The sequence below is a fragment of the Gopherus evgoodei genome, chromosome 9 (genome assembly GCF_007399415.2).
Source record: "Gopherus evgoodei ecotype Sinaloan lineage chromosome 9, rGopEvg1_v1.p, whole genome shotgun sequence".
Taxonomy (NCBI): Eukaryota; Metazoa; Chordata; order Testudines; family Testudinidae; genus Gopherus; species Gopherus evgoodei.
The window spans coordinates 22,034,778-22,293,329 of record NC_044330.1 but is presented as its reverse complement, the minus strand read 5'-3'; the positions used below and the strand labels follow the sequence as shown (position 1 = coordinate 22,293,329).

General features: G+C 42.2%; 3 protein-coding genes across 11 annotated transcripts; 1 reads left to right on the top strand and 2 right to left on the bottom strand.

Moving 5' to 3' along the window:
• Window positions 1–15,829: 15,829 nt before the first annotated feature.
• ARL14 (ADP ribosylation factor like GTPase 14) lies at window positions 15,830–16,417 on the bottom strand. Its single transcript, XM_030576203.1, has one exon. It carries the CDS (start codon window positions 16,415–16,417, stop codon window positions 15,830–15,832), a length of 588 nt encoding a protein of 195 aa, XP_030432063.1.
• A 7,047-nt stretch (window positions 16,418–23,464) lies between these two features.
• Window positions 23,465–40,269, top strand: B3GALNT1 (beta-1,3-N-acetylgalactosaminyltransferase 1 (globoside blood group)). 8 transcript variants are annotated; one of them, XM_030575270.1, is made up of 7 exons: window positions 23,465–23,631; window positions 26,162–26,301; window positions 27,443–27,596; window positions 30,513–30,612; window positions 30,951–31,085; window positions 31,499–31,638; window positions 36,611–40,269. In XM_030575270.1, exon 7 carries the CDS (start codon window positions 36,705–36,707, stop codon window positions 37,665–37,667), a length of 963 nt encoding a protein of 320 aa, XP_030431130.1. In that variant the 5' UTR covers window positions 23,465–23,631; window positions 26,162–26,301; window positions 27,443–27,596; window positions 30,513–30,612; window positions 30,951–31,085; window positions 31,499–31,638; window positions 36,611–36,704; the 3' UTR covers window positions 37,668–40,269. The 8 variants fall into 8 exon arrangements, with proteins under 8 accessions (XP_030431130.1, XP_030431136.1, XP_030431135.1 ...); XM_030575276.1 differs by lacking the exon at window positions 26,162–26,301 and having other exon boundaries at window positions 30,988–31,085; XM_030575275.1 differs by lacking the exon at window positions 26,162–26,301 and having other exon boundaries at window positions 30,955–31,085.
• A 4,224-nt stretch (window positions 40,270–44,493) lies between these two features.
• On the bottom strand, window positions 44,494–227,365 carry PPM1L (protein phosphatase, Mg2+/Mn2+ dependent 1L). Of its 2 annotated transcripts, none has more exons than XM_030574900.1 (4): window positions 226,198–227,365; window positions 113,918–114,092; window positions 57,389–57,550; window positions 44,494–48,991 (listed from the first exon to the last, which is right to left on the bottom strand). In XM_030574900.1, the coding sequence occupies exons 1-4, from the start codon at window positions 226,594–226,596 to the stop codon at window positions 48,648–48,650; spliced, it is 1,080 nt and encodes a 359-aa protein (XP_030430760.1). In that variant the 5' UTR covers window positions 226,597–227,365; the 3' UTR covers window positions 44,494–48,647. The 2 variants fall into 2 exon arrangements, with proteins under 2 accessions (XP_030430760.1, XP_030430761.1); XM_030574901.1 differs by lacking the exon at window positions 226,198–227,365 and adding an exon at window positions 115,347–115,603.
• Between the last annotated feature and the right edge of the window lie 31,187 nt (window positions 227,366–258,552).

Below are 258,552 nucleotides of genomic sequence, written 5' to 3'. Positions count from 1 at the left end.
TGGTGCAGAGATACAGGACTTCTCAGTGAATTCCTGATATTTGTAGGCCACTGGACCTGTGTCTTCCTTCACATGGAATAAACCATTGTTCATCCTCTCTCACCCCTCCCAAAAATTAGAAGAAATTCTACAGGAAAAGTCAATTTCCTGGCCCATCTGTGATTACTTCCACATGGGGAAATAATCTGAGTCAGAATTAAGTACAAACTGGAGGCCAGATCAAAGTCTTAAAGAAACTAATGGGAGTTCTGCCTGAGTAGGGCCTGATTATAGCTGACCAAGGATTTGGTCCTATAACTGTCTTCAGTTACTCTGGCATTTTGTGGCCTTGTCTATGCAAAAGAAATTTTGTAAAAGTTTCACAGTGTTAACAGAATATTAGCTCTACTGGTGGAAACAAAGTTGGGAGCCTTACTATAGACAGGTTTTCAGTTCCCACTGACATTTTAGGCACTATGTTACCTAAAACTTTAGTGCAGGTCTAATTGATGTGCTTAAAAGGGTGGCACAGCAGCTGGCAGCCTATCCACACTGGTCCCTCTCTCAACATTGGTAATGCTGGTGAAGCTGAACTGGGAGTAGCAACAAAAGGAAATGTTTGCAAAAATTGTCTACAGGGCTTGTGAAACGATAGAATGGTTGTGTTGCTGCAAGCAAAGTTCTCTGTACCTTCATAGTTCAATCAGGAAGAACTGGTTGGAAAAAACCTATTGATGACTTAGGTTTCACAATACTTGTCAAAAGAATTTTAAAATGTCACTTTCAGGTCAAGGTCACATGTATACCGTGTCCAATTACAATACAACTCTGTCTTTCTAAAGATAATATGAACCAACCAAACTAGTGACTGATTCAGATTCAACATATAATAAAACAAAACACAAAGCACAGCAAATCTTCACATTACAATACAAAATGATTACGGTAAAATAAATGATCTAAAAATTAGTTTCTATTTTTTTCTCATTTGAGTGATCTCAGCACAAGCAAAATGTACTTATCAGAACATGAATATACAGAGTAAAGATTAAAGGTAAACTATAAAGCAGGAAACAAAACAAAGTGCCCTTTTTTGCCTCTTTATCGTGAATAGAGAAGCCAAAGAGTTTTTGGTTTTCTGCATGTTTTCTACATTAGAAATTTTTTTTAAAAGTCTTGACTTCCCTGTTGTTGGTGGCAATGATACTCTCAAAGGCAGTGGTTCATTTGTCAAATTCAAATGCAGCATTTCTATGTTTAGGGAGAGAACTTCTCAGCTGTAGATGTTTAAAACAGTGGGCCTGGGGTGGAGTATATTATCTCTTGAACACCTTAAATGTCAGTCAGGTAAAGTGAGACAGCCAGGACCTCATGTCATAGGCTTGTTCACACTTTAATGGCCTGTCTAAGCAGAACATTTAGCTTAATTATAAAAAGACTAATTTTAGAGAGGAACTTTTGGTTAAGGTGTCTCAAGTAGGTCATTCAAAAACTGAAATAAGTGTACACTTTTTGAAAAGTTACACTTAAAGGTCATATAGAATGCCTCTGACAGAGCCAGGACTAGAATCCAGAAGTCTAAAGTCTGGATCAACCACAACAAAAAACAAAATCCTCCCACCTGTAATGGTAACTGACTAGAGCATTAGCAGGTAGAATTGGTTGGGAATTTTCCATTGGAAAATCATTTCAATGGAAAATTCACTTTCTACATCACCATAATTTTGACTTTTTCATCAGGAAAATTTAAATATTTCATTTTAGTTTTCTAGAGAGAAAATCCAAAATCTGAAATATTTCATTTCATATCAGTTTAACCTGAATCATAATATTTCATTTTATGAACTGACCCAGAACCTTTCATTTTCAATCAGTTGAACAAAACATTTCTTTATCATGACACATTACCTCATGGAAGTTATAGTTTGGGCCAATGTCTTCTATATGGGTTATATATATGGACTACATCTCCCATTAGGCAATATAGATTTCCATCTGACTGAGCTCTCCATCTGGGTCACTAAGTAGTTCAGATCTCCTTCTGGTGTTTACATTGTACAACTGTAGACCACTTGCCTGGTGGGCTACAGGGGTGGGAAGGGGGGAAGACTTAGGCCTGCCATCCAGGGACCCTAAGACCTGCAGCCACACACCTCCACATCCATGTAACAAAACTGCTTTCAGTTCCCTGGGCCATATCCTCACAGCCCAGCCTTCACTAAAGCTTCACCCCTACCTCAAGGGCCTTTTATGTTAGGCCTAATTGCCAGCCAGGAGCTCTTCCTTGCTCCCCTAGTCCCTGCCAGCACTGAGCTGTCCATGTTACAGTTCTCTTCATCCAACCAGGAACCTCCTTTGGCTCCAGCAAGAAACTGGCTGTTGCTAGTGCTGCAGCTCCTTTTTATAAGACCATGCTGGGCCCTGATTGGCTGTTCCCTACAGCGTTTGATTGGCTACTTCCCTTGCAGCCTCCCCTCTTGATTGGCTGCTTCCCACACATCCTCTCTAGGTTGCTTGGAGGACTTAGCTTCCGTACTCTTTTCCTGGAATGGGTGTATCAGGACCCTGAGGCCTCCAGAAGGGGGCCTCTGGGCTTAGTCTATCCTGCCACACAGACAATCATTATCTTGGACTATTTCAAACTAGGGTGACCAGATGTACTGATTTTATAGGGACAGTCCCTATTTTGGGATCTTTTTCTTATATAGGCTCCTATTACCCCCCACCTCCTTCCCGATTTTTCACATTTGCTGTCTGGTCACCCTATTTCAAACATACAGATAAGCCCATCCTGGCCCTTTCTATCCAGGGAGACGATCCTAACTTCCAAACTCAAATGGCTTCCACTACATGGAATAATAATAATAATCATAATTATATAAATGTCAGGCTGGAAGGAACTTCAAGAAGATATCTTAGCCCTGTTCTTGTAAACCTCTAACGATGGGGATGCCACAACCTCCCTTGGAAGCCTGTTCCAGTGCTTAACTATCCTTATGTATCTAGAGCAGTAGTTTTATATGTTATATTTTAAAAATATGTATGGCTTCAAAACTGCTCTCCATGGAGCAGTAATGATTTTTACAGCACTATTTTTCTTTCAGCAGTGCCATTTTTATTTACATACACCTTGCTGCATTCACTGAATAATATGAAGGCTACTTGTAAAAATCATGTTTAAAGTTACTGCAAGAATTTAATCTGTTCCTATATTTTGTACAGTACCTGTCTGTTAATGTTGCACTTTGCTATTTGAGATCCAATCCTGCTAACATACACGAGTAATTTTCTTCATGTATGTATATAGTTCCATATGTGAGAATGTCTGTACCAGCCAATTCTTATATTTAACAGTAAGGTTTACTAAAACGAAAAGCTTGCAGTGCAGTTACAAAGTTACATGCATATAGTCACTGACAGAAATGTGATGTTATGATTTTCCCCAATCAAAATACTTTTTTTTTTTACATTTAAAAGATGAATTTGACCAAATCTCTTATTGAACAGTTAACAAAAAAACCCAGCTAGAATGTCATGTCACAAAGCTGGAAAAAAACAACTATTCACTCTGTTCCTGTGAACTACATTAAGAAAGATTAAATTCAGGGCCTCATTTTCTACTACATGGATTACTGCCATATACTGGAGTGGAACTCCTAGAGGTTCCTTCTACTTCTTTCTTCAACCCCCTCAATTTCTTTGTGCTTTCTTCCTCCAGCAATTCTAATCCAAGTCCCTTACTCTATATCTGTCCTTTCATTATCCTCTTACTTCTCATTCCTTCCCTATCTTGATATTGTAACTTTCCCTTTTCTTAATATGCTCCTACAATATATTCTTTCCCCATGCCACCTCCATACTCCCATCTTCTGTCTGTTTCCTTACTGTAGTTTCTCTCTTACCTGATAAGGTTCTCAGCCCAGAATATTTCTCTGCCCAACATTCAAATCAACAGATACCCAAGGTGTGGTGGAGATAACTTTTCAAAGTGCTGCTTGTTTGTGTTGTTGAATGCTTTTATATATGTTGACATCATCGCTGCATCATAATAAACTGGGACTTGGTATTTCTGATGGTTGGGAAAAGGAAGAAGAGGTGAAATTACAAACGGTATATACAACATAGAGTCAATTAAAAAAGGAAATAAAACGTGAGGCAGTGTATAACATTTGTTGTACTTAGAACAATTTTCATTCTTCTATCTCTAGCTATAATTTTTCTCCTAACTGACAGTGGACTCTCCCTATTATGATTTATTTTCAAGGTGATTACTTATTGGTGCAAAAAGAGAGCAAACATTTCAGTGCAGATGTACAGGAGTTGTGTCAAAATCAAAATGGTGGCATTGTGTTTTACTTGATGTCAACTGAAGGGACAATGTTAATCTTTTCATATTTAAAAAATTAAGATACTGTTAACAGGAAGGTAGAAGCTAATTTTTTTTTTCTGATTCAGTCTCTCCTACTGATATTGGCTCAGGGGGAGGAGGACCTCATCTGAACTAGAACAAAATAACCTAAGAAAAAGATTGCTTAGAGATTGAAAACCATGAAAAAATGGTGCCGCATAGAGAGAGGTTGGTCTGCCAGCCTGAGTAGTACTGAAAGACAAAGGAATCCTCTCTCATAAGCCAGGGAGTCACAGTAGAACTGTTCTGCTGCAACTGTAGCCTACTTGCAATAATGGTCTCAATTGTCCTTGTCCCTGGAAATCCACAAGAAGTGTGGTGATTCACTAGGTAGTGAGAGCAATCATACTCTTTTTCTTTCAGAGTGGTAGCCATGTTAGTCTGTATCAGCAAAAACAAGGAGGAGTACTTGCGGCACCTTAGAGCCTAACAAATTTATCTGAGCATAAGCTTTCATGGGCTAAAACCCACTTCATTGGAGCATGCATAAATTTGTTACTCTCTAAGGTGCCACAAGTACTCTTCATTCTTTTTACTCTTCTTCTTGGTTCTTCAGGTCATTATTGTTGTCTGTATGGCTGAATAAACATAGGGAAACTGCAGGTGACAGATTTCTAATTAAGGTTATGCTTAACCATAGTGGGCAAATAATGTGACATATCTGCAGTTCATGTATAGTTTTAATTCCATTTGTCAGAGTTCTCCTTAAATTCTAACATCATAGTTTCATTAGACTGTAATGCAAAAAGTTAATGGCTACAGGGCAATGTTCTAAGGTAAAAGTCATTGCAGATGTGTATTTCTAAGTAGGTATCTTATGAACAGAAATACATGACCTGATTCCGCTCTTAAATATACCACTTTTGCACTCCAGTAATTCCACAGACTCCAGTAGAGTCACTCCATATTTACACTGTGAGAATTAGTGGAGAATCAAGAGGAGAATCAGGCTAAGGGAATGCAGCGAAAGTATGGGTGCATGATGGAGAAAATATCAGTATTAATTGAGCATTATTATTCAAAATAAAGACAAGGAGTTTGATTCTGTTCTTACGTCTTGTCTAGATGAGAAAGTGGCAAGTGAGAAAGTTTAAACTAGCTCAAAATAAGCCACTCTGAACAAAAATAAAAATGTCCACACAGGGTTTATATTGGTTTAACTGAATTGATTTAAAAAACAATTTAAGTTAAACTGATGGGACTAGTGGCAGGCAGGATGAATGCACCCCTTCAGGAAATTAGGCTTCATCTGAGTACTAGAACCACCCCAGCACAGTTAGGGCATTTTGTGCCTTTGTGGTCACAAAGGAAGGGGCAAGACTCACTCCTTTGAGCATTTTTGCCTGATTTCTGCCCATTTTGTTGAACAGGTTGCCAACTTTAGTGAGAGAGAGTATGTTTAGTGGCTGAAGAAGGGGGCAGGGAGATGGATTATCTGGCTTCTATTTGAGCTCCCCAACTGATTTTATGACCTCAGACAAGTCACTTAAAGAAGCTGAAACACAGATGGATTATTTGTAAAATGGGCATAATAATCCCTTATTAAAGAAAGTCTATAGTATACTACAGTAATAATTTGGAGACTGCATTTTACAATACTGATACTTCAGAATTGGGAGGGGCTGTTAGTGGTTACTGTAGTGTAGAACACTGTAGTATTTATATAAGGGTTACCTTCAACCCAAGGGGGTTGTAAGGTTTAATTATTGGTTGTAAACCACTCTGAGACCTTGAATGCTACAGAAGTACAAAATTATGAGCTGAGAGATTAATTTCAAATACAATAGTTAAGTATAGGCAAAATGTCATTTTTAAAAATGTGTATGACTTGCATCAGTATCACATGATAGGCTCTTGTGTGAATTGACTGCAGCCCTCAATACAAACACGGCTTCCCAGAACGATAAATCAGAATGAAAACCTTGGGAGACTAACATTTTTCAGTATTTAATTTATGTGCCCTAGATAAAAATATAACTGAAAAGTATTGATTAAGGCATGTGGCACCTTAGAGACTAACAAATTTATTTCAGCATGAGCTTTCGTGAGCTACAGCTCACTTCTTCAGATGCATAGAATGGAACACACAGACAGGAGATATTTATACATACAGAGAACATGAAAAGGTGGAAGTATGCATACAAACAGGAAGAGTCTAATCAATTGAGATGAGCTATCATCAGCAGGAAATGATGGTTTTTTTAGACTCTTATGTGCCCTAGATAAAAATATAACTGAAAAGTATTGATTAAGGTATGTAGCACCTTAGAGACTAACAAATTTATTTCAGCATGAGCTTTCGTGAGCTACAGCTCACTTCTTCGGATGCATAGAATGGAACACTATGGGCTTGTCTACATCACAAAGTTGCAGCGCTGGTGAGGGGGTTACAGTGCTGCAACTTAGGAGGTGTACACATCTGCAGGGCATCACCAGCGCTGCAACTCCCTGTTTGCAGCGCTGGCCGTACTCCCGTTTTTTCACGGGTGTAGAGGATCCAGCGCTGGTGATCCAGCGCTGGTAATCAAGTGTAGACACTTACCAGCGCTTTTCTTGACCTCCGTGGAATAAGCAGGTATCCCAGCATACCTGAGGAAGCCTCTGGTAATCAAGCAGGTCTCCTTCCTCGGTTTGCTCTCGCGTTCCCCGAACCCCCGAGCAAGCAGGTCTCCTTCCCTGCGGTTTGCAGGGGGGGTTGGGGAACGTGAAAGCAAACCGCGGCGAAGCTGGTCTCCTTCCCCGGTTTGCTCTCGCGTTCCCCGAACCCCCCTTGAAGCCGCCCAACAGCGCTGCAGTGTGGCCACATCTAACACCATTTGCAGCGCTGGTTGCTGTAAGTGTGGCCACTCTGCAGCGCTGGCCCTATACAGCTGTACTAATACAGCTGTAACAACCAGCGCTGCAAAATTGTAGATGTAGACATACCACAGACAGGAGATATTTATACATACAGAGAACATGAAAAGGTGGAAGCATGCATACCAACAGGAAGAGTCTAATCAATTGAAATGAGCTATCATCAGCAGGAGATTATGGTTTTTTTTCACCTGCTGATGATAGCTCATCTCAATTGATTAGACTCTTCCTGTTGGTATGCATACTTCCACCTTTTCATGTTCTCTGTATGTATAAATGTCTGTGTGTTCCATTCTATGCATCCGAAGAAGTGAGCTGTAGCTCACGAAAGCTCATGCTGAAATAAATTTGTTAGTCTCTAAGGTGCCACAAGTACTCCTGTTCTTTTTGCAGATATAGACTAACACGGCTGCTACTCTGAAACCTGTGATTAAGGCATGATTGTCCATAAACAGTCCAACACAAATATTGTAGGCAGATTACCTTTCCTTCTGTTGGAATCAGTGAAGTTGCTGCAATATTCCTCAACAAATGCCAAGTATAACAAATCATACTTGTTAGAAAGAACATACAGCGTTCCATTTTCAGAAGCAGAAGTTGAAAGCATCTCAAGTTGTACGTGAAAGGTTTTGAATGCCCATTTTTAGGTGCCCCAGTACATTTGGATTGATGCATAGTTTGTTTTAATTCTAGGCACTCAAATTTAGAGGTTGGGTTTTGTCATTGTTTCATAAGTTTAGGGAACCATCACTGCATTAGGTGCTAGGACCAACATTTTCAACAGGGGCCACTAGTTCAGGCCACCGAGACATCTAATGACGTGATTCTCTTCTAACTTACACAGGTATACATCAACCATATGTGTAACTCCATTGAAATCAATGAATGCACATTGGTGTAAAAATGGTTTATGTGCCAGGAGAAACAATCCAGAGGTGTCTCACAATGAGCAACCAAAATCAGTGGCCACTTTTGAAAATGTTGGCCTACACCTATTGCCTCTCATATATAAGGTGTAGAGAGCGTTCGTCCCACTCTGGGGCAGTGGGGAACCACACCGCCTCCTTAGTCCTTGCATGGCCCCTTGGGGAATCAGTCGGGCCACAGGAGTCATGGCTCAAGCTGTCCGGCAGGGGGCTGAGTACACATAGGTATCAATTAACAGATAACAAGCCCAGGCCCTGGGTCAGGGCGGGGCAGCAAAGAGTCCAAGGCTCAGGCCCTCAGGCAGAGGCTGATCAACCACAAGTAAGTAGCACACCTAGGCTTCAGGCTCCAAGTTGCCTGGGAGAGGGGGAGACTGCCACCCACACATTGGGTGGTAGTGGGGGCGCAGGCCCTCCCACTCAACTGCGTCCCAGCCTGGGGCCCTAGCAGCAGCCACAGGCCTGCTGCTGTGTCAGTGGGGATCCTGGCTGGAACACACTGACATGGGTTCTGGCTGTTTTGCAGCCAGACTCAGATCAGCTGCCATGCGGCTACGTCCTCACTCCCCTTCTGGAGGTACATGAGTTGAGGTGGTGTCCTCAGGGAGGGTTGATCACCACTGGAGCTTTGAGGTAGCTGGCGAGGGGTAGGCTCAGCGCCTCTTCTGAGTAGCTGGCGAGGGGTAGGCTTGGCAACTCTCCCACACGCTGGCCCACATCAAGTGTCAGCCAGTCAGGCCAGTCTCCAGGTCCATTGCTGGAGTCTCCCTGGGGGGAGCTGGGCCAGAGGTGTCTGGCCTCTCCAGTGGCTGCCTCCCAAGTGAGCTCTGGGGTTGAGTTCTTATACTTCCTGTCCGGCATCTGACCCTCTGGGGGACATGCTTGGAGTGTTCTGGCTCCGCCCACTCTGGTGTCCAGCCCACAGAAGCGGCTTTAGACATTTTGCCGCCCCAAGCATGGCGTCATCCCACAGGGGGTGCTCTGCAGCTCACCGGTCCCGTGGACTTCCCGCAGGCGTGCCAGTGGAGGGTCCTCTGGTCCCGCAGCTCCAGTGGACCTCCTGCAGGCGTGCCGCTGAAGGCACTCTGCTGCCACTCTCCCGATGACCGGCAGAGCGCCCCCTGCAGCATGCCGCCCCAAGCACGAGCTTGGCGTGCTGGGGCCTGAAGCCGCCCCTGCCAGCCCAGCTCGTCCCTCTCTGGAATACCGGGGAACCACACTGCCTTCCTACATAGGGTCTGATCCTGCTTCCACTAAATGAATGGCAAAACTCCCTTTGAGTTAATTAGAAGCAGGGTTGAGTCCACAGAATCCTGGGAGTTTTTAGTCTGCAGAGAATGCCAGATCAAGGCTATAATACTTTTTGGGACTAGTTGAATTTTTTGGACTAGTTTTATAAATAGTTTGTTGAATCAGGAGTTTTTAAAGGATCATTTGGGATTTAATAAAATATTGTAAGTGTAATCAAGCATGAAATTTAACTATAAATAAAATGTTCATAGTACTAATCTACTTTTGTGAACTTGAAATCAAAAGACAATCACTGACACAAAGAAACAAAAATGTTCTCTAGTGAGAATCAAACAATAATTTTTGGACATTGATTTCAGCAAGAGGGCTCCTTTGAAATTTCCACAAATGAGGAAGGTAAGCACTGGGACCGGAACAGAGGTGGATGGCTGTAAAAGAAGTCTACTGTTAAAAAGATGAAGAGGAGTTTGTAATGGCCTGTGATACAGGGACAGAAATCTTAAACTCCATAGAGAATTAGTGTATTATCTTCACAGTCATATTAGTATGATGCTGTTCAAGCTCCAAGTCACATGGTACAGGAGCGCCAGCAGTATCCCTCCGGCATTACAGTCTATCCCTAGTGGAGCAGGACACTCTAGGAATACAGTACCCTGAAATGTCCGGGTTGGCAGCATTTTCTGACCTGGCCCTCCCTAGGTTCCTTTAAGTATTGTATAGCATAGAAAAAACAAAAAATAATTACTTATGTTGCAGACTATCAAGTAATGAGAATCACAGATAATTTCTTATTCTTTGACTACAGCTTTAAGGAATACATTTTCCTCAAATCAGTTTCAGTGTGTCATTTTGTCTAATTAGAGAAATCAGTGCTAGGGTGATCAGATGTCCCGATTTTATAAGGACGGTCCCGATATTTGGGGCTTTGTCTTATATAGACTCCTATTACCCTCCAACCCCTGTCCCGATTTTTCACACTTGATGTCTGGTCACTCTAATCAGTGCCCTTATTAAAAGCAATGTCAGTAAGAGCAAATGTCCCTGAGGAGGTCCTCAGTCTACTGAACTGGATTAAGGTTTATAAAATCAACATGTAATTAGATTAAGGTAAATACCAATAGTTTATACAATGGGAGAATTAAACGTATGTCAAAATACTTATAAAGCTCTCCATCTAGAATGTTATATTCTTTCTCTATTTAACATTTATTGGGATCACAGTAGAAAAAAGAATGCTTCTGCTTCTCATTTCTCAGCATGACTGGATCAGAACCTGACATGGCACTTAAAAGGACTAGGCCAGACCTTGAAAGGGCCTGAACGCTAGCAAGTATCTGCCTGTAGAAATACAAATGTTCAGCATGACTCAGGATCTGGCCCACTATCATAAGTATAAGTTTTAATAGAAAGTTCTGTTAAGAAACCCTCTTCTGTTTACCTTGGTGACTTTTCTTGAATATTTTTTGAATGAGTCAACATGTTATTGCTGGATGCTTTCCTTTTTGCTTAGCACTTGTGAAATCTGATATTCCAAAGGCCCTGTAGTTCTACCTGTTTTCATGGTAACTTGCATGTAGGAAGAACTGAAATAATCTTTTACATATGAATTACTTAGTGCATAAATTTTGCCACTGGGGAAAACAGGCACATTGAAATTGGCAGTAGCTTTCTCAGAAGGGGCTGTAGGGAAGTACATTTTATCAGTGAGGAACAGAAGCACAAAGAGAGTAAGGGCTTGGCTACACTTGTGAGTTACAGGGCATTAAAGCAGCCCCGAGCGCACTAGTTTACGCCCCGTCCACACTGGCAAGGCACTTAGAGTGCTCTGACTCCGTGGCTACAGCGCTGCTGGTACTCCACCTCGGCGAGTGGAATAATGTTTGCTCCGCCCCCGCTGGAGCACCGCAGCGCCAGTGTGGACGAGGTGTTGCGTTACTGCACTCTGATTGATCTCTGGAAGTGTCCCATAATCCCCTTAAGTCAAGTGACCACTCTTCTCATTGTTTTGAACTTGCTGTAGGAATGCGGATATGACATTTGAAAGCTCCGTTTCTGACAGCCGGCTGCTTATCTGCTCCGAGACAGATAAGTGTGTTCCAAGACAGATTAGTGTGGAATGCTGTGTGTGAGAGAGAGAGAGGCGGGGGTGTGTGTGGTCTGCTGCTGTCTGAACTTACAGCATGCTGACATGCTCTCAGCCCCCCAAAAACCCACTCTCTCTCCCCCCACATACACACAACACACTCCCTGTCACACTCCACCCCACCCCATTTGAAAAGCATGTTGCAGTCACTTGCATGCTGGAATAGCTGCCCATAATGCACCACTTCCAATGCCGCTGCAAGTGCCACAAATGTGGTCATGCCAGTGTGCAAGCAGCTGTCAGTGTGGACAGACTGCAGCACTTTCCCTACTGCACTCTCTGAAGGCGGGTTTAACTCACAGCGCTCTACATCTGCAAGTGTAGCCATGCCCAAAGTGACTTGCCCATGGTCTGAGAAGCCTATGGTAGAAACAGGGAAATGAAACCCTCCTCTCCTGGGTCCAAAGCAAGCACCTTAAACACTGGGCTAACCTTCCTTTCCTCTGAGAGGGCTGCAGATTGCTCAAAAGGGCTGGGAATGTAACATTATTTAAACTATAAATGGGCTGGGGTTACTGCTGGAAATATAGGAATAATAATCTCATTATGCCTCTTCTCCCTGCTGACAAGGCAAGTTACCCATGTAAAATGTCTAACATAAATTAAATCTGTCACAGGCACCATTACTTTTTTTAGCCTTAGAATTAAATTATGTTAAATTCACAACACTGGGGAAAGAGTGATTTCAGCTATTATTGTTTTAATTCAGTATCTTGAATTTTTAACTGGTTTGGCCACGGAGGATTATGGATACAATGAAAAAAATCAAGCTTTATTTTGCTCCAGTTATCAAATTTTTAACATTCCCTTACTGGAATCCCCAGTGGTAAAAGTACATAAGAAAAAGATACTTGACTGTGCTTGTGTTCTTTATGGTGTTATTTATGTCTTCAGTAAGGATTCCTGCTATGTATTCCAATAAATTATGAATGGGAGATTCTGTGATCAGGTGGCATTTTATATATTTAGTGAGTGTATGTATATAACAAATATATGCTGTAATAAAATACAGAGAGAAAAATCATAACATTTTCCAATGGCTGGGCAATTAATTATCTGCATTAAAAAATTAGATCTTGTTAGTTCCATGGCAGATTTTAAATGTGTCCTGAAGAAGCATCATTATATAATATGCTACAGTGTAGCAATAGGTCCTTATAAAAAACCCCAAGTTCTAAATGCCTCCAAACTTTCTGGAAGTTTGTATCTAGATCCAAATGTGACAGACTTGTCACATTTCTACTATTTAAGATTTTGGTGCTTAATCAAAATTGCTGTGTCAGAATTAGGCCTAAATGGTTAACAAACTAATGAGGGGATGGGCAGGTCCACCCATCGCTCCCTTTTGAGTTTTTGTTTGTTTTTAAAGACTTTGGTCAAAATTTGAGGATGGATGTGGGCACTTGCTAACTAAAAACCAAGAAAAGGGGAAAGAGTGAGATTCACCCTCATGCCTGTCTTCCCACCATCGCCTGGGATCCACTATGACATCACTGAGTCTTCAGCGTCCTAATTCCAAGAAAAGTCCTGACCAGACTGGGCCAAAGAAAGAGACTCTGTGCCATTGCCACCTCCACCGGCTCTGGCAAAATTCTAAACACCATCTGGGATGTGATACTTTGTCACACACTGCTCACCCCATGTGTCTTTTTCTTTTACCACCTTATTTCTTTTCTTTCCTGTCCCTCTTCTTGTGCTTTCTGTCTAGTACAAGTTTGGCTTGGCAATCCTGGATGATGTAGTTTGCAACACTGCTGTAAGCCCATGACCAGACAAACCAATAAAAACAGTATCAGTATCAGGCTGCTTAGAGCAAGACTGGTGAGTCTTGAAGTGTCTAACAAGACCATGGGCTGTGCCTTTATTTCTCCAGCAGTAAGGCTACAAGTAAGACTTTGTCTACACTGGCAAGTGAAAGACAAAACTTTTGTTATTCAGCAGTGTTAAAAAAACACTTCCCCCCAAGACAAAAGTTTTGTCTACCACAAATACTGGTGTGAACCCTGCTTTATAGGCAGTAGAGCTCTCTCCTACCAACAAACAGCAGCTACACTGTGTGCCTTTTAGTGGCATGGCTGTATTGGCACAGCCATGTCGCTGAAAACTGCATAGTGTAGACATAGCCTAAGAGTCAACACCAGAGACAGAAGCTGCATTTTTCTGTATTTGCTGTTGTATTCTCTCCCCCATGTGTGTTTTGTTTCTCAGGAAATGGCATTGGATTTTAACAACAGCTCTACCCCATCACAACTAATTTCTTCTGTTTTCCCCCCAAAAGAGAAAGTTATTGCCATCTTTAATACCATCTCAAAGACTGTCAGACAAGGGGTTTTCCTTACAAAAACTATCTACATCTATAGGGAAAGGGAATGAGGGTTATGGTTAATATAAAAGCCTTACTTAATACTTTACATTTAAAATGTTTTAACTGTTTTTCCTGTCTTTTCTGTATCTTTAATATAAAGTTTAAAAGATTTTTAATAATGTGTTTGCCGTGGTACTAAGCAGGCTAAAGTCTTTGTATACCAAACCCTGAACTTTGTGTTATGGTAGACAGTTTCAGGGTCAAGTTAACACCTTTGACTCTTGGGTCCCTTTATTCCATCTAAATTAATAGAACATGACCTACAGTATCAGAGCAGCAATACACAAAGCAAAAATTATGCACACAGCAAGGATAGCCATGACTAAGGCCAGTGTTTTCTGGCAACAAAAACAGAATAATTTCTGATTTTCAAAGATTTATATTTTTAAAATTTCAGATATGCATTATATTAATACAAAAAATATGTATAGACAAACATGGGCAATATGTAATCCTTTACAGCACAAAAATGCAGTAGTCTACATTATTGTACATCTGAAAGTCAGTTTTAGAACATAAAAATGTATTAAGTGATCACAAAACAAGTCTGACTACTGCCAGGTCTCTGCTTCAAGCTGGGCTGCTACCCAGCCTCCTGGCTTGTGCTGCCACCCAGGCTTCGCATTGGGAGCCCTGCTCCCGCCGGGATCCCAGCTTCCCGCTTCCTAGCAGGAGCATGGCAGCTCACCCAGGCTCCAGAGGTGGATCTCCCTGGGTGGCTTCCCGCCGACTCCTGACTGGGAGTGGGAAGGCAAGAAGCTCCAGGGTGCAGCTGGGCTCCCTGTGGGGGGCTGTAGGGAGCTGAGAACCCTGGCTCTCTGTCCCACATACTACCCCTCTTCAGTCGGTGGAAACGCTCCTGGTGAGGATGCGCACCACTGACCGAAGGAGGTTATTGTGGACATCAGCCACTGCAGTAATTAACGTGTTGACTGTTAAGTCAACCTAATATAAGTCGACTTAAGATTGTACTGTAGAGATAGCCTAAGTCTTGGCAAATGTTTGTCCATGCTTTCCAAAAACAAGAGAAAGAAATTTCATTGGTACTAGGCAGTTCATTTACAATGTTCAAGTAAACTGCCCACTAACCTTCAAGGTACAGAACTCAGCAGAACTCTGTTTGTAGTCACTGAAGTTGTGGGAGAGTATACAAACTTGATTGGGATGAAGGATTCTCACATTGCAAAAAAATCTATATACTGGCTGTTTGTCTGTATTTAAGTACCCCTGCAGGTGCTCTACACAGCTTTGAAAAACTTGACATTTGAGATTGTCCAGTGCATTCTGTTCTTTGTACTCAAGTCTTGCCAGCAGATCAGATGCAATGTTGTACACTTCTGTTAGTAATGTCGATCGTGATTCAAATTTAAGTACTGTCTAAACAAGTGGAATTGCTTTTAAGTATTGGTAAAATGATATGAGTTAAAAATAAATTAGCTATCAAAATTACTTTCTAGTGCAAGAATGTATATATGCCTGTATAATAAACATATTCACAAAGCACTTACAAATACAGTATGTTATATAATATGAAATAATGTTTTTTACTTTTTCTTTGCTTGCTCAATGACCCATTTATCTCAGCTCTTGTACATTTTGTGTAATTAAACAAGCATAAATAAAATGACTGTAGTACATTTAAAATGTTTAAATGCACCTTTTTACTATTATATCATGCAGTTTAACTCTGCCATATATCTGGACTTAGGCTACATATGTGCCATTTAATTAAAATGCTGTGAAACAGTAGTTCTGAAAGAGTATGCAGTAATTTAGCTTGCTCTGACTACATTTTGCTATATAATAGTCTTCTAAAAGATCTGCAGAATTCAATATGCAGATTTAATTCCCATAATAAACTCTCCATGTTAGCTTTCCCTAGATTGGGCTAATGAAGACTCTTACAACTTTTCATCTTGCCTGAAAATTGTAAAAGCTTCTTCTCTTGATTTTTTGCAGTTTTTTGCAAATGCTGTTATTCTCTGGAATGCTTCTGCCAGACCTTCCCCAGTGATCGCACAACAAGGCTGTACATACCAATTTCTATCACTGCAATGTTTCTGCATGTTGAATTTCCTAGTTATTTCCTCAGCGTTCAAAGCTCCAGGAAGATCCTGCTTGTTAGCTAACAAAACAATAGGCACATTCTTTAGAAATTCATTCTTTAAGAGAAGTTCAAATTCTTTCTTTGAATCTTCCAGACGTTGCTTATCAGTGCTGTCCACAATGTACACTAGGCCATCTGCATTTTCAAAGTAATTGCACCAAAATGTCCTCATTTTCTGTTGCCCGCCAACATCCCAGATTGTTATAGCAATATTTTGCCCTGTTTCAATCATCTCCACGTTAAAACCGATTGTTGGGAGTGTTAGGAAAACATCATTAAACTTTAACTTGTACAATAGTGTAGATTTCCCGGCTGAATCGAGTCCCAGCATTAATACCTTAGCTGGTTTGACTTTGGAGTGTTTGGAACTCAGCAGACCCATTCTTGCTGTAATTATCTGTATTATGTCTTAAAGATGTTATTTCTTCTGTAAGGGTGATTTTTGTCAGAAAGCCCTTCTTTCTCCATAAGATGAAGCAAAAAAAGTAAAAGAAGAGGAAGTGGAGAAGAGGCTTTGTGCTATGAAGAAAGAATAAGCCTTTGTGTATTTATATAGAGTCCTTATCAACTTGATAATAGGCAAACAGTATTTTATGAAGGTGCAATGTTCACTGCCTAGCCTATGGGTGGAGCAGACATGAGAATATAATAATTAGTCACGGAGCCCAAAGGTTACAGTATTTCTGAACATGCTGAACAGTGGCAATGCCATACTTATATAAAAAGCCTGCTCTTGTGGTTTATGGGCTACTTAGATATTATAAGAGGAGGAGGGCTAGCTCAGTGGTTTGAGCATTGGCCTGCTAAACACAGGGTTATGAGTTCAATCCTTAAGGGGGGTGGTGGTTTGGGAACTGGGGTAAATATCTGTCTGGGGATGGGTCCTCCTTTGAGCAGGGGGTTGGACTAGATGACCTCCTGAGGTCTCTTCCAACCCTGATGTTCTATGATTTTATAAACATATAAAACAGTGTTCTAGACACTGAACAGGCAGTGGATTTGTAACAACACACAGAGCATATGCTTGGAAATCACCAATTTTGGAGTTCTAATCCTGACTTACTGTGTGGCCATGAGAAAAAACACTTAACCTCTCTCCCTCAATTTCCCTTTCTGTGAAACATGAATAATAATTCTTACTTACTTACTTCATGGGTGGGTGGAAGTGTTGCATGGATTTCTGATCATTTCAAAAGTACAAAGATGACAAAGTTCCTGGTCTGATCATGCAAACCCTCCTTATTTGAGTTGTCCCATGACCTAGAATAAGACATAACACAATGAGTGATAATCACAGACAATGAGGGTTATAAGTACAACAAATACATTAACTAACTAGTTAATGTTTGTATGGGACATTGAATGTTTATGGCTTGATCTTCAACAGTGCTCAGCACTCACAACTCTCACTAATGTTAATAAGAGTTGTAGGTGCTTGGCAAGTCAAAAGAAGAGCCATAAAGTGGTATATCCATAATATTATTAATAATTATTAGAAGGAAAGCATTTTACAGAGGATTTTCAGGCCCTAACTGCACTGGCCTTTAAAATCTGCATGGATGTGTGCCAACTCTTTTACACACTGTTTCACCTAAACTGGTTTCTAATATAATTGATCAGGCTATAGCAGCAAAGAGTCCTGTGGCACCTTATAGACTAAGAGACGTATTGGAGCATGAGCTTTTGTGGGTGAATACTCCAATACGTCTGTTAGTCTATAAGATGCTCCAATACGTCTGTTAGTCTATAAGACGCCACAGGACTCTTCACTGTTTTTACAGATCCAGACTAACACAGCTACCCCTTTGATACTTATCAGGCTATGTTGACCAATTCAAAGCATAATAGTCTAAAGCAGGGGTGGGCAAACATTTTGGCCCAAGGGCCACATTGAGTTTCAAAACTGTATGGAGGGCCAGGTAGGGAAGGCTGTGCATTCCCAAACAGACTGGCCCCCATCCCCCCGTCCGACCTCTCCCACTCCCTGACTGCCCCCCTCAGAGCCCTCGACCCATCCAACACCCCCCCCACTCCTTGCCCCCTAACTGCCCCCTCCCTGGACCCCCTGCCCCTAACCACCCCAGGACCCCAACCCCTATCCAACTCCCCTGCTCCCAGTCCCCTGACTGCTCTGACTCCTATCCACACCCCCACCCCCTGACAGGCCCCCCTGGGACTCCCATGCTTATCCAACCCCCCATCCCCTGATCGCTCCCCCCACAGAACCTCCACTCCATCCAACTGCCCCCTGCTCCCTGTACCCTGACTGCCCCTGGGGACCCCCTGCCCCTTAGCCAATCCCCTGGCCCTGGCCCCCTTACTATGCCGTTCAGAACACCATGTCTGGCAGCCGAGCTGCCCGGTTGGAGCTACACACGCTGCTGCGCTGCCTGGCAGGAGCGCGCAACCTGGCTGCCCAGAGCGCTGCCCACGCAGCGGCATGGCTGTGGGAGAGGGGAGACAGTGGGGGAGGGGCCAGGGGCTAGCCTCCCCAGCTGGGAGCTCAAGGGCCGGGCAGGATGGTCCTGCGGACCGGATATGGCCCGCGGGGCGTAGTTTGTCCACCTGTGTCCTCAAGAAACATATTTTTAGTTCATTCATTTACTCCTGCTTATTCATTACCTGAAGGCATCGTCTTTGATTGTAACATCAGCGTTGGTTGCTGAGGAAGTTATAGTCACAAACAGCAAATTTGTTACATTTGTGTCTAATTGTTTATAAAGGTGCTCTGCCTCTCAGAGTCAGCATACATACCATCTGATACAGCCCTTGATAAGATGCAACTTTGCCTGAAATCATAATCTTCTGTTTGTTTCTGTATCATCACGCCCACAGTGACAACTTGTGATGGTACAACAAATAAAGATTTTGTTTTTGCACCAATATGCTAGGCAACGGAACAAGGTGGGGAGAGGGGACAGAAGCCAAATCAAGAGAGTCTAATTGTTTCTAAACAGTATGACACTCATAGTTTTCCAGAACTTTCTGTGGCGCTACATAGGGATCAAGCCTTCAGTGATCTTCCCCGGGGCTCTTTTAAATGTTGCAGTAATTTAGAACTATATTGAACACCCAGAAGTATTATTAGTTAGGGTTACCATTTATCTCCACCTAAGTAACATACTATACAGAATCACTAGTTTTCTTTTACAAATGTTCTGTGTTTTCATTATTAGTGGAATTGGGACTCAAATGCAACCTCAAAACTGGACAGAGCCTATTTTCCAAATCTGGTTCAGATGCAGGCCAAGGTGACAGAAATCTCTCAAGAATAGTTTGTGAGATTTTGGTGCTGTCAAATGTAAACCTAAATCCTAGCCATGGGATAGCTGCATGTTGATGAGCAGCCTATTTCAATGCAAATACCACCTCCTTGGCCCAAAGCTAATTATTATTTACATAGAAAATTCCAGAGCTTGAGCTACACCCTTTTCAGTGAACTCTGAGCCTGGTCTTGTAATGTGCTGAGCACCTTCAGTTATGAAGTCTGTTGTAGATGTTAGGGTTCCCATCACCTTTCAGAAGATGTCAATGCCTCAGAGGATCAGGCCGATGTTTCTATTTAGAATTAAACAATTTTGTGGTGTCTTACTGCTTTCAAATAAATAAAACTTTGAGTCTCAGGTCCTAATAGACAAAGCAAGTCCTAGTTTTTCCTTATAATTTCTTTTAAATGATAGAGCCACTCAAGGTGATTGTCCTAAAATGTTACATATGATTAATTTATTTTGATTCATTAACATGAAAAGGACCTATCTATTGATCTAGACATAATTGTAAATACATTTGTTATTACAGCTCCTTTTATTATCATCCTTACTCCAGTAATTATGCCAGACCCTTAACTGTCAACAGGCAGCCAAAGTAAAGATTGAAAGAAATTCCTCCCTCTTTCATCACTAACTGCTGTCATAATGCTCATCCCTCTTCAAAACCTAGAGAGAGAGCAGAGCAGCTTTGTAGCTGGGCAGTGAATTTAAAGTGAAGGGGCCTTCATAAAAAACATCTAGTAAGCAGAGGAGAATTCTGTGAGAATTCTAAAGCACGGTGAGACAGAAACTTAGGGTATGTCTACACTTATCTCAGAAGCAATCAATCCAGCCGGCGTCGATTTATCGTGTCTAGTGAAGACACGATAAATTGACCGCCGAGTGCTCTCCTGTTGACTCTGGTACAGTAACTCCTCACTTAACCTTGTAGTTATGTTTCTAAAAAATGTGACTTTAAATGAAACGATGTTAAACGAATCCAATTTTCCCATAAGAATTAATGTAAATGGGATGGGGGGGAGAGGTTAGGTTCCAGGGAAATTTTTTTCACCAGACAAAAGACTATATTTTACATACACAGTCTATATACACAGTGTAAGTTTTAAACAAACAATTTAATACTGCACACAGCAATAATGATTGTGAAGCTTGGTTGAGGTGGTGAAGTCAGACGGTGGAAGAGGGTGGGATATTTCCCAGGGAATGCCTTAGTGCTAAATGATGAACAAGCACTTGGTTGAGCCATCAAGGGTTAATACATTGTTGTTAATGTAGCCTCACACTCTACAAGGCAGCACAAATGGAGGGAGGGGAGACAGCATGGCAGATAGAAACAGAAACACACCATGTGTGAGAGAGAGAGATGTGCATTGCCCCTTTAAGAATGCTGACCCCACTCTAAGTACATTGCTCTTTTAAGTAGATCAGCAAGTTGAGACAGCAGCTGCTGCCAGCAAGCTCCCTCCATCCTGAGCCCTGTCGCGTGACATCCCTCCAGGGCTGGTGCAAGGATGTTTCGCGCCCTAGGTGAAACTTCCACCTTGCAGCCTTCCTCCCCCCTGCCCCTGCCCTGAGGTGTCCCCCTACCCCCTGCGGCAGCTCCCCACCCTCCCCCCACCTTGAGGCAACCCCCCCCATCCCAGCTCACCCCTACTCTGCCTCCTCGCCCGAGCACACTGAGGTTGCTTCACTTCTCCCGCCTCCCAGGCTTGCGGTGCCCATCAGCTTAGGGGCAGCAAGCCTGGGAGGTGGGAGAAGTGAAGCAGCTCACCCCTGCCCCCAGTGTGCTTGGGGAGGAGGTGGGGCAGGGGTGAGCTGAGGCGTGGAGTTCCCCTGCATGCCGCCCCCCCCCACTTGCTTCAGGCGGCCTTCCTCGTGATCCCCTGCCCCAGCTCCCTCTGCCTAAATGCCAGCAGTGACCGGAGCGCCCAAAGATCCAGCTGCCGTGGTCGCTGCTGAAGAAAATGCCGCCCCCCCCAAATCCTAGCACCCTAGGCAACCGCCTAGGTCGCCTAAACTGTTGCACCGACCCTGCATCCCTCCCCCACACTCTATAGAGAAGGGGTAAGTGGGGGGCAGGAGCAGGGGGGAGAGGGACACTCTAACATTAGCCCCCCTCCTTCCCCAGGTCCTCCCACCCCCAGCAAGCAAGAGGCTTCCAGGATCTATGATTCTATGTAAGAGCAGCTTCAAGGCAGAGGGCAGGATTGGCACATGGCAGTGGGAGGAGGTCCAGCTGAACTGCAGGCAATTGATAGCCTGCTTGGTGGCTGCCGCGCAGGGCACTTAGGGGAGCGGGGAGCTGATGGGGGGGGTTCTGGTACACCCAGGTTCCAAGCCCCCCACCAGCTAGCTGCAACGAGCTGCTCTTTCTGCAAGCAGTGGACGAAGTAGGTGGCTGCCAAACAACATTATAAGGGAGCATTGAGCAACTTTAAATGAGCAGGTTGTCTAATTTATCAGCAATGTAACAACAAAATGAGGTTAACTGGGATGACTTTAAGTGAGGAGTTACTGTACTCCACTGGAGCGAGAAGTGTAGGCGGAGTCGAGGCGGGGAGCAATAACAGTCGACCTACCACAGTGAAGACATTGCGGTAAGTAGCTCTAAGTACGTCGACTTCAGCTACGCTATTTTCATAGCTGAAATTGCATAATGTAGACCGACTAAGCTTGTCCCCCTCCCCCAGTGTAGAGCAGGCTTTAGGCATGATAATGCTAAGCATCGACATCCCCAACTTTAGAATCACTGGGCATCATGATGAAAGAGAATGACTCTATAGCCTGGCAGCCAGAGCACTTAGCCACCATGTGGGAGATTCAGGAGGTGGTTTTCCTACTCCAATGATACTTTATTATTTATCCACAGTGGAACAGCTTCAACACATCAAACTATCCCATAGCGCAATAGTTAGGTCACTCCCCTAAGAGATGGCAGATCTCTGTTCAGATCTCTTTTCCCACTCAGATGGAGGGGAAACTTGAACAAGGGTGAGTGCCCTAACCACTGGGCTAAAAGTTATGAGCATCCTCTACATCACAGCTGTTTGGGGGAGCTTGCGTGCAGGGCCCAATCCCATAAGCAGGCGCCGAGGCTGCTTACCATATTGGACCCCAAAGCCAAGTTAGGTGAAGGAGTGTGTATCTTCCCCTGGTTTGTCCATTGCACTGGAATGTAGGCATCCAGACACATAGAGTGATTCTGCAGTATATATGTTCAGAGGTAGAAACTGAGGTACCTACCAGGTTTCTGAATACCAATGGCATCTGATGCTGGGATTTAAGCATCTAGGGCAGTGATGGGCAACCTATGGCCCGTCAAGGTAATCCACCAGTGGGCCGTGAGACAGTTTATTTACATTGACAGTCCTTCAGGCACGGCTGCTCACACCTCCCATTGGCTGGGAACAGCAAACCGCAGCTACTGGGAGCTGCGGGCGGCTGTGCCTGAGGGACAGTCAATGTAAACACACTGTCTCGCAGCCCACCAGCGGATTACCTTGATGGGCCGCAGGTTGCCCACCACTAGGGCCTTTTGTGAATCTAGCCTATAGTTCCTAGGCCACTTAGGGCTTTTTAGGTCTACTTAATTGCCTTTAGCTCTAAGCAACATTTATTAAAAGATGACAACTACCTTGATGTCCTTTTAGCTACCAGTCCAAGATGTAAAGTTTGGCTCTGAGCCAAATTTCCCCAAAATTTGAGTGTCTTCGTATTCAGAAATGTGGTTAAGCCCATTAAGCCGATAGTGCTGTACAGAAAGGGATAGGAGACAGTTGCAAAATTGAGATCCAGATGTGAAACCAAGTGATTCAATGTTTGGATCTGGGCCTTTGTTCACACAGCTCTATGATGTTTTAGCAGTGAGATGTGGGATTTTGGTAAATAGGATCCATTGTTTTTCTTTAAGACAGCAACACATTTTAGTATAAAACACACCTGCTAGCACTGTAACTTCGGGACTCAGCCTTCAGACACTACTTAGTCTCAGGAGGAGTGCTTACTAACATGAGGAATCAATATCGTACTGGTATTAAGTCACACGCGGAGCCTGGGGTGGAGCTATGCAGGCTTGTAAGCACTACGGGGTAGGTCCGCACTGGAACAGAGGCGTCTATCGGGGCAGTTGGGCATCTACGTCCGACACTGGGGTTCTCAAATTCCCCGTATAGCTGCTGTAGGCTGGGATGGGGGACCCGGCGCCGCGCTCTGAGGAGGTGCGGGGCTCCGGCCGGAAGGGGCGGACCAGCGGTCTGGACTCCTGGATGGGTGTGGAGGATTGATCCGCCGCCCATGCGCAGGGGTGCGGTATGCGGCCGGCCCGAAGGTGAGTGGGCGCACGGGATCAGCTTCTTAGGAGGGGCATGAGGCTGGCCCCATCGCCTAACTGGGGACGAGGGCTGGGCGCTCACGCGCCCTTGAGCGCGGCTGGCGGCTTGGGACGTGTGAGCACTGGGGAGGGTTGCGCCTTCACCCCCACTCCGGTTACCATGGTGTCAGGGCCGTTAGTCCCTAGAAGGTTAGTGCGCATGCTCAGTAACGTCTGCCTAAGCCTCCCCTTACTGGCCCTGAGAACAGCTGCTGCTCTGGAGCGGGGCTAAGGGGAGAGCAGGAGGGTGGGGGATGGGTGCAGCTTGCCCCCGGGGTGGAAGGAGGGGGCCTGGGGGCAGGAGCTGGGGGTAACAATGGTGGCTATGGGATGGCAGGGAGGGGACACCTGCAGAGTGGTTTGAAGTGACCATGGATGGGGGGAGCCACCTGCAGTGGTTGCCAGAGGGGCAGGTGTTCCTGGCTGGCTGTGCTGCCTCCGCGCCTCTGCCCCAGGGTTGTGGACTTCAGAAGTGCAGTGTGGCTCTATGCTGAGGTGTTGCAGCTCTTGTCAGTCTGAAACAAGGTACTGAGTGGCCAAAAGAAAGTTGGTTCCCTGACACAACTGACATGTCCACCACCCTAAAACTGGTAACAATGGTGCCTGGGTTTGTGTGAGGAGAATGCCTCTGCAGGTGTAACGTGTCTGTAAGGAGCCTTACAGCAGTGCCAGGTTTGGCTTAGCTACCACGGTGTGCCTGCCTGGGACTCAGTTTCCTGTTTCCCACTGTAAATGGTGCATCTTACTATTTATTTTACTTATTTGGTTTTAAAATGGTATTTTATTACTAATTGCCCTTAGCACACAACCCGTTCCCTTGAATAACTCTATTCAGATGTATGTCATTGTTTACCTGTAACTAAGTTATGCACTGTATCACATCATAGCTCCAGTTCCACTTCTTTTTCCTGTTCATATGGTTTACCTTTGCCAATGTAGCAGCAACATTGCAAACTTCTAGTGTCTTTGTAATACACTGTAGATCATCATGACCTTTAAAAACAGGCAGGCTGTGAACTGCAGCAGATCAAGATTACAATATCTTTACTAGGGCATTTTCACTGATGTGTCTATTGTCGGTGTATGAAACATAGATCCAAAAATAGGCCTACTAACTGAGTGATTAGACAAGATTAATATTTTATTGGCGCTGCAACAGTATAGCCGCACCATAACAACATGTTAGTGTGGAAAAATTAAGCTAAATAATAAATACTTTGAGATGTACAAGTTGTCAACCAATGATTTAAAATTATAGTAACTTATCCTCCCTTAGACAAATTGCTTCGCATTACAGATTAAAATTTTTATATATTTCCTATATAATTGACTATATAAATAAGACTGGATGTTTCCAATGAATAATTGTCTTAGAGCAACTTCATATTACAGGTAAAAATGTAAGGGAAAAAATCATTAAGGTTAAATCATGCTGCCTCCAGCAGTGAAGAGGGTGCTCCAGACTTGCCTTTCCCCATGCTGGTGCTGCTAATGGAAGAGGGGGAGGTCAGAGTTGTGCAGGGAAGTATGGGGTGCATAGGAGGGGTCCATACATGCCCTCCATATTTATTTTCCTTCAAAAAATAGGCCTGACTCCATGTTAGTTCCTGCATTGTTCCTGCATCCCTTCCCAGCTTCTTAACTTGCAGGACCTCTGCTGCATGTCCTCTGGCATGGGGAGCACGGAAGACCAATCTGCTGAACAGGCAGAGAGACAGGAGGCCCCTGAGTTGGGGAGATGATGTTGGACAGTAAAGGAATTAACATGCAAATTGTCTTCGGTGACACTGGTAATCATCAAGTAGTCAGTGGCTGTGGACAGGGGGACCTGGGTTATGGAGATGCTGAGAAATTATATATTTAAAAAGAAGAAGAAAAATAAAACCAAGCCCAAGGAAATTAACTGCCTAAAAACTTTAATACAGAATTAAGGTTGCCAAGTGCTGCTTCATGCCCTTCCAGAGTGCAGAGAGCAGCTAAACTTAAACCTCTAAAAAACAGGAAGTACAAATTTAAAGTAGCAAAGAGTCTTGTGGAACCTTGTAGACTAACAGACGTATTGAAGCATGAGCTTTTGTGGGTGAATACCCACTTCGTCAGAGGCATGCGGATGCAAATTAAGGGATGCAAATAAAGGTATGTGCCACCCTTGCAATGTGACCTTAACTTTCCTCCCTTTTAGCAATGCCCAATAACACACATACACCTCTACCTTGATATAAGGCTGTCCTTGGGAGCCAAAAAATCTTACTGCGTTATAGGTGAAACTGCGTTATATTGAACTTGCTTTGATTCACTAGGGTATGCAGCCCTGCCGCCCCTGGAGCACTGCTTTACCACGTTATATCCGAATTCATGTTATATCAGGTCGCATTATATCGAGGTAAAGGTGTACTATCACTTTATCCTTAGAGATGCTGCAGCACACTTTGGGAACGCAGCACATGAGCATTATATAACAAAGTCTAACTCTTTCTCTTTGCTACAGCGAAACGTGGGCTTAGGTTCAGCTAAACAAACTGGAGCTACCCACACTTAGACACTGAGCCTGCTCCACACAGCCCATCGCAGACTGACAAAACATACAGAACTCAGTGCTGAAATGAGACATATCTGAGATCCCACAAGGTACATATGCATGTCTCATATCCCAGGCACAGATCTGCAGTTCAATAAAGTTAAATCTAACACAATTAATGGCAGCTGGAGTGCATGCAGATAAGTGCTGGAATTTGAATCTGTAGAACACAACACAAACAATGGCTTAGTCTCTTAGTCGTGCCTCATGTTTGCTTATTATGGCAGCACTGTTACTGAAGCATTGCCAGTGTCTTTTGCTAGCTCCACGGGGCAGCATTAAATCAAATTTTATTCAAAACTGACATCACAAGGATGGGGAAAAGTGAGGAGCAGCAAATTCTGACAAGGACAACCCTCCTATTATAATTTGCTGCCTCTGGACCAGGGGACTGAGAAAGGTGAAGGCAGCAAATTTTGCCTCACATCAGCTTTTGCTACAGGTAGCAGTTTCTGACTTTGCTCTTGAGTGTTGCTGGCCCTTAGCTTTGGTATAGCGGTTGTATGCCCTCGAGCATTGGTGGGGTTAAATTTTAGAGTAGATGATGTGTTTCCACGCTGGTATGGTTTTGCCATTGAAAGGGGTGTGCTTGCACACAAGGTAGTTTCCAGGTTGCTAATATATAGAGCAGGGGTAGACCATCTATGGCACAGGTGCCAAAGGCAGCATATGAGCTGATTTTCAGTGGCACTCACAGTGCCTGGGTCCTGGCCACCAGTCCGGGGGGCTCTGCATTTTAATTTAATTTTAAATGAAACTTCTTAAACATTTTAAAAACCTTATTTACTTTACATACAACAATAGTTTAGTTATATATTATAGACTTAGAGAGAGAGACCTTCTAAAAAGGTTAAAATGTATTACTGGCACATGAAACCTTCAATTAGAGTGAATAAATGAAGACTTGGCAGACCGCTTCTGAAAGGTTGCTGACCCTGACATAGAGAGACTGGTAGCTTTGTTGCAGCTCCTTCTTTCTCCTGAAGCAAGCCCATTCCATGTTGTCCCTTCATAACTCTCTGAAGAGGGAAAGAAAGGAGGAGTCTCAGAGGGCTGTGTAGACTTGATTGCAGGGTTGATAACATTTGTGGCTTCTGGATGGTGTGTATTTAAGCCAGGATACGGTGTGAAGAGGAAACGAGTGAGGGCGTTTGTTTAGATGCTCCTACTTCTGCATTTCTGTTCCCTTAGGGAAGAAGAGGAGATGGAGTTGGGGGCCTCTTCATCCTCCATCTCGTCATTACCAAAAACAGAAGGCAATCACTCCTCTGCTAGGCCATGAAACTGTCTTCCCCTCCCCATCTGTCACTGGTGGTGAGAGTAATCTGGAATTAACATCACAATGGTAGGTTTGGGGATGTTTTCTATGTTCCACATATGTTCCTTGGACAAGCTAGTAGGGATCCACAGTCTAGCTTGCTGTTGTGACTTATAACAAGCTTGTGATACTTGGTATCTTTTTTAAAGTACCTAGGGTCATGTGATTACATGAGAATCTCAGCTGTCATTTAAAAAATAACTTTCTAGCCCTTGTGCTTGTGAACAAAAGCTCAAGAAGGCCCCAAAACTAGAAGGCAAACAAATAGCACTGTAAACTTTTTTTTAAAAAAATCTTGTGATTTTTGAACATTTGGAGTTGCCAATACCGTTGTGCCAGTTTAAGGTAGGGGTCCAAATTGCTGTCATGATCACATAATACTTAATATATCAATCCTGTCCTGGAGCCCCTGTTTCCATTTTTTTAGGAGGAGAATGGTACATGCGTTTCTAGCATCCTGAGCCTGGATCCAGAGTTGGATCCAGGCAGTGGTTTTATCACATGGAGGGAGAACATGTCACTGACATCCAACCATGATTGCCTCCACACACTCCCTTTTAGATAGGGGAATAAACCCAGTTCTCTTCTAAAATACGGTTTTACATTTCTTATAACTATATTAAATGATACACAGAGTGTCAGTGAAAAGCAACTGCCTCTGAAGTGAAAGGGAACATCCAGGCATATAGCATATCTTATGAGGTGAGCAAGAGGAAATTCCATATGAACTGTAATGTCCATGTAAGAGAAGACTGAATAAGATCTTGCTGTAAATAGGAAGAGTGACTGAACTTCCCAAGATGTGGTGAATCTGATTAGTTTGGTAATGCCATACCATTACTTATTAGCAGGAATCCCAGTTTTCCGTGGAACCCCACCCCAAATACTCTGATAAAATCCATAAGTATCTGTGTCTTTCTGCAATTAAAATGAAACGCTGAACTTCAGTTTTCCTAGCCACAATATATACAGAAATCAGGTGAACACAATGTTTATCCAAGCCTCAATTATCCAACTCATTGTGTTAGCTGAACCACCAGCTGCCCGAGGCTGACTGCCCAAGCCCCCATCTTAAAATAAGGGATAGAAAGCTCTTTGCCCATTCTTCTGATTATCAGAATTTTTGATTATCCGATTTGTCCCTGATCTCAATTAGATAGGATAAATCAGGGTTTCACTGTGTATGTTTTTATTTGTTCACAAAATGTAAAAACTAAAGATTCTCTGTTAAAAACAAATTCTGTGTTTTTCTGTGGCAAACAGATTTCTAGGATCCCTGCTTATTAGCAATAGCTCAAAACTGAACACATTAGAACTTAAGTATCAGAGGGGTAGCCGTGTTAGTCTGGATCTGTAAAAGCAGCAAAGAGTCCTGTGGCACCTTATAGACTAACAGACGTTTTGGAGCATGAGCTTTCGTGGGTGAATACTCACTTCATCAGATGCATGTTTTGTTTCCTTACTTAATTGAACATTAGAACTTGTTTATTTGGGAATACCTAATCTCTTGTATGGTGCAGATGGGCATATTTCATCTTTTTTTTTAAGAGCCTTCCAAAGATACCATTTCTGATCATATTGGGGTAGCGATTTTTGCACATTGAGCTTTAACACTGCCACTACTGTAGCATAACTGCCAGCACTCATTATGTTAATGACTATATTGTGTGAAATTCTGTGTCAGCTTTGGGAGACTACTGTGAGAGAATGGATCAGCTAGGGTGTGTGTGTGCGTATACATTTCAGATTGCTAGCTTGTATCTTCTACTCTCTGTGCTGCTATCTTCTTCCAATTCTTACATTATCTGTAAAGCAACCAAGCAGTAGAAACAGAAGGGATAGGGTTAGTCCTGCTCCCATTATAGTTGATAGCAAGACTCCAATTGACTGCAGTGAGAATAGAATCAGGCCTGTAGTTTGTATTCTGGAATGGGATTCATATGTATTTTCTGAGTAGCAGCCGTGTTAGTCTGTATCCGTAAAAGGAACAGGAGTACTTGTGGCACCTTAGAGACTAACAAATTTATTTGAGCATAAGCTTTCGTGGATTACAGCCCACTTCTTTGGATGCATGGAATGGAACATATATTGAGGAGATATATATACACATACAGAGAGCATGAAAAGGTGGGAGTTGCCTTACCAACTCTGAGGCCAATTAAGTAAGGAAAAAAACCAAAAACTTTTGAAGTGATAATCAAGATAGCCCAGTACAGACAGTTTGATAAGAAGTGTGAGAATACTTACCAGGGGAGATAGATTCAATGTTTGTAATGGCTCAGCCATTCCCAGTCCCTATTTAAACATAAGGTGATTGCATCTAGTTTGCATATCAATTCCAGCTAAGGCAACTCCCACCTTTTCATGCTCTCTGTATGTGTATATATGTCTCCTCAATATGTGTTCCATTCCATGCATCCGAAGAAGTGGGCTGTAGCCCACGAAAGCTTATGCTCAAGTAAATTTGTTAGTCTCTAAGCCCACGTCCAGACTAACCCGCGGCATCGGTGGGTTAAAATTGATTGCTCGGGGATCGATATATCGCGTCTAGCCTGGACGCGATGTATCGATCCCCGAGCACGCTTACATCGATTCCGGAACTCCATCAACCCAAACGGTGTTCCGGAATCGACATGGAGAGCCGCGGACATCGATGCTGCGCTGTCTGGATGGGTGAGTATCTCGATTTTAGAAATTCGACTTCAGCTACGTTATTCACGTAGCTGAAGTTGCGTATCTAAAATCGATTTTAATACCCTAGTCTGGACGTGGCCTAAGGTGCCACAAGTACTCCTGTTCTTTATATGTATTTTCTGTTGAATGGCATTGCTGTTCATGCCAGTGTGTTGCTCTGATAGCTTGAATCACATGCTGCTTGGTAGTTTTGTGATGTTATGGCATAAGCTTTACTTTGTTTACTGACTGACCCTTCTTTCCTTTCAGGATAAGACATACTTGGCTCTTCTTGTCCATAGAAGGAGGAATTGCTAGTTGGGATATGACATTCCGTAAGAGGTTTCCTGCTGTCCTCTGAGGCCCAGGAGTAAGGGCATCTGTTTATTAATAAACTTAGCAGAATAAAAATGTCTTTGGTAACTGCCTTTTCCACCATAGCTTCCTCAGTTTGTTCTGCTTCTTAGGGATAATTCCTCTTTTCCTTGCTTAGTGAAAAATCTCATTGACTTCATTGGAGTTTTGAGTAAGGGGATCAGGATTCTTAGTGCTATCAGCTGCATTCCCCTGCTGTATTTGATTAATGTCATCTGGTTTTTTTTTTGGGGGGTGGGGGGGCGGATTGTAGGTTTTTTTGGGTTTTAGGTCTGCAGTGGAATTCAATATTTTCCTCTTTCATAATGAAGTAAAAGATCTTAAATTTCTTAGACAGTCTAACAGCATCATACTTTGACGACATCTCCAGGGCATTATCGAAGAGAAATGTTCACAGAAACTTTTCCTGTATAGTGGATGAATAAGAGGATGAAGGAATACTACAAACAGCAGCAATATAGTTGACAGGTAAACATTCTCTCTCTTTAGTGCTCTGAAACATATCATTATGCTAAAGTAATTTTTAATTGGAAAGTTAAACTGCTGTAATATGAAAGCAAAGTATACATAGACAATTTCTAATTTGCAAAATTGGAGATTCAAAATATCTTTCCATAACACTTAGAATTTCTTTCAAAAATACTCATATTATGTAAGCACCTAAATAATGCACATAGAAGCACATGCTAAATTGCAGCGACACAGTTCTGTATATGTTGAAGCCACATAGTATTGCATGTAGTTATTAGGATATTCTGGCTTGACCAGATTATCCTAAAAGTCATAGTACACAAAAATATGTATTAGAAAGTCAGTATACTAGAATTCTTTTAATAGTGAGTAGTGTCACTTCTCTCCTCTTCTTCCCCCTTCTCCCTCAGAGTCCCTTTTCCCTTGGATAACTTCACTGTAAGCAGAGCTGTGGTACCATTGCAAAAGTGGAGTGTGCTGAAGTAGGTTGGGACACTTGCACTACTTCACTATAAAGGAAATTCCAAGACAAAAATATATTGAAATGGAGGTAAAGTTGAAAGTACATATCTGTAACTTAAGTAAAACACACTTCAGCTATTACAAACCCAGGAATTCAGATTTAAGGTTACGTTTAAGAGAAATCCAAACACGTTAAGGTATGGCAAACAACCTTAACTGTGCCCTGTAGTGAGTCTGCACAATACCAATGGATTATGATTCAGGTTAGATTAAGCTGATTTTTAAAGATTAGTTTATTTTAATATTTTTCTGAGTTTTAACTTTGTTTTGTTTTTACAAAAAATACATGTTGTGCTGAAAACTAGTTAAGTGTCCAGTTATATTATGTATTCTGGGCTGTGGTCTCATCTGAGTGAGGGTAAAGTGCAGTGCACAGTGATAAAATTTTTATATCACAGTTGTCTTTTAAATAAAGCAGTCTAAGTCTATTTTTGTTTAATATCAGCAGGGGGCAGTAGATTTCTTTTTTAGTAAGCTAAGCTTTTAGACTCTTTGTAGGTCTGTAAATACATGCAACACTGTTTGAAAAAGATTACTCAAGATTGTTCAGACTCTTTAAAAAAAAAACCACCAAGTAGTTTTTTGAAGTCTTGTTACAATGTATCTGAATTAAGTCTGAGGAAGAGCTTTTTGTAGCTCAAAAACTTGTCTTTCACCAACAGAAGTTCCTCTAATAAAAGATATTAGCTCACCCCCCCCTTGTCTCTCTAGTAATCATTATGAGCTAGCATCTTCCAAAGGATGCCTTGTACATGTTCTATTGGTGATCTATGTCCTTCAGGAAAATAAGCAGAAGCAAAGAAATTAGATATTGTATTTTCAGATAATTTGTGCCTGTTAGCTAGAAAAAGATTGGAATTTTTTCTGTGGTGTTTGTAAGCATCTAGGTTTGAATACCATGGGTTATGAACTTCTGGAGGGGAACCACATAGCGCTATGATTGTATAAGAGATGGTGCAAGCTTGTCAGCGCTGGAAGTCTTAAAAGGCAGACAAGGGGTGGGTGGAAAAAAATGGTCATTTCTAGTCTTTGTATTGGTGACTGAGGCAGACAGAGATGTGGAGCCAGATCTTGGCTCATATTGAGGCACCTGGTCAAGACCCACATTTCTGAAGTACTGAGCACCCAGCTGTTCCCATTGTGACACTTATAGGCAGACTTCCAAAGTGCTCAGCAGCCACTTACTTTGGCGTCTAATTGGCAGCTGACCTCTTTTAAAAATCTGGTCCTGATTGTGGGTGCAGAGTTGTCTTGAAAATCATACCCAAGGTCAGACAGGGAGTCTGAGACAGGGCTGGGAATAGAATTCAGGTGTCCTGAGTCCCAGTCCGAAGCTGTAATAACAGGGCCCTCTTCCATCCCATGAGGATTAATTAGTGCCATTCCTTTCCAGTTTGTCTGACTGGCAGGCTTCTACTTACACTGAAGTCATTGTGTCCAAGGTTAACTGGCTCATAATGCTTGTAATGTTTTAGATTTTTTACATACATTGGCTGCTAGTAATTAGTGGTTCCATCTTTACTCCTTTCTTTTCCCCAGAGCTCTCTTCAGTCCTTGGAGCACATTGTTCTCCAACCTGTTGTTTAATATTTGGGATCATGTCCTCTGCACTTTTAAGTAAGTAGGGATCTGCCTTGGTAGAACTTGTTCCCTTTCACATCAGGAGTAGGGGAAACTTTCTGGTCTTTGGTTTTTGTTTTGTAAACTTTGGTTGTCAAGCCCTGTGACATGCATACTATGGAGTGCTATTTACTTAACATTAAGTCTGTATACCAAAGGTGAGGTTATTAGATGATCTGAAGAGCCGTCATCAGAAACAAGCAGCTGTACAGAGTTAGAGTATGAATAGAGGGAAACAGTTTTCCCCGCCCTCTAAGCTGACTATGTATGGGAGGGGGTGGGAATCTTCTGTCAGTATTGTAATGGGTACCCTAATGACACCTCTACCTTGATATAATGCAACCTGATATAACACGAATTCGGATATAATACAGTAAAGCAGTGCTCCGGGGTGGCGGGGCTGTGCACTCTGGTGGATCAAAGCAAGTTCGATATAACGTGGTTTCACCTATAACACAGTAAGATTTTTTTGGGTCCTGAGGACAGTGTTATATCAAGGTAGAGGTGTAGTTTACAGTCTGGACAGGCTCCCCTATATTTTCTCATGTATTTCTGCCATTTTCTTCCTCCTGCTATCAAACCTCAGCTCCAGATTCACTTTTTAAATATTCTCACTCCTAAGCGGTTAACAAATACAGTAAATTAAGTGGCTTTTCAATGAAATGTCCTATGCTTCTAGGTATTAGTATGAGCCAGGGAAAGAATTTCATATTTAGTCTTTCTAGGGAATTTTTCTTTTTCCAATTCAAATCCTATTTGAATTGTACTTTTTCTTTAAATACATTACAGACTAATTCTTTCAAAATAAAAATCCAATTTTGAGAGAACAAGTTAGATAGGTGAATGAAAAAATATTCATGTTCAGAAGGGTTAGTCATGGGGCCAGAATCTGTATTCTCCATATAGGCGAAACTCCTGCCAAGTTCAAAGGCAGATCTGCGTTCACAAGGACTGGGCTCCTAACTAGCCAAACTAAACAGCTTTTGCCATCTGTTTTGGAAGGGAGGGAGGGAAGGAAGGAGAGGGAAGCAAATAACTCCACAAATGTGCAGTAGATCAGGATTTCATCCCAATAATTAGTGATTTAAGAAATGACAATATTTTTCTAGTTATCTGTCATAATGTGTCTCCTGTAAATAACTGCCAAGCACAAAATGGCTTTATTATGTTGCAGGTAATGCATTATACAGCACTGATGAGATAAGGTCCAAAAATACGCAGTAAAAAATCACCTAACTTCAGTCCAAATCTTGTTCCACATCTTGACTCTAGGGCAGCCAAACTGTTGGAAGATAAAGTTCACACCAATGCTGCAATTCCATATATATGTGGGGGGGCGGGTGTGGGTTGGGGTTGGGTGTTTTTTTTTTTTTTGGTGCTTAAAAACAATTTCTGAAGCGAACTTTTAAAGTCAATTACAGTGCAATCATTCTGTGAAATTAAATCTCTCCCCCCCTACATAAATTAATTTTTTTGTTGCTATGACAGCTTTACATTGCAGGGATAGATTTTGGTGTGTTGAGCATCAGATTAAACTTTGAATTCCCACAAACAACAATGGAAGTCTTTTGAAAGTATCTCATGTGAGTTCCTGTTCCCTTCATGGACAATAGTAATGATTATGTCATTGCTTGACAGTGTAATGTCTGTTTACAGCTAACCTATTTTTAAATGAAGATGGTAAAGAACAAATGCTGTTCCTTAAAGGGGCAATATTAGATTAAGGAAATAATTTTTAAACACAATCCTTAAAGGTATTGCTGTTGTCACATTAGGGCCCTGATTCTGCAATCAGATTTATATAGGTGGCGTCCACAAGGTTCTACTATGCCTGCATAGATTTGTCTGCAGGATCAGTATCCAAGGGTACATCTGCACTACCTGCTGGATCGACGGGTAGCGATCAGTCTATCAGGGATCGATTTACTGCGTCTAGTGTAGATGCGATAAAATCTATCCCCAGTCGCTCTGTCCTCGACTCTGGAACTCCACTGCAGCAAGAGGCAGAAGCAGAGTCGATGGGGGAGTGGCAGCGGTTGACTTGCCACTTTCCTCACGGCCAACTAAATCAACCTAAGATACACCGTCTTCAGCTACACTATTTGCATAGCTGAAGTTGCGTATCATAGGTCGATTCCCACACCCCATCCCAGTGTAGACCTATCCTAAGTCACTAGCTGAAAGACTTGTACTAGCTCTTCACTATTTATGCCAACTGTTCATTATTATTTGCATTTCATGCAGCTTGAACTATGAAAAAGGACTAGTCCATTTCACTTTCTGGCTCATGCACTGTCACAGTCTTGCAATATTGGGATTAGAGACACTGCAGGGAAATATTTGAATAGGAACAAATCCTTTCTTAAATCTATTTCATGACGACGGGTATTTTTTGTAGAGGTGTATGTGTTTACATGCTAAGCTTGCAAACTTTTCTGGCACAAACCTTAAGGTTTGAACCTGATCTACTTTACAGTGGACCAGTCCTGCTCCCATTTAAGTCAATGACAAAGCTGTTTGGCAGGATTGGGTAGATTCTCCCTTTATGTAGTTGGCTAGTTCAATATGTGCGTAACTAATTGTTTTTATTGTATAGTTTTTTTTTGAAGGAAATAGCCATTTCTTTGTGTGTTCAGCATATTATCAGGAGCTTGGTCTGTGTCACTGAAATGCATACGGATGTAGGCTTGTAATTCTAATATTTGTTTAGTTTGCTTGTATAGAGGTTGACTCTTCACTAGCATATTCAGCCAAGAGCAAGCAGTTCATGAGGAGATGAGGCTGTGCCAGGTCTAAAAATGAGACGAGACAGCATATTTGTCTGCACTTGTTTGTGTCTTTTTGTGTTTATATCCTCCTGGACACTTCCTGCTTACATAAAAAACTCAATAACTACAAATGTAATACAATTATTTACCTCTTTTCCATCAAAAGAAATTGCCAACTGTTACTGGGTTTTGAGCGGTAATTTAAAAAAACAACTTAGTCATCTGTTTTTGTGTGTCACCATCCTTCCAGCATCAAGCTTTAAATGAGTATAAGACACTGGGTTGATGTGCTGAGAGCCCTTAACTATCTCTGGAATTAAGGGTGCTCTATACTTCATCCTTTAGTAGATGAGACTCCAAAGGAGAAAGCTGTTCTTGAATAAGATCAGTCACCACTCATCTAGTCACCAGCAAACTTCAATCATAATCAGAATGTGGTGTTCAAAATATAAGTGGTGGCTAAAGAACAGTGTTTAGCAGGGCCAGAGTAGTTTTCCTTTTCTGATCTCATGATACCAAGCCACATTTTGTAGTTACAATTTTAGGCAGATAATAAAATGAGTACAAGTGCATTCTTAATGTACTAACCTTTTCCATCTGCATTTCTTTCAGCAAGAAGCTAGCTCCCAAAAGTTGTGACCCAGGATTTTGTAAGCCTCTTGAAGTTCTGCTGCACACATCTATCTTGTAGCTGCTTCTGGTGAATATGTCTAGGAAATACTTAAAATGGAGTTTTTTGGCACTTTCAATGCTTTCTGTCATAATAATGACATGGTACCTGACACTTCCTTTGCATACTGTGATAGAGCATACAAACTGGATGTATTTCTACGAATATGAGCCAGTTTACAAGCAGAACTTCCTCTTCACGCTGCGGGAACGTTTGAAATGCAAAGATACAAATCCGTTTCTGGTCATCTTGGTGTCTTCACAACCTATGGAGATAGAGGCAAGGCAGGCCATTAGAATAACATGGGGTTCTAAAAAATCCTGGGGGGACAGTCAGGTTCTAATACTGTTCTTACTAGGACAAGGAGCTGAAAGAGAAGACAGCTTAGCATTATCAATAGAAGATGAAAGTATTCTGTATGGCGACATAATTCGCCAAGATTTTATGGATACTTACAACAATCTTACCTTGAAAACAATCATGGCATTCAGATGGGTGTCTGAGTTTTGTTCAAATACTAAATACATTATGAAGACTGATTCTGATGTTTTCATCAACGCTGGCAACTTATTAATGTTTCTTCAAAATGTCAATTCTTCAGACAGTTTTTTTACTGGTTACCCTCTAATTGATAACTTTTCCTACAGAGGGTTTTACAGAAAAAGATATATTTCTTATGACGAATATCCATTTAAGGTATATCCTCCCTACTGTAGTGGAATGGGGTATATACTTGATGGAAAACTGGCTCTGAAGATTTATGAAATGATGAGTCATATCAAACCTATTAAATTTGAAGATGTTTATGTTGGCATTTGCTTAAATATACTAAATGTGAACATCCATATTCTAGAAGATACACAACTTTTCTTTTTATACAAAATTAACTTTAACATCTGTAAATATAGACACTTGATTGCGGTACATGGTGTGTCTTCAAGTGAAATGATCAGATTTTGGCAGGATTTATTGACTGACACCTCACTCACTTGCCACTGATCCCAATTAATATATGTCTGTCAAAAGCTGACCTTTGTCCTGGCCTCTTGGTTTGAATTGCACTGTAGAAAGTGTCTAAATTGAGTTTTGTAGAACAAGGAAATGGAAATGGGGTTTTAGAAAGGATCACTCAGGTTTATGGGACCATCCTGATTTCGAGGCACCATTAAAACAGCAGAATATCTCTATAGAGGGTTTTCAATATGGTGGTTTTAAATCGAGAATGAGACTTTGTTGCACCTTTTTTATTTCAGAATTATTTAGATTATATAGTAACAGTATTCTGCTCACTCTACTCCTCTGCTTCATTTCTGAACAGTCTGCTGCAAGTATAGGGTCATCCTGCCACCTCCCCAGGAATCTGTTGTCTTGGGATTTATGGAACTACAGCAGTAGCATCCCTTTTTCCCCTCAAAGAACTCTCCCACAAACCTAGACCCTGGGGAAAACTCCTGTTTTCCTTCATATGGATACCCAGCCCATTCTAGGGAATGTCTCATCCTGTGTCCCCATCAACACATGAACTCCTCCTCTGCACTTCATGATGCTCAAAGTTGCTTGCTTAGTCAACACGAATTCCTTTAGAAATATTGTGCCAAGATTTTCAAAATTAGGAGCCTAAAATTAAACAGCCATGTTTTCACTGAAGTCAGCAGAATTTCCAGGTACTCTGCATTTCAGAACATCTGGCTTCTTTTTTAGGTGCCTATATATGTATTTTATAGAATTGCTTTAATGACTTCAGATAGCTGCATAATTTTATGTAGTGGTAATTGTGTTCTGAGTATATTAAAGTAGAGGGCCAATCTACTTAGTTCAAATAAACTTACTTTCAAGTTGCTCTGCAATATAGGACAGCAAAATTTATGCACTAATAGGCCCATCTCCACACCTATCAGAATCCAGGCAGGGAGAATAAGCAATGAGATTTGCTGTGAAACTTGTCAGTTTAAATGGCTTTCAAATGCTGACATCAGCTTCCATTTGCAAAATGAACTCTTTGCTTCAGAGTTTAAAATAAAAATTTGGAAATATTGTTACTAGACTTTTCTCTAACAGGAATTTTAACAAAAGAAAACAAATGCAATTTTGTATGTAAAGTCCAGTATTTTATTGTCTTAGTCATATCAGCAAGGCCATGTTTCCAGTAGTTTACGCTTCTGGTAGACAATACAGAATCCGCAATTGCATTATCGTAGTTGTTATTCTTGATACATCTAAAATCTATCACATACCAAAGATACAACAGTTACATCCTGTACAGCTAGCACTGCCACTTTACTTCTAGTCATACTATAGCTAATGTTATGATATTTACATTTAATTTGACTTTTAAGTAGTCTCTTAGAGACAAATGTAGAATAGATATAAAAAAACTCCACTACTAATACCACGAATGAGGTTTCATCAATATTTTTTATGTGCACTATGATCAGTGTTGAATTTTGATAACTTTGTAATAGTAACAGCTTATTATTTTAAACCTACTATGACTTGAACATTTGTTTATTTTAATAGTGAGTGTTTGCCCCATGAACACTGAAATTCAGTATAGCCGGACAGTGGTTAGTATTGCTTTAAAAAAATACATTAGGTTGAATCACAAAAAGACTTTGCAGTCTTCACAAATCTGATGTAAGGCAGACAGCTCCAGCTGAGAAAATAGGTATGACAATAAGAGAAAAGTAACTAATTTTCTCCAAGCAAGATATTTTTGTGCCTGACAAGGTTCTATGGCCCAGAGTGAGAAACACTGATCAGCGATTGCAGGGCTTTTGCCTTCAGAAATGTAGATTTATACATTGTTTATTCAACCTGAAATTGTAACTTAAAGTGACAAAAAGTAACTTAAAGTGACAAAACTGATCTTTTATTTTGAAACAACCTCCTAGTAACAGACATTTTTCTTGCTTCCCCCATTTCCAAACATCTGAATTTATTACTAGAAGCATAAAAATATGTATTGCTGCTTGCCATGTTACTTCAACAGAAATGTTTGCTATTTTAAAAAAAACAAACCTGATTGTAAGAGGGGAATTTAAAATAATCTTGTGAATTTACACCATCAGTCAATTTTAATGTAGACTACAATCTGGGCCTGGACTATTATGTCCCCTTAACATGTTCTGATGAAAATGAAGTGTAAACTTCAGGCCAAGATTTGTTTATGACCCTGTTTATGAACTTATTGGCCTTGCAAATGATGCAGATGAAGCAGGTCAAGCATCCTTCAGGACCATATATGTTCTCAGAGAGCGAGAGTTGGTATGAACAAAAATGCCTCAAACAGTGTTTGGTATTTAGAGTTTTATTCTAGTTATTGAAAATAGCATTCACAATGTAAAATTACCACTGTATCTATCACCTGTATAGCCTGCCAGTAGTGTTTGCATATTTAACTGTTTAGACATTTTTACTGGGATTCATTGATTGCGTACCTTCAAATACAAATAGTAAATACTTAACCTGACTAGGTGCATTGCAGGATTAACCATGTTAATGAAGACCAGAGACTACATATATTGTTTGCCTGTACCCTGTTTTGGCATTGTTTTATGTCTGCTATTTGTACAGTAATAAAAGAAGAAAATTTACAGCAGTATTTACAGCAAATTGTGTTAAATCACCTGTTTCATTTATCTTGGTATAATTAGTTTTTAAAAGTTTGAGTAATTTAAACTGAATTTAGTTATGCTTGAAGTCTGTATTCACAGTGTACATAATATACCACACAAACTTGAACTAGAAACTGATTGAGGGTAAACTATATAGGATGTGAACACTGAATTCCTAATCTGTCTATATCAGACATGTTACTATATGTTACTTAAATTATAAAACCCAAAAGCTGCAAACGTGGGACTCATGCTGCACTCCTTAGACAAGATTCCCAGTGACATCAAGGGGATTGGGGTTGAGTGATGTTTTGGATCCTTATAGGAAAACTGTAGCTCTTCCTATTCTTGAAATAGAATCTGTGATTTGGGAGGGATTTGAAATGTGTTCCTCTGAATGCTGCTTGTTAAAGTGATCTACTTGATGCTATATACACACATACTACACTTCAAAGATTGAAAAATCGTTTGTATACTAGTAGTAACGTGATGGAAGGGAAACAAACACTTTCCACAAGGCAAGGATATATGGCTTTTGTCTTATTTCCATGTGTAGTGGGGTCTATGTTTTCTAAAATATTAAAACTGTAACTTGGTTTATAAATATATGTTGGGCCTCTGATAATCATAAAGGGATTATAATCCCTAACAGGCCCATGTGGTTTTAGATTGTTTTTCTGTAGATGCCTGCTAAGAAGGTATCTTCCTAATCTCTGAGAGAATATAACCTGTGCTGTATTATGGTTTGTCTCACCTTCAGTTTTAGGGCTTTATTTTGCATCCTTAAAACAAGCAAATGCTGTAATGTATTGAAAATATCAAGTAGAATAAATTAAAGCCAACTGAGCCTAATTGTTAGGTGTTAACTTTATAGCTAAAACTTCACTAGCTCTAGCCTTGTGACTGTAGTTACTTACAACATTACTTTCTGCAATTCACGTTAATCTGACTGGCTATTAAAAATCAGACTTTTAAAAGTTCATTTAAGGTGTCAATAGTATATACATGCTGACTCACTATGCAAGATATGGAAAATTTAATTTGCTGTCTTGCCCAGGACTCTTTGTAATGCATTGTCTGCAGTGTTCCTTAAAGCTATAGAGAAGACCTTTCTCTCACAACTTAGATTTTTGAAGTAAAAATGCAAACTCTAAGTGCTTTTGGTTTTGAATGAAAAGCAACTGCAAACTTTGTAAAGCATAGAGAGGATCTTGGATATGATGATGTAAATGTTAAACAACACTACTTGTTTTAACAGTGTGGTTTAGTTACTGTCATACCTCAGGCTCTGCTCTTTTAATCCACAAAATACTGCACTGATCTGATCTAACAGCCCAAACAGCAATCATAAAAAAAAGTAAGCATTTTTCCTGAGCAGTCTTCCATATACCAGGGCCAGACATGGTTCTACAACCTCTAACTGCAATACTGGTCTTTGTATTATTACTTCTAAAGTACCCTGCTGCCCACCCCCAACCCCTTCTCCTCATCCCACTACAGTAGTAGAATCACAGGGATCCCAAAAGTCTCATTATAATTAATTAAAAAGTGAATGGTCATGAAACTAGACAAGGACTAGGTCTTTTTGGTAAAACCTGCCTTGGTAAACCACTGTCTATATTTCATACCTCACACCTGTATAATATGAGTAGTTTGTTAAGGAGAGTTGAATTGAGTCAATATAGAACAAAAACTACTTCAGAAATTTAGCTTTTGAACACTAATGCTCTAAAGGGATGTTCCCTGTGTGATAATCTTTAAAAAGTGGTATTTTACTTAGAGACACTAGACAGACAGACAGACACGATTGTCTGTTCTGGGACCAATGTTATTTGACCACTAACCGAAACCAATGTGTTATGGTTTAATAGATTATGCACTGAGATTTATAAAGAATGTAACCATAACTGATTAGTAATTTACTGTGAATTACCTGTATAGAATACACACTGAACTGGATTTCTGAGCAGCTGGTTCCCTATAAACTAATGCACTTCCCAAGTTTCAAGGGATAGAGCTGTTGAAACCCAGGACTTGTAAATGCAGGGAAATACTGTCCCCCTTTCCATTTGTGGCTCAAGGAATATGGACTTTTTCCTCTCTTGGTCTTACGAAGATACAAGAAACTAGCCTCTTCTAAAATTAGGATTCAAACCTTTTTCCTCCAGAAGGCCTCTAATGTGGTTTTCACAATCATATTTATAGTTTTAGATAAGCCTCAGTTGCTTTGACCTTTTACATTTTACGGTACCTAAGATACTCATATAATAGTTGATTCTATATATACTCCATATTCAGAAGTCCTGCTCAATGAAACTTTTGCATATGACACACAAAAACCAAGTCCTTCAGTGCTATATAAACAAACCTAGTAATTCAATATACAAAAGTATACTTCAGTTAGAATGTAAATGTCCTATGAAGTTCCAGTCTTTAAATTTGGAAAGATAATTATAAACTTAACCACCATTAAAGATTAGCAGCTATATCACATGTCTGCTAAACCTCAAGCTGCTAGTCAAATTAATTGCCTGTAGCTTTAATAAAAAAACCTGAACCTTCCATTTTTCAAAACTACTTTTTTAAGGGCCTGATCCTAGATGTTACTCTGGACTGGTGGTAGATTGCTGCAGAACAGCCTTCAAGATTGAGGCCTAAAACCTATTTTAAAAAATGGAAGGCTGAGGTTTTAAAAAAAAAAAAAATACAGATTTTTTTCCTCTCCATATGAAATAAACACTCATGTATCACCAGTATCTTCCTACTGTTTAGGGCAGTGATATCTTGTCTGTTAAAAGGTAGCTGGTTTCTTGAAAAGCTTTTTTTAATATTTTCAAAATACAGAGTTAGAACTTATTTAGCAAATATATTGTTACTTCAAGCTGGCCTAACTGCTCTAAAGCAAAGAATTTTTTCTGACTTACTAATAAAGTTAAAGCACCCTCAGACAGCTCAGGTTGGCAACCTTTCAGGAGTGGTGTGCCAAGTCTTCATTTATTCACTCTAATATAAGGTTTCATGTGCTAGTAATGCATTTGAACGTTTTTAGAAGGTCTCTTTCTATAAATCTATAATATATAACTCAACTATTGTTGTATGTAAAGTAAATAAGGTTTATAAAATGTTTAAGAAGTGTCATTTAAAGTTAAAACACAGAGCCCTCTGGACTGGTGGCCAGGACCCGGGCAGTGTGAGTGCCACTGAAAATCAGCTTGCGTGCCACCTTTGGCATGCATGCCAGAGGTTGCCTACCCTGTGATAGCTGTTATACAGAGTGAACACTAAACCTCTTACCCACCACAAGTAGGTTACCATAAAAATAATGTCAATATACAAACAATAACCTAATACTGATTTTACAATTGATCCTTTCACTTAATGACAAATCTTCCACTCACTTCAATGGGAGTAAGATCACTATTCCTGCCCTTTATTTTTAAAAATAATCTTCTGGCACATTTCACTGACCAGACACTTGCATTTCAAACCCTGTGCTTAATACTAAATGTTACAGGAAAAAAAAGTTACAAAATAAAACAGCTGGTGCTGCCAACCTGGAGACGATCTGTGAATTTCAGAACCTGCATGTTTGGCCACGGTGGCCAGAACAAGCTGTACCGTCACCAAACTTTTGGATGCCACAAACAAACAGTTAAGTTGCTTCACATGCATTCACTGATACGATAAGGTAAGACAACCATGTTTGGAGAGATCTTGGCAAGAAAGACCAGGCAAGCTGATGACATGGCTCTAAATGCCAAACAGGTCCTCAAACTTTTTAGTGGCTAAATTCTGCTCTTGGATCTGTATACGTAATAAACCATGGGTGCATATGTCCAGACACCACAATCATCAGTGAGACTGAATCTGGGACCTTCAACACTAGTATAAAGTGCACTTCTGTGCAGTAAGAATGCGTAGACCTTACACAGGACCTCTGCACTGGGGTAAATTTCATGCATCATCTGCTTGTGCTAAAGGAGCTACTACAGTAACACCTCAGAGTTATGACCACCTCAGGAACGGAGGTTGTTCGGAACTCTGAAGAAAATGTTATGGTGGTTCTTTCAAAAGTTTACAACTGAACATTGACTTAATGCAGCTTTGAAACTTTATTATGCAGAAAAAAATGCTGCTTTCAACCATCTTAATTTAAATGAAACAAGCACAAAGTTTCTGTACCTTGTCAAATCTTTTTTAAAAATGTTCCCTTGTTTTTTTCAGTAGTTTACATTTAACACAGTACTATACTGTATTTGCCTTTTTTGGGGGGGTGGGGTGCGGTGGGGGACGGCTCTACTCCTGCCTGACTGCAGTTCCAAATGAGGTGCCTGGTTGACTGGTCAGTTTGTAGCTGGTGTTTGTAACTGAGGTTTTACTGTGTTAACTTTCAGTCAGTAGGCTACTATACTTGGGCAAGACACTAGAGGGAGAGATGATCACACAGAAAGGCAGTGTATTATGCACATCAGGACCTTGCTGACAGACAGAATATGAGGATAGATTATAGTTCTTTAATTATTAAAGCACAGACTTTGTGAAGAGTTCACAGTACAGCACGCGTATAACACAACACAGTAAAACTGCAAGGGTCTGCTATAAGAATATGTATCAAAGTGTACTCAGTTAATTTGGCTCTGGAAAACCACCAGTTTAGAATACCATTGCCAAGAAGAGCAACATTTTTTAAAAAAAGTGAAGGGTAACTACAAGTTTACAATATTTAATAATGAACAATACACATATGTTAGACACTGGCACCAGTTTAACATAGCAGCCTCTCTCATCTGGACACACAGACTCAAGGTTCCAGGTACTTGGAAATGGATACAGCCACTTTAGGCTAGATCCACAAAGGGACTTAGGTGCCTAGCTGCCCCTTTAGATGCTTAAGTCCACACTTAGGTGCCACTGAAATCCTCAAAACCCCTGCTCAGATGCTGCCTAACCCTGCACTCACCTAAGCTCCCCAGGTGCCTACGTTTCTGCTACTGGGCCTGTGCAAGAGCACTGAAGGTAATACCACCAAGCTGCTCACTGCAAGCGAGGCATTCCCTGCCTCTCTTGCCTGTGGTGCCTGATCCAATAGGTATGTGCTGAGCACCTCTAACCCCCTTAAAGACAGCTTGGGGCAACCAGATCAGGACATTTTTTGGGGGGTGGGGGCAAAGCAATGTGTGTCCACCCCCACCAGGAATATATAATAGGCCAGTGGTTTGGGCATGCATCTGAGAGACAGGAGGCCTGTTTTCAAATCCCCACTTTGATGTGGAGCTGTGCCTTGAGCCTTGGTTTCCCACATCCCAGATGAGTGTCCCAACCACCTGAACATTAAAGGCTTTTATAAGAGAGATGCAGATCATCTTAGTCTTGTCCCTAGTAGGTAGCCATCCACCTCAGAAAATCGCTATAGATTTCAGCCTGGCTCCGTATGACTGGCAGGGTTTACTTAGGAAAGTAGGTTTTTAAGGTAGATGCATTGACAGAGTATGGGGGCAAATTTGCACAGTCCCTGCCCTCTTCATATACCACTTTCTTTAACTCTAAAGTGAGTCAGCCCTCCCCATTTTTTTTTTTAAGAATAAAATCCACCAGTCGTATCAAACACAGATGGTGGAAGTGAATTTCTTTGGCAAAGGAAGGGAGTTATTGCAATTATTGACAGTGCTATGGCAGACTAGTAAAGCCACAGCTTTCATACACCATGCATAGCAAAGGAGTTAATGGTCAAGGAACACAATAAAAGGAAAATTCAAGACAGACGCAACAATAACTAATGCTTTCCCAAATGCAAACATTGAACATAGGCTGAAATAGCTTTGTTCAGGTATCAGATGAGAGTAAGTTCTGAGAATTAATCCTGGAATAAATACGAAGGTCAGTGCTATCCATAAAGCAATTCTATGATCCAGTACTGGGTTTCTCAAATGCTTCCGGATTGTGGGAGAGCCCAGCCTTGCGGGAGGACTAGGATCACACAGATCCTGCTGCCATAACAGTGGGAGCAGGCTTAAAGAATAGTCCTGTGCAGGGCTCTAGACTGTGGCTCACTGCTAAGGCAACAGTATCTCATGGATCACCTGCTTGCCTTCCCAATCACCACCCCACACCTTACCTGTGTCAGCTATGGTACTTGAATGTGTACATGTACAGTTAACACCACAGTCAAATCCTTTTTCCAGGGCTCCTGATACAGGCCTAGCTGCTTCACAGTAGGTGGAGTGATTCTAGCTGCATGCCTGTAGAGCTCTGGAGTTCCCTTCTGTGATCTGCTGGCTGAGCTAAAGGGAGGGTACAGGGCCTAATCTTGGTATCTGCTTTGAGAAATTCCCTTTACCTCATGTGGTAGAGACACAGAGAGGGGGGTTTTGGTAGCTGAAGGACCATCATCCCCACCTGTGTATGTATGGAAGACTTAACTGATAGATTCATTACAGCAAGATTGCAGCTATAGGCTGAAGGGATTCAGCTTTCTGCTGAAGTACTTGATTGAGATAGCTCCAGGGCTATATTCCCTGCTCATGCCTACTGGTTCCTCCTCTACATTTGTAGTGGTCACTTAGTAGAGTAAACCTCACAGTCTCTCTTTCCCCTAAGCAGCTGTTTCCACAACCATTTGGGTTCTTTTCTGCAAGGAGGGGCCTGTCTGCCTCTCAAAGCAGATGGAAAGGGGAAGGTAAAGCTTCACGATGTGACCAGCAAGTGCTCCTTGGAGCCCACTTTGAGAATTCCTGCTCCAGCATTGTACACGGTTTCACACTTAAAAGGACCATCATGAAACCTCTGCAAAACATTCACATCATTTCAGAGTACTCTAACCTGGAAGAGCTTTAGAAATGAGATCAGTGCAATTTAACTGAAGCATGATCATTAATATTTCCTCTTACCACTTCAGTTTGATTGCAAGGTACAATTAAAAATCCGCGAATTTGATTTTTTCCCTTAGTACAGCAGTTGGATCTTTTAATTAAATCTTTCACCTAAAGAATCAATTCCATGAAGGTCTCAAAACGACATAAGAAGCCTGTGCCCACACTCTTCTTTCAGTTTTAGATTTTCTGGTTTTCATTAGTATGTATGACCTATTATTCACAAAGAGAATTCAAGGTTTCTGCTAAGACACTATCTAGTCTCTGTTACTATTCTGTTTCCAGATCACTATATGATAAAGCAACCAGTAATGCCTAAAATTTCCAGATCTATACCAGATTTGGAAGGTTGCTGTCTATAATAAAATGTACATTATTCACAGATTCCAAATACAATTATTGTTGAAAATCAGAACTTAAAAGTTTTGTGGTTAGAGTTATGAGAACATTTCACCACTAAAGCATATTCCCAATAACTTACATGGCAATGATGGTGTACAGAGTTGAACCCTCAGCCTTGTAAATCTTGTTTTAGGTTTTTCTTCCTTGACAAATATTTTGAATTAAGCTTCAGTGTTACTGAAATTCCTTAGAATATCATAAAAAGTTCTGCTTTGCTTGAAAGCATCTTGAATTTTTTTCTCTACTTGTCTCTGAAAATTCTTTGCTAAAAAGCAGAAGAAAGTGTGAATGAATCAATGCTAGGCATTCTTCAACAATGAGAGAACTAGTTCCTTGGTGACTGAAGGCATCAGACCTCACAATTTGCTGAGGGAGTTTATCAGTTGAATTGAATACAGTATGGCACAGGGGAAGGTAATGAAAATCATACACGGAATGGATTGTCATATGGATGCAGGGAACTCAATTATTTACCTAATTATGTAGTAGAAAGGGCATATTTAATTTTAAAAAATGAAGAGCGTGGCCAATTGTGGACTGGCAGATGCTAGTGTTTAACTTCTCTTTTTCCTTCATGTAAAACACAGACCAATAATTATAAATCTTTTTCAATCTATCACTGCAGATTAGATAAACAAGGATGCGAAGCATTGAAGAGTGCAGTTGTGAGGTTAGTTACATATATGAGTGAAAAGCAGTGTCATTCCTATCGCTCGCTTATGACTGCCTTACCCCTTCAGTGCCAATCTGAATACAGCTTCAGCTATTAGAAGGGAAAGTTAAGAAATAATCAGTATTTGAAAAAACCTTAGGCAGGAATTTTAAACCTTAGAAATAACTATAATATGACTCCACCCTTCCATTTCAAAGGAGGGGCAGGTCATGTGAGACAGGACAACGTGGGAAACTTAATTATTATAACTATCCAAAACATACTTGCCGTGTTGTTCTTTTTGTTCAGCAAAGAACAGATCAGATCTTTTCCATTCCTTTTACTTACAATCCTAATGATAATTACTAGAACTTTCTACTACATTAAAATGCAAGAGTTTGTTTTAAGTTCACCAGAGAAGAAGGAGAGAGCTGTTATAAATTCACTGTTCTGTTTTGCTGCTATTCCTGAACTTCACCACCATAACTGTTATGTTATCAGGACATCCTCTATAAAATGACTGCAGAACTATACTCTTTGCACCAAAATGTGGTTCATCCAGGCGTTCCTTGATGAATCGAATAGCCTCTTCATTGCTGAAAGCATCCCACAGGCCATCAGATGCTAAGATCATGAACTCCGGCTGTAGTTTGTCCAGATCAAAGGTCAGAATATCTGGGTCAGGGATAACAACATTCAGATTTTTCAGTGGATAATCTCCTAGCGAGCGGGACATGGCCAGAATACCCTGAACACGCCAGGAGCCATTAAAGCTTATGAAGCCACCTGCAATAAAACACAAACTCTGTTAAATTGCATTTCTCTGACTTACTGCTAGATTCACTGTAAAATCTGTTATATTCCCAGATAGAAACATTACATATCTCAAAAAGTAGAAATGGCTGAAGTAAGATAAACATCAATACAATGCAGTGAAGAGTTAGATTGGGTCTACACGTGAGCCAGTGCTATTGAAATACCTGAAACATAACATCACAAACCTCCTTTCAAAATGAAGCACAGCTTTGTGTTTTTTACTCAACTGAGTCTGACAAACTGCTGTGAACAGAGGTCTCCCTTATTCCAGTGAGCCTTGTGTCAGTCCTTACACAATACACTGAAAGTGAATCTCTTGATTCTGGTTTTAATAAAGCTCTTCATCTGCTTTTGTACAATTCACCAACAGGTTTCCCCTCATTTAGAAGGATGTATGAAGGAAATGGAACATTGAAAACACTCGCAGCAAGACCAAAATCTCACTCTAAGGCACATATACAAAAGCATTTATGGACACCTCCATCAAGTTGTCTTGGGTGAGCTGTAATGATAATAACCCAGAACACTCTTGTTCTGAAAATAATGCTTGCTACGAACAGCAGCACCATCCTCAAAGCTAAGCATAATTCATGATGAATGGAGGGGGAAGAGGGGCAAATTATGGTCACACCCAAGTCAACCACAAAATTCCCTTCTGACTTCAATGTGGTCAGGTTTTGGTCCTTAAACAATAAGATTTAAAAAGGCAGGTTGTGTGCTAGGTAACTGTATAATGCTCAAGCACAAGGCATCGAACTAACAGATCAAGATTTATTTATATTTTAATACACTTTTTGTTCTCTTTAAAATATGAGCATTAAAGTTATGGAAGTTCTTCATCCAAAAAAGAAAAATCAGTAAAATTGTCACTTTGTCTTCACTGTGGATGACATATGCATGAAAAATTCACATTTGATAAATGCAGTCATTTTTCATGATTTACAAATTGTCCAGATTTTTTTTTCTTTTTTACAAATTTGCTATTCAAAATTATATTTTTTGCCTTGCAAATAAATTCCAGCCTATTATTGCTTTCAAACTATTTACTGCAACTATATTATTCACAATTGATTATTTGGATTTGCGTGACAGGTCACATAAGTCACATAATTCCCCATTCCCTAGCTGGATGACCTAATCTTTAAACTATTTCTGCTTCCACTTGAAACTGTATTTCAGTTAATGAGTAATTGATTCTTGGTTAAAACCCAAAACTAAATTTATGTGAACATCAGTTTGAGCAGAACATTTTTGCCTGAATGTTTGCAAAGTGAATAATGAGGAGCATGAAGGAAAATTCTATTCAGAAGTCTCAAATATTTGTGCATAATTCTCACTCTCTGCCCACCTCTATTGAAGACTTTTAAAATGGAGTCTCAATATTAAGATATGCACAGTTGCCAACAGTGGGAATTTCTAAGCCTGTATTTGAAATACCTTTTCAAACGTGCAGTTAACCAAACCCTGGGCAGTTGCTATATGCAATTATACATTTCTGAGTGGCCTCTTGGAACGACATGTAGCCAGTGCACTTATTTGCCTTTGCAGAAGATCCAAAGGACAAACTGGCGGAAAAAACATGATTACAAGAGAGCAAATAGTCAGAATGTAGTCTTGTGTGTTTTGGGATGATAGGAAAAGGATAAATTTGCAATACATGACAGTTAATTTTAGAGCAGGCCATACACCTGTAATTCAAGGAATGCATTGCCTTCATCTTTTATTATGCTTACAGAGAAGACATCTGATGCAACAGACTCATTTTATCTACTTATTCGAATTTTTACAGCCAGAACCAGGGGTGGCTCTAGGCATTTTGCCGCCTCAAGCAGGGCAGGTAGGCTGCCTTCGGCAGCTTGCCTGTAGGAAGTCACTGTCCCGCGGATTCGGCGGCACGCCTGCGGGAGGTCCGCCAAAGCCATGGGACCAGTGGACCCTCTGCAGGCATACCGCCGGAGGCAGCCTGCCTGCTGCCCTCGCAGTGACCAGCAGAGCGCCCCACATGGCTTGCCGCCCCAAGCACGCACTTGGCGTGCTGGTGCCTGGAGCCGTCCTGGGCCAGAACTGATGGATACAAAATGATTGTTTTGCTGTCTTTGTAAAGCAATGACTGAAGTTTTTCTATGGCACATGTTGTATACCACAGGGCTAGATGAAAAAGTATTTTTTACTACTTTTAATGTTTTCTTTGTTCAATCATGCAAACAAAATACTAAAAAATTCTCATTAAAACCAAATATTCTGCGTCTCTAACTATTACTGATGAGGAATAATCCCTATTTACAGAAAAAAGATTTGGCAACAATACAAAATTTTGCTTTTTAGACAGCTCAGTTCAAAGGATTATAAAGTTCAAGGTGAATAACTTGCATTTACATCAGTGACAGTCAGTTTGTGGCTCCAAAATTGCATGTGGCTCTTCACAACCCTAAATGGAATCCTTTCAAGGCAAGCATCTAATTTGATGCTTCACAGCCGACTCTACTTGGGTCTCTGAGCTTCCATCAACATAGCTACCGAAAATCCCCTATTCCAACCGAAAATCCCCTTCTGTCAGGCTGCAGTGGTTGTAGACTGCATTTATGCTACAGGGCTATACCACCATAGCTATGTCAGCATAGTCTCCATAGTGTAGACCTCTGGTTCTCAACTAAGGGTATGCGAACCCCTGGGGTACACACAGAGGTCTTCCAGAAGGTACATCAACTCATCTAGATATTTGCCTAGTTTTACAACAGGCTACATAAAAAGCACTAGCGAAGTCAGTACAAACTAAAATTTCATACAGACAATGACTTGTTGATACTGCTCTACATTCTATAGACTGAAATGTAAGTACAGTATTTATATTCCAATTGATTTATTTTATAATTATAAGGTAAAAAGAAGAAAGTTAAGAATTTTTTTTAGTAACACTATGCTGTGACGCTTTTGTGTTTTTATGTCTGATTTTGTAAGCAAGTATTTTTAAGTGAGGTGAAACTTGAGGGGGCGCAAGATAACTCAGATTCCTGAAAGGGATACAGTAGTCTGGAAAGGCTGACAGCGATTGGTGTAGACATATCCTAAGTTATGATCAAGTTCCTGTCACTTAAGCAACACATTAGTTCTAAACTATGTGGCAAAGACCCCAGTATTATGCGGTGTCTCACTCCCAAAACCCGTTTCTCCCCTCTCCTAGTCCAGTCAGTCTTGTGTTATTTACTTTGGTATTAGATTTAGTTTATTTTAGGCAGCCCCCAAAATTTGTACTTTCAAAGTGCTGCAAGGTTTGTTCTGACAATGAAGAGCAGCAGTGAAGGACCTGTCAGGAGAATATGGAGGTTTTGTTGTTAGGTAGGGAACACCAGGAGAGTTTAGCTCACAGGAAGCTGTGAGGTTGTTTTGAGAGCCAGCTGAGGGGTTTGGCATTGAGGAGAGGATTCTTTCCCTTCCGCTTTTGGCTGTGAATAGAGGCGAGTCTACACTGAGGTGAGAGGGAGGGGGCTTGAATTCCTCATCCCTCACTCCAGCAACCCTTGACCCACTCCAGTCCTCTCCCACCGCACTGTCTGCCACTACATACAAAAGTGACAGATCAGGTGATATTTGTTACCTCACTGTTAACATGCTGTTGAGATGTACAGGAAAGTTAACATTTTCTCTGAGCCATTGTTTCAGGCTATTGTTTGCAGACTAAGGCAGAGATTACTGCATCAGTTTATACCAGATTCACATTCTGATGGTTGTCTTCTCCACCCCAGGGCTAGGGACTTAACTTTTAAGTGAAATCTCATCCTGCAACACAATTATGCAGCTGCATAATTGTATTACATAGGGGGCCCCTGATTGTGATACTGCCTTCTAATGATGGAATGTGATGAGGAAAAATTGTAATTCAGCATCATGATGTGGTTATTTTGTGTCTTTCTGTAATTGAATTTGATAAGATTAACTGTCCACCTCTTCAAAGGTAATATCATGGTTTTAAATCTTTATAAATGTATTAGCATAAAAATCTTATGATCAGTTAATGGAAAAATGGAGCAAAATGGGGTAACAGATATATTATGGTATTGCTATAGACTTCATAATTACAATTTTAGCACCCTGTGTCTATGTTATATTTATTGTAAATATTAAAATCTCAAGGGTTGTTAAGCAATATGTAAAAGTATCTAGCAGTTGTATGGATTGATGTCTGCGTTGTTAATAGCACTGTCTGCATTATAAAAGCAGAAGGTTATATTAATCATGATAATAAAAATGGGACAACACACAACAGAGAGGAAAACACATTAAGTTATTAGGCTAGCAAGAGTATTTTTTGTTGAGTGGCAGAGAGCTGGAACATTAATCTTTCTAATGAGACTTGTTCTTCTGGAGATAAGAAAAAAAAATCAAGAAGTTCAGTGTCCCTGTGTAGACAAGCGCTTAGAGACGATCTAGGCCAAAAACACAGGAACAGGGAATTATCAAAACAGACCTATAGAGTTTTCAAGTTTATTAGAAATCTTGGCTAGCTCTTGCTTCTGCTCCGTTCTGGAGCTCTGCTCCAAGTAGTCTTGCCTAGCATCCAGAGAAAAAGGTATTGGTCTAATAAGAACAATGATAATTATAATAAAATCTGAAAATGAAAGGAACTCCAACCAAAAGGAAATATGTCAGAAAAGCCTAAACTCTCGGCTGATCATGCTCAGAATAAGCACAGTGTGCTCCATTGAAATTCAAGATTGGGGATTAGAAAAGGAAGCCACAGTCTATGGAAACTGTTCTTTTATTGTAATACTTTGGTGGAGGACATGCTACACAGATGGGTTTGCCATTACGATCCTCTCAATATCCCCTTAAAAGCAGCAAAGAATCCTGTGGCACCTTATAGACTAACAGACATTTTGGAGCATGAGATTTCGTCACATGCATCTGACGAAGTGGGTATTCACCCATGAAAGCTCATGCTCCAAAACGTCTGTTAGTCTATAAGGTGCCACAGGATTCTTTGCTGCTTTTACAGATCCAGCCTAACATGGCTACCCCTCTGATACTCAATATCCCCTTATTGCTGCCAGATATTTGCCTTTTCTACTGCCATTACTGAGAGAGTGTCCTGCATTTAACATTAGGTATTACTGCTGCTGCAACTGTACTTTGTGGATAAAGAGGACGTTGATATTAATTGGGTTCCCTAAAGGCCCACAGTCACAGCCAGTACTGAAAGAAAAGGCATCAGGAGAGAGGGCTGTATTGAAAACAGACCCTGTAGCCCATGGGGGCACTATGAAACATGGTAAAAGACAAAACAAATTCATAACTAACATTCATCCTCATAAAATGAAAGGAATGGAGAATGCAGATGTCTGGTACACATTTAGAAAAACAGGAATGGGAAGGAACAATAATAAATACAGTGCTAATAGAATCCATTCTGAAATCCCATTTTGTGGTGGGAAGTTTCTAGGGAATTTTTAAGAAGTGGGAAGAGAACGGTCTCAGGAGACTGCAAGCTCCACTCCCTGGTGATAACACTGAGCACTTATCACAGTTTTAATTCACAGATCTCTAAATGCTTTACAATGGGGATAAGCATTATCATCTCCATTTTACAGACAGAGAAACTAAGGCACAGCACAGAAGTGCTTGTGCTAAGGCCAAACATCAGTTCAGTGACAGCATTTTAGGAATGGAAGCCAGGTCTCCTGACTTCCAGTCTGCTGCTCTGTTAAATGTAATATTCTGCCTCCCAAGGCCACCATAACAAAGATGTGATTAGCTGCCTGTTTAAGATACAAGAGTTAAAGGTATGGTAATTTCCTGCATTATTCTTGAAACACCTTACTGAATTGTGTTTAAGTATCCTTGGAGTCTATTGTATTAAATGAATGATTTATGTATTAGTGTCGGCCAAGTCTGTATGTAACTTCTGTAGGGTGAGGGGGAGAGGCAATGTGAACTCTGAGAAGTATTATGAACTTCAAAGACCTGTACTGCATAATGTGCCAAACAAAAATGAACTTTTGGACAAAGCGGTGTCAAGAGGTTTGCCTGAGGAATCTCTAAGGGGAGGTGAATGCAAGTTCCCCACCTCCGTTTATGCAAAAGCCCAGCCTTTTGCACCTGTGCCCTGAGAAGGAGACCAATGTCTACTGATCACCTGTTCCTAGAGTCTCAAGTTCAAAGGACCAGCTACATAAAGGAAAGATGGAGCTATTCATGGGGGTGCTAATTCTCAGCTGGGGCTGGTATGAATTTGTAGCCACAGAAAAACCTCTTAGCGTCTGAAGGACTGACTCCTACCAGAGCCCTTGTTGAAGTTGGGCTGATCTCTGGTAAGCTTATTAGCATATGGGTAGGTTATTTTTTGTTTTTAATGTTTTCTCTGTAATGCTTCCACCATAAGAATAAATGTGCTTGCTTAGGAAGAACTGTGTAGCTGCAGGCAATTACAGCTGTTCATAGCTTCCTGAAAGACAGCAAAGTGCACATGCTATCCTGTTTAGGCAGTCTTGCTTACTTGGAGTATCATAGTGTAGGCAGGGAACTGTACAGTCTGGAAAAATTCCTGGTCAGGAGGGAGAGATGTGGGTTTCCACCCAAGAGAAATGACAGCTGAGGAGCTAGGAGCCTACAGTGGGTGCCCTTGAGAATCCACGGTGGGTGAATACAGGTGCTATTGCCTTAAACTATGACAATGATAATCGCTAAATGATGGGTGTTGTCTAAGTGCAAAAATTCATCAGAATGAGGCTCTGAGGCTTATTTTTCTTTAAAAGACAAAGGGTTAAGGAAGATGGAAAAGGTAGATTTGAGCAGCACAAATGCTAGAGACAGACAATGCTGTCATGGGGTCAATGTGACTGGAGGTCTTTCAAGTACTGAGACACCAGCATCCCTTGTTATAAAACACCACCCCTGGGAAGATGCCTCTGTCATACAGGATGATTATTATATCCCAAGACAGATGTAAGAGGAGTGGGTGACAAGGATGGGGAAGGCACTTTTCTATCAGCAAATGTATTTTCTGCAATTTGTTTATCTAGTCTTCTCAGGTGAGGGATGAGCAATTCCAAGAAGGGGTTACAATGGTTTAAAACAAGCATGTCTACTGTATCTTTGTGAATACTCAAGCGGCTGAAAAACTATAAGGAGCATCTGCAAGTTTTTGTTTTCTCGGGACAAAGAACAAACAAAAAATGCTTGTGCTCATTTACACAGGAAGACAGGAATTGATATGTTGGATCAGATCCAAGGTCCATCTAGTTCAGGATCTTGTCTCTGACAGTGGCGGCCACCAGATGCTTCAGAAGAACGTAGTAATGGCCCACTGGGTCAGACCAGTGGTCCATCTAGCCCAGTATCCTGTCTTCTGACAGTGGCCAGTGCCAGATGTTTCAGAGGGAATGAACTGAACAGGGTAATTACTAAGTGATCCATCCCCTGCTGTCCAGTCACAACTTCTAGCTGTCAGAGGTTCAGGGACACCCGGAGCATGGGACTGGGAGAAACCCAGCAATAAGCAGAGGTGAGACAGTCTGACCCTATGAAGATCTCATTCTAATCCTAATAGTTAGATTGGTTTAAACTCTGAAGCATGTGGTTTTACCTCTATTCCAATACTCTTTGTTAGCATTTAATATTTAGTCCTGCCTTGAGTGCAGGGGACTGGACTAGAAAACATATCAAGTACCCATCCAGTCTACGATCCAATTCTATGATTAACTAATGTAACTGGATATTTTTGTTGTCCATACAAATGTCCAATTGCTTAGTCTTTAATTCTTGGCTTCAAGCTACATATCTGCCCTAAAAGAATATATACCACTCACTAAATATGAAACATCTTCCTAAGCCCTTCATGACTGTGGTTCAGAACTCAAGTTATTATCACACAAGTGTTATGTTCTGAAACCTCAATTCCAGCTGACATCCTTGATAGCAGCTTCAGCAGAGGTAGTAAGGTTCAAACAGGTTATGCAGACTCAACTGCCCTCATTCCTAGAGGTGGTCTCTTGCTGCAAAAGTTGTTGGTGTTGTATGGAGAAGCTTGCACTGCTGCTGCCACTGATTAACCTATCTGTGGAAGTAAGCAACCGGGTGCATTGGATAGTATCAGGAGACTTGGGAGCTATTGCCAGCTTTGCCACTGCCTTGCTAACGAATCCTGGACAAATTGCTGACTCAGCCTCTGTTTCCCCATGTGCACTTTGAGATCTATGGCTGAGAAGTGCTATATAAGTGCTCAATATTCTATACCACAGAAATGTCATTCTCCAGGATGTCAACTTGGCAAACTTTCAGGAGCATACATACATGAAAAAAATAATTGTCTATTATCTACAGAATAAATCATTAAAGAATGCCTTATTTGAACTGACAAGTTTATAATCTTACCAGCTCTTTTAATCCTCTTTCTCTCCTTCAGTTGATAGGGTTTGTGATCATGTGACAAAGGGATAGCATTTCCATCCTTATCACATAGGACTCCCCGTGAATCACCAACATTGGCCACTGTAAGTTCTTTATCTGACAGCAATGCAATCAAACAGGTAGTACCTGAAAAAGAAGGGGGAGAAAAAGAGGCAAGACAATGAAATAAACATCGCCACTAGTTACACTGCAGTTTCCTCCCTTGTTATCTGTACTCAGCAGCCATAGGGAACAGTAGCAACACATGTATCTGACTGAAACATCTAGTACTTTGATGACAATCTATTTAATGGGATTGATCAAATGTGACAGTCCATTTTGTCTAACAATATTTTTAGTCTATCAGATTTTAACTCTGATGTACTGGGAGAATGACCCTGTAATCCCAGCCTAGCATCTCTCATCTGCTTTGTCGTTTAGACATGTTTAAAATGACTCTATATCATAAACCTGCTTGGAAACAGAAACTTCTTCCAGGACATAGCTTGTATATTTCTCTCATTGGATGATGAGTAAAATCGCTGTTAAAAAATAAGGTGTCTGTTGCTCAGATCTGATAAAATTCACTAGCAGGAGAATGTGCTCCAAATTAAGAAAGGCAGAGAGAAGGTGGGATAGGGGGAAATCGGTTCCCATTTTAGGCCTGATAGCTGTCTTCTCCTGCTGGTCAAGGAAAGTAATAGAGAAAAGTTCTCTCAGCACAACAGCCTAGTAACAGCCTTACTGAATGGCAGCTACTACTTAAAAAAACCTGCATTCATAAAATAAATCTGGTAGAAGTATAACCCTCTGGGTGCCTTTACGGAAAGAACAGGTGTCAAATTGGGAGCTTTTGTACATCTGGCCATGCCAACCCTCAGCATTAGATGTAAATAGGTTGTACATCCTCTGCAGGGAGCTATCAGGGTATGAAGTATGATTTAAGATAGTGGTAAGGGCGAACTTGAGGATATGTTGCACTGTATATTCGATGACAAGACAAGAGCAGAGTGGCTAAGGTCACTGTTAGTAAATAAGAGATTTGAAGGATGTAGTATGTTGGTTGTTGTATCAAATAAATAAGGATACCCAGGTATTGGGGCTCATTTGTCCATTCAGTAGAAATTAAAATGAAAAAAGGCCAAGTTTAATCAAGCCATTATTTCATATTTTCCATCTGATTAACTTGATTTTATGTATAAAGTTTTATATACACATTGTATCTTGTATTAGTTTGAGGAAGGCAAAAGACAGATATAAAGTCAAATTGAAATCATTGTGTGACCTGGAGGACCAGACGAGTTATCTATATGAAAATATGAAGTTTTGTAACAAAAGATAACTTCAAAATTGTCATTACATTAATGCTTATTGCTTATGGATCACACTTGCACCTGGACAAGATGGTGTAAATGCTCCAAAACACTGAAGAGTCACAGAAATAAAACAAGAATTTGAGTTTATAAAAACAGCCTGCAAAATAAATAAAAATGAACAACAGTTTACAGTCATGAACCCCACAACCTAGCTGTGAGCTAGGTAAATATTATATAATCCATTTTTGCACTGTTGCACTTTCAGTTTGGTTTGCACTATTTATTTAAAGGTTTGCTTTTTGTTGCTTAGTCAGATTGTTTTGGAAAATGTATTTTCAAACAAAAAGCAATTGTTAGTTATCCATCAGTTCATTCAAACCTTATTTCTGGGTTTTGTTACTGTTTCATAATAAAAACCATTTATAATCCATTTTAGTCTATTATGAGTCATCACTGCATGTAATATAAAATCCTTTAAATACAGCTAAAATAATCATACAGTTTTACAAAAATATATAATTTCCCACTTCTACCATCCATAAGCAATACTGCACTGCTCACTATCTACCCCCATCTTTCCCTCCACAGATTAGCATGTTCAAGATAGAGACTCAAAATATAAACAATAGGAATCCAAACAATATTCCGCAGGGTGTGAGAGTTCTCTATGGGGCACGTTGCTGGCTGCTCAAACCACCAAGCCTCTGTGCCCTACGCTCCCACCCATCGTTAAGGCTTTCTCCTTTAGTCTCACAGATATTGGGCAGAGCACAGACTGCAGCTATAATTGTCGGGATGTTTTTTTCTGTTGCTTCCAAATGATTGCATAAGCAGCACCATTTGCCTTTCAAACAGCTCAAAGAACACTCGACTTCCATTCTGCAGCTACTCAGGTGATAGTTAAAATGTTCCTTCCTTCTGTCCAAGCAGCCTGTGAATCAATTCATTAATCAGGGCACCAGAGGATAAGTGGGGTCTCCCAGAGTACTGGACCATCCTCTACACCATTAATGTCCACAGTGGGCACTGGGGCAAACAGTCCTTTCTCCATTAATTTAAATAAAACTGAGTTCCAAAAGATCTTTGCATTGCGGACCCTGCCAGACCATCCAACATTTATGTCTGTAAGCCTCCCAGGGTGGACCACCAGTCTTTGGAGAAGGATGGAGAAACACCCCTTTCTATTTATAAATTCTCTGCTGTGATCCTACGGAGTGTGTGTGTGTGTGTGGGGGGGGGGAATGATAGGCACCTGGGTGCCATCAATTGCCTCTATACAGTTTGGGCACCCTATGCATGCAAAGCCATCAATAATCGACTTAGCGTTACCCAGCTTTACAACCCAGCTAAACAGTACCTTATCTCCACTAGAGCGGCAGCTCCAGGGCCAGTTCTGCACAAATCTTAAGAAAAGATGGCCCTCCCCCATTCTGAAATTCTCTCACTACTGCTGGTCACCCCAAGTCTGCAAAACAATCCTCCCCCACCTATCCATGCTGGTTTGCTGGGCCTAGAAACAGTTCTGAACGCTGTGTAGCTGAGTCAGGAACCGGTCCTTTAGTTCCAACAGTTCAGTGTCCTCGTCCTGCTGCAACAGCTTTGTAGGGTTCTCCTGCTGCTGCTGTTGAATATTCCCCTGCACCCAGCACCATCTGTTCAGTGGTGCAGCGGGCAAGGTCTAGTGCCAAATGTATTCAGTTTTGAATGCTGTAATACAGTGAAGGAGCCACTGCATATTCGTGCTAGTTACCATGACAGTGCAGTGCATTTCTGGGTACATGCTGGCATGCAGCAATTCACAAATGGCGCTAGCCTACACAAAAGGAAGCAGGGGAAACAGCAGAAACATTTTTTTTAAATAGTTTGAACCTACCTGGCTTCCCCTTTGCATCCTACAATTCACAGCAAAAAAATCTCATGCTGCACTCTGTTCAGCCGCAAAGCAAAGGACCACAGGATACCCCTGAGAATGCACAGCATTCTCACTTCACAGCAAACTGCCATCGTGTGTTCACACAATGCAAACTGAAAACGGGACAGGTGCCTCACCTGCATGCTAGTGGTGCAATTTACCATTAACCCCCCCCATCTGAACATACTTTAACTTTCATGCTGTTATTGAAAACAAAGAACCAGGAGTCGTTAGAAATAAATAATACAAGCATGTTATTGTGGAGTATCAGAGGGAACAATGATGGTAAACATTTTGGAGGTGTATCTGTTGTTTCTGTTCCTGCATTTCTGTTCCTTTTCCCTAAACTCCTTAGTCTCTTGAAATTGGAGGTCAGAAAAAAAACCCAAACTGATACCTTGTAAATCATCCTAACTACAAAACATACTGTCTGCATGACAATTGTTGATAATCCCTTCCCTACTTTCCTTTCTGCACTATTTCACTATAGCTGGCAAGGATATACGCCTCTCTTCTAGACACCTATTGTGTTTTCATCTCTGGACAATATGACAAATACTCATGTACTAGCAAGTTCTGTTTTAGGCAAGATATATTTTACAGAATACTTCCAGACAAACGGCTCTGTGTAAAGAGAATATCCTTGAATTACTGAATAGTATTTACCTATTTCAGATGCCTATGACATTTATAAACACACCAGAAAATGATTATTTTTAGTACAATGATTTATCAATATAAATAAAATTACTCCAGCAAAAACTAACAATGAAAAAATAGCAGATAAACATTAAAACATCACTGAACAAACCAGCTTTTATATGAGAGAGAAGCATGTTCTTGGGGTTTGCTTTAATTCTTGATGAAAGGCCCTATTGTACTGTTAACTGAAAATCAGCAAGCAAAATTTCCAATGGACATGGCAGCAAAAGCTTTGATACTTCAAGCCTTCCACAATTCGTGCTTCATAAACTGCTGGAGAGAGTGATTACATGGCTAGAACACCCATCAAAACAAATGCCAACAATGTAAATCGCCAGTAGGGAACCCAGAGATGCAACAAAGAAATACAGGAAGGCATGGCTATCCACCATCATCATCAGGCCCAGGGTTCTTAATATTCCTCATCCACTCACACAGGTGATAGTGGTCAATACTGATGTGTCATCCCAGTTCCATCATCTTTTTTAAAACTGAAATGGCAGCAAAGAATCCTGTAGCACCTTATAGACTAACAGACATTTTGGAGCATGAGCTTTCGTGGGTGAATACCCACTTCGTCAGATGCATGTAGTCTACATGCATCTGACGAAGTGGGTATTCACCCACGAAAGCTCATGCTCCAAAATGTCTGTTAGTTTATAAGGTGCCACAGGATTCTTTGCTGCTTTTACAGATCCAGACTAACACGGCTACCCCTCTGATACTTAAAACTGAAATGTTATTTGTTTCCAATATTTAATTGATAGAGTACAAAAGCTGCACAAAACTAAAACCAACAAAGAAAACACATTCTGTTTTTTCTTCTTTTCCATCACTGCAATATATTGATGGTCATATACATTTGAACTCTAGCTTTTTAAAAATATTGCCCTGCTTTAGAGGACTTTAGACTTCCTATCACAATTTAATGAATATTTTAAAGGAGCAAGCAAGCAAACAAGCCTTTTTCAATGTTCATTTACATAGTTCCAAAAAAAGTTACTGACATTTAGCTGAGACTACGGAGTACTGCTGAAATTAATTTAGTTTCACATCAATATAACCCATACTCCAGTATAATTTAACAGCAAATAAAATTAAATTCCATGGCTGCTTTCTTTTTTTTTTTTTTTAGTACAAGGTGAATTTTCACCTGTTAGTTAATTTATATCTGATTATTCATAAGAGTGAGGTTTTTACCATCTCACATAATAGAGACTAACAAGGAAAAATAGCGTTAGCTGGGAAAAGACAGGGATGGCGGTATCCAAAATCTTTCATAACTTTTCTGACATGTATTTATTTATCTACATTAGAAGGAGTATGGCGCATAAAGCGATCTTGATAAAAATGGAACTCAGAAAACACAAAACACTTCTACAACACATATATGCCCATCCTTACGTGGATCACAGGAAAACAGATAAACCAAACTCTCACAGAAATGGACTAGGCAAATCAGGAGGGCTGCACATAGGAGAAGAACACCTGCAATTATGGAATTTGCCTGTAGCTCCTAGGACTATTTAAGGTAAATAGCTAATGATGCAGAACCACTATGCAGCCAAAAGGAAGGAGGTGGAGGGGAACAGCTATGCTACATAGCATGTTCCATGGAGAAACTACAACTTAGAACATAAAGCCCATATGTTACTGCTGTACTGTGGTCATATGCGGCCAGTTAGAAGCAGGGAAGCCGCTTCTTGTGAGCAGAGGGCAACAGGATGATCTAGCCATGATGCCAGTGCCAGGGAGGGGACCGTGGGAGCTGCATGGAGCTGGTAGGTGGGTTATATAAGATGGAGTTCTGCAAGAAATTCCTGATGGCATGTCCTACAGATGTTGGTCTAGTGGGAATCTGAGATCATAGATTTAGCAATGCTAGCAAGCCTGCTTCACCAAGGGCTCATATCATGGCTTCTCAGGAGTACATGGAGTGCTTTCAAAGCAGGATCTCCCCTCTTGAATCTTTTTAAACAAAGATTTTAAAGATTCAGAGAATTCATCAAACTAGAAGTCCTATACATCCAACTATTAGCAGTGACTTCAGGCCTCTGTGCCTTGACTTCTGCAGAGATGATTTAGGATTTGAGCTTATGTTCTGGGGGTTTTCAATCTAAATCCTTATAATGTCAGTGACTTGCTGTGTGGTTGTCCACATCAGAAATTACAGTGTTTCAGTGTTGCAATCCCTGTGTTCATACTTGATAATGTCATGACTGGTATAAGTAAAATATTCTGTTTAGATGCACTGTATTGGTTCTCAAGGATGACTTTTAAAATAAGGCTCTTGCTCTGCACAGCTTCAACGTGGAAATATTTTTCACTATACAGTTGGTTATATAATTTTTTTGCAGCTGACTGAAAGGTTATAAAACTAAGTGGGAACAGCTTCCAGTTTGTTGCTAAGAAAAAAATATTAATTTTAGCATGATGAGACGCACAGTCAGGAAAGTAACTAAAGTACTTTCCTCATGGATTGTAATTTCTAAATGGACAACCTACCTAATTCTCAATTACTGAGGGACAATCTCCACGCATTGTTATATTTTGCTTTCCAGAACCAAATCTCTGTACAACTTTTCATGAGTTATGTACCTGAGTATTCGGATTCTAATATCTAAACTGTATTGTTAAATCTATTCACCTAAATTTGGGTTATTGCTGATTATGTATTCTATGTATCATATGACTTTAAAAACAAACTTTGTATTTGTGGATTATATAATCTAAGCACTATACCCAGATGTAGAGACACTCTTTTCTCAAACTATGTACTATATAATTTTTTTAACAGTTTTAATAACATTGTTGAGGGTTCACCTAATTACAGTATATATAGAGAAGCCTCTTATGCAAAAACCCAAGGAGCCAACAAAAATCAGTTGCCTGTCAGAAACATTCTTTAACTAAATGTCAAACAAAATTGTACTGAAGTCACTGAATTTATTTAAAATGGACACATTAAAAGGGCCAGTCGTAATCTACGGGATTGAGCACCATGCAACCTGTATTCTATTACCAACTCTGCCATATGCTCACCTCATAGCTTCAGCTTATCTGATCTTATCTGTACCAGGTATGAAAAATTTCCCACAAGTGCAGCTGCATTGGTGGTAGTAATGCTGATAGCACTAACACAAACAAGGCACCAGTGGCTACTAGTGTTACTATGTTGTATTGACCTGATCTAAGCAGATTTAGAGGACTCTGTGATTTAAACACCAGCACCTTCTGAGAGCACTGTCTGTACTAGCATTTCCATCATTACTTACCACCAATGGAGATACACCAGTAACAACAATGGTGGGAACTTTTTTTTAAAAGCCTAGTATGTATACAATCTTAATGATTCATTTACCTCTATTTGTAAATTAGGGATGATGATCCTTACTCAGGGCCGGTGCTTCCATTTAAGCGGCCTAGGCAATCGCCTAGGGCGCCAGGATTATTGGTGGGCAGCATTTTGCTGGAGGGGGTGGCAGGCAGCTCCGGTGGAGCTGCCACAGTCGTGCCTGCGGACGGTCGGCTGCTCCCGCGGCTCCGGTGGACCTCCTGCAGGCACCACTGCAGCAGCTCCACCGGAGCTGCGGACCAGCGGACCCTCCACAGGCACGAGTGCGGCAGCTCCACCGGAGCCGCGGGACCAGGGCGGCGAAATTGCCATGCGCCTAGGGTGCTAAAACACTTAGCGCCGGTCCTGTCCTTACTCATATTTGTGAAGTTATCTGAGATCTATGAATAAGTGTTCCTGTTAAATATTACTATTATTAGTATTACTGCTTAAGATGACAGGGATTTGCCAGCTGGAGCTAGCCCTTAGTATAGGATAAGATTGCTACCTTTCAGGACCCTGGGTAGCAAGCCTGTTAGTCTGCAGTTCAAAATGAAGGATGCAAACTATTTTGGCACAGTGCAGTTGTTCATTCGAACTAAAAAACAACATACAGCAAGTTTGAGGTCACTGAATTCTCTGCCTGAACAACAGTTTATCAGTTTTTCAATTGCACAAAGCTCCTTCTGAATAAGAAAATTAAGGCAGGAGACTACACCCTCATGTGCCCTCATTTACTTCCTGTGTCAGAGGTACAAGTAAGTAAGTAAAATGCTGTCAGACTGCAGGGATCTAGAGAGTCCTGAAATCTGCTGACTGCCATTTTGTATATGCTCCTATGACCTAACAAAACATATTCTTTAACATTTTTTAAAGCTTTGTTTTCAAGCCAAATATGGTGGAGCAAAGGTAAAGGTCAAATAACCCATCTGAACTGAAAATAAAGCTGAAAAGGACTCATTGCATCTCAGGAGTGAAATCCAAATAGCAACCAGATGTAACAGGACTCACAAACAGTACAACAGCTGGTATTATCTGTTCATTTGCCACACTTTTACAATTATTACTACTTTCAGAGTTTCTAGAGTAACACTGGAAAGACATAGTAATTGAAAGGTGAGTGGATAGCATAAAACCTCAGTTTTTAACCTTAGTTGCCTTCTTAGTTTGACATTTGGAACAGACTCCATTGTCTCTCATGTGAACAAATTTGTCCTGATGCTCAGCAAATAACCTTCCCCTTTTCTAGTGATGCTAACAGAACATATATTTTTTCCCATTGACTATGTAAATAAGGTAAAAACGAATACCATCAGGTGTACAGAAACCTGAAGAATATACAGGTAAGAAAAATATTACAGATGACACTCTGGAGATCAAGATATTTACAAAGAAAAATATTTCATAAACGTAATTTTTGTTTACCATTTGTAATTATGGATGTAACTATTAATATAGCCTTACGGTATATATGTGCTATGTGAGCATGAGAGAAAAGACCTCAAGACAGGATATAATTTCCAATTTGATTTATGAAAGTTCAGTAGTTTCAATCTTTACCACACTGCCTGAATGATGGCTGAGTTAGCACTGAATCCCTGACCTCACTACGCACCCTGTCATTGCATGAGAAAGCAAACTTATTTTACTTTGTTTTCTTTTCCATCTATTTTATTTCATTCGTTTAACCTTGTACAGAAGTAGAAAACATTGTGCTCATCAGTTGCATCCAGATTTAATGCAATTTCACAGTGGAAAATTCCCAACATAAAGGGTCAGAAATTGAGAACATGTTGTATTAGTCCCTAGTTACAACCAGCTGTGCAGTTTAAAAAGAAATCACCAGGAAATTGAAACCCTGTAGTATACTGGCTGCACAGACAATTTTTTTTTAATGGAATAAGATTTCTACAATTAGAATTTAGAGTTAAAAGTACAAATGGTAAATGTCAAGGATGCACTGACTCTACTGGGTTTTACATAATTATTTTGTCTAAAGAAGAAAAATTAATCAGAAAATAAGAGAAACCTGGTTAAAAGTAATTACATAGTACAGGCAAGATCCAACTCTCTTTACAGTCCATTGAAGGATTCCCATTTACTTCCTTGGGAGTTGGATATGACCTTATATGGGTCTACAAAGTGGGTCAGGGTATTTGCAACTGGATACAATGCTTTCCATCTTCATCAGGTCATTGGTTCAGTCTCACTCTGATGAATAGTCATTGCCAGCTGAAGGCTGTTCAGTGGGCTATGAAAAATGAGTTGGTGTTGTAAGTCCAGTATCTATTGGACAAACATCCACACAGTTAAATAAATAAAATCAACCACCAGTCACAACTGGCACAGTGATTAGCGGTCTCTGCAGAAGGGCTACGGTTTGACTGATTCTGTAGATTTCCTCTCAGGACTAGGTTCAGCTTTAGGCATTGTATTTTAGGGGAGAAATGCAAAGAGTTGTGCACCAGTAACCTTTCTTGGGAAGAAAGTCCTTTTTTTAAAGCACAGAAGTTATACACCCCAGTTATACATTTCTTTGCACTGCCACTGCCTGGGTTCTAGGACTTCTATGGCTACAAAAGAGGACTTTATTCACAATGTATGTCCATGTAGTTTTTTTCATGGACACTATATTCACCTTGTAAAGAAAAATACTGACAAACTAAGACCTTATTTTGTTGTTATGGCAACTAATGTTCCATAAATTACTATAATCAAAGAAATATTATTGAACAGTTTGCTTTATATTCCCTTTATTGATGCTCTGAACAGTCCTTTTAATTTCCAAATCTGCCAAGGAGGAGCAGCATCAGCACCCGCCATTATTTCATCGAGGTGAAAAAAAATTAACAAAAAAAGAGAGAAAACGAAATTGGGCCATGTGGGAAAAAGAATAAAGCAGCATAAGATTGACATAGATAAATATGGAGAAGAGCACAGACTGAATCTAAAAATAGTTGAAGGTGCCCCCCTCTTGCTAACAGGATTTCACGTTTGGATATATTCCCTGAAGGACGTTATTGGGGGGAGCTAAGAGATGATGTAGCTGATGCAGGCAGAAAGGGACAAAGTGGATGTCCGGGACCAACATCTATACACAAAAGTAATTCCAAAGGCTGAATTCAAAAGGAGCAGTGAAGGACTGGAACTTAGTGAATAACAATGCGGACAAGGCGAACACACATTGACAATCACACAACAGGGAAAGATTAAATAAGTAGATGTAAAATGAGAACTAAGTTCTTTGGGACAGGGACTATCTTTGTTTTGTGCTAGGTGCTGTACAAACACTGAAGTCATGGACCATGGACCAGGAAAGGCACTACAATAATACAAATAATAACCACCACCACCACCAAGATTACAGCAACTGTGTAAGGCTGTCCAGACAGCTTTAAATATCAGCTCTTTATCTGATCTGCAGTCCTGGATCAACTTTCTCACTCCTCAAAACAGCTATTTGCTTTACTTGATCTTCACCAAATGCTGCTCTCTCTCAGATCAATGAGTTGTTGCACTTCTCCTCTCTGACCATAACCACCTTGTTGGAGAGACACGGTAAGGTAATATCTTTTATTCAACCAACTTCTGTTGGTGAGAAAGCAAGCTTTTGGGCTTACACAGAACTTTTCTTCTGACCACAAGTGAAGAAGAGCTCTGTGTAGCTTGAAAGCTTGTCTCTCTTATCAACATAAGTTGGCCCAATAAAAGATACTACCTCACCCACCTTGTTTCTCTAATATCCTGGGACCAACACAGCTACAACAACACTGCATACATAACCACCTAGTCTCTTTCAGCGTCACCCATCACCCCCAACTTACCCTCTCATGTCACACTTCCATGACTTCCAGTCTGTCAGCATAGATGACCTCTCATTTGCTCTGCGCATTCTCCTCCCTGTGCTCTCTTCTTTCTTCCATTGATGTGGTTGTTGATTTTCTCCAGATGTCATTCCTCTCCACCACTGACTCTTTTGCCTCTCTCTCATCCCTTCCACCAACCCCCAGCCTGGCTAACCTGCAATATTCACTTCCCCTGCTCCTGTCCCTCACTCTGTGGAGTGTCTCTGGTGGAAAGCCCGTGACCGTCTCCAACTTAATTGAATTCTACCTGCCTTTTCGCCACCTTTGACTCAGCCCTGAAGCCCTCCCGATCTTCTGCCTCGACTTCTCTCTGTGCACAGGATCTTGCTGATCTCTTTCAAGAGCAAAATTAACAAAATATCACATGACCATTCCCTTCCCATCAAGTTGCCTTTCCTCTTCTACAACTATCTCCTCCATCCCTGTCACAGACATAGACGTTTCTTGTCTGCTCTTCTGTTCTAATGCCTCCACTTGTGTCAGTGACCCCATCCCAACCCATCTCCTCAATCTCTCACTCTCTGCTGGCTCATTCCCTTCACAATGGAAACATTCTTTAGTCTTCTCCGTCTTAAAAAACCCACCCTTGACCCCACTTTCCTCTCCAACTACTGCCCCATCCCCCTTTCATCTCTAAGCTTATTGAGTGCACTGTCTATAACAGGAATAGGCAACCTATGGCATGGTGCCGAAGGCGGCACACAAGTTGATTTTCAGCGCACTTACACTGCCTGGGTCCTGGCCACCGGTCCAGGGGGCTCTGCGTTTTAATTTAATTTTAAATGAAGCTTCTTAAGCATTCTGAAGCCTTATTTACTTTACATACAACAATAGTTTAGTTACATATTATAGACTTACAGAAAAAGGCCTTCTAAAAAGGTTAAAATGTATTACTGGCATGCGAAACCTTAAATTAAAGTGAATAAATGAAGACTCGGCACACCACTTCTGAAAGGTTGCCAACTCCTGGTCTATAATCAGTCTGGAATTCCTCTCCGCCAATTCCATCCTAGACCCAATCTAGCTTCCACCCCTTGCACTCAACTGAGCAGCTCTGGCAAAGTCTCTAATGACCTCTTCATAAATAAAGCTCAGAACCAGTACTTCATCCTCATCCTCCTTGACCCGTGAGCCACATTCAACACCATCAACCATACTCTTCTTGAAATCTTGTCCTCCCTTGACTTCTGTGACTCTGTTTTCTTCTGATTCTACCCTATATATATAATCACTCCTTTGATGCATCTTTCAGAGGATCCTCCTCATTCCCTTTCCAAATTTTTTGTGGTGATTCCATGGGGCTCTGTCCTTGGTTTTCTTCTCTTCTTCCTCCATACCTTAACTCAAGTAACCTCATCCACAAACAAATTCAGCTACTAGCTTTCTGCTGACAACACATAAATCTGCATCTCTTCTTCAGACCTGTCTCCGTCTGTCCAAACTAAAGTCTTGGCCCATCTGACATCTCCTCATGTCTAGCTGCCAGCACAAGCTCAACGTGGCTAAAACAGAGCTTTTGGTCTTTCCTCCCAAACTCTCCTCCACACCTTCTTCCTGATTACTGTGGACACCACCACCATCTTGCCTGTCACTAAGGCCCATAACTGGGACATGGTCTTTCACTTGGAACTCTCTCCAGGTCCTCATTTCAAGGCTATGTCTAAGTCTTGTAGATTCTTTCTGCATAACATCTGTAAGATATGGCCTTTCCTATCCATCCACACAGTTTAAATGCTAATCCAGGCTCTCATCATCTCAAGTACTACAAGCACCCTTTTTCTGGCCTTGACAAATGCAATCTTACCTCACTCATAACCATTTAGAATGCTTCTTCGAAGACCATTTTCCTAACCTGTCCCTTTGACCATGTCCTCCTTCTCACTGAATCCCTTCACCAGCTTCTCCCTCTCTATCATACCAAACATAAGCTGTGCGACTTCACTTTCAAGGCTCTTCGTAACCTTCCCCCCTATACACACACACATCATTTTTCACTCAGTACTGAGATATGAACTCCTGCCTCTGATTGGCCTGTGGTGGAAGCTTCCATCACCCACTTGCTGAATTTTCAAACAAGCACCTTTGTGCTTTCTCCGATGCAGATCTTTAGGGTTGGGAAGAGCTCCCCAAACACCTCACAAACACGTGATTATCCTCCTTAAAATTCTCCTTTGCTATGATTCCTATAAAAATCTTGACACTGGGTAGGCTGCTGGTGTGCTGAGACGACTGCCTACCATCCTTGCCAATACTGTATCATTGTTTCTTGTACTTCCTTGTCAGTCTGTCTGTACCCATCTGTTGTCTCTTGTCTTATGCTTTGATTGTAACTTCTACGGGGCAAGGACCATCTTGATCTGTGTATGCACAGAGCCTAGCAAAATAGGGTTGTGGTCCATGACTAGGGCTCCTAAGTTCTCTGGTAATACAAATAGTAATGAGGGCAGCAAGGCAACAAGACTATAGCAACTGTGTCAAGCTGTCCAGGAGGATTTAAGTCATAGATGGTACAAAACACAGCATTGGCCTCAAGATGGACAAGGAGATTGAAAGTACCAGGGTTAGAAGTTAAAAAAAAAAAAAAAAAAGCACTCATTACACCCTGCCCCCTCCCATCACAGGGAAGTTCCAGTACTGGGAATGGGTGGGGGGAACAAATCACTGAAGTTATTTTGGGAGAGGTGGCTGAATATGTGAGAATAGGACTTTTCTCAAGATTTTTCTAAAAACAAGGAGGGTTGAAGGTGGGACAGTGGCCCATGGGGAAAAAATTGTTTGAGAAAAATTTCTGGGAAGTAAGGTGCTGGCAGAAGTTTTGAACGCATGTGAAAAATACACCAGCAGCTGTTTATTATAGTGGCACAGTAAGTGAAGGTTGAGATAGAAGAAGCAGGGGCGCTGGAACAGGAGGGCTGGGGGCCCTTCACTTTTTACCAGCTGCAAGGGCAAGTGATGGGAGAGGAGGGGATGGAAAGGAGTGAGCAGGAGGGTGAGGCCTTGGGGAAGAGGTAGAGTGAGTGGGAGGCAGGGCCCCGGTTTGGGTGCCAGTGGTCCCCCACTTTTAGGGAGCTTCTGCAGCTCCTGATGAGAAGAGACAAGGCAAAAGGGAATACATCTGAGAGGTGAGAACCAGGGAGATAAATAGGAGAATAAAGATATGGAGCTAAAAGTGGAGCGGAGCATTTATATTGGTAGAGAAGGAACAAAGCATAACTTCTTAAAATGTTATCTGCATTCTAAATTAAACCAGAAAAAATGTGTCTGCTGAGCTTGAAATCTATTTAAAGTAGAGAACCTCTTTTCATGGGAAGAATCTCTTGGGGCAAATTGTTTACAGAGCTACATTTTCAACAGAATTAGGTGAAAATTCTAAATCTGTATCAGTGGGGCACAGCCTAGAACTCCAAAACTGGTACTTGGAAGAGACAGAAGCACATCTCCAGTCAAGGAAGGAAGGGATCTGTTTAAAATAAAATTATACCTTGTTGCTCTTGATGTCTGCATTTCACTAGCTGGCTTTCTACTCAATTGCCCTTTGCTGTTACTTGTCTCTTTCATTGCTGTTTTCGGATGGCTAGAGGCTTAAAGAGGCAAAGCGAGAATTGCTTTTGCTCCATTGGTTGCTAAACCTGAATAATAAAAACTGCTAACACTAAATTACTATGCGTGGCTTTACTGCCACTTCAGATTCTTTATTATCATGACATACCTGAATACCCATAGTTATGTTACATAATTAATAATTTTCTGGTTTGCCTACCCAACAACATTGCGATTTAGAAATTAATAAAAATAAAATCTACAACGTGCTGCAGGAATGGAAAATTATTTGGTTTGTAGTTCCGCTCCTCTGAAGATAGCATCAGGCAACATTCTTACTTATGGGTCTTGTGCCTCAGGTGTAAAGCTTTCCTAGTGTTCAAGGTTTTTGACTCTCTGCAGCACAAAACTTGCTCTAATCTCAGAGGCCTCAGAAAATTCAAGCCAGGATCTTTCAAAAGCAGCAGATAACAGATCCCCATACTTTTAATTACATACAAAATGCAACAATTTTCCACTTCTCTCCTCACTTCTTAATGAAAAAGGGGTCCGAGAAAAGAAAATGGGCAATGGAAAAATGAGTATCCAAAAGAGAGACACCTGACACACAACCTCATTATTTTAATCCCCTAACTCTGAGAGGAAGTGGGTGAGAGAAAAAATTTGCATAATGATATCTTCAGAGGAGAATTACAAGGCAAGTAATTTTCCCTTCTCTAAAGATACCAGCAGAGAAGGACTCTGACTCCTTGAGAATATGTAACTCGAAGAATGTTGCAGTAAACAATGTGATAATAAATGCAACAATAGACAGTATGAAAAACATATCCAAACAATTGACAAGAGAGGCTGTTTTTTCTTATTTAAGTTAGAAGGGGATAAGATACCTCCTCAGGTATGAGAATTAAATAGAAATGCGATAAAACTCTCAAGAAATGGAGGAAGAATGAGCAAGGGAAGCCACCCAAGTTCCAAAACTTACTTTTCAGAGCAAAGGCACCTGGGAAAAGAATTGGCAAATCACCATATCCACTGAGTGCCATTTGCCACCATAAAATAAAAACAACAGTAGAGCCCTCTTGGCTGTGAAAAGGAACAAAATCCCTCAATGAAATTACTAGCAAGTGCATTTAAAAATTGTAGGCTAGTCAGATCATCCCAGGAGGGAACCCAGCCACAAACTAGCTAAGTGAGAAAAATTCCTTGCAGTACAATGTTAATTTATTTTGCAGGGAATTAAGGGGTAGCAGACTGGCAGGGCACACACTGAATTTTCACATGATCACAGCAAAACAGTGGTATTTAATTTTAAAATTAGCAATAGATTGGGAGATTTTGAAAGGCTCCAGAGGACATCTCTCATCACAGCAAGCAGCATGCATGCAGAAAACAGCTCAGAAGGTAGCTGTAAATAAAAAAAAAAAAAAAAAAAAAAAAAAAAGCTTACCTGGACAAGAAGAATGGCCTGTGGTAAAGAAATTGTAGGTCAAGCAGATTCTCATTAGGACCAGGAATATTGGTGACTGAAAACAGAGACCCTGCCAGCGTTTGTAGTATTAAATGAAGAAGTTTTTGAGCTGGTAATGAAAGCATAACCAAGACCAATATAACCAGTTTTCTAAGGATGAGAGTGGATATATGGATGCAGAAACAAATATAGGTACATTGGTTTGAAAAGCACCTGCTGTGGGCTCAAGAACGAGACAGACAATTACAAAAGGTCACAACTCCTCATTCTGCATTCCACTAGAAACATACAGCTGCACGCACCAAGACTGACAGACAGTGGCTGAATATATTGGGCCAAATTCCTGCTCCCAGCTTCATCTGTGTAACTCCAGAGTATTTTCCTGACTTCAGTGGTTATACCAGGTGGTCCTCACCTCTTGAAGTCAGGCCACTTATTTAAATAGTGCCTAACCTTAGGCACCCAAGTTAGGAAATTTTGTCTATCGCATACTGACCTGTGGTTTTACCTGTAACTAAATCAGTCCTTTATCCAAATACATTTTATATCCCCCTCATCTTGTTTGTCTAATCAATACTTTACTATTAGTGACTTGAGGCTGAATGGTAAGGAAAAAAATCAGCTACTTTTGGAAAGTATAGATTCCATTTTGATTCATTTGTTGATATATAGTTTCTTCACTGCCATGATTTTTGGCACTAGAACGCAAATCCATCATATCCACAGAGTGTAACCACATACAGAGAGACTGAGAATCAGGTATTAATTTAGCAGGACGAAAATGAACCTTTCCTGCTTTTATTCAGTGGTGCTCAGGCATGAATTTACACCATCATTAAGCAAGGTCTAATATTTTCAAGCTTAAATAGTCTCCCAAAGATGATACAATTATTCAAAGCAATTCAAGACAATGGAAAAATTGAAACAGATTTATATGTACACTTACACTCTTTTGCCAAACCACAGTACATGTAGTTTCCCTCCTTATTTATACACCATATAGTTTATCTTGGAAGAATTTTAGCTTATAACTAATAAATGTAGTGTAGTTTCTGGGTCCAGATATGTAATTTTCTCTATTATTGTAGTTTTTATCTTCATCTCCCTTAAATTCAGGTTCTGCCCTAGACTTGTCATGCAGCTCTTGCTATGTAGCTACTAGACTGGTGATCTGCATGGGCCTCAGGCAATGTGAGCAAAATGCAGATCACAGCATGTAGAGCAAGGAGCAAGGCAGTGGACAGGTGCGAGGGAATAAAAGAATCTCTGCCCCTGCTTCCCAATAGCTAGGAGGAACATGGGATAGAAAGGGGATAATACTGTTCCATAGTCAATATAACAACATTGCATGTCATGCCACAAACATTACAAAGCAGCAAGTCCATTTGAAGATTGAGGGTATGTCCAGACTAGTAGTGATCTATTTTTTGGGGATCAATATATTGCGTCTTATCTAGACGCGATACATCGACCCCCGAACGTGCTCCCATCGACTCTGGAACTCCACCAGAGCAAGCAGCGGTAATGGAGTCGACACGGGGAGCCATGGACGTTGATCCCGCGCGGTGAGGACGGGAGGTAAGTCAGAATAAGATACTTCGACTTCAGCTACGATATTTCCGTAGCTGAAGTTGCGTATCTTACATCGACAGCCCCTCACCCCCAGTGTAAACCAGGCCAGAGTGGCTCTCCATTTGGTCTAGGCTGAATCCCCCCTCTGCTTTAACTTCTTTCCCCACAGTTGTAATTGGCCACATCTTTTCTAGAGCTGATCTGAAAATGGGTGTTTCTTGCACAGAAAACGTTTATGAAACCCAAAACAAATGAAGGTTACTTATCCATAACCAGAGTTCTTTCAGATCAGCCTCTCTATATTCACACTTGTGGGATCAAGGTGCCTGCACTGCAAGCTCCCAGAACCTTCTGGAAAGTAGTGTACTTTCACATACAGGGAGGGTGCCCTGTCCGCGCTAGCGGCTTATAAACTAAGGCTTTTTCTTTCTTTTTTTTTTTTACAGGTTACTTACACAGGAGAGGCTAACGAGGATGGTCACGACCCTCCTACACCTGCCTTCAGCAAAGAGCGTCGGCTAGTTTTAGGGAGATGGCGCCGCTTACTTTGATTGCGTCCAGTCAGATGATCAGACTGTCAGTAGCCCACACAGAAAGGAAAGGAGGAGGGAAGATGGGTTCACACGCTCCTAGACCCAGGTAGCTTTCTTGCTGGATGATGCCAGGCCGAGTCAGCCCACCGTGGGTTGGATCTCCTAAAGATCCACTAATTACCGGGCTTGCATTAGAGTAGTTCTGGTTACGAGCTTTTGCTTCGCAGGGTACTTTGGGCATTTTTTGGTAACAGTTACTTATATTGGTGTACACACACACCCACCAAGGCCTTTATTTTTAAATACCACGATGCATTTGTACTTTACGTTCGGACCCAATACCATGAGGCGGTATAACAATCCCTCTTGAGGCGGTAAAAACCCCTCAGCACCGGTGCATACTGTGATAGGCCCAGGCCAGTTGGGTACAGCAGACTAGCAGAAGGCAGATATACTGGCCACTGGATTAACAGTTTTCTGTTCTCTGACTGACCAGAGCAGGGGCTGCTCCTGGCTAATGAGAACACCTGACTCTAATTAACCTGCAAAGAGTCAGGTGAGGCCATTAAGTTAATGTGACCACCTGACTAATTAAGGCCCTGCTGATACGATAAAAAGGGCTTATTCCAGTCAGGCAGAGGAGAGCCAGGAAGCCAGAGGAGAGGAAGTGCGGCTGAAGGGCTGGTTACTGAAGACACCCTCAAACCATCATTAAGGGCACCTTAAGGTAAGGGTGAAGAAGGGAGAAGCAGGAGATCTGTGGGGAAGTTGCCCAGGGAAATGTAGCAATTCTGGTAGTGAAAGGTTGGCTGCCAACAGCTGTTACCATTAGGGTCCCTGGGCCGGAACCCAGAGTAGAGGGCGGGCCCAGGTTCCCCCCCAACTCACCCCGACAGGAACATCTCCTGGAGGGGAAGTCAGGCCACTGTCAGGACAGGAGGCTAAACAAAGACTGTGAGAGTTCTCTCACCAATCTCCTTGCTGGCCTATGATGAAAAGGGCTCAGTAGACGGGAACCCTGGCTCTAGAGAGAGAAGGGCTACGTGGAGGGTCACAGTGAGCCACTGAGGCTAGCATAAACCGCCTAGAAGTGCAGGACCCACGGGAGCAAAGTCAGAGCTCTGCTCTACCACAATACCTAATGCATTTCACTGTGCATTAACCTTATTGGCCAACCAAGCAGTTCCCCAGTACTGCTACAAACTAACCTTGTTGGGATGGCAAAACCATTCCCCAATACCACTCTGCATTTGATCTTGCTGCACAGTCAATAAGTTCAGATGGCGTGAGTCCAACAGGGACAGACGTCCCCACGGACAGTCCTTCTTCGACACTCCAATAGAGATTTCAAAAGGTCTCTTACCTTTATTGTGGCGCCATGGGGTTCGAAGGGGAATGATCCATAGCAGCCGTCTGTGGGTCCATGGGCATTGCCATCCTGGACGAGCCCCCAAATTGTCGGAGAAAAACTTAGTTCTCGCTTTTTGTTTTGCTGCACCCAAACAAAAAGCGAGAACTGAGTTTTTCTCTGACAGGCATAAGCTTTTGTGGGCTAAAACCCACTTCATCAGATGCATGGAGTTGAAAATACAGTAGAGAGGTATAAATACACAGCACATGAAAAGATGTGAGTTGCCTTTCCAAGTGGGGGGTCAGTGCTAACGAGCCAATTCAATTAAGGTAGAAGTGGGCTAGTCTCAACAGTTGATAAGAAAGGAAGGGAAAAAATCATATTTGTAGTGCTAATGAGTTCAGTGTAATCAAAGTGGCCCATTTCAAACAGTTGACAAGAAGGGGTGAGTATCCGCAGGGGAAAATTACTTTTTCTAGTGTCCCATCCACTCCCAGTTTTTATTCAGGCCTAATTTGATGGTGTCCAGTTTGCAAATTAATTCCAGTTCTGCAGTTTCTCGTTGGAGTCTGTTTTTGACGTTTTTTTGTTGAAGAATTGCCACTTTTACGTCTGTTATTGAGTGTCCAGGGAGACTGAAGTGTTCTCCTACTGATTTTTGAATGTTATAATTCTTGATGTCAGATTTGTGTCCATTTATTCTTTTGCGTAGAGACTGTCCGGTTTGGCCAATATACATGGCAGAGGGGCACTGCTGGCACATGATGGCATATATCACATTAGTAGATGTGCAGGTGAACGAGACCCTGATGGTGTGGCTGATGTGGTTAAGTTCTATGATGGTGTCCCTTGAATAGATATGAGGACAGAGTTGGCACCAGGGTTTGTTGCAGGGTTTGGTTCCTGAGTTATTGTTTTTGTTGTATGGTGTGTTGTTGCTGGTGAAGAACTCCCTGAAGAAGCACAGGAACAAATCCACACAGACACATCCCTAAAGCCTCAACCAGGGGTATTCTATCTGCTACCGAACATCCATGAACCTTGGAATCCTGGTCCAAAAGGACTCCTCTTTGTTCTTCCTATCTTCATTGAGTGGCCTCTGCATATTCCCACTTGTGGGACTTAGCAAGCAGTATAACTGCCAGGAAGGGCTGAGGATAATCACTTCTGACTTTAAAGTCTATGGATCTATGAGACACCAGAACTGACAAACAAGTATCAGCTCTGGATGTCAGGTCAAGAGTGAATAGAAGCAAATCGATTTTGCTCTCCCAAACACGTCTTAAAGAAGGAACATCTTTGCTAAAAAACACATTTCACTGCACTGTCAGTCATACAACATGATTAGATGACAATAGCTTGAGGGCATTCATGGATGCTGCCTTTGTCCTATATGAGGACTAACAATTCCAGGAAGCTGAAGCCCTGTCAGGTCATGATAAATGTGAAAATATGCAATATATGGCCAGCACTGAACAGTCAGAGATGTCAAATCCTCATGCTGGCTAGATGCCAAATAAATGGGATCCATTCTTGGCAACTGTGCTTGGTTGTCCTTTATGTTTGACTTTGGAATCTGGATTCAGGCTCTTCCTGTGGATCCAGATAGATCCAAAGCCATAGACAGTAGTGCACAGTTGGTTTTTTTGTTTTTTGTTTTGGGTAACTCTGGATCTGTGTTCTGTTCTGGATCCAGGTTTGCAGCTCCAATCCATACTAGGCTGCTGGATCAGAATTCTGTGGATCCAGATCCTTTGGAAACTGGAACCAACAGCTAGAGAGCCAGACCCAGTTTAGGCACATAGCTAGGTCTCCTAGGTCAACCTGGACAGACCCAGGGAACCTTGGCAGTGACTAGCCTGAGATGACTCCCTCATGCAGGGGTGCAAGAGATGGCCAAACCCACTCCTGTGGGACAATCTTTGAAGCTGACACTGAATTTATTCAGTGCCATCCTCATCCAGTAAGCCTGTGAGCAGAAGTGCATGAACTGACCCAACCTGCTCCTGAGGGACATGTCTCAAAGTAGATGCTGGATGTATTCAATTTCAAACGATACTATGTTAAAGCTCATTAGGGAACTTTTAGTGCTCACCAGCAAGATCTTGGTGCTCAATACTTTAGTGCACTTTACAGATTTCACCCCTGTAGCGTGTACTACCACATCACGCAGACATGGCTTCTGCGGGCGCAAGGACAGAATCTAAAAATCGTTGTTTCTCAGGTATGAAAACAACCGTTAGCAGATAACGAAAACCTTCTGGTGACATTAAGGTCTGGTCTACACTAGGAAATTAGGTTGGTATGACTATGGCGCTCAAGACTGTGAAAAATCTACACCCCTGAGCAATACAGTTAAATCGACCTAACCCCCAGAGTAGACACCGTAGGTTCACAGGAGAACCTATGCTGATGGGAGAACTCCTCCTGTTGGTGTAGGCAGTGTCTTCACTGAAGGGCTGCAGTTGTGCAGCTGCACTGTGTCCCTGCCTGCAGGTATATGGGATCTTGGGGAGCAATTACCACACAGGTGGGGTGCAAAATAAACTTTATTAAGAAAATGCAAAAACAGGGAAAATTTAATAGTGAGGGGTATGGGGTTTGTTAAGGTAGGCAATTGGGGAGGGAGTTCTTTTAGTATAGTATAGGGGGTTTCAATAGTGGGGTACAATACAGTGGGGTACAATACAGTGGGGTACAATACAGTTGGTAACCAACTAACACTGAAGTATAAATGTAACAGGTAGCTAACAATTTCTAGGTAAAGGGTGTGTCACAGCAGCATATAACCAACTAACAGTTATGGGTAAAATGTGTTAAATAACCAACAACTTTAGGTAAAAATGTGTCACAGTGGTGTAAATATAAATGTGAGGTGTGTGAGAGAGAAAAAGGGTAACCAATGGGGTTTTATGCTAGACTTCAGTAATACAATTGAGGTTTGGCAGCAGTAGGAGCGGGGTGAACACGTGGGGGAAGGGATTAAAAGAGAGAGAGAGAGAAAGGCAGTGGTAGAGGAATGAGGTTAGGGGATGGGGAAGAGGAGCACGTGGTGGAGCAGAAACCAAAGATAGAGGCACTACAGAGGGAGATTTAAACTCAGGGAGACACAGAGAGCAGACAGGCTGCAAGTTTAAACAGCAGAGAGACTGCAATGAGTGACTGGGGAGCTCGGGGGGGCGGGGCAATTGGGGCAGTGGGAAGACAAATTTAAATAGTAAAAACCTTATCTATCCCCTAACTTAATCAAACTTATATAAAATGACAAGCAGCTACAGAATACAACCAGGCAATGATTTTCTAAACTTATCTTAACCAACAATTAGGCAACACAACAAATATCACAGAAACTTACAAGCTCTACAATCTTAACAAACTATGACTTATTAAAAAAAAACAAGACCTATGGTGCACCTTATGCTATGGGGAGGTTACAGAGGGCAGAGTGGTATGTATCCAGGACCCAGCTCCAAAGGAAGCCAAGGGATGGTAGCTACAGCGGTGGATACAGCTGAAAGCAGAGAGCCCCAAGGCAAAGCCCACAGGAGCAGAGCTTAGCAGTGGCAAAGAGCCCTGTAGTTTAAGAGAGGTTTTAAGACACAGACCAAGGTTTAGCTTGAGTCTGTGTGCTGGGGAAACAGAGCCAGCAGCTAAAATAATAAAATAAAAGTATAGAAAGTTTTACAGAGGGATTCTTACCAGTCCCCAAGGCAGCAGCAAAGGCAGAAGCAGCAGCAACATCAGAAGAGGCAAGGAGGGTTCGGTACAGTCTCAATAATCAGGAGATCTCTCAGGTAGCAATTCGTTTTTCGTGGGGGGGGGGGGTTTCAAAAACGGGGGTACGCTCAAAAATAAAACGAGAGCGGAGAAAGGACCCCCCAGAACCCCTGGCTGATCAGACCAGGCAGCAATGCAGGAACCTTTCTGAGGTGTGTTTCAAAAATGTCTGGTTTTAAAGGCAAACTTGGGCAGTTTCCCACCAGTAATCCTGATAGGCTCCCTCTGTCACAGGGGAGAGGGCACAGAGGAAAAACTGAAGGTAAGCCCAGAGACATGCCTGGACATAGTCCTGTGCAATAGGTGACTCAAGAGCACATGAGACTATGACTCATGCCCAGGATCTTAAAACCACAATAGGCCTTGCAGCTCTGGACATTGCCTACCCTACACCAAGCCCAGGTTCAACGAGGTGATAACAGGACTAACCCTTTGAAAAGGGCAGTGGTCCCACTTAGCATGCAGCACAAGTGGCCATCCCTTTGAGAAGGGCAATGGCTCTTGTTAAACAACCTAAGGTGCCCTTCCTTTGAGAAGGGCAGTGGCCCTGGTAAACAACTTAACAGCCAGGGAAGGGCGGCCACAGGAGAACAGAAAACAAAATGGAGTCTGGGGAAACAAAATGGAATAGGGGAATAGCTGTAACTGACACACTGCTGTCGCATTTTGAGTCTAGATATGCCTTAAGTTTTGGGTGTGAAGTAACAAAAGATAATTACGGAAAAATTGAACTACTTGTTAACAGCCTCTCCATCTTCTAGACCATTCACTGTATTGCCTCATCAATACAGTGCAGCTCTCACAGCACAAAAATGGATAGCAATTCAGTACTTCCATCTTCACACCAGTCAAAACCAACGTGATTAATTTCTCTCTTATAAGAGAGATAATCTGAGTACAAAAGGGAACTTCATATCAGTTCAAAAATGTTTTTCTTGGCATTGCTCCTAAATTTAGTTTCACAACAGTTTAGTTTACTGGCTAGGAAAATGTTTTGCAGCTAGATATTCTTCTTCTTACTGGTACTAAGAATACCTTGACCGTGGATGCTGGGAGTCTCATCCCTGGTGCAGTTAACTGAAGTGTTCAGGATGCAGGTGATGTGTCAGAGGAGAGGTGGCCTCTGTGACAGCTTAAGCCAAGGCCATTGAAAGGCTCGTTAGATGTTAATCAGCAATTTGAATTTCACCTAGAAAACTGACTAACAGCTAATTCAGAACACAGGTAAGATATATTTCATCAGATGGGCGACTTGATTCTATGTTACCAGAATCTTCTAAGTAAAGCCAGACAGGAACTTTACATGGGGCTATTGGCTATTTTAAGGCACTCTCTCATTTTTTCCACATCCTGATGTGGAATGGAAACAATTGTTAAAACCTTGAAGTTTTTTGCAAAATTGAATTCTTGTTTTCTGGCCACCCCTACTTCCAAGGGGTCTTCACTGCACTGTGCTGCAGCAGTCTACTTTGCACATATCAAAGGAGAGGAAGGCCTTGGCAAGGTCTTCACATGAAAGAAAAGGAAGTCTCTTGCCAATGCTTCCCAGTGAGCCTTGTATTTCTGGAGACTGAAGTAGTAACATAAATAATCAGTTTAACACAACCACTTATATACGTGCTACAAATATAAATTGTTCTAATTATAAAATCCCTCCAAGCACCAGCAACAAAACTAATCGTATACACAGCATTCCCGCTAGCCACATATGCTGCTACTGCTGTTCAGAAATGTATAAAGGTCTTTTATTGACTATTAAATAACTCAAGTCACTGAACAAACAAAATAAACAAACAAAGGAACTATCTTTATAGTAACATGAATAGTCTGGGTTAGAGTAAAGTTTAAAAAGTAACTAAGCAAAGAACAAACACACACCCAGCATCTTTTTTTCCCCCTCAGATTCAGTCCCATTGAGTCTAGTGACAACAGTATATTTTTGTATTGCTGTTTACTTTTAGTACTGCTGAGCTACCCCAACTGAGAAAGTGTGAGCTGGATTGTAACAGGGTGGGCTAGCCCATGAAGGGCTGGGGCCAGCCATCTGATAAAATTCCCATTGACTTGAGTGGGACTAGGATTTCACACCCAGAGCCTGCTTTTTTCAGAGGTCCACAAACCCAGTTGCACTCAATAAGAACAGCAGATGCTCAGTACCTCCAAGATTCATGCTCTAGGACTCAAGTTGGATACTCAAAGAATTAGGTATGCAAAATTGGTGGACTGTTTTTGCAAATGTTGGTATGACTGCCTTATCCTGGTTCACAGAGTGACTCAATAGCAGATTTGGGAACACAACTGAGGCGAGTCCAGATTCCGTCTCCTGCTCTCAAAAACAACCACACTACCTTTCTACAATCCCTACTCACACAGTCATTAAGGATAGAGTCTGAACCTAAGCTAACAAATAGCGTTGCAATGGTAGGCTTAATCAAGTTCTCAGTGTTACTTTAAAACAGATTGGGACTTAATGTAATTTGTGAAATGACAATGCATGTTCAAATGGTTAAAGCAGAGGACCAGGAGACCTGGGTTCCATTTTGGCCTTTTTATATATGTTGTGTGAATGTGGGGAAGTCACTTAGCTTCTCTGTGCCTCAGTTTCTCCATCCAAAAGAGTGAGATAATGGCTACTTTGCAGGGTGGTACATACTTAAATTCATTCATATTTGTGAAGACACAGTGTAGAAACTGCAGCCTTTCAAAAAAACCCCAAAAAGTTCATGTTGAGGATTTTTTCTTCTTTTGATGGATGACTAAAATATCACTAGTTTATTCATTATCAATCATCAAGGTCAGAGAGAGAGTAGTTTTTGTGCTTGCACGGATAGATTTTCATGACAATTTTGCAAGGCTGGAATTTTATACCACCAAATTTCAACTTTTTACACTGTGATATTACTAGTTTCAAAGAGCTTTCGGACCACAGTACACTAAACTTAAAACCAGCTTAGTTTCATATAACGAATATACTCTGTGCACCATCTGACAAAATAAGTTCCCAAGGTTTCTAATATTTTATTTTTTAAAGCAATAAACAGCTAATGTGCATGGGCAATAACTACTTTCCATGTGACTTAAAATATTCCTTCTACAAAACACCACAAAAAAACAGCCAACATTATGAACAAGAAACCTGTAATACACTATGCAACAAACAGACAAGAAAGTAACTGTGTAGCATGCAAAAAAAGTGCCTTGAACCACAAAGCTACTGTGGTTTTCCTTTCGTATGTTAAAAAGTACTAAACTAATTAAAATATCATTCAGAAATTCTCCTTATCTTGGCTGAAGTTTGAAATCTTAATTGATAAGTTGAAATAATAGCTGTATAACTGGTTTACAGCAAAAGGTGTTACATCACTATGATCATACCAAAATGCTCTCTAGAAACAAAATGCTACATTTTGCTAACTGGATTTAATTAAAAAATCTGAATATTCTTTCCTCTTCAATTACTTTGTTAATTATGTATGAAATATGCAGAATACATTGTGTAATTCCAATTATACAAATAGGCAGTCTCACACTTTTGTATTAATCAGAAAACAAATGGTTATATATAATGGTACACAAAGGAACATAAAAATAAAATAAATGAAAGGATTTGTTTTTAGTATTTTCTTGCTCAAAAGTCAGAGCTATATTGTGATCTATGAACTAAAATTCACCATTTCTACCTTAATCTCTAGTTACGGTTGTTACTTCCAACTAGGAATTAAATTGATTTTTCTCAGTCTACTCTTAAATTGTGTTTTCTCCAATTCTTACACTAAAGTGCCCAGTTCAAGTCTAATGGCAATTTCATGTTATTTATCTATTTTGATCTGGAGTCACTCTTATAAACCATTTGTTTAATTTTAACTCACGTCACTATGCTAAGTGAATTTCATTTTAGTTTGGCAATTGTACTGAATAATCTCAAAGTCCTGATAGAACAGAGCTGATGCCTTTCTATTGGGTCAAAACAGAACATAGTAGAGGAATCAAATGCGCTAATTACCCTTCAATCTTAGGAAAATATTGTCTCTTTCTAGCAGGGGCGGCTCTAGGCATTTTGCCGCCCCAAGCACGGCAGGCAGGCTGCCTTCGGCAGCTTGCCTATGGAGAGTCCGCTGGTCCCTGCGGGAGGGTCCGCTGAAGCCAGCAGAGCGCCCCTCGCGGCTTGCCGCCCCAAGCATGCGCTTGACGTGCTGGGGACTGGAGCCGCCCCTGCTCTCTAGACTCAAATGGGGATGGAATAAAATGTGCAGGATAAGTGTGTAAGGCATTTAGTGCATCTCATCAGCAACATGGGCTACTGAAAACATATCAAACCTGTCCCCTTTGCCTTCTAGACTAGCTTCCCATAGAATCTCAAATCAAGTCCAAGGTCTTAATCCTTATCTTCAAAGCACCCCATGGCCTGGTCCCAGGATATCTAAAAGATTGTTTAAAGATCCAAGAGAAAGGTCATGGTTGACAAGTACTCTCCTCTGGCACAATGGAATTCTCAACTATAAAAGTAAAGCTTGTCTGTGCAGGGCACAAACCTTCTTTGGGGGCAGTCTAACTGTGGGACGAACTCCCCGAGTAACTCAGGACCACAACAAACTTTACCACCTTCTTCAATTGCAAGGCATGTTTCTTTGACCTTGCCTTTTCTGACATAAACACATAACAGGTGTATATATTTTTCCCTGTATAAAACAACACTTCAAAAACATGATGCTCCATTGCACAAGCTTCTCCCTCTGGAGAGAGAGTGAGAGAACTAACAACACATGACAGATGTTAGTCATGCGGCTTAAAGGACTACCAGAAGGAACTCAAATACTACAGTGATAAGTATGATATAAAAACCTATACAGAATAGAATGGAAAAAAATAGGGTGATTCAGTGAGAATCACAGCAACTTATCTATAGGGAAGAATGGACAGAGTTTAAAGGAAAAAGCATAAACTAATGAAGATCTTACAGGAAGACAGTATTCAAAGTTTTCTGTTGAGAGAGATCCCAGATTCAATTAAATGTCTTCATAAGGCTGATGTACCATTATGGGTTCATTGTGTCTATTGATCCACTAGGAGCTACATCACTGTCAAAAGTTTAACATTATTAGTATTTTCCATGCACTGGAGCTAGAAGGCAATTGCTGTTTAAGATAAATGTTTGATTTCTCTCTCTCTCTCTCTCTCTCTCTAAGGGCAGACAGGTGGGTGGAATTAGTTCCACATTCTTCTGGCATTACGTTAGTCACTAAACCCAGAGCTCATAAGTAATTTAGAAATGTTTCTTCTTCTCCATGCAAATCATCAACAAAGACATTGCTGAATATTTCTCAGGCAACATATTAACTGGGAATCAACAGGAAGACTTAGCTGCTAAGCTTTAATGCAGACATTAAATTGAAATAAAGTCATATATGGAGATGAGACATCAAATAAAAAAAAATCAAAGCTCTGGCCCACAGTACAAAGCTATAGCAATATCACCAAATTGCCAACAAACTAAAGAATTTCATTAAACCAAAGACTATATTCAAGTATGGAAATAATCCAAACTTAAAAGTAAAACAGAATCTGCAGAGGTGATTTTATCTTTTGGAGTTACCATCATTTTAGTGTTTTCAGACAAACATCAGATGCTATAACCTCAAAGCCAATAATATTTCAAGATTTGTATTTGTGACACTAATTTGCTTTGAAGAAGTAAATTACACAATGACCTGCAGCCGAATCAGGGTCTACATTTTAAGCACAACAGACTGCTTTGGGCAGTATAAGGGCAGTCAAAATGCTTAGTGATTGTGAGTTTTGCTGTGAAATGCAGAAATTTCCCAGAACAGCAAAAATAGCCTAGAGCCAACCCTGACCTTCAGTATTCCAATATTTGCTCTGTCCTCTTGCAAACAGGCTAATGGACAACTTGGTATCCTTTTCAAATGATGTTGGCTATAAAGCTATGTGAACAGAGAGGCTGGACAACTGCAGGTCACTTGTGCCAAAGGCTAAAAATTGAATTCGAGTTCTGTGACTTATAGTAACTGGTTAGAATAACACACAGAACATGTTTAACTGATTTTAGTTAGCTCAAGTAACTAGACTGGCAATCAAATCAAGATTGAAAATTAAACAGACTAGCAGTCAGTGGAATAGGGAAAACTGGTTGAAAAGTTGAAAACATAAGAAGGATCTTGTTCTCCTCTCATTTGCACCAGGTTTATACCAGTGTAATTCTATTGAGTTCCATGGAGTTACTCTTAATTCACACTATTGTGAGTTAGTGAAGAATCAGGCATAATCTGATTTATAAAAGACGGTTACTCACCTTTGTAACTGTTGTTCTTCGAGATGTGTTGCTCACATCCATTCCAGGTAGGTAGGTGTGCGCGCCGCGCGTGCACGTTCGTCGGAAACTTTTTTACCCTAGCAACTCCAGTGGGCCGGCAGGTCGCCCCCTAGAGTGGCGCCGCCATGGCGCTCTATATATACCCCTGCCGGCCCGCCCGCTCCTCAGTTCCTTCTTGCCGGCTACTCCGACAGTGGGGAAGGAGGGCGGGTGTGGAATGGATGTGAGCAACACATCTCGAAGAACAACAGTTACAAAGGTGAGTAACCGTCTTTTCTTCTTCGAGTGATTGCTCACATCCATTCCAGGTAGGTGACTCCCAAGCCATACCTAGGCGGTGGGGTCGGAGTGAGAAGTCGCGGCACGGAGCACTGCAGTTCCGAAGGCCGCATCCTCCCTCGACTGCTGGACCAGGGCGTAGTGGGAAGCAAAGGTGTGGACCGATGACCAGGTCGCTGCCCGACAGATTTCCTGGATGGGCACACGGGCGAGGAAAGCCAGCGACGACGCCTGCGCCCTGGTAGAATGCGCAGTCACACGGCCCGTAGGGACATGGGCCAAGTCATAACAAGTCCTGATACAGGACGTAACCCAAGAGGATACCCTCTGGGAGGAGATAGGAAGACCTTTCATACGATCTGCTACCGCCACGAAAAGTTGGGGGGATTTCCGGAAGGGCTTAGTCCTCTCTATGTAGAACGCGAGAGCCCTACGGACATCCAGCGAGTGGAGCTGCTGCTCCCTGCCTGAGGAGTGAGGTTTTGGGAAAAAAAACCGGAAGGAAAATCTCTTGGTTGACATGAAAGGCTGAGACCACCTTGGGCAGAAAAGCAGGGTGTGGCCTCAGCTGCACCTTGTCCTTGTGGAAGACCGTATATGGGGGGTCAACCACAAGAGCTCGGAGCTCTGACACCCGTCGAGCTGAGGTGATAGCCACTAGAAAGGCCGTTTTCCAAGAGAGGTAGAGCAGGGAGCAAGTAGCTAACGGCTCAAAGGGGGGTCCCATGAGCCGGGACAACACCAGGTTAAGATCCCAGGTTGGAGCAGGGGGACGGACGTTAGGGAATAAACGTTCCAGCCCTTTAAGGAATCTCGACACCGTCGGGTGAGAAAAAACGGAGCGACCGTCCGCACCCGGGTGAAAGGTGGAGATAGCTGCTAGGTGGACTCGCAACGACGATAAGGCCAGACCTTGCCCTTTGAGGGACAAAACGTAGTCTAAGATTTCGGAAACCGAAACTTCCATAGGGCGGAGATTTCTCTCTACGCACCAACAGGAGAAGCGCTTCCATTTCGCTGAATATGTGGCTCTTGTGGACGGTTTCCTGCTGCTCAAGAGCACCTCTCTCACAGGCGTAGAGCAGCGCAGCTCTGAACCAGTCAGCCACGCAGGAGCCACGCCGCTAGGTGCAGCGACTGCAGGTCTGGGTGACAGAGGGTCCCGTGGTCCTGGGTAATCAGGTCCGGATGAAGGGGCAGGGGAACTGGGTCGGCTATGGCCAAGTCCAGCAGCATGGTGTACCAGTGCTGCCTGGGCCACGCCGGGGCCACCATGATCACGAGAGCCCTGTCCCTGCGCACCTTCAGGAGGACCTTGTGGACCAGAGGGAACGGGGGAAATGCATAGTACAGGTGGGTCGACCACTGGATGAGGAAGGCATCCGCTATCGACCCCGGCTCCCTGCCCTGAAAGGAGCAGAACGCTTGGCACTTCCTGTTCCCCTTGGACGCGAAGAGGTCCACCCGGGGATAACCCCACCTCCGGAAAATGGAGAGAGCGACGTCCGGGCGAAGGGACCACTCGTGTGACAGGAAGGATCTGCTCAATCGATCTGCCAGAGTGTTCCGTACTCCAGGGAGGAAGGAAGCCCTGAGGTGAATGGAGTGGGCTACGCAAAAGTCCCAGAGACGTATCGCCTCGTGGCACAGGGAGGAGGACCTGGTGCCGCCCTGCTTGTTGATATAGTACATGGTCGTCGTGTTGTCCGTGAACACGGCGACACAACGACCCTGAAGCTGATGACAAAACGCTTGACAAGCAAGGCGGACCGCTCTCAACTCCCGTATGTTGATGTGGAGCCCCACCTCCTCCTGGGACCACAGGCCCTGTGTCCACAGGGTCCCTAGGTGGGCCCCCCAGCCTAGATCTGAGGCATCCGTTGTCAGGGATACCGATGGCTGAGAGGGGTGAAAGGGAAGACCCGCACATAATACGGACTGGTCTAACCACCAGCCGAGAGAATCTAAGACCTTCTGGGGGATTGTGACTAACATGTCTAAAGGTTGCCTTGCCGGCCTGTAATGACTGATAAGCCACAGCTGGAGAGGCCTCATGTGGAGCCGAGCGTAGCCGGTCACAAAAGTGCACGCCGCCATGTGGCCTAACAGGGTTAGACATGTCCTCACTGACGTCAATGGGGCTGACCGCAAACGTTGAACGATCGCCGCCATGGTCTGGAACCGTTGCAGAGGCAGCGAGGCCCTGCCCCCAGTGGCATCCAAGACGGCCCCGATAAATTCCACCTTCTGCGTGGGCCTCAGAGTGGACTTGTCTGTGTTTATCAAGAGGCCCAGACTTGCAAATATGGCGGTGATCATGCGGACATGGCTGTTGACCTGCTGTTCCGACGTGCCCCGAATCAACCAGTCGTCCAGATAAGGGAACACGTGGACACGGTTGCGCCGAAGATGCGCCACGACAACTGCCATGCATTTTGTAAACACCCTCGGGGCCGTGGACAGGCCGAATGGGAGGACTGCAAACTGATAATGAAGAGCCCCCACAACGAAGCGGAGAAAGCGTCTGTGGCGCGGCCAAATGGCAATGTGGAAATACGCGTCCTGCATGTCGAGGGCGGCATACCAGTCTCCCGGATCCAGGGATGGAATAATGGTCCCCAGGGATACCATGCGGAACTTCAACTTCACGAGGTATTTGTTGAGCTCTCGCAGGTCGAGGATAGGCCTGAGGCCCCCCTTGGCCTTGGGGATCAGAAAGTAGCGGGAATAAAACCCCTTGCCTTTCTCGTTTTCCGGAACCGCCTCTATAGCTCCTTTGCTGAGGAGCGTCTGCACCTCCTGCCGAAGAAATTGCTCGTGAGAGGGGTCCCTGAAGAGGGACGAGGAAGGAGGGCGGGAAGGAGGAAACGAAACAAACTGCAGGCGGTATCCCGTCTGCACCATGCTTAAGACCCAGCGGTCCGATGTTATTTGGGACCACGCCGGGAGGAAAAACGAAAGGCGGTTTGAAAACGGGGGGAAAGGATCCATAGGGGAAACTGTTACCGCGCCCTCGGGCGCACCTTCAAAATGAAGGCTTAGGACCAGGCGGGGGTTTTGAGGAGCCTTGGTTCTGCCCCCCTTGGTTCCCAGACTGCCTGCGCCTGCCGTTCCTGCCGCGGCGCCTGTAAAGGTCCTGCCGCTGGCGGAACTGGGAAAACGGCCTACGTTGTTGCTGTTGTTGCGACCTAAAGGGTCTACGCTGCGTCACGGGGGTGTGCATCCCGAGGGACCGCATGATGACCCTGTTGTCTTTTAGACTCTTGAGTCTGGGGTCTGTCTTATCGGAAAACAGGCCCTGGCCTTCGAAAGGAAGGTCCTGTATAGTGTGCTGGAGCTCCGGCGGAAGGCCGGAAACCTGCAGCCAGGAGATGCGACGCATCGTAACTCCTGACGCGAGGGTGCGGGCAGCCGAGTCCGCAGCGTCCAAGGAGGCTTGTAAGGCCGTGCGTGCGACCTTCTTGCCTTCGTCCAAGATGGCCGTAAACTCTTGGCGAGCATCCTGTGGCAGCAGCTCCTTAAATTTGTCCACTGCCACCCAGGAGTTAAAGGCGTATCTGCTCAGCAGGGCCTGCTGGTTAGAGACCCTGAGCTGCAGCGCCCCAGCCGAATACACCTTACGGCCAAGGAGGTCCATCCGCCTGGCCTCTCTGGACTTGGGGGCCGGAGCCTCCTGGCCGTGACGCTCCCTATCGTTCACCGATTGCACTACCAGTGAACTGGGAGTCGGGTGAACATGTAGATATTCATAGCCCCTAGAAGGGGCCATGTACTTTCTCTCGACTCCTTTCGCTGTCGGAGGGATGGAGGCCGGGGACTGCCAGATAGTATTGGCGTTGGCCTGGATGGTCCGTATGAAGGGCAGGGCGACCCTGGTGGGAGCATCAGAAGAGAGGATGGTGACAATTGGGTCCTCTATCTCCGAGACCTCCTCTGCCTGCAGACTCAGGTTTTGAGCCAATCGCCTGAGGAGGTCCTGGTGCGCCCTGAGATCCAGCGGGGGGGGACTGTTGGAGGAGGTACCCGCCACCGCCTCATCCGGGGAGGAGGATGATGAGACCCCAGGCATGATAGTGTCCAACTGAGGGTCTTCCTCAGCCCTCGCCTCTGCCTCCGGAGCCACAGCGGAGTCCTGCTGTTTGGACCCTTCCTCCCCTTCCGGGGAGGGAGGGGGGCGAGACAAGGAGGCTTCAGGGGCCCTACGCTCCGCAGTCGCCGGTCTAGCAGGGAGCTGCTGGGGGCCCTGGGCCTGATGGTATGCCCAGGGTGTCCAGAATCCCCACTGTTGTGGGCCTTGGTCTTGCAGCGGCGGATCCCCGAACAGCGCCGCCTGCCGGTCGGTGCCCAGCGCATACCCACTGTCCGTCTGGGAAGATACGGACGGCTGTCTCGAGGGCCACGGCGGGGCCGACCCCGGATGGTAAGGGTCTGCGCATGCCGGCACGGAGGATCGTCTCGGTGCCGGGGACCGGTGCCGGGAGTCATATCGGTGCCGGGACCGGGATCGGGACCGGGATCTATCACGGTGCCGGGATCCTGATCGGTACCGGGTGCCGCTTCGGTACCGGGACCTGCCACCAGCTCGGTGCCGGGAGGTCGACCGGGACCTGCCACCAGCTCGGTGCCGGGAGGTCGACCGGGACCTACCACCAGCTCGGCGCCGGGAGGTCGACCGAGACCGAGACCTGCCACCAGCTCGGTGCCGGGAGGTCGACCGGTGCGGCGAGTAGCGTCGGGACCTGCTCCTGGAGTCGCGGTGCCAGTGTCGCCGACTGGAGCCTGACCGCGACCGTCTCGATGCCGACCGTTGCCGCGAGTGCGACCGGTACCGCTGAGGGGAGCGATGCCGGGACTGCGAGCGGCGTCGGGATCTGGAGCGCCCAAGACGTCGGGACCTGGATGGCGAACGACTGTCTCTGGGCGGCGCCGACAGCATGGGCTTGCCTCTGGACACAACCCGCACCGGAGGTACCGGGGGTGGCAGCCGAGTGGGCTCAGTCAGGGCAATAAGGTCCCGAGCCGAGGCGAAGGTCTCCGGTGTGGATGGGACCACTATCTCAACCCCAGATCTCATGGGGGAGCTCGGCGGCACCGGACTCAACGGACCCGCCGGGCCCGGAGTCAACGGTGCTGACGGTGCCGGCGGCGCCGCGGCCGATGTCGAGGCCGGGCGCTCAAGCCGGGTCTGCCTGGCCGGAGTATCAGACTTCGACGGCCTTGGCTCTGATTCCGGTGCCGGAGAAGGTCGGTGCCGGGGAGTCTTCTCGGTGCCGGAGCGATCCGGTGCCGGTGCCGATACCACGGCCTGCGAAGCCGACGGGTCAAGTGCCACCTCCATTAGGAGAGTTCGGAGCCTCTGATCCCTCTCCTTTTTTGTCCTCGGCTTAAAAGCCTTACAGATGCGGCACTTGTCAGATCTGTGCGATTCCCCGAGGCACTTCAGGCACGCTTCGTGGGGATCGCTGGTAGGCATGGGCTTCTTGCAGGCCACACACTGCTTGAAGCCCGGCGAAACAGGCATGAGCCTGGCGCCGGGTGCCGGGAAGGGCTAAGCCCCCGGCAAAGAACTACTTAACAACTATTTAACTAAACTATCTACTTAACAAACTAATTAACAACTATATGGAACTAGAGATAAACGATAGACAAGCGATAGAGAACTAGGAGAGCTAGGGACGTGGAGGACAGCTAAGCCGCGCTCCACAGTTCCAACGACCGACACGGCGGTAAGAAGGAACTGAGGAGCGGGCGGGCCGGCAGGGGTATATATAGAGCGCCATGGCGGCGCCACTCTAGGGGGCGACCTGCCGGCCCACTGGAGTTGCTAGGGTAAAAAAGTTTCCGACGAACGTGCACGCGCGGCGCGCACACCTACCTACCTGGAATGGATGTGAGCAATCACTCGAAGAAGAATATATCATATTTAATCTGAAACAAAAAAATGAACCTGGATTTTCTGGGCTATTTACCTTAATAAGCATCAGCTGTGAGAAAAGTCTCAGCTGGTAGGTACTAAAATCAATTTAAGGGATTTAATTAGAAAATCTATCACAAGTAGTATAAATAACAACTAGTTTATAGATGCTGTGAACATCTGATTGCTCAGTCAGCACTAGCATTAACAGGACACATCTGTTCGAAAATCCCCTTCAGGATTGGAGATTGCATTTGACAAACTGTTTTTACTACAAATGCATTATCCATAGGCTCTCGCAATCAAGTTTTATGAAGGATTAACAAATATCAGTTGCACAATCATACATCAGAATACAGCCAATTTAATTGAGGACCACTGTAAATAACTGTCATGCTTTTCTGCTATCTTAAACATGCTTAAGTGAAAGATCACTTGCATTAACTCCTAACCAAATAAAACTTATTAGCATATAAATGTGGTTTTACAGTAGGTAGGCATTTAAGAATTATTTATTCGGTAGTCAGAGTAGTCTGTTTAAAAAACAAACTGAAAAGATGGATTGTAAACTCTTTGGGCAGGGTCCAACACTGGAAATTGTGCCAATGGGAAGAATAAAGGATGTGGAAAAGATGGAGAAAAGAGAGGCTGTAGGGTATAATAACTTTAAGTGGTTATCTAGGCTTGTTTCTGGCACATCTTAGTTTACCCATTATGGATACGTCTTCACTGAAGAAGTAACCCAGACTCTTACCTAGGTGATGTCCCCAACCCTCCTACTGTCCACACACAAAAACATCTGACACGAGTTTGGTGGTGATTTAAACCTGGGCTAGCTGGCCAGGCTGGTCATGTAGGTTTGAGCCCAGGCTGGTAACCTGCCTACTTTCCACTGAGGACACAGGCTAATGAAGCACAAGTTTTGACAGTCCTCCAATGCCTTCCCACAATTCCATATGGACCACATTTTCTTACCCTCTACCTACTCCCTTCTTCTGCATCAAAAGTCACCTTCCAGTTTCTACAGTGACTGTTTTAGGGTTCAGTTAGGACAATCTCTGGCTGGAGTCATGGAATCTCTTTGGGGAGGAGATTGAGGAACAGAGAGGGCACAGAAGAGGAACCAGCATCGCTGTAGCTGGGTAAGACATAAGAACTGCCAAACTGAGTCAGACCAAAGGTCCATCTGGCCCAGTATCCCATCTTCCAACAATGGACAATGCCAGTTGCTTCAGAAGGAATGAACAGAACAGGTAATCATCAAGTGATCCATCCCCTGTTGCCCATTTCCAGCTTCTGGCAAAACTGAGGCTAGGGACACCATCCCTGCCCATCCTGGCTAGTAGCCATTGATGGACCTATCCTCCATTAATTTACCTAGTTCTTTTTTGAACCTTATTATAGTCCTGGCCTTCATAATATCCTCTAGCAAGGAGTTCCACAAATTGACCATGCATTGTGTGAAGAAATACTTCTTTTTGTTTGTTTTAAACCTGCTGCCTATTAATTTCATTTGGCGATGCCTAGTTCTCATGTTATGTGAAGGAGTAAATAGTACTTCTTTATTTTCTCCACACCTATCATGATTTTATAGACCTCTATCATATCCATCCTTACTCATATCATTTTTGAGATGGGGTGACCACATCTGCATGCAGTATTCAAAATGTGGATATACCATGGATTTATAAAGAGGCAATATATTTTCTGTCTTATTATCTATCACTTTCTTAATGATTACTAACATTGTTAGCTTTTTTGATTGTCACTGCATATTGAGTGGATGTTTTCAGAGAACTACAATGACTCCAAGATCTTTTTCTCGAATGGTAAAGCTCATTTAGACCCCATCATTTTATATGTATAGTTGGGATTATGTTTTCCAATGTGCATTACTTTGCATTTATCAACATTGAATTTCATCTGCCATTTTGTTGCTCAGGCACCCAGTTTTGTGAAATCTCTTTGTAACTCTTCACAGTCTGCTTTGGACTTAACTATCTTGTGTAGTTTTGTATCATCTGCAAATTTTGCCACCTCATTGTTTACCCCACATTATATGTTGATATTATGGGAGATATTGCAACATAAGGGGGAGTGGCTTTGCCTGTTTATGGCCAGTCTCACTACTTAAATGGGGGATATTATGTGCTGTAAGGTGGACTTTGAAGAAACCTCTGTTTTTCCTGCACCCTCTACCTCTCTTCCACCCCCAGCCATGTGCAATCCAAGATGGATTCCAAATGGGGCTGGGAGACAAACACGCAACCAACAATTTAACTTGGCATAAAATGCTGCATAAATATAAAACGAGGAGTATGAGTGCAAGCAGAGTAATCTACAGATGGGCGGCACAAACATATAGATGTATATATCTTGCAGCGTGCTTTTTCACATACTGGCACTAGCATTAAAATGTTTTCTGAGGCAGCCTAGATTTTAAGTCTGCTGCATGACAGTATGAAGTCCCGAGCAGTGGCAAAGACCTTCAATACCGCAGTGCAGTGGAGTATCACTGCTCTGGGAAGGAAGGAAGGGAGAGTAGAGTGTTACAAAGGCTTATCCAGTGGTGATTCTATGCTGCTGCATCCTACCTCAGCATTCTGTTTATACTGGCACAAATTTTTGTCCATTCTGCTGCAGTAGAACTTCTCATACAGAAGGAACTCTAATTCTAAATGGTCTGTCAAGTTTCTAGGCAGAGCAAATTCCCATACCCCACTTCATAGTTCACTAGAGTTCTCTAGGCATTATTCTCCAAATCAATCAGTCACCAGGCAAAAAAAGATCTCCAAACCACAGATGGATGGCTTTCTATCACAAGCCTGGAACAGAAATTCTTTTTTCTAAACTGGAATTTCCAGCAAATTGACATCTTCCTATACCACCACTGCCTGAAATAATGTTAAGATAAGCAGTGCAGCCAACATGCACCGCATGCATCCACAAGTGTTATTTCTGAAGTCAGACACCTCAACAGTTAATTAAAAGTAAACTGAAAAGAGGGAAAAATTGGGCTTGTGCTTTTTTATTGTGTACAAGTTTGCTTCTTTATGATGTAGAACAGTGGTCCCCAAACTGTGGGGCACACCCCCTCAGGGGTGCAGAAGAATGTTTGTCGGGGCATGTGCAGCAGGGCCCAAGTCAGTCTCCACAGGGAGCAAGGAGAGAGCACCACCCAGCCCGACACTGATCCTGCCCTGCTTCAATCTGCCCCCTGCTCCCCCCAGCCACAGCTGCACTCCATCTCTTGCCTCTAGCCCCAGCTCTTCCCCCATCCCCAGTTCAGCCCCAAGCTCTGCCTTCAAGCCCAAGCTCCTGTGCTGAGCCAACATTGCTTGGGGTTTTTTGTTTTGTTTTTTGTTTGTTTTTAACCCATTAAAAAAATCAGGTCTTCTCTACCTTGAAAGATTATGGAGACTGGAGAACTAGTGAAATTATAGCACCACAACAACCTGAAAGCTTAGCATTTGAGAGGTGAAAGGATTATTAGTCAGACTCTTAATCCTTTTATTCCCTTAACTTCTATGACTAACATACATTTTGAATAAATGTTGTCTGTTATACATTCAGCAATGCCATTCCTTCAGTTAAGTTGTAGGGTTCATAATTCACATGTATCAAGATTCTGACCCCACCTTCAAGGCTTCAAGCAAAAAAACAACCAGAGAAAAGAAACGTTTAGATCCCTTATATTAAAGAGATAAAAAGACAGCAGAAAACCTCCCAATTTTATTACAAATAAAAAACTTTCAGGCCTTTATTCATAGATCCATAGACTTTAAGGTCAGAGGGGATCATCGTGATTATCTAGTCTGAGCTCCTGCACATCACAGGCCACAGAACTTCACCAGGCTACTCCTGTAATAGACCCATCACCTCTGGCTGAGTTACTGAAGTCCTCAAATCAAGATTTAAAGACTTCAAGTTACAAAGAATCCCCCATTTACTCTAATTTAAACCAGCAAATGACCCCTGCCCCACACTGTAGACAAAGGCGAAAAAACCCCAAGGTCTCTGCCAACCTGATCTGGGGGAAAATTCCTTCCCACCCCAAATATGACATTCAGTTAGACCCAGAACATGTCAGTGAGACCTACCAGCCAGACACTTGGGAAATAAATTATTCTTCAGGTGCTGTCCCTGTGGGTTCTCCACTTTTTCTGTAGTGACTCAGAGACATCCTCATTTAATGTCCCATCTCCAGCCATTGGAGATATTTGCTACCAGCAGTTACAGATGTTGTATAAAACACAGAAATAAATACACCTCATACTTTTGTTTTCATGCCCGTTTCAATTTCTCTCCTGGTTTGCATAATATACTATAGTCCAGGGGTAAGCAACCTATGGCATGTGTGCCGAAGGTGGCACAAAAGCTGATTTTTCAGTGGCACTCACACTGCTCGGGTCCTGGCCACCATTCCGGGGGGGCTCTGCATTTTAATTTAATTTTAAATGAAGCTTCTTAAACATTTTAAAAACCTTATTTACTTTACATACAACAATAGTTTAGTTATATATTATAGACTTATAGAAAGAGACCTTCTAAAAATGTTAAAATGTATTACTGGCATGCAAAACCTTAAATTAGACTGAATAAATGAAGGCTGGGCACACCAGTTCTGAAAGGTTTTGCTGACTCCTGCTATAGTCAATTTGTCCAAGTGGAACCAGATTGATCTGACCTCACTGGAGCTCTCTAAACAGAAGAGGGCTAGCCACGCTGCCGGGCCCCAGACCCTCTCCCAAGAGCAACCACATTACCAGGGTCTCTTTTTGTGAGACAGATGGATTTGCCAACCTATCAGACTGACATTTAATCTTGGATGTTTTTGCCTCTCTGTATTTCAGTCAGAATGTTGTAAGTGGTTTCTCAACAACCCACGGCATTGGATCCAGGCAGGGACATGCACAAAAAGGTGTGGCAAGCAGGGGGCAGGCCCCCTATCCCCCGATAATCATCTCTGCCACTGTCTCCAACTTCTGCCCAGCCTCCCCCCCCATCCCAGGATTCCCACCCCTGAGCCTGTCCTCCTCTCTTTCTTTCAGGGTGGGCGTCAGGCTGAGCACCATCCCTTCCTCACCCGCAGCCTCCGGAAATGTTTGGAGCCCACCTGGGGTGTGCAGAAGGGAGCTCAGGACAATGGGTGGGGGAGGCAGTGAGGCACTGCAGCTAGCGCTCCCGCTGGTGTTTAAGGTGCTCCTCCAAAAGTAGTCACATTTAAATCCCTGTGCACGGCCCTGGATCCAGGCAGATTGCCGTCAGTCTCCAATCCTAAAGTTTGAGGGAAATCCAGTAATTCTAAACTTGGGCTTGAATGCAGTTTACAGAATGCTGAGTCCTAAAACAATCTTACACAAGGTATGCAGGTTAATCATAGGGTGACCAAATGTCCTGATTTTATAGGGACAGTCCTGATTTTTGGGTCTTTTTCTTATATAGGCTCCTACTAACCCTCCCAGCCCCCATCCTGATTTTTCACACTTGCTGTCTGGTCACCCTAGCTAACCAGCACCAGATTGGGTAAGGAGAATCCATCTGACAAGGCCTATTCATCATCTAATCGTGCATGGATTCAGGAGAGACAACAACGCTTTGGGGTATTTTGTGACTCTTAATGAGGAGAGAATGCACTGATGAGACTGAAGTAGCCATGGTGTAAAAAGCCCCATTTCATATACAGGTAGTGTAAGATGTACTACGATAATAAAGGCTGAGGGTACGTCTCCATTGCAATCAGAAGTGTGACTGCAGCACATGTAGACATAGCATGGGCTGGCTTTAATCTAGCTAGCTCCATTTACAGTACCAGTAAAGGTGTCAACATGGGCCAGCCGCTCAAGGACATACCCAGGATCCTCAGGGGTGCTTGTACAGGCTGTGCTGCCAAGGCTTCACTGCTACCGTTACTTGATCTTGCTAGATCAAAGCTAGCTAGGGTATGCATGCACATGCTGCAGTCATATATCTGACTGCGGCATAGATACATCCAGTGTTGCTCCTCAGCTGAAAGTAACTTTTGTTCCTAAGATCAGAGATTTTGGACAGCTAGGGACCTGAGTTGCTAGTGTACAAATGTTCAGTGAGAAAATAAATCTCAGATATGATTGGTTTCATTTAGCTAGCCACATTGAAAGGGATTAGAAAGGAAAAAGGTGAGCAAATAGACTAAAAAGCATAATTTGTAAAGCAAAGGACTCTGTACAGGAGAGCAGCTGGCGTGCAGTGTCAGCAGCTGAAATAAAATAAAGTTATCTGTTTCCCTCAAATAGGGTATCAGTTCAGATAAACATGCAGAAAGTGATTTGTAGAAATGCGGAGATCCAGCAATCATCTTTCTGCAGTAACGTGCTTCAGGTGTGTGGACTGAGAGGTAACTCTGCCTTAATATTGTTTGTTTTGTGGTAGCACCTAGCAGACCCAATCCGTGATCAGGACCCCTGTGCGCTAAGCACTGTTCAAACATATAATAGAAAAAGTACTTAAAATCTTGGCATATGATGAAACAATAGGTGGATAACCCAAACAAACGGGGAGGGAGGAATGGGGCAGACAAGGTAACAGTGAAGCAGGTAACTAGCTGCCTCAGCACACTAACAATCTAGCTATTGCCTCAGACAGTTATAATATTTCCAATTACCTTTGAAAGCACAGAGTATACATGCACAGTAGCAGCCATCAGGCTTTAAGACTGCCAGCTCCCTCAGACCTCAGGTTATCCCATGCCAAAGGGCTTGTTACAGAGATGCCTTTTACCTATCAGAGATTTAAAAACCACTGCGGAGCTCTGGTCTGGCTGGCCCTTTTTGTAGGGAGAAATTACATCACCCAAGTTTCAACATTTTCTGTCGGTCACTTGACGGCAGGGAGAAATTGAGTATCTGGAGTGCCACAGAATGATAGACAAGATACTGAAGTTCCAAAAGCCTTCAGGGAACAAGTCATCAGGTTTTTTTTTTAAGCTAACCTCAGAGGCTGGGGGGAGAGGGGAATTACAAGAATCCCCTATCAGTCTTTGACTTGTTTCTGAAAACGTACTCAAAAATTCAGTGCCATGATGCCTTAGAAGTATCCCAATCTTTTATTCGTACAGAATAGATATTAACTGTCCCAGACATTTATAAATGCAGTAAATATAAGACAGAGGATTATTGTTCAATAAGGCTCCAAAGGAAAAAAGTACCCTTGAACAAAATTAACCCAACCTTAGCTAGTCAAGAATACAAATTTTTGCACTAAGGGATTTAAAGATTATGAGAGGATTTGAACCCATCTGTCACATTTGGCCTGGTTTCATTTTGTGAAGCTTTCTTAGTTAAACTTCACTAAAAAAAGCTTGTCAACATATGACTATTCTTAGATGATCTCATTTTATATGCTGGCTTTGATGTACTGATTTTCTACAGGGAAAGATTTACAAGGAGAGGCATTAGGAACATTGGCTCTGCTGAAGTTGCAAATGATTAATATAGCATGCTATGGCAAAAAGGCAAAATTAACATGCAAAACTGTAAGATAAACCCAAGATCATTTAGCAGGATCTTTTCCGAAAACAATTGTACTTGGCATCTAACAATTCGTTGTTTAACAAGATCTGAATTCTGCAAGGAGCAAAATATTGGAAGTCATTGGAGGGAAGTAATAGTTAATATAAACAGATATTAAAAACCATCTATCTGAGTTTTTTTTTAAAAGACATCTATAACTAATGCCATCAGAGTGCCGATATCCATGTACTCCTCTTCCAAGGAGTTTACTGGAATATTGTAAAGGGAAGTGGAGCCTGAAATGTACTTGCTCGTGAGCAGGAGGCAGAAGCTCCCCGTAAATCCAGTTTAGCCTCAGAGATGGCTGATAAAACTGCTCTCAGCGTAAGAATGACAACCAACATTTACTTGCTCCACATAAAGAACTAATTTAGATGCTTATCTATCTTTTTATCTTTGTATGAGTGCAACACCCATTAAGGGTAGAGCCTTGTTAAAGCCAATTTCCAAAATGAAGTTTCAGTGTATCAGGTACTTCATATTTTGTAACTTTTCAATATCTCTGGCTGACACTTAACAGAGCCCCAGCTGCTTGTGATTACAGATGTTAAGTAAGCATTGGAGAGTCAGCCACAAGATACATTTTGCTGACATCCAGCATACTCTCCAGCTGTTGTAAAAGGACACAATTATACTTTTAAGTGAATTATAACAATCTGTTCTATTTTAAATTACTATGTTTGTCACCTCATTCCTGCATTCCATATATACTGGAAATGGTTTGATCTCATTACGTTAAAAGGTGTCTGACATGGCAAAAATACTGCAGTTTTTTTTCTTTTATACACAACAGGAGAAGGTGATGCTGCCAATACAATTGCTGTATCATTGAATAGCTGAAGAACTTGGAATTGTGAACATCTGCAGCAATTATTTTTAAGTATACATATTTTGCACTGTACTTGTAATCAGATCGCACTTCAGGAACAGGTAGCATCATTTACTACTTTTGTAGTAAACAAGTGACTTGATTAGAATGCTAATCCAGCTCCAGCTCAATGTTTTAACCATTAGAGGTATTTCATCCTGATTATGGTTCTAAATATTGGCTCTTGGGTTACAATGTGTTGCTCTAGGTATTATTTTTAAAATGTATTATACATTGAGAGACGTTTCTTACTTAGATATGTATAGAGTTACTCTGCACAATTGCTTCATTTCAACATTTAAATCCCGAAATATTTTGCACAGTCCTCCATTGCACAAACATGTATTTTTCAATAAAGGAAAACAAGGTTTTTTTTTTCTCATCCATCCAACAAGAACTGTCAGTTTTCGCAACTACTTTTTTCTTCTTAACAAATCTCTATGAATCAAAGTGACTAAAAACAGATGACTGTACGATTGGTATCTTTGTTTTTTTGTTATAAACTATTTAATATGAACAAGTAATTAACATTTTGGAGAATGGAAGCCCCTGTTAAGACCTCATAATACACATCCTGAGATATCCAAGCTCCTCCAGAGAAACCGAGGAAGACCAACTTGGTCTTTCAGATATTTTTAAAATAGAACACAAGCAGAATTAAAGGCACAATTTTAAAAAAAATTCCTTTTGCTGGTCATGTTAAGTACTTTGCCCTTCAAGAACCTAAATATCTTTTTAGTACATAATATGTATAATCTGCAAATGGTTTTGTAACTGAGAGTTTCTGAGATCAAAGTAGTTAAAAAGAATCAGTGGGCAAGTGATCCAGTGGGCAAGAGTATAAACAAAGCAGATGAAGTAAATAAATCTGGCTACTAAAGCATGAGTACAAAGTTGTAAGAAAAACAATTCAAATGTGTCACTACTGTATATTGGTTTTTCCAAAGTTGAATCAATGAAGAGAACCTCAGATGATGGTAATTATTAGGAGATTACTCAGGTAGATTATTACTGGGTCAAAATCAATTATGGACTTGCCTATATGGAGTCAGCATATTTTCCAGTAAATTACATTCCAATACACTGATGTGCATGCAAAAAAGAATTTACAAATATCTGAACTAACGCATGATGGATGGTGAAGGAAAAACTAGAAAAGCTAGGGTTTTTTTTGCGATATAATCAACTTTTCTAGAATTTGCCAAAAACATTGTGTGACATTTTCACAATGCCTCTACAAATGCATCTGGCATTCATTTTCACCACCTACACTCTACTTTGCTCATATGAGCAAACAATGAGCTCTGCAAAATGAGAGAGTGTATTGGTTGACATTTGCCGAAAATTGGGAAAAATATGGCGGTAAGGTGTAAATTTAAATTCTGTGGGAAAAAGTGTTTCAATCCCTGCCTTTAGCATTCATGCTAATCTTTCCACAGGAAGGATGAAATTAAAAGATTGATGACTCCTCCCCTCCTTCCCCTGACATTCTGTTCCAGTTGGGATTCAAGTTTTCAGGTCTCTGTTCTGGGTTATGGTTAAAGGTCTTCTCTAACAAATGGGAAAGAACGGTTCAGAAATTATTCTAAAAAGATCTACAGTTAGAAAGTCAGGACTATGTTCTTCAAATTTTCTATTATCTTCTCTAATCTGGTGCTGTTTGTGATAGTGCACCCCCTAAGGCTTTATGGAAATATGCTTATGAATGTATATATGACATAACTGGAATACATTTTATGCTACATATGCCATATAACATATCTCTGTAAAGGTTATGATCTACTGAATCTATTCATCCTATTCATATGCATGTATTTTTGTATTCAGAGTTATGGATATTGGCTGTGAAGTTGCTTGATTTTTAAGTAGCCTTAGTAAAGCATTTGGTCAGCTTCTTGAGAAAGGAATGGGCAAATTAAGTGCCCAATCAGAAACACTTAACGAAAAATGGATCTTGGAAGGCTCCAATTCACATAAGACATCTTCCTGGAGACATTCAAGATAGCATGTGGGCAATGGCCGCTGCCTGTAAAAAAAGACGGTTACTCACCTTTGTAACTGTTGTTCTTCGAGATGTGTTGCTCATATCCATTCCAGTTAGGTGTGTGTTCCGTGCACGCATGCTCGTTGGAAGATTTTTACCCTAGCAATTCCGGTGGGTCGGCAGGTTGCCCCCTGGAGTGGCGCTGCCATGGTGCTGGATATATACCCCTGCCGACTCGTCTGCTCCTCAGTTCCTTCTTGCCGGCTACTCTGACAGTGGGGAAGGAAGGCGGGTGTGGAATGGATATGAGCAACACATCTCGAAGAACAACAGTTACAAAGGTGAGTAACCGTCTTTTCTTCTTCTTCGAGTGATTGCTCATATCCATTCCAGTTAAGTGATTCCCAAGCCTTACCTAGGTGGTGGGGTCGGAGTGAGATGTCGCAGAGTGCAATACGGTGGAGCCGAAGGCTGCGTCATCCCTAGACTGCTGAACCAAGGCATAGTGGGAGGCGAAAGTGTGGACCGAGGACCAGGTCACTGCACGGCAGATTTCATGAATGGGCACGTGAGCGAGGAAAGCAGCTGATGATGCTTGAGCCCTGGTGGAGTGCGCAGTCACGTGGCCCGATGGGACGTGAGCCAAGTCGTAACGGGCGCGGATGCACGACGTTACCCAGGAGGAAATCCGCTGCGAGGAGACAGGAAGCCCTTTGATCTGCTCAGCTACCGCAACAAAGAGATGGGGGGTTCTGCGGAATGGCTTAGTTCATTCTATATAAAAAGCAAGCACTCTACGAACGTCTAGGGGGTGTAGCTGCTGCTCCCTGTGAGACGAATGCGGTTTTGGGAAGAAGACAGGGAGAAAGATCTCCTGATTAACGTGGAAGGCTGATACCACGTCGGGGAGAAAGGCCGGATGCGGTCGCAACTGCACCTTGTCTCTGTGGAACACCGTATACGGGGGGTCCACCGTGAGGGCCCGAAGTTCTGAAACCCGTCTCGCGGACGTGATGGCCACCAGGAAAGCGGTTTTCCAGGAGAAGTAGAGAAGGGAGCAAGTTGCTAACGGTTCAAATGGAGGGGACATGAGTCTGGCAAGAACCAGATTAAGGTCCCATGTTGGGGCAGGGCGGCGTACCTGAGGGTAGAGGCGCTCTAGGCTCTTAAGGAACCTAGACACCATCAGATGGGAAAACACCGAGCGTCCATCCTCTCCTGGGTCGAATGTAGAGATGGCCGCCAAGTGGACCCTCAGAGATGATACCGCCAAGCCCTGTTGTTTGAGGGACCAGAGGTAATCCAAGATGTTAGATATGGATAGCTCGGCGGGAAGGAAGTTCCGTTCCACGCACCAGCACGCAAAGTGCTTCCACTTGACCAAATATGTAGCTCTAGTGGAAGGTTTCCTGCTACCCAGCAGCACCTGCTGTACCGGGTTGGAGCAACGCAGCTCAGAGTGAGTCAGCCACGCAGGAGCCACGCCATGAGGTGGAGCGACTGAAGGTCCGGGTGATGGAGCTTGCCGTGGTCCTGGGTGATCCGGTCCAGATGAAGGGGCAGGGGAACAGGGTCGGCTATAGATAGGTCTAGCAGCATGGTGTACCAGTGCTGTCGAGGCCATACTGGAGCTATCATGATCAAGCAGGCTTTGTCCCTGCGTGCTTTCAGGAGGATCCTGTGGACGAGTGGAAACAGTGGAAAGGCGTAGAGCAGGTGCGTTGTCCACGGCACAAGGAAGGCGTCCGCCATTGAACCCGGTGAGAGGCCTTGAAAGGAGCAGAACATCTGGCATTTCCTGTTCCCGCGGGATGCAAAGAGGTCTATCTGGGGAAACCCCCACTTCCGGAAGAGTGAAAGAGCAACGTCCGGGTGAAGCGACCATTTGTGGGAAAGGAAGGATCTGCTGAGGCGATCCGCCAGTGTGTTCCGAACTCCTGGGAGAAAGGACGCGACGAGGTGTATAGAATGGGCTATGCAGAAGTCCCATAGTTGTAAGGTTTCCTGGCACAGGGGTGAAGATCTCGTGCCGCCCTGTTTGTTTATATAATGCATGGCTGTTGTGTTGCTGGTGAATACCAATACACAACGGCCCTGCAAGTGTTGTCGGAACGTCTGACAAGCGAGGCGGACCGCTCTCAGCTCCCGGACGTTGATGTGGAGGTCCAGCTCATCAGGTGACCAACGGGCTTGGGTGCGTAGGTGCCCGAGGTGAGCCCCCCAACCGAGGGATGATGCGTCCGTTGTTGGGGGAGCCGAGGGCTGGGGTGGGTGGAACGGGAGCCCCGCACACACCATGGAGGGATCCAGCCACCACTGGAAGGAGTCTAGCACGGTCGAGGGAATGGTGACGACCATGTCCATAGGATCCCTGGCTGGACAGTATTGCGAGTTGAGCCAGGATTGGAGGGGCCGTAGGCGCAGTCTTGCGTAGTTCGTTACGAACGTGCAGGCCACCACGTGGCCCAAGACAGCGAGGCAAGCGTGTACTGAAGTTAGCAGCGCTGCTTGCAGCATCTGGATGATGGCCATCAGAGCCTGGAACCGTGGCAGTGGTAGGCAGGCTTTGGCAAGAGTTGAGTCCAAGGTGGCACCAATAAACTCTATCCTCAGAGTGGGGATTAGAGTCGATTTTTCCACATTGATCATTAGACCTAGATGTAGGAAAAGGTTCTTGACAATGAGGACGTGACTGAGGACTCGTGTCTCGGAAGTCCCGCGGATAAGCCAGTCATCTAGATATGGAAAGACGTGTATCCGACTGCGGCGAAGGTGGGCAGTGACTACAGCCATACATTTGGTGAATACCCTTGGGGCTGTAGAGAGGCCGAACGGAAGGACCGCGAACTGAAAATGCTGCCGGTTGACACGAACTGGAGGAACCTCCTGTGAGGTGGGAAGATGGCTATGTGGAAGTAGGCATCTTGCATGTCGAGCGCAGCATACCAGTCTCCAGGAATGGGATAATGGTCCCCAGGGATACCATAGGGAACTTCAACTTTACCATGTATCTGTTGAGTTCCCGCAGATCAAGGATTGGTCTGAGACCTCCCTTCGCCTTGGGGATCAGGAAGTAACGGGAATAAAACCCCTTGCCCCGTTCGTGCTCCGGTACCTCCTCTATGGCTCCTTTGGCGAGGAGCGCTTGCACCTCCTGTAGGAGGAGTTGCTCGTGAGAGGGGTCCCTGAAGAGGGACGAGGGAGGAGGATGGAAGGGGGGGTTTGAAATAAATTGCAGATGGTATCCAAGTTCCAACGTGCGTAGGACCCAATGATCTGATGTTAGCTGGGACCACGCAGGGAGGAAAAAGGAAAGCCGGTTGGAAAAGGGCGGAGACGGATCCTTTAAAGAAACTGGTACAACGCCCTTGGACGCAACTTCAAAAGGAAGGTTTTGGCCCAGAGGGAGGCTTGGAGGAGCTTTGGTTCTGGCCCCCTTGGTTGTCTGATTGTCTCCGGCAGCCGTTTCTGCCTCGCCGTCTGGCGAAGTCTTGTCTCTGCCGGGGTTGAGGGTAAGGGCGGTGCTGTTGGGGTCGGAAGGGCCTGCGCTGAGTTACAGGCGTGTGCATCCCTAACGAACGCATAATGACCCTGTTGTCTTTTAGGCTCTTCAGCCTAGGGTCAGTTTTGTCCGAGAACAGCCCTTGACCCTCGAATGGAAGGTCCTGAATTGTGTGCTGGAGCTCCGGGGGGAGGCCGGAGACCTGCAGCCACAAGATACGGTGCATAGTCACGCCAGAGGCCAGAGTCCTGGTGGCTGAGTCCGCGGCTTCCAGGGAAACCTGGAGAGAAGTTCTCGCAACCTTTTTCCCCTCGTCGAGGATCGCTGAGAACTCCTGCCGTGCATCCTGCGGAAGCAGCTCCTTAAATTTGTCCACCGCCGCCCAGGTGTTGTAGCTATAGCGGCTAAGGAGGGCTTGCTGGTTGGACACCCGGAGCTGGAAAGCTCCCGCAGAGTAAACTTTACGCTCAAGCAAGCGCCTCACGTCCTTCGATTTAGGGGCTGGGGTCTGCTGGCCATGGCGCTCCCTCTCATTAACTGACTGGACGACAAGGGAGCAAGGAGGAGGATGTACATATAGCTATTCATAGTCCTTTGAGGGCACCATGTACTTGCGCTCTACTCCCCGCACAGCGGGCGGAACAGAGTCAGGAGACTGCCATATTGTAGTGGCATTGGCCTGTATGGTTTTGATAAATGGGAGAGCCACTCTAGTGGGGGCATCAGATGACAATATGTCCACCACTGGATCTTGGACCTCTGGGACCTTCTCGGCTTGTAAGTTCATGTTCTGTGCAACACGCCTGAAGAGGTCCTGGTGGGCCCTGAGGTCAGTTGGAGGAGGGCTGGCCGACGAGGTTCCAGCTACCGCCTCGTCAGGGGAGGACGAAGATGAGAGACCTGGAACGAGCGGGTCTGAAGAGGGCTCTGCCTGAAGCATCGTGTCCATCTCCCTGGGGAGCTCAGAGTCCTGTGGCTGGGTCACCCCTTCCTCCATAGCAGGAGGGGGAGGGCGGATAATCGTGGCCTCCAGTGCCCTGTGTTCTGAGGTTGTCGAATGCGGTGGACCTGGGGGAGGGCCTTGGGCTTGATGGTACGCCCAAGGCGTCCAGAATCCCCATTGCTGCGGACCATGATCCTGACGGCTGGGCCTCGCTGAACAAGGCAGCAGGCACGTTGATGTCTGGGGCGTATACACTGTCCGCCTGAGAGGACAGGGACGGCTGTCGGGATGGCCATGGAGGAGCCGAGCGCGGCTGGTATTAGTCCCTTGCTCCCGTCATTGGAGACCTCCTCGGTGCCGGGGATCGGTACCGGGAATCGTATCGGTGCCGAGACCGAGACTGGGACCTGCAACCAGCGCAGTGCCAGGAGGTCGACCTGGATCTTGATCGTCTACGACGGGACCAACTGCAAGAGTCTCGGTGCCGGGAGCGGTGCCTGGAGCTGGAGCAGTACCGAGAGTACCGACCGGGATGAGAGGTGGATCTGCGCCACGAGTACAACCGGTGCCGCCTGGGTGAGCGGTGCCGGGACTGCAAGCGGCGTCGAGATCGGGACCGACCGCGAGACCTGGAGTGGTGCCGAGACCTAGATCGGGATTGGTGCTGTCTCGTCGACTCCAGTGAAGGAGGCCTCATAGCGGCAGGCTTGCCTTTGGAATGGAGAACCCACACCGGCGGTGCCGGGGGTTGAAGCAGGGCCGATTCAGTCATCGCAATAAGGTCCCTGGCCGAGGAGAATGTCTCCGGCGTGGAGGGGACCATCAGCTCGACCACGGGTCTCACCGGGGAGCTCTCCTGGACCGGACTCGACAGCCCTCTCAGGACCGGAGTCGACGGTACCACAGTCGTCGGTGCCGCGGCAGGGGTAGGTGCCGGGCGATCCGGGCGAGTCTGCACCGAAGGTGTGGAGGAAGTTGAAGGCCTTCGGTCAGGTCCCTGCACCGGAGAAGGCCGGTGCCGAGGTGTCTTGGCGGGGCCGGTGCAGTCCGGTGCCGGAGAAGTGCTGTCAGCGCTCGGTGCCGAGGACGGAGGGTTAAGGGCTGCCTCCATAAGTAGAGTCTTTAACCGAAAGTCCCTCTCCTTTTTAGCCGTGGCTTAAAGGCCTTGCAAATGCGGCACTTGTCGGAGATATGCGATTCCCCGAGGCACTTTAAGCAAGAGTCGTGGGGATCGCTTGTGGGCATCGGCTTTTTACAGGCCGAGCACAGTTTAAACCCTGGTGAACCGGGCATGGGCCTGGGCACCGGGTGCAGGGAAGGGCTAGAGCCCAAACTATAAACTATAAAACTAATTATACTATGAACTAAGTCAACTATGCACGACGAGATCAGACGAATGGAGAGAAGCTAGGAAACTGGAGGACAGCTAAGCCGCGCTCCACTGTTCCAACGACCGACACAGGCAGTAAGAAGGAACTGAGGAGCGGACGGGTCGGCAGGGGTATATATCCAGCGCCATGGCGGCACCACTCCAGGGGGCGACCTGCTGACCCACCGGAGTTGCTAGGGTAAAAATCTTCCGACGAGCGTGCACGCATGGCGCGCATACCTAACTGGAATGGATATGAGCAACACATCTCGAAGAAGAACTGAGTCATGCATGGATGTGTGACTTGCCCATGTGACTTCAAAACTCCATCTTGGAGCTGGACTTTGCATAGGGGAGAGGAGGGAGTCTCCACACACAAGAGGAAGTCTATTTAAGCCCATGGGAGACTTCTCCATTTTGTCTTCAGCTGGCTCAAGAGATAGCAGCTCCACCCCAAAGGATACCTGAAAGAAACTGGAACAAAGGACAGTAACCACAGGCGTGTGAGTGACTGCTGGACCCAGACTAGAAGGAGACAAGTCTGTAAAAGGAAGCTTACTGGAACACCTCTAAGGGTGAAGTTTTATCTGTATTCAGTTTTTTTACTTATTAGGCATAGACTTGCATGTTTTATTTTATTTTACTTGGTAATTATTTTGTTCTTTCTGTTACTACTTGGAACCACTTAAATCCTACTTTCTGTATTTAATAAAGTCACTTTTTTACTTATTATTTAACTCAGAGTATGCATTGGAGGGGGGAAAATAGCTGTGCATCTCTTTCGATCAGTGTTATAGAAGGCAAACAATTTATGAGTTTACCCTGTCTAAGCTTTATACAGGGTAAAACGGATTTATTAGGGGTTTGGACCCCATTGGGAATTGGGCATCTGAGTGTTAAAAACAGGAATTCTTCTTAAGCTGCTTTCAGTTAAGCTTGCAGTTTGTGGGACATGGTTCAGACCTGGGTCTGTGTTTGTGGATGGCAAGCATGTCTGGCACAGCCAGCCAGGGCTCTGGAGTCCCACGCTGGCAGGTAAAGTAGGGGCAGAAGTAGTCTTGGCACATCAGTTGGCAGCCCCAAGGGGATTTCTGTGATCCAACCCATCACACTGTTGATAGACGTAGCCACTTCTTCCTAACTATTCTTTTTTGTGAGAGACTAGACATAAGAGGACTAGATATTGAAAGGAAAGATGGTCTAGTGGGGCGCTTGCCTGGATCTCTGCCACAGGGTTCCTGTGTGACTTTGCGCAAATCACTAAGGGGCAGAGATACTATCTGTAAAGTGAGGAATAACACTACTTTCCCGATCTTGCAGGGGTGCTGTGAATGTGTGTTGCTCAGACACTATGGTAACAGAAACCATATACTTTAGACAGACAGAGGACTTACAATGAAAGAGTCCAGAAAGGAAAACAATTTAGGAATCGGAGTGGTAGTTCAGAAGCTGCTCATTTAGAATTCTCTCTCACACTATGAAGAGTCCTTCTCCAATAACCTCTGGGGTTATTTTAATGTGTTTTCTCTACAAATTTCTTTGGCATTATCATGTGCTAGAACCTCCTCACTACCTATGTGGCAAAACATTTATTGCAGAGATTTTGGGGCAGCTAGCACTTCCCGAGTTTGTGGTTCTATTGCTTCACTCGCTACTCTAACAGGCTATGTAAGAAATATGAACAAATCAGTTTAGGTAGACCTGTCACAATGGGCAAGAAGTTACTTATGTTGAAATAGACAGATAGTACATCTGGTAGAGGAGAATAAAGGGATTAAGTCAGCAGAAACAGGTTAACTTTGAATCAAGAACATATGAACAACAGAACCCTAAAACTGTGACCAGCTATTGACTAACACGGAACATGTGAATACCTTCAAATTCCTACTGCAGCCTGATCAAAGGCACTCACATTTTATTTATTATAATTCATATACTAATTAAACCTCCTACAGTAGCAGCAATGGCCAAATATTCAAGAAGCCATGAAAATAAAAAAAAATCCAAATTAATTTCCCCAATTATCTTCATCTAAGCTAAGACAGCTAAAAAACCTGAAAAGCCTAAACAGTATTTGCTTACTGACATGATACAAGAGTAACAATATAGACTATATGTTAAATAGCTTTGTTCATAAAGGATGGCAAGTTGCTGCAGGCAAGGATATTTTTGTGTGAATCTTCCGTATCTATGCTTTTTAAAAAACAAAAGGGGTATTAAAAATTGTAGCACACAACCCTGTGTGAAAATGTGCCAACTATTCATTTCCTCACTGAAATTAAGATGGAGGAAAAATATGATCAGGAAGTTTGCTATTTCTTCAGTGCCTAACAGGCTGCATTTTAATGGCATCCGTAAAAGCAGTTTTATTAATGTATTTTGTTTAGCATTTAAATTGTTCTGCACAAACATTCTTGATTAGTATTATGCACGCAGTAAATAGTTATTAAGGTTGTGTTATTTTCACATGATGTATTATTTACTAATGATGCCATCAAAATACATTTGGGTTTGTAGAAATACATGGTATATTTTTAACACACACGTTGAATGAAACCAGTCCATACAAAATCTGCAACACAAAATTGTAATATACACAAAAATGCATACAATGTTCCTAATTCTGCAACTGCATCATTATGGGTAGATCCTTATGTCGAGGCAGAGTCCCAGTGATGTCAACAGGGTCTGCACAGGTGCAAGGGTCCATCCTTATAGATTCAACTCTAAGATCAGGGTCTTAAAATACATACAAACCCCAAACTATTTTAATACTGAAACAAATAAGGTCCCCTTTTATTTGATTCCTTGCTTCGCAGTAGCATCATTAATGATGTCAGACTAAGTATATCAGTTAATAACTATTGAAACAAGCAGAGTTAAATAAGATTTTTTGGATAGCTTACAAAAAAGATGATAGATGGTTTTGATAAGAAAAACTGGGAGATAAGAGGACTGGATATAAAACATTCCTTTAAACTCAAATAATATCCTCAGGACATATCCACAACTCCCCAGACTAGAATTATGGTTTCAGAGGGTAAAGGTTAGGGTTCCAGAGGGTAGAACTCCCTGGGCTAGATACATGATGCACACTGATAGCTATTTTTGAAAGTTAGCTTCTGTGTATCAGCATGTAAATACTGTACCCAGTTTCTCAAGATGCTTCTTTCCACCCCCTCCCCTGAGCACACCCCATCTCCACTCTTCCCCCTCTCTCCCAGCACCTCCTGCATGCCATGGAACAGCTGGGAGGAAGGGAGAGGAATTGGGTGGGGGAGTTGATGGGGGGGGCCGGCAGACCCTCTGGAGTTGCCTTGTGGGCCTCCAGGAGTCCATGGACCCCAGTTTGAGAAACGTATTTGAAGATTGGATCAAGGACTTAGAAAATGGAGTGCCTTACCAACTGGATTAAGAAAAGAAGCTAGTAAATAATAACAAATATTACAAAATAAACAAACAATCAAGAAACCCTGTTTGAACTATCAAGATATGCAAGTGCCAGAACTGAAGAACCATACAATTGCATTGCTACAAACTTATGTCTTCTGTCACCCCATCACCTCCCTACTCTTGTCTACCCTCCCTTGTCATGTCACATCCAAAATTTAGACTGTGCTGTCCTCAGGACAGGATCCATGCCTTTCTATTTTGTTTAGGAAAATGCTTAGCACATTTCTGGTAATATAAAATAAATAAAATATAATAGTCCTGTGGCACCTTATAGACTGCAGACGTATTGGAGCATGTGCTTTCATGGGTGAATACCCATTTCATTGGATGCATATAGTGGAAATTTCCAGGGACATACACTTCCCCCTAGAAATTTCTACTACATGCATCCGACGAAGTGGGTATTAACCCACGAAAGCTCATGCTCCAATACATCTGTTAGTCTATAAGGTGCCACAGGACTCTTTGCTGCTTTTACAGATCCAGACTAACATGGCTACCCCTCTGATACTTAAAATATAATAATAATAATAAATAAGAATAAGCAAACAACAGTAACAATGTTAAATTTGGGGCTTACTGTTTAGGAACAGTTGCATTATTACTGCAAAAGGTTACAGATAGACTGATCTGAACTTCACTATAAGACAGCAAAATTTGGAGATACATTACAAAAAAAGAGTAGAGCAATCAACAACAGTACATTAAAAAGGACAAACCCATCATTAGCAAAAATAGCTGTTCTTCCAGCTACGTGATATTCAACCCTTGAATTGGGGCATTTCCTTGATTTTAGTTGAAGAAATGTGTTACTGAGTCACTTCATAACTTTGAGGCCGAACTTTAAATTTTTCAACACAACCACTAGCTACTTAAAGGAATTTCAAGACTGAAGGAAAGCTGATCCATTTTTAACATTAGTTGCAACATAGAAAGAAATGTGAATATACCTGCTTCATCATAGGATACAGTCAATTTTTCCAGCATTTCTCGGTCAATTGACAGAATTTGCTGTTCCAGGATGGTTTGGTAAGACAACACACTGTTCTCTTTGTCTTTCTCATAGTCTTGAAGATGTTGTTTCAGGACTTCAGGCAGGCGGGACTTCACATATTCTGCTGCTGACTATAAAGAAAAGAACCAAAAGTGTCAATTAGCTCTTAGTGCAACTTCTTTTGGACAGCTTTATCTACATTCCTCCTAACCTCCCCCACCCCACAAAATCTTTTTAAATTTGAGTTAATGTTCCTCCAGTATATTTCTTCACACTGCAAACACTTATATAAAAAGAAAATATTTAAGATAACATTCACACATAGCACTGCCATCCCCCAAAAGTGCCAAAACCACGAGTCAGGCCCCTAAAAATCATGGTGTTTTTAATATTAAATCATGGTTTTTGGTCTGTGTTCTGATTTTTGAGCTCCCTCTGCCAACCTCCAACGTGAAAGTGAACACCCTATTAATGTGGATTTCTAAATCACATAATTTGGCATGCTCCTTCCAAAAGTAGTGGCCTATATTATCTGTACATATAGATTTAGTTCCTGGACCATCTTTTTATTTTGCGTTTGTACAGTATCTAATACAATGTGGTGAAGATCAGTGGCTGGAGCTCCTAGGTGCTAAAGTAATGCAATCAAATCAATCAATCAATGGCAAATTTCAACCTTAACCATGGACCGGCTATGACTCAGTCATAATCAGAGCCTGAAAACACTATATTTCAATGATACACCTGGCGCAAAGATTAGTCTGAATACAATAAGGTTGGAATTAAGTATAACACTTTCCTCTGTACTTTTCACTTCCATTAGCATAACTGGGAGTTACACACATTCATTGATGGAATGACCCCTAGAAAATTGTAGTGAATTAGAGAGATACTGAAGATACTTGATTCAGCTCCAGTTGAGGCACATTTAAATTAATCAGCAGGAAGTTTATGGTGTAACATTTGGGTTCAGTAATTCGGTTACCTATGCTTGACCAGTCATTTACAACAATAGCTAAATTTGCTAATGTACATAGGCGCGCACGCACACACAAAATATTACATCACACAATGAGTAAGTAGCATCTTATGTGAACTTAAAGCACTCTTCAAATCACACAAAGCAACCACTTTTCCCACTGTTAAAATGCACTCAGCTCTGGGAAGGAAGGTAGAAGCACCCAGGAACACTGTACAACAAAAAACATAAACGATTACCACAGTATGCCCAATAAATGCCAGAAAGAAGCAAATTGGCACATGGTTGCATGGTTGTACCAAATTAGGGGGTTTAGAGCTAAAATTTAACTGGCAATCAATAATGACTGAATGTGCGTCCACATCACTAAAATAACTGTCAGTATTAAACTAATAGGTACTCTTACCATTAGTATCAGTTACTCTCTTACTCTTATTGGTGATTCCTTCAGATAAGGATGAGATACTTTGTTGAGTCAGTGTGGGGGAAAGCTGTTCTGATACTGTCTTCTGTGGAGAAATACAGGATAGCTTTCTCTTTTCCAGTGCTGGAACCTTTCATGAACACCAGTCAAACAGAAAATCCTTCTCCTCTGTAGGCATGAGATTTTTGCTCCTGTCATACCAACACGGTTGGAAAGGAAAGATGTGGCAAAGGCCATTGCTGAGTGCTTGGGCTTCCCTGCTAGTATCAAAAAAGATGGAAATATTTCAGGCCCAAGACTGATCAGAAGTTACCTCTTTAGTTCTGCACATACTCTTCCCAGGTTTATAGTTAGTATTCTTAAATCAGCTGGTGATTAAATTACACCTTAAAATATCATTGTAGTTGTGTTCAATTTGTCTGCAACCTGGCAGTGCAGAACAAAGAACATTATTCCATATAATGTATCACTGGAAAGCCAAAAGGTACACCATAAAGTAATTAGCCTCTCCCTGTCAAATTCAGACATTTACATTTAATTCTTCTTGAAAATAGTTTACGCTTTCTATAAGGATATTTTTGTATTATCCTACTGAGACCATTCTAAAACGAAGGATACAAACAACAGAACTTTGGCCAGAAAACCCTTCTTACAACTTACATACATTACATAGTAAATTTGTATTTCTCATCATGATACAGCCCCTTCAAAACTTTCCAAGTTGAGATCAGACATTTCAGTACATGCCATTATAATCTGAAGATACCATAATACTTCAGCATTCACTCTTAAACTGGGTACATTTTTGAAAGGTACAGAAAAAAATTACGTGATTTATATTTCCAAACAGATCTCAGGAAACCACTGTCATACTGAGGTATTATACTTAACAGGGAAGAAATTAGACAGTTCTTTAACCTTCTGAAGCCAAGAAAGGCAGACAGAAGGTTAAAGAACAAGCGATAACATGTACACATGAAAGATTACTTATAGGATGACATGAAAACAAAATCTGAAGGGAAGACTAAAGTAGAAATTGAAACACTGTTGAAAAAAATCTGTTCGGTCTTTCATGTACAATACATTTTTCTTAAAGAAGAAGAAAAAACACATGCAAATCTTGCAGCCCTTACATATTACATCTATGGTAGACATAAGAAAATTAAATAATGAACACGTCCAATAGATAATCTCTACAGGTTTCAAAAACTAAAAGTACTATGACCAGACTAAAAAATTATTTGGATGCAACTACTAAGCACTTGCAGTGGATCTGAATTTGTCATTTAATAAATTAAGAGACAAAGCATCTTAATAGACCAAAACCAACATCTATATGCAACCACTAAGTGAACTGGTCAGATGACATAGACTCAAGTGCCAGCAATATGTAGATGATCAACAGCTCTACCCATCCTTCACCACATAGATAGCTGAACCTGAACAAAACAGAGGTGATGCTGGTGGGCAGAGGAAAGCATTTTGAAGAGTATGCAGCCACTATGCAGTCTCTTTTGTTTGAAGGCACACACTCACAATTAATCAAGATTCAGTCTATAGTCTAAGAGTACTCTTGATCCCTAGTTGATGCTGAGCTCTCAAAGCATCCATGAGTAACGCTTTCTGCCGTCTCCAGTTGGCTAGGCGACTCCATCTCATCCTGAAAGATGAAGACCCGACCTCAGTTATTCTTGCCTTCATCACCTCTCGGCTGCACTACAGTAATGTTATATAACTTGGCATGAAGCCTTCAGCACTTCGGAAACTCCAACTAGTACAGACCATTATAGTACATGTTCTCAGCCACACAGGCTCCTGCGAACACATCAAACCTGTCCTCTGCTCTCTACACTGGCCTCCCACAGGATTTCAAATCAAGTTCAAGGTTTCAGTCCTCATCTTTCATGCACCCAGGTCCTGGGCCCCAGATATCTAAAAGACTGTCTAAAGCGCTGGGACAAAGACTGTGATCCAGAACAGTAAGTGTAAAGCTCATCTGTACAGGAGACCGAACTTTCTCTGGGGGTGGTTGGGACATTACCCAAGGTACAATCTGGACTGATGAACAGCTGTGTCCCCTCAATCCTCCAACCTGGGGTACCTTTTACACTGCTTTGCTGTGAGAACCTCCACTCCTGGTCTGCTCACACACAGCCTCCAGCAGCATGTAAGTTACTCCCAATTATATTGTATGAGTGCTATAAGCCAAGCAGTCTTGAATTCCACTGCAGAGCAACACCAGCAAATTCCCAGTCCCGACTTTCCCACAGAAATGTGCATCTTGTACTGCCCAGCTCTCTCCTGGACAATAGAAGCTCATATAAAGTCCTTCATTTTATTAATAGAAAATCCTGCATAGATCTGCAAATCTACAAAGATAGATTTTAAGTGATTACAAGTAATGAGGCATAAAGGTCAGCATTGGTTACAAGAAAATAAAAGTAAAATGAAACTAATGCTTAACTTAACACACTAAGTGAACTCAAAGCAAAGTCTCTCTCACTACATGTTCCAACAATCTTACTGGATGAATTTCATTCAGTCAGGATCCCTCCCCTAGTTCAGTGCTACTTCCTAAGTTTTTGAAGTGCTGTCGATACCATGAGTAAGGCTGTGAATCTGTCATGGAGGTCACGGATTCTGTGACTTTCCAGGACCTCCATCACTTCTACAGAGGCGGGTGCGACTGACCACAGGGCTGCCCGAGCCCTCTCCCCAAGCACCAGCAGTGGTCTCGGATCGCACACACACACACCAGCACCAGCCCAGGGCTGCTTAACACTGCTGTCTTCCCCGCCCCCAACAGCACCCCCCTGCCAACCTCTGAGCACCAGTGGTGCGGTGCCCCCCAGTCACCTCCTGCCTCTCTCTGCCAGCACTAGCAGTGCATGCAGGCTGTCCCCACACCCCAGTGGCACCCTCAGAGCCCCGACCTCCAGAGCACCCGTGGTGCCCCTGGAACTCCCCACCTCCAGAGCATCCTTGGTGCCCCCAGAGCCTCCCCTTCAGAGCCCCCAAGATTTAGTCAGGGTTATATAATACAAGTCATGGATAGGTCACGGGCTGTGAATTTTTGTTTACTACCCATAACCTGTCCATTACTTTTACTAAAAATACACATGACTAAATCTTAGCCGTAACTATGAGTAGAGAGAAAGGGAGAGCAGACACCCCATGTTCTCTCCCTTCTTATAGTTCTTTCTCTTCTTTGAGAATCATTTCCAGCTGAGGTTCAGGAGACAGAAAGTCTGTGTGGATGGGAACCCCCAGATATTTCTTTGTCAAGATGTAGATTTTCACCCATATCCTATTTCTTGCCAAAGAATGGTCACTTAACCAGTGCATTATGTCCATTTGATTTTGTTGACACCTGGCTAAGGCATCAGCTAGCCTTTTGTCTCTAGGGAACTGGCTTGTGACTGCTCTCCAGACTTGGAACCTGTCTTAGTAATATCAGACAATAGAATCTTATAACTTTACATACAGTGTTACCACACATAATTTACCAGGACAATAATGATCAGCAAATTATGAGTTTTCAAATGATACCTCACAAGACATACTTTGTACAAACTTTATCATGGTCCTTGTGATACAGCATGGCCAAAAGGCTGCAGGAGAGTGTTAGCAGGAAGCCTTATTCCCTGCAAGGGGAGGAAGGTTTGCTATAGATTAACTAGAGCACCTGAAGCCAATTGGAGCACCAGCAGTCAGTCATGTGATAAAAACCCCTCCTTCAGTCAGACAGTGTGGGAGTTGGAGCAGGAAGGTTTGATTGGAGCAGAGAGCATTTTGAAGGAGTTGGAACAGAGAACAGTTTTGAAGAGAGATCAAAAGGAAAGTTTGGAGGAGTGCTGCGGAGAGCTGAGAAATCCAAAAAAACCCAAGGTAAGGGGCAACTGACTTATGTAGAAGGAGGGCTAGAAGCCCCTTCACAAGCGGAAGGGCAGGAGAGGGAAGTAACCCAGGGGATGGAACTGCTAGTTCAAGTGGTTCACCACAAACCTCAGGGCCCCTGGGTTGGGACCTGGAGAAGAAAGTGGGCCCAGGTCCCTCCCTCTCCACTCCCCTCCTCAAGGACACTAGTGGGCTAATTAAAATACCAATTCAGAGGCAAGCAATGGTGCCCTGAACCTTCCCCAAAGAAGAGAAAGCGTGAGACCCACCATAACAGTACTGGCAATTTGCCACATCCTATAAAAGGGGTGAACATAGGGGTACAGACTGCCACAGTGGTCCAAGACAATGACATGAAATACATAGGAATTTAGAATGTTCACAGATCTCACCTCTTTCTGCTCCAACACAAAAACAGCAACAGGCCTATTCATAAAGAAAAACCCAGACCCTACCGAAACAAGACACTCTTCTGCACATGCTTCTCCCTCTGGGGACATGATGAGAGAACAAAACATGTGATAGACATTGCTTCATGCATGACTGGAATGCACTCAGTTATTGGCAATTAGCATGGTATAGAACAGAATAGTATTTAACTATGATAAACATGATTCCCCATTAAAAAAAAATCTAAAAAGGTCTTAGGGCTGTTTTCCTAAAGTCAATTCTGGAATCTGAATTTTTCAAATTCTTTTGATTTCATTAAATCACATTTCCTACTCCTTATAAAACAATTAAAATATGGTCATTTGAGCAAAGAAATATCTTCATGCTTCATTGAACTGAATAGGACAATTATTTTTTTTCCAAGCGCTACTGAAAAGGCAGCATTTTATTTATTTTTATTTAGAGAAGGGGGTGGAGTGGCTCTCTCAATGGCATAACAACAATACTTTGTGCTACCTTCTGGGAGCCCATAGATCAGAAATGGTGTTAGGCTTCTACAGAACACCGGTCTTGAAACTGATGGAAGCTCAGTGTTTGCCTTTTAAGCACAGGAAAGTGTCAACTGCACCCTCCCATGACAACCAGCAGCAGAAGAGTTCCAGCTCAAAAGAATTTATATCAATCAACTACCATTTTAGCTAGAGGACTGCATGATAGCAAAGGGAGTAAGATGAATCCAGGGTACAGCAGTGAAAAGAGAAGAGGAAATAATATTTAAAAAATAATGGGAAATAAGGCTGAATTATGTGCAAAATAATTTAGATCAGATCTGCAGGTTCTTCTACCATGTATACAATTTAAACCCAAGAGAGGTTAAAACAAGCCTTCTGAAACTTTGTCAGCACCTTGCCGTTGCATGAAAGGGTATTTCAGAGGGCTAATATTCTGTCATACTTTTAGCACAGTCAAGGTTTCATTGCCCTTGCAGGAAGCTGGATGTACATGACAATCTGGCAGCAGTAACAACAGCAGCACATGCTTTAATTTACTTCTGTCTACCTTGAAATTCATCTTTGTTACAGTAGCATACCATTAAACTTCTGACAACTGCTCTTTGGCTCCAGGCTCCTTGGAAAAACAGTGTCTGGATGCATACACTTGATCAGTAGGGAGGAACTGCAAGGTATTCAATTTCAGAACATTAAAATCTGGGTTGGCTTACAGTCTGTTACACTGTGACAGGCAAGCCTTTAGTTGAATTTTTAATAGTACTGACAACAGCACTATGTGCAATTTTATGCTTAAGTCCTTATTAAAAGAAGGGAGAGGTCATTTTCAGTCCCTGAAGAGTTAAAAATGTGAGAGAATATGGTACTCATGAAATTGAGGGAGTATTAAATACTACTAATTAAAACTAGGCACAACATGGCTAGGAACTGTGTAAAGTTCCATACAGACAGTTCCGCTAATGCATTTTAATCCTGATCAGATACACCCCTGTTAATCTAGTCCTGGGTAAAGAGACCAGACCAGACAAGACAGACTCCTCTGATGGTTCTGTGACATAGGCAAGTCTATAAGACTATGATTTAACCCAAAACACATTTCCATTTGTATTGATAGGGGGGAGGGATACTCAGTGGTTTGAGCATTGGCCTGCTAAACCCATGGTCGTAAATTCAATCCTTGAAGGGGCCACTTAGGGATTTGGGGCAAAAATCAGTACTTGGTCCTGCTAGTGAAGGCTGGGGGCTGGACTCGATGACCTTTCGAGGTCTCTTCCAGTTCTAGGAACTGATTGACGCTGCAAGCATAGGAGGAGGGAGAAGTGGAGCGGCGAGGGTGTGCTCGGGGAGGAGGCGGAACAGAGGTGAGCTGGAGCAGGGAGTTTCCCTGCATACCACCGCCCCCCCCTTACTTGCTGCAGGCAGCCCTCCTTGTGCCTCCCTGCTACAGCTCCCTCCGCCTAAATGCCAATGACAACCGGGGCGGCCGAAGATCCGGCAGCTGCGTTTGCTGCCGAAGGACCCGAAATGCCGCCCCCAAAACGCTAGTGCCCTAGGCGACCGCCTAGGTCATCTAATGGGTTGCACCGGCCCTGCCCCTGCTAGACTCCTTCAGAACTGGTTTCCCTTCTCTCTGTGTACTGTAGTCCTAGATATTGTAGTTTGTAAAAAAGGAACACACTTCCTTGTCACCAGAAAATGTTAACATTCAGTCCTACAGTTCCAAATGACTTAAGTGGGAGTCTATGCACATATCTGAGACAAACCTAGACCTTGCAACAGAAAAGAATGGTTCCAGTAGCTTGCCTTGATTCAAATAAATGCATCCATAACAAACTAAATACTTTCTAGTCCTGCTTGTGTGTGACATGACAGGTTTTAATTAGTCATAGTGTGAGTTAAATGCAATAAATATTCAAGTTCTTGTGGGTTTTGCTAAAACAACTCTCTAGCAACTTTACAGATTTTGCCTCTATCCTGACAGAGGCATTAAGGCTTGATCTTGAGGGAAGCTCAGGTTGTTCAGGGATACAGCTGCACAAGTAGATATATACTGTATTTAAAGAATTTTCTCGTACGTTCCTATACAATCTAAGGGTATAGATATGGTGAAACAGCATTCTGCACTGCAAGTGAGCTGACAAAGTATTATCTGTGAAAGGTCACAAGTCTTTGGTTTCTTTTGAAGCATGTGACATACAATACTAAACAATTTATTTCACCATTATCTATGAAACATGACAGATTCCTTTCATAGATCTATAAAATGGTTAGAAGCCACTGGGCATAGGTAAACAATGGTAGTCTTCTTCACAGACAACTTTCCATTCTATTTCTACTCTCTACAGTCAACAGTTTATAGCATCTTCACTTCTCATTTAATAGAAAGCTAGAGAAACAAGAAAAATTATGATCTAAAAGAGCCCTGGAGTGAGACCTTGTGATTTGTTGGTTTGAAGTGGTGGAAGATACACCTAGGTGACCAGACAGCAAGTGTGAAAAATCGGGACGGAGGTGGGGGGGGTAATAGGAGTCATATAAGAAAAAGACCCAAAAATCAGGACTGTCCCTATAAAATCGGGACATCTGGTCATCCTATCTATCAGAACAATCCTGGAAAGGTCATATCCTCTATCAGAGCACACATAGCCTGTGGACTCAGGAAACCTGCATTATCTAGCACTTTGATTAATACAGCCTCGATTCTCTCTGTTACATGGATTTGTTTAATTCTGTCCTTAAAACATATAGATGTCTTGACCCTATTTTGACTGCCCCCATAACATTCAACATTGTGACATGAGTTTAGGAAATTCTTATGAATTGGACTGAGCAAGCTGTTGAATTCTGGTAACTTCCTGGTAATGTATTTTGGAGAAATCCACTAACTTCTTCCTCACACAGATCACTGTTTCAAGAGAATGACTGAGAAATGTAAATTAATGACTCATTTCTAGGCTTATCTAAAGTAACCAATCATTTGCTTAGGGGGAGAGGATGTTTCTATCCATTTACTTCCACTACGCAAAAATGCAGCAGCTTGAATTCTCACTAGGTTTACCTCCATTCCTAAATGCCCTTACTCCAATTTCCTCAAAAAGTACTTAACTGATTTTAAAGGTGTATATATATCTATATTAGTATAACTTAATTTTTTTAAAAAATCATGCAATAAAGAAAGCACAGGTTATTCACAAAATCATATATTTTCCCTCCATTCACTTTGAATAAACATATTAAAATCACATTAGGATACGTCTCACTCTGTAATAACCTGAATCCCAAGAGTAATTAGCAACCCTCAGCTACATTTTTTTCCATGTCATGTCACTTTACTTGATGAAGAATCTCTATTTAAACTGAAAGTGCTTGAAAATTCATACGAAGGCTATGTCTACGCTAGGAGATCTTAAAGTGGCACAGTTGTACTGATGCAGCTGTGCCATTGTAGGATTTCTTGTGTAGCTGCTATGTGCCGACGCGAGAGAGCTCTCTCATCGACATAATTAAACCACTCCCAACTAGCTATGTCGGTGGGATAAGCTTTTCCATTGACATAGTATTGTGCACACTTCCACTTATGTCGGCAAAACTTACGTTGCTCAGGGGAGTGTTTCTTTCATACCCCTGAGCGACATAAGGTTTGCCAACATAAGTGGTAGTGTAGACATGGCCTAACTCATTGCTGAAAATTGGTCTCCTTTTCTGTAGTGTGACTGTTTTGGAGTCTCATTGGATGTGTATAAGTGAAAGTTTGAAACAGTTAATTACCAGGTTTCTTCCTAAATCTATTCTAAAAGGCAAGTGGTGACTGGATCAGAGAAAAGTCACCCTGATTTACTATAATAGGTGAATTCAAATATCAGTAGTGAGGAATTTAGGAAAAGAGCAGCATATCTTATATACCAAATATCCTCATATATCACATTTCAGACACTGTACCCATCTTTCATATATTTATGAGTGCTTTCCTTCCTGTCTCTTGCTAGTACTATAAATTGCTCTTGAGCTGTTTTGGACAATATCTAATAGTGCAAATGGTGGGTGAATGGATCTTGGTATTGTCCAAACAGTGACTAAAAATAATCTTCAAATGGAGTCAGCCAGAGATGTTATATACAAGATGAGGAGAGTATCTGATATGTGAAAGACAACTCCATATGTATAGGAAGGTTACATACGTCTTCATTTTTATCACATTCTGCACAGATTGCTAGAGCTCAAAGAATTTTATGGCCTGGAATTACCAATCTGTTCAACCTTTAAAATTGAGAACTTTTCACTGATGCAAATTCCCTGACCTTGAATATCTCTCACACATGGAACACTCTGAACCACTTCTCCAGCAGCCTGTGGGGCAATTAAGCAGTCTCATTAAACCACATATATCAGAATAAAAACTCATCTGTGGCAAATCTTCTCAAACTGACAATGATCTGGGGATCTGCTCATTGCAAACTCTTACTTGCTATCCTCCATCATCACTGACAGATGGTAATGTGAATGCTGAATATAGAGAGCAATTGGGTAGGAGGAATACAACATTTATGTCATCTACTGAATTACATAACTTTCCATGCACAATTGAGAGAGCCTCTTTTCCAAAAATCAGAGTAGTTCCAACATCAAAACTGTGAATAAGATAATACTCAACTGAAGAGACACATCCACAGGCACACTTGTAAATGGTTTCATGTACAAGAACTGATCAAGTTACTTTATTACAAACTGTTTATTAAGAAGGCAAATACTAAGCGACCCTTCGAAGTCTGTGAAAAACAAGTGCACCATTTTCAATGCAGCAGACAACAGTTATGATAAGCATGCTCACATATAAATCAACTGAAGAATCTAATTACCTGGAAGGGAGGTCACCATTTATAATAAAAATTGATTTCCAATGTAGGGAACTGGCAGAATGAGGAATTCTTGCCCAGTGATTTGCAGGAAACAAAGCTGGAGTACAAACTGATCACCTTTGTACTTTGTAGGCATGCAATTTTGCCCTAGCAGCTGGGTTGAGTGGGGTGACGCATTGCTTTATTTCTGAATTTTCTTCTGCTACAGTCTAATTATGCATCTTTAGTTAAATGGCTTAAAAACATAACCAAGGTTTTTTCCCCACACCTTTCAGCCTCCTCTTCTTTCTGCATATATTTCTCTCTCTCTCTCTTTAAATCATAGAATATCAGGGTTGGAAGGGACCTCAGGAGGTCATCTAGCCCAACCCCCTGCTCAAAGCAGGACCAACACCAACTAAATCATCTCAGCCAGGGCTTTGACGAGCCTGACCTTAAAAACCTCTAAGGAAGGAGATTCCTCCACCTCTCTAGGTAACCCATTCCAGTGCTTCACCACCCTCCTAGTGAAAAAGTTTTTCTTAATATCCAACCTAAACTACCCTTCTCCCCATCCTCTTCCTGGTTCCACATGAAAGCTGGCTTCTTCCGAGGAGGACTTCTGTTTTTGCTATCAGTCTAGTATCTTTTCTAAGCAATAACTTCACCAGCTACATTAAGCTCTCAGTTTAACTATAAGAGACACAGTTGCCATTAAACAAGACAGAAGCTCACATGATCAAAGGGGAAGAGAAATATGTTACAGATGGTCAACTTCAAACTCCCTTCTCCCATACAGGGGTGCCTTTTATCATTTATATTTTTCCAATTTGCATGGCAACATTAAATACTGAACAACAAACTCTATCAGGCAAATTATCTGGTTTCATATTGCCAAATATTATCTAGCCATATTATATAAAGCTCACTTCTGTAAATAATACACTACCACCATATAACTGTACTTGCTTGGTTCTGTACCCAACATTATACCAGGTGCCTATTAGGGTCTGAAATGTCTGTGTATGGTCTGTGCTTGAAAGTGAATTATTTTTTTTTTTATCATTTGAGCAGATTCTTTTAAACTGTTTTTTAATCGAGAGAGCAAAGTAAAACCAAATCAAAACACTTTTCCTGCAGTAAAAAAATTCTAGAAACAGTTTTCTGAACATGACTACAGCAAAAAAAAAAAAAAAAAAAAAAAAAAGGCAGATTTTGTAGATGAGTTGTCAAGGTGTTTATTCCCCAGTTTGAACTTTAGCGTCCAAAAGTGGGCACCTGCATGGACATTTCTAAGCTTAATTCCTAGTTTAGATCTGATAATGCTGCCACCAGCCAAAATATAGTGTTTGGCACACTTTCTGTTCCCCCAAAACCTTCCCTGGGGAACCCAAGACCCAAATCCTTGGGTCTTAAAACCAGGAGAAATAAACCATCCCCGCTCCTTTCCCCCTCCCAGACTTCCCCTCCCTGGGTTACCCTGAGAGGCTACACTGATCCAAACTCCTTGGATCTTAAAACAAAGAGGAATTAACCTTCCCCCTCTCCTTTCCCCCCTACCAATCCCTGGTGAGTTCAGACCCAATCCCCTTGGGTCTTAAACAAGGAAAAAAATCAATCAGGTTCTTAAAAGCGAAAGCTTTTAATTAAAGAAAGAAAAAGTAAAAATTATCTCTGTAAAATTAGGATGGAAAATGTTTACAGGATAGTCAGATTTATATAGCCTAGAGGGACTCCCTCCCTCCTAGCCTGAGATTCAAAGTTACAGCAAACAGAGGTAAAAATCCTTCCAGCAAAATACACATTTGCAAGTTAAGAAAACAAACATAAGACTAATCCGCCTTTTCTAGCTAGTACTTACTATTTTGAAACATGAGACACTGATTCAGAAAGATTGGAGAAACCTGGGGTGCACATCTGGTCCCTCTTAGCCCCAAGAGCGAACAACAAACAGCACAAACAAAGACTTCCCTCCACCAAGATTTGAAAGTATCTTGTCCCCTGATTGGTCCTCTGGTCAGGTGTCAGCCAGGTTCACTGAGCTTCTTAACCCTTTACAGGTAAAAGAGACATTAACCCTTAACTATCTGTTTATGACATGAGTTATTCCCTTCTACTCTGTCAGACACACAAACAGGTCTGCTTCTCTTCTCTTCAGAGATTATTAATAGTTATATCTTATATTATTATCACTTATAGTTTATCACACAGTTCTTTCTAAGAAGAGATATTTTATTCTTAAGGTAAAAGCACTATAGAGAAAATACATTAAAAACAAAAGAACCTACATGCTCTATCTGGGTGTCAGTCCTCCCAGCTCTTCCCAAAGTATTGGGGCCCTCCATAGACTGGAGCATAGGCGCCAACTTCGTGGGTGCTCAGGGGCTGGAGCACCCATGGGGAAAAATTAGTGGGTGCTTTGCATCCACTGGCAGCCAAGCTCCTCACCTCCCCACCTCCTCCCCTGAGCATGCCGCTTCACCACTCCCCTCTGCCTCCCAGAGCTTGCCGCCACCAAACAGCTGTAGCAATCTCCAGCAGGGAGGGGGGAGGAGCGGGAACGTAGCATGCTCAGGGGAAGAGACAGGGCCAGGGTGGGGATTTGGGGAAGGAGTCAGAATGGGGCAGGAAGAGGGCGGAGTTGGGGCAGGGACTTTGGGGAAGCGGTTGGAATGGGGGTGGCGCAGGCTGGAGTTAGGGTGGGGCTGGGGGCAGAGGTGGGGTCGAACACCCACCAGCGCCATTAGAAGTAGGTGCCTATGGACTGGAGGTCCTGTCCCTTTTGGGTATGTCTACACAGCAAAGAAAAACCTACAGCTAGCCCATGCCAGGAGACTCAGACTTGCGGGAGCCGGGCTGCAGGGCTGTTTTGTGACTGTGTAGACTTCCAGATCTCCCCACCTTGCAGGATCCTACAGCTCATGTTTCAGCCCAAGCGTAGAAATCTACACAACCATGAAACAACCCCCACAGTCTGAGCCGCAGGAGCCCGAGTCAGTAGTGGCACGGGCCAGTCACAGGTTTGTTTTTCTGTGTAGACATACCCTTTGTCAGCTTAAACTCAGGCTATTTATTCAAAAGTCCTTTCTTTGTCTGTTAATTTCTAGAGAGTCTAGTGTGAACCTTTGTAGAAACCATGAATACATAATCATCCAGACAATAGGACCCCTCCTCTGGGAAGAACCTCAAAGGGCAGATAACCAGAGGAATTATATTAGCATACTCCCTCCTCCTAAAGAAGCTACATACAATCTCACAGTAACACAAACAATTGCATTTTAATACAATGGACCCCAAAGGTAATAAACTTAATTCAATAAGGTTTGTCCAGGATATTGCAGAAAATTGTCGCCATCTGTCATAATAACCACATAGCCAATGAGTATTCCAGAAAGGTTTGCTGTGTTATTCTGGAGAGCTGTAAAGATGCCTTCCATTTTTCCTGTTAGCCTGAAGGCTTGCACGTCCAACAATGTGCAGTATTTTAATCCAAAACAAATATCTGATTTCCCTCAAACTAAAGCTTACATATATCCCTAGAGAGAACTTTCTATAGCTGTGATATATGATAGTGTGCAACAAAACAGAAGTGTAGAGAATTAGAAAACCTGGGAACAAGTGTATTCATGCCATCTTGTTATAATAATTATAGGTGTTGTTCCTTGACATCCAAGAGGTAGTGCATCAGCAGCATTGTTTTGTGCTACCATGAAAGTGAGATGACTTGAGGATACCCTCATGATTCCTGTTTGAGTGCAAATTTGGCACTATCTACACTAGAAAGTTTTTTACCAATAAAACTTTTGCTGACACGCAGCTGCCAACAGTGGAGGGAGGCTGTGTCAGCAAAAGACACAATACATCACAGGTAGGCATCCCAGTGTCCTCTGGGCCACTGTCCAGCACACTGCCTTGTGGGGCTTTTTGCACTGTATTGTGGGATATGAACACTACACTCAGGGAATTACGGGTGCTTTAAATCAAGTTCCCACAATTCACTTTCTTCCATCCCATATGTCCCATAATTTTTGTGCTGTTTTTAAAAAGTTCCTCATGCCATTTTTCAATCTCAACATTTTGCCAGTAGAAATGTGGACCCTGCACAGATAAGCAGAGTTCACATCAGTTTTAGAGACAGGGCACATAATTCTTCTGTATATTTGCCAAACATCAACAATTATTACTACTCAGAGTGTCCCAGTGCTGTGATTAAGATAAGACAACTAAGGACAAATGGATGCATAAAAACCACAAGGTGCTGTAAGCATTCGCTGACCATCTTCACACAGTGGAGCAGCACTTCTGAAATCATGTAATGGTGAGCACTTAGTGGTGGGATCATATTGCAGATCTGGTACAATCAGCAGCAGCTGCAGAAATTTCGGATGCAAAAGGTTCAATCCCTTGAGTTGTGTGCCAAGCTTGCTCCAGCTATCCGGTACAGAGACACCATCATGAGAGCTGCTTCAACAGTAGGTGGTGATCATGCTCAGAAATCCAGGCTGCCGACTTCCAATCAGTCAGTGTGCAATTAATTTAGTGCTGGCAAATCCGTGCTGGGGGCAGCTGTCAGCCATTAAGCATCTCCTGAGCACAGGACTGTGACTCTCAGCAATGTTCAGGAAGTAACAGAGGGATTTGAAGCAATGGTCTTCCTGAACTGTGATGGGGTGATAGACAGGATGCATATGCAGATTCAACACCACCCTCACACAAGGGCTTAGGGCATAGCAAGCCAGAGTGTGAATCTATAGCACTAGCTTGCCGTGCAGTAACATTCCGTGTGGACGTTGCTACAGTGTACTAAAAGTTCCACAGAGTGCTTTGCCATTTGAAGTGGGAGTATGCCAAAGTGCATTACAGAACTCTCAGTGAGCTGTGGAAGTGTCCACATGGGACATTACTGCACAACAAGCCAGTGTTCTGTAATGTCATATGTTAGCTTGATGCGCACTAATGTCCCATGTAGACAAGCCCTAAGTATGCAAAGAGAAAGGACTATTTTTCCATGGTTATGCAAGCACTGGTGGATCCCCAGGGATGTTTCGCTGACAGTAACGCTGGCTGATCAGAAAAGGTGCACGACACTCACATCTTTAGGAACACAGGACTTTTTGAGAAGATACAAGCAGGGTCATTCTTCCCAGACAGGTACACTGACCATGCACAAATTGTTGCCGTTTAGAAAGGACAGCAGAAGTTTCAGATACTATGATGGGGAGAGGGAGAAAAAAATAGTCATGCAGTAATAAATCTATCTGACCTCACTTCCTCTTCCTCATTGGGCTCATTTGGGCCTGGGGTGGGTCCGTCTGGATACTGAAGAGCTCCTGGCTCTCCATAGGGTCTGCATTCCCCTCCACAATAAGCTTGTCCTTACTGAGGTTCCCTCCCTTGATCTCGCAAGGCGTTCACAGTCATACTGAGTATGGTGGTGGGGTACCCGCCGAGTGTAGCACAGAGCTCACCACAGAAGCAGCAAGTATGGTTGGCATGGCCCCAGATTTTCTGTTGGTCTCCTTCATGTGCTGGTATGACTGCCATAGCTCCTTTGCCTTCACCCAGCATTGCTTCTCATCTTTTTCATAGCCCAGCTCTTGCACCCCCTTTGCAATGTTCGCATAGGCATCTTTATTCCCATGGTTATTCCACAGTTGGGTTTATGATGCCCCTTCTCCCCACAGGGGAAGGAGAACTTGGACTTCTTTCCTGGTCCAGACAGCAGCACAATTTTAGCTGAAGCTCACCTTTGTGCAGAGCCATACCTGTCTGCTTGAAGAGGTGGGCTAGTAGCTGTGCTTGCAAAAGAAAACAGGCATTTCCAAAACATGCTAGGGATCTGAAGAGGGGTAGGTTTCTCATCAGTATGAGCCCTGGGCAGAAGAGTTCAAAACTGTGTCCGGTGCAGTCACTGTCACAAGGAGAGGGACATTGTAGGACTGTTGCTAAAGGAATATTTTTACCAGTACAGGTAATTCAGCATCCACTCTGGCATTTTGCCCACAGAAATGTCGGTAGAGGACTTATGTCGTTTGAGAAAATGGTTTTATTTTGGTGAGAGAAAGTCTGGGTTTTGCATCAAATTTGGGTGTGGATGTATGCAATCTTGTGCTGTCAAGACAACTTTTGATAGCAAAACTCTGTAATGTAGACCAGGCCTTAGATTCACTGCAGATAGTACACCTCTACCCCGATATAACGTGACCCGATATAACATGAATTCTGATATAACGCGGTAAAGCAGTGCTCCAGGGAGGGGTGGTGGTGGGGAGGCGGTGCTGTGCACTCTGGCGGATCAAAGCAAGTTCAATATAACGCAGTTTCACCTATAACACAGTAAGATTTTTTGGCTCCTGAGAACAGTGTTATATCGAGGTAGAGGTGTGTATCTTCTCAGAATTCTGTGACAGTCTATTCACATTACAATGCAAGAAAAGTTTGTGTTGATTGAAGTAGATATGAAAACTCTGTCTTCAGACACACATGTGCCACTTCAGCTGATTTCAAAGAGTACTGAACACATGTATCTGAGTCCTGAATTTGGCACTAGATATTTAGGATCTGATTGTGCTCTCACACCAGTATGAATCAGGAATAACTCAACTGAAGTCAGTAGAACACTGGTACAAAAACCTCGTGAATAAGATGATAGGCAGACTCTTAATATACATATGTAATAGCACAACATAAATTGGGGTTGTGAGACCCTAATATAGGACCTCTATATGACATTAGGAGAAGTGTTAGGAATTTGCCCCTTAAAGCAAAGAAACATGTTTTAAAATAGTTATATGCAAAGAAACACTTTGAGAGCATTCCCTTAGTGTGTTACATTTTTGCCATACTTGGTATACTTTTCCTGTTATTAAAAAAAAGTAGTACTTCTCCCACAAGAGACTATTCAAGAACACAGTACAATATGTGCATAAGAATTATACCATTTATTGTTGATCACTGTGTAATTTAAAAAACTCTCAAAAACAGTTTTCAGTGTTTTAGACTAATAGTAATTCGCAGAAAAAGGATGATGCATGAAAGGTATCCAGAGTTAAAAAATTCTGTTTTATGACACACACAAGATTGAGCACTAACATCATCACTGTCATCCTGCAAATAGTTCACACATGATTCTGCAACAAGAAAAATGTACGCAACATTAGCTTCACAAAGTCTTTAGTCAATCAGAAGTCTCACAATCATGAGAAAATTAACCTGGTTCCAAGGAGACATGTAAAGTTTGAGTTAGTATTCACACTGGATTTTCAGGGATATATTAAGTCCATAATTACAGTAATCCACAGCTGCTTCAATTGTAGAAAATAATGAAATGCCCAGTCAGAACTGGTGTCCACGAAGTGGAAAGAAAAGGCCATCTGTTGTAGAGCTTTGCTCTGATTTTATGCTTTGAGCACAGATAGCTTGCTCTTCCTTGACGTAGTCTATATGTGGATGCATGGCTGCAAGCGCTTCTAAATAATTACATCACAAAATGGAAAAGGTAAAACTAACAGATAATGCTGATGATTTATGGTTCTAAATTCTGCATTTTTGTTACTTCCCCAAGATGGCACTTTTCACTCTTTAAATAGGTTATTTAAATATCCTAGGATAAAAAGCAAGTAAGTCAATATAATTTGTAACATAAAAGTTATATGCTCTGTTCCCTCCCTTTCTCCAAAACATTATTCAGATGAACATTTGTTATGTAAGACCAGGCTTATAGCAGAATAGTTGTGCGACATTTGTGGAGAAAATAGTATCTGCTTGCTCCATGTCTTGAAGCTAGGTTGACCAGACGTCCTGATAAAATCGGGACTGTCCTGATTTTTAGGCATTTGTCCTGCGTCCCGGTCGATGTTTGGTCGGGACATAATTTGTCCTGATATTTCACACTCCTGGTTTTTTTTTGTTTTGTTTTGTTCCGTTCCACCGGCGGGACTCCACTTTTTTCCTTTCTTTTTTTCCCTCCCCCGCTAGTGTTCTAGTGAAGTGCAATAGAGAAGACGTGCGTTATTCACATTTTTTCTACCACTCATAATAGTCATGTCAACCACTCAGCCTAGGTGCAGAATTCCTTCCCCCCTTTGTGTATTTTGTGGTCTGAATGCATTTTCAGAATCTGCACCACTTAACCACTCATTAAAAAAAGTTTATAGACTTTTTGCTTATAAAGAAATGAATCGCGTGTACATTGAGTTTTCCTGATTCTGCAACCAGCGGGAAACAAGAGTTCTGAAAAGTGTAAACACTCCCTAATCTTTTTAAGTTGATTAACTCTAGAACCTAACAACAATTTGCCAAATGTTTAGCACTAACTGTATCAGGGGAAGAGGTGGAAGTGAAGTCCACAGAGGAAGGAACAGGAAGTTGATACATGGAAGAAAGTGCAGAGGGAAGGAGGGGGAGACACACAGAGACAGGAATGGAGGAGAGAACAGAGAAAGGTAGATGGGGAAGGAAGAGGAAAAACAGGCAGAATTAGTAGCAATCCTAGAGATGAGCATTTTTTTCCAGTGAATGATGCAGAACACAATAAAATTAAGTACTGACCACATAAAAAAAGCAAAGGTCCTATTGCTGCTCAAATAATTATTTTAACTACCAGGATAGTTATTGCATAAAGGATATATTCTACACTTCCTTTTGACATTGATGGCAGATCTGCTATGGATTGAGGACAGTATGCATTCCTAAATTTATACTCCAGCTCACAGACCGTAGGTGAGCAACAGAATCAGTTACTAAATAAATAAATAAATTCTGCTAAAAGTAATCAGAATTATTACCATGGATGACTATTGAGATATCCAGATTTATATAAACATAGGATGAAATCCTGGCCCCAGTGAAGTCAATATAAGTTTGCCATTGATGACTGATGTTAATTTTTATTTTATTCGAATTGTTTTATTGATCCATACCAGTATGGAATTCAAGCAAATACCAGTAAATAAATTAGAGAGAGAACCAAAAAACAGATTAATGGGAGTTCTGAACTCACAAATTTAGCTAGAAGTACATGTATCCATTAATATTCAGATTTCATGGGCACATGAATGAACTGTGAATCAAAAAACCTAATTATACATTGACCCAATGATCACTGACGACCAATCATTTTTAGGCAGCCTAAAAACAAGATAAGTAGATTACTTTTCAAAACGATGTGGCAAAGAGGCACAACAAGGAAACAGGTAATTTATGATGTCCCAGCTAGCCTAATAATTATGAAACTAAAGCTTATTATAACTAGGGTAATAAATCTTTTTAAATCCTGGTACATTTGCAGGCCTAGACTCCTATTTTGCCAAACAAAAAAACCAAACAATTAGAGACCTTTGGAAGCCAGAGTAGACCTTGCAGATTTAAGCATAGTTGAAACGATCAAGATGAGACTAATATTCTGGTAGTAAACATAGTACAGCCCTTTGCCAGTATGTATGATTTACACTTAATGGAACATAAGAAAACTTTTTGAATGAGGCACCAAAGAAAGAAAAATTGGAATGTCAAGATTAATCCCAGTTTTACTGATAACTTACTAGAGAAATCCCTTAGAAGTACAATTGACTGTGGTCAACCAGTTACAGAAGCAACTGTACTTAAATTAGCTTACAATAATGAGATTAATACATACAAACAATTTAATGAATCATTAGATCAAAAGCTTTCACTAATTCTGTAAAACAGTTCTAGGACTTGCCCTTTAGCAACTGACAGCGCAATATCATTATGATGTCTCAACAAATTGTGAGCACTGTGGTTGCAAGTGATTGCTATAGTACTAACACATTAATAACAATGATAAAGTCTATTTGCTGAGCAGCTATACTTTTCTCAATAAACCTTCACCCAGGCAGGAAGAACTGAAGTCAGTTGACATTCTTTTTTACCATCAGTACAACCAGCTGTAAACAATGAGAAATCCAATCAGTGTGCTAATTCAATTTAGGGGAAAATGTACTTATAACTATTATAAAGCACACTGAAACAGCAAGAAGGGTGTTTTTTTCCTTTTTAAATTTTCTTCCTTCCTTTCGAACAACAAATGAGTGATTATATAGTGATCTTTTGGTCTAAATGGCTTCCTCTGGATCAATGATTTGACAGATCATCTCTTTCACCAATTCCAGTTAGTCTGAAAGCATATTTACTAGGCTGAATCCAAGACAACTAGAATGCTTCAGTTTGAGCTGAGAGATTGTAGAAATGTGTGTGTATGTACATCTGTGTACAGGCAACACTCCCTATTATTAAGGTTGCCTAACACTTCCCACTATAAGACTCTGTTTTCAGTTACTTACAACTGTGCCAAATTTTAACCATTTGCACTAAAATTCTACATGTCAGGTGTCTGCCTCAGGCTGGCTTTATTTTTTTTTTAATATTTCATTTCAGCCAAAAATAGTTCAGTTGTTTCCAAGAATGAGGCTAGGGAAAATAAATTGTTTTTGCCCCATGTTAAAAAATTCTGGTGACCTTTTCTTTGCACAACATTAGCGCCCCAATACTTCAGAGCATGGACTTCAAATTTGGAAGACGATGACTTTTGTGTCAGGAACATGCCATCTGCTATCCTGGTGAAAGTCTGCCTAAATGTGGCCAAATTATAAGCCTCTGAAAAAAATGCACTTGCTCAGTGGACACTTCCTTGGTGTTAAATGCTAAACTCTCTGAAGATTCCATACTCACTGAGCATGCCTGAGTCTCTCACATCTCCTTATGCTGACCAGGCTTTGCATACACCATCCCCACAGAACATGCTCCCTCCCCTCCAAGGTAACAAATGTGATTGGACTGTGCATACGCAGATTGAGCATGCTTCCTCCCGTCCAGGAAAAGAAGCGTGAGCCCAAACTATCCCTGTAATGACTGCTCCTCAGCTGCTCTGGCCTGGGGTAGGGCCAGGCACTGGAAAGGGGAGCAGGGAGCCTGTCTTCCCTGTGTGATCAATGCCCCTACCAGTACCCAGGCAGTGTGGAGGAGGAAGCCGTTTGATTAAAAGGCAGAGAAGTCAAAAACTGGACCAGGCAGCACAGAAAGGAGTAGATTAGAACAGAGTCTGCTGAGAGTGGGACTGAAGGGGAGGAAAGAAAATTGTGCCTATGAGTAGCTAAGAAAGGAAACTGGGACCAGGAGCCAACGTGGGAGAGGAAACAGGGAATGGGATACCATGAGGGAAATGGGGAGAGGGGGAGAAAGACTGGGAGCCAGTTCACTGACAGAGGGAACATAGAGTGAGGAATTTGGCAGAAGGGGAGAGTGGAACTGGCTAGACAAGGAGACTTAGATTGGGAAGAAAACGAGGAAGGAGGAACAGATCTGACAAGAAGCTGTGGTCTAGGGGGAGAACTGGGACAATGACAATGAGTCAGTGAAGAGGGGGAAAGATTGAGATTAGATGAGGATCCTAGGAAAGGAGACTAGCACTAGGAGCTAGCAGGGGCAGGAATGGGAGAGAAGGATTGGATGAGGTACTGGGGCAGGAGAGGAACTAGAACTGCTTGGGCAAGTAGACTGGGGAAGAAGCTTGAGTAGTGGTGACTGGGACTTGGTAGGCAAGAAGACTGGAACTGTGTCCTGAGAATAGGATCCAGGGGTGGGAAAAACAGCACTGGGACAAGGACAGGTTGTACGGAACAGGGTAGAAGGTGGTCAAGCTTGGGGCATGGGCAGAAGAGTGTGTGTCCCTCACCTCTTTGCCAGAAAGGCTCCAAGTAATCTGGCCGCTGCTGCCTTCTCCCCACTTTCTCCTCCCTGGAGGCTTTATGACAGCTGGACATCAGCAGGGTGTACACTGCTGAGCAATCGATTTCCTTGCCATCAGTGCTGGTGTTACAGGAGCCCCCGGTAGCTGGAAACAGCCACTGCAGAGGAAACCTTGCTCTGTTACTGTAGCCCTGCTGAGAATAAGAGAGGCTGAAAGCAGACATGACATCTCACAGTACACTCCAGACAGCAAATTGCATTTTCTTATTTCCAAGATTACTAAAGAAGAGAACGCATAAGAGTTCTCACTCCATCAAGATGCTGTTCCCTTCCTCTCCAGTAGACCTGGCTCAGAGTTTGAGAAAGCTTGTACTCTACAGGAGGAGTCTAACACTGAGGACACTCCTAAGGAAAATGAAAGGCCCAAACAAATATCAGATGACCTTAAAAACATTGCATTAAGGAATCCCATTAAAAACCTCTCTATGGTACATCCAGTATTGTAATTAAAAGAAGATAAGAATAATGAAGATAAACCACTTCAGGATTTTTTTAAAAAAAGAAAAACTATTTGATGTTGCAGAGCCTAATGGTTAATCCAGGATCTGCAGATGTGTTCTGCAGTGCCTATCAGTCAGCAGAACATGAGAAATTAATAAGTAGCTAGCGAAACAGCAGCTGGTATCAGCAGTAGTTTTTGGAATCCCCTATTATCTCTCTGATAGCGCTAACAAATACTGGGCATGACCAGTTAAAAGGAAAAATGCAGTCATCTGATCTTTTAAACAAATTTAACACATGGGCCTGATGACATTTTCCTTTAGCAATGGATATGGAAATTAAATATTGTCAAGGTAATGACTTTGAGGATTTAATGAGTCTATTTAAAATATAATTTTAGCTTCTTTACTGAGGTTCATTCCTCACTAAGTTTTTGAGAAGGCCAATACGTTAACCTATGCTATAAATAATGGGGAAGAAGGTGGTTCAGAAAGTGTAGCATTCACTATTTATGCAAGACTAATTAGCACCACTCAAGAAGGAAATAAATTCCTGTCTCCTGTAACTCTTCTGCAGTGCAGCACCATTCACCCAGAAAAAAACACATTTTTTTTTGCTTGCCAGATTTGGGGATCATGGTGGATAATCAGCTAAACATGAGCTCATAATGCAACACTGTGCATAAAAGGGCTAATGCGATTCTTGGATGTCTGAACAGGGAACATCAAGCAGGAGTAGGGAGGTTATATTACCTCTATATCGGGCACTGGTACAACCACTATTGGAATACTGTGTCCAGTTCTGATGCCCACTTTTCAAGAAGGACGTTGAAAAATTGGAAAGGATTCAGAGAAGAGCCATGAGAATGATTAAAGAATTGGAAAACATGCCTTATAATGATAAACAAAATAGACTGAGCTAATTGAGTCTAATAAAGAGGTGGTTAAGGGGTGACTTGATTACAGTCTACAAGTACCTACATGGGAACCAAAATTTTGATAACAGAGAGCTCTTCAGTATAGCAAACAAAGATATAACAAGTTCCAATGGCTGGAAGTTAAAGCTAAATATAGTCAGACTAGCAATAAGGTGCATGTTTTTAACAACGAGGGTGATTAACCATTGGAACAATTTACCCAGGGTTGTGGTGGATTCTTGGATATTTTTCTAAAAAGACATGCGCTAGTTTAACAGCAGCTATTTAAGTAGCAATTAATTCAGGGAAGTCCCATGGCCTGCGGTATGCAGGAAGTCAGTCTAGATGGTCTCTTCTGGACTTAAAAATCCATGACTCAATTGTTTTTTGTGACTGAGCTCTGTGAACCCTGGATCTCTTGTTCCTTAGCTTTCAGAAAGGCAGGAGGTGTCCAAGTAGAAAACAAGATTTTCACACCCAATCCTTCTCTCTCACAGTTGCCCCATCAATGGGTTCCAAATGGAAAGGTCAAAGGTTAACCTATCATATCCTTCTTTTCACTAGTCACTCAGTCTAGATTCTCTTCACCCAGCATGGGGCAACTGCACTAGCATAGAGAAAATGAAATTTGATCATACAAGGAAAACTGGATCATACAAGTGAACAAGCTGGATGCAGGAATGGATCAAGTGGGAGAGTTCATAGATAGAAGCTTTCTCTCCCTCCTGAGGACACCTGAAGAAGACAAAGGAAGTTGTATTTCATTAACTCTTGCACTGGAGAGGTAGGCTTTGCAAGAGACATTGAGGGAATGCCAAAATTTCTCTTTTGCTGTTTGAAGGGTTAGGCTAGAAGATAAGGAGGGAAACGTAATTAAGATGGAAAGCAGACACCACCTTGGAAGAAAAACAGGACCAGTGCAGAGAACTAGTTTTTCTTTGTGGATGTTGTCAGTTGGAAGTCGGAGCTGCTAATTCCCTTTTTCTCATGACCAAAGTAATGGTCACTTGGAAGGAAACTTTCTAGGAGACAAAAAGTGAGGAGCAATGCATTTAAGTACAGTAGAACCTCAGAGTTATGGACAGCAGAGTTACAAATTGATTGGTCAACCACATCCCTCATTTGGAACTGGAAGTAGGCAAACAGGCAACAGCAGAGACACAAACAAACAAACAAAAAATAAAAGTAGAGTACTGTGGTAAATGTAAACTACTACAAAAGTGAAGGGGAAGCTGCATGTTTCTTCAGCCTAGGAATGTTTCAAAGCTGTATTAAGTCAATGTTCAGTTGTAAACTTTTGAAAGAACAACCCTGAAGTTTTGTTCGGAGTTACGAACAACCTCCATTCCCGAGGTGTTCGTAATTCTGAGGTTCTACTGTAGTCCAAAGAGGTCTGAATAGAGGGCTGTTAGGGCTATTGTAAGGGTCCAGAGAGGGCCCTAAGGTAGGAAAAGCCTTAGGACACTGACCACTAAGCAGTTACATTCCATTAAGTAGCCTTTGAGGGCACTAAGGGCCAACACACAAAGGATGTTAAGTCCTTTTTGAGCCACTCCTGAATAAATTCAAAGACTACAAGGAAGGAAAGAAGAAGGCTATGCTTCCTATGGAAGGAACCAGACTGCCACAAAATGGAGCACCTGCAATCCTCTACCCCGGAGAGACCCTTACACTTCACAATAATTAATATTTATAAATCCTACAGAGGAGCAAATGTAAATGGTCAGCTTAGAAGAATCCTTCAGGTAAAAACATGCCTTGCTGGACAGTACTGAGTCTCTTGGTATATAACTCAAAGTAATCTCTATAATACATGAAATACAGTATAGAGTAGCTCTCTCTCTGACCCTACACTGAGATAAATATTTGATAGCAATTCTTTCCCCTCCCCAACCCCCAACAAAAAGCAGAGTGAAGGAAAGAATTGGCAGATCAGCAATACAATGAAACACACAGCCCCAACAATTGCCATGAAAATGTCTTTAATTTAGGATTTTTAGTTTTTGTCTCCCAAGTTATGGTACTTATCAACTTGCAAAAAATACCCTCAAAACATACCCTCTGGTAAGAAACACACAACCATCCAGTGTGTGCAGGATTAATGACAGATAGTAATTGCATTATTAACTGAAATAGCTATAACAGCATATAAACTTCATTAAACAAACTCAGACAGGCACTTTTATCAAACTGAAAAGCAGCAAATTAAAATCTATAAACAGAAAAAGATAAAGTCCCCAGCGTACCCTCATCTTCTGGAGCCATTACCACCACCATTTCAGTATACAGAAACACTATAAAGCGGCATCCTTAGGGAAAGGCAAGCTATAAGACGTAAGTTGCATCTCTAGACAGGAAAAGCCCAACTATGTTTTATGGTCTCACTTTACAAGGTACATAGTCAAATTAAGTCATATTAAAAAGATTTTCTTGTCTATGTTACCAATGCCTTCTGAGATAACTGAATCCAAAGGCATTTAAACAGATAAAGGCCAAATTTTGTCCTCAGTTATACATATGCAACCCTCACTTAAGAAAATAGCAATTACACATGCATATCTGAGGGTAGAATTTGCCCCCTCCCACATTTTTGTTTTTTTTAAAAAACATATATGTAGGGCCTGGCTGAGGGGTAGAGGGCAGAGGGTATCCCATGCCAGCACTTCTCTGGGGCATTCTTTCCTCCATCCCTTTAAAGGGAGGAACAAACACAGAATAAGGCTGGCCACATTCCCCCTTCCCATGTGGGTATCTGGGAACAGATAGCAAGGAAGCCTTGTCCACAGCAAGGAGATCTGGGAAAGCCAAAGCTCAGAGGCAGCTGCTAGCAGCAGTGAAATTCTCTATAGTTCTCCATAGCCTTCAATTTTACCTTTTTACCTTTTGTTTGTTTGTGTGGGGATTGTTTGTCCTCCCCTCCCCACACCTTCCCCAGACCTTCACCTGCCATCAATATTGGGTTGCATTGGAGTGTCTAAGCTATATGCTCACATCTTGGGTGGCAGGGGTTAAAATAGTAGTGTGCCTATCCTTCTAGATACCTATATTGCCACTACCACTTTAGTATCCAAGTGGATGAGGCACAGCAAGATTAAGTAACTTACCTAAGATCATGCAGGGAAAGAAAGGGGTAAGGGGAACTAATGGGAGAGAAGGAAAAGAGGAAACAGACACCAAGGACAACACGAAAAAGAAACAAGGAAAACAAAAATAAATTTACAATGGGGTGGAATAAAAGGCAAGGAGAGAAAGGTGTCATGAAAGCGAGGGAGATGAAAGTTACACTTTCAGAGAATAAAAGTTGATTGAAATATGTTATCATTAAATAGAGCAGACAAGACAATACATAACTGTTTAATTTCTTTACATCACAGGAATGTGGCCACAGAGGTTTTTTCACCATGACTGGTAGGTTTGGTCCTTAAAAATATAAAAGGTCAGGTACATTTTTCAAGTCCTGATTCTCCTGATGTAATAGATGGAGCAACTAAGGCTAAGCAATTAAGTGATTTATCCAAGGTTACACAGATACCCTGTGGCAGAGCTAAGATTAGGATTCAGTACTCCAGCAAACTCTTGGTCCTGAGAGTTAGCCACAAAAACATCATTCCTCTGTTGTTTAAAAAATTGTGAATGAACCAGAGACCATTAGAATGGAACTATTTCATTTGGGTGAGTGAAAAAATCAGTTCCATTGCATTGTAAGATAAAATAAAGAATGAACTAAATAAATTCTGTTAGGTATCCCAAGTTCTGTTGGAGTGATGCTATATGTTCATTGACTGCAATAACAGACACATACCATGAACCTTGAGGTAATATAATTAAAGTGTATGTTGTAATCATCACATTCAGTACTTTGTACTTTATATATCATACCACCACACTGTGTTATATCTAACTTAAGTAATTTCTTCAGTAAGATTCTGAAAGATACTGATATGACTGGGTTTGCTTCATACTGAAACTGAATGAGCAAACTCTAAAAAGTGAGACTGATTAAATGTTTAAACAGCTTCTTTGTGTTATTGCTTCACTTTGCAATTTCTCACTATTTTAAGAGCAGACACAGCACACATTAAATGTCAATGATATCACACCAGAAAACTTCAAAGACACAACTGGATATTATTCTGCCTTTCCAGAAGAAACTCCCTGAAAGAGCTCCTGCTCTGAAGAGATAACAGCACAGCTTTGATTTCAAGCCTGTTGTATTGCTCAATATGTTTGTATATTAAAGTGACACAGTCTGAAGTTTTCAGATTTCATAGCAAGTCTTGAGATGATGGAATGCACATTCCTTTATTGGAAACATGAGCAAAGCAACAGATGGAATAGAATTTAACATTTTGGAAAGTTCCCACAAATATTTAACCTTTAGCTTCTAAAGGTTTGAACAGGAATTTAAATAGGGCTGAGCCAATATTTCTAAATAAGAAAAACAGGTTTGGCATTTGAAGAGCTCAATAAAATGTACAGCCTGCTTTGTCAAGTGGTTAGGCAGCAGAATAGGGTGTTACCTGCCTTTCTAGTGAAGCAAGTGCTAGTAGTGACCTCAGAATTGCCACCTCTTTAATCTATGGAGCCTAGGCACGCATAGCAGAGACAATCTGTTTTGAAAATGGTATTGTGAGTGAAAGAAAGAGGGTGAAAGGCTGCCACTCCCACAGCACTGCCTTATGTGCACTCTGTGGAAATAAGTTTTATTAAAGTTTCCTGCCACACACATCAATCACCATATCTGAGCATCTGAAGTTGAGGAGACATCATTGTCTTTATTTTACAGAAGGGAAACTAAGTCACTGAAAGAAGTGGCTTGCCCTAGGTCACACAGGAAGTTAGAGGCAGAACTGAGATCACAATTCAGATCCCCCAATCCAGAGTCCTAGCCAGTGGACTACACAGCCTCCCAATTCATTGGAAGGCCTTACACTGTGCTTTTATTAGCCTCCTATTAAAGACAGGAAAACTGAACAAGGCAATTATTATAGGCCCATGATATTAGCGCTCAGCACCAATATCACAATTCTCCCATACTAATTGCTCCCTAAACTTCTCAATCTGTTACCCAGCTCCTGATTCCTAACTTTTCCCTTCTATTCCATCTCACCTTCCAAAACAAAATATTAGGCAATAGTGTCTGCAATCATTTAAAATTTAGACGTTAAAATGTTTTTTTAAAAATCTACCTTTCCCACTTCATTCCTCTTAGCTCTCGACAAAATCGTAACCTTAGCCATTATCCAAGTCATTTATGAAGATACTGAATAGAATTAAACCCAAGACAGATCACTGCAGGTCCCCACTCGATATGCCCTTCCAACTTGGCTCTGAAATATTGACAACTATTGATATCCTCCTACTGTGTCTTATAATATAAGCTCTTTGAGGTAGGGACCATCTTTATGTTCTGTGTTTGCAGAGTACCTAATACACTGGGGGTATTGGGCAAGATCTCTGTCTCCTAGGTGCTACTGCATACAAAAATAAAATAACAACAATAGAATATTCAGTAGTATAACCCAGGACAGAGTTTTGAAGGTGAAGGGCAGGAAAGTTTGAACTTTATGAGAGTTGGAACCACAGTAAGTATTTAAGAAGGGATAAGCTGTGATCAGAATAAAAAAGATGGAAAAGAAAATTGTTTTGGTTGCTGTGTCTGCATGGACTGGAATGATGGATATGGGAGAAAGGGTCTCGAGAATAGAAGGCTGGTGGTGTCAAGAAGTAGACAACTAAGAAATGGACTAGTTTCTTGGCAACTGAATTTGAAAGATAGGGACACTCTGTAAAGAAAGTAGCAGTACATTTTTACAAGGCAATGAGAGAGGAGAGTGAGAGGACCTCAAGAGTTGTGAGAATGGTTGACAGGAATGCTGATGCTGATTTTTATGAAGAAGGGATAAAGGAGAGGATCTGTGGGTGTTGAGAGAGTTGGGGTGTGGGGATCAGGAGGAAGAAAACCTTAGTTTTGAACACAGCAAATGAAACATTCACAGGAAATGTTGGAAAGAGTCAGACACACATGACTAGATGAATCTGGAGCCACTAACACTGAAACGGCAGTGGAAATCACAGTAGAGAAAGATCACCTACTGAACGAATTTGAAGTGAGGAATAGGCAGAAGGGAGACAGGAGGTGCAACCTCGAAGTGGGTTATGATGGCGGGTCAGAAAAGTATGGAGAGAGCCAAGACAGCACACTGCCATGGAAACCCAGAGATAAGGTGCAAGGTGGATTAAGTCAAATCAAAGTGATTTAAATCACTGATTTTAAACATGATTTAAATCAGCAATTAGGAAACCTTGGTTTAAATAATCAATTTTAACCTTATTTTATATTTGTACTTTTTAAGTAATTTTTCTTAAGAAATGTTTTAATTGTTTTCAACCTATTGATTTGCAACTCTGGCTCCAGATGCTTAGCCAGTGACTTCCAGAAGATTAGTGGTTTGATTTTCTTTAAAACTTCAGCAGCACACATGTACTGCATGAATATTATTTTTTAATTTAAATGATCTTTATAATTATAGTATATTTAGGCCTTACCATAGATTGCTTTTACATGACATTTGGTACTTCCTTTTGCTAACCAAGAGGATACACTATAAACATTTTAAAGCATTTATTCATGTCCCGCTGTCTGGATTGGCTCACAACTGTGAGTGCCTACCTCAGAGCAGACTATCAAAAAAAGGGCAGACACTCCAAAGTGGTAGTGTGTTCTATATGTTAGATTTCACCAAGTCAGTAACAAATGTGTGATATCAAGTGATCCTGGATCACTATAACAGTCTTACCATAGAATCACAGACGGTCCCTTTAGACCCAGTCTATCCAGTCTATTTTGCCACTCAAACTGGGTTTAAAGTGATAAATGGTCACTTAAACCAAAAATCAGACCACATTCAGATTGGCTCCACTTCCAAGAGACCAGTCACTTACCCCAGATTAATTGGTACCCTAGATGTCTTACAAAGACATTGCCTTTAGCCAATCCTGTAATAAACTATTTAAAGATTATTAACTAGAAAAAAGGAATAAGTTATTTGCAGGTTAAAGCAAGCAAACATATACACATAAATGAGTTGCCATCTAAATCCTAAGAGTGACAGAGTTGAAGTGATCTGTCAATTCAAAGAGTCTTTCAGAGCAGCCCCAGAAGGCATCCCTGGGGATCTCTAGCTTCAATTTAGTCTCTGGCCCTTTAGAGTTCAATCAGCCAAAAAGATGAAAAATCTTCACATCGACTATTTTTATTTCTCTTTTCCAGCATTCAAAACTATGGGATGAGGCCTTCTGCACATACTCCTCTATGAGTGTGATAGGGCATTAACTAATTCTTTGTATTGCAATGATCCTTGATGGCCCATCTGATTTTGACAAGTTCACAAGTTTAGAGCAAGCATTTTCAAAGTTATAAAGCAAAACTTACATATTTTCTTATAGCGTGGAATACAGACATTAAAAGTGAGATTAATGCATGCAGCAATTTACAAGTAATTCATAGAGTCTAAACTCTAAATACTTTCTTATAATACTAATACCTATTTTGAGCAAAACTAACATACAAATGACCTGGTCTGGTCTCTAGCTACAAGGCTGTCAGTTCTCAGCTAATGCCTGAAGTCTGGGCAAGAGCTAGCATCTGGCCTGCCGATATCACAATTCAGATTCTTATTTTTTACTTTATTATGTTAGAAAATGATAGACACCTTTCTTATTTACTAGATGATTTTTTTTTTAAACTTCAGATTTGCGTCAAGCTGCATTTGGATGGAAATTGGAATTCACTTAAAAATGTACAAAACCAGCATTTTAAAATTCTTATTTGTAAAAACAAAACTACCCTAAATGTGCTAGATATTTAAAAGAAATTAAGTTTACCAAGACAAGTTTTGCATATAAAACTAACTGATTTATTAAAAAGGAAAGTATTACCTGTAGTTAAGAAATGGAATGATTATTACTGGTTACTATGTGCTTCAAGACTTTAAACTAGTAGATCCCATTCACATTTTTAGTCATAGATTAGAAGAGGAAAACAAGCTTTACTATTTATTCAGCTTCCAGTGAGCTAATCATTGAACTGAAGTAGTTAAGCGAACTGAATTGAAGAAAATATTCTCTCTGAACCTAGAGCAGAGACCACGTCTGTCAAAAGCTGGTTTAGCATTCATCAGACTCTGGCTCCAGATGCTTAGCCAGTGACATCCACCAGTTTAGTGGTCTGACTTTAAAACTTCAGCAGTATGTATGTGCTGCATGAATAGTTTTTTAATTTAATTTAAATGTTTTTATAATTATAGTAAATTTAGGTCATAACAAGGTTGTCAATTTTAAATTTAATTTTAAATATTTTATTTTAAAAGGAAAAATTTATTTAATTTAAATATTAAATCTGGTTTAAAACCAAGACAACTCCATTTAAATAAAATATCCTTTTAAAAAAAATCATCAATTTTTATCCACCCTGATAATATATAAAAGGAAAGGCACTGATCAAGGACATTAAAGGAAGCTTTGACTAAAGGAAATCGGAGTCGCTGATGCTCAGTGCTTTTGGTAATCAGACTACTTATTTAGGTGCCTAAAAATGGATTTAGGACTTTTAGGCACTCATTTTTTTAAATCTCTGGTGCTGTAGTTAAGCATACAAAAGATAATCCCACTGCCCCAAATCCTTCCTGTACCGTCTCAATACATTGGGTGTCCAATGCACCAAATGGCAGCTGCAAACAATTTTCCCCAAAGAGAAAGAAAACTGTGGATCGGAAGTTAATGCTGCTACTAAGAGCATCAGTAAATTCCAAGAGGTTTGCTGCACGCAAGTCCCCCAAGTTTCTGACATCATTCAGTGTACTGCTCGACATCAGGGCACTGCATAAACTTAAAGACTATTGATTCTCTCTTAACAGAGATTATCTCATTTTCAAAAACCAATTTTTCTGAAAACAGCTTCTTTGGTTGGCGTGATTGTTGATAAGAAGCTCTAAGCTAGGCTCCCATCAGAAGCAGGAACTTTGTACTCGAAAGTGATGACAGGTATCTGTGCAAGCTACAGAATAAAACAAAACAAAACAAAACAAAACACTATGCCAATCCATCTCACAGTGTATATGCCAGCTCAGTACTGCAAAGCCAGATTAGTTTGCCTTGCTTGGCCTTTTTGATTGACTCTTGAATACTTTTATATCCACCTCATTACAGAAACAACAACAACAGAAGCTTCTACAAAATAAATACTGAATTGCATGATCCTCATCCTGCAGAGCTACAATTATAAAAATACATTATAACTGAAGTGTTCTGGAAAGAAAGGGAATCGAACCTTATTAACTAAGAACAAGTCAGCATGACATGGTAAATTTAATTTAAGCATTGTTTGTCTACAAAAGTTATACTGTAAAGAAACACAATTTTATTTTCCATTTAAGGTGCTCTGCAAATGTCAATACCAAATACATAAGCTTTTTTACTTAAGAAAATTTAATCAAGTCTACTTCTGAACTTCTCATTTCAATTTATGTTGTCCATAAAGCCCTCTTTTGAAACATGTATATGCAACACTTATGAACAGAGGATATTACTGAACTGGTAAATCAAATTTGCTGAGCAGTTGCTGTAGGAAATAGTGATAAAAAGCCTCATGTTTGATGCACATTGGTAGATAAAACCATAAAAACATTTTACTGCTGAGAATTTTTATTGTTTTTTTTTCTGAATTTTGTATTAGACAATTTGAATATGAGCTACAAGTCATAGATGAGGGATGAACGTGACTAAGAAATTCAAAAGATGGAAAGGAAAGGACACAGAAAAATCTAGATCAAATTATGCTATAAGGAAATGGCACATAAAACCTATATACTAAACAATGTGGAATAAACTATGTGAATGTGAGATTGCTGTTCCACAGAGTCATGGGAAAATGTAGTACTTATTGCCCAGCAATTATAGAAATGCAGTCACAAAAGCAATCACAGTTAGTCTGATTGTATTCCATTGGATAAGAGCTATCACACATGGAAATTCTTCATTACATTGTATCGTGAACAGACTTCTTGCTTTGTAAAAGTTACTGTAATTATTTAAAGCTTTACACTAGCTTCCACTTATAACTGAGGAACTATAAGACATTATCTATTTTCTTGATATTTTACAAGCTTCATTCTTCTATTGCTATTTCCAAATGTCATGTTTTAACCTTCTCCCCAACTCTTTGGAAATCTCTTCCTCCCCCTCTCTCTTTATTAAATTCTCATTTATTTTAAATCCTGTCTCAAGACATTCTGTCTTCTTAATGCCATTCCTTCCAATAATTTACTTCCCATCCCCTTTCTTGTAAGTCCAATAGGGTGATCCTCTCATGTCTGGTTATGACAACTGTGTGGACAGAATCCATTGGTGGTGTGGCACAAAGTGATATCACTACACTGGTGGTTATTAGGAAACACTATTTCACTAGGAGGCTGGTGAAGCACTGGAATGGGTGACCTAGGGAGGTGGTGGAATCTGCATCCTTAGACTTTTTAAGGTCAGGCTTGACAAAGCCCTGGCTGGGATGATTTAGTTGGTGCTGGTCCTGCTTTGAACAGGGGGTTGGACTAGATGAGCTCCTGAGGTCTCTTCCAACCCTAATCTTCTATGATTCTATGTCATCAGTTGGAGAGTAACTTCATTGTTTCAAGTATCAGAGGGGTAGCCATGTTAGTCTGGATCTGTAAAAACAGCAAAGAATCCTGTGGCACCTTATAGATTAACAGACATTTTGGAGCATGAGCTTCCGTGGGTGAATACCCACTTCATCGGATTCGTATTCACCTGCAAAAGCTCATGCTCCAAAATGTCTGTTAGTCTATAAGGTGCCACAGGATTTTTTGCTGCCTTCATCATTTGTATTGTCTAGCCATCACAATATAAACCAAAAAGAATGTGCACTCTATGCTACTCTGACAAAATATTGCCTATATAAGGTACAGGTTGTTTCTTTCTTAAGCAAAGTAACTGACACTTATTTTAAAGCTCTTTCTAAAAAACCTAATAATATTAATGATTTCCACGGTGCTCTATCAGACTGATAAAATATTCATTTAGTAAATATATTGAGGTGGAAATATGGCAAGGAGTTCAGGGCAATTTTTTTTAAATCATTGGCTCTCAAGCAATTCTGTGGCTGGTTTCCTCTTCACTGTCTATTAAAGGATTATAGCATTAAAAACACATCAGATTTAGCACTTTACTAAAATACCAGATGCTATCATTACACTGATGAGAAACAAAAGCCCGGCCGAAATTATTTCTACAATGATTTAATTTAATTTATTTGTGTTCTGAAAAGTTCCACCCCCTTGCAGCTCTTTGAGTGATTAACTTTGTTTGGATCACAAATCACATACTACAGATCCAATATATGCAAACCTGCATGCTTCAGTTCTGCAAGGTGGAGCTAAAGGTTCTGTGATATAATGAAATGAAAGGGTGGAATTGGATAGATTTCACCAGAGGCGGCTCTAGAAATTTTGCCGCCCCAAGCACGGCAGGCAGGCTGCCTTCGGCGGCTTGCCTGCGGGAGGTCTGCTGAAGCCCTGGGACCAGCGGACCCTCCACAGGCAAGCCGCCGAAGGCAACCTGCCTGCCGCCCTTGCGGCGACCGGCAGAGCGCCCCCAGTGGCTTGCCGCCCCAACTACGCGCTTGGCGTGCTGGTGCCTGGAGTCGCCCCTGGATTTCACCAAGCGTTGACAATAAAAGGAGATAAAATTTTCTTCTATGGACTATGCAAATGGGAACTAAACAAGTGTGCCACTTGTTAGAAATTTGAAAAATTATATGCTGCAATACATGGAAACAACTTTATACTCCTAGTTACTGACTACTGAGTAGTGTAGATCCATTCCTCTGATTTAAAAAAAAATTAAAAACCAAACCTCTGATTTCTGAAGGGCAGCTGAGGGGGGAGGGGGCTGCAACAATTCCAATAACTCTTAGCTGTAACTTAGTTCTCTGTGGGGAATCACAATTACCGTTTCTTCAAAAGGAAGACTGGAAAAATCCATAGCTTGGAGATTTGGCACATAAGAAAAACACTTTGTGTTGACCCTACTACTTTCTCCAATTTCGAATACAAGTTTTCTTATATTGGATTTAGAAACAGGAAATTTTGGTCAACCCAGGGACTATGTTGAAGTATCATGAGCTGCAGCGAGACACTGGTTGTTTGGAGTTTTTTTGAGTAATCACAGGTCACTCGTTCCTCTTTCCAGTGAAGCTCAGTCAAATCATGAAGGAGGTAATGCTGGGCTGTCAGGGAGGTTATAGTGAGGGATAGTCACCTGGGGTATGTCCACACTGCACCTAGGAGCATGCCTCCCTGCCTGGGGAAACAGGCTTGCTTGAGCTAGCATGCTAAAAATAGTAGTGTTGACATTGCGGCTCCGGCAGAGACTCAGGCTAGCCACCCGAGCTCGGACCCAGGCAGCTGGGTAAGCTTGAAAGCCCAGGCCACACCCAAGCCGCAATGCCTACACTGCTTTTAGCATGCTAGCAGAGCCCTGCTAGTGAGAACCTGTTGGCTAGGAGACTTGCTCCCAGCTGCAGTGTAAACATACTCTTGTTGCACAAAGATCTCCTTGTGACTAATTTAATGGGCAATATTAGAGTCTCTCTTGAAGCTGGAAGAACAACACTATAACTGTGGCTATTTACAGAACATGAGGCTGAAAGGAATAACATATCCCACATTAACCCCAAATCCTAGCAAACTTAGGAAACTGCCTTTTCCTATAGCATGTGGTAATGGAGGGAAAGGCAAATGAGGGTGATAGGCTGTAATATTTGAATAACTGACAAGATAATGTGTAAAAGATTGCTTTCCTACTGGGTAACAAATTCACAGTTAAGGATCCTGGCTAGATTCAAATAGTCTATCTTATTAATATACATTTTTATGACTCAAAGAATATATTTTAAGGAGAGCATTTTCTTAACAAATTGAGAACGATGTAATCAAATTCTGTAGCTTTAGAACTGGGGGCAGGGATAGCTCAGTGGTTTGAGCATTGGCCTGCTAAACCCAGGGTTGTGGATTCAATCCTTGAGGGGGCCACTTAGGGATTGGGGCAAAAAATTGGTCCTGCTAGTGAAGGCAGGAGACTGGACTCAATGACTTTTCAAGGTCCCTTCCAGTTCTATGAGATTGGTATATCTCCTATTATTATTATTATATTATATGCTGGTAGACTACTGCAGCTAGATGAATAACTGGTGCAACAGAAGGAAGATGATCTGTCTGGTTTGACCATTCCGAAATAAATTATTTGCACAAGCTAGTACTTTCTCTTTTCTAACATTTTTACACCTTTTTATTTACAAATCAAAATAAAACTCAACTGTTTGCAATTAAGTTTGTGAACCCACAATGCCATATCACTGAAAAAACATACCAGGTTTGCAGATACTTCATCAACAACAAAGGCTTGTGAAACATTAGTGAATATTCCTAATACCGCAGTCCTACACAAAGTTGTGTTTGGAGGTTTGTTTTGGGCTGGGGAGAAATGTCCTATGAGATCCCTCTCAATGGGTCCTTTGTTAGACTGAGCCATTCCCCAGCTACTGTAGTTTTTAACCACAATTACTTAGTTTGTGAGTGTCTCATGTATTTAAAAGCTGAATTATAGTGACATGGAGCAAATTACAGCAATTGATGTTCAAAACACATGCTTCTCACCACTCCCCTTCAAATCTGGCCTTATCCACCATGATTTAAAATACTTTCAGGTGAGAGTCACCTAGAACTGCTGGACTGAGCAGTCAGATTATAAGCAAAAAGAACAGGAGTACTTGTGGCACCTTAGAGACTAACAAATTTATTTCATCATGAGCTTTTGTGAGCTACAGCTCACTTCTTCGGATGCATAGAATGGAACACACAGCTGTGCTGTTGCATTCTATGCATCCGAAGAAGTGAGCTGTAGCTCACGAAAGCTCATGCTGAAATAAATTTGTTAGTTTCTAAGGTGCCACAAGTACTCCTGTTCTTTTTGCGGATACAGACTGCTACTCTGAAACCTGAGATTAAAAGCAGTCAGCTTTCTCCCCACTACATGCTTGTCTTGGAAAAGATTTAAAATGTATTGTGTTTTTATGTTCTTTAAGCCAGCTGTTGTTGTATATATTGATTTTATGTTCATTTAATTCCCATTTAATTCTGTGTTAATAAATTCTGTATTATCTTGCTTCTTTTACTACGTCATCTCTGCAAGTTTTAAGAAACATTCTTTTCAGATTCATTTGTCATCACTAGATCCAGAAATCCAATAATCAAGAGTTCTCTCTAATATTAATGTTTACAGGTAATCTACATGCTACCTTTAGAAAGAGTTAATATTTCTGTCTAACCATGAGGTGATTTATAACACTTTAAACCTTTCATCGTCACCACTAGTGTTAATACTATTAAGAAGGAGCTCATCACTGGAAATTAAATAGATAGGAAATTATATCTGATCTTTAGTACTGTTCCAAGATACCACTACCTCCGTTTGAGCATGCTCAGAATACAGCATTTTCCAAAACCATCTGGCTATGCAAATGATTATAAATAATAGTATTATTTGTTGAGCACCAACTATGTTTTGTGCAAGGCAAGATTAAGACAATGTAAATAAGACTCAGTCTCAATATGTGTGTGGGAAAGGGCAATTTGGGGGGAGGGAAGGACAGGTTTAGGATGGCGATATGTTCCCTTCTGGTGAAGCACCGTGGGAAAAGTTATTCTGCAGGAGGGCCTTGAAAGTGCAGAGGGCTGTTGTTTAGTTAATTGGGAAGTCAAAGATTTGGGAGTGAGAGAAAGAAATTAACAGGTTATTGCTGGCAGAGCGCAGAGGAAGAGGATCAGAGGTGTGATCTGAAAAGTATTTGTATAGGGCCTTGAAGGAAAGCACAAAAAGGTAAAATCTGATGTGGTAGAAAAAAAGGGAAGCCAGAATGAGGATTTACTACAAAACACCCACTGCTTGATAAGGATGAAGAAAGCCCGCTGGATTCATAACTTGCTTAGCTGAGCATTCTCTTACAAGTCAAAACTGCCACCTTATATATCAGAAACTACTAAAAACTCTCTTCCCATAATAAAATATATATGAACTGGAAGTGGAAGTCATGTAGGTGACCAACAGCACAAGAATGGACTGAAAAAATGTCACAACATCCGCCCCCCTCCCAAATTCTTGGCCTGTTAGTTCAGGAATAGTTTAAAAAAAATCTCTCAATGCTTGGACTGATCAAATCACAGCGCTTTTCTGACTTGCTAAAGGATTTACGTACCTCTGCTATCTGCAACAGAAACAAACCTATTAGCACATTTTTGTAGTATCAGAAATCCACTATTTATGTATATTTTTAAAAATTAAACTGAAGATTCAGTTAATAAAATATGTGTTTTTAATGCTTGAGAATAATTTATCTATCAGGTAAGGAGGTTATTTACATCTGGACAATCTTGGCTTGTAAAGCTCAAGTATTTTCTAGAACTGCCATACTATTGGATTGCTGATGCATGAAAGAGCCTGAAAATGCCTGTGTTAAACTAAGCTGTCAGTAGGTTTCAAAACGTTCTGGTATTTGTGAGTAATAGGTTTTTCTTTAAAATATTCTTTCATAGGAGATTCCTCTCTCACATTCTTAAATGAAACCAGAACTTTGCTCCAGTTCTAAGTTTCTATCTATATAATGCTGCTGTTACCTTTCTACTGGCCTTAACTGTTACTGCAATGCACTTATGGGTCGATCAATTTTACATAGTATTGAAAACACTAATCTTTTACCACAGGGATCCAAAATCCAATCCTTGTTTATATTACAAGTGAAACATGTGTTTGATAGGCTCATCATAGTCTTAATTTTTGCATACCACAAAACCAGGACACTGTCAGAGATGATTGGCGTTCTACACTCAAGACAGGCACAGAACTGGACTACAAGGCGTGTCATAGGTCAGAGATGATTTTTGAAGTTCTAAGCTTGCTGTAAGGAACACAAACCAAGCAGAGTAATTCGTGCTTTTCTTTCATGAGCACTAAATCAAACAACAATTTGTTATTAACAGAAAAATTTTAAAGAGAAACAGTTACTAACAGGAGATATCCTTTCTTGTGAAGAATTTGGAAAGAGGGATGTGATCGTATTAAGAATGAATTCTTTAAAAAAGAGCTTGAAAGAGAACCACTGATTTTAAACAGCAAAATGTTAGGATTGATAAATATTAAATACTATGCACTGTTCTTGTAACATCTAAATTAATTTAACTGCAATTACAGAACATAAAATTATAACTAAGCACTAGTCACAATGGCTCATTACACATGATCCAATTAAAAATGAAATTATTTTACTTTATCTGTATCCACAGTGAATATTTTCCAACAACTGAGCTAAAATCCCATATGTTAAAAAGCTCATTTAGACACCATTCCCATGTGACTGGCAGAAATGGCCAAAGTTCAAAATAGTTACAGTCTGTCGCATCTTGGGCAGGGGTTCCATTCCACGGTTATCGCGTAAAGCGAAAACCGCGTATAGTCAAAACCCCAAGCCCTTTAAATCCTGCTGGCAGCTCCGGTGGTGGGGCTGGTGGAGCGAAGGGCATTTCAACGGCCGGTGGAGCCCTTTAAATGCCTCCCCCCCGGTCCCACCGCCGGACCTGTGAGTGAGATTTAAAGGGCTGCCCCCTGCCCGGCTGCCACAGCTGCAGGCAGGATTTAAAGGGCTCTGCCAGGCTTTCTGCCATGGTGGGGAGCCCGGAGGAGCCCTTTAAATCTTGCCCGCAGCTTTGGCAGCCAGGCTGGGGCTGGCATTTAAAGGGCCTGAAGCTCCACAGTGGCTGGAGCCTCAGGCCCTTTAGTTTGTCCCAGGGGGGGAGCTGCAGCTGGGAGCCCCCTGGGTGATTTAAAGGCCCTGGGACTCCCAGCCACAGCTGGTGCCCCAAACCTTTAAATCTTGAGGCCACACCTCTTCTACTTGAGGCCATGCCCCCTCCCAGACTCCAGGCCTTTCAGCATAAAGCTGAAATCGCGCATCTTAAAGTTGCAAGAGACCTGCACAAATATAGCACTTACAAAAATCTCTTATGGCTGAGATTTTAGTAAATGTCACATCAATCTGCCAAACACAAAGGCTACAAAAAGCAGGTATCTGCTAACTAAATTATCCCAAATCCTTTCTGAGGTGTCTGAGTTATTTTGAAAAAGCATGCAAACTTCAGTCTGAATGTACTTGGAGGAAAAAAAATGCCTTCACTATGCTTCGGTGAGTGATTTCTCATACTAGAGTATATGAAGTAACATTCATACTCTATATCTGCAGTCATAACTCATTGGGTTGTGATACTGTCCAATTTCCCAAACTATGAAGGATCAATGTTTAGATGGGAGACCTCCAAAAAACCACCCACAGGATACTACAGAAACTGGTGTTTAGGAGAACTAGGATTGCACTCTTCCCTCCAAACAGCACATTAGAGGTTATTAGCTTAAGTACCACCTTTTGCGTGAAATACAAAATCTAGATCCGAAAGCAGAGTTGTTATCCTTGTGTCCTGGACAAATTTCTTTGGGTAGTCACATCTGAATTCCCCATCTGTTTTAACTCGATACAGTATATTCTTCCCTCTTTTGTGCGATATGTAGAATTATTGTACACTTGTTACAAGAACTGCTGCTTTCCACTCTGGGGACACTACCTTTCACTAAGGTGGCCACTCACGCATCCCCAGAATACTGGACATTCCAGCACTTCCAGGAATAGAATTGGCCCACCCCCACCAGTGTGACCTCAACTGCACCAGGTGCGCCCAGTCATACCACATGGAGATTCCATTTTGAACCATATGCCACCCTGTCACCACCAGTGTGATCTTGCATGTAGTCACGCTAGTATGTGTGAGGTAGCATACTCTTCAAAATAGCATCCCACCTCACACTGGACAAAACCATATCCAGTTTTCTCTCAGTACCCAATGGGGACAGACCCTAGAAAAGCAGGACTGTCTGTCTTAAAACCGGATGAATGGCCTGCCTACATTTCGTTGACAGGTGAAGACATTCCAGTGTGGCAAGTTTATGAAGTACTTGAGATGAAAGGTGCACCATTATTGATACTGGTGTATTAATATAACATGACTTATTTTTGTCTTGTCCATGATAAGCATTTTCAGAAAACCCAGAGCTCATTTTCCAGATATGAACACCTTAACAAGATATCCAAATCTTGTAGCCGTAAAGAGGAAGCATGGTCCAGTGATTACAACACTAGCCTAGAACTTGGGAGATGACAGATTTCCTGCTCCACCACAGATTTCCTGTGTGATCTTAGGCAAGTCACCTCACCTCTCTCTGTAACTCAGTTCCCATCTGTAAAATGGGATTATGCTAGCACTTTCCTACCTCATAGGAAGATAAAACCATTAAAGACTGTGAGGCATTCAGATACTACAGTGATGGGCTGATCTAAGTAGGATAGACAGAAATTAAAATTGGCATTCATATACTTGAGTACTGACCCGAGTACCCACACATGGGATGTGGATGACTTTTTAGGTTGCTCGCAATTGAAAACTTGGCTCAGTGTATGCTAAACAAACAGCATTGCAAGTTACTTGTAATATTTTAAATACACATTTTTTGAAATTTTAACTCAATATCTGATACCTGGTCAAAATAAGACAATATTTTTTTTAAATCAGACATAAGAGTCTACACCTGAATAATCTGGAAATCACTTAAAGTGCAGAAATATATAGATACTTCAAAAATATTTACTACAAGCATAAAAAGCTCATCCTCTTTTCATAGTTCCATATTATCACAAACTAGGTCAATCGTAGGATTAGATTCTGGCATCTGGACTTAAGGTTTGCTAATAATTCATATATTTATGTCCTGAACTTGGCAGGGGAGATTTCTACAAGTTTATGAGCTTCCATAAAAGGAGATAAGGAAATTGCTGGATGCTGACAAGAGAGATTTTTGTTTACGTGACTGCTGAAGCATCTCCCTGGCACAATTCCAAAAACTGCACAGAAATGCACCTCTATTTTTGGATATATTCAAGGTCAAGCAGAGTGATAAAAGATGAAAGCAGAGGGATTTCATGACAATAGTTTGAGAAGGAAAAGACCCAAAAGGCAAACCTCCTCCAACAGAAACACTTCAGGAATACAGCTGTGTTTTTGAAAGGAAATTCCCAACAGGTGGCAGGGGTAGTAGGAAGCTGCACCATTTGATGTTATTTTACCTTTGTTGAAACTGCACCCCTACAAAAAATGTTATATTCAACATCCTCAGGTTTTTCCATAATAGCTTTCAACAATCCATGGTTGTAAACATTTTGTACATTTTTATTTAGTGCAGTAAGGACAGGGTGATAATTAGAGGCCAGTGTAAGGCAATTCACGTCATGGGCACAATGCTCATATCCAAACTTACAAAGAGCTGTGAAAACACAAGTTACCCAAAAGGAAGCACGTGCACATGCACGCACACACACATCTATAGCATTTCCCTACTACCTCTGAACAACACTCCTATAAAAAGAATCATGGACCAACTATAATAAATCTCTGGGAGGCTGGTCTCTAGAATTACAGATCAGTTCTCTGTTTCCTAAAACTATTCTGCCGGTGGGATGCTGTGCTACACAGGACAGCTTTAGGTTAGTTTCCACACTTTAAAAAAAAACAAACCCGACTACTACACTAACATTATATACAGTTTAAATGTGACTTGATTCCTGTGAAAACTGTGATCAAAGGACCAGGCAAGATTTAAAGTGAGACTCCCAGAAGCAAATGGGGAGGGATGTTGTCACTGAGCTCTGTCATGGACACAGACAGGTCCTGTGGGAGTATCTAAAAAAGCTTGGACCTTCCCCTCTTCCAGAGAATGGTAAGTCTTAGGGGAAGACATGCGAGCACATAGACTGGTTCATTGTTTTAAATATCTGTTTTCTCTTAAATGCTTTTGTTCTAATAAATATTCCATTGCTCTGAGAAGGGTGTCTTGTCACTGGATCCCACTGTCATTGCTCCTGGAGAAAATAAAAATAGTTGCTTACCATATAGTAACTGTAGTTCGTTGAGATGTAGTCAGTGCGGGTCCTACTGTAGGCACACATGAAGCACATGCACACTAACATATACTCAAAGAACAACTACAAGTACGGAACAGAAGTCAGACCTGCTGAGGTAATCACAGCAGAAAAAAAGGAGGGTTTAGTCTCAGAACAGACGAACGGTGTGACTCCATCATGAGAAAGGTGATACTTGAGGTCTAAAACCTGAAAAAGGGTGCACTCAAAGAGACAAGGTGGGGTCAGAGGTGCAGTTAGCCTGGTAACTGAGACAGTGAGCTCCACAGGGTGAGACACTTTTACTATCATGAAACAAAGAAAACTAAAGATATGACCCAAAACAATGTCTTAAAATAAAACATTTCATGTCTAAGCTGGAGCTCACTTTGAAACGTAATGAGTCCTCAGCTGAAAAATAACAAATGGGCTTTTATCCAATGGCAGATCATTAAGGCCCCACTTAATTAGCAATACTGCAGATATTGCACATTCCGCAATATTAGGCTTCCACCACAGCTTTGACAGCGGGATCCCTGCCAGGAGCAGGGCTGAAAGTGGGAAACTGGGCAGCAGCTGTCAGCTTCAAACAGTCAATAGCAGGATCCCCTATTTTTAGCCCATGTTCCTGCTGTCGGTCCCAGGCCCCTGCTCTCAGCCCCATGAGGCCGACAGCAGAATATCGCAGAAGAGTAATAATGGACTTTATTACCACAAATAATGTCAGTTATTACTTTTCCACAGTTTTCTATGGCTTGTCTGCAACTCAACCACAAATTTTTGACAATCATCCCGCAATTCAAGTAGGGCCTTACATATCATTCATAAGGGACGGTAAGGGGTTTCTGAAGATATGTTTGCACTGCAATCAGAGGGGCGACTGCCACTTGGATAGGCACACGCGTGCTAGCTTTAATCTCACTAACATTGCTAAAAAACAACAACAGTGAAAATGTGGTGGTGCCGGCTTCAGCACAGGATAACAATGTAAGTAGGTATCCAGGGTTCTGATCAGGCTTAGCCTGAAGCCCATACCCTATACCTTCACTGCTGTTTTTAGCATGCTCCTACAGGAGACTAAAAGAGATTGTCTTGTTTAGTGTAGCAAAACAAAGACCAAGAGTGGATTTGATTTTTCACTCAAAACACTTCAGGGGAGTAAACACCAGGGAGGGTGAATATTTAAGCTAAAGGACAATGTTGGCACAAGAACACATTGGTATAAACTGGTTATGAATACATTTAAGTTGGAAAATAGAAAAAAGTTTCTGACCATCCGAGTGAGGTTCTGAAATAACTTCCTATAGGAGTTGTGGAGGCAAACAACATAACTACTTTTAAGAGAGAGCTTGATACATTTATGAGTGGGATTGTATGATAGGTTGCTTGTGGTGCTGGGGAGCAGGGTACAGCAGCTCTGGTAGTCCCTTCCACTTCATGTCTTGTGTTCCTTGTGTTCTCATGCTTCAGAGCTTTAGCTGGTCTGTCAGGGTCAGGATCAGGGTCAGGGTCAGCGTCAGGAAGAAATTCCTCCCCTCCACACCTACCCCCATTTTATTCTGGGTTTGTTGTGTCTCCTTCCTCTGAAACATCAGAGATGGCCACAGCTGGAGATGAGACACAGGATGAGGTGCTCTCAGATGGCACTGAGAATTCCTTCTCTCAGGTGTTTGGCTGGTTCATTCTTGGTCACATGCTCAGGTTCTAACTGATCATCATATGTGGGACGGGGAAGGAATCCCCCCCCCCCGCCCCAAGACAGATTGGTAGTGATGTTGAGGTTTTTTTCACTCCCCTCTGCAGTTACAGGTTACTTGCTAGGATCACCTGGCTATCTCTAACTTCGATTCCCTTTCTTCACAGGGGCCTCAGGCACTAGTATCTTTTGGTCCCTCCTGTTCTACTGTGTGCCACAGGCAGAGTTTAGTCTCCTGTGGGCTGTAATACTTTGGTCTAGTTCCAGTTGTTGTGGTTAGTGTGTGGGTGATTGGGTGGGGCTAGAGGCCTGTGATATAAATGAGGTCAGCCTCAGTGATCTGATCATCCCTTCTGTCTTTACACTCAATGACTCTCAGATTAAAGCTAAAATGTGCGTGCCTACATGAACTGCAATCACAATTCCAACTGCAGTCTTGGCATACCCTGACAAACACAAGGAACGTGCTGAAATTGCTTGATTTTTCTGCTTAAACTCAAGGGCAACACACTCTTTGGATTATTACAAGTTCCAGTTTAGGTCCAACTGTCCTTTAAACAGCCATCCATTGTGGGGGGGGAGGCGGTAAAAATCAGGGAACATTGTTTTTCAAGCAGCTAGATGGCAAAGGGAATGGGAAGGTGGGGCATGGGGGCTGGAGCCTCTTGTATCTATAGGCAACTAGCATAAAGACAGACAACTACAAGTTGCACATGACAGCACTCAGTCCATAGAAAAAGAAGATCAAGAAAAGATATCTGTTGGTAAAAATGCCACATAATTCCCGATAAGTCACAAAAATGCTCTGATCTGTCTTGACCTCCCTAAAATTAACAGTTCTTCATTGTCTGGGTACCTATTCAGACATTTCTGGATTTGTTCTGAAAATCGTACACGGCTCTTTCTTGACCACATACCTACAGAAAGCTGGGGATACTGGTTTTTAAATATTCAGGGATTTGATCTACCCACTAGTAGCTGCATTTGAATTCTGTTTCAAAGGAGCTGGCCTGCAGGACTTCATACCTGAGAATTCCTCCATATTCTTCTCCTTAATCCTCCACAATTTCATACAACTTGCCCAATGCAGAGTGCTTGAGGAGATGCTTTCAGAACATTTCTACAGATGAGAGGGCCCACAGTCCTCTTTCAATACAAGTAAATTTTAGAAGAAAAATATTTTGCCATTTGCTATGAGGTGTGCTAATTCTACCAGATGATTCTTTTGTTTACAGAATACACCAAAAACACACAAGACACTTGACTGAGCACATACCCCCCCTGCAACTGACTGTTTTGTGCCCTCTCTCTCAGTTTTGAGTCACTTTATCATAGCAGCTGAAGAAGCTACGAATCTCAGCTACAGAACAGAAATTGTACCATCTAGGACTCTTATTTGCATCCCCCACCAAACTCCTTCATAATTATCTAACTGAAAAGAGATCATAAGAAACTGAAGACGTAAATCATGTACAAAATGACACCTATGTAACAAAATTCTTTAGACCCAAACAACAGTCACTATTCTTATGAGAAAAAAATCCATACACACATTGCACTACACGTAAATTAACAGAATTAGCTACTGCTGTAAAGGATTTTCTAAAAACTGGGCTTGTCTTCTTTTTCGCTCAACCCACACTTCTTTATAGTATATAGAGAGGGCCTAAAAGACTAAACGCGCAAACACCCTTTCCTGCTCATGTCTTATCAGAAATTCAGATCTTGACTAACCTGAAAGACTATGATGGAGAAATTGGGAAATTATGATATCACAAGCCCAGAGAGCAAAAGCTAAGCAATGAGGTGACACACAATTTAAACACAGAGTGGCAAGTATGTGGAATGGGCTTCCAAGTCAGGTGGCAAAGCCAAATAGTAAAAATTTTAAGCAAAAATTAACCAACTAAATGACATTTTTCTACCAGTATCACTACATCCACACTAGAGATTGTACTGCTTTAATTATTTTGGTAAAAAGAAACCACCCCTCTAAGAGAAATAACTAAAATCAGTACAAAAACTGTGTGTAGATCAGTACTCTGGAATACAAGGTCACACTGATTTTCATTGGGATCTGTCCTCTGAAATTACTTAGGTGGCCTGGAAAAATCCCACCATATTTAATATATCTTGGATCCTACTGCAACACAATTAATAATAAGGAACTATTTTTTGGAAAATAAAAAGGAGGGAGAAACTTCTGTTTAAAAAGAAATGTACACAAGCAAGCTATCTCCACATCTCAAAATTGTTATTCCCCTCACATACTCCCTTTCACAGTTTATTGAAATTCATATATTGTCTCTGCCGCAGAAGAAAGGTTGGAAAAATAATTACAGAAAATGAAAAATGAAACAGATTACATCCAACATGTAGCCATAAACCAAAAAATAATGGCTTCTTTACATCTAATGTTCTGAGATATTTTTAAGAGTAGAAAGGTTAGAGGTTAATTCAATAAACATGAAACTGTTTGTCAGTTTTAGAATCCATGCAACATAGCCCTTAAATACACTACAACCCACAACATCTAAAGAGAAAATATAATTTATATTAATGAAGGGAGAAACATGCTTAAGGCTTTTCTAGAGATTGCTCTGGTTCCAGTTAATGATCTGACTTGCATGAAAAGGATTTTGAACATTTTAGCAGTTCAGGCTTGCTTAAATTAAATAGCTGTTTAATTGTAAAAAAATCAACTGAGCTCCTACATAGTCAAGTGTACTATACTGTCAGCTACGAGACACAAATTTTAAAACTGATGTAGGGTTCAGTTTGGACACTCCTAGGTTGGTCACAGCAATAAGTGACATGTTTAGATTACTAACTTGCTTTGTTGGCTCCACCTCATCACATTGTGAATTATTCAGACTGGTCTCATACACTTTTCCTGGCTAGTCAGGGCAACTGTAGTTCTTTAGGGAATTACCCTGTCTTCTGATCTTAGGAAACAAAATTTGCACAAGCAAAATTATGGCTATTATTCCTTATCCTGTACTTTATTTAATAAGAACTATAATCAAAGGAATAAAAAGAGTTTCTGGGGGAATTCTGTACCAAAAAATTAAAAATTCTACAAAATTCTGTATATTTTATTTGTCAAAATAACAAAATAATCATGCCAGTTTCAATTATTTCGGTAATTTATTTCAAAACACCTGTCAGCAAGTATGCTGCAACAATACAGACACACACAAAAAAGATTCAGGTAATTTTTTTTTTGACAAATAGATTCCTGACGAGGCATACTAATACAGAACTTTGAGTAATTCATTTAAACTACAATACAGAAACCTATTTCCAGCACCCCTCAGAAGCAGTGCAAAGGCTTGGGGAAGTCAGAGATAATGGAGGACCTGAAAGAGAGGGAAGGAGCCTGGGAGTAAACCTGAAAGGTTATGTGGTTGGGAGAAGTATGGATCAGGTTTTTTTTGGTGGAAGGGGATTGATAGGGAGTTGGGAACCTCCCCCATGCCAACCGCAAGCCTCTCCCATTCAGTCAGGAATATCTCCTTCTCCCTATGTGTCCCCCCCAACCCCTGTCCCTATGTGGCCCTGCAGCCCCCCTCCCATTCAGCCTCTGGCTCAATGCTGTCACTCCACTAGCTCCTGAGCCTGCACCGCAGTCTGTCCCCCAACTAGCCCTTCTGAACCCCAGTCTGGAACCCCCGCCAGCAGCCCCATGTGCCCCACTCTGTCTGTCCCAACCTGACTCCGCAGGCAGGGTGCTGTGATGAATACAGCTGGCTGTTTTGGCACCACAGTAGCCTCTGGTGGGTGAAAAGTGGAACTGCAGCACTTCATGGGCAGAATGTATTTTCTCCAGGGAAAAAAAATTCTGCGCCAGACATGAATTGTGCGCATGAACACTGACGCAGAATTCCCCCAGGAATAAAACAACCTTCAGTATGAGCACCATTAACATCAATTATAGCACTAGCCTTCACAGCGGAGGTTACAAGCTGCCCCTCATGCTTGTGACATATTTCCTGTAAACACCCCCAAAGCCACTTCATTATTCTCTTTCAAATCTTTCCTTAATACTCTCCTTTGCCATGATGCCCACAAAAAAAATTGACAACAGGTTAGCTGCTGTTGCTAAAACCACAACCTATCATGCTGACCAGTATTATCTCACTGTTTCCTTGTACTCCTCTCAGTTGGTCTGTATCAATCTGTGTCTCTTGCCTTATATATAGATTGCAAAATCTTTAGGGCAGGGACTGTCTTTTTCTTCTCTGTTTGTATGGTACCTAGCACAGTGGGGTCCTTGTCCATTATTAGAATGTTTCAGTGCTATGATAATACAAATAATAAATAACCATAGCAGAGCCAAAAAAATGAGAAGGAGAAAAAAAGAAAATTCATTGGCCTAAGATATACCTATGGGCAAAGAAGAAATCATCTGCAAACACTTGGAAGGTGGGAAGGTGATAGGGAATAGCCAGCATGGATTTGTAAAGATAAAATCGTGTCAAACCAATCTGATAGCTTTCTTTGATAGGATAACGAGTCTTGTGGATAAGGGAGAAGTGCTGGATATGGTATACCTAGACTTTAGTAAGGCATTTGATACGGTCTCGGATGATATCCTTATCGATAAACCAGGCAAATACAATTTAGATGGGGCTACTATAAGGTGGGTGCATAACTGGCTGGATAACTGTACTTGGAGAGTAGTTATTAATGGCTCCCAATCCTGCTGAAAAGGTATAACAAGTGGGATTCCGCAGGGGTCTGTTCTGGGACCGGCTCTGTTAATATCTTCATCAACGACTTTGATGTTGGCATAGAAAGTATGCTTATTAAGTTTGCAGACGATACCAAACTGGGAGGGATTGCAACTGCTTTGGAGGACAGGGTCAAAATTCAAAATGATCTGGACAAATTGGAGAAATGGTCTGAGGTAAACCAGATGAAGTTCAATAAAGACAAATGCAAAGTGCTCCACTTAGGAAGGAACAATCAGTTTCACACATACAGAATGGGAAGAGACTGTCTAGGAAGGAGTATGGCAGAAAGAGATCTAGGGGTCATAGTGGACCACAAGCTAAATACGAGTCAACAGTGTGATACTGTTGCAAAAAAAGCAAATGTGATTCTGGGATGCATTAACAGGTATGTTGTAAACAAGACACGAGAAGTCATTCTTCTGCTCTACTCTGCGCTGGCTAGGCCTCAACTGGAGTAGTGTGTCCAGTTCTGGGCACCGCATTTCAAGAAAGATGTGGAGAAACTGGAGAGGGTCCAGAGAAGAGCAACAAGAATGATTAAAGGTCTTGAGAACATGACCTATGAAGGAAGACTGAAAGAATTGGGTTTATTTAGTTTGGAAAAGAGAAGACTGAGAGGGGACATGATAGCAGTTTTCAGGTATCTAAAAGGGTGTCATCAGGAGGAGGGAGAAAACTTGTTCACCTTAGCCTCTAATGACAGAACAAGAAGCAATGGGCTTAAACTGCAGCAAGGGAGATTTAGGTTGGACATTAGGAAAAAGTTCCTAACTGTCAGGGTAGTTAAACACTGGAATAAATTGCCTAGGGAGGTTGTGGAATCTCCATCTCTGGAGATATTTAAGAGTCTGTGAATCTGTGAATTATTAAACATTTATATTGCAGTCATGCCTGAATGTTCCAGCCAGGCTGGGCCTCATTGTGCTAGGCACTGTGCAAACATATAATAAATAAGAGCTTACTGTCTAATAAATTAAGCTTGCAATCTAAATAATTTGCCTCTATGAAGTGCTGGCATCAGATCTCAAAATGCTCTACAGCTGGATAAACTAAGACAAAAATGTACAGTATTTTACTTGGACAAGGTCACACTACAAGTCAGTGGCAGAACGGTTCATAGAGGTTCAACTACCCCAGTTCATTTTCAGCTTTAGGTTTGAATTTTAATGAAAATTAAAAGCAAAAAGCAAACTGATTCTGCCAAGATTCAGCTCGTTTGGACATTGTATAATTAAAATTTTACAGAGCTCCAGTTTTAATACTAGAAAGCATGCAACCTGTAAACTCCTTTTTAAATCCTATGATTAATAAGTGGCCAAATGGTCTCCAACATATGCCTTATACCTCAGCTTTCTCCCCTCTGTTTTCTTCCCAGCTATCACTATTTAAACGCCTAAGAAATATCTTTTGTAGTGGAACAGTTACGAGATCCTAAACAGAGAATCAGGGAAAGTACCGCAGTGCTGGGATTTGAATTTCAGGGGTAATTTTGTTCTGGATGTGAATGCAAAAACATTTACCAAGATATAATCATTTTATGTTTAAAGAAAGCTATTTATGAGTTAGCTGTATAGAGATAACAGCTCTAAATACAATGATCCTTCTCTCATAAACGTCAAAGAAAATGCTCTAAAACCTGTAAGTTATTCAAACATTTAACATATTTAAAAACACTGACACAAACTGAGGATACAAGTAAACACTTCAAAATAAATGAACTGGATTCACAATACATGAATTCCCACCCTCCTCTGCCACACCCTTGGGGTATAATACATTTCACTGACATTTAGACAGTATGGCAGCGAACACGGCATAATCTATTGTTACCTGTTTGGATTCCTTCTTAAGCACTTAACGATAACCTGTGTATAATGTCTCTCTCATGCAATAGTGAATGAACATTAATCCTGTAATTTGTTATTGTTGATTTAAAAAAAAATACAGGATACTTAGGAATATATGTAGCACAATAGTCTGTGCCATTGCAAAAAATAATACAGAAATGCATCATGAGCTAATGAGATCGCTGTGGTGAACCTGCATCTTCAATATATCATAAACTGAGAATAGGGCCTATTGTTGCAAAATGTGGAATCTTTCTAACAGACTATACACATTTTTGTTTAATGAAAAGTGCAAATGGAGCCCTGGCTTCCAGATCGCTTTACTTGCATAATGGTATCCACAGAGAGGTGAAGAGTCTGAAGCTTAAATGTTTCAGTTGCTGATAACATGCACAATTGTTTTAAAAAGTTCAAAAGGATTTGTTTCTGCTTTAGAAATCCTTCATGCTTTGGAAATCATACAGTATAATACTAGTATTGATTATGGCCCTGTTTTGAAAATAAAGTATGCCTGGGAGGGAGATTGAGCAGCTCAGAGAAGCTGACATCTAGGTGGCAGTTTACACACAATTCAGGTTGATAATATCAAAGCTTACTCCTGAGGGAATTCTGCGCCACTGCGCAATGCAGAATTTTGCAGAAATTCATGTTTTTTGCACAGATTTTCCTTTTCCCCCACAGAAATGGGCTGCAGTGCTGCTGGCTGCACCAAGGGCCACAGTTCCAGGCAGAGCACAGCTCACACACAGAAGACACTGCAGTGGGGGTAGGAGGGAGAGTAGCAAGTTCCTAGCAGCTGCAGTTCTCCACATGCCTTGAGGGAAGGAGACGGCAGCACGCAGGAAACTCCACACAAGCCTGGGACTGATCATCAGGCTGTTTTCCCCTTTGGATCCCTGGGCTCTGAGGAGTAGGGGTCAGGTGTCTGGGCTGGGGGGCCATGGCTGGGCCCTAGGAGGGAAGGGAGCAGGTGTATGAGCCGGGGGGACGGGACTGTGGCTGGGCTCTTGGGGGGGGGTGCAGGTGTATGGGGTTGGGGGCCCCTAGCAACTGGGCTCTGGGGGCGTAGGGAAGGCAGTGTCTGGGCTGGGGGGGCACAACTGGGCTTTGGGAGGAGGGGTTGTGGGTGTCTGGCCCCCTGACTGGTCTGGGGGGGGGGATGGTGGGGAGGGGATAGAGAAACAGGACCTGGATTGTCATAGGGATTTCTTTAACTTTCTACTCCTGGGGGAATTTTTGTGTGTGTCTATACTGTCACAGGCATACTTGCTGACAGGTATTTTGAAATAAATTACAAAAATAATTGAAACTGCCGTAACTATGTAGTGTTATATTGACAAATAAAATGTGCAGAATTTTGCAGAATTTTTATTTTTCTGATGTAGAACTCTCCCAGAAGTAAAAGCTGTTTCCAGTCTACTCTACGTGAATTGAGAAATGGCCTTTGTTCAGCTATTACTAGACAAGTGTCCTCATCGTGAAATCACCATTACAGATGGCACTCTAGTTGGCAGACACAGCAGAGACATCAAGAAATTAGCTATCTTGTATACTGAGGACTTGTCTATACTTGAAGATTAAGGTAGGGTATGAATTTAAAGCATAATAGCTATTCCTGAATAACTCCAAACACTTTCAAAGTGGATTACGCTAAACTGGAACAAAACACTCATGTTCTGGAATAGGAGCGCCTACACCTGGAGTCTTCAATAGTTATTCCGGAATAACTGCAAGTGCACACAAATCCTAACTAAACCTCTCACCCCTGAAGCTGATCCCTACAAGTAAGTGGAGCAGTAGGGCAGGGAAGCTCACATAGCTACTACCCATTACAATATATACTGCTTGTATATGGCAGGGTAGGAGTCAGGAGAAGGAAAGAATGTCAGTGTGACCATGTTAATGGTCAGTATCTAGTTCACAGAGAGGACAAAAAGAACTTTTTACTAGTGCCAGTTCATGTAGTAGAAGCCCCTTTCAGAGCAGAAGGATGAAGGTTCTAGTCCCACCTCCACCAAGGATATGTGTATGATTAGCGGTATATTGATCTGTACATAGGTGTTTTGACATCCTGTTCTGCGCCTATTATGTACTTCAGTCTCTAGAACTGTTAAGCTGGTATCTTTTACTAGCAACAAAAATAAACAAACTAGAAAAACGTATTCTGCATAAAAAGTGCAGGAGAAGTTGTGATATGGGTTTTTAAAAGGTACAAATTCAGTCCCAAACAGGGTGGCTAAAAATTAAGGATTTAAAAAAAAAACAGATTTTTTTTTAATAAAATTCTTTTTTAATAAAATTATTTTTGAAGGAAAAACCTATCTCAAGATAGTTTTAATTAAGACACATTATAGCTCAAAGATATCTCATCATGGAATATGGATTATAAATTCTAATTCTATAGTAGGAGACAATATTCATGGAATGTTTAAGAAACATTTTGTAAATGAGTTCCAACAGTTCATGGATTAGGGACCCAATCTTATAGGGACTCCTGTATAGATTATTTAGGTTAATCTTTCTATCTACCGCAGGGGTTGGCAACTTTTCAGAAGTGGTGTGCCAAGTCTTCATTTATTCATTCTAATTTAAGGTTTCGCGTGCCAGTAATACATTTTAATGTTTTTAGAAGTCTATAAGTCTATAATATATAACTAAACTATTGTTGTATGTAAATAAGGTTTTTTAAGTCTATAATATATAACTAAACTATTGTTGTATGTAAAGTAAATAAGGTTTTTTAAATGTTTAAGAAGCTTCATTTAAAATTAAATTAAAATGCAGAGCTGCCTGGACTGGTGGCCAGGACCCCGGGCACTGTGAGTGCCACTGAAAAATCAGCTCATGTGCTGCCTTCGGCATGTGTGCCATAGGTTGCCTATCCCGATTGGGATTTAGTGCTCAGTCTAGAAGATACCATCAGGGATGCTTAATTTTGCAGGTCTCAAACTGTGGATTTGTGTCTCCAGAGATAACATGCTTATTAACAGCAAAAATGTTTTCAAATAAATAAATAAATAGAGGTAAATAACAGACCTCAATCCTATTGTCCCTCTGCAAATCTGTGTATACAAAGTCATCCCTTAATTCTCTCTAAAAGTGCAAAGTTTCAAAAAGTTCAATGAATAGAAGATTGTTGAGGGCGGAATTGATCTGGACAAGGAGAAGAAGTCTGGAGATAAATGTGAGAAGGGAGGGACAGGCAGCAGAAACAAAAGTGAAACTGTTTGAGCAGCATATTCCAGAAGTCTTGAGGTCTTTCAGAGTGTAGCCTTCATTGATTTGAGATCTACCATACTGATAGGGAAACCAACCCCCCTTAGTTTAACCCTTAGTTTAATAGCCTTGTTTATGTAAGTTTTACGGGCCCACATATAGAGGCCTTAGGCTTCTGCTAACTAATACTTGTAGGAGTTAAAGGTTTAATTGCTTTAAGGATAAGGAAACGGGGTATGCAACACTGACAAAAGAGGACCTGGAAAAGAGACAACGGGTCCCCTAGAAATCTGTTCTGCTATAGATAAATATATTTGTTTTGGCTTGCATATGATGCATAAGGTGGATCCCAAGGAGGGGTCACCAGGTAACCAGCTCAATACTGCCCTATCATATAATACTCGATAATGGCTTCTAATGGAATTCCCCTTTAGCTTGAGTAAGTTTTATAACAAAGGCTTTGTTGGCTTTATGCTAACTTGCCTTACTAACTTGTCTGTCTGTATAAAGTTAAAAGCTTGCTTATCAGTATAAAATTAATACTTGTCTGTCAGCACAAAAGCCATCTGGCTGGAACTGGGGAAACTGGACTCCAAAAGAGGATCCCAGGAGACCATGTGAAACTTGCTCAAAGTAACCGCAAGTAGGGGTAACAGAACAGTTAGGGCCGCATGATGGACAAAGGACATCAACAAGGAAATGTATAAGTCAGTTGCTTGCAATATTGCAATATGTATGCCATATAAGGAAAATAATTGTGTTTTGCAGTGTAAGTTATATAATAATCCAAATAAGGTTGTGTTAATGCATAAGCAAGATATGATAATTAGCGGTTTTAAGCTTTATAAGGTAGAGGAAAATCTGTAAGGGCAGAGCAGCTTACCCCTTGCTAGGGGATATGCTAGCTCTCCCTGTATGCATACCTGTGTAACAATAAAGGAGCCTCAGGCTGTCTGATCAAATCATTGAGGTGGTGGTTTTTTCCCCGACAATACCATTCTCTCTCTAGAAGGGAAAACCTATAATGGCAGCAGGCCGTAAAAGAAACCCTGTTTGGGAACAAGAACCATTCAAGAAATATATGTTTGCTGATGATGTTTTACAGAAAGTCACACCAGTGACCTGGTAGAAATCACTTAAGCACTTGGATTCAGAGATTTTTGAAGTGATAATCTCACTTTTAATAGTGAGTAGCTTCTTCTGCCAGTGTAGAAAGAATATTTTCTTCCTTTGGATTAATTCATTCCAAACTGAGAAATCGTTTGGGACCGGAAAAAGCAGGAAAGCTTGTTTTTTCTTTTCCAGATTATGAACAAACAGGAAAATGAAGGTGAAAACGACTGAGTTAGCTGCAGAAGCCAACATTTTAAGTTTCTCATGTTGCCCTGTCTGACATAGCCCATTTAATGTTTGTGGAGGGTTTTTTAATATTTCATTTAACTCTTTTTAGTTAAATTTTTTTTTAACAAAAACAAACCTGATTTTAAAAAACTTGAATGTTTAACTAAAATAAAAAAGTCATATGCGTGTTTTGTTAAAATATTATATGTTTGCTGTTGAAGAAAAAAAATCCAGAATACATAATGTTGTTGTTTCAGTTAAATAAAACAATTTAAATGTCTGTCTGGTGATGTTCTCCTCCTAATACAGCATGGCAAGAAAATCCTTCAAATATTAATGACTAACCTGTTGAATTAGAGATAGTTCGCCTCCCAATGACTTCATGAAATCTGCTTCAATTACCATTGGGAAATGAAATAACCAAACAATCATTCATTTTCTGATATAGCTGTAAAACTAGTCTGAAAAGTTTTCAAAATCAATCACTTTAAAAATTTATAGTGTGTACCTTCTAAAAATGAAAACTACATCTATCTCTGAGTTGTGATGACTATGTATTAAGGTTATATCAACCAACAAGAATGCACTTTTATGTAGAAATCCATGATTAAATCGAGTCTTCCGGACTAGTGATTTAAATCAATTCGATTTAAATCAAATCCACCCTGGTCCCAAAACAAAGAAAAATAGAGATAGCGATACAATGTTAACAGCAATTCAACCCAAAGATAAAGTGGGAGGATGGGAGACTCCCACTACATCTTATGAAAGTTATTAAAATCCAATCCACATAAGGAAAGTGATGCTAGTGCTAAGCCAAGACAAGAAGGACCAACATATAATAGAACACTGAATCAGAAGATAATTCTGTGCTATTGTTCTCTATAAACTCTGAAGATAACATCTGAAAAATGACACTCCAGAAAGATTAATGTGAACTATGGAATCTGATTCAGAGGATTTAAAACAAAACCAAGTTAAATAGAATTCCTGTCTTACAAAAGTAAAAAGGTTTACTATGACTGGTTCGTCGACTCAAGTGCATTCTTCAGAATAAAAGAAGACTCTAGCCTACTGACTGTCATCGATTTTGTACTCAGTCACCGCAGTTGCCGGGGGCATGGCGAGGAACGAGTCTTCTAATCTGTTCATGTAGTGAGATGGTGCAGTTCATATTCAGTCATGCATTTCATGGATTAGATATGAAGGCACTTCTGGCAGGCAAAAGGTCATCAGTGCTAAAAGGAAAACATCTTTTGCCACACTGTAAATTGCTAGAAACTAGGGCTGTCGATTAATCACGGTTAACTCACGCGATTAACTCAAAAAAAGTAATTGTGATTAAAAAAATTAACTGTGATTAATCACAGGTTTAATCGCACTGTTAAACAAGAGTACCAATTTGAAACGTGTTAAGTATTTTTGAATGTATTTTTACATTTTCAAATATATTGATATAAATTACAACATAGAATACAAAGTGTACACTGCTCACCTTATATTATTTTTATTACAAATATTTGCACTGTAAAAATGATAAACAAAAGAAATAATATTTTTCAATTCACCTCATACAAGTACATAGTGCAATCTCTTTATTGTGAAAATGCAACTTACAAATGTAGGTTTTTTTGTTACTAACTGCACTCAAAAACAAAATAACGTAAAACTTTAGAGTCTACAAGTCCACTCAGTCCTACTTCTTGTTCAGCCAATCGCTAAGAGAAAAAAGTTTGTTTACATTTACGGGAGATAATGCTGTCCACTTCTTATTTACAGTGTCACCTGAAAGTGAGTACAGAAATTCGGCGTAGCCAGCACTGCAAGGTATTTACATGCCAGATACAACTTTAGATAATGTTTTCACCCCTCAGCCATAAGGCCGAGAAGCGATAAAAAAAAACCACCACATTCGTTTGTCCCTTTATACTTTGGTCACCATTCCAGAGGACATGTTTCTATGCTGATGATGCTTGTTAAAAAAGTATTACATTAATTAAATTTTAGACTGAATTCCTTGGGGAGGAACTGTAGATCTCCTGCTCTGTGTTTTATCCACATTCTGCCATATATTTCATGTTATAGCAGTCTCAGATGAGAACATAGCAAGTTGTTATGCTGCAGATTTGACAAAACACAAAGGTGGTACCAGTGTGAGATTTCTAAAGATAGTACAGCACTCAGCTCAAGGTTTAAGAATCTGAAGTGCCTTCCAAAATCTCAGAGGGACGAGCTGTGGAGCGTGCTTTTAGAAGTCTTAAAAGAGCATAACTCCAATGCAGAAACTACAGAACCCAACCACCAAAAAAGAAAATCATCTTCTGCTGGTGGCATCTGACTCAGATGGTGAAAATGAAAATGAGTCAAGTCTGCACTGCTTTGGATCATTATTGAGCAAAATCCATCATCAGCATTGAAGCATATCCTCTGGAATGGTAGTTGAAGCATGAAGGGACATATGAATCTTTAGCGCATCTGGCAACGCCAGCTACACCAGTGTCATACAAATGCCTGTTCTCACTTTTAAGTGATACTGTAAACAAGAAATGGGCAGCATTATCTCCTGCAAATGTAAACAAACTTGTTTGTCTGAGAGATTGGCTGAACAAGAAGTAGGACTGAGTGGACTTGTAGGCTTTAAAGTTTTACATTGTTTTATTTTTGAATGCAGTTATTTTTGTACATAATTCTACATTTGTAAGTTCAACTTTCATGATAAAGGGACTGCACTACAGTACTTGTATTAAGTGAATTGAAAAATACTATTTCTTTTATTTTTACAATCAAATATTTATAATAAAAAATAACTAAAAAGTGAGGACTGTACACTTTGTATTCTGTGTTGTAATTTAAATATACTTGAAAACATGGAAAACATCCACAAATATTTATATAAATGGTATTGTATTATTCTTTAACAGCACAATCAATCGCTCAATTAATCACGGTTAATTTTCTTAATTGCTTGACATCCTTACTAGAAACCTATTTTTATAATGCTGCTTTGGAGGTTTGCTGTTTGTAAATGAAAGTCAAAGTTCACCTCACTACACAACAAGCTTGAGTAAATGGTGGTATGAGGAAGTGGGTAGATTTACAGCTCATCTGCACATAGGTGCTGGAACTACGGGTCTTGGGGGTTCTGCCGCAACCCCTGGCTTGAAGTTATTTCATTATATATAGGGTTTGCAGTTTGGTTTAATAGCTCTCAGCATTCCCACTATAAAAATTGTTCCAGCACCCCTGCATCTGCAAGGGGCCGGGGATAGGGGGAGGATGGAGAAAGGGGTTTGGGCTGGACTTCTAAATGTATGCAACTGAGGATCTGATATTCCTTCCTTCATTTCACTCCATAATTCATAGCCCCTTCCACCACATGCACGGAGTTCTGGCTGCTCTGCCACAAGGAGGGTTAAAATGATGGAGGGGGCCTATACCAACCCTCCATGGGTGAATGAATTTCACTTCTGGTGAATAAAGAAGTTTGTTTACGCTAATTTAATGCAGAGTTTAGTAGTCACAGTGAAGTTTATTCTAGCCTTTTCTAGCAGCCACAACATTAGTTCTGCCAAGTTGCACACACACCTCTACCTCGATATAACACTGTCCTCGGGAGACAAAAAATCTTACCACGTTATAGGTGAAACCACGTTATATCCAAGTTGATTTGATCCACCAGAGCGCGCAGTCCTGCCCCCCCCCCCGAGCACTGCTTTACGGCGTTATATCCAAATTCATGTTATATCAGGTGGCATTATATCAGGGTAGAGGAGTATGTAGCTCTTCTGTTCCTGTTCTCCTTATGAAATGCAAACCTGTACATATTACTGTGTGTGTTTAATGTTTAAAATTGAAATACACACATACATGCACCGTGTGTATTTGACAGACTTAAGGATACAGCAGAAATGTTCTCTTTGGAACTTCCCAACTTTGTAAGTGCTTGATTTCTCAACCTTAACAATGCATGAATCCTAAAGTTTGTAGTTAATAAAGCAGGATGCAGCTTTCATTGACTGCATTATCATCTCAGAAATGAAGTGTCTAATATTTAGACATGTCCGGATAAGACTGTAACGAAGTGATACCTATATCATTACAGTGATGACTGTCAGTATTTCCATAACAAACAGAGCTTTCGAAAAGTTTTATGAAGTGGATTGTAACTTTTCCTGTGGGCTTCAGCAAAGAAGACCCCAGTTTCCAAGCCAAAAGCTATTTTATTGAACATTCCCCATTAAAGATTTTACAAAGAAGTTCATTCCGGAAATATTATCAACATCTCTTGTGATACGTCCACTGAATGTTCCTGCTCTGAACAATTTAATTCCTTGTTTTTAATTGCACAAATTAAACAGTTCTTTTCAAGACTATATCCCAACAGAACACACGTTGTACCTGTGAATCTTATTACCTTAATAAGAAGAAATTAAGAATTCTCATCCCTTCTTCAGTGTTTTCTGCTCTTTTACTCTGGCATAACCACCATGCTTCTACATGCTAAATGTCTTGGCTGAAGGCATCAGCCAGGAGCTGAATCAGTCCCCTTTAAAGGTCCAGGGTTTATATAATATTCATAACTCATTATAAAATTAATTCTACTCTACGAAATATGAATTATGGACAGATTAAAATCCAAATCGGACACAGATATACAAAGACCGAGTGTAAATCAAGTCACGATTCAAGGGAGGTATATATCTAAAGAAGTGTCCCTGAGGACTGGTTACAATGAGGTGGGAATGGAAGATGCAGTAATGGAGGGAGGGTAAGGTGAAAGGATTGTACGGTAAATACTATGCTAAAGGAAAAGAAAGAGTTTAAAAAAGATCTGAAAGGTGGGAACAATCTGATGCTTCCATAAGCCTGTCTACATAGCATAACTCTCTGACCATTTCTCAACTGAAACTGAAAATGGCGAGGCAACCTGTGTAGATTGGGTCAAATCATGCTCAACATCTAATTGTACATTTTCTGAATCGGGCTAAAATGTAGGAAGGCAATAACCCAGATGGAGGGGGCAGCTGCAGTGTAAGTAAAAGAGTAAGGCCCAGCTGAAGAGACTACTCAGAGGAAGGAAAGATCCAAATTCTGCATTCAGTTTTCACATACAAATCCCATTGAAGTCCCTTCCTTTCTGTCTATGAAAAACAAACATTCAAAGAGTGTAATTTTTCCTTTTAGGCCCACAAGAAGAGGTAAAGAAAATCAGAAGAAAGAGAGTTACCTTGTTTCTTTGTAGTTATAGTGAATCCTTAAATCACAAAGATTTAATTTGATTATAGCTTCCTTTTTAAAATTTGGACTTACGTTGTGCTGAAAACCCAGCAGGGAAAATAACAGATGAAAATTAAATATTAAATAATATTTGATACTTGTTCCTGGGACATCATTTAACAAAAATGGAAAAATAGTCTTTGATAAGCTTCACTGAAAGCAAACAGTACACTCTAAAGAATTTATGATACTTTTAACATCATTATATTGCCGTAAATAAAGATAACATATATTCATTTTAGGCATTTCCCTGTATTAGCCTTAAATACACCACAACAAACTTTATCCAACATCAACTTAAGGAAAAGGCACTGCTTTAAAATTAGTGTCAGAAGAAGTGTTTTAGTTTTGCAGTTTAAAGATTAGACAGCTCACATATCTAGTTTAAGTGTTGTAATGGAGAGAGGAACAGCAGCTCCGTCTTATATTAAGAATCTGAATGCTTTTTGTTTGCATGATGGCATGGCAACATGTTTCAAATGAAATAACTTAATAAAACTTATAAAGAAGGCCAGGTATCCTGCATTATTAATAGGCTGATGCAGATATAAAACCCACAATGACTGCAGAGGAGATATGATTTGTCATCACAAGAATAAAGTAACATGATTAAATGTTCTCAGCATCACTGCAAGGAAGATTTCATTTCTGGTTATATAGTTTAAATTTACAGTATATCTCACCACAGAAAAGATACTTTATGATCCTCCACAGTGATCAAGAGAGGCATCATACACAAGAGTAGAGGTTCTAAACTTTTTTCTTTCTGAGACCCTCTCCATCCAAACACGCTATGAAAACTCTATGGCCCACCTGTGCCACAACTACTGGTTTTCTGCATATAAAAGCCAGGACTAGTGTTGGGGGGTAGCAAGCCAGGCAGTTGCCTGGGGCCCCATGCCATAGGGGCCCCTGCAAAACTACATTGCTCAGACTTCAGCTTCAGCCTGGGTTGCTGGGCTCAGGGCCTGGGCTTCAGTGCAGTGTGGCTTTGGCTTTCCACTATGGGCCCCAGTGAGCCTAATGCTGGGCCTGCTTGACAGCCACCTGAAACCTGCTCACAGGCCCCCAGCTCCCAGTGGCCGCGGTTTGCCGTTCCTGGCCAATGGGAGCCACAGGAGCCTGTGCCTGCGGATGGTCACCAGAAACAAAATATTTCACAGCCCACCAGCGGATAACCCTGATGGACTGCATGCCGAAGGTTGCTGACCCCTGTTTTATATCCTCTTTTTAAATGGGGTTTTATGCTCGAGAAAGGCTAACAGCTCTGGCAATTGAAGTTCTGTTTATTTAAGGGATATGTACAGCCTGGGCAACAACACTGAAAGTTTCCCAAAATCCTGACAATTTGCCTCAATCCTCATCTGGTGAATAATCCCCTCTAGGGGTGAGGACAATTCTGTCTCCATGCTCATTTCATCCTTAGACACTCTGCTAAGGCTGCCCATAAAGTTGCCAATTGGCATCTATGTGGCGGTGGCGGCAATTCTAAAAGGAGAAGATGTGTCCAAGTTTGATTGGGCTCAGAATGAGACTCATTTCTCTTAACACAGCGTACAAGCATCAGAGGGTAACTACTCTTTACCATCAACAACCTGATTTGGTTTTACATAGCTGCATAATTAAACAGAACCGCAGGCAAGCCACAGGTCCATCATGATTAGGATGGTTTGATGACAACTTTTCCACCTCTGCTAAATATATATTTTTAACAAATATCAAGAATGAAAGAAACTTCTCACCCCACCCTTATTTGTACCTTGACCAAAGCAGTCCTCTCCTCCTTGAACAGCACTTACAATGGCAACATGTCTTCTGTGCTTACACTGGAGACATGGCAGATAATTTATTCACAGCCCAATTCTGTTAGGTGTTTACTTACAAAGAATATGCACGTGTTTTTACTAAGAAAATTAATAACATGACTTTATATTAGATCCAAGCGTATCAATCACTCTGATTACAGCAGTACCACACGTACTGTACATCACTATTGAGGTTGTATTTTCTTACAGATTAAAGTTTTTTAAAGTTTATTATTTCTTTTCTAAACTCAGAAGAGCCTTCTCCATCCATGTTGCACTTTGAATGACTATAGAGTTTAAAAGCAAAACTCTTATTTCGGCATTCCTTCTCCTCTGGGCTGATAAAACAATGTTTCACAGAAGAAACTCACTCATGCCTAGCCAATTCCAAGATACATGGTAACATAGTATAAAATATTACTAAAACTCATAAGTAAAATCGAAGTGAATGGAGCTTTGAGTCTGCACATTCTAAATATAATTCATATCTATATTATACTATAAATAATTCCTCAGTTCAGGAATACTGAAGTGCCTGTTTAATTTTCTACTGCAAATCTGTAATTTGGGCAAATGATTTTGCTGGAGGCTCTTCTCTTTAGAAAGAATATCCTAAAATAATTTCTCCCTTAACAGTGTAGTTGTCAATGCTCCATTTTCCACTATAATCAGCCTTTTGTAATGATACAGCATTTTAGATACAGGGAGCACCAATGGCATGCTTTCCCCTCAAAACATGGTTTCCACATGACCATTAGGCAACCTTGGGTCAGCAGAGAACAATCATTCCATGATGTCAATCTTTTCTCTAAGTATGTAAATGATTTTAAGAAATGTGAACAAGCCTCTTGCATAGTTAATGGCCATTTTAAAGAGCATAATCTTCTAGAACACAATCAAATAGGACTGTTTATCTTCTCTTCAAGTTTCACTTCGCTTCCCCAAAACAAGAGGAGGCAGTATTTTCTACAGGCTAAAGCAAGGATTGGGAGTCTGGACTCCTATTTTCTTTTACAGACTCCTTGACTGACTCACTGGGAAACCTTTGGCAAGTGACTTGGGCCTGAATTTTCTGACGTGCCCACTAATTCTGGACTCCTCAGTTTTATAGATGTCCAACTTGAGACACCTAAAGCCTGTTTTGCAGAGGTACTGAGCACTCACAACTCTTTCAAGTCAACAGGAACTATGGAAATTGGGCCTTGGGTGTCTCAGCTGGACAGCCAAAAACTGAGGCCTTAACCTCCATGAACTTCCATCTGCAAAACCAGAAGAATATTTACCACTTTACACAATTTTTTGAGGCTTACTTAATGTTTATAAAATGCTTTGGGATTCCGTGGATGAAAAAGGTGCTATGTATGTACATATTCCATATTCTTTTATAGAAGCATACTGTTGCTAGTTAGAAATCATTATTTTAGCATATGGTAGTAATAAATCTATACTTGAAAGTCTTTGTCAAAGAAGAAATCGAGAAATTTACGTTATTCATACAGTTAATTAGGAATTTGTTTTACTTGCAACAGCTGCATATTGATCATAGTCATTACTGTTGATGAAGTTTGAGAGGTGCTTTTAAGCATGAAACAGATAGTAATAAGCATGTCATTTATCTTTCATAAGGCTGACTGCTATCAAAACAAATGCCTTTTTAAAACAAGGTTTAGGTGCTGCTAGCTGAATACTTGTTTTGACAAACATGCTGGGTTCATAGCTACTCATCATAAAAGATACAATTAAAGCAGAATGAACATACATCATTTAATTAACAGGTTAGTGACCAATGAATTGATGGTTTCAATACATGTGAAAATGCCACTGCACTTTAACAATGAAAAGATACAGAAGAAGGCTACAATTACTTTAAGCTGAAAAGAAAAAAAAATCACTAACTTACAGAAATGTAGAGCAGGAAGGGACTTTGAGAGGTCATCTAGTGCAGGCCCCATACTGAATCAGGATCAAGTAAACCTAGACTATCCCTGACAGGGGTGTCTAACCTGTTCTGAAAATCCCCTAATGACAGAGATTACACACCACCTTTGGAAGCCTATACCTGAGCTTAAGTATTCTTATAGCTAGACAGTTTTTCCCAATTAAGCCCATTACTTCTTGTCCTATCTTCAGAGAACACGGAAAACAATTGATCACCAGACAGCCCCTTAATATATTTGAAGACTGTCATCAGCCCCCTCCGCCTCATCCTCCTTTTCTCAAAACTAAACATACCTAGGTTTTTTTTAAACCTTCCCTCATAGGTAGGGCCCTACCAAATTCATGGTTCATTTTGGTCAATTTCACAGTCATAGAATTTTTTAAATTGTAAATTTCATAATTTCGTCTATTTAAATAAGAAATTTCACAGTGTTGTAATTGTAGAGGTCCTGACCCAAAAAGGAGTTGGGGGGGAGGGGTGTCGCAAGGTTATTGAACGGGTGGTTGCCGTACTGCTACTTTTACTTTTGTGCTGGTGAAGGCGGCAGCGCTGCCTTCAGAGCTGGGCAGCTGGAAAGAAGTGGCAGCCAGCCAGGAACCCAGCTCTGAAGGCAGAGTCGCCCCCAGCAGCAGAGCAAAAGGAAGGATGGCACGGTATGGTATTGCCACTCTTACTTCTGCAATGCTGCCTGCAGAGCTGGACCCTCAGTCAGCAGCTGCCACTCTCTGGCCATGCATCTCTGAAGACAGCAATGCAGAAGTAAGGGTGACATAGTATGTTATTGCTACCCTTACTTCTGTGACACTGCTGGCAGGGCGCCACCTTCAGAACTGGGCACCTGGCCAACAGCCATCGCTCTCCGGCCACCCAGCTCTGAAGGCAGCGCAGAAGTAAGGATGGTGATACCATGACCGCCCTAAAATAACCCTGCAACTCTTTTGCATCACTACCTCCAATTTGAGAAACGCTGGTCTCCCCGTGAAATCTGTACAGTATAGGGTGAAAGCACACAAAGGACCAGAATTCAAAGGGGGGGGCCAGATTTCATGGTCCGTGATTCATTTTTCATGGCCGTGAATTTGGTAGGGTCATACTCATAGGTCAGGTTTTCTAAACCATTTATAATTTTTGTAGCCCTCCTCTGGACTCCAATTTGTTCACCTCTTTCCTAAAGTATGGCACTCAAACCTGGATGCAGTACTCTAGCTGAACACAATACAACAGCAACCAATTAGAACCGGACAATTATCTGCCGTGTCTGACATATGACACTCCTGTGAATACACCCCAGAATGATATTAGCTTTTTCAAAACGGCATCACATTGTTGCCTCATATTCAATTTGTGACCCACTATAATCCCGAGCTCCTTTTCCACAGTACTACTGCCTAGCCAGTTATTCCCTATTTTGTATTTGTGCCATTGATTAGTCCTTCCTAGATGAAGTACTTTGCACTTGTCTTGAATGAAATTTATTTTGTTGATTTCAGACCAGTTCTCCAACTTGTCAAGGTCATTTTGAACTCTAATCCTCTCATCCAAACCCCTCCCAGCATGGTGTCATCTTTAAATTTCATAAGCATACTCTCCACTCCATTATCCAAGTCATTAAGGAGAATATTAAATAGTACTAGATCCAGGACTGACTGCTGCAGGACACCACTGAAGTCCTTCCAGTTTGATAACAAACCAGTGATAACTACTCTAAATACAGTTTTTCAACCAGATGGTGAGCTTGTGTAGCATTTACACTCTGACTTTAGGGCTCAAAGAATAAGACTCAAAAGTGCTCATAAACAAAATGAAATATAGGTGCTCTATTTTAGATGACCAAAAGCCAACCAACCAAAAAAACCCACATTTACCCTGGGACGGGTTGGATCACAGAAAACCCCTTGAGGCTGCCATCTGATGTGCCAAGACTACTACTGCCCCTGCCTTTTCTGCCAGCTTGGGACTCTAGCACCCTGTCTTGCTGAGCCAGACACGTCAGTTTGCTCCAACGTAGACCCAGGGTCTGAACCATGTGCTCCAAAGCTGCAGACTTCACTGAAAGCAACTTAAGAGGTGTTCCTGTCTTCAACACTCAGATGCCCAACTCCCAATGGGGGCCAAACCCCAAATAAATCCACTTTACCCTGTATAAAGCTTATACAGCAGTGTAAAGTGAAGCAATTTACTAGTTAGGGTCCAGACTGTGATGTAAGGCTGCTCCTGAATCAAAGAACTATTGCCAGGAACCTGCCCTGTTGAAAATGTTTTTATTTGAAAGGAAATATAGGGCATTCATTCCTATAGTGCCAGTTCCTTCAGTTTTTTAATACAAGAGGAGATTATCAGACAGAAAGAGAAAAATAAACAACTGAAGTGTTTCAGGAGGAAAGGTAGATTCTTATTAATCAATGGGAGTCAAACAGTAGCAAAACACACACACCAAAGGTCAGATTTGAAAATGAATACACAAGAATGCATGAGACATATAAAGTGCTGCATCATTTTTAGTACAAGGAGATTTCAAAACTGCTTCAGAAATGAATGAATCACAGCACTTACAGTCAATCATAATGATTAAAGAACATACATTTTCCTTGAGAGGATATTTTTCATAGAATATCAAGGTTGGAAGGGACCTCAGGAGATCATCTAGTCCCACCCCCTGCTTAAAGCAGGGCAAATCCCCAGACTGTTTTTTTTGCCCCTGTTCCCTAAATGGCCCCCTTAAGGATTGAACTCATAACTCTGGATTTAGCAGGCCAATGCTCAAACCACTGAGCTATTCTCCCCCCCCCCCCTTTGTTAGCAATCTTTATCAGAGGATAACATATCCTTACAAGAGAAGTATTTTAGGCTAGAACATGTGTGAATAGTTTCCAATAGTAATGCTATGGCATGGCACCATTTAGAAGGCATTCAGAAGGAAATGGGCGCTTCAAGGAACTGACTAATCAACAATGCTGTGTTTAAGGATTACAACTTTTCACAGATGCTTCTCTAACCTGCTCTTAAAAATCTCTTAGTGATGAAGATTCCACAACCTCCCTGGACAATTTATTCTAGTACTTAACCACACTGACAGTTAGGAAAAGCTTCCTAATGTCCAACCTAAACTATCCTTGCTGCAATTTAAGCCCATTGCTTCCTCTTCTATCCTCAGAGGTTAATGAGAACCATTTTTCTCCCTCCTCCTTGTAACAATCTTTTATGTACTTGAAAGTGGTTAGGTCCTCTCTCAGTCTTCTCTTCTTCAGGTTAAACATATCCAATTTTTTCAATCTTCCCTCATAAGTCATGTTTTCTAGATCTTTAACCATTATTGTTATTCTCCTTTGAACTTTCTCCAGTTTGTCCACATCTTTCTTGGAATATGGTGCCCAGAACTGGACACAATACTCCAGTTCAGGACTAATCAGCATGGAGTAGAGCAGAAAAATTACTTCTTGTGTCTTGCTTATAACACTCCTGCTAATACTTCCCAGAATGAAGTTCGCTTTTTTTGCAACAGTGTTACACTGTTGATTCACATTTAGCTTGTGATCCTTTACGACTCCAAGATCCCTTGATGCAGTACTCCTTCCTAGGCAGTCATTTCTCATTTTGTATGTGTGCAACTGATCGTTCCTTCTTAAGTGGAGAACTTTGCATTTGTCCTTAATGAATTTCATCCTATTTTCTTCAGACCATTTCTCTGGTTTGTCCTGACCATTTTAAATTTTAATCCTCTCCTCCAAAACACTTGCAACCCCTCCCAGCTTGGTATTGTCAACAAACTTTATAAGTGTACTCTCTACACCATTATCTAAATCATGATGAAGATATCGAACAGAAATGGACCCAGAATTGATCCCTGCAGGACCGCACTCAATATGCCCTTCCAGCTTGACTGTGAACCACCGATGATTACTCTCTGGGAACAGTTTTCTAACCAGTTATGCACTCACCTTATAGTAGCTCCATCTAGGTTGTATTTCCGTAGTTTGTTTATGAGAAGGTCATGTGAGATAGTATCAAAAGCCTTACTAAAGTCAAGATAGACTACATCTACTGTTTTCCCCTCATCCACAAGGCTTGTTACCCTTACAAAGAAAGTCATTAGGTTGGTTTGACATGATTTGTTCTTGATAAAGCCATGCTGTTCCTTCCACTTTATTGTTGTCTAGATGTTTGCAAATTGGTTGCTTAATTATTTGCTCCATTTTCTTTCTGGGTACTGAGGTTAAGCTGACTGGTTTTGTAATTTCCCAGGTTGTCCTTTTTTTAAAAAAAAATAAATCTTTCCTCCTCCGGATTGTTTATTTCCAGGCAATTCTTACAGTGTTAGCATATCATCTGATCTCTTGCTTTGTGAAACACTTGCCGTACCTACTAAAAGCATCATTCATTACTCAAAAAATATGTTAACTAATCTTCAGTTACCTCCAGCATTTAGAGTTTGACCCTCAGAGAGAAACAGAACAGACTACATTTGTAACACATTTAAAACTGGGTGCTTCTTAAAACACTGCAACTTAGAGAGCCCTATAATTAGTCATTCATCAAAATCATTCAATAAATTCACTCTGTACAGACATCAACCAACTCCTGAACTTGCAGTCAGTTTGATCTGGACCACAATCTGAAGCAAGAGACAACAACAGTATGTATCTAGCTAAATCTGTTGTCTTCTGTGCTGTAGATTAAAGACTCTTCATTCAGGACCACAGCCAACATGGAAAATGCAATAACCATTTGGACTGGCTCCTTCAGATCAGTGAGTGATCAATGGCAGAGACATGCAGAAATCCACGAGATTGTCATTTTATGCAAAATAGAAACTTGAGACTTGTTCTATAAAGTTCACAGAAAGCTACATTAAAATCAGTGAGGATGTCATTGAGAGACATGGACAGATTCTCTCCTGCATCTAGGTTCATTTTGGTTCTGGTTCTCCGTATGGCTGGACCTATGCACAGGGCTAAGCTCCCAACCCCACAAGATACTATCTGCCAACTGGAAATTGCTGGAGCACTCTGGCCAACCTGGTCCCTGCTACCAAGCTACACTTTCTGGGTAATATGGAGAAAATGGCATAAAAACTGGCTCCACATTTTCTGTAAAACTGCTCCTTGCCTAGGGAATCCTCAGCTAGGGGTTCGCAGTCAGTTGCCATGCTCTTTGTGCCACCTAAGCAGCATACAGAGAGCAGAGAATCTGCCTAAGGCCTAAAGCCGGATTTAGCCATGGATACACCCTTTAATAGCAAGAGCCATACATGGCTAAATTTTTCTGCACCACTTTGAAAACTTAAGAGGGGCTAACTAGCCAAAGCTCACTAACAGGAACCAACATTTTAAAGAAAGCGTGATCTACAGTAGATGTTCAAAATCACCTGGATTTTTATTTTAGAATCATTAGGAAAGTACACGGACATAACTAATACAGAGTAGAGAGTAATACAAAACATGCATTTTGAACAACTACATTGAGTGAAGAGATGTTCTTTAGGAAAGAAAAACTAATTACCAATTTCTGAACGTTTTGGTCTATTGAAATGAAGTCATGGAGAATGTAAACACACATAAAAGATTTATATTCCTATTAGTGAGGTATGACTTGCTACATGTCTACCTTCCAATCCAACGTTCAAAAAGTCACTCTAATGAAACTGTATAATGAGCATTAGAAAATATTTTTAAACAATCAGAATTTCATGCACAGGCAATTATTTGGATACTGTCACACTGATGCTGAATTTTTGTTTATTTATTTGGCTAGGAAAAAGGAGACAGGCAATTTTATTTACATTGATGTTGATTTAAAGTTTCGTAAAGATACACAGGATCTGAATTTTCATTTATTTAGCTCCTACTTCAGCAACAATGGAAGAGGGAGGGGGGAAAGACAACTATGGCACTTTAGTAATCCCTGTATGCTAGGGCAATGTAGGGAGCCTGCTCCTCTCCAGGCACAAGTTAGCTTAGCCACAGAACTGTTCCGATTTATACTCTCTTCCACAGCCCCCTTTGGGCATTGGGACACAGAAAATAGCCATAGCAAAGTGCACTCTGGTATGCCCCTCATAGGCCCATTAGGCTGTGGACTAGAAGCAGGGACAGCGTAGAGCTCTTATGATAGCTTTCCTCTAGGAGGCATGGAGTAATTTCCATCTACTTTAAGACCTGTTTATGCTGTAAAAGATGCATCAAAAGCTGTTAGCCTAACTGCGATTCAGGCCCACTCTGTTCAAGTTTCTTTCTTATTCCAATTATGCTTTTCTTTGCAAGATATTTTTTCATTTTGGGGTGAATTTAATAAAATATTATTATTCCTGAAAGTAAGAAGCCCTTAGCATGAGCTTGTCCCAAGCACACAGCAGGAGGACTCTGCATCAACTTTTCCTATCACATCTGCCAATAGAAGCCTGACCTTCAAAATTCCCATTCTTTCAGTGTTGTACTTCTCCCACATGCTTACTGCCACTTGTGTCGAATTGTGTGGTCATTTCAAGAATGGAACAACACTGACTACAGAACAAATTATTTTCACTTGAACCCTGTATGTTCAAATTTGAAGCCAGATCTTAAAAGATCCAGAACAAGAGCATAATCTACACAGACATACACTATGTAGACCTTCAGACTTTGTACTTTTTATTTTAAATTCTATTTCCACCAATTCTCCATACATTATATGCATTACATTCTTTTTTGTGCAAGACAATGCAAAATATATGCTCAATTGTGCTTTGCAGGTCTTCTAAAAGACTTTCACGCTCACTGAAGGAGAAGCAATAGGTTTAATATTTGCAACTAGATTTCTGTTCTTTCTGTAAAGAAAACATGATTATATTATATGCAGTGGACTGTGAAAAGAAAGGAGATGAAAATAACTTTCATCTAGGACTCTGCCAAATGTGTATGCAGAAAGTTGTATTTCTCAAATTCTTATGGTACCTCTCTGAGAATATCATCTCATTTTAAAGCTCTTAATACATTAAGTAGGTTTACGCAATTGTTATGTTCACATTTGTCACATTTATTTGTATGATAATTTTGCTATTTTGGACAAACAAGAGTTACTTGTTTGTTTAACTCAAGAACACCAATCTAAAATATAGAACTGAGTGCTGTATTTTTATTGACGGATTTATTTAATCTCCACTACATTATTTTTTCAGACTTGGATAACTCAATATTTTCACTACAGCTGAAACATTTGGATTATATGCACTCCTATTAGAATATGCAGCTGTTTATTTAATTTCAGTGGAATTGATGAGTCAGCAAGTAAACTAGAAAAGTAGAGCAGTGTAATATCATTTGACTGGTGCCTTAAGCTGCCCCATATGTTCATGGAGGAGTCCCATCTCGTATGTAAGGAGATGGACTCCAAATACCTTGGATACATGGCTCCCACAGAATTCCCAGTTTTAAAGAATTATGGACCGAGAAGGATGAGCCAAAGATTTACACTTGGAGAGAATGAACATGTGGCACCAATTTTTAAAAAAAAAAATTCTTCACTTTTAGGACATCAATCAACCAATGTCAGCTTCACCAATTTTAAGAAAATAAAATCTCATTAAGAAATCACTGAAGGCATGTGAAAAATACAAAAGCAGCACAGTAGACAATCTTTGCATGTCATTTGTACTAACAACCCAATAAAACAATTACATATTGGAAAGTAAGATTAATACCTCTTCCTATTTACATAAGTATTATTATTGAGATATTTACGTATAACTTATGCCAAGCTAGCAGTCATAAGGCTAAACATAAAACAAAAAGCAGTTCTTCATTAAATGACAACTAAACCAAGCCACAGAATTCACTATATGAAGAGTCCTTTTAAAAAAAGATATTTTAGCTTAACCCTCCTGATGATCTTGAATCCTCTCTCCCAGCTTTCCATGGTCATGACTTTCATGAGTTAGCCAACTGTCGTTACATGGTATTTAAAACTTAACAGTCTAGAAGTTAAACAGGAAGTGTTTCAAGCTCATAGCATAGCTCTGAATAAAAAAGGAAAATTGAAGGATACAAGCGTGGAAGCATTTAAATGAGACAGACATGGGTCTGTGATCACCTACTTTAAGTTTGAAAACCTTCAGGTGTTCATGTGACTAGACCCCAGCATCTAATTTTATTTTCTCTAAGTATAGAGGATGCACATCCTGAGGAAATGCTGAGAAAGAAGGAACTCCATCCCTAAGACTGTCTACACTACAGACCTTACAGCGGCACAGCTGTACTGCTAAAGAGAGCGCTCCTGCTGGCATAATTAAACCACCTCCAATGAGCAGTATTAACTATGTCTGCAGAAAAGCCTCTCCTGCCAACATAGCACTGTCCACACCAGCACTTTTGTCAGTGAAACTTATGTTGGACTGGGTGTGTAAACAAAGCCTAAGCAAGGCTGAGGGACCAGCTACAAGAGGGTTTTTCAGTACTTAGACAAGCTGAAAAGTGTTTGCCCTTCACATCCTGTAGCCATTTACATACACTTAGAAGTCCCTATGCGATTTCCTGGCCCTAATGTTTTACTGCTTATGCAAGAGAGTATCTAATCCACGTCTGTCTGCTACACATCAGTTAGAGCCTAATCCAAAACCCACTGAAGTCGGTGAAAGCTTTTCCATTATCTTCACAAAATTTTGGATGAGACACCTAATGAAAAGCATTGATGGAGCTCCAGAGGAAGTACTGTGCTCAGCTGGAAAGTGAATGGTTGACATGATTAGGAACTTAAAAGCAGGAGTAAAGGACTGATGAAAAAGAGTGGAGGGTAAGGGGTAGCTAAGGCATAGGGAACCCCCCAAATCATCCGACACTGGCTGAATATTTGATTTATTGGCACCCAATGCTGAAGAACTACACAGCTTTTTCTCTGTTTACATTCTGTACCTCTCTCAGAAACTCTGCTGTCTGTATAAGAATCAGAACTAAAAAGAGATAGCACTGGATTAATTTACTGTGATTAAAAGACAAAAGTAAGTGACGTTAGGAAGAATTCATTCCAAATTCTAAGGTAAAAATCAGTTTAAAAAAAAAAAAGATCTGGCAACCAAAAACATTTGTGAATGCAAATACCCTGCTTCAGAGTAGGCACTGCCATTCCTGCAAGAGAATAAGGAAGCCAACAGTGTAGCAAGCTTTCAAAGGAACAATTGCCTTCTATTAGGAAAGCATGAGAAGTAGGCAGATTTTTTTTTTTTTTTTTGCACAATCCATCATTGTTCTTTTCTATTTTCTTTACTTCCCATACCCTCAGCACAACTGTTGTCTCTTTGGGATTGGGTGGGAGGGAAGTTATGTCCCTGTACTAAAAACACAAATTTTGTTTAGTTATCTGCAAAATCACAGCCTCTTCATCAAATTAGCACATCCCTATCTACAGCTGATAATTCTGTATGGCTGATCAAAATGAGAAACCCGTAGAATGATAGAGCACTGTCAGAGTCAACTTTTCTCTTTTCCCAGCTGAGAATTGTACTAAGCAGTCAGCTGTTTAATTGTAAGAGGTTCAACCATGATGCAAAAAATGTTCATCTTAAGTGTCTGCAAACATGGAATTTTAAAGGTAACGCTACTCATTCAACATTACGAGTGACAAATTTAACTATACCTTTTTTCTAGGTTGTTTTTCAGATTAGCATTTAGGAATACAAAAGCAATACAATTAGGCACAGAATCATGGCTCTGCCACTGGAAAGTATCTGAAAATGTTCTAATGTGACTTCTTTTATTACTGTAAGGTAAATACTTTAATATCAAACCCTGTAATGTTTGTAACTGTGCCCCAGCAACCCTGGAAGTGTGATCACTCTAAAACAGCCCAGAACCTCTGTGAATGAACACTGCAAACCTCCTCCTGCCAAAAAGCCATTATAATTTGGGCAAAAAATACAGCTTCTCCTTTAAGAAGGGAGGAGGGACAGAGTATTTGGAATGCAGGCTGATTTCCCAGAAATGAGGGGAAACAGGTAGAGAAAGGAAGTAGAATGCTGATGGTTTCTGTATGTCCAAGAAGGCGTAGCCTGAAAAGGAACGCTGCAAAGAGGTAAAAGGGATCAGTATTAACATATTTGGGAAAGAGGGGAGGTTCAGAATGCATTAATTGGTGTGTGCACACTGGAAGGCGTGCCAAATTATTTGGGGGAGGGACGCAGAATTCATTCATTGATTTGGGACCTTTGATGTGACCATGTAAAGCATGGCTCAAGTAGTGGAGTATGGCAGTGCAGGAAGTTTTCATCTGGGCTGGTAGGCTTGGTCCTCAGACAAGCAAATGTCAAGAAGGATTACAATAGTAACAGTGCAAGAGGATCAGAGTTTAGACAAGAATTCTGACATTTTAGTTTGGATGAAGGGAGACCAGGCCAGAGCATGAAGTTGGTAGTGTCTGCCATGTTTAGAAGGTGTAGAAGGAGAACAGGGGCCAAGATCAGAACCCTGGGAGACTCCCACAAAAAGAGGAAGAGAAGGATCCATCGAACAAGACACTGAAACAATCCGAAACAGAGGAGGAGAACCAGAACCAGGAGATGATGCAGTCATAAAAGTCCAGGGATGACAGGATTTCAAGTTGAGTATGATCAACACTACAAAAAGGCAGGCAGACAGACCAGATCAAGGAGGAGAAGGATGAAGTATGGACCCTGAAATTTGGCCAGTAAAAGGTCATTATAGGTCTTGGTGGAATGATTTGGGGAAACTGTCTGTACAACTTGTATGATTTCTGATTGATATTATAATTATAAAATTGGTGCATCAGAGAATGCCTCCATTTGCTGGTATGGGCTGCAGAACGTACCCACCAGGCCAGGGAAGATGGAGAGTTGCTAACGTTACGTTAACAACTGTACTCTGACCTAAACAATGAGCATGTGAAGGAGACTGGCTGCAGCTAGTTCCAACAATTTGTCTGCGGGGAGGGGGAAGTACAGAGAGTAGAAAATTCCCAAACAGGACAAAGGAAGACAGGTGACAATGAAGGGATTTAAAAAGGACTCATGGAGGAACAGAGGTGAATGCTTTTGAAGGGACAGGAAGTTTTGGGCAGGCAACAGAAAGAGATGGGCAGGCTTTTGCAGCAAGAGGAGTTTGGACTTTGGTTTAATTGCTCGACCAGCCAAGGTCAGAGAAAGCTAGCTGAGTTGAAAAAGCTTCATGATGCTAAAGAGCAGCCACGAACTGCAGAAAAAAGGACCCTTGACAAGTTAGAAGACTCTACCAAAGCCCAAAGAACCCTTATCAGTTGTGAGGATCCTGAGACAGAGAAACACATATCGGTATATTTATTATTTTGTATAAATCTGTGTTCTGCTAAGCTAAGAGCAATTTAGAATTCTGTGCAAAGTCTGTGTGTCTGTTGGTCTTCACTGTCAAATGTCCCCGAAGAGGTAAACAGTAAACCACAAGGCTCACACATTTGATGGGATTCTAGGGAACATGCAAGAGCACTAGTTCCAGGGCCTAGGCAATTGGACCATGCATTCCTGTGATGGGGTGTTCACCCCACACTTGCCCTGAAAAGGTTAATGCAGTCTGAGAAGAGGCTAATTAACCCAGCAGAGCACAACTGAGAATAATCAGGTGGTTAAGCAATCTCCTGACTGAGTGAGGAAGCTCAGCTGAGGAGGAAGGAGCTGGGCTGGGATTATAAAGGCAGGAAATTGGCAGCAGAAGGGGGCTGCTGGGAAAGTCTGTCGTCACTCCAGTCTGGGAGAAGGGAGAAGCCAGGAAGGTAAGACAGGGCTCAGGGAAAGGCAGTAGAAATCTAGAAGGGAACAGGCCTTGACTGCTGGCTAGAGGATCCCTGAGCCAGAACCCAGAGTAGAGGGTGGGCTGCTCTTAGATTTAAAGTTCAGTCTTGACAATGTAAACTGAACCAAATTGTTTTAGACAGACACAAAACAATTTGCAGGGCTGTAGTAAAATTTGGAAAGAAACACTTAAGTTTGTTTAGTCTCACCTACACTGACAAATGAACTCTTAACAATATAACCTGGTCCCCCAACACAGTAATGTTACAGTGTAGAGTGGAACTGTATAACCAACTGGCTTTTGAAGTAGCTTCCATATCAAATCACTTTGATGAATTCTGTGCATCAGAATGTGTACCTATTCCAGAGGAGACTGTGCTACATGCTGACACATAAAACAATAATTACAATTTTTGATGCAAACAGATACTTCGTTAATTACAGGACTGAGAAGAGCTTCTTCTCTATGGCAAACTTTTAAAAAAGAAACATTTATATATGTATTAAGCAGATCAAATTTTCCTTCACATATTTATAGTAATTAAGAAGTCTTCAGAAGTAACTGTTTCTGGCCCTCAGGTTTTGTTCCTATTTTGTACTGCACTATATTTTGTTTCTGGAGTTTGAACTCCAATAGTTTAGCTGAATTCTCCAACCTCTGAAATTTTTACAAAATGGTGCCATTTATAGTACACATGCTACTTAAATCTCTATTTACAAGCAAGTAATAAAAAATAGGATTTTATTTCTAGTAGTCATAGCTGAAAAGTAAAGCAGCTATCTATTAAAAGGCGGCGGGGAGTCCTGAGCCCTTTAAATCTCAGCCGTGGCCAGGAATCTCTGCAGGCAGCCCAGAGCCCTTTGATTCCCGGCCGCAGCTGAGATTTAAAGGGTTCAGGGCTCCCTGCCACTGCGGGCAGCCCAGAGCCCTTTGATTCCCGGCTGCGGATGAGATTTAAAGGCCTCTGGGCTCCCTATGGCTGCGGGCAGCCCAGAGCCCTTTGAATCCCGGCCGTGGCTCCAGCAGATGGGCTGGGGCTGGGATTTAAAGGGCTCAGGCTCCCCTCAGCGGCAGGAGCTCTGGGCCCTTTAAATCCTTGCCCCAGCCCCGCAAAGCTCCGGGTTCCCCCAGCGCCAGAGCCCCGGGCCCTTTAATTTGCCCCTGAGGGCTCCCAGCCCCCTCTTCAGCTGGGAGCCCCTGGTTGATTTAAAATCAAGTATCACCTCCCCACCCCCAACCTTCCTTTTTGACCCACAGCTGTTTTGGTGGGGCAGCGCTGGGGAAGGTTGAACGGTGCTGGGGCAGGTTTCCGCAGTGCCAGGAGATGCCGGGGGGGCGGTGTTTCCGCGGGGCAGGGGGGTTTCAGCCATCAGCTGTTTTCTTTGGAGTAATGTGGCCCTCGCCGCTTTACGAGTTGTGCAGGCCTGTGTTAAAACAAAACGCTGAGAAGTTAACATATTGATACTCCTGTACATTTTGGGGATAGGGTTTCTATCTTCATATTCATCCATAAAGCATCTAGCCCACCATGGGTACTTTTTAATTTAAGTAAATACACAATTTTAAAATTAATATGAATATTTATTTTCACCTGGTCAGATTCACCTGCCTTTTTATTAATAATAATAATAATAATAATAATAATAAACAAAGTCAAATAGTGATGCCTCTTCAGGGGGCAGATTACACATACTAGCTTCACAGAAGACATGCCCCAAAGAGAGCTCACTGAAGCCTTTTAAGAATGTTGTATACTGAATTTCCCATCTTTTTATATTGCTGTTTGTCACCATTCAGTTTTACCGTACCTTAATGGCCTTATAAACCTCACATCTCAAATAAGAAAAACTGAAAATCAATATTATGTGGCGCTCTAATTCATAATGGTTTTCAAATTATCTTGCCAGGCTAAAACTGTGTTGCTGTGTTTATTTTTCTGACTGAATCCTTGAATTGAAAATACCAAGTAAGCAAATACTTCTGCAGACTGAGATCTTAATCCCAAACCAATACACTGGAAGGCTGCATTGTCTTGGGCTACAGCCATAACCATTTTCAATATGATTCTATATTTGGAGAGACAAATGATAGAAAAGAAGTATAAATATTCATCTAGCATTGTAATAAAGAACATATTTAAAGTAATTTTAAAATATTTTTCTTCAGCCAGTTTCTGAAATCAAACTTTAATTTGAAAAAAATCTCTTTAAAAATGTTAACTCAAATTAAGAAGCAATAAAAAGCAAGTGAGTTTATTTTTCTCCAAGAAAAGCAACCAAAAATGCTACCATTATGAAGATTTTAAAGACCTGAACCAATATTATAAGTTTTCCAAACAGAAACTTTCAATTAAGCTTATTTAAACTTTTTTTTCCAGTTTCAAAATTAAAATGGTTTTCCTTTCATTTTATGTGGTGTTATCTCCTTAAAACAGAGCTCCCAACTACATTAAGCAATCAACAGAGTTTAGCAACAACAGCAGAGCAGTTTGCTGCCCAACAATGTTAAACTCAGGCAATTACATTGAAGGGGAAGGTTTATGAGATTAAAAAACAAATAACCCCAGAATTTGTTCTAGCCTAAGAGGGTTCTTTTTTATATTTAAAAGAAAATACCATTTCTACTGTCTTACCCCACCCAGGCCAAACTGTGTCAGAATACAGTCAAGCAACTGCCACAAGTCAGTTGCTTGTGTAGAGTAGAAAGAACATTAACCCACCTTCAATTCCCATAAGGCATGAGCAAATACACTGCTACCCCAATACAACGCGACCCGATATAACACGAATTCGGATATAACGCAGTAAAGCAGCACTCCGGGGGCAGGTGGGGGGAGGCTGCGCACTCTCGTGGATCAAAGCAAGTTCGATATAACGCGGTTTCACCTGTAAAACGGTAAGATTTTTTGGCTCCCAAGGACAGCATTATATCAAGGTAGAGGTGTATAAAGTTTACAAATATGATTTGATTTTCCTCTAACTTAAAGGAAACAACAGCTAACATCAAAAGTAGACCTACTTTTGGAGTGGTTTATTAAAGTCTAGATTCGTTATAATTTATAAAATGGCTGAAAAGAAACAGTGCAAGCTGTCAAGATGCATGAAAGCTTATTTGGGTAAATGGACATTTTTATTACATTATAAAAATGAGCTATAATAAGAACTTGTAAGATATGCTCAACAATGAGGCCAAGACGAGACTGTCTATGAGCTGTCTGCTGATAGGACCAATAGCTGTCAAACCAAAGGCAAACTGTTCAACACGGGTCCTCGTGTTTTGAAGAGCCTCAGCCTTATACATACAGTACAAAATCCATGCAGTCAATTCCAATGGTTTATTGTTGCTTCCATAATCACAGCTGAAGTTATGACGATGTTGCAATGCATCTTTGCCATTTTTTGTAGTTCCAATGTGCCAGACACTTATGTAAGACATCACAACAAACATCCCACATCAGAGAACTTTTAATTCTGTATTTAAAAATGAGAATTCAAATAATAAGCAAGTTTATATATCACACATATGCAGCTGCAACCAATTACTGAAGCAAATCAAATACTTGCAAAATTTACTGGTAACTATCTGACAGAGTTCTTTTAAGTCTGCATTCATTCAGCATGTCTAATTTTAATGGAAATAGGATTGTTTCAGGCACACCTCCTTTCAGAGAAAGTGAATTAGGTCGCACATATCTATGTCTCTTAGTGGTGAAATGGGCATGACATTTCTGATATGACCAAATAATTTCTCCCCTCTCACCAAAAACAACCAAACATACCCTGACAAGTGAAAATGTTTAAAATTAAGATTTTTCCATATATTTATGTTCAATGAGACCAGAAGAGGAGTTTTCTTAATCTCATATATAAATTTAGATTAGCTAAAGCACAACTAAAGAATCAAGGAGAGAAGCAAATTTCTGGTTTTGTAATAAAGTCCCAGGGAGCTCATTTTTTTGGTTTACGAGAGAGCTAGTTTTTCAGTCTCCTGAAGTCAAATAGCTGAATGCAGAATCAACTCTCCGTCATCAAGGGGAATCTTACAGTAAGATAATAGATTTTCTATTATTATCTCAACTACAAATAGATTACAAAAAGGATAATACATAGTCAAGGACATAATTCAGTGCAAGGAAAGTGGGCGGGTGGAGAGTGGCATGCAAACGGAATGAGGAAGAAAAAAAATGTCTCACCGCCGCAGACAGCCAAAAGTAGCTTGCAATAAACTTCATCTGTGAGCCAACCTCCTACAGCCATCCCTATTTATGTATTCAAAGGAAAAAGTCTCCACAGGAAACTTTCAAATAAACCAGGGGTAGGCAACCTATGGCATGTGTGCCGAAGGTGGCACACAAGCTGATTTTTCAGTGGCACTTGCGTTGCCAAGGACCTGGCCACCGGTCTGGGGTGGGGGCTTTGCATTTTAATTCAATTTTAAATGAAGCTTCTTAAACATTTAAAAAAAACCTTATTTACTTTGCATACCACAATAGTTTAGTTATATATTATAGACTTATAGAAAGAGACTTTCTAATAATGTTAAAATGTATTACTGGCACGCAAAACCTTGAATTAGAGTGAATAAATGAAGACTCGGCACACCGCTTCTGAAAGGTTGCCAACCCCTGAAATAAACCAATGTATATGGAGAATTTTAGAACAGTTTGATTGAGATTATAAATTGATGTCATATTAAATAAATATCGGGGTGTATGGGGTGTCCAGGGAGGGGTAGTACCTCTGATGGGGGGACTTGTCGTACCTCTTCAGGGGTAGTCCGTCCACTTTGGTCCCCACCTGTCACTCAGCTCTCACCTGTGGCTCCAAGTAGCTGCAGCATGCGCAGTGGCCATGGCTTCGACAGGCCGGCCAAACCAGGTGAGTGTAACTGATGGGACTCAAACCCTCAGTGAATTAGGGGTATGGCTACCCGCATGCGACGTCAACTCCGGCGGACTGGGCGAAAGAGATCTCTATGATCCAATGGCCAAGAAGGTGGTTCTGCAACGCTTTGGGGAAAGTGAAGGGCTTGACGAGGCACAAAAGATGTCAAGGCCATCCACTGCAACCAAAGAAGTTACCAGTCGTGACGATTTTTTGTACCACTGGTGTTTGGCTTCTAAGGTCGAGAGAGTGGGATTGCTCCCGTGCAACGGCTCTACCACTTCAAAAGCTTTCACGCACAGATCCTGTGCAAATCATCAAACATCATCATACCTCCCAAGTCCTGTGGCGATGGGGGAGAGGCAAAGCGACAGGTGGAGGTTACCACTGGGAGTCGTAGTCCCAATCCTGCACGCAGGCGGCCTGTGGATAGATGGTCGTCCAGCTCTGTACTTGGGGCAGCAGAGTTGCCCGGCAGCATCCCAGGCATCTGAGCAGCCCTCTTTAAGACAGCACTGCTCATCCTAGTAAGGGAGGGGCCTAGAAAAGGTGGCCTAAAAATTGCCTACCCTACAACAGCTGGCCAGCAAGCCGCGGCTGGCAGTTTAACCCAATCTGCGGCCAAAACCAAAAGAAAAATTTGAGAAAACTTCCCATTGGTGTATAGAATGTTCGTACCCTCATGGATCAAGAAGCTGTTGCAAGACCTGAGAGAAGGACAGCTCTCATTGCTCGAGAACTAGCCCGCTACAACACTGATATAGCGGCACTAAGCAACACAAGATTGCCTGGGGAAGGTTTCTTGAGCGAACCAGGAAGTTGTTACACCTTCTTCTGGAAGGGTAAGACTGAGACAGAGGACAGAATACATGGAGTTGGTCTGGCAATAAAAACCTCATTGCTGCATCAACTCCCAGACCTTCCAGATTGCTGAAACTATGCTTCCCACTAAATGTCAAATGTCATGCCACCATCATTGTGCATATGCACCCACTCTAACATGCTCTGACAACTCAAAGGAACAATTCTATGAAGATCTCGACAGACTGATCAAGGCCACACCTGTAACAGACAAACTACTCCTACTTGGAGATTTCAACACCCGAGTCAGGGCTGACAATGAGAAATGGAAAGGAGTAACTGGGCCACATGGTGTAAGCAAAATGAACAGCAGTGGACTACTGCTTTTGAACCTTTGTTCTGAAAATGACCTGACCATTACCAACACTCGTTCCGACAAGCGGATAAATACAAAACAACGTGGATGCACCCTAGGTCCAAACAGTGGCACTCCCTACAGACTGTCTAATCAAGTTCAAAGTCCTGATCTTTATCTTCAAGCCACTCAATGGCTTAGGCCCTGGGTACTGAAAAGATTATCTAAACTTTAAAACTCTAAGGTGAAGAGTGTTCAAGAACCATGGCTTCTATGGCACAACAGAACTTCCTACAATAATGGTAAAGCTTGTTTATGCAGAAGACAGAGCTTTCTCAGGGGCCAAAAACAGACACAAATTCTCAAAGGAACTAAGACTCGCAAACTTCATGACCTTCTCGAACATATTCATAGTGCCATGCATTTGTAACTGTGTAAGAAAATAAATTAACACTTTATACACTTCTGCCTCTGGGGACTGGAGGAGAAGACAAACATGTAACAGATGTAAGTCATGCGGCTTAATGCACAATTGGAAGGTATTTGGATACAGCAATGAGCATAGTGTCAGAACCTATATAGAATGGAGTAGGTTGGGTCAGCCCTTCCAGCGGCTTTTTCCTCAGTGACTGATTGGCGGAAAACCCTGGAGAAGAGCACCAAATATTCACTCCTCTATGGCTATTAAAGACTATATTTAAGTAGTAAAAGATTTCGATTTCCTTTTCAGGAAATAAAGAGGGATCGAGCAGGAGTGAAGGAGGTGGCTTCATCACCAAATATTCATAAACTGACACTATTCTGTATTCTATACCTCTATTTCTCTCTTCTTAAGGAAGATTTAAAGTGCAATCCAATATCCATTAAAGCTTCAGGGTTGTGCACAAGATGCTCTTTTCCCTGATTAGATGTTGTATCAGAGAGCAAGACTTTGCTCTTTGCAAACCTGTAAGCACATTATCAATATTGAGGTGCATTGCAATTAGTGTGCAACCTATTCATCTCTAATACGGCTATACTGGCAACAGACCTTTAAAATTGCATCTGAAATTTTATTTTTGCACCTGCCATCCATCTACGTTCTTATACTATATCAATCATTATAATATCATAATAGCCCAGTAACATGAAGCGCACCCAAAAGATATCTAGAGCTCCTGTGGCTCTCAAAATGGATTGCCCAGAAAGCTACTCCTTTTCATTAGTATGCACTAAACAACTCATACACAAAGGGATAGCTTTTGTAAAAAACTGAGGACAAATGGAAACTGATGAAGACATCAGAAAACTCAGGAACTGGCTTGGAGAATGTGTTGGAGAAAAGCTACAACCAGCCACACAAACTCTAATGCTTGAATGCTAAGTTAAACACTGTACAACAGTACAGCCAGACAGAATAGGATACTTGCAAATTACAATAAAGTTTGTCATGTTTCAGTTTTATTTTGTTTATACACTAGCATCCTTCACTGTAGTCATGCATTATGTGGCAGATGTTAGAAGATCAACAGTAATTGCAGCTATATGATGCTGCTAAGTATAACTTTTTTAGTGTTCTGTAAAGGATTTCAATTTGTCATGTAGTTACTGACTTCATGCCCTACAGCCATGATTACAGATTAAATTAGCAGTACAAGCACCAGAACTTCACGTTTCTTCTTCCCTGTAACTTTGTCAAATGATATTGCTTTTCTGTGAGTTTGTCACTCTTTTCATTTCAGTATTTAGAATTACAAATGAGGAATTCCATGTAAATTGTGAGTAAAAGGTTAGGATCTAAGGTCAAGTCTGCAGTACATTTTTTCCTAAAAATTGCCCTATGGTTGCAGCTCCATCACTTGTAGCCATTATCGGAACATTAATGTAGACAGGATGCAGGCAACACAACGAATATTCCACCAGAGTCACAAAACAAACAGACTGTTATTGCAACAATTTCACAGGTGCATCTGAACTTCAACTGGCCCATGAGGAGGTTTAAACATGGTTTTTTTGTGTTTGTTTTAAAAAAAAGATGTGTTTGTAGCAATCACCTCTCTGGCACTTTGGCTGTTCTCTCCCCTAAATATCCTATTTAAAAAGTCTTTCAACACTTCTGACAACACCAACTTCTACATCTCACTCAACTCAACAGGTCCTTCTGGGAACATTTCAAAACTGAAACGACAACTTTAGCCTCTATTCCGAAAAGGGAATAAATCCCACTTCTTTGGGAATCACACCAAGAAAACAGTCTGCAGTGCCTACAAATCTGGAGATTTTACTTGTGCTCAAATGAAATGTGAAGCAAACAAATTTATTTTTGCCTTTTAGCATTTCATTATGGTGAATAAAATTGATTTTTTTTTTAAAAAGGAAGCTCTTATGAACGTTTGTTTTGTTTCCTATCCACACGCGCATATTTTGGAAGTATCAGGCCCTCATTTCCCACTCTTTGCTACATCAGGCTCTTTGTAGAGCCTGAATTATAGTGTCTCACAAGGCTGTAACCTCAGCTAGTAAAATGAAGAGCTGCTAATTAGACAACCTGAGAATCATTATCCTCTCTCAACCAGACAGTTGGTGATTGCAGAGGGAGTTACGTACTTCTCAGTTATAATTTCCTAGGACATTTTAATTCAGATTCTTCAGGAAAGAGGATGTAAAACACAATTGGATTTTAAAAACGTCTTACAGACGATGTTTATAAAAAAATCAGTTCAAGTAAAAAAATAAATGTTTTGTTTGAACTTCACAATTTCTCTTACTCATTTCATAGTAACTCCCCCTTAATTTAAGGTATCTGGCTCTCTTTAAAGTGACAAAAGGGCCAGATATAAATGCAATTCTAATCTGAAAAATAGGGCTGTCAAGCAATTAAAAAAAATCGCAATTTATCGCACGATTAATCACACTGAAACAATAGAATACCATTTATTTAAATATTTTTTGATGTTTTCTATGTTTTCAAATACATTTATTTCAATTACAACACAGAATATGAAGTGTATAGTGCTCACTTTATATTTTTACAGTGCAAATATTTGTAATAAAAAATGGTATATTTCAATTCACCTAATACAAGTACTATAGTACAATCTCTTCATAATGAAAGTTGAACTTATAAATGTAGAATTATGTACAAAAAAATCTGCATTCAAAAATAAAACAATGTAAAACTTTAGAACCTACAAGTCCAGTCAGTCCTAATCGCTCAAAAAAGTTTGGTTACAATTTGCAGAAGATAATGGTGCCAGCTTCTTATTTACAATGTCACCTGAAAGTGAGAACAGGCATTTGCATGGCACTTTTATAGCCGGTGTTGCAAGATATTTATGTGCCAGATGCGCTAAAGATTCAGATGTCTCTTCATGCTTCAACCACCATTCCAGAAGACATTCGTCCATGCTGATAACAGGTTCTGCTTAATAATGATCCAAAGCAGAGCAGACCGACATATGTTCATTTTCATCATCATGAATCAGATGCCACCAGTAGAAGGTTGATTTTCTCTTTTAGTGGTTCAGGTTCTGTAGTTTCTGCATCGGAGTGTTGCTCTTTTAAGACTTCTAAAAGCATGCTCTATACCTCATCCCTCTCAGATTTTGGAAGGCACTTCAGATTCTTAAACCTTGGCTCGAGTGCTGTATCTATCCTTAGAAATCTCACATTGGTACCTTCTTTGCATTTTGTCAAATCTGCTGTGAAAGTGTTCTTAAAATGAGCATGTGCTGGGTCGTCACCTGAAACTACTATACCATGAACTATATGGCAGAATGTGGGTAAAACAGAACAGGAGACATATAATTCTCCCCACAAGGAGTTCAGTCACAAATTTAATTAACACAATTTTTTTTTAAATGAGCATCATTAGCATGGAAGCATGTCCTCTGGAATGGTGGTCAAAGCATAAAGGGGCATATGAATGTTTAGTATATCTGGCACGTAAACACCTTGCGATGCCAGCTACAAAAGTGCCATGTGAATGAATTCCTGTTTTCACTTTCAGGTGACATTGTAAATAAGAAGCAGTCTGCAGTATATCCTGTAAATGTGAACAAACTTATTTGTCTTAGCAATTGGCTGAACAAAAAGTAGGACTAACTGGACTTGTAGGCTCTAAAATTTTACATTGTTTTGTTTTTGAGTGCAGTTATGTAACAATAAAAAAAATCTACATTTGTAAGTTGCGCTTTCATGAGAAAGAGATTGCACTACAGTACTTGTATAAGGTGAACTGAAAATATTATTTATTTTGTTTATCTTTTATAGTGCAAATATTTGTAATAAAAATAATATAAGGTGAGCAGTGTACACTTTGTATTCTGTGTTGTAATTGAAATTGATATATTTGAAAACGTAGAAATACATTCAAAAATATTTAATTCATTTCAATTGGTATTCTGTTGTTTGACAGTGCAATTAATCGTGATTTTTTTTTAATAGCAGTTTATTTTTTTGAGTTAATCACATTAGTTAACTACTGTCAAGGCTGATTCCCCACTCTGGCACTTTGAGTGCAGAAGGTGGGGGCCTGAAAGGATTCTAAAAATTAATACTGGCCACTCCAGGCTTGTATTAAACTTACAGGTTACAGCTTTTTTCTGACCTTGGATGGGTAGATGATGCCATCACACAAGTGCAAAAAAACCCTTTTGAGAACCTAAGAAGGTGCACTTGGGAATTCCTTCCTGTGGGGTACTTGCCAATCCTTTCACCCTGCTTCGGGGAAGAGCTGAGAAAGAAAACAAAGGAAATTAGCTGTTGCCACCAGCTAATCAAACAACATATGCACAAACCTCTGAGGGACACAAAAATCCAATCCTGTTCTTTAAAAAAAAAAAAAGGTAAAGTTTATTAAAACAAAAAGAAATACATTTGAAATTTAGGCTTTTTGCTAGGTTTTAAAAAAACAATTAGGATTAAGCATCAAGATAGCTTCTTGAGGTCCAGTTTAAGGATTACAAGCAAATCAAAAGCACCTGGAGTTAGCACAGAGGTGTCCACAAGCCATAAAGAAATAAAAGAGATAAACCTAATTGTGTCTTCCTAGACATTCCCTGACCTACTTCCAGATCTGGGGTTTCAAATGGGCAGTTTCTAGGTATAATCTGATGATTTTCATACCTGTCCCAAAGCTTTTTACAGCATCGCTGCTCTGTACCCCCTCTCTGGAGAACCACAGACAGACAAAGGGAAGTTCTCTCCCGCCCCCATTTTAAAAAGTTCTAGCCTTCCCATTGGCTCTTTTGGTCAGGTGCCCACTACCTTCCTTCTATCTATGGACTTTTTAACCCTTTACAGGTAAAGCAAGTAGAGAACAGCTAGTAACAGGGATTTCATAGCTAACTGGTTGGCTGGGTGTCCATAAAAGGGAGTTACACACACACCCTTCATTTATCACAACTGCAATTAATCGACAGACCTACAGAAAAACTATGATAAAAATCTAACCCTAAATATCTGCTCCCCGGTGGATATTTGGAGACTACTCTAACTTTAGTGACAGGGTTTTTTACTCCTGTTAGTGCTTCAGAATCAACACTGCTAATCAAATTAAACTCTGGCTCATGCATCAGAGATTTTAGCAAAATTCCAGTTTCTGTTCTGCCACTAGATATAACTGAGTGAGGACAACGGAGCTGCACAACTGAGAGCAGAATTTGGCATGCAAAGCTTCAACATTTCTTTACTGTTTGTGAAGCACAAACCAGAAAGAACCCATCTTAGGTGTCAAATGCCAGGCTGAGTTTTTACAGATGACACAGTCTGAAAAAAAAATCTTTCTATTTACAAACTGAGGCCAAGCTTTTCCAAAATAGATGCCTATGGTGTTAAATCCTTAGTTTGTCCTGATTTTCAGGAATGGAGTGTACCTAGAAACTCATGTTGAAGTCAATGAGTGCTCACAATTATTAGGCCACTTATTTAAGTGTCTATGGCTCTAGAAACTTAACAATATGCACCCATTTTGAGAGGCGTGGCTTGAGCCAATTTGAGCCACAATTCACTGACACAAAAAGGGTGTTATTTTCAAAAGCACCTATGTGAATGTAGAGCACAAATCCAATGGGAATTGTGTTCCTAAGTGACTTCAATGCTTCTGAAAATTACATGCAAGTGTGGAACTCTACAACACTATTTCTACAGAGCAGAACTGTATTTAAACTAAACAAGGACTTAAGCCTGCTGCAACAACATGTATTAGCAGCAGGGGCTCACACCCCCTCAAAGTTCTTTTGCTTTATTAAAGCTATCTCACTTGCTATTCACACCCTCCACCTCGCCGCCTCCTCTTACCATCATCCAACTGTCACTTTGCTTCCTCTTCCCTTCTTTTGGCTGCTCTGTTCCATTCTCTTTCTTTTAGTTCCTCATACATCCCAACTCACTTGTTTATCTGTGTTATGTCTGCACTACAGTTTTAAGCTCTTCTCAGAAATAATTTCTCTCTTTTTTAGCCTGTAAAGAGCTTAGCACACATTAGATGAGACAAATGTTTGTCGCCATCCAATTTTTCCACTTTTGACATTTGAAGGCATTCTCTACTATATCTATCAAAAGGCCATATAGTAAATAAGTTTCCACTGTATGTCAAGGAAGTCTTGTCTGATATTACCCTTGGTAGCCCTGGCAGCATCACCATGCAAGAATCCACAAAGATAGGAAGAAAATGTGGTGCTTTTTTGTTCCTGGAGATGACCAAGCTAGCCTAAATCAGGGGTGTTTAATCTGCCTCCTCTTTGACCTGTACAACTAGCTTTCATGAACAATGATCCCCACACTTTGATATTTGTTTAAGTTAGTTCTGCTAATTATTTGATCTTGGCTAAGAAAGCTTAATGGTTAATGACGTGGGTTAAGATGTGATGCAGTGGTTGAAGCCTGCCTTTCTAGCCTTACTCAGTAAGTTTGTTCTGAGAGCGAGGGTTTCCTTGAGCTACAAAAACTTGACCACTCTTCCTCTCTACTGTAAGAACTACAGTAATAAATCGTCTCTCTCATTTGCACATGGGATTCTCCCCAGTAACCATGGAGTTCCCTGAATTATTAGCTTTCAGCTATGCCAACATCCCTATTACGAAGATAGTGGACACATGTTCAGCAATCTAATTTATTCTGTTCATGTGGTTTCTCTCCATACATGGGGAGTTCCTTGCATACATATGCTGTAGCCCCTGACACTTTTCCTCTATTCTTATTTCAAAAGCACTTAACTTCCATTTACCATTCACTTCAATTTTCCTTTTTCACCCTACTATCACCTTCATTAATTGGTATAATTCCCATCAGTGATGAAGCATCCCACTCAACCAAAACGGCACAGAGCAGAATTTCACTCTTAATTTTAATACTTTTTTAAATTGGTGGTGAAATGCACTGACATCACCTTCTTTGGGTCTATTTCTTTATAAAAAGGCCTTTCGATGGATCGTACTCATCACCTTTATTTCTTTTCTTGCACAGAGGCCATCCTTTCCCCATGTGCTGTTGCAGTCACTCTCAGAACTGTCTGAAGCCTCTGGGCAGCTGGTCTGCTAGATCCTTTGGGGGAAGCAAGCAGAAGCTACTGCTGAGGATCACTGCCTGCTCCTCCAGAATATTTACTGAGCCCACAATACATCAGCAACAGATAGAGAGAATGGAAGTGACTACATCTGGCAGCTCTGGGAGATCCAAGCTGCAGCTGGTTTACCTTGTTAGCCTCTTGGTGGATTAGCCTTCAATTGGCTTTCCTCCTCCCTTACATTGATCAATAAAGGACAGAAACTAAGTCAAGCCTTTCAAGTCCTCCCTTCATCTCCTTACCCCAAAAGAGCCATTTTGCCTCAGAGAGGGAGGCACCAAATCCACTACCCCAAGAAGGAAATAAAGGGTTTTTGTAGGGAAGAGATATCTAAGAACTGGCACAAGACTCAGCTCAGTTTCTATCCACCTGGAACAGCACAGAGGAAAACTGGAAGCCATAGCTAGTTAATCCACAGGGGTCATTGGGAGTTAAGCCCACTGTGGACTTGAGGCTCTTGGAACTGCTGCAGGCACACCCCTTATTATTCCAGCTGCTCAGTGGTCTTCTGGGGTATTAAATAACTTGAAGCAAAAAGCACACACTCTTTTCAGCAGCATCCTGTGCTTGTGGTTCTTTGCTGCACCTGGGACTATCAGCCTGAACCAGAAAGTTACAGCGTGCAAGACAAAGAATCAGTTTAGACAGTTTTTCCCCGCACAAAAGTCACAGGTATTTTTCTCGCAAGCTATCAGACCCTGTAACCACATCTCAGCTTCACATGCTTAGTGTGTATAAACAGAGAAGAGTCACTTTAAGGGCCAAGTTATTTATTTATAGGCATCATTCCCATGGAAGAGACTTCTTACAGAAAGCTAAACCTTACTTTTCAATATAAACAAAGCTAGGATTGGGCTCCATACAGTCTCTTAAGGCAAAGAATTATATAGCCAGCATCCTATTAGCTCTGATCCCAGCAACTGATAACCTAAATTTAGATCTTTATAGCCACATCAACTATATTCTGGAGTGCAACTACATTGGAAGGCCACAGAAGGTGAGGCAATTTCTCTAATAGCCAGGTCCCTCTCTCTTATAGCTCTGTAGATAGGCCAGTACTTCATATTCTGTTCAGAAGTGAAAAAGGAAACTAGTGGAGTTCAGATGTAAACAGCTGTGAGGAGTCTGTGGCTTCTTTTTCACGTACAACAGTAGTCTAATGTAGAAAGTGTACGTCTGCCTGGCCAGTCAGAGAGGAAAGAAATCCATCTGTGAGAAATCTTTATGGGGTAAAGTTCTGCATGACTTGGACTTCATACTAATTTGACAATCTGATCTGATGTTGTCTATTATTAGTGAGGTGAGACTATTTGTAAGTAAGATGATCTTTGTAAAGCCCAATGCAATTATAAATCTTACAAAACTAAGGTCTTGTCTTACACTACCAGGGTAAGTTGACTTAAGTTATGCTACTCCAGCTGCGTGACGTAGCTTAGGTCAACTTACTGCAGTGTCTTTACTGCACTGCGTCGACGGGACACTCTCTGATCGACTTACTCCAGCTCCATGAGAAGAGTAGGGTACCAGAGACAACTGGCACTAGACCTGCTAAATCGACACCCGCTGCATTGATCTCTCAGTAGTGAAGACAAGCCCTAAGGAACGACTTCGGATTATCAAGCAAAAACCAACAGACCTGTTTTCGAGCATTCCACATAGATCACAATATTTAGACAGCCAGACAGCCATCAAAGTTCATAACGCCACAAGTAATTATGTCTTCCTCCAGTTGAGCTTTAGCTACCTGTTCTTTATCCCGCCATTTCTCTGTTCCAGGTATTAAAACATCTTGGTGATAAGTAAGGGGGGCACAGCGGGCAAAGTACAGTAACTCCTCACTTAAAGTCATCCTGGTTAACACTGTTTCATTGTTACGTTGCTGATCAATTAGGATGAACATGCTCATTTAAAGTTGTGCAATGCTCCCAAATAACATCATTTGGCAGCCATCTGCTTTGTTCACTGCTTGCAGAAAGAGCAACCCGTTGCAGCTAGCTGGTGGGGGGCTTGGAACCAGGGTGGACTGGCAGCTCCCCTATCAGCTCCCCATTCCCCTAAGTTCCCTGTGTGGCTATCAATTGCCTGCAGTTCAGCTGTCCCTCCCCCCACTGCCATGTGCTACTCCTGCCCTCTGCCTTGAAGCTGCTCTCCAGAGCCTCCTGCTTGCTGTGTGGGGGAAGGGGGGAGGAGGCTAGTGTTAGGATGTCCCCCTCCCCCCTGCTCCTGCACCCCACTTACCTCATCTTCCATAGAGCAGGGGGGAAACATGACATAGCTCAGGACAGTGGGAGCTTGCTGGCAGGAGCTGCTGTCTCAACTTGCTGATCTATTTAAAAAGGCAATGTACTTAGAGTGCGGTCAGCATACTTAAAGGGGCAATGCACATCTTTCTCTCTCACACACGGTGTGTGTCTCCATCTGCCACGCTATCTCACATCTCCCATTTATGCTGTCCTGTAGTGTGTGAGGCTACATTAACAACGTGTTAACCATTGAGGGCTCAGCCAATTTCTAGTCCATCATTTAGCAGTAAGGCATTCCCTGGGAAATATCCCACCCTCTGACTTCACCACTTCAACCAAGCTTCACAATCATCATCACTGTGTACCGGTATTAAAACTGTTTAAAATATGTGTGTGTGTGTATATATATATATATATGAAAAAAAATTCCCTGGAACCTAACCCTCCCCCTCCCCTCCATTTACATTAATTCTTATGGGGAAATTGGATTCGCTTAACATCATTTTGCTGCAAGTCACATTTTTCAGGAACATAACTACAACGTTAAGTGAGGAGTTACTGTAGTCAAGTATCATCTGCACATTAAAAGTACTGGTAGCATGAGTCCATGATATTGCACATCCTGAGAGGTCTCATGGAGATATTTAGAGAGGAAAGAATATTGTGTATTACGGGAAGCCACAAAAAAGAGGGGCCTGCTTGGTTATAAGAAAGTGCCTTTCATGACTCCAAGGGATCCAAGCACCTACCCTACTGTGATCCAGCAAAGACATCCAGCACGGTTTCTCATTTGAGGCCTTAAGATTCATCAGAATTAGCAGGGCCTTTGCTATATCATATTCTGCCCTAAAAAATTATTGTGAAGGATATGCAATGCTGATGGAGGACAAGTGATGCTGGAGCTTAGATGCCACCACTTCTTGATTAACTTGCCAAGAAAAGAAATGCTAAGTAGTTTAAGAGGTGCTTAAGAATTTAGTTTCAAGAATTCTAATAACTGTGTCTTATTTTCAGCTCTCTCTCTCTCTCATCTGTAGGGCCCTACCAAATTCACAGTCCATTTCGCATTCATAAGATTTTAAAAATCGTAAATTTCAAGACTTCAGCTATTTAAATCTCAAATTTCACAGTGTTGTAATTGTTGGGATCCTGATTCAAAAAGGAGTTGTTAGTATGTGTGTGTGGTGGGGAGTTGCAGTACTGCTACCCTTACTTTTGCACTGCCGCTGGCACTGCCTTCAGAGCTGGGCAGCTGGAGAGCAGCAGCTGCTAGCCGGGAAACCAGCTCTGAAGGCAGAACCGCTGCCAGCAGCAGAGCAGAAGTAAAGATGGCACGGTATAGTATTGCCACTCTTACTTCTGCAATGCTGCCTGCAGGGCTGGGCCCTAAGTCAGGAGCTGCCACTCTACAGCCGCCCTGCTCTGAAGGCAGCAGCACAGAAATAAGAGTTGCATAGTATAGTATTGCCACCCTTACTTCTGTGCTGCTGCTGGCAGGGTGCTGCCTTCAGAGCTTGATGCCTGGACAACAGCCACTGCTCTCTGGCTGCCCAGCTCTGAAGGCAATGCACAAGGAAGGGTGGCAATACTGAGACCCCCCTAAAATAACTTAGTGAACGCCCAGCAACTCCTTTTTGGGTCAGGACCCCCAATTTGAGAAATGTTGGTCTCCTCTGTGAAATCTGTATAGTACAGAATAAAAGCACATAAAAGACCAGATTTTAAGGTCCGTAAAGTGTTTTTCATGGCCATGAATTTGGTAGGGCCCTATTCATCTGTGTTTTAATCATAAAGAGTTTTAGGATATGCCCTTTCCTGTTGTTCAGCAACATGGTTTAAAACAGCTGGCTATGAAGGAAGACTTCTTTAAGAGATGTATACTCCACCTGCCAAAAAAGCTTTTAAATCTCTTTGGAGAAGCCAGTGCAGGTCAAGGCCAGCCTCTTAAGAAGTTGCTGGTACTCTGCATGCACTTTCATTTGATTCTTCTTTTATGATGTTATAAATTGAAAATGCTGTTTAGTTTATCTGAAACAGCTATAAGAATCCCCAGTCTAGTTCAGAAACAAGTTTACATTAACTTATGTTTAAGAATTTGTAAGCATCATTCCAAGCAGCTGAAAAGAAAAGGAGGGAGGGGGAAGAATGATTATAATGAAGACTTCAGGTGCACTCTGCATATTCTCCCAGTGAAGTAATTCAAAGACTGATGCTGGAGTAAAGCTGGTTTTGAAGACAACTCATGTAGAATTCTGCAACCACATCCAGCATGCAACTGCCATCTTGAAGTAATACTTAAACAACTATTTTATATTCAAGCAGATCATCAAGCATTTCTTGGGAGGCAGCAAGAGACAGAAAGTGCTTTTGTCCTAGAGCTTTAAAAACATCATTATTACCTTTAAAAAAGGTATTATTCGAATGCACTACTGTTTTTGGCTCTTCTATGCAATGTTCATCCAAAGGGGATACAATCACTCTGAATGGTCTGCTATTTCTTCCAATATCACAGCTGTAATTACAGGCAAGTCTTAACTTAGGCGGGGGGTCCGTTCCGCGGTTATCGCATAAAGCGAAAACCGCGTATAGTTGAAATTATATCCCCAAGCCCTTTAAACTCCGCCTGCAGCTCTGGCAGCCAGGCCAGGGGAGCATTTAAAGGGCGGCAGGGAGCCCGGTGGAGCCCTTTAAATGCCGCCCCCCGGCCCCGTCGCCGGAGCTGCAGGTGGGATTTAAAGGGCTCCGCCAGCCTGGTGGAGCCCTTTAAATGCTGGCCCCAGCCCCGGCCCGCTACTGGAGCTGCGGGCGGGATTTAAAGGGCTCCTCTGGGCTTCCTGCCATGGTGGGGAGCCCGGAGGAGCCCTTTAAATCCTGCAAGCAGCTTTGGTAGCCAGGCTGGGGCTGGCATTTAAAGGGCCCAGAGCGCCACAGTGACTGGAGCCTCGGGCCCTTTAGGTCACCATAGGGGCTACCAGCCACCTCTGCAGCTGGGAGCCCCCTGGGTGATTTAAAGGCCCTGGGGCTGCTAGTCACAGCTGGTGCCCCAGGACCTTTAAATCTTGAGGCCACGCCCCCCACTCCAGCCATACGCGTAAAGTTGAAATCGCACGTGTTAAATGCACGTAAGTTGCGAGAGACATGTAGTAGCTTTGAGACAAGTTCTATTCAGTAGCCATGTAGTTCACTTATTCATACAAATAAGATGTTCTAACAATCATTTTCAATGTTACATAGCAATCCCATCTTGATTATGAGGAACTGAACTGTATTAAGTTAAGTATCAGAGGGGTAGCCGTGTTAGTCTGGATCTGTAAAAAGCAACAAAGAGTCCATGGGTATTCATTCACAAAAGCTTAAGCTCTAATACATCTGTTAGTCTTTAAGGTGCCACAGGACTCTTTGTTGTATTAAGTTAGCTACATGTTGACTTCATTTGTATTAAAAACACATCTTTTTGCACTGTTTTGTTTTCTCCCTATTGCATATAAGACTCTTGCAAGAGTCAACATTTAGAACACTTATTTACCTCTCTTCCAAAAGGAGAAATTAACTTGCTCATATTTGTTTATAAACTTAAGAAGCATCTTATGTTAGCATTTCTTTTTAGAATAGAAGCAACATTAAACGCCACACAGTTCTGGGAATTGTGACACTCCATCAACTGCTACTGCAAAACATTCAGATGGAAAACAAAATACTGAGCCAAGTCCTGAGTCATGAGTATAGGCACATGACAACAAACTGATGGCCAGCAGTAGGAGCACAGAGCAGAAGTTAGCTTTCCTGATTCTGGACATTGGCATACTGGAAATGCTGGTCCCTAGGCCTTCCATGCAGGGACATCGCCAAAGTGTCTGGGGCATGGTCTGCAAGTTGACAAATGTTCCCTCAGTAATGGCTGCTATGCCAACACCTCATTCTGCCCTCGACTATTCTGTCTCTTTGTTGAAATATAATGGTAGTATGGCAAGCTTGCTAGTAGCCTATGTACAGCTTCATGTTAAATGCCGCTTACAATAGCACACATATCCACTTATGGAGGAAGAGAGGGTGGCTATACCACTTTTCATGCTCTTGACAGAAAGCAGTCCATCGTTTTTGTCACGGTTCAGTGCCAGTTGCACCATAGACCTTTCCCTTGTCTCTGCAACCCTCCCCCATGTATTAGGCCTCTTGTCTTCACCTGTCCTGGGACAGAGCCTTATGTTTCTCCTGCCCTGCTGTTGGACTAATGGGGAGGGGGGCTAAATATCAGTATGTACCAAAGTAACTCCCCTATGTGGATGCTGCAGTCACAAACTAAAACATTCCTAGTTCACATTAAAATAGTCCTATTTGAAGAGGATTCCAGTAATGCAAACTGGGAATCTGGTAGTTTGCACCCACAGCATCCACGTGGGGGAGTTACTGCACAGCACAGCACTTCAGTAGGCACTGTTATTCACACCCGCATGAGTGCAAACTGTGATTACTCAGCAGGTCTCATGAAGTTTGACACCTTTTGGTGTTGTGACCACTAGTGAAAATAGCTTTCTCAAAACAAAATAGTTTAATCCCAGAGGTAGAAACACTACATCATAAAAGAAAAAGGGTTTAACAAAACCATCTTACCAAAGGTTTAGGTGGGCCTAGTTTCCTAGGCTCCAGAGGTGGGGTTTCAGTCCTTGCCTCTCTTCCACACACACCCTGAGCCCCACTTCAGGGTTGTGCTTTTAATTCCTCCTAAAGTTCTTTGTTACAGTTTCTGCCTGGATCCATCTCATCACCCCTGTACCAAGCCAGGATGTTGAAATCAGCATGTTTAGAGTAAACTTCAGAAAGCAAATGACACCTCCATGGTCCATTCAGTGAATGGTGCTGTCTTGAGACTACTGACTACTTTCCTGCCTGGAATTAACCCTTGTAATCAATACAACAAATGAGACAACAAACAGATGAATCTATTCATAAAACATTTCAAGGATCTCCCACATTCCTCACAGTTTTGTTCAATTTCCTGTAAAAAGATTTTTTTAAAAAAACTAGAGAGACTCCAGAGGGTTTTTATGTCAAATTATAGCATTTTAATCAAAACTCAGGTCTAAAAATCATATTTTACTCAAAAAAAAAAATTCCACTCACTAAGGTTCCATGCCACATGCACAGAACTCTGAATTTATATTTTACATAACATTTAATCATTACCAGTTATCCCAATACAATTACCTCATTGGTTTGGGAGAAGAGATTTAGGCAATTTCAGTTTAGTGATCCATCTAGATTACCTGCAAGTTAACTTCCTCATTTAAATGCAAGGCTTGTGTGTTTTGTTTCGTTTTTTTTAAAATGGTATGTGACCTCGGATGGATCAGAGAACTACACTATGGGATATGCACTTTCACTTATCAGAAGAAATGCTTTAATGCCTTCAAGCAGTTTTACAACTGGTAGAAAATGAAAAAGCAAAGACATTTATTTCATTAAAGAGTTTATTGGTTGAACGCAGCACTGACAGACAGTCTCTGCTACTAAAAACAGAATTTTATTAAATTAATGTTTATCCCTAAGGGGGATTTTGTTTTAAAAAAAATGATTTGCCAAGATTAATCATTACTAGAAAATTTGCAAGGAACAACAGAAATGTTAACATTGAAAGTAAATGCAAATAAATGTTCATTTCTCCAGGGGAGCTTTGAGGTTTGCCGACACGAGGTGCAGTGGATAATTGCATTGTGGTTTAGCAGTTACAACACGTACTTTGATTGTCTGGCTGGAGATGTCAGCTGCTCACACAGCTGTGAATCAGACAAGGTCAGAGATGATGAGAGCTGGCAGTGTTTCAGCATCATAATAATCAATTTGTATCATCACCAGTATGATTGGTACTCCATGCTATCATGCAGCTCTCTCACTGAAGTTCATTAAGGCTCCCAAGAAGAATAATTATGCTGCTGCTTCTTCACCCTACCCCACTTCATTGGATTACCTGACAATCCTGGGGCTTCTCTACTCAGTTAGCAGCTTTGTCCCACCTGAGCACCTCTCAGCCTTGAGCTACTTTCCTAGAATGAAAATTCATTGTTTCATAGAAAATACAATCAGAATATTTTATGGCCTCTTTGTTATTCTAGACCTGAAATCCTACCAGTCATTACAAGTATTTGTTTTATTTCATGAACTAACTTATTGAACAGATAAACAGTCTGCAATAGCACCATCTATACATTTATCTAAAAAGAGCTGTGCCATTTTACAATACATTATGGCAGTGGTTGCCAGACGAAGGACTGTGGTGGTGGTGGAGCATCCGCCAAAATGCTGCCGAATTTCGGTGGCATTTCAGCAGCGACACCTCTCGATGACGTCACTTGTCAGCGGCAAGTGGCGTCATCGAGAGGCATTGCCACCGAAATGCCGCAGAAATTAGGCGGCATTTCGGCGGATGCTCCACCGCCGGCCAGGATGCGGGCACATTTAGATGCCCCCAGGGGCGCCATGGTGCCCACGGCCACTGCATTGGGGACCCCTGCATTATGGTATAATGGACAGCTTACAAACTGCTATTAAAAAGCATAAAAAACATTTCAAGGATCTCCCACATCACTCACAGTTTTCTTCTATGTCCTATAAAATGACCTTTTTTTAAATTAGAGAGAATCCAGAGGGTTTCTCTCTCTCTCTCTCTCTCTCTCTCCTGTTCGTTCAATAAATTAAATTATTTGCTAACATTCTGATAAATTGCAGGAAAAAGAATCTGTAGGAATGTCAGAATTTAAGTTTTCTATTCTGTATTTTTCTGATCACGTCTGTACATTTGACAGTAAGCATTAAAATCCTTTAATAACAACAGTCTAAAGGATGTGAAAACCAGAAGGGTGCTCATACAGTGTACTCAATACATTCGATCAAAGGGCTTGAAAAATCTGCTCAGAGAATAGGAGAAGCCTTCTCTGGCAAGTGTGGGGGCATAAGTCATCACTGTTAAAAATCTTAAAAATGAAAGTTTTAAAATTATTTAAAGTTATTACTTAGCCTTTCTAGATGCAAAGGGTCTTCCTAACAAAAAACAAGGTAAACTGATGATACAATGCTGCCTTCCTACAGGGGCAGTGCCTCTACTGGTATATAGGTTTACCAGTCAATTGAGTGAAATTAACAGGACATTGGTCAGTTTCACTAGCGGCTATTTAGACCCTTATGGGAAGCAATGAGACTGTTAAGAATAATATCAATTTCCTGTTGCTGTTTGAGCTTTGAGTGAAGCAGAAGACTGGAGTGATTTATGGAGGAATAAAGCAACTACAAAAAGGCGGCGGGGGAAATGAATTGAGAATAAGAGCATCATCTGTCTTGTAATATCCAGGCAACACTGGAAGAGAGAGAAAAGACAAAGCTTCTTCTCTTACCCAACAGCTAGAAGCAGAACACTCCAGCTCTGCACTGGACTATTTTTTTAATCCCCGTCCCATCCCGCTCCACAATACCCACTCCCACCCGCTTCTGCATTGTTTCTTGCATTTTTATTCTGTTCCCACCCACAAAAATCTTAGATCCCACAAATCCTGCAAGAGAGAGAGCTTCACCATGCCACTAAAAATAAATAGGGTCTGTTATCACATAAACGGACTTCAGACAATTTTTACAACTAAAAGAATAAAATAAATCTTGCTTAAACCTTGTTATAATACACATCAAATTTCTTTCTATCCCATGCTTAAATTTAACTATTTAAATCTTTCTTTAAAAACAAATGGCTGAAATTCTATTTATGACAAACTGAGGGTACATCTACACTACGGGATCATTCCGATTTCACAGAAACCGGTTTTTTAAAACAGATTGTATAAAGTTGAGTGCACGCGGCCACACTAAGCACATTAATTCAGCGGTGTGCATCCATGAACCGAGGCTAGCGTCGATTTCCGGAGCATTGCACTGTGGGTAGCTATCTCATAGCTATCCCATAGTTCCCGCAGTCTCCCCAGCCCCTTGGAATTCTGGGTTGAGATCCCAGTGCCTCATGGAGCAAAAAACATTGTCGCGGGTGGTTCTGGGTACAGCCTCACCCCTCCCTCCGTGAAAGAAGCAGACGACTGCTTCACGCCTTTTTTCCGGGCTGAACTGTGCAAAAGCCATAACACAGCAAGCATGGACCCTGCTCAGATCAAGACCGCAATCATGGACGTTGTAAACACTTCGCGCATTCTCATGCAGTTTATGCTGAACCAGGACCTGCAAAGCCAGATGAGGAGGTGGCAGCTACGGCAGCGTGGCGATGAGAGTGATGAGGACATGGACACAGAATTCTCTCAAACCGCGGGTCCCTGCGCTTTGGAGATTCTGCTGGTAATGGGGCAGGTTCTAGCCACTGAACGCCGATTTTGGGCCCGGGAAACAAGCACAGACTGGTGGGACCGCATAGTTTTGCGGGTTTGGGACGATCTGCAGTGGCTGCGAAACTTTTGCATGCGTAAGGGCACTTTCATGGAACTTTGTGCCTTGCTTTCCCCTGCCCTGAAACACCAGGATACCAAGATGAGAGCGGCCCTCACAGTGGAGAAGCGAGTGGCGAAAGCCCTCTGGAAGCCTGCAACGCCAGATAGCTACCAGTCAGACGGGAATCAATTTGGAGTGGGAAAATCTACTGTGGGGGCTGCTGTGATGCAATTAGCCAAAGCAATCATTAAGCTGCTGCTACGAAAGGGAAACACGCAGGTCATAGTGGATGGCTTTGCTGCAATGGGATTCCCTAACTGTGGGGGGGGCGATAAATAGAACCCACATCCCTATCTTGGCACCGGAGTACCAGGGCACCCAGTACGTAAACCGCAAGGGGTACTTTTCAATGGTGCTGCAAGCACTGGTGGATCACAAGGGACGTTTCACCAACATCCACGTGGGATGGCCAGGAAGGGTTCATGATGCTCGCATCTTCAGGAACACGACTCTGTTTAAATGGCTGCAGCAAGGGAATTACTTCCCAGACCAGAAAATAAAAGTTGGGGATGTTGAAATGCCTGTAGTTATCCTGGGGGACCCAGCCTACCCCTTGATGCCATGGCTCATGAAGCCATACACAGGCAGCCTGGACAGTAGTCAGGAGGTGTTCAACTACAGGCTGAGCAAGTGCAGAATGTGCATTTGGCCGTTTAAAGGCGCGCTGGCACACATTACTGACTCGCTCAGACCTCAGCCAAACCAATGTCCCCATTGTTATTGCTGCTTGCTGTGTGCTCCACAATCCCTGCAAGAGTAAGGGGGAGACCTTTATGGCGGGGTGGGAGGCTGAGGCAAATCACCTGACCACTGATTACGCACAGCCAGACACCAGGGCGATTAGAAGACCACATCAGAGAAGCTTTGAAAACGAGTTTCATCACGGGCCAGGGTACGCTGTGACTGCTGTGTGTTTCCCCTTGATGAACCCCGCCCTCCTTGATTGACTCATTCCCTGTAAGCAACCCACCCTCCCCCTTCGATTATAGCTTGCTTAAGGAAATAAAGTCACTATCGTTAAAAATCATGTATTCTTTATTAATTCATTATAAAAAAGAGGGAGAGAACTGACAAGGTAGCCCAGGTGTGGTTTGGGAGGAGGATAGGAGGGAAGGAAAAGGCCACTAAAAAAATTTCAAAGTATGACAGCCTTTTGGTTGGGCTGTCCACGGGGGTGAAGTGGGCGGGTGCACGAAGCCTTCCCCCATGCATTCTTACATGTCTGGGTGAGGAAGATATGGAACATGATGAGGGGTGAGGGTGGTTACACAGGGGCTGCAGCGGCACACTGTGACCCTGCTGCTGTTCCTGAAACTCCACCAGACGTCAGAGGATGTCAGTTTGATCACGCAGCAGCCCCAGCATTGCATCCCGCCACCGTTGATCTTCCTGCCGCCACCTCTGATCTTCCTGCCGCCACCTCTCCTCACGTTGGTCCCTCCTCTCCTCATGTTTACTGGCATCTTTTCTGTAATTTGATACCACGTCCTTCCACTCATTCAGATGACCTCTTTCATTGCGGATCACTTTCATGATTTCCGAGAACATTTCGTCTGGTGTCTTTTTTTTCCGCCGCCTTATCTGAGATAACCTTCGGGATGGAGTAAGGAGGCTTGAAAAATTTGCAGCTGCATGAGGGAAGGAAAAAAGGGACAGAAGTATTTAAAAAGGTACATTTTACAGAACAATGCTTATACTCTTTCATGGTGAACAACACTATTCACCTTACATAGCACATGTGATTTCACTACAAGGTCGCATTTTGCATCTTAATATTGAGTGCCTGCGGCTCTGGTGTTAGAGATCTCACAGACGCAGGTCCAGGCAGCAGAATTCAGCTTGCATGAGGCCATGGTAAGCCATTGTCTTTCAGCTTCTGCAGCCTTCATATACACAGTGCCCTCCTTTCCCAAATACCAAGCAAATCCCATTCAGTGCTGCTTCTTTCCTGTTAACATGCAGCAGCAGAAACCAGCCCCCCATCCAATTCTCTGGGATGATCACTTTACTGCTCCCACTACCGCGTGGCTGGTAGCAGGGAAGATCACTGCTAAACACCCCTTTTCCCCCCACCATGTGGCTGGTAGCAGGGAAGATCCCTGCTAGCCAAACGCGAAAAAGCTCAGTGCCATTTCCCCCCCACTGCCCTCCCCCTGCTTAGCTACCTGCAAGGAAGGATTTCTTTTAACCAACAGGCCAACAGCCCAGTAGGAATGGCCATCTCTGTCCCCTTAATTAAATTCCTGAATTTCAACCAGGTTACCATGAACAATATCACTCTCCTGAGGATAACACAGTGAGATAAAGAACGGATGTTGCTTGAATGCCAGCAATCACCAGGACCATACACAGCTAGGCTTTGTCATGCAATGATATCAGATTACTTGCTACATGCATGGCGTGGTCAAGTGTCCTACCATGGAGGACGGAATAAGGCTGCCCTGCCCAGAAACCTTCTGCAAAGGCTTTTGGAGTACCTCCAGGAGAGCTTCATGGAGATGTCCCTGGAGGATTTCCGCTCCATCCCCAGACATGTTAACAGACTTTTCCAATAACTGTACTGGCCGCGAATGCATCCCAAGTCCGTAGGGCAAATTAATCATTAAAAAACACTTGCTTTTAAACCATGTTTTATACTTACAAAGGTACACTCACCAGAGGTCGCTTCCATGGCTTCATTGTCTAGGCTAGTGGCTTGGGAGGGCTGGGAGGGTAATTCCGTCTGGGTGAGAAAAAGCTCCTGGCTGTTGGGGAGAACGGAGTGCTGTGTGCTCTCTGCAAGCTCGTCCTCCTCTTCCTCCTCCTCATCTTCCCCATCCACAGAATCCTCATGCATGGCTGAGATTACCACCTCCACCTCAGAATCCACGGACGGGGGGGGTGTTGGTGCCGGACCCCCCATAGAATTGCATGCAGTTCAGTGTAGAAGTGGCATGTTTTCGGCCCTTCCCCGGACCTTCCGTTTGCTTCTTTGATTTTCTGGTAGGCTTGTCTGAGCTCCTTAACTTTCACACGGGACTGCACTGAGTCCCTGGTGTGGCCTTTCCCCATCATGGCTTTGGAAATTTTTTCAAATGTTTTTTCATTTCGTCTTTTGGAACGGAGTTCTGTTAGCATGGAATCCTCTCCCCATACAGCAATCAGATCCAGTACCTCCCGTGCGGTCCATGCTGGAGCTCTTTTTCGATTCTCAGAAGACTGCACTGTTACCTATGCTGGTGAGCTCTTCACTCTGGCCAAACAGGAAATGAAATTCCAAAGTTCGAGGGGCTTTTCCTGTCTATCTGGCCAGTGCATCCAAGTTCAGATTGCTTTCCAGAGCGGTCACAGTGGTGCACTGTGGGATACCGCCTGGAGGCCAATACTATCGATTTGCAGCCACACTAACCCTAATCCGACATGGCAATACCGATTTCAGCGCTACTCTTCTCGTCGAGGAGGAGTACAGAAACCAGTTTAAAGAGCCCTTATATCGATATAAAAGGCCTCGTTGTGTGGATGGGTGCAGGGTTAAATCGGTTTAACGCTGCTAAATTCGGTTTAAACATGTAGTGTAGTCCGGGCCTGAGAAGAGATTTAGTGTTTTCCTGCAAATTACCAGAGTCTGGGTTTTTTTTGCCCATCCAATCCCACCCACAACAACAAAGTACATTTTACCTGCTCCAGCTGTTATCCCAGTCCCACTGCAGGGCTCTACAGAACACCACTTCTACAAGCCACAGGCTAGTTTGAAAAGTCAAGCCTCCAGAGTCCCGAAAATTTCAGTTATTCATTTTGACTAAATAAGAAAGTGTCAAAATCTCTCAAGCCAATACTACATAGTCATAAAGGAGTACTGAAGAGATGTGAACCAAGAAAAAGCTAGAGTGTCTTGTGGGGTCACCTAAACCTTAAGTCACATAAGTACTCACATCTAGCTTCTTGAATTATATTTTATCTACTATACTTGAAGGAAGCCAGTTTATTAATCATTTCTGTTCCTCTAGTCTACTACTTTACTGAACTATAATTGCATTTGTCAAAAGAGAAATAGAAAAAAAGAGTTCTACTGTATACAGACTAAAAGTTTAAAATGTTCTGAACTGCTGCATTAACTCCATCATCATTATCTGGACTGGGAAAATGAGTAGTAGGGTTAACCATAACCAGCTAACATAATATTTCTACCACTAGGTGCCAAGTGTTTTAAAATATATTACCATAATTTATGTTAACGAACATATTAGAACACCATTCGTTTCCCAGTGTATACAAGCCCTTGGCAGGGATTTAACTAAAAGCGTGTGTTTAAATTGATTTAGTTAAACCAATGCAAGTCCCCATATGGACACACTTATCTGTTTAAAATCATTTATCCCAGTTTGGCTTGCACCGTAAATTTAAAAACGCAAACTAAACAGATAAGCCAGCTTTAAAAATGAAATTAAAGGTCTACATACGGTTTTGACCAGTTTAACTAAATTGTCTTAAATATCATACCTTTAGCTTAACTGCAGCAAGCTTGTGTATACAGCAGGTATTAATCAGAATGATATAAGAGTTATTTTGCAATGTAGGAAGTGTAGGTCTCTGACATCACACCTGTGAGCTAAGACTGTTTTACTATCCAACAATAGGTTTTGGAGGAGTAGCCATGCTAATCTTTATCAGTAAAAACAACGAGGAGTCCTTGTGGCACCTTAGAGACTAACATATTTATTTGGGTATAAGCTTTCATGGGCTATAACCCACTTCATCAGATGTATGGAGTGAAAAATACAGTAAGCAGGTATAAATAACGAGAAATTGCAGAACTGGAATTAATTTTTGAACTTGACACCATCAAATTAGGCCTGAATAAAGGCTGGGAGTGGCTGGGTCACTACAAAAAATTATTTTCCCACTGTTGATACTCACACCTTCTTGTCAACCGTTGAGAATGGGCCACATCCACCCTAACTGAATTGGCCTTGTTAGCACTGACCACCCCCCCATACATTTGGTAAGGCAACTCCCATCTTTTCATGTGCTGTATATTCATACCTGCTTACTGTATTTTCCACTTCATGCATCAGATGAAGTGGGTTATAGCCCACAAAAGCTTATGCCCAAATAAATGTTAGTCTCTAAGTTGCCACAAGGACTCCTTATTGTTTTTAATCCAACAATAGAAATTTTGCTATATTTCATTTTATTTGGGGGGGGGGTTCTTTGGGCAAATAGAGGTCTGAGACTCATGTATCAGCATAACCCCTTCCCTGTAAATATTTATTCAAAACATTAAGTGCTTTGCAAAGGATCCCAGATTGAAGAATGAAGTAAGTTACTATAAAAGGAAAACCATTAGCAACCATATCGATTCCCTGTGCTTATATGAACTCTGATTGACTTGGAAAATGTACATTAAAAATGATAGTGTTATCTGGCAAATAAAAAAATTAAAGCTCATTTCCTTTACTTCCTTCAGACATAATTTAAGTTAAAATTCTTCTAAAATGCAAGAGTAAAGTCTGAAAATAGGAACCTTTAATGTCAATTAATCAAATCAGCCCAAGATGAGGTGTTGTTTTTTTTTTAATGTTAGTGATGAAACTTTATCTTCAGTGTTACAGGAAATAGACAATTACCTCTGTGTCAGGTAAAAGGTTTTGGTAAGCTCTGTGTTCAATAGATACCAGTAAAGGCAAAACAACTGATCAACCTGTTTTCTTCCTTATAATAAACTGCACCAAAAGCTCTAATTATCAGGTTAAAAACTAATACTTGAGGGGAGGTGAGGGGGGTGTTTCTGTCAAAAAGGCAAAAGCAACCACTATTTTCCTTCCAGCAGTCAGCCATCATCTCTAGTTGGTTTAGTAAGCACAGAATTTTTACAATATTTGCAAAAGGCTGGAAGGGCAGGGTGACCTACAAACAGTACATTCCTGACAACATTAGTAAGGACTCTACACTGTTATCTGATGGCCAATGCTCTCCCACTGCCCACTTTATATATTGCTGCACCAACTAAATTAATTAATTATCAGCATCTCCTACTGATTACTTAAGACATTAACTTCTAGATCTTCTGGCACAAAAGGTCTGCAAGTATTCTAAATAAACCATTAACTGTTTATTTGGTGAATGTCTTCCGCCTTCTCCCTTTTGTAAGACCCCCAAAAAGTTGAAAAGAACATTCAACATTCTTAGCATTTAAACAGGCCAATATGACATGAATTACAAAATGCTCCTTTTACCCTTGTTATTGGGAGCATCCAGTATGTAACTACTTACTGAATTTTTTTAACTTTTCCTTACCATATTGTTAAGAAAGGCCAACTATATGCAATACAGCTATAAATTTAAGATTATCAATGTTAAAGTCTAACTAAACATCCCTTCCTCTTTCAGCTGGTCTGTTTTTATGCTTCTGGTTTGCTATTATACAATTTAACTAAATTTCTATTCCTCATACTCTTCCAGCCTATATAGGACCTAAGTTTCTTTTAAAAATGCTTAAACAGCCTTTCAGGCCTTCTTTATATCCTGAAGAAACTAAAAAAGGCATCAACCAGTTTTTTACCCCCATTTGCAGATCACCTTTAAGAGAACTGTCCAAAGTCACACCATAAAGTGTCAGACAAACTGATTCCACATCATCTTCTGCCCAGTTATCTACCCTAACCATTTAAACACATACACTGTAAGAATAATTCATATTGCTCTTCAAGAAAGTCAAATCATTTTTACCCAAAGAAAGTTTGCACTACACATGATATTATAATGTATCAAATTTCATTACCCAAAGTAATTTTCCTTTTAACTTTTATAACTGCAGTAGCTAACCAGACCCTTAACTAGAACATATGCCACTAGTATTTATTCTTGACTGTCTACTTATTGTCTAAGCAGCCATCAAAATTTGCAGTGGGTGGCTACTGACCATTCAGACTAAAGATTGCCTCTCTTGTCTTGTAATTCCCACACTAACAACAGAATTACTTATGCAAAACTAACAATATTAAAACACTTACAATGTTCACAAATTAACAGCAATTAATATTACTTGGCTGATGCTTCTCTGTCCTTCACCTGATGTGGCAACAGATAATGGTAAGGGAGAATTAATTCAGCATTTTATATTTTCAGTGCTCTTTGTTAAGAAAAGCAAAATGTGCCTCATGTATTGTTCCACATATAACTCAGGGACTGCCATTCACTTGTCCTTTGCTTCCAAGATGAGAGGTTTTATAGAAGCTACTTAGCCAAAAAAAAAAAAAAAAAAAAGGGAAATTAAAGTCATTATGAAAACTTTATTACATGTTTAGGCACAGTATTCCAAGGAGCCATTAACCTTGTTTTACACTCCCCAGATATCCAGAAAAAAAATTTAAAGGTAAGACTCAAAAATGAGATAAATATTTTGCACGCAGTAGAAACAAGCATTGTGCTACTCTGTTCAAATCAACAAGGCATATGTAGATAAAATTAACTGTTTTGCAAACACACTGTTTAATGTAATGCACACAGGCCAGGCACTTCATGCTCTGATAACTCATTTTCTTTTATGAAACACCACAAAAACAGAAAACCATTTATGTATGAAGCACTTAGACACTTGCTTTTTAAGAAAAGTAGAGAATCTGTATTTTAAGATATTAGCTTGAGTGAAGTTTGGAGAGATCTATTAAAGCCCTCAAAATTAGAGCTTTTTATTTTTAACACCACCCTACACTGTCAATCACGTAGAACAAATTCTCAGAGGCACCAGCTGCAGATGGATATTAGTATAGAAGATAAACAAGGTTTGTGGAGATATAAAGTTATTCGTTGAATATATCACATGTATATAGTGTTAGAATCTGAGGTTAGACCTATGTCTATTAAGAGTGAAAGTTCTTGTATTAATATTTTTGTTATTTAACAGCACTTTCTAATCTTACATTATTTAAGATCTTCAGCTTTAGAAACAAGTGCCTAGATTTCCTCTAGCACCTCCTGTCCCCACAGAGGAGGGGGCAGAACATATATATGATGCAGTTGAATGAGACACACAATCGCTATTGTGTACTATGCCAAGGGCTAAATGCTTGTACTATGTATTTGTCTACATTGGGCTTTTTAAATCAAATTCAATGTTGTTCCAGACACAGTTTGACTGGTGTATACAAGGAAAATTGTTAAGCATTTTCAAAAAACAATTTAAAACTTAGATTTCTACTCCACATTCTGTTCTCAGACATGGCTCAGAGGGCAGAGCAGTTCAGAGGCGATCTTTATCAGGTTTGTGGAAGGCAGGGAAGGTATGAATTTGTGCTTTATACAAATTAACTGCCACTTGTTAGAGGATGGCTAAGAAACTAGCACTGCCATGAACCCCTCCTTCCAATCCAGGAGGAAAAATATGGTATCGATCATAACCAAGTATAAAAACCTGACAAAAGCCTTTAATAACCAAAATGTTAATAGGTTATTACTGAGGTGACAAAATCCTAACCAAGGCAAGACAATAATAATGCAGACCTCAATCAGATTGTCTGAAGCGAGATAAAGGCAATTTTCTCCCATTTGTCCAATGCATGGGGTTTAGAACAGCACATTTAGGTTTAGAAGGGCAGCAGCTGCTGTCCTTGTGTGTTCCCTCAGTGCCTGATCTCTGTCAGAACTTTTCCAGGAAGATACCTTGGCTGCTTGATATGTGAGAGCAGCTGAAGGAAATCCAAAGCAGTCATGCCACAGCACAGTAACACACAAACAAACAAGCTCTTCAGCTGGTGAGAAGAAATTTTAATATGCATCTCTTCTCCAACTCCTCCAAAAAACTCCTACCCTAATCATACACAAACCTGATACTGTACACATAACAGTACTGAACCTAGGATATCATAAAGGGACCTTCCTTCTAAATTTCCTTTCCACTCTGAAAAATAAGCCACAGTTACAAGAACTTGCTCTTTGTGTGCAGCACAAACAGCTGAAGGGTAGCTTTGTATTCCTAATAGGGGGAAAAAAGTTAAAGAAGGTTTTCACAGCTACTGTTTGAGGTAAAGATGCATCTCATCAAGTAATAATATAAGCCACAGAAAACAATGTGAAAAAAAAAGGAAAAACTTCCTTGGCTGGGAAATCAAAAGTTTAGCACAAACAAGCAGAAAAATTTAGTGGCAACAGGAATTTCCCTGGCTTTTTCCTCAAAAGGAGAAACAAATCATTAACAGGAGAGATGCACAAGATGAATAGAAACTCTGTGGGCTTCTCTTGCCTTGACCAAGAGGCTGGGGTACCGAGGGAGATAAAGCTTCTTCCCATGTATGAAAATTTAGGGTTGTCTATATTAATTCTTAAGAAAAAAAAAGTTTAATCTGTGTAGTCTCCCCCTGGACCAGGGGTCAGCAACCTTTCAGAAGCAGTGTGCTAAGTCTTCATTTATTCAGTCTAATTTAAGGTTTTGCATGCCAATAATATATTTTAATGTTTTTAGAAGGTCTCTTTCTATAAGTCTATAATATATAACTAAACTATTGTTGTATGTAAAGTAAATAAGGTTTTTTAAATATTTAAGGAGCTTCATTTAAAATTAAATTAAAATCCAGAGCCCCCCAGACTGGTGGCCAGGACCCGGGCAGTGTGAGTGCCACTGAAAATCAGCTCGCGTGCTGTCTTCAGCACATGTGCCATAGGTTGCCTACCCCTGCCCTAGACTAGCCCCTGTTCCTGTTGCTGAGCCCAGTCCCTCGCAGAATGAGGAGCCCAGACCACACCATTCCCTAACAAAAGATTATCCAGGCAGTCTGTATTAATTGTTCTGCAAGGCAGAATCCACCTCCTGGAGCTTTTACTGACCAAACAATTCCCTGTTGTAAAGCATGTCAATGCACAGATTCTCCCTGCTTCCTCCAAGAGCTCTGATACTGGAGGACAAGGGAGACCCAAGACTTAGTCCTCTCCTGAGCCTAAGAACTCTCTGTTGGGATTAAAAAATAAATTAAAAAAAAAAGAGATGTGAACACCTGGCCCAAAAGAACCCTCAAAAATGGGGACTCATCCATTCATTCCCCCTTGTAAGCATTCATCACCCCACAAACTTGCCTCTCCTCCATGCCCATCAAATATTCCGAAGATAGAGGGATGGGTCCTGTTGATTAGGTCTGTGACCACTTCGAACCTGTCCTCCATGTGGTCCCTCCGCCCTTGGATGGAGTAGACAGCCACATTGTGGCTCTTGAACTCCCAGGTCTTGGAGAACTCCGCATCCAGCACATCCAGCCCGCCGAACCTGTCATTCTGCATGATCTCGGCCACTTTGCCCTTCACCATCTTCACAGCATCCCTGCTGGACTTGACAATGGTTTTCACCTCATCTGTGTGGAAGAAGTAACTCCAGAGAGCCAGGCTGATACACAACAGGAACAGGGTCTCTGGTCTTAGCAAGAAGTAACGCATGATCCGGCCCAGCAGAGACAGCAAAGTCATTGTATCCTCTATCATTTATTATAGAGACAGTGTATCTCCCACACCATGCACCACGCACCCCGATGGCTGGGATGGGTCTAAGACAAGGCAGCAAATCAATGCATGCTGTGCTAATGCAAGCCCAGCGAGGGCAGGGCTAGCCGCAGCCTCTTGCTCCTGCTGCTGCTTCAAGTGGGGCTCACTCACTCAGACGGCTGGGATGGCTTTGATACAAGGTAGAGATCAGCGCATGTTGGTGCTACAAAATAACCCAACCAGGGCAGGGTGAGTTAGCCGCCACCTCCTCTTGCTGCTGCTTCAGCCAGCTCCCATGGGGATAGCTCTGATGTGAACCAGCAAAGACCAGTGCACGCTCTGTGAGTGCAACAAACTCAGGGCAGGGTTATTCTGATGCTACAGCGGGATGTACACGGCCCGATGACACCATGCTCTGCTATTGAGAGGCAAGGTCAGGTCCCTCCGGCGGCCGCTGCTTCGGGGGTCTCACACAGGGATGGCTGCTGCCAGCTTGGATGCAGGGCAGCAAACCGACTGGTGTTTTGTTCTACCGACGCAAACCCAAAGGGAAACCTACCCCGCTCCAGCGTCAGTGGGGGCCACCCTGCTCGGTGGCTAGGACAGCGCACAATGCAAACCCGACAGCAGCGGGGCTCCGGCTCCGTTACTACGGCAAAGCCGGGGGCCGGGTCCCACTCTCGCAGCCCTCCGGCTGCTGCCCGCCTGGAGCTCACGCGGGCACCGGCTGCCTCAGGCCTGGGCGGCTCGGGCGCACACCCCGTTCTCCCGCCTCACCCCTGCCCGGCCCCGGCGCCAGCGGTGCGGCTGCAGCAGCGATGGCACAGGCAGGGCCGCGCGCAGGTACCAACCTGCCTCACGCCCGTCCCTCCCCCAGTCGAGGCGGGGCTCAGCCGCCTCCTCCCCTCCAGAGCCCCAGAGGGAACCAGCCGCCTACAAGCCCCAGCAGCCTGTGCGCTTCCGCCTCGCCTGTGATTGGCAGGAACCAGCACAAAGGCTGCTGGGGCCTGTAGTCGGGGGAGCGAGCTAGACGAGGGCTGAAGACTTCTGGCCCCGGCCTAGTATTGGGCTGGACCTTGGACAAGGACTGAAAACGCCTGGCCTGTCCTAGACAGGGTCTGTGTGCTGAGGGGTGGGTGACTTGTCCTACCATGGGCTGGGCACAAAACAGGAACTGGGTTGGAGGGGAATGAAGGTTTCCACATCTGTTCCCAGTCCAGTGGGAAGGAAATCGAGACCTTGCACATTTTCTTCTGGAAAGAGGGAGAGAGAGAGAGAGAGTCCAGCCCAGGGCAGCCAGGGCTTCTGGCATTCAGCTCACCTGGGATGGGGGTCAGATCTCTCACTGCCCACTTCAGAGCTGGGACTTCAGCCTCCATCTTCCCTATGTAGAAATGTTGACTGCAGAACTATTGACTTTGGGGTGGTCTGGTCTCTTTCTGATCAGAAATTCCATGCTAGGCCTGAGAAATCTATGCAGAGGAAATTTCATCAAAACTGTGAGGTTGAGGTTTTCAGATGAAAAAATTGGGGGTTGAAAAATTCCCAGCCAGCTCTTGTTCCTTCCAGCCTCCCATCTGCAACTCCTTTATGAGACGGGGAGGTGTCAGGCCCGGAAATAGCCTTTGCAAGGGTCCATCAAGCTAAGGCTGGGTTCCCCATCCCTGCGGGGCCCTACACCTGGCCTTTATTTTGGAGGACTTTATCCATACCTTCATTCCACCCAAAGTTGATGTTCCTTCATTTTTGCTGTTGAGAACTCTTTACATGAGAAATAAAGAATCAAATGACGGTTATAGAAGGTTATTAATGTTACGAGAAGGAATCAACATTCTGAATATCTTCATTAAGCTTTTCAAAAGGGTGGAGGGGCTCCTTCCTTTGGATCTTTGTTACACATTTGGGCCTTGGCAGGTTGAGTAAATCTCTTAATGTGAGGGGTGGGAATGGTTTCACAATGCTTGTGAAGATGGCCAGTATAAAGGCTACAACACATTTCCTTGTGACTAAAATACACATCCAGCATATAAAAGAGGCACTCTCAGAAGAAATGAAGAAAATGAATAAGCTGTTTAGGTTTTAATCTGCAGGCTTTGTCAAACAGCACTGACTCTAGTGCCAAGATTTTGGTATAACACCTTAGTTAAGAGAAGGAAATGAATGTTAATTTGAGTCACATTTTTTCAGAGGTGAAAGTAAACCGGTCCGGTCTGGTCCGGTGTACTGGCAAGAGCCAGTACGCCATGCCGGACTGCAACGGCTTCCAAAGTGGGGATTTAAAGGGCTCTGGACTCCCTGCTCCAGGAGGCAGCCCAGAGTCCTTTGAATCCCACCCAAAGCTCTGGTGGCTGGGCTGGGGCTGGGATTTAAAGGGCTCAGAGCTCCCGCGACTGCAGGCAGCCCAGAGCCCTTTGAATCCCGCCTGTGGCTCCGGCGGCCGGGCTGGGGCCGGAATTAAAGGGCTCAGAGCTCCTGCAGCAGCAGGGAGCCCAGAGCCCTTTAAATCCCACCCGTGGCTCCAGCAGCCGGAGCTGAGGTGGGGATTTAAAGGGCCCGGAGCTCCGCGGTGGCCAGAGCCCCAGGCCCTTTAATTTGCCCCTGCGCCCTGGGGGCTCCTAGCCACCTCTGCAGCTGGGAGCCCTGGGTTGATTTAAAGGCCCTGGGGCTCCCAGCCACAGCCCTAGGACCTTTAAATCTTGAGATGCACTGTCCCTTCTGGTTGAGGCCACGCCTCTTCTGAATGAGGCCATGCCCCCCCTCAAGACTCCAGCAGTATCAGTAAGTCCTGTAAGTTACTTTCATCCCTGCCTTTTTTGTTTCTGAACACTTGTTCTGTGGCTTTATGACTTATCTTGTCATCTGCAGCCAGCTCTGTTCATAGGGGAGAAGACAGATACTGTCAGATAAATGGTCAGCTCTCTTTGCAGAGGTAGAGGCCAAAAATATATATTTTAAAATAATGCATTTAAAAGAAAGGACATGGAAGTGAAGATGGATGCAAACTGCTAGATGAGACTATACTACAGCTTTGATATTACAGATTTTCCAGACTTCCTCATCTCAGCAGGAAGTGGCATCAGAAGAACATGGCAGTGAAATCATAAGCTCAGCTCAGACTGAAGATGAATATTTCTAAATCCAATGGCAGCAACTCCTAGTATGATCTTACTGGGTCAAGATCTAATGAAGTTAAAAAACAAAACTGTGATAAATTTGGATCTGAAGGGAGTTTAATATTAATATTTTTGGATGAGCCTGGTAACTGGTCCTAAATATTCATATTCACAGACAGGTAGAGGAATGAAGGTAGCAGATTTTCAGTTTCCAAATGATTAAACTACTAGTAGAGATGGTTAGCATTTCCATCCAGATGACTTTTTAATAGAAAATAAAACACAATTTTTTGAAAATGTTTTGTTTGTTGACTAACTTTAGCCAATAGATGTGTGTCTACTAATTAGAAACCAGTGAAAGCTACCACATCATGACAGTATTGCAGAGAACATTGCTGGAAGAATAATGACACTATATTGTTTCTGCTGCAGATGATTTCCAGCTAGCTGACAGATGGTGCTTTTAAAAACTGACCAAATTTATGACAGCTGACATAACCCCCACCAACACAAGTGTGGCTGGAAAATTAATCAGAGAACCACAAGAGACAAGAAAACCAGTCAACAATTCAAACTGAAAAACATCATAGAATGCCTTTTGGCCAACACTCAGTGTTTAGGGATATATCTTCCAAGTCTACCAGCAAGCCTTCCCTTCCTCATACATTTTTGTCAGTTAGAAGGAAATATCTAAGCACTAGATTTCTTATCTTATCTTGCAAAGATCAGTTTAAGCACATTATGTCAAACAGCTTAACCTAATGGTAACCAGAAACGCCTGTTGTATACATCTGACTCACACATCCAGGCATCAGAAGCAGGAAAGTTAAGGTCTACTGCTGGGTATGAAGAAACTGAATTGTAACATTCATACCGCACTTTTAATTCAACTATATCAAAGCACCTATACAAGGTTTGGTATTATATTCATGGGGAAACTGAGAAACACTATTGCTGTGTGTCCTTGCGAAAATCCTTTAGGCCTACATTTTCAGGAGCCTCCATTAATTTTGGGTGCCTCAACTGGTGACACCTAATGAGTTCAATAGAGTTACATTGCTGTGTAAGTGAAGAAATGCAATGGTAAATCAGGTCCCTCATTTTCAGAGGTGCTAAGCACCGGCAACTCCTCTTGAAATCTATTAGCATTAAGGGTGCTTAGCACTTCAAAGTCAGGCCCTAAGTATCTCAGGTTGGGCACCCAAAATTAGTAGAGCCTTTGGACAGAGTAGTATCATAACCCAGGTTATCTGATGCCTAGATCCATTCTTTAATCACTACTCTATGCTGCCTCCCTACAGAGGGCACAATTCATATGCTATTCGGGAGGAGAGAGAGAACAGTTAGTACCTGATCAGATTATATTGTTTTAGTGCTGACCAGATGAAAAGGCATATTGCAGATTTTACCAATGTTGTAATGTAACTTCCCATTGATAAAGACATTCCCACCTTCTCTCCTCTCCCCCAGCACCCCACCCACACTATTCCAAAGATACAGGAATATCACCACTAGACTTACATAAAATGTCTCCAATAATTGCTTTGACCTTTATTTACCTTCAGCTCAGGAACAAAAGGAAACTAAATAATTTTCCAAATTAAAGTTGTCGTCTTGTCTCAGCAAAGAATTGATATTAACGTATCCTCTTTGCCCTTTTTTTAAATCTTCCAATATATTTAAACACAAACTACATTTCTTGCCTTTTGAGACAACCAATACTGTTCTGTTAATATGTATGGTCTCATAATAAAAGCAGTTACAGGAAGGCCACAATTTGTTGTATAGTATAGTAAGAGAATACTCCAAAAGTATTCTCAGGGCAAGCAGCATTTCTGTTGGGAGGGTTATCTACTTCATATATACAGTTCAGACCTCCCCACTGCATTGGGCTGCAAGCTTTTTAGCTACAGTCCAAGATTTGGACCCAGAGTTTTGCAATGTGATTGCAATACAGGCCTTGTTTATGCTAGTGTTCTACTGGTAGAGTTCTACCAGCAAGCTCAGTCTTTCAGGGTATGTCTACACTATGGAACTTACAGCGGCACAGCTGTACTGCTACGCTGCTGTGAGATCTCCTGTGTAGCCATTCTATGCCAGTGGGAGAGAGCTAGGGTGACCAGATGACAAAGGTGAAATATCGGGATGCGGGTGGGGCAGAGCAAAAAAAACAAAACAAAAAAAAGCCACAAGAGGCCCACCCCCGCACCAGCTCGCCTTGTCTCCACCTCCTCCCATAGGGGAAGGTGCCCAGCCGGTGCAATCCCTCCCACTCAGACAGCATCATTTCAGGCAGGTGGCAGCTCTGCCCTGCAGCACAGAGCACCCTGGAATTAGGAAGTGAGCAGCTAGGGCGTGCTCAGCCTGTGGCCCCTGTGACCCCTGCACGTGGGGCGAGTCTGTCCCCATGTACAAGAACGGCCTGTAGCGCGACCTGCCTGCGACCTGTCCCTGCACTGTGACCCCGGAGGGTTCGCGGCAGGACACACAGCGCACGCAACAGCTGGGCAAAGGGTCCGGGGGACATGGGAGCCCTTGAGGAACGGGGGCTGCCAGCTGCCCCAGGGAAGGGGGCTGATGGGAGTCAGATCTGCCCCTAAGGTGCGGGGTCTGGGCGCAGCACTGGCGGCCTGGCCAGGTGCCCCGTGGCCTCTCCCACCTTCACGCAGCTCAGGACGCTGGACAAACAAGCAATTTTGTCCTCCCCAAATCCCTGCCCTGGCCCTACCTTCTTCATGGCCAAGCCACACACGCTGGTGTCACCCCTTTCCTCCAGCGCTTGCGCCACCATACAGCTGATCAGCTCAAGCCTGGGAGGGAGGAGGAATGCGGAGTGCTTGGGGAAGAGGCGGGGCCAGGGCGGGGATTTGGGGAGGGATCCAATGGGGGAAAGAGGGGGCAGAGTCAGGGTGGGGGGACACGAGCCCCTCCGGGCTCCACCTGTGTGCTGGAGCGGAGGGTAAAATTGCTTGTTTGTCCAGTGTCCAGAACATCAGTTGGGATGCAGGACAAACAAGCAAATATTGGGACAGTCCCAATAAAATCAGGATGTCTGGTCACCCTAGAGAGAGCTCTTCCACCAGCATAATTAACCCCCCCACCCAATGAGTAGTGGTAGCTATGTCGGCAGGAGACTCTCTCCCGCTTACATTGCGCTGTCCACGCTGGTACTTTTGTAGGTGAAACTTTTGTCCATCGGGGTTGTTTGTTTTTTTCACACTCCTGACAGACAAAAGTTTTGCCAACAAAAGAGTTAGTGTAGATATAGCCTCAGACTGTAAGGTCAGAAGGGACCATCATAATCATCTAGTATGACTTCCTGCACATTCCAGGCCACAGAACCTCAACCCACCCACTCCTGTAACAGACCCCTGAAACTTGACCAAAATAAGCTGTACATGGGTGGCAGGTCAAGCTTCCCCTGGGGGAGGCTAGCTCTGTCCCACCTCTTTCACATGTGGCCCTGCCCCAGACCCCTTCTCTCTTCCACACACCCTTCCCTGCAAGGTCCCCCACTCGCTGCTCCCCACATCCTTCCTCTCCTCCATTTCCATCTTCCCCTGTTAGCCCCCCAGCCAACTCCTCACATCCCTCCTCTCCTCCAAACTCCCCTCCCCCATGAGACTCCCACCACCTGCAACTCCCTGCCACTCCTTCCTCTCCTACCCTCTTCTTCCACAAGGCCCTCACCACCTGCAGGGATGTGGTGAATGTCGAGGGGTTTGTTGGGGAGAAGAGAGGAGAGGCACAGGGAGTAGTGGGGGCCTCTGGAGAGGGGGAGTGGAGTAGAGAAGAGGAGGGACTCACTAGGCAGTGGTGGGGGCATCACAGGAGAGGGGGGTGGAGGAGAGGAGGAATGTGAGGCGGTGGAGGCCTTGCAGCGGAGGGGAGTGGAGGAGAGGAGGGACCCAGTGAGCAGTGGGGACCTCCTGGGGGTATGTGGAGTGGAGGCAGGTGGCAGGGCCTTGGGAAAGGGACAGAGCACAGGCAGGGACACCACAGCCCAGGTGCTGGCAGCTGCACCAGGGGAGGCTTAGCCTCCCATGGCCTATTATACCCACCGCCAATTAAGTTATACAAGCAAAAGGACTTTTTTGGAAGGTTTAACTGTCTACAAGGAGGCTTTTGCCAGGACATCTAGGGTGACCAGATGTCCCACTTTTAAAGGGACAGTCCTGATTTTTGGGTCTTTTTCTTATATAGGTTCCTATTACCCGTCACCCCCATCCCGATTTTTCACATTTGCTGTCTGGTCACCGTAAATACAGCTGTGTCAGTTAGGATCGTGGTGGTAGTAGGGGAAATCACACCCTAATAGACATAAGTATGCCAGCAAAAGTTGTAAGTGTAGACCAGGCTATTATTTAGTCCCATCTAAACAGGCAAACTATTATAACACAATCTCCTGGCAGTCTATTTGCCTGTGTTGATGGGCCCTCAGAGAGCCAATTGTTTCTTCCTGGCTTTTTGCTGTATCTTCTGCAGTAACTTCTTTTTGAAATGCTGTATTATATTAACTGGATAGCCTCATGTGAGAGATGCCTGTGTCTGCTACAGCAGCTTTTGTTCCATAATGTTTTTAGTAACTGCTGAATTATTGCTTCTCTTCTTGACATCTACTTCTGTTTATTTTTGTGTTTAAAGGTTTAACATACATTTTAAAATGTAGAGAATAACATTCGCTACAATCAAAGTAATTCATTGCACATTTAATTATCACTGTCATGAAATAAAAATGTATATGGTATCCTGTGGGTACCACTGCTTGTATTAAAGTTGTGTTTCATGGACAGTTCTAGTTCAGGCTGTAGTAGGATTTACAAAGTGAACCAGAATGGTTCCATCCTGGATGATGTGTGAGTCATGCATCTTGCAATAGTGGTTCCTAGCCGCCAGTAAGCAACCCAGGATTGGTATTTCAGTTTGGGTGACTGGTATTCTACATATTTATCTAGAGGCCTGATTCAGCGAGGTGCTGAGTACCCTCAACTCCCATTCAGTCCTATAGCAGTAGAAGGTGCTCCAACCATGCTGATTCTGGCCATTAATGACAACACACTGTTGCCTGCCCATTATTGAATTGTGCATGTTCTAACCTGCCAATGAGCTCGAATTGTTACAAACTCATCTTTGTTGGAATATTCTGGAACCCAAACTGTAGATTAGATTAGAGCATGTACAGCTGAATGGGAAGCAAGGGAAACTAAGCGAACAGACCAGATCCGAATCTGCTAAATTGGTACAATTGAAAAGTTTGGGAAAGAAGTTGCAATAGAAACAGAAGCATCTTCAGAGAATGCTGTACATGTACTACAGAGCCCTATCTTCTTCCATTCAGCACCACTTCAAATGGAACTGTCCAATAGTTAAAATGGAACAATCTGAGCACAAGTTCCACAGCTAAGCACCTTACATTCAAAGTTATGGAATTCAGAAGGAATGTTCAGTCAGACCAATGATCTGAGCTGGCATGAATAACTGAACACCTAAGTGTTTTACAGGGCATTCTTTGGGTTCAGTCCTGCACTGCTTATTCAGGAAAGACACCTTCCTGTAGTAGTAGGGTAAACGGAAAGACACTGGTAAGATCCTATACTAACCATTCCAATGCTGAAAATTGATAGTGAATTCATAAGGTTTTTTTGGGTTATTGTTTTTTTGGGTGGCATTTTGTTTGTTTCTGAACATGAACCATAATTGAATTAACTCCATAAATTAATAGTCTCCACTACACTGATAGTAGTAGTCATTACATAATGACCTTTGAAAATTTAAAGGCATTTCTTGCTCAACAGCTCCTTCTACTGCTTACAAAGTACCACGGAATACTAAGGTTGTTGACTCCATTTGCTTTAGGTGTTAGTTGCAACAGCAAATTAGCTGTTACTATAAATCAACATTCAGAAACTATGGTGATGATAGAACATAGGGAGATTAGATATATACTGCATAGGGTGATGAAGTAATTTGGGGCCTTTGGAATTCAGTTTTAAAATGTTTTTATTCTGAAAAAAATGCAATGCATGATTTTCATTTGTCAGTAATTTCCATGGTAACCAGAATTCAAAAATTAATGTTGAGAAAGTAATTTACTGTTGGGTAATTTACACAGCACTGTTAATGCTGTAATTTCTTGCTTGTAATGACAAGAAGTTTTTATTCTCAGAATAGGTAATTATATAAAGACATGTATAAGGCACATTTAAATAATAATCAAGCTATAATTCTATTTAATTTATTCTGGATGCTGATTGAGTGCATCATTATTTCACCCTGGGGATGGATTGAGAAAAGATGGTTCCGTAATTCTGCAATCTGCCTAGTAAATGTTAAAGTGTCATTTAGGATTCAGTTTAATGGAAGTTTGCTTGTAATAGTCCTACCTAAATTCTATAACATATATATTTTATAATATTCTCTGTGACAAAGATTTTGAGACAAGTTTTCTTCTCAGTTACCTTGGGGTACATTTAGAGTGATGCAAATGGAGTCAATTCCAGATTTACACCAACGTAGCTGAATGGAGAATTAGGCCCTCTATCTGTAGGAAAAAATATTGGATTGTATGTATTAAAATAATTAAAGAACCTTACAAGATATTTTCCCCTTTCTTCTACTGATGAACATATAAATTAGCCAAAAGTAGTAACAGAAAATCCAATATTAGCGCTAACTATAAAACCATTTTTTTAAGTCTTTCAGATAAGGAAAAGCACCTTTTTGGGGGGGTATAACTCCTGCTGATTTATGATTATTGCTTATTATTTCTGATATTTAAAGAAACAAATCTGAGAACATTCAGAGTGTTCTCTAGACAGGACAAAGAAAAGACTATCTCCAGAGGAATTACAGCACTACAAGATATTAAATTGTCTTGTACCATTGCTTTCACAATAGAAAACTAGAGCCTAAATTTTCTTGTCAGAACGTCCTCTTTTCTTTTGATCTCAAAGTTAAAAATCATCAAAGCTTTTAGAATATTGTTTTCAGAATGATATATATATATATATATATATATATATATATATATATATAAATCTTGTAGCTAATGGCAGGTATCTCAGTGTGGATCTTCCTTGTCTCACTTAACCCCACCAAGGGAATTTGCTATAGAGATGTTGCAAACAATATGCACTGTAATATGGATAAATGTAATATCTGGGAGCAAAGGCTATAGGCCATATGCACAGGAAGGGGGAAATCTATGCTGGGAAGCAGTGACTCTGAAAAAGATTTGGGGGTCATGGTGGATAATCAGCTGAACATGAACTCCCAGCATGACACTTTGATTAAAAGAGCTAATGCAATTCTAAGATGCATAAGCAGGGAAATCTCAAGTAGAGGTAGAGAGGTTATTTTACCTCTGAATTTGGTACTTGCAGGACTACTGCTGGAATGCTGTGTCCAGTTCTGGTGTCCACAATTCAAGAAGGATGTTGATAAATTGGAGAGGGTTCAGAGAAGAGCCACAAGCATGATTAAAGGTTTAGAAGAAATGTATCATAGTGATGACTTCAAGGAGCTCAATCTATTTAGTTTAACAATGAGAAATTAAGGGAAAACTTGATTAATAGTCTGTAAGTACATATATAGGGGAAAATATTTAATAATTAACTCTTCAATCTAGCACAGAAAGGTATAATATGATCCAATGGCTAGAAGCTAGAGAAATTCAGACTGGAAATAAGGCATACATATTTAACAGAAAGCGTAATTAACCACTGGAACAGTTCACCAAGGTTATGGTGGCTTCTACATCAGGATTGGATGTTTTTCAAAAAATATGCTCTAGGATTTATTTTGGGAATGTTCCATGGCCTGTGTTATATGCAGTCAGATTAAGATTTCATGGGGCCCTGAGCCAGAGAAAGTGGGGGACCCCTCACCACCCCTTCTGCCTGCAGTCCTGCCCCTTCCCCCTGCCACATTCCACACACACAGTCAGCCCCATTCTGCCCCCACACTGCAGCCCCGCAACCTTGCTCCTTTCTCCCCTCCCCCCCGCATTGCAGCCCCAAGACTGGAGAAACTCTGTCCCCTTCCCCCCCATGACCCCGGGTCACAGCAGGGAGACCTCCCCCAGCCCTGAGGCCGCAGCAGGGATCTAGAGCTCCTCCAGTCCTGGGGCCATAGGTGTAGTTTGACTGCTATATTTGGGGAGGCAAAGCGTGCACATGCAGACTGAAGCCAGTCCCCTTGTTTCACTGGCTCTCTCCCACACCTATAATGGTACGTGGGCTGTGGGTGCTGTGGGGGATGGAACGGCATAATGAGGGAGCCCCAGCTGCTATTGGCAACCCCTCCAGCACTGGCCGCTGCAGTGATGTCACTGCTCTAGGGCTGTTGCAGTTGCCTCCCTGCCTGGGCTGCTGCTGCCCAGGGAATGCTACATGCTGGACTCCTGCTTCCCCAACCCATTCCCATATCCCTTTCTCTTCTCCTCACCCCACCTCCTTTGCTCTGTGCCTCCTGTCTCCCACACTCATGTTTATGGAGAAAACAGACAGGCACTAGGACCCAGGAGGCGGCATCCAGCTGCGGGGCAGGACCCTGAGCACAGGGGAAAAGCTGCTCCCTCTTGCTCTGTCCTGTGACCCCCACAAGCAAAAACATGGTGGTTGGGGACGCAGCATGGGAATGACAAAGTCCCTTCCTCCCCAGGGCAAATAGAGCCAGGGTTGGGGCACAGAGTGTCCATTTTTCCAGTCCCCCCCAACTGGCCAGGGCCCCTGAACACAGCCTGTAGGACCAGTGGCTAATCTGCCACTGGTTAAACAGGAGGTCAGACTAGATGATCACAATGATCCCTTCTGGCCAAATGCTATAGGATTCAAAAAGATTTCAACCAACTATTTGCTTTGAGCCACTCTACTCTGTTCTCTGTGCTTCTCAGTTTCCCTTCCCTCATAATAGGCTACATTTTGTGCCCAAATACATAGTTTCTGATTCTCATGCTCTGGCAGTGTAAGGGGGCCTAAGACTCAGGCCTGTAGTGTATACTGATGAATGACGGACAGTGATTTTCTGGGACAAGAAAGTGGTGCTTTAACAGCATCTTTCACGTAAATCCCCATTTGGCAAAATTCTGCTTTTGGGTTTACATACATGTGGTGAGACAAATACAGATGAATAAAAACAAAGGGCTGGAGGGATAAAGATAAAATAATGGCAAATAGAGGAATTTACACATAGAACAAGTTATTTTTCTCATCTCCAAACACAAGTTAAAAGGTCAAAATGGTTTATCTTGGGTTTGACTTCACTCCTAAATACCAAGGACCATATCTTTAGCTGGTGTATATCAGCATAGCTCCATTATATCAGCGAAGGATCTGGTCCCAGAGCTGCAACATGACTTGGTCTTGTCTAGGTCAACCAATGTAGTAATACAGCTGGGATACTGTTTCGTGATCCAAATGTTGGCCTGCAGATTGGATCCAGCCTGCAGGATGAGTCTGTATGATCCCTGAATGCACTCACCTCCACATCAGACCTGGCAAGATGGCATACTCCATATGGGGTAACTTTTCACCCAGGGGTGAAAGTAAGCTGGTACAGGCTGGTACAGTGTACTGGTAAAAAGTGGCCGCTGGTACTAGCAGCGCTTTAATGTCATTGCCCATTTCCCCCACCCCCGGGCTGCCAGAGCCCCAGGCCCTTTAAATCACTTCTGGAGCCCCAGGTAGCGCTAGCCAGGCAGCGCAGATCAGCTGCCTGGGCCACGCTGACCCCCAGCCCTACCCTTTCTGGTAAGTGTTAAATGTTGCTTTCACCCCTGCTTGCACCTACTATACATGTGAGATTATGCAGCATGGGCAAGTCTTTTTTGTTGAGCATGTATTTCTGCATGTGGCCTGTGGAAAACTAGCATCCAAGTCACAGCACTGAAAAGGTTGGACCACCAATTTTTAACTAGCCAGTTTGGCTGTAGAGGCAGACTTAAGATTTAAAGTTAGAAATTGTTCTTGCTAGAAGGGTGTTATGTCAAACTCTGAGATACAGAGAAACAAACAACTGAGTCTATTATAGTTTATCCTATAGATTATACAGAATTTATTACATTGTTAAATTCTGTCTACGCTGGGATTAGAAACAGTAAGCTTTTTCAGCATGGTTCATACCAACATGGGTTACTTTACACATATACACCAAACCACAGAGCATATACAGAGAAGCTGTATATTCTTGGGCCATTAGTGCATGTCCTGAGTGTGGTGGGAAGCACAAGATTGAAGGCTGTTTTCACTACCTTATACATGTAAGCAGTGTCAGGATAAGCTCTACACTGACATCTGGTGGAAAGAATTTCAGAGAGTATATTTGCATAGGCACGCCTACCCTATCCCAGACTGCTGAGCGGTGGGACTGCTTGGTGACAAATGACTCACCCTCAGTTGGGTGGTACTTGCTAGACAAGGGACATGGGTTCCAAAACCCAGAGAATTGAGAGAGAGAGGGGTGCAGTCTCCCTGTGGAGCCAGAAGCACCAGTTGCACCCCCTCCTCTCTCCACTGTGGAATATCAGAGTTGATTTTTTTATTCCCTCAAGAATCTAGATACAGGTTACTGAGCTGAAATCACTTTGGCTAATGGTGCACTAGCACAGGGGCTCCCCTACTATGAGCTGAAAATCACTAAAGAGCTGAAATTATTGAGCTGAGAGCACTGAGTACTGTGCTAACTAGTGGGGAGCCCAAAGCTATACTGTGGAACAGAGCTGCTGGTGGAGTGGAGCAGTTTGTGTGGACGGCTGGAGCGGATCACGGGACAGCTGGTGGAGCAGAGCGGCTGGCAGAGTGGAGTAGCTGTGAGACGGGTGGAGCAACCCACAGAGCGCACTGAGCCGAGCAGTTTGCAGGGACAACTGGAGCAGCCCACAGTACAGCTGGTGGAGCAGAGCAGTTTGTAAGGACGGCTGGAGGAGCAGAGTGGAGCGGCCAGTAAAGCGGAGCAGTTCGTGGAGAAGGTGGGAGCAGAACCCACGGAGAGGCAGGGCAGTTGGCCCCGGACCACGTAAGGTGCCCCTTTCTACCCAGGCTGGGGGGAGGGATCTCTGCAGATAAACTCTCGAACTTTGGGGGCTGCACTGACCCAGGACAGAGACTTTTGGGACTGTGGGTGATTTGGGGGGTTGCTGGACTCAAGAGCCCAGGAAAGAGGACACAGCCCAATTTCCTGGGGTGGGTCTTTGCTCATGGTTGGGTCTATGAACTCTAGTTGAGGTGTTTTTCCCAATTTAGTGTTTGTTGTTTATCTCATGTATTAAACCTTTTCTGCTACACCGAGACTCTGTGCTTGCGAGAGGGGAAGCATTGCCTCTTTGAGGCGCCTAGGGGTGTGTGTAAGATTTTCCCAGGTCACTGGGTGGGGGCTCGAGCTGGTTTGGCATTGGGTTATTGAAACAGAACCCCTGGATACTGAACCCGGCCCTTGTTGCTGCCAACTCAGAGGGGCAGAAGGGTTACATACATGGACAGAAAACCCAGGAATGCACACACAGAAAGGATTACTGATGTGAGGTTTACACAATTTTTTTCAATAGACAAACATTGAGTTCCAAAACCAGAAAAATATTTCTACCACTGGTACTAGAAAAGTCTCAGAGAAAGAGATTACATATTTTTGTCTTTTTTTTATAGCATGGTATCACAGGATTCACCACTCACCGCTGGTCTGGGAACTCTTCATTACTCTATGACAATGGTCTCCAACCTTTTTACGCCCAAGATCACTTTTTAAATTTAAGGGCAACCCAGAATCTACCCTGGCCCTTTCTTGAAACCCCATCACTTCCCCAAAGCCCTGCCCCCTCACTCCATCCCCTACTCTCTCCATTGCTCGCTCTCCCCACTCTCACTCTCTTTCACCAGGTTGAGGTAGAGGGTTAGGGTTCAGGAGTGGGTGCAGGCTCTGGGCAGGGGCTGAGGGGTTCGCAGTGTGGGAGGAGGCTTTGGGCTGAGCCTGGGGCAGGGGGTTGGGATGCAGGAGGGGGTGAGGGGTGCAAGCTCTGGGAGGGAGTTTGGGTACAGAAGGGGGTTCTGGGCTGGAGCAGAGTGTTGAGGTAAAGGAGGGGGTGTGGGGTCTGGTAAGGAGTTTGCGTGCAGGAGGGGCCTGAGAGCTGGGGCAGGGGCCTGGGGTGCAGGGGGAATACAGGGTGCTGGCTCTGGGAGGGGGCTCAGGGCTGGCTGGGGATTGGGGGCAGCCTCCTGCCAGGTGGCAGTTGCCTTGGGCAGCTCCCGGTCTGGTGGTACAGAGAGACTAAGGTAGGCTCCCTGCCTACCCCGGCCCTATGCCACTCCCAGAAGGGGCCACCATGTACCTCTCTGCAAGCACCACCCCTGTAGCTCTAATTGGCCACAGCTTCCCATTCCCGGCCAATGGGAGCTTCAGGTGTGGTGCTTGCAGGCAGGAGCAGCACGTGGAGGGAGACTCCTGCCACCCCCCACCTCCACAGTTTGCACACCATCACTCTGTCCCTTCCTATGGTCTGTAGTCCCTCTCCCACTTCAAGAACCACAGCATCCTCTTCATGACTGAGCCCTCCAGCTGGGTCATTCCCCTTTGTAGGGTAGCAAAGTCCCTTCTCCTTAGCATCCTAACCTCCTGTTCCTACTCAGCTGAACCTGCTTTCAGTTAGTTCCTTGCTCCCTGATTCCTCCTCCAGGTGTGGCCTGAGGAGTTAATTAGCCTACCTGGCTATCTTAACCCCTTCCAATCTTGTGTAGGGTGGGCACCCCATCACACATGCCAAGTGTGTCCTGAGAAACACTGAAGTCAGGGGAAGATGTATGCAGTTGTTTTAAGGCACAATTTGGCCCAGTATCTCTATAACAAATAATTTGTGACGTTCACTACCCTCCAGCACCTATGATCCAAGTCACTAAGGAACAGAAATGGGCCTGAACGGTTGTTTTAATTGGTTATTAGTTATTATGATAGCGTTGCTGGATCCCAAAGAGGAATTAGGGCCTTGTACTAGTCACTGTACAAAGAGAAAACAAATATCATCCCTGTTCTAGAGAGATTATAGTCTGTGACACAGACAATATGTAACAGGAAATAGGCAAATAGGGAGGAAGAAGAGAAATAGGAGGACAAGAAGAGTTACTGTAGTCTCAGTAGTCACAGGTAGTTAGTTTCCAGACTATCCAGATTTATAACGGATACTTTCAAAAAAAACTGGAACACAGAGAGATTAAACAATTTGCTTAAGGTTACATGAGGGCAGAAATGGAGTTAGAAACCAGGGATGAAATTCTGCTTCCACTGAAGTTAATAGGAGGTTTGTCTTGGATCCCAATAGAACCAGAATTTCACCCTGGAAGTCTCTGATCATGGTCATAACCTATAAACCCTCTAATTGCAAAATGCCCTTTTATTTACCACAGGTTTCCATTATTAGGCCCTTAATGTTGCAATTATTCAATGCATGTATTTTTCTAATCATTATTTTCCAGATATAAATTCACCTGGGGTTGGTACATGACTGGGATATCACAGAACAACTCAATGGGTGAATCAGAAGATTATCTTGACTGCCAAAGCCTTGCGCTAATGCATTATCTCATTAAATATATATATTGTACCATAACTTTGCATTACTGCAAAGTGAAGATATATTTGGAAATGTGTCAGAACAGTGGCTGGTGGATTAATGCATCACATACTTACCAATTATATGAAAAAGTCAACAAGGTGTAAGCAAAAAATATTTGTTTAGAGTCACTTTGAATTGGCAATAAACTGGTAGCTTTCTTATTACATCTTCTCAGACTTGGCACAAAAAGATAGAAAGCAACAACAAAAGAATCCTAATTTTTTCATTAATTTTAACTTGGTTTAGCAGATTTTCTTTTATTGTGTTCTACACTGTTTAATTTGCATTATGCAACATGCATAACTTTGATTGACAAGCTTTAATTCCTTGGACCTTTACTTCCTTCAAATACACTCTTTGTACAATATTATTGGCTGTGTTCTGGGCTAGATTCTTAGTTTGGCCGAGCTCTGCTTGGCACCAGGTCTGAGGTGAGAGAGAGATCATGGTGACTTGATGCCACCTTTACACCCTCCCTGCATCTAATCCTAAGGCTGGTTGGTCTACCTCATGGTTACTCTAACTTGCATTCAGCTGCAACAGGCCAGAAGGGGACCTGTTACAGCAGCAGTGGACATGGGTGGCAGGTTTGTAGAAATTTTGGTGGTGCCCAGAACCCGCCCCCTCAACTTCACCCGCAACCTGCCTAAGGCTCTGGGAGGTAGTTTGGGTGGGGGAAGGAGGTATGGGGTGCAGGTCCTGGGCTGGGGATTAGGGTGCAGGAGGGGTACAAGGTGCAGGCTCTGGGATGGAGTTTGGGCGCTGGGTGCAGGCTCCAGGCTGTGGCAGGGAGTGGGTGTGCAGGAGGGGGTGAGCGGTGCAGGCTCTGGAATGGAGTTGGGGAGCGGGAGGAAGTGCAGAGGGAGGGAGTTTGGGGGCAGGAGGGAGTATGTGGAAAGGGGGATGGGGGTGCAGGTTCTGGGAGGGAGTTTAGGGGCAGGAGGTCTTGTGTGGAAAGTGGGAAGGGGTGCATGCTCTGGGAGGGAGTTTGGTGATAGGAAGGGGTGCTGTGAGGGTGAGGGATCTGGTGCTGGGGATGAGGGGTTCATGATGCAGGAGGGGGCTCAGGGCTGGGGCAGAGGATTAGCGTGTGGGGGAATGAGGGCTCTGGCTGGGACTGAGGATGAGGGGTTCATGATGCAGGACAGGGCTCAGGGTTGGGGCAGAGGATTAGGGTGCAGGGAGATGAGGGGTTCACGATGCAGGACAGGGCTCAGGGCTGGGGCAGAGGATTAGGGTGTGGGTGGATGAGGGCTCTGACTGGGGCTGAGGATGATGGGTTCATGATGCAGGACAGGGCTCAGGGCTGGGGCAGAGGATTAGGGTGCTGGGGGATGAAGGGTTTGGGGCATTGGAGAGGCTCAGGGCTAGGGTGGAAGGGCAGGGTAAGGGCAGCCTCCCCTGCCATTAGCAGTGGGGGGGGCACTAGGGCCCTGGGGCAGCAGACAGCAGTTGATGTGGGGAGTGGGTGTAGTGTAGGAATGTGCTACACCGGCAGCACAAGCAGGCATGGGAGAGGCACCCGCCGCTTTCTTTCAGGCAGGGACGTGGCAGGGCAGGGAGGGAGACACGAAGGGGGAGGGGTGGCAGGCGCCCGCTCCAGGCAGGGCCCGGGGAGAGACCCAGCTCCAAATATTGGTGGAGCGGGGCCCTTAGCCCTGAATATTCCTGGAGCCGGGGCACCACAAAAGAACAGAACTCGCCACCTATGTCAGTGGATCTCTGGAGTGCAACAGTACTCCAACCATGCCACCTTCCCTTTATCAGGCTCCCAACATATCTCACATAGTCAGGCCTGGGTCTGATGGTTGCCAGAGCACCCTGGATTGTGAAGTCACCTTTTTATGCTCTTCCTCTAGCGTGCATGAGGGAGACTTGCTTGTGCTTAGCTGGGTGTCAGCTTTCTACCACCAACAACCAGCCTGCTAGCCACTCAAGTACTCTCTTCTGAGCTATGTCATCCTTTACTTTGCCTTGCAGTTTAACAATATATACACCTCAGTCCCCAAGTCTCTTTGAAACATTCCCCTGGGATATCCATCCCCTAACACTGGCTACTCACAGAACTACTAGTTCCACCATTCCTAAAGGAACATAACACACTAGTGGGTAAGATTCAACTCAGGGTCAGCACTTTTCTTAACATTCTAGCACAAAGATATAGTTACAGTGAAAACAATAATAAATTTATTATCAAAGATTCAAGATTCAGGTAATAGTGAGTAAGAACATTGGAAATAAATGGTTACATATAAAACAAAAATGCTTTCTAGAAACTAAACATAACTAACAGGTTAACCTCCTGCCTAAAGAAGTTTATCTCAACAAAAGTTCTCTGCAGAATTTTCAGCCAAGGTTGGTTGAGATCCTGTTTTCATTAATGTAAATACACTGTCCATTTACTTTGTAGAGTAGGAAGATGGGTGTCTTCTTGCTTTCTAGCAATACTCCACTCACAACATTCATTATCTTTGCACACATCCAAGATAACCTTCCATGGCTTGTTTATTCCTGTGGGCTCCTTTCCTGTTAACTTTGTATGCAGATGGACAGTCATTGCATTAGCTTACAGTGCTTAATTTACATCCCAAGAGAAAAGATGGGTGATATTACCTTACCCACCTTCTCTCTTCCATATCCTGGGACCAACATGGCTACAACAACATTGCAAACAGTAATTTACATCCTAACAGAGAGAGACACTTTTTTTTTTACCTCCTGTCTGGAGGTAAACCTGTTTTCCATCTTTGCTCGTACATTCACACAGACTTTAAAAGATATTTGAAGTATATATATACACACAACTCCTTAATTAGTATCTGTGCATATATTTCACTACAATATTAAGGGCCAAAATGACCGCAGTTTCATCTGAGACCTCACATGACATTCTTTGGTGAACTAGAATGCAACATGCCAGTGTCACGTTGTGCTTTATGGAAATATGCTTAGAATGTGTTTTATGCTACATATGCCATGTAACATATCTCCGTAAAGGTTATGATCTACTGAATGCATTAATCCTATTTGTATGCATGTATCACTTTTGTATTCAAAGTCATGAATGTTAAGAATGTTGGCTGTGTACTGACTTGGTTTCTAAATAACCTTAGTAGAGCATTTGGTCAGTTCCTGGAGAAATTAAGTACCTAATCAAGAAACATTTAAAGGACAATGGATCTTGGAATGCTTCAATCCACATAAGAAATCTACTTGAGGACATTCAAGGTAGCATGTAAACAATGGATGCTACCTGTAAAAACTGTGAGTCATGCATGGACATGTGACTTGCCCAGGTGACTCCTAAACGCAATCTTGGAGCTGGACTTTGCATAGGAGTGAGGAGGGGGTCTCCACTCACAAGAGAAAGTCTATTTAAACCCCTGGGAGACCCCTCCATTTTGTCTTCAGCTAGCTAAAGAGAGGAACCATCATGAAGAATCCCCTAGCTACCACCTGAGCTGGAACAAGAGCTGTACCAGGGGAAAGAATTGTGCCCAGGCCTGGAAGGTGTCCAGTGTGAGAAAAAAAATGTACTGAAGCATTTTTGAGGGTGAGATTATCTGTATTCAGTTTGATTAGACATAGATTTGCGCATTTTATTTTGCTTGGTGACTTACTTTGTTCTGTCTGTTACTACTTGGAACCACTTAAATCCTACTTTCTGTATTTAATAAAATCACTTTTTATTTATTAATTAACTCAGAGTATGTATTAATACCTGGGGGAGCAAACAACTGTGCATATCTCTCTATCAGTGTTACAGAGGGTGAACAATTTATGAGTTTACCCTGTATAAACTTTATACAGGGTAAAATGGATTTATTTGGGTTTAGACCCCATTGGGAGTTGGGCATCTGAGTGTTAAAGACAGGAACACTTCTGTTAGCTGCTTTCAGGTAAACCTGCAGTTTTGGGGCAAGTAAATTAGACCCTGGGTCTTTGTTGGCACAGACGGGTGTGTCTGGCTCAGCAAGCCAGGTTGCTGGAGCCCTGAGCTGTCAGGGAAGACAGGGGAAGAAGTAGTCTTGGCACATCAGGTGGCAGCTCCCAAGGGGGTTTCTGTGATCCAACCCATCACACACGTGTCCTGTAACTCCTTTGTCAGTTGTCAATAAGAGGTTCTTGGGTTGCACTGGGACAAAGGTGGTACAGAGCTAACACAGCTCTATACAACTTTGGAGATTTTCCCCATGCCTAGCAGAATCCTAACCAGACAGTCAAGTTTCTTTCTGCCTACTTTACAATTCCTGAGTGACACACAGCAGACAGCATGAGGGCCCTATGTCTCTGGAAGTGTGTGGGCAGCTCTCATTAACTGCCTCTCTTTCCACGTGTTATGATAACAAATGGACTCATCTGAGGTGCTCAAGCTAACACCAATTAATGTAATTAAAAAGTGGCTGCAGGGAGAGCATTTTCAGAGCGCAGGGTTGTCAGTTGTGGATTTCATTTTCTATTTTGTTTGGTCAAAGCCCAAGCTGAACAGCTCATTTATTCTGCAAGACTTTGTCTGGTGCAGACAGATAGGTGTTTAAGTAAGTGTCATAGGAGAATTTATTAGTTATTTGTTGGGAATTTGGAGAATTTACTATGGTTTTAAGACTTTGCTTGAATAGTTGTTTTAACTGTGAAATGGTTGTACCCAGTGCATGAGATGAACACCTTTGAGAAGTCAAAATGAATCAATAAACCAGTTTGGCCAGTAAATTATAAATAACATGGATGTGGAAGGTGTGAAGTAAAGCAGTTTGGACTGTAAATTATAAATGACATAGAGGGGGAGGGTGGAATGGACTTGCATTGCTGTTTAGAGTGCCCCAGAGGCGCACTGTGGAAGTACTATTGATGGCCCCTGGAACATTCAGACCTCTTCACCAAAGGGAGTTGTTGGGACAGCTCACAGAAACAGGGGCAGCACCTCTGGATGGGCCAGTGCGCAGAGCTGCCTGGACACACCTCAGCATAGGAGTCACAGGGGGGACATGTCGCTGTTTCCGGGAGCCGCTTGAGATAAGCACTGCCCGGAGCCTGCACCCCTGACTTCCTCCCATGCCCCAACCCCCTGCCCCAACCCTGATACCCCTCCTGCCCTCTGAATCCCTCAATCCCAGCCTGGAGCATCCTCCTGTACGCTAAACCCCTCATCCACAGCCTTGTCCCAGAGCCCTCAATCCCCTGCCCCAGCCCAGAGCCCCCTCCTGCACTCTGAACTCCTCATTTCTGGCCCCATCCCATCCCAGAGCATGTACCCCAGCCAGAGACCTCACTCCCTCCCACACCCCAGGCCACAATTTCATGAGCATTCATGGCCCACCATACAATTTCAATACCCAGATGTGGCCCTCAGGCCAAAAAGTTTGCCACCTCTGGTTTAAACTGAAATAGCTGCACCAATTGGTACTGTCAGCAGACTCTCAACCTTGCCCATTTTATGAAGTGTAGAGACTACAGCACCATCTGCTTAACCCCAAGGCAGATTTGCAGCATAGCAGCAATATTTTTTAGGGCAAAAATCATCTGAGCAGAATAAAATTTTATGACTGTTTTAAATTTCTTGCTATCGCCATTATTTTCTCTAATTCCCACAACCATCTCCCGAGGCACCACACTGTGAAGGTGATACCAGCTCAGAGGAATGGGTTTGAAACAGTTGCAGGCTTTCCTACCATCACATTCTACTAATCAATATTCACTTCTGGTCAACAATATGTTTAAGGTAAATGATACCAAGATAATACTAAATCCATCATTCCTCCCTGCAACCGTGACTGCTCTCAGCATTCACATGACCCCAACTGTCTGCAAGTTTGCCACAATCACATTATGTGAGGCAGTCAAGGATGACACAGAGTAAGAAAAAAAGTAAGAGAGCCAGATTCATTCCTGGGGGTACAGTTTGCTCTTATGGAACCCCACTTTTGAATAATGTGACCAGATGCTGTGAACTGTTTTGTTTATAGCCAATCACTCCTGCAAACACTCTACTCTCAGCTGACTGTCCACCTTAAGAGATGCTTTGGGGCTGCCTACCTCACACTATGCCTGACCATAACCCTCTGCCCCCAATCTTAAACAACAAACAGAGGGCGGGGAGGGGGGAGAAACAGACCAAATACTGTGTTTTTGTCCCAGTGTTTATGTTGTCTCTCTCCATCCCTTTGTCCCCTACCCACAATTATTTATAGCTCTTAATTACCATTCTGCAAGGTAGTAGTCCTTAGAGATAAAAAGAAAGTATCTTCAACTCCATATGGCATCAGTGGGAGTTGAGGGCACTCCTCAAGTAACATATTAAGTTGCTTACTGTCAGCTCCGCACAGAAGTGATCCTGTCTTGTTAGTCCCTTGTACTGTGCCATGCCCATCAGTGAAACTATGTAACAGTCATTAATAAATGATGGGAACTGCAATTTGATAGGGATTTTAAGTAATTAATCGCTGTTGTTTAGAAAGCCCAGAAAGCAATGCAACTGGCTATCACCAACCTATTTTAACAGGATGGCTCCTGCAAGTTCTGCTGTCATACTCATTAGTACTAACACAATGATTTCAGCTTACAGCAGTAAAAATTGGTGCACCATGAGCACCATAAGTGGATCATATCCTTTACTTTGACCCCGTGAACCTACTGTATCATATATGTTCCAACAGCTAGACCTACTGAGACTTCAACTTCAACACTAAGGGTATGTCTACAGTACAAAATTAGCTCAATGTTATAGAAGTTGATTTTTAGAAATCGATTTTATATGATCGATTGCGTATGTCCCCACTAAGAGCATTAAGTCAGCAGAGTGCATCCTCACTTCCATGGCTAGCATCGACTTACAGAGTGGTGCACTGTGGGTAGCTATCCCACAGTTCCCACAGTCTCCACTGCCCACTGGAATTCTGGGTTAAGCTCCCAATGCCTGATGGGGCAAAAACATTGTCGCGGGTGGTTTTGGGTACACGTCATCAGTCGCCCCTCCCTCTGTGAAAGCAATGGTAGACAATCATTTTGCACCTTTTTCCTGGGTTACCCATGCAGATGCCATACCGCAGCAAGCATGGAGCCCGCTCACCATCTAAAATGCTCACAACAGCAATGGTAACACCTCGCGCATTATCCTGGAGTATAACCAAGCTAAGAGACACAAGCACGAGGAGGATTTTGATGAGGACATGGACACAGATGTTCCTGAAAGCACGGGCTGTGGCAATTGGGACATCATGGTGGCAGTGGGGCTGGTTGATACAGTGGAACGCTGATCCTGGGCCAAGCAAACAAGCATAGACTGGTGGGACCGCATAGTGTTGCAGGTATGGGATGATTCACAGTGGTTGCGAAACTTTCGCATGGGTAAGACCACTTTCCTGGAACTCTGTGAGATGCTTTCCCTCACCCTGATGTGCAAGAATACCAAGATGAGAGCTGCCCTGACTGTTGAGAAGTGAGTGGTGATAGCCCTATGGAAGCTTGCAACGCCTATTACCAGTCAGTTGGGAATCAATTTGGTGGTCAAGTCTACTATGGGGGTTGCTGTGATCCAAGTAGCCAATGCAATCATTGATGTTCTGTTATCAAAGGTAGTGACTCTGGGAAATATGCAGGTCATACTGGATGGCTTTCCTGAAATGGGGTTCCCTAACTGTGGTGGGGCAATAGACAGAACGTATATCCCCATCTTGGCACTAGACCACCTTGGCAACCAGTACATGAACGCAAGGGGTACTTCTCAATGGTGCTGCAAGCACTGGTGGATCACAAGGGATGTTTCACTGACATCAGCATGGGATGGCTGGGAAAGGAGCATGAGGCTCGCATATTTAGGAACTTCAGGCTGTTTGAGCAGCTGCAAGAAGGGACTTTCTTGCCAGACCAGAAAATTACCACTGGGGATGTTGAAATGCCAATAGTTATCCTTGGGGGCCCAGCCTACCTCTTGCTCCTATGGCTCATGAAGCATTACACAGGCAGCCTGGACAGTAGTAAGGAGCAGTTCAACTATAGGCTGAGCAAGTGCAGAATGGTGGTAGAATGTGCCTTTGGATGTTTAAAAGTTCGCTGGCGCTGTTTGCTGAGTAGGTCAAACCTCAGCACAACCAACATTCCCACTGTTATTGCTGCTTGTTGTGTGCTGCATAATATCTTTAAGAGTAAGGGGGAGATGTTTATGGTGGGGTAGGAGGTTGGGGCAAATTGCCTGGTATCTGATTTTGAGCAGCTAGACACCTGGGCAATTAGAAGAGCACTACAAGGTGCACTGTACATCAGAGAGGCTTTGAAAACCAGCTTCATTACTGGCCAGGCTTTGGTGTGACAGTTGTGTGTTTCTCCTTGATGCAAACCCATTCCCTTTGTTGATTTTAATTCCCTGTAAGCCAACTGCCCTCCCCCCTTTGAAATAAAGTAACTATTGTTTTGAAACCATGCATTCATTCTTTATTAATTAAAAAAATATATATATGATAATGGACAAGATAGCCCGGGTGAGGTGGGGGAGGAAGGAAGGATGGACAAGGCCACATTGTTTATTGCAGCCACACTAAGAAAATCAAACTGTTTGAATGACAGCCTTCTGTTGCTTGGGCCATCTTCTGGAGTGGAGTGGCTGGGTGCCCGGAGCCTCACCCCACCTGCGTTCTTGGGCATCCGGGTTTAGTGGGTATGGAACTCGGGGAGGAGGACATGTGGTTATACAGTGGATGCACCAGTTGTCTGTGCTCTTGTTGGCTTTCCTGCAGTTCCAACAGATGCTTCATCATGTCTGTTTGCTCCCACGTTAGCCTCAACATCGTGTCCTGCCTCTGTTCTTCATGTTCACTTAATTCTTTCCTGGCTTCTGCCACTGAATGACTCCATGCACTAAGCTGTGCCCTATCAATGTGGGAGGACTGCATAAGCTCAGAAAACATGTCATCGTGAGTGCGTTTTTCGCCTTCTAATCTGTGATAACCTCAGGGACAGAGATGATAGGGGGAGCATAGAAACATTTGCACCTGGGGGGAGATAAAAAGGGAGAGTAAAATGTAAGATGATACATTACTGAGAACAAAAGGGAGACTCTTTCACAGTGAATCAAGCAATTCACAGCAGACAGCACATGTGCTTTAGGTGCAAGGTCGCATTTTGCTTTTTATATTGAGCACCTGCTGGTATGGTTACACATCACACAAGGCTGGGCAACAGAATTCGGTTTCCAGGCATGGTATGTGGGTTTGGCTTCTTATGGCTTCATAACATGTGGAAATATTTTCAAACTGCAGCACCCTCCTTTCCCAGAGCAAGCTATGGGTTAGGTTTCACATTTAAAAGGAGGAGCTGCGGTTTTCGGGTGGATGTGCAGCAAACACCTACCATCACCCCACCGCATGGCTATTCTCCGGGATGATCCCTTCATCCCTGCCCCGCGCGGCTATTCTCTGGGATGCAGGGCTGGCTCTACTGTTTTTGCTGCCCCAAGCAGCACACCGAATTGCCGCCGCGGATGGTGGAGGCAGTCCATGTGCAGCGGCAATTCAGCACGATGCTTGGGGTGGCAAAAAACACACGGACTGCAACCCCTTGCAGATTGCTGCCCCAGGCACCTGCTTGGAATGCTGGTGCCTGGAGCCAGCCCTGCTGGGATGATCCCTTTTAGCCAAGTGCAAACAGCCCAGTATGAACAGGGTCCTTTTACTGTTCCCTTACAAAAATTCCCCTATTTCAACCAGGTGACCATGAATATCACCACTCTACTGAGCCTAACACAGAAAGATATAGACTGAATGTTGGTTGAATGTGACCAAAACCCAAGACCATTCGCTGCCATGCTTTGTGCTGCAATGATTCCAGAATATTTGCTACTGGCTTGACATGGTAAAGTGTTCTCTCATGGAGGACGAAATAAGGCAGCCCTCCCCAGAAACCTTCTGCAAAGGCTTTCAGAGTACCTCCAGGAGAGTTTCATGGAGATGTCCCTGGAGGATTCCCACTCCATCCCCAGACATGTAAACAGTCCTTTCTAGTAGCTGTACTGGCTGCGAATGCATCCCAGTTCTTCAGGGCAAATCAAACATTAAACACTATTGCTTTTAAACCCTGTACTGTAGTTACAAATGTGCACTCACCAGAGGTGACTTCTCTGGCTTCAGGGTCAGGGATCCCACCTTAGGAAGGTATTGGCTCCAGAATGATGAAAAGGTCCTGGCTGCCAGGGAGAATGGATTCACCACTTGCCTGCTGCACATTCTCCTCCTCCTCCACAAAATCCTTCTCCCTGTTGTGTGAAACTCCCCCAACGCAGGTATCCACAGACAGTGGTGGAATAGTGGTAGGGTCCCCCCCTAGAATGCCATGCAGCTGATCATAGAAGTAGGCTTGCCTGAGTTCCATAACTTTCACACAGCACTGCTGTGTGTCCTGTTGTAGTCTCTGTCCAACATGCCCTGTGAGATTTTGGCAAATATATCTGCACTTTTTTTTATTGGAGTTCGGCCTGCACAGATGCTTCTCCCCATACAGCAATCAGATTCAGTGTCTCCCTTTCAGTCCATACTGGAGCTCGTTTGCAATTCTGGGGGGACTGCGTGGCCACAAGTGCTGCTGAGTTCACCATGCTGACCAAACAGGAAATGAAATTCAAAAGTTCCTGGGGCTTTTCCTGTGTACCTGACTAGTGCATCGCAGTTCAAAGTGCTGTCCAGAACTGTCACAATGGAGCACTCTGGGATAGCTCCTGAAGGCCAATACTATCAAATTTGTGCCCGCACTACCCCAAATTCGACCCAGCAAGGTCGATTTTAGCATTACTCCCCTCATCGGGGAGGGGCACAGAAGTCGATTTTAAGAGCCCTTTAGGTCGATGGAACAGGGTTGATTGTGTGGACGCAGTCATTTTTAAATTGACCTAACGTGGCTAAATTCAACCTAACCCTGTAGTGTAGACCAGGCCTAAGGAAAAGATCAATACACAGGGGTCATCTGTGCACTGAAGAGACAGCTAATTCTCCACCCAGTGCTGCCATGTCTAACACTAAATACTCCTGTTTTACAGTTCTCACCTCAGTCAGAATTTTCAAGTTGGATGTTTTAAGTCTATGCTTGCCCTGTCACCTTTTCTTGTCAAACACTGATTATCCTCTTCACAGTGAAACTGCGCAGTCAAGACACAATTCATGTTTATGTGTCATGTTTTCTTGTTGCTGTACAGAAGTTACAGACAATATCCATGCAGCATATGGAGGCACATTCCTCTGCTGGAAAGTGATACAACACTGCACACGGCCCCACGTGAGCTGTTATCAAAGAAGGGAAGGTGACAGTCTCATTCCCTTCCTCCATGTGCAGTTCATGCTCCTGCTGCAGCTATGCTCCTCCTGCTGTCATTATAACAGCACTGATTTATGCCTCGGGACACTGAAAACAGTACAGTAACTGCCTCTATTTGCTGCACTGCCAGTGGAGCTGACAGCCAGGATTTATTCTGGCATGAATCTTGAGCTCTATAGAAAATTAACAGAGACTGTGCTTATTTCTCTCTTGAGCGAAGCAGCAGCATGAAAGAACATGTTTACCTTGCTCTATACTGGCCCCTGTAACACTTTATGGTCTCACCATTAAATATAATGAATGCATTTTGTGCTCTAATGAAGGAATCTACTGCACAGATACAGACTCTCCCCATGTGGTGCCTCCTGCTGGTGACTTCCAGGAATTAGTTCATTCTAGCTCCAGAGCACCCTCTGCAGGCCAGTGATCCACCTGTCCTCTGGCCCCTGTGTCCCTCCCAGACCCAGTGCCCTGTTGTCTAGGGTGCTGCCCCCTGGCAGTAACCCCCCAGTCTTAGGGTCTGCCCTCTCCAGGGAACACCCACCCACTACCCCCACCTCACCTCAGTATATGGCTACTGCCAGCCATTGTCTAGCACCTACACCCTGTGGCAGACTGCAGTATCAGCCTACTTATCACTTGCAAGGTTGGGTTTGGACATGCTGCCTTTGCCTACCCCTGGGCTGCCCTCTGCAACTCCCAGTACCTATTAGCCCAATGCTAGGCCACAGCCTGGTGCTTTCCAGGCTAGAGCTCCCCAGCTCCTCTGCTTTTCCCTTGCCCTGCTCCACTCAGGTACCCTGTCTCTAGCCCCCTACAGCCAGGCTCATTTCCCTCTATGGAGAGAGACTCCTGAGCTCCTAGCTCCCAGCCTTTTTATACAGGCCAGCTGTAGCCTGACTGGGGCGTGGCCCAGCTGCAGCCACTTCCCAATTAGCCCAGCTTAGCAGCTCCCAGCCACAACCTTCCCCCAGGGCTGTTTTAAGCCCAAAGGGCAGGAGCGGGGTAACCATCCTGCTACACCTACTCATAGCATCCCGGAAACCCAATAGATACACCTACTCATAGCAGATTTGGAATGTGAAAAAAAAGTGAGTTTTAGAGGTGAAAACTACTTCTCAGTGCAAGGAGGGAGCAGATGCTGCCTTAGGGCATTAACATTATCCCATCAAAACTAGAAATGGGCTAAAACTGAAACCTCACCCCCAATCTTGCCTCTCATATTTTGTTTCTGGTGTGGCACCAACAGGGGAAAAGGTCTCTTTTTTAGTTCTCATTTGGATGGGGAGACATTTGCTGTTCTAACCTCTAACAGGGTGAGGAGACAATGTCTTTTGTCAGACAGCAGGCTTTCTGATATGGGAGGTATCTATCTTAAAGATATGCTCTGGGAATTATTTTGAAGAAGTTCTATGGCCTGTGTTATACAGGAGGTGAGACTAGATGATCACAATAGTTCCTTCAGGCTTTGGAATCTATTTATCAGTGAATTTACATTCTATAACTTATCTTCCCAGAAAGAGGGGCGAAAAACTTATTTTTTTCTTTAAATGAAAGCTTAAAATCTAGGAAAAATATTAAAATTCTCTGTAGAGGGATGCTAAATCTGAAGAATTTGTGAATCCTCTGTGCATGAATTTCTATGACCATGCTTATATTTTTCCTTCACCCATACTTTCAATTTTGGAAACCCAATAAAAGCAGCACAATAAAAATTTTTAGAAGTAGAATATACAGCATCCCTACATTAACTGCTGTTTAAAACAGGGGACAACCTGCTCCTCTCCAATGTATGTCAGCTTAATGCTTTTCAAAGAGTTGTCTTCGACAAAAGATGATGCTGTCCATCCATATTAATTAGTAATATCTTACAGATGTTCCTTCATATTTTATTCTTGTAATGATTAAAACATTAAATAATATTGCGAAGGATTTTTCTTTTATTTTCCCAGTTTTGTAACAGCAACTTTCAGCAACAAGTCTTCTGCATTGCTGCACTGCCAAGATAATCTATAATGCTACTTTTTCATGTGAACTTGACAGAAGTTCAGTCTTTTCCCTATGTATGGATCTTAAGCTCCTTTTATTCGGATATTTTTTATCCCATGTCCTAGTTTCACTAATGCAGTGGAATAATGAAAAACAGGAAATTGGCTTTCACCATTAATGCCAAATCAAAGTTAAGACAAAAAAATAAAAAACTGGAAGTACGTATTTTGAAAATGTATATTAAAAAGTATGATGCTCAGCTAAAAAGCACACACTTTGTCGTTTCAAACAGTGCATAAATAGTATGTGATCCCAAAATTAAAGACTGTAGCTACACAAGAGGGCAGAATTGATGTTACATGGGAAGCCTTAATTCTGGTATTTCCAAATTTTGAATGCTTTATTTTGCATCTTTGACAGTGTTCCTTTAATATAATATTTGTTTGGTTTTTGCTAAAAAGAAAACTGGAAAAAAGGCTTATTTATGTAACTCTAATGGTCATCAGCAGGGTTTGAACTTAGGGCTTTCAGATCCTCCCCAGAGATTTCTACAAGTGGAGCTAAAGGAACAGCTCCATCAACAGATAGCAGCAGTAGGCTGCTATCTCCAGCAGACACATACTTTGCTTTTGGGTGCCATAACTATTTGCTAGACAATAACAGAATACTGGGAATCAGGTGTCTTGGGTTTTATTCCTGGCTATAGAGGGAAGTGTGATCTGATGCTTAAACTGGAGACTGAGAGATATGTCTACTGGGTGCTATTAGTTGTTAATGGTGCTTTGCATTTACAGAGTGTTCAATCAAGAGTGGGTCTCAAAGGTGGATATGCAGAAGTAGTCCCATTCCATAGCTGATTGGAATTTAGGAAGCTATTACACTGATGATACACCAGACAACAGATTCTAGAGGGCACTCAATTTTAGCTGTGTTGACACTGCAGGCCTGTCAGGAGTCAAAAGCAATCAACTCTGTCTTTGGCCACCAAATATAAAAATATCTGAAAGAAAGTTTCTGGAGTAACCATATTGTATACATATTGTTTGTACCTGTAATAAGGCTGGGGTTGTCACCAGGTTGGTAAGGACTCACTTCCCCTCTGCACCCCCATCTCTTAGGCAGTTTTATTGTCCAAACTTAAACAATCAGTTCCTCAGCTTACCCTTCATACTCTATGTTCTCACTGCCTGTCTTCCTAGGGGACTTTGGTGGCAGTGGTACTGCTCTCTCTCAACCAATTGTGACTCACTAAATCATTCTGATCCTTCACAGCCTCTGGTGCAGACCTGCCCACTTAATTGGCCCAAGTGTGAGCACCTGTTTTGGCACAGTGGTGCTGAATCTACTTCAGTTAGAGGGGCCACCCATCCTGTAACAGTGCCCTTTTCTTGTTAGTGGCCATTTGTTATTGTAGCGCTTTAGAGATTTTATGGCTAGTTTAAAAATATCTTCTCTTATACATATGCAATATCCACCTTTATCATTAATAATGCAAATATCACGAGTGGTCTTCTAAGAAGACTGATCTCTTTCAAAACTTAAAGAAGCACATTCACTCCACCCCCTGGACTGATCATAAATTAGGACATATTCTCATCAATGGAGGAATGAGATATTACTACTCTGTATTAATCAAAGTCTGAGATCATGTTCTAATTTAATCAAAGAGAGAAAAACAACTCTTACTAGCAAATGCAGGCATAATCATCACATGACTGATAACTGAGGGTCAATGATGTCATGTCTTATAAGAAATATAAACCAGAGATGTTTAGGCAGAAGATTTTACTTATTAACCTTTATAATTTAGCTGGGAAGAAATATTTCTTAGCAAGAATTGTTTAATGTCCATAGTGTGGCACTTGAATCTTCATGGATTTATGAACCAGTATTCAATTATCTTTTTAATTCTTTCCTCACATACAGTACTTCATCATTTTACAGCTACAAAGCACCATAAAA

Coding starts and splice junctions, on each gene's coding strand:
- ARL14 (XM_030576203.1), bottom strand. CDS start 16,417: ATGGGTCTGCTGAGTTCCAAACACTCCAAAGTCAAACCAGCTAAGGTA.
- B3GALNT1 (XM_030575274.1), top strand. CDS start 36,705: ATGTCTAGGAAATACTTAAAATGGAGTTTTTTGGCACTTTCAATGCTT.
- PPM1L (XM_030574900.1), bottom strand. CDS start 226,596: ATGATAGAGGATACAATGACTTTGCTGTCTCTGCTGGGCCGGATCATG. Junction 114,093..226,197: donor TTGATGGGCATGGAGGAGAG/GCAAGTTTGTGG, acceptor TTTTCTTTATAG/TCAGCAGCAGAATATGTGAA. Junction 48,992..57,388: donor AAAGAGGATTAAAAGAGCTG/GTAAGATTATAA, acceptor GTTTTATTGCAG/GTGGCTTCATAAGCTTTAAT.